The following is a 288,358-nucleotide window of genomic DNA, read 5'->3' on the forward strand; positions in this document are numbered from 1 at the left end:
TACAAGGCAGGTTGTTGGAGACACTTCATGATTCAGATCCCTGACCTAGTCTATGGGGGCTCATGCTGTGGTCAAGCAGATCAGGGCACTGTTTAATGGCTCTGTCCACAGGGCGTGCTTGCTGCAACATTTCTGAAGTTAATCACCTGCACTCAATTTCAAGCAACTTTTTTTTTTTTTTTTTTTTTTTTTTTTTTTACTTTGAAAACTCTAAACACCTCATTGGGGACAGCACATACAACGTGTGCCAAGCCTCTGGTTTCAAAGTTCAGCTTTGACTGGACAAAAGGTCGAAAGATATCTTTCACAGCAGGGAAAGTGTAATTTTCCATGTCTTTATGATGTTTTGAAATGGTTGAAGTGATTTTTCCCTAAAATTTCCATAAATAAATAACTTTTGCCAGGGGAGTAACTTTAATTCTAAGATGCCTTGGCAAAAATGTTAAAAGTAACCCTTTGCTCTCCTATCCATAATCATATCTTCAGCTTCATCGTCCGTGTATTCTCTTGGAGGGGAGAATCAAAGGTGATCCCAGCATAAAAGCAAACCTGTCATGTTTGGACTAAAAGTATGGCAAGTTTTAGAATTCAAAAAAGGCTCTCAATTTCTTAGCAAAAACCTCAACTCTATCATTTAATACTACATGTTTTAGCAACAACTGGGAGAAGAGCTCTATGTCTGAGATCACTCTCCTGTGCATGTCTCTCTGTGGGTGTCCTGCCATACTTTTGATTGTATTTATATCTGACTTACCCATGGATGTGCCAAAATTTTCTCTTCCACATTCTAAACTTTCTTTTCCATATGTATTGTTATTTCTTGCTTCCTGCTTTAAGACAATGGTGTGCCAAGGCAACTTGGCATGATGGCTTGAAGCTTGCAGGATTTACCTCTGTGGGCTACCCATGAACTGTTAATGAATATTTCTGTGTACTTTGCTTAAAGTTGTTCAGGTGGATATGAATCTGCCAGGAGTTAGATTTACCTCTTCCAATGAAGAGGAAGGCACGTGCAGGAGTATGTGTATCTGTTAAGCCTTGTCCTCCCTTCTCCATCCATCCACTTGCCCACAGGACTAGTTTTCTTTTTGACCTAGTTTTCATTTTAAGCAAATGTTTGGCTTTCTGGGATGGAGGTAGAATTTTTGAGACCCGACTCAGGGCCTTGATTCTACTATTTTCGCTTTTCCACTGTTCTATCAAGTGTGTGCCCTGGACTATTTGGTGACTCAAAACCTCTTAAGATCTAATTTTTGGGGGTACGTGCACAGTTTATATTTTGAGTGTCTTCTCTGAATTGTGCAAGTCTACTCATCATTCTTTGCCTTTTTGATCTTTTGCCTGTTCTGTTATTGTCACTACCTTCCAAAGCCTGTCTGGCAAACGATCACTTCCATCGTCCACTCCACGAGCCAGTGCATGTTGACCTGTATCCCCCATTTCTCAGGTCTCTTCGGGAAAACCGCAAGGTGCCCGGTTGCCGCCTCCCATTCTGGACTGACCCTGCCGTCCATCAGTCACTTCTCCCATTTCCCGGGGTTTTCTCGTGTCCATCAGTCTACTCCATCGGTCACCTTCTTTCTTTTTACTTAGGGAAGTCTGTCGAGTTGTCCCTCCACGTCTCCTGCCGGCCTCCCCCAACGTCCTACCGGACTAGAGTGTCGGTCAGTCGGTCGATTCTCCGCTGCCCCGGCCAGCTCTTCGGCCTCGGCTGCCTGGACGTGGGTCTGTCCCACGCCCGAGTTTCCATCCGTCCCCCACTTGCCTACAATTCGGCAGGAACTTTACTCCGACCAAGAAGGGGAGGGCGGGCGAGCGCGGGTGTGCAGCGGCCCGTCCGCAGCAAGCGCGGGGTGCGGCGTGGGGCGCCGGGCGGCGCCGGGCGGGGTGGGCGTGCGAGCGGGCCGGGGGCGTCGCGGGCCGCCCTGCCCTATAAGGGGCCGAGCCGCCTCCGCCGCCGGGCGGGTGCCGGGCGGACCGCGGCGGCGGCGGCGGCGGCGGCTGCGATTGGCTCAGGCGCCCCATCCGGGGACTGGGCTCGGCGCTGCTCGTTCGCCCTAAAGGTACCAATATGGCGGAGGTGAGCAGGGAAACCGGGCAGGAGCGGCCGGGCTAGCGCGGGCGCCCGGCGGTCCCCCGCGGCCCCGGAGACGGCCTGGGGGATCCGGGGCCCTTCCCCCGGCCCAACGTGGGGGCGGCGCGGCGGTGCGGGGGCCACGGGGCGGCAACGGGCCATGGCGGGGCCGGCCGGGGGGCGGGAGCGGGCGCGGGAGCGGTCTCCCTCCGGGACTAGGCCGCGGCGGCTCCGGCCCCGACCCGGCCGGGCGACGGGGCCGGACGGGAGGTGGCGACCGGCGGCAGCGAGCCCTGGCCTGGGGACAGCGCCGTGCCGTGCCCCCCCAGGCAGCTGACGCGGGCCGCCGGAGCCTCGGCGCCGCTTTCTAGGGCCAGAGTGGGTGGAAACCGGCCGAGCCCCCCCCCCCCCTCCCCATCCGCGGCCGGATTGCAAAGCGGGGAGCGGGCTGCGCCACTGTCCTGCGGGAGGAGTGCTCTGTGCCCCCGGCCCAGCGGGTCAGGGCTGCGGCGCCAAGGAACCTCACGCTCCACTTTGCTCCGAGCTCGGAGGCAAGCGGGATGCGCGGCCGCGGGGCTTCGCGGGAGGCGAGCGGGACTCCTCGCCCCGCAGCCCTGGAGGTGCGGGAGCCCCTGGGTGTGAGGTGGCTGTCCAAGACTCTCGACGTTTTTTCCTGGGGCTCTCGGTAGCCCCACTTTCTTCTGGCCTGGAGGAAGGAGGCAGGGCGAGCAAACCTGCCCTGGTCATGTCCCCCGGGACTGGTGAGCTGGGGGGAGGGGGTAGCGCATCAGGAGCCCCTTGGACTGGAGCTCGCTGGGGCGAGGGGCTCTATGGATGGCCTAAACACCCTGGAGGGAACTAGCATCTCTGGGACTGAGGGGCCGCGTTTCCAGTTTTGGGAGAGAGAATGGGAGGCTTGCGCTTTGGTTTGGGGGCGAGTGTCCTGTTTCGAGCTGGCCTACGCTCGGGTTAGAGGACAGCCTCAGAATTGGGGCTCCCGGGCCCCAGGGGGTAGACTAGGTGCTCCGAGGGCGATTCCCTTCCAGGAAACGGTGTTGCTTTGCGAGGTGGTGTTTGGTTCCGTGGGGAGCCAGGTGGGATTTGGGAGACCCCGAGATGTCGGAGACGGGACTGCGAGGCAACGGCTCTGGGTTTTGCTTCTTCGCTTTGTAACTTGCTGAGCTCCAAAGGACGGTTTGGGGGCTTGGAGTTGCCTGTTACTCTGGGCTTCGTCCCGGGTCTGCGAGTTTGCACACTGGGGACTCCGGGAGGAAGGCGAGGCAGCCAAGAGGGGCCCGAAAGGGGCTGGGAGCGATTGGAGCGAAGCTACGTCTTGTACTTTTGGCAGCTGCGGAGGAGCGCTGGGCTCCGCCTCCTCTGCGCCCTGTTGCCGGCGCTGCCTCTTCCCCGGGCTGCGCGATCTAACCTCACGTTTTCTTCTCTCTCCTAGGCTTCTTTTGGAAGTTCGAGCCCAGGTTTGTCCTATTTTCTTACCTCTTCAGTGGCTCCCACAGGGTAATGGGGGGCTCAGATCTATTGCTACAGGTTTTCCCACAAAAATTTGTCCTGCGAGTTTTTCATCACTTTGGTAATTGAGTTGTTCGAGGAAGGAACTGTTACACTTCTCTTTTTTTTTCTTGCATGTTGAAAAAATAACTTGTTACAAAGCTGCTAACTGACAGGTGTTCTTTTTAAGTACTATGTCTTTAATTTTCACATGTCTTTTTTTGTCCAAGCCCAAAACAGTTAATCCCAAATCAACTTTCCACTAACTTTTGCAATTTAGTGTAGATAATAATTTTTTCCCCGAGAAACCGACTCTTTAATTTGTCGAAACTTTGGGATTACTTATATGGATTATTAACCATGACTCCCTATCTCCCCTTATTTTCTCTTCTAAATTTTTCATAATTGAGAAATGTCTATGGGCTCTATTAAAATTGGAATATGAGAGTTAGGTAAAGCTACCTTAAAAGAAACATAGAATTTCCAAGTTTGACACAGAAAAGTGCTAATACAGAATTTTTGAGGTCAGAGGACCCTAGATCATCTAGTACAGTGTTTAACCTTTTTGGAATCAGAAACTTCTGTCAGGATATGATGACAGCAAGAGATGGTCTCCAGAAGTCTGCACATATGCATAATTGCATACATTTTGGGGCTTTTGGAGCCCCTGAATCCCATCAGGGAGAGGACAGCTTTGTTTAATTTCTCACCCCCTTTCCAGCCCCATTTTGGCTGCCTCTTTCTCCTCTAATAGTCTCCAGGAAAAGTACCTCTGAACTACGCCAACTCTCTTATTTTACACTTGAGAAGACTTTTAAATAACTCCATTGAGAGTCACCTAGTTAATAGAGCCTGGAAAAGTTCAGAAATCTTCCCTTACAACATGTTGCCTTAGAGTGAAGAGCCCGTTTCCTTGTGTATTATTTTGTACAATATTTAGGTGTCTTTTAAGGTCTCACTTCATTATCATTGAAAGTATAAAACAATTGGTCACCGAGTAGAAGAAATTTGTGGTTGTTTTTAAAATAGCTATCTATGTTTTTACGTTTAAAAATTGTTTTAAAAAGTTTTTCTAATTTTGAGACAAGCATTTCTTTGTCATAACTGATTTCAGGAAGGAATATTTATATACATGATGCCAAACATCTGGATGATAATGGAATTTTTCCATTTTGCATCACTGTCTGCCTTTAAGAAGTTGCAATCTAAATAGCAAGAAGATTGTGTAGTTTTGGTGTTTAAACAAACTTTTATAACCTGTTTTTAATCATTTATCCAATTTTAAAGATTTTAAAGCTTAGAAGAGACTCTTGTCATCTAAGCCAGCACTATGCATTTTACAAATGAAAAACTGGACTCGGCCCAGAAAGTTGAAATGACTTGCCTCAGGTCCTCAGCAAGCCAGGGACAAAGCCTAGAGTAGACCTCAGGCCATTTGCTTTCTGGCCCTTATTGAATACCTTCTAGTTTAAGAAGGAAGAGTGCTGTGACAAGTAATATGGGGATTACAAAAGAGGACAGAGCTGTGCCTGAAAGAGGTGGAAAAGTTACCATCTATTTCATCCCTGACCTTAGTAATATTACAGAGGTTTCCAGGAATTCCTCAAAATAGAAAATTCGTAATGGTGGATGTTCTGCTTTTGAGCTCTTTAATAAATATTCATCTTTCTGCTTAAAATTAAGCTCTGTACTTAAAATCTGTACTTCGACAGGTTTTAAAATGCACAGATAATCTTTTAACATTAAAAACATAACATCATATAATGAATGTAAGCTTCCTAAAGAATTAAGTGCCATAGAAATTGTGTTATTTTTAGAACTGATGATTACAGTTCTTCAAACTCAGAATCAAAATCACTGAATTATGTCTGTGGTTTTTTTTCATAGTGAAAAATCTTTGGTGTTGTTCAGAGTTTTGGTAATGATTTCACACTGTCCTTAAATGTTTGAAATTTAAAATGTTAAATAGCTTGACTAAAAACAGACCAAACTTTTTATGTTGAATCTGCTTCCTTCCACTTCTCTTTTCCTCTACCCAAAGATTGTGGTACTTCTTTCCTTCTATGCTCTGAGAGTCACTGGTCTGATTGAATTAGATATGAGAGTAAAATGGAGAAAATTCCAGTTTTCATAAATTTGGTTTCATTTTCTTGGGATTGCGGATCTTATTCATTTCTCAACTTGGTTTTAAGAGTATCCTGTTGACTTCATATTTGCTATTAAAAAGCATTACAATTTTATAAACAAATATGAATTGGCCAAAACAGCTTGCAACTGGGTACATCTCCCAGAAACTTTTAGATGTGATTTTCTGTTATTTCCTTCACATACCCTTAAAAACTAATTATTAGTAGTCCAAAGAAAAGTGTGCTCTTACAGTTTAATGACTGTCTGGTTAATGCTGGGGAGCTTGAAATACAGTGTGGACATGAAAAGTGACAGTAGTTTTAGAGATTGATTTGCTGTATAGCTGCTTCAAAAAAACTTTTATTTGTTCTGGGAACCAGATTTCTATTGTTCCTATTGTTTTGTATCTTTGAGGGTTATAATTAGGCAGAATTTATATTCTCTTTGCCTGAAGTGTTGAGCTTTAGTGTCTAATAGATTTCTTGTGAAATCTTCTATTCATAGTCCTTGTAACATTTTTCTTTTGCTTTTAGACAAATGTATTAAACTGATAAACAGGTTCAACTTTTCTCTTAGATCATTTTTTAAGGACTGCTCCATTTAAATCACTTTGCTACTATTATAAGTTGTGTTCTCATGGACTAGACTTCTTATTAAAGTGTTGTTAAATTACTCTGCCTTGTTCTTTTGCTGATTTAGATATCTTTTCAGAACTGTATGGTCTTTATAACCTGTTGAGTGTATATAGTAAATGCATTTAATAAACCTTACACATAAACATTAAAAGGGACTGGCAGAAGAACACAAATTATTTTCTTTTGTAAGTAGCATTGTGAATGTGTAAAGTGATGTAGTTTGTTTCATTCCAGTTGGGTCTTTGTCTTCTGAGGATCATGATTTTGACCCCACTGCTGAGATGTTGGTCCATGACTATGATGATGAAAGAACTCTTGAAGAAGAGGAAATGATGGATGAGGGTAAAAACTTCAGTTCTGAAATTGAAGACTTAGAAAAGGTAAAGGATTTTACTTTCATATCTTAATAACATAAAGATTTTGAAACTGTACTATAAATTATTTTACAGTCTATCTGAAATAAAATTAGGTTCAGCATCCTTGTTTTTGACCTAACTTTTAAAGATTTTCACGGATTTTCTCATTATTTTGAGGGAAAGTCTAATAAATGAGTAAATTCTCATTTAATTTTTCAAAATTGTTTTATATGTCTTAATCTAGTTTTTAAGTTCTTGAAGCACAGTAAAATACGTACATCTGGTCACCTCACAGATGAGAACATTGGGATATAGAGAACTTTCAGCTCTAAACTTGGTTCTGAGTCCTAGCCCAGCCCAGTGCATTATACCACACTATTCTACTTAGGGTCACACTTGAGTTTAACTAAACACTGCAGTAGATACAGGGAGAAGTACTATAGGAACATTGAAAGATAAAAAGTTTTAATTCTATTTTTAAATGTAATAATGTCCCATTTTTCTACCCTTTTTAGTCATCTTTTTAAAAGTTGGCAAGAATAAATGTAGTTTATAACTCTTTAAATCCCAAATCAGTATAATTTGAACTGAACTGGATTTTAAACAAGTATTTATACCTGGACTGCAGAGAGAGGTCTCCATAGAGGTCACTTGAAAAAAATAGGATTATGCTTACTAAAAGTTAACCTTATCTCTAATCAGACCAGAATAACAAATGCTTTCAGGAATAATATTGAATAATAATAATCCTTTGAATTTTCATACTTCTTTTTCTTGAAGAAGACAAGACCCTTTCTTAAATAATCTCTTCTGCTATCTTTGTGAGACAGAGATGAGCTCTTATTGCATTTCTCCCTTTGCATTAATATACAGGGAAACTGAAGGCATTCTTCAGGGTCTTGACCCTAGGCTTACTCTGGTGGACCTGAAAATTTCTAAACGTGTTCATTTACTTGGCAGAGTAATTCAACTCAATTGTTATTAGATTTAATCATTAAACCCCCACCAACTTATAGCCAAACAGATTTGGGAATATAAAGATAAAATGGTTGTGAAATACTTAAGAAGAAAAGTTTTGCATATTGCTCCTTTCAGGGGTGATAATAAAATGTTGCCTTTTGATTAAAAAAAAGGTGCCCAGAAGTCTCGAGCTCTGCCTTGGCTTTTTGCAGGCAGTTGCTTCCTACCTCTTATGAATGGGTCTAGAATAACAGAATTCAGCTACTGTTATCATTAAGTCAGGACTGTGGTAGGCTCTGGGAATGCAAAAATGAGCAATTTGACAGTGTCCCTGAACTCAAGCAGCTTACAGTTTAATGTGGAGTGACAAAGGGGAACAAAGAATTTTAATATGATATGCTAAGAACTATGGAGATAGACAGGCGCCTGGGTGGCTCAGTTGGTTAAGCATTTGACTTTTGATTTCCACTTAGGTGACGATCTCGTGGTTTGTGAGTTTGAGCCCCATGTCAGGTTCTGGATGACTGTGCAGAGCCTGCTTGGGATTCTGTGTTTCCCTGTCTGTCTCTGCCCCTCCCCTTCCCGTGCTCGCTCTCTCTCTCTCTCTCTCTCTCTCAAAAATAAGTAAATATTAAAAAAAAAAACAAAGACCAAAAAACTATGGAGGTAATAAGCAGTGAGAGCTGTGGAAGAATGTGTATAGTAAATGGTGTTTAGCCTAATGTGGAAGTTCATGGAATGCTTGTTAGAATAGAGAGTTCTCTCTTGTACAGTTTTAAGTGAAGACACCGGTTTGGGCCTGTGGCAAAAGTTTCGTAATGTGTCTTCCTTGTTTATGTGTTGTTAAACATGGGAAGACAGCATAGTTAACACCATGACATAGGAAAATGGTATAAATGAATTGGACTGCATTTTAGACATGCAAATAGTCTTTTTGTCAGTAAAGTAGTAAGAATTTAAAATTTCATTTAATGTGACAACTCAGTTACTACTTGAGTGTGAGTAATCTGGTAGAGATTTATATGGGCTCTTAAGATTTTGTTTTTCAGATTTGTAGGTTTTATTCTTCTAGAGATTGTAGTAATAGCTGCTTTGATCTGTGTTTAGTGGGTTTTAAAAGGACATTGGGGAAGATATGGAGAAATAATGAACAGCAAAGAATTACGGAGCTATTCACAAAAATACCTAGTCCTTTTCCTATGATTTTCATTTTGTTTAATAAACACTGGTAATTAAGTTTTTTGCTTTGTAATGATACCTGTCACTGAATTTGTAGATTGAGAAAAATTATAGGTCTTTAGATATTTCAACTTCTTTCTACTTGGACAGTTTGGCTTCTTGGTATTCTATCACATTCTTAGAAATTGGGACAGAAAAAAAAAGAAATTGGGACAGAAAGATAAAGGTTATCTTTAATTTATTTTTTTATTAAAACTTTTTTTAATGTTTATTTTTGAGAGAGAGAGAGAGAGACAGAACACAGGTGGTGGAGGGGTAGAGAGAGAGAGGGAGACACAGAGTCCATTGCACGCTCCAGGCTCTGAGCTGTCAGCACTGAGCCGGATTCAGGGCTCAAGCCCACAGACCACAAGATCATGACCTCAACTGAAGTCAGACACTTAACTGACTGAGCCACCCATGCGCCCTGATACAGGTGATCTTGAAACAGCTTCTAGTGAAGACCAAAGAACTGTGTCTCCATCTAGAAGCCTAATCTTCTCTCATTGAACAATGGATAAGAGGAGCTATTTCTTTTTTTTTTTTTTTTTTAATTTTTTTAATGTTTTTATTTATATTAGAGAGAGAGAGTTTGCGTGAGTGAGGGAGGGGCAGAGAGTCAGAGACAGAACTGAAGCAGGCTTCAGGCTCTGAGCCATCAGCACAGAGCCTGACTCGGGGCTCGAACCCACAAACTGTGAGATCATGACCTGACCTGAAGTCAGACGCCCAACCAACTGAGCCACCCAGGTGCCCCAAGAGGAGCTATTTCTAAGAGTGACTGACTGCCCAGTTTCTCTGAACTATAATTCTTATGTGTAGTAAAGCATAACTATGTAAATGTGGTCCCTGTTCTTTATTGATGTTTAATGAAACATGAAAATGAATAAAAGAAACAGTAGATAGAGATACCAGTGTAAAGAGTAAAGATTATTTTTAGAAGAAATTTAAAATTATTTCTATATCATTTAATGTATTTTATTAGTCTTTTATTATTGGAACATTGTTTTAGCTATTATTACATGTTCACAGTCTTAGGGGCTTGATGTTAATGTTTGTTTTTAAAAATTACAGTAAGGGGCGCCTGGGTGGCTCAGCTGGTTAAGCATCCAACTCTGGATTTTGGTTCAGGTTATGATCTCACAGTTCGTGAGTTCAAGCCCCACATCAGGCTCCACACTGACAACGTAGTGCCTGCTTGGAATTCTTCCCCCCTGCTTTCTCTACCCTTCACCAGCTCTAGCTTGCACTCCCTCTCAAAATAAATAAACTTTTTTTAAAAAATACAAAAATTACAGTAAATTTTTATTCTGCAAGTAAACAAACTCAGTAGCTTGTAGTCTGTAAATATGACCTGTATTTTAGTGCTTATAAATTTTTAGTTACATTAGATATTATGGAAAATAAGAGACAAAAAAAAAAAACCCACTTTGTATAGTAGCACTTAGAAGTAGAGAATACATTATGTGACTACATTTATGTCTTTGAACATATAAGGTTTACATCATGTCTTTCTATATTTTAATTTATTCATGTTAATTTTTGCTAAGGTTTTAATAGTCTAGAGCCATCACTTTTAGAAAAGTTCTATACATTAATATGTAGATTCCCCCCTTGATACTCAATGTGAAATGAGAAAGTGAAAATCACCTTTTCTACCACTTAAAGTCTGGTATAGATCCTTCCTGTTTTGTGGGGTTTTTTTTTTTTTTAATTATTTAAAAAAGCTATGTGTATACTGCATGTTTTATGATATCAGACTGGTATTATATGAAAAGTGATCTACATTTCACTTAGACCATTTCTGTTGACCAATCTAGCAGCACCATGAGATGGATTGGATGAGTATTAGCATTATTTTCTTGGTTAAGAGGCCTTGTTGATTGTGAAATGTACCATAGATTTAGAAATTATATAGATGGGGGCAGGGACGAACAGTACTATGGGAAATCTATATGTTGGTAATGGAATGCATCCTGATTTCTGGTATGTGAAGTTATGTATCATAGGATCAAGGAAATTATGATACTCTTTATTTACAGATAAAGAAATGGAGGTGAGGGATTTTAGGTGATTTGTCTATGGTAATGACACTGAGTCCTCTGCCTCTAAATTTTATGTTCTTTCTGATATTAAACCTTTGCATTAAAAAACAGTTCACTTATAAGTATGAGTAGACTCAATGTGCTCCTTAAAATTTAAATAGGGTCAACAAAATACCCGAGAAAAATCCTCCTACCTGGAATAAGGTGCTAGATCAAACTTTTAAGATGTTGATAGGCTCTAATAGAAACTTCATTTGTAAAGTGCTTCAGAGATTAGATTCACCTTTTCTGTATTTTAACATCAGCTCCCTTTTAGTAACGAGTGCCATTCCTTGACTGTATTAGTGAAGTTTCCACTAAGATACCCACCTTCTTTCTCAACAGATGATCATAATTATTTTTATAGAGAAAGTAGGGTTTTCATGAATGACTACCTAGAATCTCCTGTTTGCCCCACACATACAAATATAACTTTTGTACTCATTCTTTCTTCTTTCTTTACTGTCCCTAGAGTATATGCCACATCCCAGGCTAACTCTTAATTCTATCCCTCATGCTCTGAGTCTGTTCTTCCCACTTATTTTTTTTTTTTTATTTCAGCATAGCAAGTCCTACTCATATGTTTCCTACATTTGGAAGAACTTTTTTTTAAATGCCTTATTAAAATTTGTTTTCATGTTCATGTTTTTTGAGAATGAAAGTGAGACTGTGTGAGGGAGGGGCAGAGAGAGAGAGTGGGAGAGAGAATCCCAAGCAGGCTCCATGCTGTCAGCACAGATCCTGATGCAGGGCTCAATCTCATGGTGAGATCATGGCCAGAGCCAAAATCAAGTCAGACACTTAACAGACTAAGTCACCCAGGAGCCCTAGAAGAAATTCTTTTTAACCTGTGTTATCTTTAGTGATTCTTTTTTTATAGTGTATGCACTTTTCCCCCCTCTATTCAGTCCTCAACTTTGTTTCTACCAATAGTCTGTAGGGTCACCAATAATTCCTGATTGATAGGTACAGAGAATTCATGTCTCTCTATATCTCAATTGATTTCTCTTTGATATTTGACTTAAGTGACTGTCTCTGGTCTCTCCATAGTTGTTTCTTCCTTAACTTACGTAATTCTGCTTTCACCTAGTTCTGCTCTCCAGTATCTCCCTCTGTTGTATTTATGGGCTTTTCTTCCTTTGCCCATGTTTTAACTAATGGCATTCCCCAGGCCTCTAGATTTTGTCTTCGCACTCTGTATGGCCTTTCTGGATGATCTCATTCAGGCCCACTGCTTCAACTTTTGCCTTGAATTATCATTTACCATCCTACCCTCCACCCTCAAGTTCATTTGTCTGATGTTTCTGTTTCATAATAGTGCTATAAGTATTTAGCCTTTTTGGGCCAGAAACGGGCAGTTCATGTAGACTTCACTGTCACTTACATTCACTTTATCATGTAGGCCAAGAAACAGATTCTTTTTTCTTAATTTCACTCAGATAATTCCCTTCCTTAGTTGAGGTTCTCATTCTTGGACTCCCCCCAGAATGTTACTTTCAAAATGCATATTTTGTTTAAAATTTTTTAGATGTGTCCCATTGCCTTTAGGGTAATATATCTGAAAGTTCTTCTAATAAACTATATATTCCTTTCTCTTTTCTGTCTACCCTCTCAACTTCTGTGGCTTTAAATATCATCTAGATGCTAATAAATGCCAGATTTATATCTTTAGCCCAGCTTGATCCTCTGAGCACCAGGCTCCTGGCCAAGTTGACTCTTTTGCTTAGATGTTTCATAGTCCTCTCAAATTTAACTCGTGTCTTCTGCAGGACTCTTAATTTTTTTCCTTCACAAACCTTTCCTTTAGTCCTTTCTATCTCAGTAAAAGTTATCACCATGCAGGCAGTTGCTCAAATAGAAATCTGGGGAATCCTCCTTCTCTCCCCCTTTCACTCTCACATCCCGGAACTCATTTGATTCCACCTCCGAATGTATATCATCTATTTACTTCTCTCCATGTCTGTATCACTACCTTAATCCAGCGTGAGGCTCTTAGGTGGTCTCCCTGTTTTTTTCTTACCTCTCCATCTTCTCACACTTTTCTTTATGTAGCTGCCCAGCATTGAAGAAGAAATGAAGTCATGGCACTCCCCACCTGCCTTTTTTTTTTTTTTAAGTCTCCATTTACTTCCCACTGTCCTGGGAGTAAAGGACACTGTCTTTCCTTTGACCTGGTGAAAGTAGATTCTCTACATTATTCTGTATTTCAGGACCCTGTTTATTTCATTGCATTCATCATAATTGGCAATTCTGTATTTGTGCATTGTCACTATCTCTGCGCCTCCCCCCCCCCCCCCCCACCCTTGCACTGACTGTAAACTGTAGAAGGGCAAGACCTGTTTTCATACCAGCACTTGGCACACTGGCCTACTGGCACACAGTAACTGTTCAGTCAGTGTTTCTTATGATATACCATGAGTCCCTAGTATACAGCCCTCATCTGTCAAATCCCTCTTCATCTTTCAAGACTTAGCTCAGTCTTTCCATCCTATGTGGTACCTCCCTAACCTCATGTATTCCCATGAGGAAATGCCATTATTCCCAGAGTGTAGTTCTTCCCTTCTCTGTACTCAACAGTGTATAGTGCTATTTCCAGAATTGATTAATGCAGCCAACACATTGTATTATAGTTGTTAACTTACCAGTTTCTTCCATCAGGACTACAGTCATTGAGAGCAGGGATTTTTCTATAAATTTTCTTTTCTCTATCCATAGCTAGTAGCCTCTGCACAGTATCTAGAATGCAGTAAATTCTGTATTGATGGAAAAGTGGACCTGCCTGTGTATGATGAGTGAAAATTGACATCTCCTCAGGTCACGGAGAGAATCTGAAACTTCTGAGGTTTTGGAGAAATACTGATGACAGGTGGTTTGCAAAGGCTGCAACCTAGTCTCCTCTTAAAACCAACATGAGCCAAAGGGAATAGGCTGCATGGAGTCTGCAAGGAGCAGGGCTAAGGAGACTCTAAATCTGATTCTGGGCACATTTGAGGGGTTCTGTTCATTGATTCAGGAGAAGAATAATTCACGAGGTTTCCTCATGGCATGGGTGAACTTCTGTCCATCCTGACCATCCAACTCAATTTGTGCTGACTCCATGCTACCAAAGCAGCTTTTTAACTGATTTCAATCCCAAGCTGAAAGGATTTCATGAGTGACATGATTGGTATGGTCACTGCAAAAGGCACATGTCTCCTACAGCAAATTTACAAAGTAGCATTCTGTCCTAAACCTTATTCCAAATTCATTTCGCTTGAATCTGTTTTAATAAGGCACAGTGAAAAATGTAAGTTCTAGTAGACCTATAAAGGTGAAGGTCAGTTTCTTGGGCACCCCCAGAGCCTGAATTCCCTGTGGGGCCTGGTGGGCAATCAGTGGCTTTCTAGAATCATCACTGGCTTCTCTCAGCTCACTTTGTGATATGCTGAGGATATATTTTACATACTCTGCTTTAGTATTTCATGCTTTTTGCATCATGACTTAGGCATTTTGCCTTAAAAAGAAAACTAAACCCATAAGCAAGCTTAATGAATCTCTTAATAGATGGGCATAAACATCTTTACAATATTGAAAAAATTAGTCTAAAGATACGTTGTTTTGTGTTTATGTATTTGAATAATTATAAATAGTTCTGTACACTTTAGTAGTTGAATTAAGATATTTTTAAAAAGGAAATACACTCCTTATTTTCTGATGGATTAGTTGGGGGAAGAGGGTGCCAGTATGTGGCACAGCATAGGTACTCATTACACAGGAAGCATTGCAGCCAAAGTATGTGGTTTTATCAAAGCAGTGCTGCCAGTAAGTGGTACTAGGATTTGAACCCAGAACTGAGCCTTCTGTTTTGTCACCTGTAAAATGGTGGTAATGATACAAACTTCAGTAGATGGTTATGGAAGAGAAACCTAAAACAACTATATAGAATATAGCTATGATAGTAGTAATATAAAAGGATAATTTTTAACAGTAATATATAAATATTGTTGGTGTTAGTGAATGCTCAGCAGTGGTTTCCCTTCAGGTATCATTTCATTAATATGAAGAATAAACCAAGTGGTCAACTGTTAATTGCGAAGAAACAAGCTAAAAATTACGTGAAGTTATTGATTGATTAATTGTGAATGCTTTCAAGGCAAATCATTATACCAATGTGAATGCTAAAAAAATAAAAGTCACTAAAGCAAATATTTGAGGAATTTTTTAAAGGGTGAAATGATAGGGGGGCCTGTGTGGTCAGTTGGTTAAGCATCTGACTTCATCTCAGGTTGTGATCTCCTGGTTCGTGGGTTCGAGCCCTGCACCAGGCTCTGTGCTGATAGCTCAGAGCCTGGAGCATGCTTTGGATTCTGTGTCTCCCTCTCTCTCTCTCTGCCTCTCCCCTGCTCACGCTCTCTCTCTCTCTCTCTCTCAAAAATAAATAAACATTAAAAAAAAATAGTGAAATGATGCTGGAAAATAAAAATGAAGATGTTAAAATTTTTAAGGCTTTTGTTAATATGTTAATAAAAGCTCTAAGTCTTTAAGCCTATTTTCTAGCAGTAGTACAAAAAGAAAAACTAAAACTTGGCTTTGATTTGATACTGCTGTTTTGTTAATCTGTTTTATGAACATTAAGTTTATCTGTACTTCTGTATTGTGGCATTTACTGAGTTTATGTTTGTGCCTTGGCTTGAATAGGAAGGAAACATGCCTCTAGAAGATTTACTGGCATTCTATGGCTATGAACCTACAATTCCAGCAGTTGCAAATTCCAGTGCAAATAGCTCTCCAAGTGAACTTGCTGATGAACTACCAGACATGACACTAGACAAAGTAAGTAACAAACATTTAAAAGAAAACTTCCAGATCCAAAAATAGCCATTATCATTGGCTGTTTTTTATTAGTTTCCTGTTAATTGAAAGCATTTTATAATTCTGAAATGTAAACTTCTTATTGGCCCCATTGCTCTTGTCATTTTGGTGACCCAATTTAAATATTGTTTGGATTTGATCACACTACTTTAAAAGTACTGATACCTTCCTGCTGCTTTGTATGTTTGAGTGTTCTCCCCCAATTTTTTCTTCCCTATGTTGATATATTGTGTCTAAACTTAGATTTTGCCCTCACTTCTTTTGATCCTCTGACTGCTTGAACGCATTGATTAATAAATCCCTCAGAAGCCTTCAAACCAAGCTGACTTAGATGTGGAGTGGTTAGAGAGAAGTTCTGTTTTGTTGGGCTCTGTGAGTGACAGCAGCCACAGTAGACAAGGCCATTGTGACGTATCTGTAACATTGTTGGTTGTGGGGAAGGCATAGTTCCTGCTGAGGAAAGTTCACACAACCATGGTCTCTGCTAACTTTCTTTGGTCTTTGGAAAGCTTTCCTTGCCTTTCAGATATCAGGCAGGGAGAGGAATCCACATCTTGGAACCTCTTCCTGTAAGTTTTGTTGTTCCCCCTTTCCAGTCAAATGTGATACTACTGTACCATACCTTAATGACTATAGTCACCTAGCGAATATTGAGTGCCTACTAGGTACCAGGCACAAGATAACTATATACTTAAATAATAAATTCAAATCTGTTCTTTTAAAGTTATATCACTAGTCAGAGCTTTTCATTAGTTAGATTTTTTAAATTATTGGAAGAGAAGAGTTTGGAGAAGTTTTTGGTTTTGTTTTATTTATGTTGGCAGAAAACTTAATTGTTAAAAAAAATTTTTTTTAATGTTTATTTATTTTTGAGAGAGAGAGAGAACAAGCACTAGTGGGGAAGGGGCAGAGAGACAGAGGGGGGACACAGAATCTGAAGCAGGCTGTAGGTTCTGAGCTGTCAGCACAGAGCCCGACGCGGGGCTCGAACTCACAAACTGCGAGATTGTGACCTGAGCTGAAGTTGGACGCTTAACCGACTGAGCCACCCAGAAGCCCCGAGTTTAATTATTAATCATTTAGAAGTAAGATTATTTTTGTTGTAAAGTCACTAAAACTTAGCCTGCAGCTTCATATGAGCTTTCTGTTTATCCATAAGTTACGCAAAATTGTTTGTTAAAGGTGTGTAAGCAGTAAAGTTATTAAGTATTATATGTAATTAAATATTAAGTGTTACCACTATTTATGTATATGAAGTAAATTATAAGAGCATTTCAGACTTACTTCTCTCAAAACTAAGGGGGCTTCAACAGATTCTTACTTGTATCATAATACCATAGTAATACATTTATGAGTAATATGAAGACTTTTTCTTAAATTGATGAGTTGTAATAATTTTTTTATTAAATTTTTTTTAATTCTTAAATATTTTTTATGAGATGTAATAATTTCTAACTCTAACACTGCATTCCTATTCTTATAGGAGGAAATTGCTAAAGACCTGCTGTCCGGTGATGATGAGGAAACTCAGTCTTCTGCAGATGACCTGACACCATCTGTGACGTCCCATGAAACTTCCGATTTCTTTCCTAGGCCTTTACGATGTAAGAAACCCGGTCGTTACTGATTAATAGTAGCATTGATACTCTAGCTCAGGTACACTTAATGGCATTCAATAGTTTGTCAGAATATTCTAAGTGTTTTCTTTAATTGACGTGCAGTCCTTTAATAATCCAAATAAGATTATCACTTTTTTTATTGGGATAGAGGTAAACTAATATGTCCTTTAAAAACCTAAAGTATTTGTTTAGTTTTGCAAGGCTGTATATTTTCTTTCCCAAGATTCATCTGTTACTATGGGAAACGATTCTTCAGCCATGAAATTTCATGGACATTTTTTGGACTTCTCTTAAAAGGCTCTTTACTCTCCCAGTTTTGAAAACTATCAGATGCTCAAAAAGTATTTTTTAGCGATTTATTTCTTTATTTTTTCGTTTTAGTTCTTGGTGTTATCTCTTAATGTATATCAGTAATATTGAAAGGTTTTTGAAGTGAAATAATTTCTTATCTGGAAACTTGCTTATTTTTTAGGTATTTTGATTGTAGAAGAACTGTTCACTTAACAAATGCAAATACATATACGCTTGTATGTGCACAAAAACATAATTTTGATGGACTTAATGTGCATCTTGGTCTATGTCCCATTCTGGGTTAGTATATAATAAGACCTCCAGTGCTTTCTCTTCTTTTTTAAGGTGACTGTAGTGGTTTTCCTTTTACCTTCCCAAACTCTTTGACAAGACCAAAAATTTTTAATCTTTATTTTTGAGAGAGAGAGAGAGAGACAGAGCACAAGCAGGGGAGGAGCAGAGAGAGAGAGAGGGAAACACAGATTCTGAAGCAAGCTCTAGGTTCTGAGCTGTCAGCACAGAGCCCAATGCGGGGCTCGAACCCACAAAAGCAAGTTCATGACCTGAGCCGAAGTTGGACACTTAACTGACTGAGCCACCCAGGTGCCCCATGACTAGACCAAAAATTTTTAAGGATATATACACTTTCTTAGTATTTTCAGTGTCTTGTTTTGACTGGTGTTAAGATCTGAGAATAGTACAAGAAGTTGAGTATATTTGTGCTACTCTCATGTATTCAGATTTTTATAATGTACCACGTGCCAGCTGTTCTTCCGGGTGCTGCAAAAGTGGGCAAAAAAACCTTTTTAAAATTTACTTTTCTTCTTTTAAGCAAATACTACATGTGACGGAGATAAGGAATCAGAAGCTGAAGATGTTGAAACAGACAGTGGTAACTCACCTGAAGATTTGAGGAAAGTAAGTTGAATTACCATCAGAAGTTAGTGGACTGTTTGGACTAACATAACTTTTAAAAACATTTCTGAAGTAACTTAAGATAATTTTGTTGTTACAAGGTGAAATTTCTTTTGACTTGTAACTGATTAATAAATTGGAACTTGTTTTTCAGAATTTATTTTTATAGGGTGTTTTTACTTCTGAATTTTCTTGTAGGAAATAATGATTGGTTTACAATATCAGGCAGAGATTCCCCCGTACCTTGGAGAGTATGATGGTGATGAGAAAGGTAAGGAGGCTTTTGATTTTGATATTGATAATATTTGGTAGGCTGTTACCCCTTAATGTGTTTGTTTAGTTATCTGATTATATACCAGCCTTGGCAGTATAAAGATAAATTTGGAGTCAGTGAAAGTTTGGGACTGACTTAGGAATAATATATTGAAATGAACTTCGAAGCTTGGAGAACCACTCTTTTCTCCGTACAGTGCTTCTTAGCCTTACAGGTATGCGAAGGCAACTGCTAAAGTAGTGGAACGTCTCTGAGGGTGCAGCTGCTTGGCCCACATCCCACTTTAGTAGAAGTGGGTAGAATCTTACCACTTGAGATAATGAGTATTTGAGAGATAAAATCCTCTTGGAAAGACAACTCTTAATGAATAAAGAATATAGATGAAATTTTGTGTGAGCCCTGAAAGAGAAGGTGGTAGAATACAAGGATTCTTCTTGTTTTGTACACCCCTACTTAAGTGTAATCAGTTTTTTCTTCACAATTTTGCTAGGTCCTAGTTAACAGTTGGTTCTGAAAATGTGGTGGAAAATAAAGATACAGGTACATTTCCCTAGCCGAAATTGGAAAGCCTGTAGATTTGGCCATGTGCATTTGACCTTTTCGCTAATGAGTTTATTTGTTCTTATGACATGATGGGGCCAAAGCGTCACAGTGATACAACCCTTCCTGACTCTTTCTTCCTTTTCTTTGTTAGCTCATCCTCTATTTAAAGGAAGGAAGGAAGGACTGGCTACTCTAGGGTTCTTAGCCTTTTCAGTCCCTACCAACAACATTTTCCTAAACTGCTTTCAAAGTTATATTCTCCCAGGGAAGCAAACAGTAGTTGATCACCTTCAGATGCCCCAGTTGCCCACCTAAATGCCACACAAACCCTGGAAGTCAAATACATGCTTAGCAGCTGTCAGTTCTTAGATTAGACGTAATGGAGGTAGTCATCTCTCAGTTCTACACATTCAGGAGGAAAGATATACCTTCTCTATACTTAGAGGGAATAAACCCAAACTATTTTACCTATTCCAGTTTTGACCGAAGAGGAAAGAAACTGGTTCCAGAAATTTACATGAAAAGTCAGTCTTATTATTTCACAGGCATATTTTATTTTTAACTTTCCTGCTCACTGGGAGTGATGATTCCTGTGGTGATTCACAACAGTTGTGAATGTAAAGCACTTATCATGGTCCTTGGTACATAGTGAGATTTCAGCAAATTATTTTATTACACACTTGAAGAATGCATTGCACTTGAAGCAATGGGATAAGTACTTGGGCCTCTGTGTTACTTAATTTTGTGAAGTAGAAGCTTTAATTATGGTGGCAATGTGGACATTGATAGAATATATACCTTATTTGAGTGACATGTCACTCATTAGTATATCAGCCTCTTTAAGAGATTTTGGAAAGTTTACGTCTCTTAACTGTTAATCATTCATTTTTGATTAATTTGCTTCCTCCTTTAAATAAAATTCACCTTTTGGGAGGAAATCAGTAAAGTAAAAACCTACCTTTCTTAGGTATTTCATTATTGGCAGATATTTTGGTTTTTATTGATCTTTGCTTGTTTTATTTCTTTACAGTTTTTAACCTGTATATAATCATCATAAAGACAGGGAGTTCAGTGAGGTTATTAAAGAATTTTCACAGGTTATTTTTACTCCCTCATTAGGGAGAGTATAAAACCTCTCCTCTGAGTTTTACATTAGATTTTACAGGGCATAGAAAGCCTTCTGATTGGATAGTAAATCCAACCAGCGAGAAAGCTACTTGCTCTAGCCACTGGAACACTTGGCCCTTAATAAAGTTAAAAAAATTTTTTTTAAACCTTTACCAATGAAGGACTCACCTTGCCAGACAATCAAATTGCTTGTGTCCTCAAATTGTCCCAGTGTGTAGCATATCAAAGAAGAGGAAGAACAGTTTGTATACATCTATGAGCATGTTCATTATTTAGTATGTTAATGGGATTTTCTTTATCAGTGTATGAAAATGAAGACCAGCTACTTTGGCGTCCTGGTGTGGTTTTGGAGAGCAAAGTTAAGGAGTACCTTGTTGAGACCTCATTAAGAACTGGAAATGAAAAAATAATGGATAGGATATCTGCAGGAACACACACAAGGGACAATGAACAGGTATTCTTCAAATTTTGTTGAAACAGCAGCTAACTAGTCTCTTCTTGATTTTCTTATATTCGATTAAAATATTTCTTACATGTGAACTGGATATCTCTTTTTCTGATAGATTTTAATTTTTTTTTAATGTTTTTATTTATTTTTTGAAGGAGAGAGAGAGCATGAGTGGGGGAGGAGCAGAGAGAGAGGGAGACACAGAATCCGAAGCAGGCTCCAGGCTCTGAGCCATCAGCACAGAGCCCGATGCGGGGCTCGAACCCACAAACTGTGAGATCATGACCTGAGCCGAAGCCGGACGCTCAACCGACTGAGCCACCCAGGCGCCCCAATTTGTTTTTTTTTTAATGTTTAGTTCTTGAGAGAGAGAGAGAAACAGAGCACGAGTGGGGAAGGGGCAGGGAGAGAGAGGGAGACACAGAATGTGAAGCAGGCTTCAGGCTCTGAGCCGTCAGCACAGAGCCCAGCACGGGGCTTGAACTCATGAATCATGAGATCATGACCTAGGCCGAAATTGGACGCTTAACCAACTGAGCCACCCAGGTGCCCCCTGATAGATTTTTGAAACTTGGAAAATACTGGCTTATAAAAATTCCCAAGAGCTGGTAGCGATAACCATTCCATATTGTTTGATGTCTTCTGGTCTTTTCTTCTATGTATATGTGCATATCTTAATTTGAGTCACTTACTTTCCTTTGCCATTGAAAATTCTTTAGTATCTCATTCCTGATGATTTTATATATTCCATCTGTAGCTATAATGTCACTTAACTTAAACATTCTCTATGCTTAGACTTCTAGGTTTTATAATAAAGATATTCTTTGGATTACTCTCGAACTTTATTCAGGAAATGTTTGAAAGTATTTTGTATTAAGATTGTATAAATTTGCTTTAGGAGCATTTGTTAAGCACTGTGTACCTATAGATGCAGAATACTCCTGATTGTATGTGGGATGGGGCTGGGAGTAATACCTATTAGGGCTTTTTTTTTTTTTTTTGGATGCCCCTAGTTTTGCCCTCTGATACCATTTTGCCCCTCTTGTATACTCTTCTGTATACCTGTATCTTTAGCCTAGATGATCCTAACTGAAATGAATATCCAGTGATAGTTGGACTCAGCCTTGAATTCCCAAGTAACATAGAAAAGTTATAGAAACTGAATTTCAGAGTATCTTTCACCTGTCAAAAAGAAATCCCATTGGGTTTTTGTACTGATAATCCATGAAACTATAAATTAATTTTGCAAGAATTAGTGCCTTTAAAACATTAAACCTTCCAGTTCAAGAACATGGTCTGACTTTCCATTTATTTTATTTTTTTAATCACTCAAATGTTTTTGTTTGTTTGGGAATCACATCCATCTAATTAATTTAATTCTTCAACATTTGAAATACTTACGTGATTTTAATACTTTTGTAAATGGGATCTCTATTATAATTGTATGTTAATATAGAGAAATACCAATTTTTAAAAATTTACTTTTCTCAAGCTGTTGAAACTAATAATTTTTCAGTTGTTTTTATCAGGCTTTCTGGTCTTTAAGTAGCCATAACTCAGAGATGTTTGGTAGTGATAGTGATTTGAGGCCTGCTTTTGATGGAAAGTAATCATCTAAGGTTTTTACATTAGGAATAATACCAGTGTGGGGCACCTGGGTGGCTCAGTCGGTTAAGCGACCGACTTTGGCTCAGGTCATGATCTCATGGTTTGTGAGTTCAAGCCCTGTGTTGGGCTGTCTGCTGTCAGCACAGAGCCGGCTTTGGATCATCTGTCTGTCTCTCTCACTGCCCTTTGCACCCATGCCTGCTCTCTGTCTCTCTCCCTCTCTCTCAAAAATAAATAAACATTAAAAAAAAAAAAAGAAGAATATTGGTGCTTGGTTTGATATAGGTTGTCTTTATTGTAGTAAGGTAGTAACCTTCTGCTTACACATATAATAGTTTTTGTCTTTGCAGCGCCTGGGTGGCTCAGTCAGTTATGCGTCTGACTTTGGCTCAGGTCATGATATCACAGTTCGTGAGTTCAGTCCCTGCGTCGAGCTCTGTGCTGACAGCTCAGAGCCTGGAGCCTGCTTCGTATTCTGTGTCTCCGTCTCTGCCCTTCCCCTGCTCACACTCTGTCTCTCTCTCTCAAAAATAAACATGAAGAAAAAAGTTTTTGTCTTTTTTTTTCCATTTTTTTTTTAAATTTTTTTTAATGTTTTTGTTTATTTTTGAGACAGAGAGAGGCAGAGCATGAGCAGGGGAGGGGCAGAGAGAGGGGGAGACACAGAATCTGAAGCAGTCTCCAGACTCTGATCTGTCAGCACAGAGCCTGACGCGAGGCTTAAACTCACAGACTGTGAGATCATGACCTGAGCTGAAATTGGACGCTTAACCGACTGAGCCAGCCAGATGCCCCTTTTCATGTTTATTTTTGAGAGAGAGAGAGAGACAGACACATAGTGTGAGCGGGGAAGGGGCAGACAGAGGGAGACACAGAATCTGAAGCAGGTTCCAGGCTCCGAGCTGTCAGCACAGAGCCTGACTCGGGGCTTGAACTCACAGACCATGAGATCATGACCTGAGTGAAGTTGGACGCTTAACCAACTGAGCCACCCAAGTGCCCCTTTCTTTTTAAAATTAGAAATGGATATTGATTTACCAGATGCTCTTTTAGCAGCTAGATTGGGTTTTTTTTGAAGTTTTTATTTATTTATTTTGAGAGACAGCACGTGGGGGAGGGGCAGAGAGAGGGGAAGAATCTTAAACAGGATTAAAAAATGATACGTTTCATAGTAGACAATGAGACTGTTATAAACCCAAGTCACTAAAATACCCATCCTCTTCCAGGCTAGCTGCTGTTTCCTTATATTGACACTCTAAAAGGCAGGGAGTAGGTGATGTGAAGAACAAGACCATATTTATACTAATTTTTCCCACCTGGAAAAATCATCTAAAATAGGGAAATTTCCCCAGCTCAGATGGCCTGACAATAAAAAATAAAGTCAAGAGTGATACCAGTGGGTGACTTCTGAGGGGTAGAGTGAAAATGAACAAACTTCTGAGATACTTGAGTCTATCATCAGGATAGGTATGTAGACTAAATGTTTGGACAAACATACCCTCAAATGTCTTACATATTTTTTTTTTTTTTAATTTTTTTAACGTTTATTTATTTTTGAGACATAGAGAGACAGAGCATGAACGGGGGAGGGTCAGAGAGAGGGAGACACAGAATCAGAAGTAGGCTCCAGACTCTGAGCCGTCAGCCCAGAGCCCGATGCGGGGCTCGAACTCATGGACCGTGAGATCATGACCTGAGCTGAAGTCGGACGCTTAACCGACTGAGCCACCCAGGCGCCCCATGTCTTACATATTTAGAGAGCATTTCAGACAGTATTTGTCAGGACTGTTACTGGTCCTGGTTGTTTGTCTGTTTTAATGCTATTAAGTATGAATTTCTGATAATTTTTATTGAATAGTTTTTTTTCTTTCTCTTGTAGGCATTATATGAACTTCTCAAGTGTAACCATAATATAAAGGAAGCAATTGAAAGGTACTGCTGCAATGGAAAGGCATCTCAAGGTAAGCAAAGCTTGGGATCAAGAGAGGGAAATGACAGGGGATCCTCATTTGGGGAGGAGAATAAGCAAAGTATTATAAAGGATGGAGCAGTCCTGTAACACTTTTGTAAGATCGGTGTTCATCTTCATAGCGAATAATTGTTTCCTTTTCTTGCCCTCTATTTTTAGACGTACCAGAGATTTTTCAAATACACATTAGTTACCCCCCTGTCACCTCCACTTTCTTGAAGAAATAGTTACAGAACAAAGCAGACCCCAGAGATGACAATATATCCAAAGTAATTAAAAAGAATGATTTTTATGATTTCACTGAACAAAAAGTTGTTTTTTTAAACCAAACAGGAAATGGAAAGGAGATTAAAGATAAAAAAGAAACATGTATAAAATATTCCATTGAATTTATTACAAGAAGGGTGTTTTTAGTAATCATGTAATAAAATTTTTACAGCGCTTAGGTTTTGCTTTGTGTGTGTCAAGGAAAATGGTTAACTTTAATTTCAGTAGTTTTGTTATTATATAAGTGAATTGCATGCACCATGGCTTTCATTAAGTAAGTAGGTAAAGAAATAATACTCTAATATTATATAAATGGCTTGGCAAAAATAAAAAAGCTGAAAAGAGTATGTTTAAACTTGTAGGTTGAGACAGTCCTTTGGAATGTTTCCTTATAAAAGTTGCTTTTTTAAAAAACTTATTTTAAGCTCTCCTAATGTTGAGAACTAAATACTGGGTTTTTTTCTTGAGTTCAAACTATGTTTTATCTTTATGGTGGACTATTCTTCATGGGGATGTAGTCTCCCATGTCTTTGAGGAAAAAACTCCAAGTCTTCTCTGCCCCAAATAGATTTGAGTTTATTAATGTTAGTGTCTTCTGGGAAGTTGAATGGGATTTAGTGTTTTGAGAACATGGGCTGTTTCTTATTCCTGTTAGATTTCCAGAGTGTAGCACTCTGCAAAAAGACTAAATAAATATATATTGATTACTCATGGTCTCTACTTAAAGCACTATGGTTTTGATATAATAGCAAAATAAGGAACTTTTTTTCCCATAAAGGAAATAACCTTTTTTTCTAATTAAAAAAAAAATGTATGCTTATAGTTTAAAAAAAATTAGAAAAACAATGAGCATAAGTTAAAAAAATTACATCCTTATCCTTTCATGCAGGGAAAAAAAACCTAGTTTTTATATTTTGGTATTGTAGATTTTTAAGTAATATTTATAATGTGTATACTTTAGGTAATCCTAACTGAAATCATTGGATTACAGAACTGTGTGTGTGTGTGTGTGTGAGAGAGAGAGAGAGAGAGAGAGAGAGAGAGAGAGAGGGAGGGAGGGAGGTAGGTACAGGGAGAGGGAAGGAGTTAGTTAATGGCCTTTTATAGGAGGAAACATACTGAAAGTAAACTAGCAATTTGCATAAAAGATGTGAGGTCAATCAATACATCTTTTTTTTTTTTTAACATTTCTTTAGATGGAATGACTGCATGGACAGAAGAAGAATGCCGGAGCTTTGAACATGCACTCATGCTTTTTGGAAAAGATTTTCATCTTATACAGAAGAATAAGGTAAATTAGATTAGTACAGATTGCTTAGTAATTACAATGAATATAAACAAATAAGTTTTAAGTCACTTAGGACAAAAGAAAGGAAGAACTTGTTAATGCTCTCCTGACGTTAACATTTCTCATATTACTCTAAACATGACTGAGATTTGCCAACACCTACTCCTGGGAATGCTGATAGTGTACTCACCTATCTTTTGACACATATAGTTGTCATATTCATAGAATATGGATTCACTTGGGATGCCTGGGTGGCTCATTCCCGTTAAGTGTGTGCCTTTGGCTCAGGTCATGATCTCGTGATTCATGAGTTTGAGCCCTGCGTCGGACTCTGTGCTGACACCTCAGAGCCTGGAGCCTGCTTCAGATTCTGTGTCTCCCTCTCTCTCTGCCCCTCCCCCGCTTGCACTCTGTGTCTCTCTCTCTCTCTCAAAAATAAACATTAAAACAGAAAAGAAAATGGATTTACTATATTTTCCAGGTAGTCTTAGTCTTTTACCATTTCCTTGACTTTGATTTCTTTCTAAGCTATTCAGAGGTTTGTGGCCTCAGAAATGTTTCCCTTTAGTGGCCAGAACTGCAGTTGCTGAAAGAAGAAACATTGGTTACTAAAAGCAACTATAAATGTTACCACAGCATGAAATGCTGGTGAGGTTGTGGAGCAACAGGAATTCTCACTCATTGCTGATGAGAGTGTAAAATAGTATGGCCACCTTAAAAAGACAGTTGACAGTTTCTTGAAAGACAGTTTGGTGTTTTTTTACAAAGCTAACCATACTCTTCCCATATGATCCGGCAGTTGTACTCAGTGGTCTTTACCTGAAGGAGTTGAAAACTTATGTCCACACAGAAACCTCCACACAAATATTAATAGCAGCTTTAGTCATAATTGCCAGAACTTGGAGATAATTAAGATGTCCTTTGAATAGATGAATTAACACACTTTGAGAGGTAGATGGATAAATACACTGACAGATCCATTCCATGGAATATTATTCAGTGCTAAAAAAGAATGAACTATCAAGCCACAAAGACATGGGGGGACCTTTAAACGTGTATTGCTAAGGCAAAGAAACCAATCTGGAAAGACTATATACTGTATGATCTCAACTATATGACATTCTGGAACAGGTAAAACTTTGGGGGCAATAAATAGATTAGTGGTTTCAAAATTTTTCGTGGAGGGAGGGATAAATAGGCGCAGTACAGAGGATTTTTAAGGCAGTGAAATTATTTTGTATCATGTTATACTGATAGATGTATGTCATTATATATTTTTCAATACCTATGTAATAAGTAATGACTGAGTGAACCCTAATGTAAATGATTTTGGGTAATAAACCCGTGCCGGTATAGATTCATTGATTGTATCAAGTGCCACTGAGGTGGGGAATTGATAGTGAAGGGAATTATGCATGTTTGGGAGCAGGAGATGTATGTGGGAACTTGGACTTTCTGCTCAAATCAGCTGTGAACTGAAAACTGCTCTAAAAAATAAAGTATTTTTTAAAAAGTGTATGTGTGTGTATATTCTAGTAGTTTGTAATAATTTTCATTAAAGTATGCTTTGTTTATTATTATCTCTCTTTATCCTAAAGGAACATAAGATTCTGAAGTGTTTAGATAGTGTTTAGAATATTTTCTGCCTTTTTCATTAATAGACTTTGTTTTTTCGGGCATTTTGGTTTACAGAAAAATTGATCAGAAAGTACACAGGGTTCCTGTGTATCCCCTTACCCCCACATACACAGCTTCCATTATTATTAATATCTTACATTAGTGTGATATATATGTTATAATTAATGAATGAATATTGATATATTATTATTAACTGAAGTCCATGGTTTACATTTGGGTTCACTTTTTGTGTTGTATGGGTTCTGACAAATGTGTAATGACATGTACCATTACATGTATAATGATATCCACCATTATAGTGTCATACAGCATAGTTTCCCAGCCCTAAAAATCCGTGTACTCTAACCTCTTCCACCCTATTCTTTCCCTCCCTGCAGCCCTACTCCTAACACCTGGCTTTTTACTGTCTCTATACTTTTGCCATTTCAGAATGTCATATGGTCGGAATCATATAGTATGTAGCCTTTTCGGATTGGCTTCTTTGACATAGTAATAACGCATTTAAGGGTTTCTCTATTTTTTTTCATGGCTTGAAAGTGCATTTCTTTTTATCACATTTCTTTCTATCCCATTGTATGGATATACCATCTTATCCATTCACCTATTGGAGCACATCTTGGTTGCATCCAAGTTTTGATAGTTATAAGCTGCTATAAACATCTGGTTGAAGGTTTTTGACTTCTTTGGCTAAATGCCAGTGAGTGGGATTATATGGTAAAAGTATGTTTGGTTTTGTAGAAAACCTTCCAAATGTCTGCTAAATTGGCTTTACCATTTTGTATTCCCACCAGCAATGAGAGTTCCTGTTGCTCCACAACCTTGCCGGCATTTGTTGTTGTCAGTGTTTTAGATTTTGGGTGTTGCAATAGGTGTGTAATGTATCTTGTTTTCTGCATTTTTCTGATGACATATGTTGTGGAGCATCTTTTCATTTGCTTATTTGCCATCTGTATTTCTTTTTTGTAAGGAGGTGTCTTCTGTTAAGGTGTTTAGCCTTTTTTTTTTTTTTTAGCCTATTTTTTAACTGAGTGGTTTGTTGTCTTATCATTGAGTTTTAAGTGATCTTTACATAATTCCAATAACAGTCCTTTATCACATAGGTGTTTTACATATATTTTCTCCCAGTCTTTGGCTGTCTTTTCATTCTCTTTTGCAAAGTAGAAGTGTTTAATTTTAATGAACTTCAACCTAACAAATTTTCTTTTATAGATCATGCTGTTAGTATTACATCTTAAAAGGCATGTCATCCCCAAAGTCATCTAGATTTTCTCCTATGTTATGTTCTAGGAGCTTTATAGTTGTGCACATTATACATTTACATGTGTATTCCATTTTTAGTTAATTATTGTGAAAGTTTTTAAGAACTGTGTCTTTTCTTCCTTTCTTCCTTGTTTTTTTATTTGTTTTTACATGTGGCTGTTCAGTTGTTCTAGCACCATTTGTTTAGAAGATGACTTCATTGCATTGCCTTTACTCTTTGTTAAGGATTAGTTGACTGCATTTGTGTGTCTTTTTCTGGGCTCTCTATTCTGTTGCATTAATGTGGGTATCTGTTTTTTCACTAGTATCACACTGTCTTGACTCCTGTAGCTTTATAGTAAGCTTGAAGTTGGGTACTATCAGTCCTCCAGCTTTGTTTTCTTTCAGTATTGTGTTGGTTATTCTGTTTTTGTTTTGTATTGTTTGCCCTTCCCATATAAACTTTAGAATTAGTTTGTCAGTATTTACCAATAACTTGCTGGGACTTTGATTAGAATTGCACTGAATCTATAGGTTAAGTTGGGAAGAGCTGACATCTTAACAGTAATGAGTCTTCTTATCCATGAATGTGGAATATCACTCCATTTATTTATATCTCTCATTTCTTTAATCATATTATAATGTTCCTTACATAGGTCTTGCATGTATTTTGTTAGATTTATACCTAAATATTTCATTTTGGGTGTGCTAATGTAAATGTTGTGTTTTTAAATTTCAAATATCATTTGTTCATTGCCGGTATATAGGCAAGCAATTGACTTTTGTGTGTTAACTGTGTGTCCTACAATCTTGCTATAATCGTTTATTAGTTCCATGAGTTTTTTGTGGATTCTTTGGATTTTTCTTTGTACGGTCATGTCATCTGTAAACAGAGACAGTTTTATTTCTTCTCAATGTGTATACCTTTTATTTTTCTTATTGCTTTTGCTAGATATTCCAGTATGATGTTGAATTGTTTAATGCCTTTTTGTATGTATGAAAATCTTATGTTTTCTCAAAGATGAGATGAAGTATTTAGTGAATAAATAAAACTTTTTTAAAGAAGGCTGGGTTGTTGAAGTTAAAATAAAACATAAGTTTTACAGTGACTTAGGAAATTTATTCATTTATTCCATAAATAATGAAGTTCTACAATTTACTGGACGTTGTTTTAAGCACTAGGAATACATCAGTGAATAAGACAGGAAAGTTCTCTGTTCCCAAGAAGCCTATGTTCACCACAAAGACTTCTAGTTAATGATGTTTATTGAAATGTACACTTTATTTCTTGGCTTAGAAAGCTTGTTCCCTGGAAACCAATTTGACAATAAACTTCATATATTGAAAAAAAAAAAAAAAGAAAAGAAAGCTTGTTCCTTATGTTATGCACTTATGTCATGATCAGTAATCAGGATAGAGATGCTAAAAGTTCCTCATGGGATACTGATTAAGCAGTGGAGAAAGTATTTATTAGAGAAGGACACAGAATTTTGTCTGTATGTTATAAACTTATACCTTTAGCTGCATATAGTTTGAACAGCCCTAGTCTGGATGTGGAGACATGTTGGTGAGGCCCCAATTTTATTGTTTTTGTTGTTGTTGTTACCAAACTCCTGTAGCTGTGAACCAAACCCACGCTGAAGGAAAACACCCTGCCTTTAGCTAGAAAATCATCTGAAATTGCAGATGCAGTAGAGTGCTGATCCCTTTTCTAAGAGTTTTTAGTCTCTTTTGCATTATGGAACCCTTTGATAATCTGATGAAGCTGCAGCCCTTTACCCCGGAAAAGTGTACCTACATATAATTTTTGGATTTAATAGATGCCCATTAATCCCATTCATGGACCCCTCAGGGTTAAGGACTCCTGCTGCAGTCAGAATCACAATGAGTGTTCAGTGAGGAAAAAAGTAAAGGTTGCCAGTGTTTTAGGATTTTCAGCATCATTTCTGGGTACACATTTATTTTATAAACTAATACATTCTGATTGAAATAACAAACCTTGGCCTTTTGAAGGTATCCTTATTATTAAATAGTATAAATATAAAGACTTTTTTTCTAATAAAATGTTCAGAATTTCATAATTCGGGAGATAGAAAGTAAGACCCATGGATTGAAGCTATAGTTGTATTAAAAAAATTACTAAAAAATGGATTGGGTTTGTTGGTTTCTATTGAAAAATTCAACTTTCTTTTGTTAGGTGAGAACTAGAACAGTTGCTGAATGTGTAGCATTCTACTATATGTGGAAGAAATCTGAACGTTATGATTACTTTGCTCAACAGACAAGATTTGGAAAGAAACGATATAACCATCACCCTGGAGTTACGTAAGTACCGTGGGCTTTAGAGACTTTTGTTTTAACTCTGATATGCAGTCATGAAATTATTGGGGTATGTTTTTCAGGGACTATATGGATCGTTTGGTAGATGAAACAGAAGCTCTGGGAGGGACAGTAAATTCTTCAGCCTTAACTTCTAATCGACCTGAGCCTCTTCCTGATCAACAGCTGAACATTCTCAACTCTTTCACTGCCAGTGACTTGACAGGTAAAATGAGCATCTTTTTGTGTTCTTCAGCTTAGGGCAAAATTGTGTCTTCTTTGTTTCATGACACAGGACAACTTACTTAAACCATTTTCCATTTCTTTTTAGCTTTGACCAACAGCGTAGCAACCGTCTGCAACCCCACGGATGTTAATTGTTTGGATGATAGCTTTCCTCCATTGGGCAACACACCCCGTGGACAAGTAAATCATGTGCCTGTCGTAACGGAAGAGTTACTCACCTTGCCTAGCAACGGGGAAAGTGATTGTTTTAATTTATTTGAGACTGGATTTTATCACTCGGAGCTAAACCCCATGAACATGTGCAGTGAAGAGTCAGAAAGACCAGCAAAGAGATTGAAAATGGGCATTGCTGTTCCTGAATCCTTTATGAATGAGGTTTCTGTAAATAATTTGGGTGTGGACTTTGAAAATCACACACATCACATCACCAGTGCCAAAATGGCCGTCTCTGTGGCTGACTTTGGCAGTCTGTCTGCCAGTGAGACCAATGGCTTCATCAGTGCCCATGCTCTACATCAGCATGCCGCCCTTCACTCTGAGTGACACGAGTGAGGAGCCCAGAAACAGTGGGTGTGCAGAACCAGTAAACTTGAGGAAAGGATCAGGTTTGCTTAGTCTTTCACTGGAAGTTTGAACCTTTTTCACTATGACATCAGTGATGTCAGTATGTATAGAACTATATCTTGATTTATCAAGAGTATTTTCATTTTTCAATCCATAAATGTGGAAATGAACTATGATCAGCAGAGTTGGGAACTAAGATTGAACTCTGTGGTGCAGCTTTAAGCTCTGCTTATCTCTTCCTCATCCCCCAGTACCTCTTCTCCACTCCCTTTTTTTCTATTCTTTTCTGTTCCCCACTGCCCTCACTCCCAATTTTAAAACCTGTAGACAGAGGCCACCGGCTCAAAACCAGCACAGATGTTCTGAACTGAATGGAGTGGCTTCTTTTCGTGTAAATTCCTTTTGCCGTAATGGATGCAGTGGAATAACAATGTTTACAGGTACCGATCCCAATCCCTGCTCAATGTAGCATTTTTTGGTTTTATTTTCTTAATTAAATAAAAGCAGGGGTAGGTTTCTTTAAACTGCACAAACATGCAAGGATTTTTTAAAAATGGAAACTTCTCTCATGTTATTCAACTAGAGCACTTCAGTTTACAAAACAGCAAGTCCATCTTTATGGAAGCCAGCACGAGGAACTGCGTGCAAATTATGAAGACACTTGCTTGGATCCTGTTTCAAAATTCTAGACCAGGGCTACCTTACACAGAATCTGTCATTTTACTGTGGGAAGAGTTCTGTGTACCTTCATTGATTGGCTAAAAATTTGGCTTTTGAAGATGTGGTATTTAGATGGGGTTTTGTCCACCATTGTCAAGATTATAATTCTAAAAATCATACTGGTATTGATAATTTAGTTTATCCTGAGGCAACTGACTTGCAGGACACAGTCTACAGAGCCTAGGATGTTGCCACTCAATGGTTTACATTTGGGACACTTCTTATGTTGTTTGTAGCACTGCAGTTCAAAGTGTTCATATTTTGGAGGGACTTCTAGATTTTACACTTAATGCAGTAGAACCTTGAAGTATATTTAAACTTTTTTTGTTTAGCTTGAACAGTTGGCAAGAAAAATGTGAGTTTCTGTCTATTGACATAGAATGGTACTTTACCACTTTAAGTTTTAAAAAGTGATAGACGTTCAGATGCATCTCACACTCAGTTTTATTTCTATTCCAGACATTGTGAATGAGAAGCCATTGTCATAAACTTTGGCCATTTTTGCTCTATAGATATGCATCTTTAAGTTAAAAGGTGAATTCACATGATACACAATACAGTATTAGGATGTAATAAGCTTTGTTTTTATAGTTCAGTTACAATGGAATTTTGCTTTTTTTTTTTTTTTTTTGCACCATCTTAGTTGAAATTTTCAATTTCTGCTAGTTGTTGTGCTTTGCAAAAAACTTAAATGTTTGGCTGCATTGCTGATATTTGTAAGTATAAGTCGCTTCAAGGTTGTGCTGATGAGTAGATAGGTTGTAGTGACCTTAGTAGTGATGGAAAGGGAGGGTATTTATTATAAAAACTGTGAACTGCAATGACATCCTTAGTTTTGGATGATGTGTATTCCTATTTTTGTTTGCAGCATTTTAATGAAGATTGCTTTGAAGTGTTTACGCAGTAGCATATTTACTATAAAATTTAGTTTAGCACAGTGGACAAAAGTAGTTAAATTAATAACTTAAAATCAGTCTCTAATTTATACATCTAAAGTCTAGCATTCCTGTATGCACACAGTAAATAATGGGTAGCCTGGGCTCTATGTTGCTTTCAGATATTTTTATCCAAGTTATCAGCTTCTTATTGCTGTGGTGTTGTGCTAAACTTTGAACCTTATTTCTTTTGTTAAAAATCAGTATACCTTTTATAATTTAGTAAGATACTGGCCATAATCTTCCATTGTTATAACTTTAATTTTCACTCTGGGTTTACAGTGGCTGGTTTGTATAAAATAATTTACACAAAGATGACTGAATGCTAATACCAGTTGCACTTAAATGAACATGCCCATTCTCAGTAGCTGATGCAGTAACATAGTCAGTTTATCTATGCATTGCTGGGATCTTGATATAAGATGGAAACAGTGTTTCTTATCTAAAGTTTTGATTATCAGCAAGTTGAATGGACACTTTAGTTATTTAAATAAAGATTTTTGACCAAAATCCAGAAAATGATATGAGAGAAAAATAAATTCCAGCTAGTTTAATAGATTTTTAAATGTCAATCTGATTTTAGCCTCTTAGAGAGTGCTAACTAGCTGGTAACGTTTACTTTTAATTCCTTGTTAAAATGAGGCAATAATTTGCAAGATTTTTGTATATATATGTAAATTCTTCATATCTTTTTAGATCTAATTCAATATTTTCTGACTGCTTCCGCCATGTATAATACCATTTTTGTGCATGCTTGATGTGACATTCATAAATTGTACCACTATGACTTTATCCATGTAAAATAGCTATTTATTGAATTTTCTTTTAAAAGCTGGATTTACTGGGTTTTGTTTCCTCCAGTTAAGCATCTTAACAGAGAATTTGTTACTGTTTATTAGAAGAATTGCGTTTGAGAGCATGAAAATAACTGATTTGCAATTTTATGAAGAAACAATAATGCCTTTATTATCAAGTGTGAAGCACAATTCTTATAACAAACTGTGATAAATTCTTTTGTTTTCTTTTGCCGCATTATTTTCTTATGAACAAACCAAAAATCCATGGTGAGCAGTTGTATTGTTGGCTGATGTATCTTTTATGTACAGGGAATTTGAAGAGGACAACGGATCCATTTAGGAGTGTAACTGGTGCTGTGATTATAGCAATACTTTTGTTAGTCGTACGTCATCTTTTCCATGCTAGCATTTTAAATGTTTAGTTTTCCTCTTGTCACGGTCAACTGCTGAAATTACTTGAAGGATGTAGAATACTGTTTAAACAATACTAAAGTGTGTACAATTAGGTCAAAGAATTGTGCAATTGTTTCCTTTTTAATTTTTAAAATTGAGGGTCATAAATATTTGAGAACGTCAGATTTAATAGAGCATAGTGATACTATTTAATTTAACCAAAGTCTCTAGTGAATATTTCAACTTTGAATGTAAACTAATGAATAAACCTGACCACCAAGGAGATTGTTTGCCCAGAGTTTCAAAGCACATTGTCTACAAATGGAAATTGAAATAATTTATAAAAATATTGACATTACTATGTTTTTTAAAAAGTTCTTAATTTTTTCACTAAAAGGAGGAAACTATTAGTTTTATTGTTAAATATGGTAGATATTAAAATTCCTTAGATGACCAGTGATTCCAATTGTCCCAGTTTGAAATAAGTATCCTGTGAGTATGAGATTAATTAGTGACAATCACAACAAGTTTTAGTATCAGATGTTCAAGAGGAAGTTGCTATTGTTGCATTGATTTTAATATTTGTACATAAACACTGATTTTTTTGAGCATTATTTTGTATTTGTTGTACTTTAATACCTGGTGTACAGTTCCAGAAATAAACATCTGGAAATCTTTTTTTTTTCTTGGTTCGTGTGAGTATTTGCCACAATTAGATTTTTGTTTAATGAATCATAAGCTATAACTCATGGGACATGGGTAGATATTTAACCACTGTTCGGTTGGTTTTTGAGGCAGTAAATAAGATATTTGATAGATAGTGACAAATGGCAGATAAAATACTTTTTCTTTAAATCCTCTATAACAAATTTCCATATGGAATAAAACAGCCATCCCAAAATGAGGCTAGCTTATACTTTCAATGTAATTCAGGAAATATTTGTTGAATGTCTGTTTTGTTTCAAACACTGTTGTAGGTAAGTATGTCTTTTAGGAAGACGTGATGTCTATTAATTGTGTTGTTATTTGACAATGTATTTATGGTAAACTAGTCTTTCTTATCCTAGTATACATAGTTTAGTAGCCTCGTAGAAACCTTTTCAAAACCTTCATCTTTCAAGCTGAAGATCTCTTAGTCTAATTTCACAAATTTGTTCGCATATTTCATTTCCTCTGAGCAGAGCTTTATCTAGTTGTTTTTTTTTTTTTTTTTTTTGAGAGAGAGAGAGAGAGAAGGGGTGTTGGGGAGGGGAGGGCAGGGAGAGGGAGGGAGAGAGAATCCCAAGCAGGCTCCACACTGCCAGTGGGGAGCCTGATGTGGGGCTTGATCCCACAAACTGCAAGGTCATGACCTGAGCCGACATCAAGAATCAGATGTTCAACTGACTGAGCCACCCAGGCGCCCCTAGTCCATTCTTAATATGCAGTGATCAGATAGCACATAGGGTCCAGATTTTGTACAAGGACACAAAGAGGATAAAATGAAAGCAAGCGCTCTTGAATCCTCTGCTTTGGTTACTTTTCTAAAATCACATTCCTTCTTGCACAGACGCCACAGAGCATAAATGTTCAGGGGTCTGTGGTGGACACAACACAGTAGTGTCTTCAGGTGGGGACAAGTACAGATGTTTTCAATCCAGCCAAGCATGTGGCCAAGTACCATGTGAGAGCTACAAAGTACTTAAGGCTTTTAGGGGAGAGAGGAGAGCCTTGTGGGAGCAGAATAATCTCTCCTGACTTGTAGACTTTATCTTTCTTGGCCATAATTTTCATCAATGATAGGCTTTGAGCCTGCAGCTTCTCTGACTTCTCAAAGGCCTCAGGGCTTCTGTAAGTTACCTATTTCATTATGTACACTTTGAATTTATTTTAAAATTTTTTTATGTTTATTTCTGAGACAGACAGAGCATGAGTGGGGGAGGGGCAGAGAGAGAGGGAGACACAGAATCTGAAGCAGGCTCCAGGCTCTGAGCTGTCAGCACAGAGCCCGACGTAGGGTTCGAACTCACAAACCATGAGATCATGACCCGAGCCGAAGTCGGTCACTCAACCGACTGAGCCACCCAGGCACCCCTACGCTTTGAATTTAAACTAGCCCCTGGGACATAGTACTGTTTACCATTTCCCATCCAGGTAGGCGTTCTTTAATCCTCACGGTCTATTTCTGTGTCTGTGTGGATTCTCTGGCAAAATTGTGTACTAGGGGACTGAATTCATGGTTCTAGACCAGGAGTGCTCACATTTTTCTACGTTTAATACATTAGTTGACATTCACTTTTGAGAGACACACAGGCTGTTGTGTAACTCAATTTTGATGAGATGCTTATACAAAGGTAAAGGCAATACTGCTACAAAGTTGTTTTCTGGTATAGAACTCAAAAGCATTTTGTAAGCATGTCAAATGAAATTAGCCATTTATAAATCTAAAAAAATTTTTAGTAAGAAAAAAGATAACATGGTTTTTCTATGTTTTAAAATGTCAGTGTTACATTAAAAAAAAATTCACCCCTCCAGTGCAAACCAAGTCATGATACTAGGCAAGCTTTATACTCTCACCGTGAGCATTTTATGAGGAACCATGTTTTATTCTTTGTATATCCCAGGACCCTTCACCTAGTAGGTATCACTGAATGCTTGATGGCCTATATTACTCTTAAACTAATGGTGACTTGTCCCCTAGCTTTGAAAGAAAGACTTTTTAAGACAAAAATTAGAATAGTATAATGAACAAACCAGATTGAACTGACATTTTGCCATATTTGATCTTTTTCTATATAACATATTTTTTCCCTGCACTGGTTAAGTTGACATTTCAAGAGTTCACTCCTAAAAACTCCAGCCCATCCTACAGCCCCTCCTAATATGTCCACAGGAGTTAGTATTTCTGTATTTTATATAAGGTTCTGGGTAACAGGATCTTCTTGGTCAAGTAGATTGTTGTTTTTTTTTTTTTCCAAATAAGATTAGTTTCTCCTGGTTTTAAGGATCTTACACAAATAAAAGATAAAGGAGGCTAAGAAAAAGAATCAGATACTGTCGCAAATGTACATTTACTATTTATACATGATACGTATGATAGAGAAAAAAAGTGTAATAGGAATTTCAGGGCTGGCACTTAAGGATTGTGAATTTCAGTACGATGGTTGGCAAGGTGACAAAAAAGGGGAAGACCTTTGCAGGCACAAAAAACTAGTGCAGAAGCCCTGAAAGTGTGCGTGTGTCCAACAGGCTCAAGGTGTGGGAAGGAGGCAGATGGGCCTGGGGTAGAACGAGCAAGAGGTGAGATCAGAGGTAGTGAATGGCTACATCATATATGTGAAGGACTTTAGCATTTATTCCAGTATATGAGGAGTAATGAGAGGGTTGAGCAGAGGTGGGTCAAGATCTGAGTTACATTTACAAGAACCTCTCCGGGCGATCAATTCTGTAAAAGTGGCAGGAGTGGAAACAAGGGAAGGCAATTACGATACTATTGAAATTGCAATAAACTGAAGAAAGTTGTTGATGTAGCAGTTACGGTGGTTAAAATCTGGTTCCATGTTAGGATTTGAGGTGTCCTCTCCACCCAAGATTGGAACTGAGAAATGTGGGAGTCAGGTTGATGGAGATCAAGGAAAGATTATGAATGAAACTCACTGGAGAATGTGGCTTCAGAGCTGTGGCCAGGTGAGCTCACTAATACTCCACCTCTGAACTACTAGACTCACTCTATCACTGGCTGAGCAGAGAGAAGACCAGGACACCCTCTCTGCTGGCAGAGTCCACAGAAAAAAAAAATACAGGGGTCTGGGCCACGGGTGCCTAGTTATCCTCCAAAGATAATTTCAGAAAATCATTCTTCCTCCAATGGGTATAGAGAGAGGCCAGGAGCATCACTATTGGAAGTGCTCCCCCTTGGGATAAGAGAATGGGGAGGGGCACCTGAGTGGCTCAGTCAGGTAAGTGTCTGATTCTTGGTTTCAGCTCAGGTCATGTACTCATAGTTTGTGAGTTTGAACCCTGCATTGGATTCTGTGCTGACAGCAAGGAGTTTGCTTGCTTGCTCGCTCGCTCTCTCTCAAAATAAATAAATAAACTTAAAAAAAAAAAGAGAGAATGGGGAATACATGTTCCTCCCATCACCACTATCTTATGACTTTATCTCCATGCTAAAAGCTAAAACAATCCTTAAATCACACACACACACACACACACACACACACACAACTCATGGCAACAACATATATTTTTGGCTTTATAATATAAAAATAAAGTTTTTATTTTTATTTTATTTTATTTTTATGAAATTTATTGTCAAATTGGTTTCCATACAACACCCAGTGCTCATCCCCCAAAAATGCCCTCCCACCCCCCATCAACCCTCAGTTTGTTCTCAGTTTTTAAGAGTCTCTTATGCTTTGGCTCTCTCCCACTCTAACCTCTTTTTTTTTTTTCCTTCCCCTCCCCCATGGGTTTCTGTTAAGTTTCTCAGGATCCACATAAGAGTGAAAACATATGGTATCTGTCTTTCTCTGTATGGCTTATTTCACTTAGCATAACACTCTCCAGTTGCATCCACGTTACTACAAAGGGCCATATTTCATTCTTTCTCATTGCCACGTAGTACTCCATTGTGTATATAAACCACAATTTCTTTATCCATTCATCAGTTGATGGACATTCAGGCTCTTTGCATAATTTGGCTATTATTGAGAGTGCTGCTATAAACATTGGGGTACAAGTGTCCCTATGCATCAGTACTCCTGTATCCCTTGGGTAAATTCCTAGCAGTGCTACTGCTGGGTCATAGGGTAGGTCTAAAAATAGAGTTTTTAAAGAAGTTTGTACACATCAACAGTGCAAGAAATGGTGATGATTTGGTTAAAATTTTATAAACCACAGAGATACAAAATAAAAGAAAAATTGAAATTTTAATTTCAGGCAGTAGGTTTTAATTTAATAAGCTACTGTGTTTTTAGGTGAAAACCAATTAAAATTATAATTGCATTATAAATTTGAAATTGTAATGAAGGAAATAGCTTTTAATATAAACACATTAACATCAATAAAAACAAAAAATTCCCACTCCAATTAGGCCTCAAAATATTTGTTCTATAGGTGGAACTCAGAGATACAATTAACAAAAACATTTAGAATAAATAGCTGAATAGAAAACCTAATTTCTAATTCATAGTTAGCTGACAATTGTATAGTAGTTTGAAAAAAGCTCTTCTCCTTGTTTGATGTCCCTGAGTGCTACAAGAATGACACATCGAAGTGGGCTGAGGACAAAAAGAATACACAAAAGTTAGAAGTATTAACAAATCCAAGCTCATATTTTTAATATAACCAATTTAGCTGTTATAGACATAATTTTATTCAAATTTTTTACTATTGTCTTAGCTATTTGATTTCCCTGAAGAAATAGTTCTTATCCCTGATGGAGACCACAAATCAGTAAGTTTAAAAAAAAACATTTTTTTTAACATTTATTTTTGAGAGACAGAGCATGAGCAGGGGAGAGGCAGAGAGAGAAGGAGACACAATCCAAAGCAGGCTCCAGGCTTTGAGGTGTCAGCATTGAGCCCAATGCAGGGCTCGAACCCACGAACTGTGAGATCATGACCTGAGCCGACGCCAGACGCTTAACCGTCGCTTAACCGACTGAGCCACCCAGGTGCCCCTGTGGTTTAACATTTTAAAATTAATTTGTAAAAAAAAAAAAAAATAAATAAAATTAATTTGTATCTTTGTATTCTGCAAAGATGAAAACATTACTTAAAATTAATTGGGATTAAAAAAATACTTTTATGAACACCGTAAGACATAAGTAGCCTTCAATGTTCCTACTCAGTTAACTTTTCCTGTACTTGTTGAACAGTAGTGATATTATGCTCCAGAGCATATAGCTAAAAAAAAACCCAACTGTTACATACACACAGGTAGAGACAGAGTATGTATCAAGTACAGAGAACAGTCAAAGTTTGTTGTGTTTTTAGACAGAGTAGGAGTTGGGGAGAAGGGCAGAGGGGGGGGGGGAGAGGGGGGGGCAGAGAGAGAGAGAGAGAGAGAGAGAGAGAGAGAGAGAGAATCTTAAGCAGGCTCTATGCTCAGTGTGAAGCCCAATGAGGGGCTTGATTCCATAACCCTGGGATCATGACCTGAGCTGAAATTGAAAGTTGGACGCTCAACCAACTGAGCCACCCAGGTGCCCCCAAAGAACAGTCTAAGTTTTAAATCTCTTTCATCTTAAAAGGACAATTTAATGGGGCCCATAAAAAATAAAGTTTGCTAGCACCTGGCAGCTCAGTGACATGACATAAAGATTATATTTTCCTATAGCACTGTTGATAAAGAACTCTACAGAATTACTTACATTTAGAAATTGTTACTTGAACACTTTCAGACTTTCCACTTATTGAATAGAAATGTTACATTAATAATATGTATTTTCTGAATATTTCCTCTTTTTTTTAATGTTTATTTTTTTGAGAGAGAAAGAGAGAGAGACAGTGTGAGTCGGGGAGGAGCAGGGAGAGAGGTAGACACAGAATCAGAAGCAGGCTCCATGCTCTGAGCTGTCAGCACAGAGTCTAACACGGGGCCCAAACCCATGAACTGTGAGATGATGACCAGAGCCAAAGTCAGGCACTTAACTGACTGAGCCACCCAGGTGCCCCTGAATATTTCCTCATTTTTCATTAAGTTTCCAAACGTAATAGTGAAATGAGCAAAAGAAAGAATAGTGTAATTTAGCCTTTTTCTTCAACTGGGTGTTCTCAAGTGAGATGAAGAACATAATCCTTAAAATGATTAAAAAATGTATTTGAAGATTTTGTAAGTAGAAAAGTAACAATGAATCACTTGAAAAAAATTTTAAGGTTGATACTTATAAAGGACTACATAGAACGAAAATGGGTAATAAGAAGCAGAATGAGCTAAGTTAATGAAAAATATTAAACTTCAAATAAGCCTACATTAATACATTAAGGTATGATGAAAATCAAAATTTAAGTTATAATTTTTTCCTAAGAGAAATTATTCCAAGTTCTGTATAGCTTTTTCTTGGAATATATATATTTAAAAAAATTTTTTTTTAAGTTTATGTATTTATTTTGAGAGAGGACACACAAGAGAGGCAGGGGTGGGGGGCAGTGAGAGAGAGAATCCCAAGCAGGCTCCACATTGTCAGTGCAGAGCCCTATGTGGGGCTCGAACCCACAAACCGTGAGATCATGACCTGAGCTGAGATCAAGAGCCAGATGCTCAACCAACTGAGCCACCCAGGCACCCTCGAATATACATGTTTTTTGAGTACAGCAGAAGACAGGGGATAGGAAAAGACTAACCTTTGTTTGTCACAGCTGTAGGCAATGTTTGGAAGATACTGTTTTAGCTCTATAGGAAAAACTGCAGGCACATCAAATTCCTGGTAACAGACATTAGCGGCTCTGTCTAGGAACAAGCATATAATTTTTAGAAATAGCCGTTTTAAAAAAGGTCATGGAAAACAGAACTGAATTTTAACACTTGATGCATGGTTTTCTAAATTATTAGAACATTTTCAAATTAATAATCACTATTACCTTCCAGGCATTACTAGATTATGTATGTTTTATTATTTACTTTTTGAAGATCAGAAAACAGAGACTCAGAAAGGTTGAAGGTTATGTAGAAAAGTCAGGTTTCAAGTTCATATCTCCCTAACACCAAAACCTATGCTAAATGTAGGCGAGATCAAACTTATATTTTTAGGAAAGTCAAGCCCTAGAGAAGGTAAGTGATTCACAAAAGTAGCAACAGATAGGGGATACCAGTCTAGTTTAACCTACAAGTTTCTACTGAGGCTCTGACAAAATGATCTCTAATGCTCTCTCTTTTTTTAACTATTAAAAAATGCTAAAATAATAATGATCAAAGGAGCATTTATCAGTTACCTATGTTTACTGAAAAACCAGAAGAAAAATAGTAAATTAAAGAATTCCAATTAATGTATATCATTATTTCCCCAACTTCTTTAATATCTGCCTTCTCAGCATTACAATTTATTTACAGGCTTTGAAAAGCTGAGATGTTAAATTTAACTGCCTCTGGCACTCAGTCATATAGCAAAGGAGAAAAATTACTACTGCTATATTTATATCTTGTCTCACAGACCCATAATGTCAACTTACCATTTGAACAATTGTTGACATACTGTCCTACAGCAAGTGGATTACAAATTTCTGATGTTAGCCATGTACTGTCACTCATTTTTAAAGGACCAAGTTGATCCCTCCCATTGCAAGATCTGAAACAGGTGAAAGCATTAGGTAAGAGATTGTTCTTTTATGTCTTACAGTAAAATCCAAAAGTACAAAATTAATCCTAGAACTGAACAAATCCAATTTCTCTTAAAAAGTTTTGTCTAGTCTGGGATGCCTGGGTGGTTCAGTCAGTTAAGCGTCCAATTTCGGCTCACGTCATGATCTCACAGTCCCTGAGTTCGAGCCCCGGGTCGGGCTCTGTGCTGACAGACAGCTTGGAGCCTGGAGCCTGCTTCAGATTCTGTGTCTCCCTGTCTCTGACCCTCCCCAGTTCATGCTCTGTCCTTCTCTGTCTCAAAAATAAATAAAAAAAAATTTTTTTTTAAAGTTTTGTCTAGTCAATAGGGCAGCTGAGTTGCCACTTAGCAGCTGTCTAAACAGATTTTTATTTAAAGTGAAAAGGCCAGGGTCATGGTCATTTTCCTGTGGCTCTGTGTCCTATCGTTATGTTTGAACATGGGCACTAACTTACCTGTATACGACTTTTGATATTCCTTTGTCATTTCCATCAATAAGTACCCCATCCAGGCATCTAAAAATAAATGGATTTCCAATGGATTGGAAAAAGATTGGCTCATACTTCTGATATACTGTACCTATTATAAGATAAGGACATAGCAACATGTAAAAATTATTAACATCATGATAAGCACCTTTCTCTGGAAAATAAACATAACATGAAATGAACTATTTTATTTTCTCTACCTTTTTCTAATATTTTACCTCCAGTCTAGATTATCACATTCTCTTTGGCTACTTCTTCCCTTTAAAGAGTGCCCAAAAGTAAATGGAGCAGAGAATCAACTTGTTCACATAGCCAAATAAAATGTGACTATTTTGATTAATTAAAATGTGAACACCACATTTGAGATTCAGCTTTACAAAATTATAGGGGCTTTTTGTTTTGTTTTGTTTTTGCTTTTTAAAGTAGAGTGTTATTTGACATCCATTAAAAAGTCTTTTGGGTTCCTGGGTGGCTCAGTGGTTAAGCATCGAGCTTCAGCCCAGGTCATGATCTCACAGTAGTGAGTTCGAGTTCCACATTGGTCAACTCGAGCCCTGCTTCAGGTGAGCTTGGTTTCTCTCTGCCCCTCACTGACTTGCGCCCTCTCTCTCTCAAAAAAAAAAAAAAAAAAAAAAAAGAAAGTCTTTTAAGAAATGTATTTGTTAATAACCAGTTAAATAATGTAGACAAAATGGGAATAAATGAATCTGATATTCAGGTTGTTTCCCCTTTCGCTAGCAGTAGAGGAAAGGAGAAAATTAGTATTTACTGAGTGTGTCCTATGTTACTGGCATCCTAATCTATTAAATTTATTCTAGTATTAATTTGTTGCCAGCTTGTTCTATTTAGCCTTTACAGAGTTAGTTGTGTAGGAGGAAACCAACTCTTTTGCTTAGGGATGTAAAATTAGAAAATAGAATGACTTTTTGAAAACATGTCTGAATTAAACATTTACAAATAATGTAATTTTAGTTTAACAAATAACATACCCTACTAAGCATTCTAGTCAATGATCTTTTTGCAAAGAAGCTGCTTTACTTTCAAAGTGTAGAAATGGCAGAAAGGTATTTATTGATTTACAGGTTTAAACTCTGTCATACCTCTTTTAACCTGTACTATTTTTACCTTTAGTTATCAATTATGTAAGCCAACTGACTTATTCTCTAGTGCTTTCTAAGTAATTCATCTTATCAAAGTAGGCCATACTATATTCTACATTTAAACATTGACTACAAAAATTTCCTTAAAAGAAAAGTGCTTTTATTCAAATAAATACTCAAGGATGCTTTCTAGCACATAAAATAATTTGTAGTTATTTTCGAAATCAGGATTTACAAATGTGTGGAAATCTCAGTTTCTAATTCAACTCCTTACTCAGAGGATTATAAGAGTAAGTATTTTGTTGGACTTATATTAACTGATAAATAGGAAACTCTTGGCAAAGCACTAATTGAGTCATTACCAGGATACATAGATACAACCGCGCCTTTTGGTACCAATCCTCTGGTAACGAAGACACCTTTTCCAGCAGAAATCAATGAGCTAGTTGCTCGGGCAACACTGAAACCCAGTGTCTTATAAAGAATTTCTTCTGGTTTAAAGATATTTTGCTGTTGATGTCTGTATTCAAGCAGTTTCACCCTTGGATGCTGAACTGACAGTAGGTCATGATATTTTGATTTAACGGTTTCTGGAAGCATAGTCAAGATATCTGATTGCTTATGGAAATCATTAATGAACAGAGCTTGGAAAAGTTTCAGTAATGTTCCTAGGACATCTTCATCTGAGATAACTTTGTCTTTGGATTCCTCTGGAACATACCGGATGGTCCTGAAAACAGGAAAAGTTTCCATTCACTACCCTTCAAGTGATAAAAGTCAGGCTTCATGCCTTCATGCCTTCTAAGTTACTGGGCTTAATGATGATTATTCTCATGTGTTTGAAGGGCATAAAACTAAAAAGTTCAAGAAAGAATTGTTTGGGGATAGTTGTAGTTCACTAACTCCTGGCAATACCCACCCAAGTTACAAATAGCCGGTTATCTGTGAAAAGTCTATCTGTACCAAATGCTGTTGGGTCCTTACATTCATTATCTCATCTTTGCAGACAGGGAAACTGAGGCTTGACGTTGTGGAGCTTGCCCAAGATCCTAAAGCTGTTAAGCAGGAAAGCCACAGCTCAAACAGAACTAGTTCCTCTTCCCACTACATCCATGGCCATTATGTGAATATCGCATAAGAATCCTCATATATTTTATAGGCATTTAATTACAAAGACAAATTTAACATTATATACTTTGTTACATTCTCTCCCGGGAATACTTACTTCTTTAATGGCTGCATCATTTTTACTCGCATAATGGTATTATTTTTTACTTATTGACAAAAAGAAAGCCATTCCGCTTCACAATTCTATAGCAACGGTGGCCCTGAATTCACGTTTCCGCGGAATCAAACTTTGGAAAAGCTCTTCGGTTATTAACTGGCCTTCAGTGGAGCTAGCTTTGCCTATTTAAGTGAGCATTACGTGAGCTTCTTCACGATCGCTACCATGCCACTTACTAGAGCCGGAATTAACAGTGACTCCACCGCCACCCACTCAACTAGATCCCTTTCTTCAGGCATGGACTATTCTAAACCCCACATTCGGACGTGTTTTTAGTGACATTTTGCTTGTTTTTCTGCGTCAGCTAGTGCAAGTTGTTATCCTCACATCCAAGCCAGGCTGCTTTCACCATATAAACTATGGAGCTATCAAAATAAACCTCAGTTTGGCTTTTCTAAGGAACTTTGAAGTATGCCCTGGCGGAGAGAAGGCCATGCACCCTCACGCTGTATAAACTTTGTTCGTTTTCAAAAGTTTCTATTTTTTGCCCGAACAGAAGCGCCCGTCAGCGAAGACCTCTAAAGGAGAGCAGGAGCCGCACTGCCCGTGAGGGACGCCCGCCTCACAGACCTCACAGCGCGGGGTACTCTGGGAGAGTAGGCCTCAGGTCCCACCCTCCTAAGGCTCCCCACCGTCTTCGGTATCCCAGCTGTCCGCCGACTCCACCAGCCTCGACTTCGCCCACTTCAGGCCCCGCCCCACCTCAGGTTCTGCTCGCTACGGGCCCGCCCACCTCGGGCCCCAGGGTCGCCTGAGGCTCCGCCCACCAGAGACCGCCGTTTAAAGCGCTTTTCGCCGGAGGTTCCGCCCACTTAGGGCCCACATGCCTCCAGTTCAGCGGTCCTGGTGGCGTCGTGGGGCTGAAAGAAGACGTCCCTGGTCTGCCGGCCTCGCCCTCTCACCTGGGGTTGTGGTTTAGGTTCAGCGCGATCCAAGGAACGAAGCGGTACTTGTAACGACGCCATCGCTGCCACAGGCCCCGAAGCAGGCGGCCCGGCATGGCCGTCCCGCGGCGCTGTAACGAGGACAGCGCCGGAGAGGTGGGTCACAGTCTCGGGCCCGCCCTGGTCCGGGGAGGAGCGGAGGCCACGCCGTCCTGCCCCTCTTGGGTCTCCGCCTTCAGTGCCTTGCTCCTTTGCACTGGGACTCCCTTGGATCTTGTGGCCTCCGTCCCTCTCCTTTATTGACCTCAGCTGGCTGAATCGTAGGTGCGTATAGATGAGGAAAGCCCTCTATTCCCCTTTTCTTTCTCCATTCGCTCGTGTATTTACACACACACGCGCGCGCGCACACACACACACACACACACACCCACCCACTTCGGAGAAGTTCAGACCATGCTTAGTTCCAGTGGATGCAAACTACAAGAATCTCTGAAATCAGTACGTGTTTGTTAAGAATTTATGGGGTGCCTGGGTGGCTCAGTCGGTTAAGCTTGGTGGGTTCAAGCGCGATGTAGGGCTCTGCGCTGACGGCTCGCAGCCTGGAGCTTGCTTCGGATTGTGTGTCTCCCTCTATCTCTGCCCTTCCCCCGCTCACACTCTGTCTCTCTCAAAAATAAATAAATAAACATAAAAAAAGTTATCAGACTGATGTGTTTTCTACCAGTCCTATTTCTATGTGTTTGTCTTATTTCAGTCTTATTTCTATGTGTTCTGTATTCCTACAGAAAATCATAGATATATGTGTGAATGTTTTAAGCTACTACAAATATCCACAACTTCTTTTATTTATTCAAAAATGTATTTTATTGTTTCTCCATATTAGTTTGTATAATTACACTTTATTATTCTGTTTCTACGGTTTTAACATCGTTTATTACTCTTTTTCTGGTAAGTGTACTTCGAATCTAAAAAGTTCTAGTTTTGGTTTGTCAAGAATTTTTGTTTTAAGTTAATGATGAGTATCACATGCTTTTCTTTGCTATTTACTGAGGTGATCACATAATTTCTCTATGTTCTTTTGTTAATGTATGAATTATACATTGTCAGATGTTACACCATGCTTGGATTGAGATAGCTAGATAGTTATGAGTAACACATTGGTCATACTCTATAGGTTTTTATATGCTTTTGTTGTCTCAAATTTATTTCGAAGTGTGTTATAAAATTTTCAGTGTCATGGCTTGTTTGTAGTTTTGTTTTCAGGTTTTGGTGTTAGACTTTTGCTGACCTCATAAAATGGATTGAGAAGTATTCTCTTTTCCTCTACTTGTGAAAAAAGACCAAAACATTTGTATAGGAATGGTGTTATTCCTTCCTTGAATGTTGATAGAATTCACCAGTGAAACCATTTGGGTTTGTAGTTTTCTTTGATAATGAATTCAGTTTTTAAAATTGAAGTACAGTTTTCATACAATATTAGTTTCAGGTGTACATAGTGGTTCAACATTTATATACATTAGTAAGTGATCTCCATCAGAAGTCTAGCTACCATCTGTCACCATACAAAGTTGTTACAGGTTTTGAAATAGCAAGAATTCTTTTTTTATGGCTGAGTAATATTCCATTGTATATATTTATACCACATATTCTTTAAAAAATATTTTTTTTAATGTTTGTTTATTTTTGAGACAGAGCATGAGCAGGGGAGGGGCAGAGAGAGAGGGAGACACAGAATCCGAAACAGGCTCCAGGCTCTGAGGTGGCAGCACAGAGCCCAATGCGGGGCTTGGACCCATTAACTGTGAGATCATGACCTGAGCCGATGTTGGACGCTTAACTGACTGAGCCACCCAGGTGCCCCACCACATATTCTTTATTCATCTTTTGCTGATGGACACTTAGGTTGTTTACATATCTTGGCTATTGTAAATAATGTTGCAGTGAACATGGCGGTGCATATATCTTTTCCAGTTAGTGATTTTGTTTGCTTCCCAGCTGTGAAATTGTTGAAATGTATGTTATTTCTATTTTTAATTTTTTGGGGGAACTCCAGACTATTTCCCATTGAAGCTGCACCATTTTGCATTCCCACCAACAATACACAAGGTTTCCCTTTTCTCTGCATCTTTGCTGACACTTGTTATTCCTGGTCTTTTTGATACTAACCATTCTGACAGGTGTGAGGTGATATCTCATTGTGGTTTTGATTGGCATTTACTGAATAATAGTAACGAGTATCTTTTCATGTGTCTCTTGGCCATCTATATGTCTTTGGAGAAATGTCTATTCAGGTTCTCTACCCACTTTTTAATTGGATTTTTTTTTTATTGAGTTGTATCAGCTCTTTATATATTTTGGATATTAACCCTTTATTGTTTTATTAGTTGCAAATGTCTTCTTCCATTTAGTAGGTTGCCTCTCATTTTGTTCATGTTTTCCTTCACTGTGCAAAAGTTTTTTAGTTTGATGTAGTCCCATTTATTTTTGCCCTTGGTGTCCTTGCCTGAGGATGCAGATCCAAAAAAATACTGCTAACACTGATGTCCAGGAGCTTACTGCCTATGTTTTCTTCTAAGAGTTTTATGGTTTCACATTTAAGTCTTTAACCCATTTTAATTTAATTTTGTATGTGGTGTAAGAAAGTGGTCTAGTTTCGTTGTTTTGCAAGTAGCTCTCCAGTTTTCTCAGGACCAAATTATTGAAGAGACTGTCTCTTCCTCATTGTATATTCTTATTTTCTTTGTTGAAAACTAATTGACTGCATAAGTGTAAGGTTTTTCCTGGACTCTAGTCTATTCTGTTGATCTATATGTCTGGTTTTGTGCCAGATCACACTGTTTTGATTATTATAGCTTTATAGCATAGTTTGAGATCAGGGAATGTGATGCCTTCTTAAAAATTATTTATTTTTTTAATGTACATCCAAGTTAGCATACAGTGCAACAGTGATTTCAGGAGTAGATTCCTTAATGCCCCTTACCCATTTAGCCCATCCCCCCACCCACAACCCCTCCAGCAAATCCTCTGTTTGTTCTCCATATTGAAGAGTCTCTTACGTTTTGTCCCCCTCCCTGTTTTTATATTATTTTTGCTTCCTTTCCCTTATGTTCATCTTTTTTGTACCTTAAGTTCCTCATGAGTGAAGTCATATGATATATTTGTCTTTCTCTGACTAATTTCGCTTAGCATAATACCCTCTAGTTCCATCCATGTAATTGCAAATGGCAAGATTTCAGTCTTCTTGATTGCTGAGTAATACTCCATTGTGTGTGTGTGTGTGTGTATATATATATATATATATACACACACACACACAACACTTCTTTATCCATTCATCCATCGATGGACATTTGGGCTCTTTCCATGCTTTGATGTTGTTGATAGCTCTGCTATAAACATTGGGGTGCATGTGCCCCTTTGAAACAGCACACCTGTATCCCTTGGATACATACCTAGTAGTGCAATTTCTGGGTCATTGGGTAGTTCTGGTTTTAATTTTTTGAAGAACCTCCATACTTGGCTGCACCAGTTTGCATTCCCACCAGCAGTGCGAAAGAGATCCTCTTTCTCCGCATCCTGGCCAGTGTCTGTTGTTGCCTGAGTTGTTAATGTTAGCCATTCTGACAGGTGTGAGGTGGTATCTCAGTGTGGTTTTGATTTGTATTTCCCTGATGATGAGTGATGTGGAACATTTTTTCATGTGTTGGTTGTCATCTGGATGTCTTCTTTGGAGAAGTGTCTATTCATGTCTTTTGCTCATTTCTTCACTGGATTATTTTTTTGGGGGGTGTTGAGTTTGATAAGTTCTTTATAGATTTTGGATACTAACCCTTTATCTGATATGTCATGGTCTTGGATTCTTGTGTATTGAGAGTTTTTTGATTACTGATTCAACTTCATTACTAGTTATAGGTTTGATCAGATTTTCTATTCTTGATTCAATCTTGGAAGATTGTATGTTTGTAATTTACCTATGTCTTCTGGTTTTTCCTATTTGTTAGCCTATAATTGCAGGATTTTTCTTATAATCCTTTATATTTCTGTGGTGTTCATTGTAACTTCTCTCTCATTTCTGATTTTATTTATTTGGGCCCTATTTGTTTTTTTCTTTTAAGTCTGCGTAATGATTTGTTGATTTTGTTTATGTTTTCAAACAACCAGTTCTGTATTTCATTAATATCCTCTGTGATCTTTATTTCCTTTCTTCTACAACATTAGTATTAGTTTGTTCTTTTTCTAGTTCTTTTAGGTGTAAGCTTATTTGAGATTTTTCTTGTTTCTTGAGATTGGCCTGTATTGCTATAAGCTTTCCTCTTAGAACTGTGTTGTCTGCATCCTGCAGGTTGTGGACCATTGTGTTTCCATTTTCATTTGTCTTAAGGTATTAAAAAAATTTTTTTTTTAATGTTTTTAATTTATTTTTGAAGGAGAGAGAGAGAGAGAGAGACAGAGAATGAGTGGGGGAGAGCAGAGAGAGAGGGACACACAGAATCCAAAGCAGGCTCCAGGCTCTGAGCTGTCAGCACAGAGCCCAATGCGGGGCTCGAACTCATGAACCGTGAGATCATAACCGACTGAAGTCGGATGCTTAACTGAGCCACTCAGGCGCCCCTGTCTTAAGGTATTTTTTAAATTTCCTCTTTGACTTTTTTATTAGCCCATTGGTTGTTAAGTAGAATGTTGTTTGGCCTTCATGTGTTTTTTTGTTTGTTTTTTTTTTCCCATTTTTTTTTCTTGCAAGTGATTTCTAGTTTCATACTGTGTGGTCAGAAAAAATGCTTGATATTATTTAATTCTTCTTAAATTTATTGAAACTTGTTTTGTGGCCTAACATGTGATCTATTGGGAGAGTATTCCCTGTACACTTGAAAAGAATGTGTAGTCTGCTGTTTGGGGATGGAATGCTCTGTATATCTATTAAGTCCACCTGGTGTAACATGTCGTTTAAAACCACTGTTTCTTTGTTGATTTTCTGTCTGGATGATCTATCCACCAATGTCACTGCTATTATTTCATTTACTGTCAATTCTCACCTTTATGTCTGTTAATATTGCTTTATATGTTAAGTGCCCCTGTGTTGGGTGCATAGATGTTTTTAGGTGTTATGTTCTTTGGTTTGGTTGATCCTTTTATCTTCTGTAATGCCATTCTTTGTCTTCAGTTACAGTCTGTGTGTTACTGTGTTTTTGTCTGATATAAGTATCCAGCTTTCTTTTTACTTCTATTTGCATGGGCTATCTTTTTCCATCTCTTCTCTTTCAATCTGTGTATGTCTTTATATCTGAAGTGAGTCTCGTGTAGGCAGCTTATAGATGGGTCTTGTTTTTTATGTTTCTTTTTTTTCTTTTTTTTTTTTTTTTTAACCCATTTACACACCTTATGCCTTTTCTTTGGAGCATTTGGTTCATTTAATTTAATGTAGTTATTGATAGATAGGTACTTACTGCTGTTTTGTCAGTTGTTTTCTGTTTGTTTTTGCTGTTCTTCTCTGTTCCTTCTCTTGCTCTCTTTCTTTGTAATTTGGTGACTTTCCTTTGTATTATGTTTGTATTCCTTTTTTGTGTATCTGTTATTTATAGGATTTAGTTTTGTGGTTTATATATAACATGAGGTTCATTCTGTTTTAAGTTGATGGTCATTTAAGTTCAAGTTAAAAGCACCATAGTTTAACCACCCTTACCACATTTTATGTTGTTGATATTATATTTTACATATTAATATGTTGTGTATCCTTTAATTATTGTGGGTCTAGATGATTTTACTACTTTTGTCTTTCAGTCTTCATAACTCACTCTGGTTGATCATTTATCTTTACTATATGTTTACCTTTACCAGTTACATTTTATTTTTTTTCACAATTTTCTTATTTCTAGTTATGGCCTTTTCTTTTTTCATGTAAAGAAGTTTCCTAAAGGTTTCTTGTAAGGCTGGTTTGATGTTAATGAACTCCATTAGCTTTTGCTTATCTGAGAAGCTCTGATCTATTGTTCAATTCTGAGTGATAACTTTGTCAGGTAGAATATTCTTGTTTTAAATGTTTTCCTTTCAGCACTTTGAATATATTGTACCGCTCCTTTTGGCCTGTGAAATCTGAAAAATCAGCTGATAGTTTTTTGAGGGTCCCCTTATACATAACTAGTTGCTTTTCTGTTGCTACTTTAAAGATTTTGCCTTTAACTGTTGACACTGATTATTATGTGTCTTGGTGTGGGTCTCTTTAGGTTCATCTTGTTTGGGACTCTGTGCTTCCTGGAATGGGATGTCTGTTTCCTTCACCACGTCAGGGAAAATTCTGTCAATATTTCTTCAGATAGGTCTTCGACCCCTTTATGTCTCTCTTCTTCTGTACCCATTATGCAAATGTTTCTCTGCTTCCCACATGTTGTTGCTGAGAATGTTGCCCCAGAGGTCCCTTAAGCTATCCTCTTTGTGTTTGATTCTTTTTTCCTTTTGCTGTTCCAGTTGGGTAGTTTCCACTATTCTGTCATCCAGGTTTCTGATCCATTCTTGTGCATCATCTCATCCACTGGTATTTTCTTCTAGTGTGTTTTTTCATTTCAGTTTTTCTTAGGCTCTGATTGATTCTTTTTATATGTTGTTTGTCTTTGTTGAAGTTCTCAGTGTGTTCATCCATTCTCCCGAGTTTGGTGAACATCTTAAGAAAATTAATTTGAACCTTTATCAGGTATATTGCTTCTCTCTCTTTTCTTTAGTTCTTTTTCTGAGGTTTTGTCTTGTTCTCTTGTCTTGAGCATATTCCTCTGTCTCTTTCTTGTGCCTGTTTGTGTTTGTTTCTGTGTATTAGGTAAATCAGTTATATCTTTCAGTTTTGAAAGATTGGCTTTATGCAGAAGGTGTCCTGTCAGGCCCAGTTGTGCAACCCCTCTCCCACCTCCTCATTCTTGAGCCAGGTGCCTTAGAGGTCTCTCCTGTGTGGGCTGCACGTACCCTTCTTTTATAGCTGGGTTGCACTTGGTGTGAACTCCCTGGTGTGCAGGGCAGTTGTGCAGCTTTTTGTGAGGGCTACCCATGTCGACTCTGGATGTCCTGGTGAGTGGGGCTGGTCCTTGGCCTGTCTGGCTGAGAGTACAGGCCATAACCACTATGGGCATGCTTGTGTCAGAGTTGGCTCCTTGTGCAGCTGGCTGTGAAGTCCTGCTGCGGCAGCTGTGGCCATGTGTGTGGGTGGAATAGGCTTCCACTGTGGCTGGCTGTGACCTCCAGGTGTGACTATTGCAGGTGCCCTAGTATTTGGCTCTTCTCCCCTGGGGTGGAGGTTGCTTGCTGGGGATGGGAGTAGTGGGAGGCCAGGGCTCCAGTACAGCTGCCTCCACCCCCAGGTGAGGCAGGGTGGGTGCTGCTTTGGAGGGGTGCTGGGCTGGGCTGGGCTGGGCTGGCACAATCTGCAGAGAAAGACTGGGGCCAGATGATTGGTATTAGCACAGTAGGTAGAGTGTCAGAAATGGCTCCTGCCAGGCTGGACCAGCTAGGTAGAAGGGAAATGGAAAAAAAAAAAAAAAGAAGAAGAAAAAGGTGTCTGGTAACACACCCGTCTCTGGAGAATGTTCTAACAGATCCCTGCCCCTCTGGCACATGTCCTAAAATTGGTCAGTGAATCTCTTTTCAGCACCCAGGTGCTTTTCCAACTGCTGCCTCTGCTCTGGAACTTGGGATGATTGAGGTTATGCATCTGCCCTAAAGCATGGAACATAGGTTTCCTATTGCCTTCTGGGTCTCCCACACATAAGCCCACTGGTTTTCAAAGTCAGGTATTATGGGCACTCATCTTTCCCGTGCTTAGCATAATGCTCTCTAGCTCCCAGTCTCTTAACTGGGGATCCAGATGTGGAGCTTGGACTCCTTGTTTCTCTTGGAGGGCCTGTATGTTTGATACCCTCCTGCAGGGGATCATTGTGCAGTAGGTGTGGGTACTAATTAGATAATGTCTTCACCCCCTCCCACCCATATTAATGTGGCTTTTTCTTTTTTTCCTTAGTTGTGTATGACATGTTCTGGTAGTCTTCAGTTTGTTTTCAAAGATAGTTGTTCTTTACATAGTTGTAGATTTTGGTATGTCCATGGGAGGAAGTGAGCTCAGGATCTTCTTACTTTGCCATCTTGATCCCTCCTCCTGAATTCAATTTCCTTGAAAGATGAAGCACTCTTGAAAATTTCTGTTTCATTTTGTTTCAAGTTTGATAAAAGGTTCTTCGTGAAATTTGTTTATTTATGCTGTCAAACTTCTGACATAAAGTTGTTCATAAATATAGTCTTATATATGATCTGTAGTAAGAACCCCACTTTCATTCCTGATTTTGGTGATTTTTTTTTCCTTTTTCTTCATCTTTGTAACTCGGGTTTTTTCTCCAAAGAAACAGCTTTTGTCTTAATGTTCTCTTTTGTTTGTCTATTTTCCATTTTATTAATTTCTGTTCTCTATTATACATTCTACTTACTTTGGTTTTACTCTTCCTTTTCCAGCTTGATTAGTAGAACCTTACATCAATGATTTGAGACCTTCTGTTCTTTTTGTTTCTATGTATGTATGTATGTATTTTAAAGATAAAGTGGGTATTTATTTGTACTCAAACCTATAAACCACCAGCCAAGCTGGCCCTCAGCTTTCTACAAGTACTGGATAATGAACAAGCTAGGAGTTGTAATTAAACCAGCACAGGGGGCAGAGTAAATCAGTGATGCACATTATAACTTAACCCATCACCATAACAGTTGAAGTTGTTAACAAGCCTCACAATCTCAGAAAATACAAATAATCCTTCATCACATGTCTTTGTATTTTTACTTCCCATTCTTGAGGTTGAATTCTGGAGCCTAAAGATGTCCAATTTAGTATTGTATCTAGTTATATATAGCCAGAAACATCTTTTAGCATGTTGTCTATAGCAGCCAAAGCTACGGAATCCTCTTTGATTAGACTGCAACCATACCCCCTTGATTGACAGAATAAGCATAATGAAAAACAATATCAAGGAAGAGATACAGACCGTAAAAGACAAATCCTAGGAGAAGTAATACAGCCACCACCCACATTGAGATTGATATATTCATCGTCACACATCTTCAGGCTGTATGTTCAGAGTAATTTGGGAATAAATCTATTGTTTCCTGAGTACTAAAATACTTAGTGGTTTGCTGTATTACACTATGGCTTTCCCCAGCAGTTAGTTTTTGTCTTTCTGTCTGTCTTAATGTTTATTTATTTTTGAGAGGGAGAGACAGAGTGTGAGTGGGGGAGGAGCAGAGACAGAGGGAGACACAGAATCCGAAGCAGGCTCCAGGCTCCGAGCTGTCCGCACAGAACCCGACACAAGGCTCCAACCCATGAACTGTGAGATCATGACCTGAGCCGAAATTGGATGCTTAACCTACTGAGCCACCCAGCTGCCCCCTCCAGCGGTTTCTAAGATGGACTCCAAATCGCTGACAGAATTTTGCTGGAACTGGATCTGGGCTGCAGGGATTCCTCTCCACAGTCGTGGAGCTGATTGTTCCAGGCCTGGCTGTTGCAGGCTTGGGGGTACCAGGTCTGACTGTTCCAGTAATGGTTGCTCCATATTGGAAGGTTTCCGGAAGTGTTCATCAGGTATCCCTGGTGATAGGAATAGAAGTCTGGGTATTCTGGAGAGCTGAGTCACCCTGTTGTTATTCTTTGGCCAGTTGTTTTTCTGCCATCTCTTACATTTCATTCTCTGGTTTTGGAACCAGGTCTTAAACTGCTTAGAGCTAAGGTTCAGAATGTTGGAAAGTTCTTGCATCTGCTAGAGACTGAGGTATTTCTGTGTCTGAAATCTCTCATTGAGTACATACAGCTGGGTTTGAGATAAAATGGTTCTGATCTTCTGTTTGTTGCCCTGAGCTGTATCTTCCTTCTTCCCTGTGATCTTCTCTGTAGAAGTGGGTAGTACTTTTACTCTGGGACTGGTGGAAGTATTGGGCCTGTACTGAACAAGCAGATCCATGGAGGAAGGAAGAGGAGAGATGGTCTCTGTGTGTGGGGTCTCAGCAGATGACATTTGCAAGGATGCATAATTTCCTTCAGGCCCATAAACCTCAGGCATTGGAGAAGAGTCCCTAGAATTGGGTGCTTTGGGGCAAAGTGGGCATTGGGGCTGAGCTGGATCGACACTCATGTTGCTGAGTAGAGGGTAGAGAGAAAAAAAAGAGGGAGATACAGGCTTATGTATTTAGATGGAAGAACTTAGAGAAATATGAAGATCTCCAGAGGTAAGAGTATCAGAAAGAATGAAGTGGCGTCACCACTGAAATAGCTAAGCGTCAACCAACTCAATTTACCAAAACACTCAACTTTTTATTGAAATTCCATCTAGTTACCTTATAGTGTAATATTAGTTTCAGGCATAGAATTTAGTGATTCACCAATTCCCAGTGCTCATCACAAGTGCCCTACTTAATACCTATCATCCATTTGACCCATACCCCCGCCTACCTCCCCTCCAGCAACCCCCAGTTTGTTGTCTATAGTTAAGAATCTGTTTTATGATTCTTAAACAGAATCTTTGCTTCTCTCTCTTCTCCCCACCCCACATTCATCTGTTTCGTTTTTTAAATTACACATGAGTGAAATCGTATGGGATTTGTCTTTCTTTGATGGACTTATTTTGCTTAGCATAATACTCTGTAGCTCCATCCACGTTGTTGCAAATGGCAAGATTTCATTCTTTTTTAATGGCTGATAATCTTCCATTGCATATATATAACTTCTTTATCCATTCTTCTATCGATGGACACTTGGGCTCCTTCCATAACTTGGCTATTGTAAATAATGCTGCAATAAACAGGGGTGCATATATCCTTTCAAATTAGTGTTTTCATTGTTTTTATAATATATTTTTATCACTATATTTTGCCATTTTTATTACAATATGTCTTGGTGTGCATCTGCTTTTGTAATTTTTGGGAGTTCTCTGTGTCTCCTGGATCTGGATGTCAATTTCCTTCCCCAGGTTAGGGAATTTTCCAGCTATTATTTCTTCAAATAAATTCTGTGCCCTCTTTTCTCTTTCTTCTTCTTTTCTCTTCTTCTCCTGTAATATGAGTGCTGCTCTGTTTGATGGAGTCACTGAGTTCCATAAGTGAATTCTTGTTTTGCATAATTCTTCCTCTTTCTTTTGTTCAGCTTGATTACTTTAATTACTGTGTCTTTTAGGTCACTAATTTGTTTCTCTGCTTCTTCCAGCCTGCTGTTTATTCCATCAAGCATGTTTCTGTTTTTTATTGAGCCCTTTATCTGTGCTATGTTATTCCATATCTGTATGTTAATGGTCTCGCTGGTGTCCTCCACTCTTTTCTCAAGTCAAGTGAGTATTCTTATGATCATTGCTTTAAATTCTCCATCAGGTGTGTACTTATATCTGTTTCGCTTAGATCCCTGGCCATGGCCTTGTCTTGTTCTTTGATTTAGGTGAAATTCTTCTGGTGCCTGAGTGGCTCAATCATTAAACATCAGATTTCAGCTCAGGTCATGATCTCACCGTTTGTGAGTTCGAGTCTCACATTGGGTGAGCACAAGCCCCGCTTCAGGTGAACACGAGCCCTGGTTCTGGCAAGCCCCACTTCTCTCTCTCTCTGTCTCTCTCTCTCTGCTTTTCCTGGGATTCCCTCTCTTTCTCTGCCCCTTGCTTACTTTCGCCCTCTCCCCCTGCCCCCCAAAAAGAAATTCCTCTGTCTTGTCATTTTGTCTAAGTCTTTGTGCCTGCTTCTGTATGCTAGTAAAGTCAGCTATACCTCTTGTTCTTGAGAGTAATGGTTTTATGAAGAGGAGGTGCATAAGTATAGTATCACCTATTCCCCTGGGCCTGGTGGTTTCTAGACTATCTCCATTGTATGCAGCGTGTGCTTGCTTTGCTGTTGTGTCTTGGCTGCTTTATCTCTCAGGCCAGTAGTCTGCAGAGCCTCTCTGTTGTGGGCAGTGTTTGGTCCTTGGCCTGGATGTGGTGAGTTTTACCTAGGTGTCTTCTGGTCTGCTTGTGATGTGAGACCTGTCACCACTGTGCCACTGCTGCCAGAACCAAGGGTCCCCCAAACTCCCATGTCAGGAGATGAGGTGTGAGCATGGGTTTGGGCTGGTCTGGGAAGGGCCTGCCATGTTGGGACTGAGGCAAGCGTGACAGGAAAGGACGCCTCCACCAGAGTGTGGGGGTGTGGGCCTTGGTGTAAGCAAGTTAGGTAGCAAGTGTCTGTGCTGGTTCCTACAGGTGGTCCCGTGCTTATGGTGAGGGACAGGGTGGGAAATGGTGCCTGCGAGTTCTTTTCTTCCAGAAGGGGTCTGTCTGTGAATACTCCCTCTCTGTGACATGCTCTGAGATGAGCAACAACTAACCTCACCATGTGTGCCCCAGGTTCTTTTCAGATAACTGTTTCCATGTCCTGAGTCTACAGAGTATTTGACCTGCCTTTTCTTCAAGAGTAGCCCGATATCCTCCAAGCTTTCCCAGAGCCAAGCTGACCTTTAAAACTGTAGGCTTTAAGCACAACTGGGTGCAAGAACTCAAGCAATTTGGGCCCTCTTGCTTTCTTAGCCAATTGCTCTGGGGATTTGTTTTCCCCTGTGGGCTCCCCTCTGTGTTTGTCTCTTGCTTTTCTCTGTGGCCACAGCTCCCTCCTCACTGCAGTGGCCACAATGTATTTCTCTCCCAGACCTGTCTAGGTACTTGCTGTCTTCTTCGATGTGGCCTCTCCCTTTAGTTGTGGAGTTTGTTTTGCCAGTCTTCAGGTTGATTTCTGGGGTATTTAGGATCATTTGATAGTTATCTAGATTTGTTCATGAGGAAAGGTGAGCTTAGGTTCCCCCCTACTCTGCTAGCTTCCCCTGTCTCAAGAATCCAGTTCTTTTATTAAGCCAGAAAGAAAATACCTTTGCAAAAATAGAAAAAATGTCATTCTTCTCACTACTTATGGGGAAAATGGATTAACTGTTTTTTATAAAGGTATGTCATCCACATTAAGATGTAATAGATTTTGAATTTTTATTTTTAATTAATAAGTAAATATTTTAAAACATCAGTTTTCATGTGATACAGGAAATATCAATGGATATATCCCATATAAACGAGTCTGGAAATATCAATGGATATATCCCATATAAAGAGTCCCTTGGGGACTCTTGGTAATTTTCAAAAGTGTAATAGAGTCTGAAGACAAAAATGTTTTAGAATGAGTGTTAGAACTACAAACTGTGATGCAAAATTTTGAGGAAGGACATTTCATTGGAGTTAATGCCCATTCTATGAATTACAGTAATGTATGGCATATTGATAAAATTAGACACAGAATATTTTGAAGTTATTTTGTGCCATAGGACCTAACATATTTCATTAAAAGCAGAAGAAAAAAATGATCTCTGCTAGTCTTTGTGTGGATTAGCAAAAGACACTTTTTTTTTTAAGCAAAAGCCACTTCTTCCTTCAGCCACTTTACTGCCATCTAGTGGAAAGTAATTGTAATAAATACACAACTCTTTTAGGACTGCAGTGTGAATGATGCCCCATAGAATTGTGTAGTACATAGTTGGTTGTGGCAGCTTTGAATATTGGTTCTCAACACTTCTCAGACCAAACTATGAGTTCAAGAAGTTTGAGAACCACTGGCATGAGCAAAGGTACAGAGATGGGATTGAACACAATGGGTTCACAGAGCAAGACTACAATGATCTGAGTACAGCAAACAATTGCATTAGGAATGGTAGGAAGTAAAGTTTTTAGGCAGACTAAGATCATTGGAAATATTGAGATTTGAGGCATTACGTGGTTGGTGGTCATTGAAGGTTCAGAGCATTAGCATGTAGAAGTAGTTTAGGAAGCTAGATCGGTGGGTAAATAGATGGTGGATGGATGGGTGGGAGCTTGAATGGCCAGCTAGGAGCTGGGTGGTCTTCAGAACAGGAGATCAGCAAAGAAGTTACCAAGTGTCTTGATACACCTTCTCCTTGGTTGTAGCTGTCTGTCAGAATGGGAAAATAGGAATGTCCTGTCAGACAATAAACATTGAGTCTAGATTTTAGATTGAAAAAATAGAAGTCTCAGTGATTGCCTTTTGAGCTTTTTAATTTTCTCAGAGGCACACTGACACAACTGCTTTATTTATGAGAGAGAGGTGACCTAGAGGCAAATGTTCAAATAATTGGTAAAGTTAACACCAAGATCATCCTTTATTAAAGAAAATTTTTACTTTGCTGCCCTCTTCTGGAAATTATATAATTGCTTAAATAATTCTTAACACTGTTGGTCAATTAGTGTGGGCTGAATTGCCATTGAAAGGCTGGAATGAACTGCAAAAGAAGGAAATCAAGGTAAAATATAAAAATGAAATGAAGCCAAACCAAAAAATATACAAACTTAGAAATATTTTACCAACTTATATTTGAAAATTTCTAATCTGTGGAAAAGTACAATGAACAGCCATCTATCTTTTTTGTAGTTTCACCAATTGTTAATATTTTGCAATATTGCCGCCCTTTCTCTTTTTTTTTCCTTTCCATTTGAACACGAATTCTCCATATCGGCTTTACAAGAACAACATTTTTCTAAGTAATCCCAATATCCTGTCTTTTAAAATGAACATTAATTCAGTATCATGACTATATAGTCCATACTCAAATTTCTCTCATCTCAAAAATGACTTTGATAGCTATTTTTTCTTTTGTTATTTGTTTTTTAAATTGGATCAGAGTTTACGTATTGCTTTTAGTCTGTTTTAATCTGGTCTAATTTAGTCTACCCCTGCTTTTGTTTTTCATGACCTAAAACTTTTACGAAGAGATCAAACCTGCTGTGTTACATAACTGTTTTATGTTCACCATTTGGTGAGAGGGATATTTATGATGTATATTATATATAATGTGTGCTTCTTACTGCATCACATCAAGAGGGACATCATTTCAGGCTGTCCTAGTATTGTTGATACTACATGTGATCACTTTTTTAAAAATGACAACAGACCTTCACTGGAAGATAATGGTTTCCCTTTGTATTTATGAGTAATCTCTAGAGTGATGCTCTGTGACCATGAGAGTATCCTTTTCCCCAACATTTCACAGTGGTTTCAGCATCAATGAGGATTTTTTGCCTGGTCTTGTTATTACACTGGGGTTCATGAAGTGATGTGTTTTTAATTTTTTTTTAATGTTTACTGATTTTTGAGAGAGAGGGAGAGAGCATGAGTGGGGGAGGGGCAGAGAAAGAGGGAGACACAGAATCTGAAGCAGGCTCCAGGTTCTGAGATGCCAGCACAGAGCCCGACGCAGGGCTTGAACTCATGAATTGTGAGATCATGACCTGAGCTCAAGTTGGACCCTCAACCAACTGAACCACCCAGGTGTCCCAAAATGATGTGTTTTAATTAGATCCCCATTTCTATATTTATTAGTTTATTAGCTGATATTCGTTTGTAAAAAACAGCTTTCCTTTTCTCATTCTCTGCCCTCTTGTAATCACTGTGGATTCATGGGTTTTTTTTTATTCAGCATGATAATGTCGTTATCCCACTTACTGATCAAATTGCCCCAAATTTATTCTGTAGGAGCCCTGTTAAGCTGCATCCTTTATTTAATTAATTTATTTTATTTTGTTTTGTTTTGTTTTATTTTATTTTATTATTTATCTTTTTAATGTAATTTTTCTAAATTTACATCAAAATTAGCATATAGTGCAACAATGATTTCAGGAGTAGATTCCTTAGTGCCCTTACCCTTTTAGCCCATCCCCCCTCCCACACCGCTTCCAGTAACCCTCTGTTTGTTCTCCATATTTAAGAGTCTCTTATGTTCTATCCTTCTCCCTGTTTTTATATTATTTTTGTTTCCCTTCCCTTGTGTTCATGTGTTTTGTCTCTTGAAGTCCTCATATGAGTAAAGTCATATGATATTTGTCTTTCTCTGACTGACTAATTTCACTTAGCATAATACCCTCCAGTTCCATCCATGTAGTTGCAAATGGCAAGACTTCATTCTTTTTGATTGCTGAGTAATACTCCATTGTATATATACACCACATCTTCTTTATCCATTCATCCGTTAATGGACATTTGGGCCCTTTCCATACTTTGGCTATTGTTGATAGTGATGCTATAAACATGGGGGTGCATGTGTCCCTTCGAAACAGCATACCTGTATCCCTTGGATAAATACCTAGTAGTGCAATTTCTGGGTCATAGGGTAGTTCTGTTTTTAGTTTTTTGAGTAACCTCCCTACTGTTTTCCAGAGTGGCTGCACCAGCTTGCATTCCCATAAGTTGCATCCTTTAAAAAAAAAAAAAGTTTACTTATTTATTTGGGGAGAGAGCACGAGTGGGGGAGGAGCAGAGAGAGGGGGAGAGAGAGAATCCCAAGCAGGCTCTGTGCTCTCATCTCAGAACCCAAAGCTGGGCTCAATATCATGAACTGTGAGATCATGACCTGAGCCGAAATCAAGAGTCAGATGCTTAACTGACTGAGCCACCCTGGCACCTGAGCTGCATCCTTTTGACATGTCCCATTAGGCTTATATACTAGGCTCATTTCTTATTTTATTGTGCCAGATCTGAAAGTAGCTGTTTATATGAGGATCCCTGTTTTGTTTTGTTTTTCATTTAGGTTTTCAGCCTTAGAAACCAAGATTGAGAAGCTGGGTGTGCTCAGTGTTACTAAAAACTGTATTTTAAAAACCATGAGTTCATATCCAGTTGAAATTTACTAACATTTGATTTTTCCCCACCTCCTCCCATTCATATTTGTATCTTCCTTCTCGCACACTGAAAACCCTCTTCCTTGGTGGCATCAATATATTTCTTTTTTTTTTTTTATTTTTTTTAACGTTTATTTATTATTGAGAGACAGAGACAGAGCATGAACAGGGGAGGGGCAGAGAGAGAGGGAGACACAGAATCTGAATCAGGCTCCAGGCCCCGAGCTGTCAGCACAGAGCCCGATGCGGGTCTTGAGCTCAGAAACCGCGAGATCATGATCTGAGCCGAAGCGGGACACTTAACCAACTGAGTCACCCAGGCGCCCCAATATTTCTTATTCGTATCCTATAAAGTGCAAAATGCTTTGAGAATTACAATATCACTACTGAAACCAAATATGTATTTGCTTTCCTTTGTTCTTGAATATATCCCACCAAGAATATACAGTCAGAAAACTGGTCTCGTTAAACTATAAATATATTAAAAAAAATTTAAGTTTACTTATTATGAGAGAGAGAGAAGAGAGCGCATGCATAAGCAGGGGAGGGGCAGAGGGAAGGAGATAGAATCCCCAGTAGGCTCCACACCATCAGGGCAGAGCCTGATAATGGGGCTCCAACTCACTAACTGTGAGATCATGACCTGAACCAAGATCAAGTATCAGATGCTTAACCGACTGTGCCACCCAGGTGCCCCATTCAGCTATAAATATTTTAAATTAAGTTAGAAATCAACTGTATTTTTTTAGTCAATAATTTCTCCTTGCCATTTAGTTCAACAAACCTAAGTTGAGTCTGTTTCAGTCTCTGTATTAGTCAGTGAAGGCACAGAAATAAATAAGATACTGTTCTTACAGCTGCAAAACTCACAGTCTCATACAGAAGAAAGGTAATTCAAAGATTATAGCCAAGTAGTGAGAGGACCAAAAAGTTAAGTTAGGGATGCCAAAGCATTACAGAAGAGAATCATCTGACTCAGCATGGGTAGGGGTGACCTTTAGAGGAATTAAGAGTAAGTCTTGAAGGACAAGTTGGAGTGAATCAAGTCAAGAGAGGGGCAGGGGTAGAAGAGTGTGATGACAAGAGAGACCATATCATATGCTGGGAAATAGCAATAGCAGGGAAGGTATCTTGGTCATGAGAAGGTGATAGTTTAGAAGGTGATGGAGTAAAGCAGAGGTCAGACCATGAAAAGAACCTCTTAAGCATCTAGACTACTTCGCTTTGCTTTTACTCCTACATAAGTTTTTTTTTTTTTTAATGACATACAGTATTGTATTAGTTTTACAGGTACAACAATGATATATGTGTGTTTTGCAAAATGATCACCACAATAAGTCAACATCCATCACCACACGGTTATAATTTTTTTCTTGTGATGATAATTTGTAAGATACTCTCTCGAATATACAATATTGTTAGCTATAGTCACCATGTTGTGCTCATTACTGTACGTCCCTAGGACTTACAGCTGGAAGTTTGTACCCTTTAACCACCTTTACCCATTTTGACCTCCTACTAACCCCCCTGCCCCACAGACTGGCAACCACCAATCTGTTCTCTGTATCTAGGTGTTTTTTTTTTTTTAAGTTCTACATATTTGTGGATCATACGGTCTTTGTCTTTTTCTGATGTAATTATTTCACTTAGCTTAACATCTTCAAGGTCCATCCATGTTAAAAATGGTAGGATTTCTTTTTTACAGCTGAATAATATTTATACACACACACACACTGACACACACACATCTTTAACCATTCATCCATTCGATGGATGGTTAGGTTTTTTTCATGTCTTGGCTACTGAAAATAATGCTGCAGTGAACATAGGGATGCAGATATCTTGTTGAGAAACTAATTTCATTTCCTTTGGATAAATACCCAGCAGTGGAATTGATGGATCATGTGGAAGTTTTGTTTCTATTTTTTTGAGGAAACTTCATACTGTTTTCCATAGTGGCTGCCCCATTTTACATTCCCTGAGGTGATGTCTCATTGTGATTTTGATTTGCATTTTCCTGATTAGTGATGTTGAGCACCTGTTCATATGTCTAGCCATTTGTATGTTACTTTTAGAAAACTCTTCAGATCCTCTGTGCATCTTTTAATCAGATTGGTTTTTGCTACTGAGTTGTGAGTTCTTTGCATATTTGGGGTATTAACCCCTTATGAGACACATGATTTGCAAATATTTTCTACCATTTAGTAGGTTGACTTTTCATTTTGTTGATTTTTTTTTTCTGTATAGAAGTTTTTAGTTTCGTATTCCACTTACTAATTTTTGCTTTTGTTGCTTCCACTTTGGTGTCCTATCCAGAAGATTGTTGCCAAGAATTTTTATCCGTGTGTTTTCTTCTAGGACTTTTACATTTTCAAGTCATATGTTTAAGTCTTTAATCCATTTTGAGTTAATTTTTATGAGTAATGTAAGATCAGGGTCAGTTTCATTATTCTGAACACAGTTATCCAGGTTTTCCCAGCACCATTTTGAAGAGACTTTTTTCCCCTTACTGAATATTCTTGACTCCTTTGTCAAATATTAGTTGCCTCTATATGCGAGGTGTATGCCTAGACTCTTCATTTAGTTCCATTTGTCAATGTGTCTATTTTCATGCCAGTACCATCCCATTTTGGTTACTATCGCTCTGTAGTATAGTTTGAAATCAGGAAGTGGGAACTCTCTAGCTTTGTCTTCTTTGTCAGGATTGCTTTGGCTTTTAGGTGTCTTTAGTGGTTCCATACAAATTTTAGAATTGCCTTTTCTTTTTCTGTGATAATTATCACTGGAATTCTGATAGAGATTGCATTGACTCTATGGCTTTGAGTAGTATGGACATTTTGACAGTATTAATTCTTCCAGTCTATAAACACAGATTATCTTTTCATTCATTTGTGTTTAATTAAGTTTCTTTCATCATAGTTTTATAGTTTTCAGTGTCTAGATCTTACACCTCCATGGTTACAGTTATTCCTTTATCTTTTATTGGTTTTGATGCACTTGTAAATGAGATTGTTTTCTTTTTTAAAAGTTTTTTGTAATATTTTTAAGCTTTTAAAATTTATTTTGATAGAGATAGAGAGCAAGTGGGGGAGGGGCAGAGAGAGAGGGAGACAAAGAATCCCAAGCTGGCTCTGTGCTATCAGCCCGGAGCCTGATGTGGGGCTTGAACTCATGAACCCTGAGGTCATGACCTGAGCTGAAACCAAGAGTCGGAAGCCCAACTGATTGAGCCACCCAGGCTCCCCTCTTTATTCTCTATTTATTTTTTAGATATTTCATTGTTAGTGTAGAGAAACAGCTGATTTCTGTTCTTTTGTTGTTAGTTTTGTATCTGCAACTTAAAAACTTTTTTTAAATTGAAGTATAGTTGACATGCAATCTTGTATTAGTTTGAAGTGTACCAAGTAATGATTCAATATTTAAATATATTATGAAATGGTCAACCAGTTACTTTGGTATTATTTTGTTTTTAATTTTTTAAAATGTTTATTTATTTTTGAGAGAGAGACAGAGCATGAGCAGGGGAAGGGCAGAGAGAGAGATAGAGAGGGAGGCACAGAATCTGAAGCAGGCTCCAGGCTCTGAGCTGTCAGCACAGAGCCTGATGTGGAGCTCGGACCCACAAATGGTGAGATTATGACCTGAGCTGAAGTCGGACGCTTAACTGGCTGAGCCATCCGTGCACCCCTATTTTGGTATTGACTATATTCCTTATGCTGTACTTTTGATCCCATTACTTACTTTATAACTGGAAGTTTGTACCTCTTAGTCCCCTTCAGCTTTTTCCTCATCACCCCTCTCACCCTCTTGCCATTCCACTCCCCTCTGGCAACCACAAGTTTGTTCTCTGTATTTATGAGTCCATTTGTTCATGTGTTTTGTTTTTTACATTCTACATATAAGTGGAATCATGTGGTATTTGTCATTCTCTGACTTTTTTCACTTAGCATAATATACCTGCTACGTCTATCCATGTTATGACAAGTGGTTAAGATTTCATTCTTTATTTTTTTATGGCTGAATAATATTTCATTGTGGATGTATATGTACACATACACATACCCCACACACACCACATCTTCTATGTCCATTCATCTATTGATGGACACTTGGGTTGTTTCTATATTTTAGCTTTTGAAAATGCTGCAGTAGACATAGGGAAGCATATATATTTGGATTTAGTGTTTTTGTTTTCTCTGGATAAATACTGAGAAGTGGAATCACTGGATCATATGGTAATTCTAATTTTAATTTTTTGAGGAACCTCCATACTGTTTTTCATAATGGCTGCGCCATTTTGCATTCCCTCCAGTAGTGCGTAAGGGTTCTCTTTTCTCCACGTCTTTGCCAACATTTGTTATTTCTTATCTTTTTAATAGTAGCCATTCTGATCAGTGTGAAGTGATTCTTCACTGTGGTTTTGATTTGCATTTCCCTGATAATTGGTGATGTTGAGCATCTTTTCATGTGTATGTTGGCTTTCTGTAGATGTCATTTGGAAAAATAACTATTCAGGTCCTCTGAATAGTTTTTTAATCACATTGTTTGCTTTTCAGTGTTCAGTTGTATGAGTTCTTTATATATTTGGATATTAACCCCTCATTGGATATATCATTTGCAGTTATCTTCTCCTATTCAGTAGGCTGCCTTATTGTTTTGTTGATGGCTTCTTTCTCTGTGCAAAAGGGATTTTTTTGTTTGATGTAGTCCCAGTAGTTTATTTTTGCTCTTGTTGCCCTTGCCAAAGGAGAGACAGCCAAAAAATATTGATAAGAATGATGGCTAAGAGTTTATTTCCTATGTTTTCTTTTAAGATTTTCATGGTTTTGTCTCCTGTGTTTAGGTCTTTAATCCATTTTGAGCTTATTTTGGTAAGTGGTGTAAGAAAATGGTTGTTTTAGTTTTTTACTTGTAGCTGTCCAGTTTTTCCAACACCATTTATTGGAGACACTGTCTTTTCCCCATTGGATATCCTTGCTTCGTTTGTCATAGATTAATTGACCATATACATGTTGGCGTATTTCTGGGCTCTCTATTCTCTTACATTGATGTTTCTATGTTTAGGCCAGTACCATAATGTTGTGATTATTACAGCTTTGTAGTATAGTTTAAAATCTGGGATTGTGATACCTCCAGCTTTGTTATTCTTTCTCAGGATTGCTTTGGCTACCTGGAATCTTTTGTGGTTTCAGACAAAGGTTAGGATTCTTTGTTCTTGTTCTGTGAAATAGGCTGTTGGTATTTTGATAGGGATTGCCTTGAATCTACAGACTGCTTTGGATAGTATGGACATCTTAACAATATTAATTTTTCCAGAGCAGGAGCATGGTTTATCTTTTCATTTACTTGTGTCATCGTCCGTTTCTTTCATTAGTGTTTTACAGTTGACAGAGTCCAGGTCTTTCACCTCCTTGGTCAAATTTACTCCCAGGTATTTTATTCTTTTTGATGCAGTTGTAAATGGAATGATTTTCTTATTTTTCTCTTTCTGCTGGTTTGTTCTCAGTGAATAGAAATGCAACATATTTCTATATATCGATTTTTGTATCCTGCAGCTTCACTGAATTAATTTATTAGTTCTAACAGTTTTTGGTGGAGTCTTTGGTATTTTCTATATGTAAGATGATATCATCTGCAGACAAAGAAATTTTACTTCCTCCTTTCTGATTTAGATGCCTTTTAGTTCTTTTTCTTATTAATTAATTATTTTAGAGAGAGAGCATGCGAGCAGGGGAGAGGGGCAGAGGGAAAGTGAGGGAAGGAGGGTGAGAGAGAGAGAGAGAGAAAGAGAGAGAGAAAGAAAGAATATTAAGCAGGTTCCATGCTTAGCACCAAGCCCGATGTGGGGCTTGTTCCACAACCCTGGGATTATGTCTTGAGTTGAAATCAAGAGTTAGATGCTCAACCGACTGAGCCACCCAGGTACCCCAGTTCTTTTTCTTATCTAATTGTTCTGGCCAGGAAATTCCAGTACTTTGTTGAATAAGATTGGTGAGAGAAGGCACCCCTGATTGTTCTAGGGGGAGGGATCTGATCTTGGAGGGAGAGCTTTCTACTTTTCATCTCCATAACAAAGTTATGTACAACCCTCATTCTGTCAGCATATTATGTAAATGTTGAGAAATCTCCTTGAATAAATTGACTTTAAGTTACAGATATGAAAACTTAGTTGAATATGTTAGTGTGCTTGTCATATATAGCCTTTATTATGTTGACATATGTTCCTTCTGTACCCAAATTATTGAGCATTTGTATCATAAAATGATGTTGTCATTTTGTCAAAAGCTTTCTGCATCTATCTGGTGTATTACATTTATTGGTTTGTAGATGTTGAACCGTGCTTGTATCCCAAGAATTAATTCCTCTTGTTCATGGTATATGATCCCTTTCATGTGCTGTTGAATTGGTTTGATAATGTTTTGATTTTTTCCATCTCTATTTATCAGGGATTTTGGCCTATAGTTTTCTTATAGAGTCCTTAGGGCTATGTTATCAGGGTAATGGTGGCCTCATGAAATGAGTTTGGGAGTGTTCCTTTGTCTTCATTTTTGGGTAAAGTTTGAGAAGGATATTAACTCTTTAAATGTTTGATAGAATTCACCTGTGCAAAAATCTAGTCCTGGGCTTTTCTTTTTGGGGAGTTGATTACTGATTCAGTCCCCTTACTTTTATCAGTCTGTTCACTTTTGCTTTTTCCTCATGATTCAGTTTTTTTTTTTTTAATTTTTTAAAATGTTTTTATTTATTTTTGAGAGAGACAGAGACAGAATGAGAGTGGGTTAGGGGCAGAGAGAGAGGGAGACACAGAATCCGGAGCAGGTTCCAGGCTCTGAGCTGTCAGCACAAAGCCCAATGCGGGGCTTGAACTCACAAACCATGAGATCATGACCTGAGCTGAAGTGGGATGCTAAACCAACTGAGCCACCCAGGCTCCCCTCCTCATGATTCAGTTTTGATAGGGACCTTTTTATGCTGCCGTGATGTCACTCTCCCTTCTTAATTTCTTATCTGGACACTGCAGTTATCTTCTGACTTTGTACCTGCCTCTGCTACTACCTGGTTTGATTCTTTAAGATGCTACTAGAGTGATCTTTACAAAATACAAATGCAGTCATGCCACTTGGTGCCAAGGATTTTTCAGTATCTCTCATACCATGTTTTTTCTCCCTCTTCTCTTTCTCCCCCTTTCACCCTAGTCACACCCTCATCCTCAGTATATCTTTATACGCGTTGAGAAATCTCCTTCAGCAAATTAACTTGAAGGGGAAATCGCATTTAGTAATCTCAAAAATAAACTCTGACAGGAATTTCAGTACTGTGGGAAAAGGAACTTGGTACATGATGCCTTTGCCTCTTACATCATCAGGTTAGCCCAAGTTTATCTCTACATGGCTGGCAAAGTAGGAGGGCCATGAGGCCTGGGCTATGGTGATTCTGGGTTAATTACAAAGTGGTAAGACTGGCTTCAGTCATGGATGGAGTCCTTTAGTCACAGATAATGCCTATCTATTGTCAAATAAATTCACAAAGTTATCTACATCACAGTAATGGTATATTTGAATGCTCCATATGCAGAATTTGCTACCTGCTAATCAAGCTTTAGTGGTAAACATTTCACATCAGCGCATATAATTAGACATTGATTTTCTCTTCAGAGGTTAGTTTTCTAGCATCTGTAATCAGCATCTCCACTTTCTCCCCATCTCATAGCTCTTTGAAGACAAAAGTCCTAGACCCACTTTTCCAAAATGGCGATTCTACTCCTGTTTTCTACCTTCTTTTGTTTTATAAGCCTGGACCAAAATCAGAGATTAATAAGTGGCTAGCCACAGGTCAAATCTAGCATATGAATTTTGGTTAGCCTACAGTTCCTAATCCAAATTTTAAATTAGTTTCTAATGTTTAAAAACCAGGAAATTACAGATAAAATCCAGATTTCCAGCTTCTTTTGAAAATTTAAAGGCTTTGGCAGTACTTTTTGTTTTGTTCTGTTTTGTTTTTTTTCCCCATTTCAGTGTGGTGAGCTCTGACCCCTTTCTTGGATATGAATTTGGTATGAACTCTGAGGTTGGCCACAAGCCCTGCTAAAGACCCTTCTAGCCACAAAGAAGTATTTGAGTCTATGCCCTTGGGGTCACTCATTCATTCATACAGACATATATTGTGTATCCAATGTACCTGGCAATTCTTGGTCACTTACATAGGTTCTTCTCTTTCACATAACATTGTCACTTTGATTTCATAGAAGCAGAAATGGAGGTTCAGAGAGTCAAATGGCAATTGGCAGAGCCAGATGTGATCTAGGTTATGTTTCATGATCTCTGGTTTCTAGGTCCATCCTAATGACCTACTTTAAAAGGCCCATCCTTTCCTCCCTTATGTCATTTTAACCTGAGATTTTTGCTTACAGCTTAAAATTAAGAAAGGACAAACCTAGGGGTAGCTTAGTCGGTTAAGCATCCAATTTTGGCTCTGGTCATGATCTTGTGGTTTGAGTTCAAGCCCCGAGTCAGGCTCTGTGCTGACAGCTTAGAGCCTGGAGCCTGTTTTGGATTGTGTATCCCTCTCTGTCTGCCCCTCCCTCACTCATTCTCTGTCTCTGTCTCTCAAAAATGAATAAACGTTAAAAAAAAAAAAATAATAAAGGACAAACCTAAAAACTGTCATGACACATAAAGGTAGTTTGCAAAAGTTTCTGTTAGTCACTGTTTTCCCCAGTGGCTTCAGTATTTCATGCATTTTATTTTGTAACAAGTGTATTACTGTATTAGTTCATGTATGTATTCATTGGCTTTTCTGTGTAAGCATGATATACCAACATTTTTCTAGATTATCTCTAACCTGGCAGTATCATCCTTTTACACAATTATTAACGTCACTTAAATAGAATCAAAGAACAATAGAATTAGAAAAAAAAATTTTTTTAACATTTATTCATTTTTTGAGAGACAGAGCATGAGTAGGGGAGGGGCAGAGAGAGAGGAAAGACACAGAATCCAAAGCTGGCTCTAGGCTTTGAGCTGTCAGCACAGAGCCCGACGCGGGGCTCGAACTCACAGACTCTGAGATCATGACCTGAGCTGAAGTTGGACGCTTAACCGACTGAGCCACCCAGGCGCCCCACAATAGAATTTATTTTAATTCCTGAGGCAAAAACCTGTTCTCAAAAGTAATGTTTTCTGAAAATGACACAAGTGTACCCTTCAGCAGTAATATCTAGAGGCTATATAAAAGACACACATTTTCAAATAATACAGAAGCTTTAAAACAGATGTAGACACAAAATGCCCTCTGAACCCACACTTACTCAGTGACATTACCTGTTTTGCAGGGTTGATTCATCTTGTTTCTGATGAGTTTGGTCCTGTGAGAAATGACTACTGGCAGAAAAATGAAGGATAAAAGTGGAAATGAGTACATAACCACAGGTACAATCTAAGACTAAAACTGTGGGGCAGGCCACGTGAGCTCGCTGGCTGGTGTAGCTTGAATTGCAGAATGATTGAAATTGCCCCATTTCTGCATTTGTGAAATGGAGTATAATCACTGTGTTCCAGGGTGTGACTGACAAATACTAGCTGGTGAGTAAATCTTCATTCCCATTCTCAGCAGGTTAATGTAAGAGGACAGTTTTTGTTTTTTTTTTTAAACACCATATGATTTAAACAGTTGTGTGAACAGAATCAATTAACAGAGTCAATTAAGTTTCATCTATGCTACCTGGGAACAGTAGTAGTATTTATGTGAAAGTACATAACGTGTAAAGCCACATAAGGTAGATTATGTTAAAAAGAGTTAGAATTTTCACTTAAAATATATTAAAAAAAAATTTTTTTTAAAGAGTTCCTCTTCTTGCCAAAAAACCCTTAGATGTTGATGGGGGGGGGGGGGGCTGTGAATAAATGGGGCCAGGAGGAATATTGGAAATCTCATACCCACACACACACCACGCTATAATATATGTGACTTTTATGTATACATGTAAGATAGCTTTAAAAAATATATATATATATATATATACACACACACACATATATATATATATATATATACACACATATATATATATATAACATATATACTAAAGCCCATAGGTAAGCTGGAACAAAGGCAGTCCAGCAGGGGTTGGGCCCCAGGGAGAGAAGGCAGCCTGAAGGGGATTAGGAAGATTGGAGATTGGTTACATGGGTGGAGGACTTGAACAAGATATATTGAGGTAAATGGGAGTCAGAGTTTTTACTGTCCAGGAAAGGAGTTAAAAATATATAAAGAGGGACCCTGTTTTTATTTATTGATTTATTTAAAGTTTATCCATTTATTTTGAGAGAGAGAGGGAAAAAGAGAGATTCCCAAGCTGGCTCTGTACTGCCAGTGCAGAACCCGACATGGGGCTTGAACTCATGACCTGCAAGATCATGACCTGAGCCAAAATCAAGAGTCAGACGCTTAAACAACTGAGCCACCCAGGCACCCCCCACTTTTTAAAAAAAGTGTATTTTGAGAGAGAGAGAGGCAGAAAGAGAGAGAGAGTACCATCCTATTTTTAAATACCAGTTTCCATCAAAGAAATCTTTGGAAAATGGCTTATCTCCAGGCTGAAGTGGAAGACACACAAGATAGGTCTGAAAGTATGGAAGTGTTCAGAGAAGAATGGTGGCTTGCCAGTGGACAGAGAAGCTAGCTTTCAGAGGCACCCAGTGGCTAAGGATGACAATTTGAACAAATACATGATGACAATAATGGATTTGCTCTCACTGAATAGGAATCTGCAAATCCATTTTGTTATAAATAATAAGTCATTATAGCAAAACGCCCATTAATAAAACACAGAAGGAATGCAGGAACTAGAAAATCACCATCTGGCAACTAACAGAGTAATAATTCAGAATTCAAGAAAGCAAAGAGCAGAGAGTTAATGGTGAATGAAGAACAAACTATGTAGCCTCAAAATATTACCTCTGCAAAATACTTAACATAAAGCTACATATTAATTATAAAGGGAAAGGATAACTTTATACTGGTGAGGCCTACTCAGATGATCAGTTAATTAATATCACCAGCATCCGGACGGACTGACTTCGTAAGCGCCTCCTGGTAAGACACACTAAGAAGAGCATAGCATCACCTCTGTGATATTCCTGTAACAAAGGCATACTCTGAATCCAGTCATGAAGAAGCTTGAAACTCCCAATGGAGGGACCTCTATAAAACAGTCACCTTGTTCTGGATTTGAATGAGTCTTGACAACTACTAGGAACATGTGATGGTGGTTTGAATACTTCAACCATAAAAGACATAATGGGGCAACTGGCAAAATAAATAAAATTACCAACCTTTGTTCAAAAACTTTTATTTACTATAAAGACAAAACACCAAAATAGGTACAAATACTATAAAATTGGTTCAATGGGGTAAAAATTTTAATTAAAATATCTCGATATATTTAAAATAACAAAGGATACATTTAAGCCAAATTTTCTTAACCCAGAGATTTTTTTTTTTTTTTTTGTAACATTTGCTTACATAGTAAGGTGCTAATAGAAGTTAGCCCTTAAGCCCTGGAAGTCTTAGGAATCATAGTCACACAGCAAATATAATTTCATTGTGAAAGTGAACTTTGGTAGAAGAAAAATCTATAGGACACCTGAGGTAGTAGAACCTGGAATAAACAGCAGTAGACATTATTTACAACTTGAGTACCAAATAACATTAAGAACACAAAAATAATTACACAATTTTCAGTCCAGCTTTGATCCAAAGAAAATAAGAATATTATATCACATTTGCATTGAAAACAAAACAAAAAACAAAACACCACAATTACCAGCAAGCTGAGGGAACTGCAAACAAACTCAAACAATGGATTTGGACATCTAGAGGCAGTTTGAGTTTGAAATGTGGTGGGCATGGTGATCTACAAAGTAATACTGATTAGCTGAGGTTCCTCAGTTTATACAGTTTACATTTCTGTCAGACACAGTACTGATCTGACCAGTGATCTTCCAGTACATCAAATGGCAAGAGTGCATCCGTTAAAGCTTGCACATGAGAAACTTGGAAACAATCTTATTAGAGTTGTGAAAATTCTAAGTAGTCACACACAAAAGATAGAAAATAAAAAAGAAAGTCAAGTACAACACATGTAGAGCTACCAAACTTCACATTTCGGTACTATTTTTAACTCTTCAAATATTGCCAATCTTCCAAAACAAAGGAATGTAAAATTTCACTAAGAGACACATTCACATAGAAAAAAACCCCAAAAAAACAAAAACCCAAAAAACCAAAACTGTCTTTTAAAAATTATATGCAATATATCCCTGTAAACTTAACTTGTAACTTATTTTACTTCCAATTTGTGTTGTACACTTAAAATGTACTCTATATAGCTTATTTAGTTTATCCTGAGTCTTTGAGAATAACCAATTCTGTTTCATTCTGCAACAATTCAACTGGCATCTGAAGAGTTAAAATTTAACATCTCAAAAAGCTGTATTAAATATTTAATCAGTACTTGATTTTAAAAGACTCACAAAAAAAGGATAAAAGAGCTGCCATTTTCCTTCTAGATTCCATGTATCTGAATTCCACTCAGATGAAAACCATTAGATAATTGTGCAAAATTCAAGGATTAGTAAGTGGAATCCATTTGATTTTTCTTTCTGAACACATTTTCAAAGTCCCAAGCAGATTTATTTTGTACAAACGCTATTATTAATAGTTGGGTCATTAGTTAATTTTTCTTTAATGGTCAGCCAGGCCTAGTGGAAAGAGATGATGCATGGTAGAAGGAAAATAGCAGTCTCATGTTGTTATTAGTGGTGATGACGAATGATGGATTGTTACATACAAAGTAAGACTTCAGTGGTGTGAAGTTTCCTACAAAAGAAACCAATACATTAAAAGAACTCAAATAAATTTCAAGATAATCTTGATCTTGGTTGTGAGCTGCATCACAGAGAATAGTTGATTTTCACTTAATTTATATTTAACCTGCATGAAAAGAGCAGTGACTGACTCAATGAAGGTAGTATTTTATTATATTCCAATTTAAACAAAATTAATCTGTATTAAAAAAAAAAACACTTGGAATAGCAAGATATTTAATAAACTCTAGTTCACATCTAGTTCTATTTTTTTTTCTGGTTTGAAAAGATCACCTTTCCCTGAATATTAAACAAAAGTGAAGGTGAAATGAAAATACAGAACCATAATTTCCAAAAACGAAATGAATGGGCCAACAGTAAAATGCACAGTGAACCACAACTGCCCAGGCATTTAAAAAATAAAGGTCAACTGTGGTTCATAAAGAAGTCATCAACTTTTAAAAATATATTTATTTACTGCTACTTATAGCATATTCCGATCTAAAAGAGGCAGATACTGATTTATAGCCAGTGACAAAAAACTGAACGGAATTGCAGAACCCCCTGCCTGTGATCATGATATGAAATGGAAGAATAATTGAAACATTAAAATAGATCCTGAGCCCCTCAGCTGCTAATATTGCTGAAAAAGTGCTCCAAAAAACCCCAAAATATGCTTCTGTTCATTAGTCATGCAAACTTCATTGCTTTCCTGTTTACCTATGGCCAGTTCTTTGAAAGGCACAGTTTATAGTGTCTGCACAAACTGTGGACTTTTGCATACTAAGCTTAGGTACAGATCATGATTTGTCAATCACATACTTAGGTAAGGGTTCCCACTGGTCTTGTTCATAGCTGTTCGTTGGCATGAAGGCCAGCAGATTATCAACGTGGTTCCCCACAAAAGTTTTTTTCTCTTGATGAGCATCCTGTCCCCATTATAGTTTGTGTAAATGGCTACCATGTAGTACGGAAGACTGGATGCTTCAGTAGCTCTCTTGACGGAGGTCTATCCTGAGGTTGAAGTTCCAAACACCGAAGAGCCACATCCCGTAAACCAGGAGACAAATGTGAAGGGATCGATGGAGCAGTAGTTGCACTTGCAATCTGTAAGAAACCACCTGTGTTGAAACTTGCCACAATTGGAACTTCTGATGTATTAGTACATGTGCATAGATTTCAAAGCCTCTATATGTGCATCCTGTACACAGGCACTGAGGCTACAGTGGATGGACTTCTTTCTGACAATCTGTGCAAAAACTCACCCGCTGGATGGGAGGCTTCCTTCAAGAACCTTCAAATTTTAGGATTTTAGATTGATCACTACATCTGGATCAGGTCGATCTATAGTTTTCCTTACTGTCTCAAATGAACAAGACTAAGTGCATCAAAATGGTCAGACAGGAAGAGTATTCAGTTTACTATATGCTTTACTCATATTCATTCTCCAGTATGGCTTTTGTGATCTTTGCTTCATCATGCATTTTCTAATATTCAGCACAGCGAGCTATTCCAAGTGAGCAAGACCAAACCTGGCCAGTACATTAGAAACACACCTGCACTGAATGAGGAAGTTCTAGGAGTGTGAAAAGGGCTGGAAGAAGTTATGGCAGGTGTGAGGTGCTGGGGAGCCAGTGCACAGGACTGATACTAGTCACTGTGCACACAGACAGCTGTGTGCTAAGGGCTTCACTAAGACCCAGAGGTAATTTTGTTTGTTCCCATAATAATCCCATGAAGTAGGTGCTGTTATTATACCTATTTTATAACCAAGAAAACAGAGGGTAGACAGAAATCATTTCCCTAGTCACACGGCTTTATGGAACCAGGGTTTGAAACCAGGTCTGTATGGCTCCAAAGCCCTAGCTTTTACCTAGCACAAGTCTGGATCAAAAGCTAAAAATCTCAACTATTCTACTATTCTTTGATGGAAATGGACAGACAGGATTTGGCACCTGACTTGGGTGTACATTTTTTAAATACAGAAAATAGTAAATCAGATTGTAAAAATTTGTGGATTATATACAGGAAGAGCTTTACATTTTTACACTTGAAAGTCTGAGATATACACATATTTCACCTAGGAACAATGACTCATTATTTGCTAACTCATTGTTCACAATGACTTTATGGAGCCTAACTACTGTGAAAAATGAGAACCAACTGTACATGCTGCCAGCATTCACCGCACCATATGAATTCCTGCATATGTATACATACATATTTATTTCAAGGAAGATCTGCCTGGACATTAGATTGAGAGTTAAGGAGAACCCATGAAAATCTTCCTCCTGCCAATTTTAGTGGAAAGAAGTAATTTTTATATCATAAATACCTTAAATATCAAAGCAAGATGATTGGAGTGTTTTTCTGCATTCCAGGGTGGTTTAGCACAAGCCATTTCTATAATAGCACAGCCAACACTCCATACATCACAGCTCCTACCATATTGCTGACCTCTTAGTACCTAAAATAAAAAAAAAGAGTTAATTTGGAAATAGGATCCATTAAAAAAAGACAAAGACATTCTGTAGTTACGGATTCTAGTTTTTTTATTTCAAACCAGGACAATGGTACAAACAGCAATTCCATGGACTAGTCTGATGTCTCATTTATTTCATCAACAAACTTAATCTGTGTGGTACAAAAAATATTTTGGAGAACTGGGAGATTCTGAAGAAGGATCACATCACAGAATTTCAAAGCAGCCCCAGTGCACTTAAAAGTTAACTATGGGGCCAAAGGACAACCAGTTATCATTACATATGAACACGAAGAGTTCTGAACACAAAAGAAGCCTAATTCAGAATTGTAATGTTTACTTAAACTTCTACTAAGTCCTTCTGTGTCATCTCCCTTTTGAATATAGAGAGAGAACAGTTGTTAAGATTTCTAATTATGTGCACTTTGGGCTTACTACAAAACAAGTAGTATAAATTACCCCAAAATTCTTTGTTAGAAATAGCTTTTAAGCAAATCTACGAAAACCCATCTTTTAAAATTTTGTCAAGACCAAGATAGAAAGGCAGGGATTAAGAGTCTGAAATCAAGGATACCATTAAAACCTTATTTTTAGACTCATGGACTTTTAAGTGGTAAGCATATACTGAATAACACCGCAAACTAATTTGCTATAATTCTGTCACATAGAACTCCAGATATTTTCTTTCAGCACACTCAAAGCTGCTTCTCACCTCAGGTGCCATAAATGCAATTGTCCCCAATAACTGTCCCTGAAACTCTCCTGCACCAGTTCCTTTTGATGCCAACCTGGCTGCAGCTCCAAAATCTGCAATTCTCAGTCTCTGACCTGTGCTGTCAATTAGCAAATTGGCACCTGTCAACAAAAACAGCAAATGACCTTGTATGTTAAAAAACAAAAGGATTCAAATCTCAGTAAAATACTACTAATAGGACAATCACAGAAGAAGTGGGTATGTCAGAGGTTCAGAGAACTCTCCCCTCTCAATTCGAAGGCACACAGGTATGGACATGTAAAACAAATAAAATCCAAATCCTCAAAGGGAAGATGAAAGTAAGAAGGCATAAAGAGATACAAAGGCAGACATTTAGTGAAATGTCACTAAGTGTTGAAAGCCTTTAATATAATGAATCCCAACAAAAACCTTCCCTCAACATTAAAGTTTTAGTGTAGCTTACATTTTAAGACAAAATTTGTTGAAATATACCTAAGACCAATTCAAAATACACACTGTCAAATACTAGCCAAAGACTTTCATGTAAGGAAACCAAAGCTGCTCTTAAACAAAATAAACTGCAAAAGATTTGAAAGGCCTTTTCTCAAAAAAGTTCATAATATCCCAGTTATTTTAAATAAAACCAGGAATGGGAACTTTTGGGGAGGCAGTAGAGATCAGGAGACCAAGAAAGGTAATCAGAGACCTGAATTTTATACTTGGTTTGCCATTAGTTAGTTAGACTGAAAAAAAAAAAAAAATCAGCAGTAAGAATGGAAAAGTCACAGCCTAAGGAAGGCAGATTATATGATTCCAAAGGTTCCTTTCGCTTAGAATAATTCTAGTGATTTGAGTTACTCTGGAGAAACAGTCCCATAGATAATCTCAAGTTAGAAATTATCAACAAAGGTCTGAGTTTTAAAACTACATTTGATTTCTACCTCTTGCTAATAGGTAGTAATGAAAAGAATTCTTACCTTTGACATCTCTGTGAATGATCTGGTTTTCATGGAGATATGAAAGGCCACGAAGTAATTGTTCAGTATAGTTAATAACTACTGATTCTTTGAAGGCTCCATATTTACTGAGCAAATGAGCCACAGATCCCCCTTTAAGACAAACATGTAATGATAGTTATCATAAATTTAAGCCAAATTAAAACCACTGATTACATTTTGGTTACATTAGCTTGCACCACATGAACTGACATTCATGTATGGAATGTTATATTTATACACTGCATCAGAAGTGAAACTGATTTAAAAACTAACACATTCCTAACAATTAGACATTTTCATCAAACTTTCATGAACTAGTTTTTTGGGAGGTCAAGATTTCAGAAAGCTTTAAAACTTAATAGTTTTACATGGAGCCATTTCTGAAATGTACCATTCACCTCTCTTTTTGATAGATACATAAAACACTTTTTTTTTTTTTTTTGAGAGAGCATTAGGGGGGAGAGGCAGAGAGATTCTTAAGCAGGCTTCACCCCCCAGTGTGGAGCCCAATGTAGGGCCTGATCTCATGACCGTGAGATAAGCCAAAATCAAGAATCTAATGCTCAATCAACTGAGCCATCCAGGTACCCCCAAAATACCTTTAAAAAAAATTTTTTTTAATGTTTGTTTATTTTTGAGAGAGAGTATGCGAGCAGGGGAGGGGCAGAGAGGGAGATAGAGAATCTGAAGCAGCTCCAGGCTCTGAGCTGTCAGCACAGAGCCCGAGGTGGGGCTCAACTCACAAACTGCGACATCATGACCTGAGGACATCATGACCTGCGACATCATGACTTCGGACATCATGTCCGAAGTCAGATACTTAACCGAATGAGCCACCCAGGCACTCCCAAAATACCTTTCTTAATAATAAGATTTAAATAAACAGTGCTAACATGTTACTTAGCAGAAGGTAAAGAGAATAGGAGGAGCCAGAAGATCGAGCATTAGGCTTCATATTCTATTATCTACTAGTTGTGACCTGGTACAAGTCACAAACTCAGTAAACCTCACTGAGAAGTATATGTAATAGTCAACCTGAAAACAACCATCAACCTAGCTATGACCAACATCAGAGAACATATTAAGAATAAAAATCAACTCTTCAAGCACAAAAAAATCTAAAAAGTTAAACCACTTATTCATTCATTACATCGCAAGTTACTTGTTTTACTGTATATATGGTATATTGTGTCATTATTTATTCACATAGATAAGGTTCAATTTTATGCTTCATTGCTTAATTTTTCCAAGTTGTATCTTTTTTCTTTTTTATTCTTTTTTTTTTTTTTAACGTTTATTCATTTTTGAGAGAGAGCACGAGCTGGGGAGGGGCAGAGAGAGAGGGAGACACAGCATCTGAAGCAGGCTTCAGGCTCTGAGCTGTCAGCACAGGGCCCAATGTGGGGCTTGAACTCAAAAACCATGAGATCGTGACCTGAGCCCAAGTCGGATGCCTAACCAACTGAGCCACCCAGGTGCCCCTCCAAGTTATATCTTAATTTCACTTTTATATTGTCATGTTAAAACATCTCAAATCTGTCCAACTAATGACAGCCACCTGGAAAAATATGGGTCTTATACGTAGCGGTTTAAAAAAAATTATTCTTATAAAAGAATGCTATATAATCATTTAAAAAGAAACAGACGGGCGCCTGGGTGGCTCAGTTGGTTAAGCGTCCGACTTCGGCTCAGGTCATGATCTCAAGGTTTGTAAGGTTCAGCCCCGTGTTGGGCTCTGTGCTGACAGCTCAGAGCCTGGAGCCTGCTTTGGATTCTGTGTTTCCCTCTTTCTCTGCCCCTCCCCTGCTCACACTCTGTCTCTGTCTCTCTCAAAAATAAACCACTGAAAAAGTTTCAAAGTTAGAGACAGTATTTTATTTGTATTTAAAGACAAGATATTTACAGTTTATATTATTAGGGTGATTTGCTTTTAGAAATTCAAGCTATTTAATAAAAATATGTATTCATCAAAATGTTTTTCCTAAATTTAACGTCAACCAGAAAGTTAAATTCATGTACTATTATTGGTAATTTAAAACATGAACATACCTGCCATCCATTCGATGAAGAGGTTATAATTGCTCTTCTCACATGTGGCTCCCAACATCCTAATGATGTTGGGATGATTCAAATGGCTCATCATTCTGATCTCTTCTCTTAATGCTTCCACTACTTCTTCTTGCTCAGAAGATGTATTTCTGACGTATGTCACCTGTTTCAGTAACCATGTTTACAAGGTTTTTAATTCTGATGAATTTCTATTTACAGTTTTCACTGACAATCTGATCTAAAATGGGCAAATTCATATTAGCTTATATAATAGGAATTGGCATTTATGCTCATGGATGCAATGTAGATACTTCATAAAAAGCCAATTCAAATGCTTTTAGACAGGATGTGGCTTAAGCAGTGAAATATCAGAAAAGTGACAAAAAGATGGGACATAGCCAATCCTCCCAAACCGAAGACAGAATGAGAGAAGCCAATTCATGGAAGAACCAATGTGATTTAAAAATGAAAACTTAATTATTTTCTTATCTTGATAAGCATGCTCATCATAAAAAGTAAACTACCAGAGCCCCCAAGATGATGGTACATTGGTTACATTGCTAAAAGGAGTATGAAACCATACCTCTGTTTATAAAAAGCACAACCAAAAACCAAAAACAGCCACTATGAGGCCCACCTTGATGTTGCATCTTAGAATCGTCATGCATAGTCACACTTAAAGACTGTACTTTGAGGGATCGTTTCTATAATTTGTTAAAATAATCATGCTTCAGCTTTTCAATAGAATTCATGATGCTTTTGGTGCTTTGGCAGTATTTACTTTGAAATTTAGGTTTGTGATAATCAAAGAATGAAAGCATATATACAAAGGGACCTAGCCTTTACTTTTCTTATTTGCTCATGCTTCATTTTTATAATTTAAATCATTTATGTGCTCACCAGATATTTACCTGTTTAACAGCCATTAAAGTTCCAGTTCCCACATCTTGAGCCTGATAACAAGAAGAAAATGCTCCAAGGCCTATCTGCTGACCTTTTAGCCATTCAGTGTCTTCTCTGTAAGGTTGCTTTGCTTTGGTATGTCCTGGTAGAGTTTCGGGTGTCTACATATTAAATGAAAGCAATCTTTTTACTATTAAGTTAAAAGAGGAAGGATCTGTGAAATTAGCCTCGCAAAATATTATTCTTGTTCAGTCTGGCTTCCCAAACTACCTATAAAGTTGACCTCTGAATGGGCAGTGTTGGTGACCAATGTCAAATGCAGAAGTGATCACCATTATAGAACCAACCAGAAATGCCTTTGAAATAGTCAAGGAGTGTGTGTTTAAGCAATGACACGATATTGTATACAATGTGTAATTCTATGTGAAAAATTGCTTCTAATGATTAACTTGTGTAAAAAACATCATTTCTGAATTAGATTTTAGCGGTACAAAGAAACTCTAATCTCTTTAAGACTTGTACTTACATCCTGTTGAATAATGATGATATCCTCTCCATTTTCAACCTGTAGTTGAGGAACTATGGGGAGGGCATCCTGAGACGCTGACATTGCCATGGCAATTGCTAAAGCTTCTTCTTCTTCAGCTTCCATCTTTTCTTTGCACTTCTGATTATGATTCACATCATCTTTGTAGGTATCATCATTTTCATCCTTTTCAGGAGACAGGACAGCAACTTCTGACTTAAAAGTTACTGTTGTGTCACTTGAAGGCATAGATGCTTCAAGAAGGTCCTCAATGCTGGAATTGAGTTCTGTATTGACGTCTAATCTGCATTTCTCTTCTACTGGGGTGAATACTGTCTCATCACTGGGTATAACAGCACTACTGCTATTGCTGCTGCCACCAAAGCTGTCATCACATTTGGAAGTACTACTTTTCAGATCAAGTGTCATGCTATTCTTTGAGACATCTCCTTGTTTACTTGTATTACCTGGGGTAGGTCGAGACGGCTTTGGCCTGTGTATAGTACTAGAAGGCAGGGGTCTTGACTGAGTAAAGATGGGGGAAAGTTTATCTGAGTCTCTGTTTTCGGAACAGTTTCTCTGGAACTGTAGAGAAAACTTACGCTGTGTTTGAGGAGATGCAGAAGGTATTTTGCAGGGAATGAATCCCTGAGGTCTATGCTTAGCGATATCTGTTCCGGTACCAACTGGTGCAGATGGGGCAGATGAAGAAGGAGTTGACAAGGATGGAAACACTAATTGGGAATGATGAGATAAAGGAGAGGAGTTCAAACACTGACTGTGGGGTCTGCCTTTAGTTTGAACCACTGGCTTTGGTTGCTCCACTGTTGTTGAACTAGGAAGTCCTACTGAAATGCTGCCCAGTCTGTCAGTAACGTCTTCTGAATTGGCACTCAGTTTTGTGGCACACAGTACTTTTCCAGTTTTCTCTAAATGGTCTGTGTGCTCAAGGGAGCTGTTCTCTGTGGTTTCGGGAAAGCTGCTAGAGACAGATGCCTGCAAAAAGCTGTCATGTTGACCATCCAAATTGTCTTCTATGCCCAGCTGGATGGCCTCAGCGATTTCCACCTCATCTGCAATAGCCATCAGACGACGACGCATCCTGGTAAAATGAGTGGAACTGGAAACATTCAGCATTTCTAACAGTTTTGAAAATACATGGGGTACTGCAGTAACCATTCTTGCAGAACTCAGATAGATCCTTCGGGAGAGTTTGCCAACCATTGAGTGGGAATTATCAATGGACTGCAAAGCAAAGGTTAAGAGGGACAGCAGCTTTTTATACCTGAAAGAAAAAAACACATTCAATTACAAGTTAAAATTACTGCAAAATATACACAAATAAAAAGAAGCTTATACATTTAAAAACAGTCCTTTCAGTACAAAGGATCTATATATTTTCAATTAAATAGCCCAGGCTTGAGGTTTTTATGTCAATCAAATATTAAGGTATTAGTAGTAACCTGTATATGTTCTGTAGTTTCTAAGTCTTTCTAAAATGTGTCCTTCTTTGGGGAGGGGGGAGGGCGGGATAAGGTAGGGATGGGGTAGGAGGGAAGAACAAAGTAATGTATTTGCAGAAGAAAAATTACCTGACTTCAACAGGCTCAGCTTGTGAAACATCAGTACTGGCGATATGAGGGTAAAATTCAGCAGGAAATTCCAACAGCAGTCTGTCCATAAGACAAAGGCGGCCCAGAAGTTCTTGCCAGTTGTTTGATTCAGTTTGGTTTCCAAGAATACAACTTAAGACATAATCAACACCACCAATACCAATGGATCCTACAAAAAGGAAATAACAACTGAAAAACAGTGATACTAAAATCTAAAACATGATCAAAATAGCATAAAGACCAAGAAAAATACTCTAATTATATTCATTTTAAGTATTGTTTAGATTAATTCCTATTTCTAATGTTAGCTGACTGAATCAATTTACACAATTACTTCAAAATCCTGTATACAGCTGCCCTATCAGAGATTATGGGATTATGATAAGACCTGCTACATTTATTTTAAGTAAAAAGATTTTACCAGCTTTAAGTATTTCTCTGCCAACTGCCAACTCTCCTGCTTGGCCTTTGCACAATTCCAACAGGGTTGATATAGACAGCTGACTTGTGCGACTAAAAATGAAAGAAGCAACATCAGACTTGGATCTTATCCTGGATAAAATACACATTAAAAGGACAAAAGGACAATAGTAATGTAATGCCATATGAAAAGGTGGCAAAAAATAGTTTCACAAGTGTTTGCTTTTCCACCACTAAAATCAATTTACAGTGTTGCTACAGATAATATTCATTATTTAAGGTCTAACTTCATAAGCTTTACCTCATCTATGTTAAGCACAGAATCTTTACGAGTGGCTCTTAGCAAATGTTGATTTAAATAGCAAACCAGGTAGAAGGCATATTTTGATTACTTCATTAAAAAAGACAGAAGACTCATTTTGATTTCTGAATTTTCACTAAGAATCTCTTAAATTAAAAACAAAACCTCCCCCTCCAAAACCTTCATGTTCTCTTATATAGCCAGAGTGAGTTCCAAGTATCTTAAAACCTCTACTGTATTTTTTATAATGTCCATCATCAAAGCAACCAGGTAAACAATCTAACTTTAGAATTCTGGAAAGCACACAACAACTGCCACAAAAGCAATGAAGTTTTCAGAAAAATACTGATTCTCATACTGAAAAATCATGTGATTTTTCTGTGCATTTTGCTAATGATTTGTTAATTTGCCTGTTAATGTTCTTGAGATATTATAGGACTCTCCTTAATAAGAAAATCTCTAATACTTTCAATCCATAGGCTTGGATAGAGAAAACAATGGAGGAAAAAGATGTAATGAAATGAGAAGCAAATCAAATCTAAGCACCTAATTTTTGAGACCAGTTACAAATGACAGCATGCGATGGAAGGAGGAAGACAAAGGCTGGGCTGAGAGAGCTCCAAATGGGTGTAATGGCAGAGGCATAAGGGTGAGTCCATGCTTCCTTACCACCTGAGACCGGCTGGATGTGAAGAGGTGAGAACCACCAAACAACTGTTCCCAGCTATGCTCACTAAGTGAAAAGTCATCTTTTCCTCCCACTTCACAGAACGGGAAAATAAAAGTGAACCAGGGGTCTCATAAAGGCACAGCCTGAGCTTATTTTACTATGATCATGCCTCACTTCTCTACCTTACTATCTCTACTCTCCCAGTTAGCATTACTCTTGCTCCTTGTCAGTTTTTATGGATATTGCAACGATGTATGCAATTTGTTATTGTTGTTTTAAACATAAACTGTCATAGAGTAAAATTCCATTACACAGCAAATATGGAATGGTTGGGTTTTTTCAACCAGGTATAATGATTTTATAGGTTCCTATCCTGTGTAACTCATTCTCTAAAATGAGATTATATTTGTATCAGCTACTATTCTCACCAACTGGCCTTGAGATTAAGGATATTGCTTTATAATAAAAGAAAATCACAACACAGTAATGTGGTTATCCATGCAGTTTGTTAGCCTGGTTTTTACTTGCCATTAGCCCTTCTCCCTAGTGCTGAAAATCTTTCAGTGTTACATTTTAATTTCAAATCTCATTTTAGAAAGCAATATTCAAAGCCTCATTTAATAAATATGTATCAAATACTCACCAGGTATGAGGCTTGCTGCTAGGCTTTTAATATAAGAGGGTTTGAAGCAGTTCATCAATAGGGCCTTACCTATTGGCATCTGCACACTTGACTAGGATGGTGTCTACAACTGGCCGGAGAAGTCTCTGCAGTTTGATTCTTTCTGCCAAACTATGGCAAGGAGTATATACCAGCATGGCTCTCAATGTTTTCTGTGGGGGGGGCGGGGGGGGAAACCTGAAGGTCAGTTTAACTGCATTTGAAAAGCATCAGAGACTCTGGTATAATCTGAGACAATTTAATAAACACAATACATAATGATAGGAATAGATTTATAACCCATAATTAAATAATCCATGAATCCATATTGATACAAATAAAAAACTGAATAAATAAATAGATGGGGTAGAAAGAAATGCTCTGAACTATTTCTATAATTTTTAAAGTATGTATTTCAAAATGAAAAGAGTTTCCAATGGCCAAAACTCGAATAATATGAGCAACAACTTAAATGATGACAGGATTGCATTATAACCCACAGACTAAAATACTCATCAGCCTATATTGATAAAATTTAAAAACTGAATAAATACACAATGAGGCAGAAGAGACAGCTCCTCTTTATAGAAGAATTCCTATTAATTAATGTAGAAGGAATGAGAGAAATAGGAAGTCAGCATTAGAATACCACAATAATAACTGCTGTAGACAAGATCCACTGAAAAATGCTAAAACCAGTAAGCGAAATTCTGAAGAGAAACAGGGTCTTTGCATAGTCTCAAAGTATCTGCCTCAAAACATTTATTGTCATTTTATAGCAAGGAACCCCGTAAACATCACCTTTACCAAGTGATGAAGGACAGCATCACCAGTACTTGGCACATCATGTACCCCTTGATACACTGCACTAAGAATGCACATAAATCTCTGATATTCTTGTGAAAAATGCATAAACTGAACCTAATCATGAGGAAATATCATAAACCCAAAATGAGGGACATTGTTCAAAATAAGTGGTCAGCACACTTTCAAAGTGTCAAGATCTATGCGAGACAAGGAAAGACTGAGGAGCTGTCACAGATGGGAAGAGATTAAGGGAGCATGATAACTAAATGCTATGTGAGTTTCTGGACTGGATCCTAAAACAGAAAAAAAGACATTATGGAAAAACTGGTGAAAACTGAATAAAGTCTGCAGCTTAGCTGTAAAGAACATTGCTGGAACAGAAGAATGTATTTGTTCTCAAGAGATATATGCTAAAGTATATGAGGTGAAATACCATGTCATGATGCCTACAAATTAACTCTCCAAAGGTTCAGCAAAGAATTATGTATGGCGAGGGAGAGGAAGAAAAAGGAGGACAGAGGGGAGGGAGAGCTTTAAGGGAAGGAAGCACTTCTGCCTGCCTTATGCTTGGCGCACTAAGTAATTATAGAGGAATCAGAATATAGTATGATTCTCAGAGTCCCTTCCCTCTACAGCTCACTAACTAGATGGGAAACCATCTGAACTTAAGCAACAACCAGACAGTCTATTGAATAGTCAAGTATGTCTGAAGGTTTGTGTTAGATAACAGTAAGAAGAAGGAGGTTAAAAGTTGGGCCAAGAACATTGGTCTTTATGTTACGCTGGTCCCTGAATATTCTACATGAAAAAACAGACCAAGGTAAGAAATATTTGGGAAACAATGCATCCTACTCCTTGATCTCATAGATTGCCAATGTACATTAGCTTACTGAAGGTTCCTAGAAGCCTTCAGTGAACAACCCATTTAATTTGTGTAGTTCATTGCTTATCAATTTTAACAAAGAACTCTGTCTTCAAGGGAAGTTTTCATAATCCTGCCAAACTTCCATGGAATGTACTTTTGGAAATGCTGCTAAAGCAACAGAAACACCTAAAGGTTTCTAAGCTGGGGAATAATCAAAGTGGTCTTTAAGGAATACTGATGGCTACTGTATAGTCAATGTTCAATGTTCCAGACATTATGATTAGAGGTTTTACATAATCTCATTTCAAACTTAAGAGGTAGTATTTTCCTTATAGGTGAGAAACCTGAAATTAAAGAGTCCTAAAATCACAATGCTAGCCAGTGGAAGAACCAGAATTTGAATCAAGGTCTCTATAATCTTAACCTTATGTCCAGATTACCTATGCTAGTCCCAGTTGAACTAGCAGATTATTTAAGTATCCTAGTTAGGATGATAAATTATGAGGTCACTCAGTTCTGACTCCAAATTCATGTTCATAACCATCAGGCTATAGTACCTCTCAAAAAGAAGATTTATTAGGCATAGGTATTATAAGATGATTAGAAAAAAAGTGGAAGCAGAGGGATTAATGAGTTTTGAAACTGGCTAGGTAAGAATTATTCTGAAGCAGTGGTTGTGAATTGGGGCAACTGCATCCCTCTGGGGACACTCAGCAATGCCTGGAGACATTCTGGGTTGTCATGATGGGGAGGAGGGGTAAGAGAGGTGTGTTATGGGTATCCAGTAGAGAGAGGTTAGGGTTGCTCCTACACCTCTTACAGTGCACAAGACAGCACCCTTGCCCCCAACAAATAATTATCTGGCTCAGTGTCAATAGTGCTGAGGTTGAAAAACTGTTCTAAATTTATGTATACTCAGAATGAAAAAAGTCAAATAGCCTCCAAAATCACAAATGAAACAAGCTCCTTATTCCATCTCATTTATGAAACACAACTTCCAATAGGTTAAATTAGAAAAACTGAATCATCTGTGTCCTAGAACCTTCCTCTGTGAAAAGAATCCTGAATTTACATACAACAATATTAACAATCAGTTCTCCTTAATGTGTAACTAATGGCAAATTTTCAAAAAAATCTAAGTAGCTTTGATCACTTGCTATCCATTAAGAACATTTTTGATCTGATCATATGTAAGGTGTAAGGAAAATGTAAAGATATGAAGAGCAAGACACTGTTGTCTTAGGGGAGAAAAGGCAACAGTATATAATAAAACTTGAATAGATTAAAACAAGTAAAATCCAAATGAAGAGATTAAATGGAAAATTGTAATTCCTGGGATTATGGAATAAAAACTTGAATTTTCCAAAATTAAATCAGGTAAAAGTAGTTTTACTGGATTTTAAGGATGATATCTACAAGCTTAAAAAAAAAAAACCACCACAACCATAATGCTTTGGTTATATAATAAAGCTACTTACTAAAGCAGCAACGTACACTTTGTAGACAGGGTCAGCACAGACCATTGATAAAACGTTGCAGCATGCCTCTACCACATCTCCTGAGATACTGGTCTGGGAAGACCCACTGGTGGCTCCAGCGCTCGGGCTGCTTCTACCATTGCTCCCAGAATTTCCAGTGCTCTCCCCATTTGCCAATAGCAGAGCCCCACTAACATCATGGGAAAGACGCCTGAGAGCCATCTCTCTTACATTCCAGTTTCTAGAAAATAAGCAGCCAACGAGTTCCATTCCAAATACCTATAATCAAAAAAACACAATGAATTTAATGTGAAGAAAAACCAATAAACCTGAAGTATTTGGAAATAAGCATGATTTTTGAAAAATTGCGGACATTTCTTAAGTCTCTATCAATCTACGCAGGTTCAAATATGTCTAGCCACTTATACTCAAGTTTAACTGGTAATTATCAAAAGCCCTTAATATTTATTAGCTCAAATAAAATTAAGAGTGAACTCCATTAAGTAATTAGATGGATATTTATACATTTCTGTACTCTTATGCTTACCAAAGAAAAAAAATCTGTGAAGTACCCCAACTCTGAATTCATATTATGGTAGTTACAGAGAAAAAACTGAAGATAAAGCCAAATCAAAACAGGCACTGGACTGTCCAAGGGATACAGAGTATTTCTCCTACAGATGACAGTGGTAAGTCAAAAGCTTTTAATGTGATTTCTGTCTTGTAGAAAAAGGTAAAAGAAAAAAACACTCAGCAAAATTAGATGGAACTATAATGAATGGAGTGGAAAAATCTAAAGCCAAAAGAAAAAAAAAAAAAAAAAAAAACTCTTGTGTTCAAATCAGCAAAGGATAATGATATGCCTAGAATTAAAGTGCATGTTGGGGCGCCTGGGTGGCTCAGTCACTTAAGCTACTGACTCTTGATATTGGTTCAGGTCATGATCTCACGGTGGTGAGATAGAGCCCCATGTCAGGCTCTGCACTGGGTGTGGAGCTCGCTTAGGATTCTCTGTCCTTCTTACTCCGCCCCTTCCCTGCTTGCACTCTCGCGCTCTCTCTCAAAAAACAAACAAACAAAAAAACAACACATCATTACCATGTCTGCAAAGCCAGAGTCCCTAAATAACGGAAAGAGTACATGGTCTTGACATTATGGGACAATTAACTAAAAGTAAACTTAATGCCTAAGAAAATTTGTCATATGAAAATTTTTGAAATTTTAGAGATGAATAAACACCATTTTGGGGAAAACAAATGACTTATTTATAGATGTTTTAAGTTAATAAAGGAGAATAAATTAACTAGAATATAGTTAAATTATTATATGCCTGGCACTCACTGTTAAAAAGCATACTATGATCAAAGTCTTAATTCTGTCTTATATTCTTAGTAAAAAACTAGGAATAGATAACATTAAGTGCAACCTAAAGCTTAAACAAAACACACTAGACCACTGCCTTGAAAGAATAGCATCCAATAGCTCAGTATCAATTTGAGAGTTCTCCTGAGGATTTATAGATGAGGGCCTATGTTAAATATCATTAATGAACCAGTTAAAATAAGGTATGTTTATTAAGTTTGGAAATTTTATTAGATTCATGATAGGTTGATTACATGCTGAGAAGAGTTTCAAAAGCTGCAGGACTATAGTGGTCATAAAAAGAAAAAGGAAATAAATCCTAATGACATATAAACTGAATGAGTTAGTGTGTCCATTGACAAATTTAAGTTAAACAGTATTTAACAGATTATTGAAAATATTTTACTTCACTTATCTACTGGAGATATTGGTTTGGAATTCATTCATTCATTCATTCATTCATTCATTCATTCATATTTTACAGAGAGAGTGAACGAGGTGGGGAGAGGGGCAGAGGGAAAGACAATCTTAAGCAGGCTCCATGCTTTGCGTGGAATTCAACACGGGGCCGGATCCCATGAACCATGAGGTCATGACCTGCGCCAAAATCAAGAGTTGGACACTTACCTGACTGAGCCACCCAGGCACCCCTGGGATTCTACATTTTTAAACATCATGGACTAAAATAACAAAGAAAAATCACTAGAATCCAACCAACCAACCAGTAGAAATTCTGATTAAGGAAGAAAAAAATATTTCATCCAAAGAGAAAATAAAGGAATAGGAACTGCCCTTACAAATAAAAATGACTAATATAAGGCAAATATCATACATTTTTTTTCAACCACTCAGCAATTATTAAGCAGCTATTATATATATGCCATGAAGACACAGAAATGAGAAATAGTAGGAATGGGATTAAACATTTGAATAAGTTAGCACTGAAGGGGTCTAGTGTCTATCCTTGGATAATCCTTAATGTCTGATGGTTCTAGAAATGGGCAGTGAGGCTCCAAAAATTTTTGAAATTTAAGCTCTATAATTAGCAGCATAGTATTTTTTTCTCTTTCTTTCTTTCTTTATTTTTTTTCAATATATGAAGTTTATTGTCAAATTCGTTTCCATACAACACCCAGTGCTCATCCCAAAAGTGCCCTCCTCAATACCCATCACCCACCCTCCCCTCCCTCCCACCCCCCATCAATTTGTTTGTTTGTTTGTTCTCAGTTTTTAAGAGTCTCTTATGCTTTGGCTCTCTCCCACTCTAACCTTTTTTTTTTTTTTTTTTCCTTCCCCTCCCCCATGGGTTTCTGTTAAGTTTCTCAGGATCCACATAAGAGTGAAACCATATGGTATCTGTCTTTCTCTGTATGGCTTATTTCACTTAGCATCACACTCTCCAGTTCCATCCACGTTGCTACAAAAGGCCATATTTCATTCTTTCTCATTGCCACGTAGTACTCCATTGTGTATATAAACCACAATTTCTTTATCCATTCATCAGTTGATGGACATTTAGGCTCTTTCCATAATTTGGCTATTGTTGAGAGTGAGCAGCATAGTATTAACACCAAAGGTAGAAATTTCCATCGAGTAAGAGTCATGATGGAGGCAAAGTAAAAGTATTTTCTTAAACTATAAACAACTGGGAGACAACTACATTAAGTGGTCTATAAAGGTTTATTTGAGAAATGAAGAACAAGAACCATTTACCTGAATCCATGGCTCAGCTAAATCTTTGTAAGCAGGAGGAATCTGCTGAGTTCCATAATGAGTAAGGTTAAAATTGCTCTCCTGACTCCTTCGTTGTGATCCAGCCAAAGGCTGCTGCTGTATGGTTTGCTGCTGTGCAGCTCGCAGGGAAGAAGGGGAATCCACAGGGCTTGACAACTCATGGCTAATTGAAAATTAAAAAAACCTTGTTAAAAATAATTAACAGATTTAAATAACATTTAGGGAACATTTTAACTTTTTGTTAGATACGTCCAAATCATTAATTCAAAACTGTTACCTGTAGAAATCGTGAGATCTCCATTTAGACCTACAAAGGGGACATATTAAAGGTTCTCTATTTCTTCTACATTCTTCTGCCCCTGAAAAATTAAAGGGAAGAACTTTACAAAAATATAAATGCTTAACATTAAGTAGTTATATATAATAATTGTTGCTCGTGGCTAGTATAGGTTTATATTGAAAGAACCTCAAAAAACAACCTGATCAGGTATTTACCTAGAAGCAGGCAAACACAGTAGGTTAAATTTTATTCTGATGCACATACCTCTTGCAAATGCTGTTTTTTTAGTTACAACATGTATTTTGCTAACTATTTTTCAAAACATTCTGCCCACTTGATTACCTGGTAATGTTATTTCAAACTTGCTTTGATGTTACCCTGTCACGCCTGCCCAGGTCTTCTACCTCTTCACCTCCATGTACACTTCAAGACCAGAATCATGTTTCTAATTCTGTGCACTCCTTCCATTACTATATGTATCACACTATGTTACATTTCTTTGCTCACACAGCTCATCTCTTAAAGGATCCTAAACTCCAATTCATTGAAAACTTTACCTAAGGGCCTAGATATACTTCTTTTCTTCTCTCCCTAGTCTCCACAAAAGTCATGTTAAAATCCTAAATAATACAGTTGGCTCATAGAGCAACTATTCTGAGTGAGCAGGGGGAGGAAAGAGCCACATACAGATTGACATGCAGTGGTGATGCAGCTTGTTCCTGCAGCCGTCTTCACACACAGTAAGACTTTCTTCATCAAGCATGCCCAACAAGCAAATAGGACACATCTGTTCCTCCTCATCTTTGATACTGTAAGGAAGGGGAAATGAAAGCATTAAACAGAAAAGAATATAATACAGAATTAATGGCATAGCTAAAAACAGTTTTGGATTCTTTACAATATGAAAAAATAGAAATTCTTGTTAGGAAATCTTGCATACAACTATTTGATAAATTTATTTTTCCTATTAATTAGTAGAGTAACTTTAAGATTTTGAGTTAAGCTTTCCTTGCTATGAGTACAATTCAGTATATAAACTATAATCTTAAGAGACCCATGTAGCCCCCAGATTCTGCTGTTCCTGAAAAACTGGTCTGAATGAGTGATAGTAAAGTAACAATTTCCTAAAAAATGTTCCTAAAAGCTAAACAGGTCTAGCAAAGTCAGGATGCATGATTCCTCAGGTGAAGGCATACTTACTAGTCAGTCTCTCTCCCTCCTGACTATCTGCCCCTTTTCTTTATCTCCTTTCATAATTAAGGAGCTACATGGAGTGGGGAAATGCTGTCAAAATATGCATGCAGCAATGACAAAAATTAACAAATATTGGAGAAATTATTTATACAACAATCTATAATAAAAATATTAATGGCAAAGATGATCCCAGCTCAAGTAACTTTTCAAATTACACCGAAATTAGCTTACTCAGAAGATTTAGAAAAAAAAAAAATTCCACAATTCAGTCCCACTGCAAGTATAACTTACTACTGAAATGCTTTTCTGACTTAAAAAAAAATTCCATCCTGGAATTTTTCTGCTCATCTTTTTACAGTATATATTTTGTAAACATTATTTAGATCATTTATCTATAGAGATGTACAATTTCATATTCTACTTGTTACTAAACTCTTCATATACATAGTAAAAATTTAATGGTGGCATCATTTTCCACTGAGTAGATAGATCTAACTACATAAGCATTTATTTATTGTTGGACAAAAGTTGTTTCCGTATTTTCACATTTTAAGACATAAGGAGAAACCTCTTTGTGCCCACTTCTACATTTCTGATTTTCTTTTCTTTAGCAGTTTTTTCAGGAGTCAAGCCATGTGAGTAGAGAGCAGATATTAGCATACTACAAGGGGATCAAATTAGCCTGTGCCAGCTTTTGTAAACAAAGTTTTTTTTGAACACAGCCATCCCCATTCATTCACATATCTTCTTTGGGTTTTTCAGCTACAAGGGCAGAGATGAGTAGTTGTGACAGAGACCCAGTGAACCTTAAAGCCCAAAGTATTTAAAGTATAAAAAAGTGTAATAATGCCACTTATTGATAACCATTAAAATTTTTGGTCATTATAGTATGTATGTACCCATAATACCCTTTATATATATAAAAATTGGGTTCATGCATGACATACAGCATTACAACTTAGATTTTGTTTCACGCCATTCAGTATTCTTCAGAAGCATAATTTTAACGGCTGCATGAACTATTCCTAATATGGGTATACTTTAACCACTCCCTTGCTCGATGTTTAAGCTATTCTCAATTTTTCACAATACTGTGACAGTCATATATATAAATCTTGTGCATTTCTCAGATTAACATTTTTTTCTTAAAAAAAGGTACATTTACTGGATCAACAAACACAAACATTTAAAAAATCACATTTTTTTTTTTTTCCAGAAAGGCTATATAGCACTTGACATACAGTGAAGCAAATCCTTACACGAGAACTGAATGGTCTTTATTACAAAGTCTCTAAATAAATCTCATACCTTTTTTTTTTTTTAATGACCATTTTCTTAGTTATCAGGTTAACTAAACCATTTTCATGTTTGTTTCAATTTTTTTTTTTTAAGCTTATTTACTTATTTTGAAAAAAGAGAGAGAATCCCAAGCATGCTCCACACTGTCAGTGCAGATCCCAACATGGGGCCTGACCTCAAGAACTATGAGATCATGAACTGAGCTGAAATCAAGAGTCAGGATGCTTAACCAACTGAGCCACCCAGGCGCCCTATGGAATTCTTGTGTCAATACTGTCTTCATGCCCTTTGCCACTATGTACTGGGACCTTAGGTTCCTGTTTGCAGCTTTAATTTTTTTGGTAAAGTTTTTAAAGTATATTCCAATTGTCCTAATTGTTTTTTTACTGTTTCCTATATAATTTAAAATTAATACAATGCAATCAGGTTTCCAGATAAGTTTCTTTTTATTTTAGTCTTTAGATATAAAAATTTGTGATTACATGAAACATAACCTACTTAGCAACACAGTATAATCTCAGTAAAATCTAGATTATAGCTTCTGTGGTTTCTCTGCATGGATACATTAATCCAAATGAATTAATATCCATAGTATGGCCAGCCCATATTTGGAAGGTACCTTTGTTTATTTTAGAGAGAAACTTTCTAACTTAACTTTGGCTACCTGGTTTTAAACATTTTTTATTTTTTCCAAAATAAAAAGCTACAGGAATGTCAACCAAAAGGAGAAAGGGTCCAGAATAAGTTTGGGTCAGGAAGCTTGAGAAATAAAATTCATTCTTTTCATCTATTTAGAAGAGATAAGTAGTAAGAGAAAGAATTCTGAACTAAGAGTCAAGATGCTGAGGTTCTGGTTCTGCCTTTGCTCACCTGAGTGGCATGACCTCTTTTGGCTTCACTTATCATGGAACCACATAAACTAGAAATCTCTAATTCCCAAAAAGCTTGTAAAACTCTATGATTCTAAAACAAATTCATTTAACCAAAAATAAGGAAATTCAAACATTTACTTTTCCTACAGGTGAAAAAACTGGTCTCTCCATTTTTCACAAATCCCTTGATCTGATTACTTTCTATTTGTGAATTTTGAAGTAGTTACAATACATAAAAAACTGATGGATGAAGATGGGATTTAATCACTTAGACCCGTGCTTCTCAAACAGGTGCCTCAGGAACACATAGGAGGTGCCTTTTTAAGAAAAGCAGCACTCTTTTCTGGAGTGATTTAAAAAACTCATTTTTGAGGGGCGCCTGGGTGGCTCAGTCGGTTGAGCATCCGACTTCGGCTCAGGTCACGATCTCGCGGTCCGTGAGTTCGAGCCCCGTGTCGGGCTCTGGGCTGATGGCTCAGAGCCTGGAGCCTGCTTCCGATTCTGTGTCTCCCTCTCTCTCTGCCCCTCCCCCGTTCATGCTCTGTCTTTCTCTGTCTCAAAAATAAATAAACGTTAAAAAAAAAAATTAAAAAAAAAAAACCAACTCATTTTTGAGGCTTCGGAGGGAAGATGGCGGCGTAGGAGGACGCTGGGCTCACCGCGCGTCCTGCTGATCACTTAGATTCCACCTACACCTGCCTAAATAACCCAGAAAACCGCCAGAGGATTAGCAGAACGGAGTCTCCGGAGCCAAGCACAGACGAGAGGCCCACGGAAGAGGGTAGGAAGGGCGGCGAGGCGGTGAGCGCTCCACGGACTGGCGGGAGGGAGCCGTGGCGGAGGGGCGGCCCGCCAGCCAAGCAGAGTCCCCGAGTCTGGCTGGCAAAAGCGGAGGGGCCTGACGGACTGTGTTCCGACAGCAAGCGTGACTTAGCGTCTGGGAGGTCATAAGTTAACAGCTCTGCTCAGAAAGCGGGAAGGCTGGAGGACAAAGGGAGGGAGAGCTGCTGAGCCCCCGGACAACAGAGCTCAGTTTGGTGGGGAACAAACGCGCTCGCCAGCGCCATCTCCCCCGCCCATCCCCCAGCCAAAATCCCAAAGGAAACAAGTTCCTGCCGGGCAACTTGCTCGCTCCGCGCAAACACCCAACTCTGTGCTTCTGTGGAGCCAAACCTCCGGCAGCGGATCTGACTCCCTCCCGCTGCCACAGGGCCCCTCCTGAAGTGGATCACCTAAGGAGAAGTGAGCTAAGCCTACCCCTCCTGCCCCCGTGCACCTTGCCTACCCACCCCAGCTAATACGCCAGATCCCCAGCACCACAAGCCTGGCAGTGTGCAAGTAGCCCAGACGGGCCACGCCACCCCACAGTGAATCCCGCCCCTAGGAGAGGGGAAGAGAAGGCATGCACCAGTCTGACTGTGGCCCCAGCGGTGGGCTGGGGGCAGACATCAGGTCGGACTGCGGCCCCGCCCACCAACTCCAGTTATACACCACAGCACAGGGGAAGTGCCCTGCAGGTCCTCACCACTCCAGGGACTATCCAAAATGACCAAAAGGAAGAATTCCCCTCAGAAGAATCTCCAGGAAATAACAACAGCCAATGAACTGATCAAAAAGGATTTAAATAATATAACAGAAAGTGAATTTAGAATAATAGTCATAAAATTAATCGCTGGGCTTGAAAACAATATAGAGGACAGCAGAGAATCTCTTGCTACAGAGATCAAGGGACTAAGGAACAGTCACGAGGAGCTGAAAAGCGCTTTAAACGAAATGCAAAACAAAATGGAAACGACGACACCTTGGATTGAAGAGGCAGAGGAGAGAATAGGTGAACTAGAAGATAAAGTTATGGAAAAAGAGGAAGCTGAGAGAAAGAGAGAGAAAAAAATCCAGGAGTATGAGGGGAAAATTAGAGAACTAAGTGATACACTAAAAAGAAATAATATACGCATAATTGGTATCTCAGAGGAGGAAGAGAGACGGAAAGGTGCTGAAGGGGAACTTGAAGAAATTATAGCTGAGAACTTCCCTGAACTGGGGAAGGAAAAAGGCATTGAAATCCAAGAGGCACAGAGAACTCCCTTCAGACGTAACTTGAATCGATCTTCTGCACGACATATCATAGTGAAACTGGCAAAATACAAGGATAAAGAGAAAATTCTGAAAGCAGCAAGGGATAAACGTGCCCTCACATATAAAGGGAGACCTATAAGACTCGTGACTGATCTCTCTTTTGAAACTTGGCAGGCCAGAAAGGATTGGCACGATATCTTCAGTGTGCTAAACAGAAAAAAATATGCAGCCGAGAATCCTTTATCCAGCAAGTCTGTCATTTAGAATAGAAGGAGAGATAAAGGTCTTCCCAAACAAACAAAAACTGAAGGAATTTGTCACCACTAAACCAGCCCTAAAAAACTCATTTTTACATTAAACCCAATAAGGAACTTGGAAAAGAAAGATAACGGACAAGAATTTTTATAATACTAGAGACTTGAAAAATTTTTCACACTGGTCATTTTAGGCTATATCCTTCAGTATTGTATTGTTCATTCTTATCAGCTAGGCAATGAAAAAGTTTGAGAAGTGCTGTAGATTTTAAATAGTAATTGTGATTAATGGCTACTGTATCTCTTAATTACAATTGATTAGTCTGTTTCCAAGAGTATCCTTGGGCTCTCACAAGTAAAACAGCCTGTAATGAGGATTCCCTGAAAAGATCTATGAAAGAAGTAGTGATGTCATACAATTTAGAGATCCTGCATTTCAAAGTGATTTTGGAAAACCATTTGCCTTGTATATAATTTGTTAATAAAACTATAGACATATTTTTTACACAGTGCTGCACCTTCATTATCTGCAAAAGAGTGATAAAACCTACCTAATGAGGTTGGCCTATGAACAGAATAAGACAACGTATTAGATGCTTGGCACAAAGTAATGATTGATAAATAGTAGCCACTTATATTTATACTTGCCACTTGATTTTTCTTGTGAAATGACTCTACTATATTCTGATATTTAAGGTGCCATTTTTCTTTTTTTTTTTTTTTTTTTAATATATGAAATTTACTGTCAAATTGGTTTCCATACAACACCCAGTGCTCATCCCAAAAGGTGCCCTCCTCAATACCCATCACCCACCCTGCCCTCCCTCCCACCCCCCATCAACCCTCAGTTTGTTCTCAGTTTTTAACAGTCTCTTATGTTTTGGCTCTCTCCCACTCTAACCTCTTTTTTTTTTTTTTTTTTTTTTTTCCTTCCCCTCCCCCATGGGTTTCTGTTACGTTTCTCAGGATCCACATAAGAGTGAAACCATATGGTATCTGTCTTTCTCTGTATGGCTTATTTCACTTAGCATCACACTCTCCAGTTCCATCCATGTTGCTACAAAAGGCCATATTTCATTTTTTCTCATTGCCACGTAGTATTCCATTGTGTATATAAACCAGAATTTCTTTATCCATTCATCAGTTGATGGACATTTAGGCTCTTTCCATAATTTGGCTATTGTTGAGAGTGCCGCTATAAACATTGGGGTACAGGTGCCCCTATGCATCAGTACTCCTGTATCCCTTGGATAAATTCCTAGCAGTGCTATTGCTGGGTCATAGGGTAGGTCTATTTTTAATTTTCTGAGGAACCTCCACACTGCTTTCCAGAGCGGCTGCATAAGGTGCCATTTTTCAACAGTGTGGTTTTTCAGGATGAGAAGTCCACATATATATATGCATATATATGTGTGTATACACACACATGCTCAGATGATCTATGTTGTTTACCCTTGATTTTAACTTCAAAGCCAAGGTTCAATAGGTCAATTACTTTAGAGCAGCTTAACAAGTAGGTATAAAAAATTACCTCTAAAATTAAAAAGTAACACTAGATTAATGCTTTTAATTCCTTAAATAGTACTAACCTGTTTTCTGAACTAGATGTAGAAGTACTAGATGATGACAATGTATGAGAATTTGACATGCGTGAAACAAACTTCTGGATGGTGTTACGAGATGGAGCTTTGATCCTTGAGCTACGCCTACTGTGATATTTCTGGAACAAACTTTCAACCTAACATTGAAAAAAAAACAGTAACAATGATATTCATGCCATAATAACATATAAAGAATTCTATAGAGGTTGAATTATTTGTCTTTTATTTCATAAGTTTTTCACAAAGCCAATTTAAGAGCTTCAAAATAACAGCAGGTCAGTGTTCACATTCTTTTCAGTCTGGAGGAAAAAGTCAATAGATTATAAGAGATAAGGCTCAAATAATTCTTCTGTGTCTTTATAACTTCAAAATGACTCCTCATGGAGAAGTGTCAGGAATGAGCCATAAAAATTTATTAACAATTTTACTCTAAGGTACTTATTAAAAATTACCTCAAAATTCTTTAAAGTCTTTCTCCATAACATTGGGTCTGAAGGTTCTAGTTGAAACACCCGGAGCATAACAAATAACAGATGGATACAAAATGTTCCACGTCCACAGCTGCAGTTCTAGAGAGTTAAAAGAGAACTTATGGGTTAACAAATCTCTGGCTCTATTAGAATTCCTAAGATGATCACTTTTTTTTATATTTCCAAGTTTAACAAAGTTTTCTATTTGCTTCATTATTATTATGTAAGATATATAAGGATAAGCAAGAAAAGTCTATGTATGAACTAATCTCTTATTTTTGGTAAATTTATTAAATAGATCAAATCTGTATTCTCAAGTAGAAACCTTCACAAATACATTAAATAAAAATGTTTATCAGCCCAAAATATTTTTTAAACTCACTTTAGTTTACTGAAGAGAAATAAGTCATCTAAACTTAAGAAGAACAGATACTAATAAACTGTAGAATGGTGAAAGATCCTACCTGAGGCCCAATAAACACCCGGTATTTATTGTCTGGGCTGTCTCCTCCAATCAGGAAAGAGTTGGGTCCTATTTGTTGCAGTAAGTACAGCCTGGCCCGCATGACTTTGTTTACACGGCGGTTTGTCTCCTCAGGGCTGTATGGTGAGAAGCCATCCGGGGAAGGGGCTCTTCTAGGTGGTGTGATTCTCCCGCTCTGAAACTTCACAACATTGTTTTTGCATTAGGTAAATTGCTTACTTATTGATAAGAAACACTTACCTTAAAAAAAAGGTCGTATCAGATGGCCATGTGGCATTTTATATTCTGAAAAAATGCTCCCAAATATAATGGGACAAAATGCATATTGCAAATGCTTTTATTTGACATACTCATCACAAAGAAACTTCTAAAATCACAGTCATCCCTATAAATAATGATAAATATCTGGCCAAGTGAGACAACCATGTGATAATTTTACAAATTGTAAGTATTTGAGTTCTTTGAAGAGTATTATGTAAACCAAGATGGAAAGCATAAAAATTCACTTAGAAGCAAGCACAATGACTTGTTTCTAGTGATAAAAATTAAATATCCAGTTTCCTCACTTCCACTTAAGGTGTTACCAAATGCTCTTTTGCAAGAGCATATAAATGCTGCCATGCAATTCCTCCCATGGTGCAGTCTGTAGAGAACTAATGGCAAGTGACTTTCCCCAGATTAAGACATCTCACCAAAGGCTGATAAAACTTCTCCTGTGGTGAGGGTGACATATACCACTCTCATTCTACCTCACTGATTCCCCTAGAACTTGGTCTTTCCATCAGTGGTCAGTGGGAATTCTAATTCTTTTTGACACCTAATTTAATCGTTAAAGATAATAAATGTTGGTGAAAACACGAAGCATTAGAACCGTGCTTGTGGGGAAATAAAATGGTACAGCTCCTATGGAAAACATGACCCGGCAATTCCACTTCTAGGTATAAACCCAAGAGAAGTGAAAAGTTATGTCCACCCAAAGATTCATATACACATGTTCACAACAGCATTATATATATAATAACCAAAGAGTGGAAATAACCCAAATGTCCATCAACTTATGAATGGATAAGCCAAATGTGTATATCCACACAAAAGAATGTTATCTTCTATAACTTAAAAGTATAGTACTTCTGGGGTGCCTGGTGGCTCAGTTAAGCATCTGACTCTTCATTTCAGCTCAGGTCATCATCTTGCAGTTCGTGAATTTGAGCCCTGTAACCACAGTGACAGTGTGGAGCCTGCTTGGGGTTCTCTCTCTTTCCTTCTCTCTCTGCCCTTTCCCAGCTCTTTCTTGCTTTCTCTCAAAATAAATAAACTTAAAAAAAATGGAGTACTTTTAAACATAAAGAGAAGTAGGTGTATCAGAAATTAGTTTTGAATGTTAAACAACAAAAAAGAGGAAGAATGATATGGCACAACGAATACTTTGTGTTAAAATATGAATGCACATGGCAAAAATTCACACACTGATAATTAAAAAAATTTTTTTTAATGTTTATTTATTTTTGAGAGTGGGAGCAGGGGAGGGCAAGAGTGAGTGGGGAATAGAGGATCTGAAGCAGGCTCCATGCTGCTGACAGTAGAGAGACCAATGCGGGGCTTGAACTCATGAATAGTGAGATCATGGCCTGAGCTGAAGTCGGATGCTTAACTGACTGAGCCACCCAGGTGCCCAATGCACACACTGATAAGTAAACACAGTTTGTGGGGGAAAACAAAACTAAAACAAAGAGAGTATGGATACAACTTATATGATGCTGTGTGAAAGAAGCCAGTCACAAAAGACCACATATACTGCATGACTCCATTTACTGTATATGTAATGACCAGAAAAGGCAAATTATATATAGAGTCAGAAAGTACATTAATGGTTGCCTAGGGCTGAGGATAGACTGCTCATTTGGTCTGGGGTTTCTGGGGTGATGAAAATGTTTTAAAGTTGACTGCTGTGATGGCTATAACTCTGAGTAGACCAAAACCAAGGAACTATATAACTTAAACAGGTAAACTGTACTGTATAGGAATTATATCTCAATACAGCCATTATTTTTTAATAGGCAGTTATTAAAAAAAAAAAAAAGTACACGTGTACATGCTATATGACCTAAGTATTCAGACTATGGATTTGCTCACAGATGTGCAAAATGATGTATGCCTAAAAAGTATGTTTGCATACGTTTTTTTAGTAATGAAAGTGAAGAAGGAATATAAATGTCCATTAGTATGAAGTTCATTAAACTATGATTTATCCAGATAATGAAATGCTAAGTTGCTGTTAAATGAGGGGTAACTTTGATATCTATCCTAAAGTGGGAGAGGGCAGGGAAAATGTAATTTGTATGTACTCGTGGTAGACTTTTACTTTGATGGCCCCTATGAACCACACCGCCCAGTACTTGCACCCTTGTGGAGTCCCCCACCACACTAATTCTGGGTTTGCAACTGGCATGTAACTACTTTTGGGCAATAAGGCATTAGGATATAAGGCAGCTTTATAAGAACTTCCACACTGGACTTGCCCTCCTGATACACTTTTTTTTGGCTTAACAGAAATTTGCTTCACAGTTTCAGAGGTTAGAAGTCCAAGAGCAGATGTCAGCAGGGTGGATTCCCTCTTAGGACTGTGAGAGAAAATATGTTTCATGTTCTCTCTTACCTTGCAACACTTGGTGTTGTGCTGTGAGAACGAAAGAGATGTCAGCAGCCCCCAACTGTTCTAGCATCCCAGCTGAAACACCAGATATGGGAGTAAGGAAGCATTTAGGATATTCTAACTTCCACAGATGCCATGAGGAACAGACAAAAGTCACTCTTGCTGAGCTCCACCTAATTTGCAGATTCATGATTGTTCTTATTTTAAGTTTTGTTTTTTTTTAATAGCTCATTTAAAGGTGTGTCAACATAAAGCCAATAAATACTGGTAGGTATCTTGGGCTTTAATGTGAAAAGATTCACTTAAAATTTACTTCTCGAAGGATTTATATGCAAATCTCCCCTTGGTAGGCATGACCTTAATCATTCTACCATTCACTCATTTGCTCTTCAAGTTTAGAAAGTCAATTTTAACTTGCATTTTGCCACTAGAGGTCTCATTCTTTCATTTTCTCTCTGGAAGTTAGCACCTATCATTTTGTAAATCTCTTTGATGTCTGATTTAACATAGAAGACAGCTGGATTCTCATTGATGCTTCTGCATTCAGTCTGCTGTGATACTATGATCTGGTTAAAGTACATGAAGAAAATGTGGCTTTACAAATATATGTAGCTGGGAAAGGTATTGTAAAAGACAGTAATTATGAACACTCTTTTTTGATACTACTCCAAAAAAGTGGTTTCTTTTTTTTTTTTTTTTATTTAAAAAAAAAATTTTTTTTTTTCAACGTTTTTTATTTATTTTTGGGACAGAGAGAGACAGAGCATGAACGGGGGAGGGGTAGAGAGAGAGGGAGACACAGAATCGGAAACAGGCTCCAGGCTCCGAGCCATCAGCCCAGAGCCTGACGCGGGGCTCGAACTCACAGACCGCGAGATCGTGACCTGGCTGAAGTCGGACGCTTAACCGACTGCGCCACCCAGGCGCCCCCAAAAAAGTGGTTTCTTAAAGTAGACTGTGATATGGAATCTGAAACCACACCAACAAACTTTTCCTACTGTTACACATTAAAATCCAGATGGTATATCTCACACAATTTGAATGGATCATTTACCTAAGGATGGTTTTGTTTCATCATGCACTGGTCATCGGGAAAATACTGGTTCACTAAGTTATGCAGATCTCTCAAATGTTCACACATTTCACTGTGCGATATATATGGGAAAAAAAATCACAGTTGATAAAATCACTGATCTCATTAGAAAATTCTTTTAGGGGCGCCTGGGTGGCGCAGTCGGTTAAGCGTCCGACTTCAGCCAGGTCACGATCTCGCGGTACATGAGTTCGAGCCCCGCGTCAGGCTCTGGGCTGATGGCTCAGAGCCTGGAGCCTGTTTCCGATTCTGTGTCTCCCTCTCTCTCTGTCCCTCCCCCGTTCATGCTCTGTCTCTCTCTGTCCCAAAAATAAATAAACGTTGAAAAAAAAAAAATTTTTAAAAAAAGAAAATTCTTTTAAGGATTGGGAAACTGTCAAGCTGACAGTGGTAGATAGTTTTCCAAAATTCTAATTTTTGCTTGAAATCTCAAATTTTACCACTGGTGAAAAAACATTTCTGTTGCCTTCCTTCAAGTTCCTTCCTTCACTTAACTAGTCTTAAGGAAAATGCCAAATACCCAGATGAAGAATACATTTTCTATTGTCACAGCTTTAATTCAGGTGAATGCACCAGCAGCTTTACCCACCAATTTAAATGTTAATGCAGTGAAAGGGGCAAATAACATCTCAGTTTTATTACCAAATTTGCTTTGAGTTAACGGATCCACAGGAAAGGTCCCAGGACCTTCCCTCTTCCCCCAATGTAGGGCTTGTGGACCACACTTTGAGAAGTGCTGCTTTAACAGATGTCTAGCAATATTTTCTGTGTTACAGATGAATCTAAAAATTGTAGAAACTTAACATGCTTGTTGAAACATTAACTTACAGGTACGGGGGAGACTCTCTTTCTCCTCACTCCTGGAGATTCAGATTTCACTGTGCGGCCCGCTGGGGAGCTGCCGGGAGAAGGACTGCGGCGGCCCTTGGGAGCTGGTGAAGTGGTGCTTGCCTGGCTTTCTCCTGGAGACTCAGCTGCCAAGCTGTGAGTTTCAGAACCGTCTCCTTTAATAGGGATTGGTTTTACCACCTAAATTAAAATTCCAATATTCTCATTACTTAAAAATATAAAAAATAAGTAAATTTGAACACAACAGACTAAGAGATGAACTCAAGTTTTTCATCACACAATATTATACAAATATAACAGACAACCTATCAACTTTTATTTAGTCTTACTTCAAATGATATAAATGTAAGACTTTTTACCCACAGATTTCATTAACGTAGGCTTTATCACTAGTTAAAATGTTATTATGTAATTTTAGAAATTTAGCATTATCTGTTATTATGTGCTCTAAATCACTTAACATTAAAAATCAACAATCACAGGTTAGTAAACAAATGTGAAAAATAAGCACTTATACCTTCTACAGTTAACTTATTCAACTAGATTAAAGTAGATGTTTTTTCATTTCTATTGAGAAAATGCAGGATCTTGAAAACAATAATGGGAGTAATTTATGTGCCCAAATAGTCTAATCGATACAAAACCATTTTGCCTTTTTTTTTTTTTTGCAATGTTATGTTACAATAGTTTAGACATATATTTCAGAATCACCAAAAGAAGCTAGATATTTAAAAGATCAATCTCTCAAGCACAAATGCAGGCTATAAAACCTGCTATTTCTCAACAGACCTAATCTAGCTATGACCAAAAGGCCATACACTGTAGCCTTAACCAACCATCCCCGCCTGCCTTCCACTACTCTTCTACTGTTCTACTAGCCAGCTGCTGTGCCTACCACACACGCCTAACCTGGCCTTGTCCTGCACTCTCACTCCCACTCTCCCTTCTAATCCACATCTCTAGCCTGCAGCATACCAGGTAGCATACCTTCACCTGGTGAAAACACCCAGCTTTTAAGGCTCGGTTAAAATCCTACCTTTAACAAAAGTGCCCTTAACTCTGTCAGCCTGACATTTTTCTTCTAAGTCATCATTGCTTTCTGCCCAGTCCACACATTTGGTGTATACTCACAAACTGTTCTGTGGTATTTCATGCCTTTATTTTTATTTATAAGTTGCATTTTCACAACTGGAGATATTTATACCTCACTTATATTTCAAGAAGGATCTGATGTAATTTATATAAGACATAATAAACACAATCAGATTTCCCAAGTAGACTATAAACTTCTTAAGGGTAATATGAAATCTGTAAACTGTAACATACAGGGTAGTATAACTGTGCTAAGGACTACGTGTCAAATGTCTTATTCCACACATCTCTTCCCTCTTTAGCTCTGTCTTGTATTTAAAGATTTGCCAGAAAGGGGACAGTGAGAAAAACCAATATTTCGTCTTAGAAAATGGAATGTCCTTAGTTTATATGTAATAAAGGATTGGCTTTATTGGCTTCTTTTTAAAAAGTTGTAATTTCTGCTTTATGGTATTCTCAAAAGATTTAGACTCTCCACTAGCACAAGGAGCTCCAGAAAGCAACACATTCAAATGGCTTTACCTACTCAAAAGTTCTTTGTAGTAACTTGGTAGAAATTTACTCCCTTCTATAAGTTATTTCAATAGAACTTTTGCTTTTCTAAGATAAATTCCTGATTTCTTCATCTTTATCCTCTGACATGATTACTAAAACAGTGAGGGGTTCTCGCCATACTATTTCCTATGAAAAACAAATGCAAGAAATGTGGAAGCTCAGCTGGAAAGGAAAGGACTCATGAGTAACACAGCTTAAAAAGCTGGTAGATAAAGGAACAATTAAATATATTCTATACTGGCTCCATGGGTAAACACCAGTAGGTAGAACGTGCAAGACAACACAATGATGAGGGATGTCTATGTGGCTATCAAGCACTTGAAATATGGCTAATGTGGCTGAGGAACTAAATTTTTACTTTATTTACATTTAATTAATTTCAATTTGAACTTAAATAGGCAAGTGGGATGAATGGAGAGCTAGCTGGTCATTTGGCAAGGGTAAAGGTCAAGGGTTTCAAATGTCAAGTGAGTAGCTTGCCCAATAACTTTTATGATTATGCCCACCATCCCTTTGCCTACCCCAAACCTAATCAATCTTAACTTATCTTTGTTTATAAAGGACAAAAAACTTGCTGATACAGGCTGATACGGGATCACTTAACAATTGAGGTCTATCTCCTTTGTAAGAATGAGAAGCACATTTCACAGTATTTGTATACCTTAAAAGAGAATAACCATGGCAAAAGATGGAGTATGACGTTCTCTCCTAATCCTAGTAATCTAGGTTTCTTTCCTCAAACCCTGGGCATCTTTTAAATTTACCTCAAACTCTATGAGGCTATTCAGTTTTTGCTTTCCTGGATGATTTCTGGAACTCAGATCTTTGGATCCTATCTTAGAGAGAGAACATTAGAAAAATTGCTTTTCTTTCTTAAAATACAGTATAAATCTCTACCAAAAGGATTTTAGACACTGACAGTAGGGGGCAGTGTTGCTTTAAGCATTAGCTACCCAATCCAACCAGTTCAGTTTCTAGAACAATTTAAGGTGCTTAATGAGCATAGTTTTAGCTATGTTTTATTCCAAGTGGCTAGAATGTTAAGCAAATCAAATAACTGCACTTAAAATCAAGAAGAAAAAAAAGCTTACAAGAGGATCTACTTATGCTTAATTTCCCATCTCTTCCTATGCTTTCTTCCTTATGGCAGGTAAACAGACACTTACCACAGGGCCCCTCCTATTTCTTCTCTCCAGCCACTCGTGCTTCCAGGCTGGCATACAGGTTGCCTTCAGTTTCTCCCTGATCATTCGTTCTTCTGGGCGATCGTCCATCTTATGCAACCCCTTGAGAGTTTCTTTATTCTCCATCTCGCGACTAAAATGGAGGGAGCAATAAGAAGGAGATTAGTATATAAAAAATTTCCAAGAATAAATAGTATTTTATATTTTCAGTGGACATGTAACTAAAAAGGTAACTGCTAAAACCTCAAACGATTTAAGCCAAGTATGAAAGAAAGTGTCACTGTGAATCGTATATACTCTGTTTTTCAATGTTGTATGGTAATGTGAGTGTAATAGTGCCTTTAAAAAGAAAAGTTCTATTTAGAAGGTGCAGGCTTACTAATACTACTAACACAGACCTTTGTTTACAGGTAGTTAACAAAATGGATCCCAAGACATTAAGTACTGCATTAAGAAACACATTCATGAAGACTGCACTGCTTCCATTTATACCACTCTCACATACTTGAAGTATTTAACAGACAAATATTTAGAAGAGCATTTTACTACTCTAGGATTTCCAATAACTTAAGGATTTCCAATAATTTAAGTAAATATAGATAGAATCTGGTGGATATGCTCATTTTCTGAAAAAAGCTAAATCAATATTTAATAAGCTAAGTGAAACCTAACCACATCTTCTATGATCTCACAATATTTGTTCAAAGCCTAAATGATTAGATTTGTATTCTTGTAACATTATTTCCACATCACAGTATTGGGGACACTCCATATATAAAATGTAAAAATTGGTACAAACATGTGACCTTTACTCCATAATATACTGTGGAGTTATCAGAATAAAATAATCTGTAAGCTAGTAATTTTTGAAAATTAATCCTAAAAGGCTCCTAAAATTATTTAGCCTTTAATAGGTAAAGCATCCACTAATTTCAAATACACTTATATCCACATGCAGATATATACAACAGATACAATATACATATGCATGGATTTTAAAACCTGATTCATAAGGAAACAGTTAAAGCATTTGCACTCTGGGAGAAGTAACAATTTAAAAAATACTAATCAGCTAAGTTCAATAACTATTTTGGAAATTCTATAAAGCTACAGAACTGATTTTTCTACATAGATAGGAAAAGGAAATACTCAAGGAAATACCAGAGATGATAGCTGCAAGCTTACTAAAAAGTGAAATGCAAACTCCTCTAGGAATTTTCCAGATAATTAAACCACAGAGCAGCAGTATCTTCAGAGAACCAGCAAAAACTTAAAACTAAATATGCACTAGAAAGTAAATGGTTAACTGGTTTTCCTAAAGTATCAATTCTGGAGGGGAGTGGAAATCAACAAGTTAAACATCCCTGTGCAGAGATTGGTCTAGAGAGTTTTAGGAATGCAAAGAGTACAAAACATTTGAAAACTTGCAAATCGGCATTAAGAGCACGTAGTAGAGTATTTCCATCACATGGTATAAAAAAGCTGTCCAAAAAAAAAAAAAAAAAAAAAAAAGAGGCTACCTGAGAAGAAAAAAGGTAAAGGAAGGAAGGAAGGAAAGGAAGGAGATTCTTTTTTTTACTTAGAAGTGCCTGGCTGTTTTTCCTGCTCTAATTATAGTATAAAATATAACTTTTGGGGTATATAAGAGAAGACTAGAGAAGAAGGGAGGAGAGGGAAAGGAAGAGAGGAAAGAAAGGGAAGGAACAAGAAAGAAGAAAAGGAGAGGAGAGTGAGAGAGTAGGGGGTGGGGAGAGCTAAGGGAAGGAAAAGGCAGGGGTAGAGAAACGTTTTCACAAAATTTCATCCTGTTCAGTTACTACTTACCCAGGGAAGCTCAGATTTACAGGCAACTGAATTTATGGGCTGACTGCATACCAAAAATTCACTTACAATTCTCTAGTTTGAAAAGCAAACACTTTCCCCTCCAGTAACAACGTTGCAAGGCGTGGCTAGGTTCCCAGGCTAGTTCTCAAAAAATAAGTCACATGGCAGAACTGCAGTACATTTTACACCAGAAGCTCCTGCACTCCCAGACAAGAGAGCTTATCTTCCCTTTGGTCCTAAATGTCTCTCCTCCCCCACATTTGTTTTAGGAGTATCTCTTCTCCATTCTGTATTTTCAGTGTCTCTCTCCCAGGAACCCACCAGAAGACTCTCCCTGTCTAAACACCTCTTCCTGGAAGATGTGGCCTCCTTAAAGTTGGCATGAGTTGCCTCTTTCCTTTTTGCTTGTTTGAAAATACTGTAATTATTTAAACCAATTTCTCAATAAATAATAGGGAATGAGCAAACTAGTAGTTCAACTTTTACATACATCTGTTTCTTCAGAACAAGGGAGTGAAATGGAAGTGCTGGGTCAGACCATACACAAATTTAAGATTCCTGATAATACTGGCAAATTATCTTCAAGAAAATGTATCTTCCATTCACAATCCCTCAGGTCAAGTTGCCATCTTAGCTGGTCTGTACTAACAGACTCCTAAGGGGGCTTCTTCACTTTGAATCTTACTCCAGTCCAGGTTTCACAGAGCAGCCAGGGTCACTTCCTCTATTAAAACCCTCCAGTGGTTTGCCCCTGGGCTTAGATTAAAATGTTTAAAAGGTCCACTGTGGCTATGCACCATGTGGTCTTATCTCAACTGAAAATCACCTAGACCTCTACCCCACCCTTGTGTTTCTTTCACTGTCTAAAAAACTCCAACATCTTTCCTGCTCAAGACTTCTGCACAGACAGACTTTTGCAGAGCTATTAGCACAAAGGCTGATGCAGGGCTTGAACCCATGAATCCGAGATCAGGACCTGAGCCAAAGTTGGACACTCAACCCAGTGAGCCACCCAGGTGCCCCTTAATGTTTATTTAACTTTGAGACAAGAGAGTGTGAGTGGGGAAAGGGCAAAAAGAGAGGGGGACAGAAGATCTGAAGCTGGATCTGTGCTGACAGCAGAAAGCCCGATTTGGGGCTCAAACTCACCAATCAGGAGATCATGACCTAAGCCAAAGCTGGATGCTCAACTGACTAGGCACCCAGGCATCGCCCCCACCTTGTTCCATTTTTTGACAGCACTGTACTTTTCCTTTAAAGTACTCATTGCAATTTGCAAACCTATTTCCCGATCCCCCATCAAGAACTATAAACTCTATGAAGGCAGGGACCAGTGTTTTATCCATCATTATATATACAACATCTAACAATGTCTGGCTTATGATAGGTATCAAAGCATATATTAAATGAATAATCATGTGTTAACATCTTTGACAGCCCTAAAAACCTTCCTAGTTTTAAAATTTAATGACTACTCATGTTATTCTTTTTATAGTTCTGTTTTTAATTAAGACTACAGTTGCAGTTTAGATGTTATTTAGTAGAGCAATTTTTGTTGTTCCTAAATTAATCTGTAAATATAAACCAAAATATTCTAATGTCTTCATAAATAATTATATATCACTAATTATAAAATGTGTATTTTTCACATTTTAGTATCTCTGAAATCTGAATGCCTCTTACAATCAAATGTTGTAATTTATGGCAGGGTTTATATAAAATAATGGTTCCATTTACAACCAATGGGATCTTAGCTTCAATGAAATATACAGTAAATCCTAATTCTACTGACTAGGAAAAAAATCATGTGTGTATGGATAGAGAAGTCATGTGTCATCTTATCCAATTAACATTATAGCTATAATAATATTAATATTAAATCTTAATCTTAAACCCACAAACTAATCTAAACAGATAGTTGCTAAATCACCAGGAGATTAGAGGGCCTCTAATTCATTTTGGTTAAACAAGAGTGTTCTGGAGAGTTATTTTTGACCTAGTACCTACAACCAATACCTGTTATTTTATCTAAAGTAATAGCTTGTATATTTCTGACTCTTTGACAAAACAAACATAATGTATTTTGGGAAAGTATTTTGAAGACTTTAAAAATAAATGAAATTTTAGCCAGACAAATATGAGAAACTTAAACACTGTTACAGATTAAGCTTTATCTTCCTTTCCTGTTTATTTAGAAAACATGAGGTTTCTTGCTTTTTTTGGTTCTAAACATTCCTCAGAATAAATTTGTGATCAATCTAGAGTGTCAGAGAACCTTTCTCTTCTGAGGTTAGGCTTCTTGTTCTAGTCTCTTTCTAGAGACAGAATTTACCTGCTAACAAATGAAATGGTTCAGTGGCCCCTTCTTAATGAAGCCATTTGGTCCTTTCTTTATCTGACCTCCCACGGTACCAGCTATTATTAAATGGACTGTCACTCTTATAGATGTCCTCTCCCTTAACTTCTAGATGATTTTTTCCTATTTCTGCTTCTGACTCTCTGACCTCACTGGTATCATATACTAGACCCTCTTCCAGGAGCCCCTTAAATACTAGTCACTGCCCTCTTCTCAATACTCTCTTAAGTACACCAAGATATTTCATACCTCTCTGCTACTGCAGATGGTTTTTTTCTCCTGACAGAACCACCCTATCATCTTACATGCCTTCATCAAGAACTTCCTACTCCCACTCTACAGCAGTTGCCACTCCCTCCCACCATGTCAATATTAATTATGATACAGCATAAAGTCCAGTATTGGTTTAAGTATCTGCTTCCCTCACCACACTAGGAGCTCTTCTGGGACAGACCGCAACATCATACTCATTTTTGTATCCAGGCAAATGTCCTGGACAAGCCACAAAAGGCACCCAACTCGAAGCCAGGGCACCTATCTAGTCATAGCCACCTCCCCTTCTGTAGTGTCTGATGCTCAGGGGCACTATGGTTTATAAACGTGAATCCCTCCAGCAGTCACATTTGGCCAGTGCAATAATTTGCCCTCATCCAAAGACCCTTTATACTAGATGGCATTGTTATATTTTAACCAGATCTGCACACTGTGGGAGTTTAAAAGATACATGGATGTGTCACTGTAGGAAGAATGGCACCAAAATAGAGAAAAAGAGCAAAGCAGTAACTAGGAACAGTGAGACAAAATAAGGGAGAGCAAAGAGAAATTAGAAGGAAGATGAGGTCAGCGATGGAAGGATGGAAAGAAGCAATGAAAATAAACATGAGAGTTGTACCTGGGTCCCCTGATATGCTGTTACCCGGTAAGAGCTACTTTTACACTTCCCTGGGTGGTGAATAACCAAGTTCTCCAAAGGCTGCATGTGTTCGCTGCAATGGAGGAAACTTCATGGGTCCTTTTTACATTGTACTGAAATAAACCCCATAATCTCTCTCTTCCCTGCATCCCCAAAGAGTCTGACTACAGCACTAACACAGCTCATTGCTCTGGCACACAGAGGATATTCGAAAAACACTCAAAAATAGAATCCTACCAAGTTAACTATAATTTTTAAAAGCTATTTCTTAAATAGTTCATTTTTAGCATGGAAATATGTTAGTCAACTAGTAATATGGAGAAGTAATGACCAGACATACGTCATAATAGAAAAAGTTAATGTTACATGACAGGCAAGGTGTTAGGTGCTTTATATATATTTACAGGTACTTCACCCTCCCAATAACCACATGAGGTCATTACCATCTGAGGCTTGGAGAGGTAGGCTTACAAGCCTGGGGTCACACAACATATAAGGAGCAGGACCAGGATTTAGACCTTGGTCAATCTGACTCTGACTGCTATGGCAGGTCACTGTCAATTCTGATTTTGTTTTTACGATGAGTCAACGCCAGGTATCTGTGCTATTTATCTATTTGATAAGAATACAAAGAAGTTTAAACAAGTTTTTACAATGGTGACTAAGAATTCAAAAGCTCATTAATTCTCTTCATTAATAGAGCATTTCACTGTAATAGGAGTATATAATGATTATATGAAACCTTTCTGGAAATTAAGGGGTTTAACTTTAGTATATATGAAGATTGTCAAACAGTTCACATTATGGATAACTTTATATAGAAAGAATCTTCATTCTTTCAGTATCCAAGGAATCTCACAGAACCCTGGAAATACACTGAATTATTTGGGACAGGCACAATTAAGAGCCACACAACTGAGGTCTGCTTGGGAAGTTCTCATAAGAGTGGGAAGTTCTCATAAGAGTAGGAATTCTTATGCTAAAACCCACAGACTTTGTTACCAAGGGGAGAGGAGAGTAAGGGAAGAACCCCCTTCCAAAACAAAACTAGTCTGTTGTGGGACCCTTAAAATTTAAGTTTCCAAGTAAAGGTTAAGAGAAGGAATGACTTAGGTAAGACTGGGGAGAGAGTCTGGTGAAGCATATGGCTAACAAAAGAGGCTAACAATCCCTTAACATCGACAGGGCACTGCGCTAACAGTTCCACATGGGTCACCTCAGTCAATTCCCAAGACATGGAACTTTTATTATCCCATTGGCAAAAAAACAAAAACAAAAACAAAAACAAAAAGCCAAGGAGGTTAAGTAACATCTCCAAGGTGATAAAGTCTATATGTGAAGAATACAGGATTTAAACCCACATATGAATGATTCCACAGTCTCTTATATCCTATAGGGCAAAAAGAAAATGATTACAAGTGCTTAAAATTTGTTGACCAAGATATGAGGCCAAAATATCTGTAACAGCTCTATTTTCCCATGAGATAATTTCTTGAGAGATGTGGGCTGCTACTGAGGAGGAAAGATCAAAATCAATGGCCAGTCCAACCTTTCCGTCTTTTTTTTTTCCATCTTCCAGCATTTATAACATATCTAATTTTACATAAGAAATAATATATAAAAATGGCTCGTTATGAAAATTAGTCCCCAAAAGATTTTACTCAAGTTATGTTCAGTAATATATGAACCTGAGAATGATGGCACAAGTCCTACTGATTTACAACAAGAAATAGGCAATTGCTTTTTTTTTTTCTATACAGAGTAAACCTTTGTCACAACAAAGGTCTACTGATTTATTTATTTATTTTTTTTTGGTTTATTTATTTATTTTGAGAGAGAGAGGGAGCAGGAGAGAAGCAGGGAGAGGGGGAGAGAGAGAATCCTAAATAGGCTCTGCACTGTCAATGCAGAGGCCAACGTGGGGCTTGAACTCACGAACCACAAGATCATGACCTGAGTCAAAATCAAGAGTTGAATGCTTGGGGCACTTGGGTGGCTCAGTCAGTTAAGTGTCTGACTTCGGCTCCAGTCATGACCTCTTGATTTGTGAGTTCGAGCTCCATGTCGGGCTCTGTGCTCACAGCTCAGAGCCTGGAGCCTGCTTCGGATTCTGTGTCTCCATCTCTCTCTGACCCTTCCCTACTCAGTTGCATGTACTCGCTCACTCTGTCTCTCAAAAATAAGTAAACATTAAAAAAAAAAAAGAGTTGGATGCTTAATCAACTGAGCCACCCAGGCACCAACCCCCCCTACTGATTTGTTAATGTGGATATGGCCATGATATAACCAGTTTTATATTATGTAGAATTTCTATCAGAAGTCTTTGTGGGGGAGGGGGGGTCCCACCTGGGTAGCTCAGTTAAGCATCTGACTCTGATTTCAGCTCAGGTCATGATCTCACTGTTCGTGGGTTCAAGTCCCACAACAGGTTCTGCGCTGATAGCATGAAGCCTGCTTGGGATTCTCTCCTTCTCTCTCTGCCCCTCCCCTGCTTGTGCTCTTTTACTCAAAATAAATAAATAAATATTAAAAAAGAAAGTCTTTATGGGGGGAGACAGCTATTTCTAGTATTGTACAAATCTTATTTAGTCCTTTGAGTGACACAGGCACAGAATCTCACTTTCAAAAAGCCCGTATTCTGGTCAATAACATCAAGAGTTAAATAATATGGAGGCCAAAGATCAAAGACAGTAATACAACTTATTGTCAACAATGATTACAAGCAGTTTAATACCACCTTAGTGATTCTGATGGATTCATATTTATAAATTATTCCAAAAATGCTAAAAATATATGCTAAATATATGCTAAAAATAAACTGCTAAAAATCAGTTTATCTGACCTCATGGATTAGTTTCAACCAAACTGTCACTCCATTTGAATTTTAAGATTAAAATTTAATTAAGCAAAATTGACAAGATTTGGAAAAGTTGAATGTGGTATAGACACATGAAGAGTATGTATGAAATTAACCAAAATTAAACCAATAGAATATATTAATGGGTAATCATACTGCAGTCATTTGCTCACTAGCTAACTTAGGCCAACCTAGACAAGAAAAGTGCAAGTGCCTTTTCTGGCACCTCCTTTCTCTGGCACCTCCTATAGCTACGAACAGAGCACTCAGAGCAACATATGTCGTGGGCTCCATAAACAATTGCTGATTCAGAGTCAGAGTAGCTGGTTATCACTTCTAATAAACAAATACCTAGGAAATAACACTGTGCAGATATTGTACCCAGCAGATACACGCAGCCTATTTAACTCATAACTTCTAGCATAAATTAGTGCCTCTGGGACATAAAAACAATTTCAAAGAGAACAAGAAGAATATTCAAAAGCTTTTTTAAAAAACTTATTTACTGTTTAATTTCCATCCAAGTTAGTTAGCATATTTTGCAACAATGATTTCAGGAGTAGATTCCTTAATGCCCCTTACCCATTTAGATCATCCCCCCTCCCACAACCCTTCCAGTAACCCTCTGTTCTCTATATTTAAGAGTCTTTTATGTTTTGTCCCCCTCCCTGTTTTTATATTATTTTTGCTTCCCTTCCCTTATGTTCATCTGTTTTGTATCTTAAATTCCTCATGAGTGAAGTCATGATATTTGTCTTTCTTTGACTAATTTCACTTAGCATAATACCCTCCAGTTCCATCCACATAGTTGCAAATGGCAAGATTTCATTCTTTTTGATTGCCAAGTAATACTCCATTGTGTGTGTGTTGTGTGTGTGTGTGTGTGTATACCACATCTTCTTTATCCATTCATCCATCCATGGACATTTGGGCTCTTTCCATACTTTGGCTACTGTCAATAGCGCGGCTATAAACCTTGGGGTGCATGTGCCCCTTCGAAACAGCACACCTGTATCCCTTGGATAAATACCTAGTAGTGTGATTGCTGGGTTGTAGGGTAGCTCTATTTTTAATTTTTTGAGGAACGTCCATACTGTTTTCCAGAGCGACTGCATCAGTTTTCATTACTACCAGCAGGCGAAAGAGATCCTCTTTCTCTACGTCCTCACCAATAATGTTAGCGAGGTGTGAGATAATATCTCATTGTGGTTTTGATCAAAAGGTTTTCTGACTTCTAAATCAGTAATTTGTAAAATACTGAATGAACAATCATTGTGCAAATATAACAACGGAGTTTACAAAAGGCAGAGAGCCACTAGACAGTATCAAAGCATTCTTCAAGGTAGCAACTCCATATGGAATTTTTTTGGCAGTCAATTACCCATGACCGAGTCTATGGAGTAAACTATATGCCTGAAGGTCTCCTTTTAGAGAATTCAAGTGAATCAAAAAGAAAAGTGTATTGTGGGGCATCTGACTGGCTCAGTCAGTGGAGCATGGGACTCTTGATCTTGGGGCTGTAAGTTCGAGCCCCATGTTGGGAGTACAGATTTACTTAAAATAAAATCTTATGGGTGCCTGGATGGCTCAGTCAGTTGAGCACCTGATTCCTGATTTTGGCTCAGGTCATGATCTCATGGTTGTGAGATCAAATCTCACACAGGGCTCTGTGCTGGGCGTGGAGCCTGCTTAAGATTCTCTCTCAAAAACAAATAAATAAAATTTAAAAAGTTATTTTAGCTACATTGTTCTGTACCATATGTTCTTAGATACGTAGTAAAAATATATAAATATATTTAAAGCAAGACTACAGAATAATGAATAAACACTAACGGATTGATAAGTGAATTACTGGTAGTTGTAACTGTTATAAATTCAAACACCATTAAAATGTTCTTAAATGTAAATAACATATTGATAACTACCAACTAGGACAATATTATGATGAATGGAGAATACATTATTTTTTAAATTTTTATTTATTTTGAGAAAGGTACAGAGAGCAAGTAGGGGTAGGGGTAGAGAGAGGAGACAGAATCCCAAGCAGGCTCCATGCTGTCAGTGCAGAGCCCGATGCAGGACTTGAATTCACAAACTGTGAGATCATAACCTGAGCTGAGACCAAGAGTTGGACGCTCAAACAACTGAGCCACCCAGGTGCCCCAAGTGAAGAAAGAAAAGATTCTAGATTGTTTTATGAGCTGCATTTTTATTTAACTCTACTCAACACTATTTTATGATTAAAAGGCACCTTTCTTGGTCACATATTCATACCAGTATTCAAATATGAGTCTGATAAAACTACTTTGCAGGAAAAGTAAATATTGTATAATTAACACATGAGGCTAATGGATGGACTTCAGGAGCTTCCAAAGTTACTGACACAATGAAGGTAAAACACCAAGGCTAGTCTTTCAGGTAGACACACTTATACATGAGTAAATATCAAACTAAAGGGGCTGTTTTTCCTGTGCCTACATAAATCAAGAAAAAGATACAATGAAAAATGAATGTTCAAAAATACCTCTTAGTCCCAGGAAGAATATAAAGCAGCAATGCAAAAACTTGATTAGTAAGTTTCCTTGGTACATCCCTCTCTCTCAGCTGACACATTCCATTAAGAACTACTATGTTTAAGTTAATTAATTTACCACAAACAGACCAGTCTAAATGCATTACTGGTAACATCACACAGTAATGGAACTATGATATGCTATCCAAATCTGGGGTAAAAAAAATCACCCTGCCTTCTAAATGTGCTAATAGATGAATTTGAAAATCAATAAATCTGTATCAAACGAGAATAATTATATATACTTTATCAAGACAGAGGACATATAATAGTCATATGTAATGACAAGTATGTGACGGACCAGTCAAGAAAATGTCTACAACAGAAGTTAAAACTTGCCAGGAGGCAATAAGAATTTATTTATTTTTGTTGTTTATTTTTAGAAAGAGAAAGAATACAAGCAGAGGAGGTACAGAAAGAGAGGAGAGAGGGAATCCCAAGCCGGCTCTGTGCTATCAGCGCAAAGCCCGATGCAGGGCTTGATTTTACTAACTGTGAGATCATGACCTGAAGCTGAGATGAAGAGTTGGACACAAATGACTGAGCCACGCAGGCTCAGAATTTAAAGAAAATTAAAGGAAGTAAGATGAATCAAGGTAGTAATCAAGTTAGGTTAGTAAGGAAATAAAAATCCTAGAAGAAGATTAGCGATTTGAAATCAAAAACGTTTTTAAAAAGGCACTCAGAGAAAAACGAGACGGTGAAGGCAGACATCTTTTCAAGGTCACACCTCTCATGTATGTGCATAAAAGAAAACAAATCAGACTAAAGTGAACCAACAATGATTCAAGTTCAGTGAAATTCACGGACTTGTCACAAATTATGAACTAAAATTAAATGGCAATATTTATGGTAGATGAGTGAAAACTATAAAAACTGTCAGAAATGAATAGAAATGAGTTTTGTGATTTAAAAAAATTTTTTTACTGTTTATTTACTTTTTGAGAGAGACAGAAAGGGAGGGAGGGAGAGAAAGTCTGACATAGGGCTCGAACTCACAAACTGTGAGATCATAACCTGAGCCAAAACAGTTAGATGCTTAACTGACTGAGCCACCCAGGGACCCTCAGTTTCATGATTTTGTAAGATTGATCAACTCACAAAATACATGAAAATCCTTGTGACAGAAAAACAATGCTATTCTGCTAACAATGACAGACAAATGGACTGAAAAGTTGCTGTCAAGGGAATGTTTATTACTTAAACTAAGTATTTTTCAAAAATACTTGTTTTACTCATCACAGTAATGACCTTTGTAACAATATTTCTAAATACTACTATTCTTCCACCCATCTTTCCAGGGAGAAGATTCATACTATTCTTTTCTTCACACCCACGAACTTGGGAGATCTACCAGGCCTAATGTAAACTAGTTTCTGAGAACCACTGTTTACAGAGGGAGTTTAAGACCAATATGGTCCCATTTCTCATTTCTTCCTCTCCAAAAAAAACCCACGGAAGCTTCAAAAACTTTTAATCCTGAGGCTTGTATTCTTTTGATAGTCATTGCTAAAAATTCCAGTTTATCCCCCACTTTGTTGTGTCCTTGATACCTGATGAAGAACCTTTAGAAACCTTTGAGAAAAATGGGACATATGAGCATCCTCTTCCTGAATTGTTGATCACAGATTAGTAAGCAAGGAAAAGGATACTAATACTTTATAGTATCGGGTAAATGTCTATTTCCTTTTAAGAATTCTCCTTTGTGCTACACGACAAATCTAGGGTTGTGTCTAAATGACAACCAATGGATAAGTATAGGGGGCTTTTACAATACGTTACAGAAGTAGACTGGAACTCCCTACACCACTACTGGGGACAGCTTCCCACAAAGCACTGTCTCCTGTCCTCAGTCTAAGAGCACTAGTACATAGTCCATGGCACAAAGCAGGTATTGGGGGGTGGGGGGAGGGATGGCTGTTCCTTAACCACTTTGCCTTGCATCAGAAAGATCCCAAATCAATGTTATATGGAGGCTCTGGTGTATGCTTTTCTTTGGAACTTTCTCCAATGGGTGTGTTAACTACATTTTTACCAAGTCAGTTATTTTTCAAAAAGCATGGCAGTTCAGTTTGAGTATTCTTTTAAGAGATCAAATGAGTACGGCTAGTAATTGGAAGACTGGACTGTTACTGTATATATTCCTCTCTTTTAAGAAAAGTTGGTTTACAGTTAAAAATGTAACTGTATGTAAATGTAATTTGAGTGAATACATCTATGTTGATAAAAACCCTTGGGCTATTTTCACTGTTCCCAGATTAATGGAGGAGAGTATGATATAGCACCAAATTAGAGCACAAAGCCCTCTTACATCCTCTGCTAGGAGAATGATTTCTTTCAAATGCCGCAGAACAGCTGATACTATTTCTATAGTACTACTTCCTTCTAGCTGGTGGAAAGGCATGTTAACTGGGATGCTCAAAATGAGGAAGCATGACTTCCTAATAAATGTTGCTTTTCTTCTTTATGCTTTTAATGCTAGAAACCCACTCTGTTCAATCAATGTTGGCATGTCTACTACATGTAAGCTCTGGTCTAAGCATCAGATATACAAAGTGGGATAAAGAAACAAAAGATAAATAAGACAGGACCTCTATCCCTCCAGGTGCTTAGTCTAGCACTTTCTCTATGGTAGAGAAAATATGAGGCCATCTCTGCAACAATAGAAGTATTTTAACATACCATAAATAGTTGCAAGGATGGAGTGGATCTCCATCCCTTAAATTTATCTAGGGGAATCCTGGAAAGATCCACAGAGAAGGTAACACCTGAATAATTTTAAAGGAAAGAGAAGGACTGGCATGGAGTTGATTAAGGCTGAAAGATTTTCTAGACAAAAGATCTAACTTTGGTGAAAATAATGTTCTATAAAATACTAAACAGTTTATAACCCTACTGTTAGGAAATATTAGATAAAATGAAATTAAATGAGTTTATCTAAAGACCTATGTGCATCTTAATTTTCCAAAAGGGGTGAAAAAAGAAGATACACAGCATTCCTTACATTGGCATAGAAGCCCCTTTTAGCAGAACACCTTTGGTAGAGTAGTGGTTCTTGGGATATATTGTGAGAAATCTGTACTGAATCATCTATATAGTCCCTTTTGGCTCAAATAAGTCAATATATCTAAGAAGAAAAATCTAGAGAAGAAACTAAAACTAGCTGTCTTACTATCTTAATGTAAGACTTCTCAAGCTATCATAAAATTCAGCATGTCTTTAGAGCAACTAAGGCTCTAAGATTTCAAAATATGGGGAAAAAGATTATTTGACAGCCAGCTAGAGAGATGGGTAAAATCACCTGATGTGAACCCATCCTAAGAGAAGTGGGTGTCAGACATGCAAACTTGGACTAATCTAACTACTAGCAGAGGCCAGAGTTTGTCACTAAGATTTGCCCCTGTCTACTCACTCTCTGCCAAGGACTTAGGTCTTGGGTAAACGTAAGACACCAGCCAAAGGGGGAAAAAAAAACCCAACAAAACCTGGACAAGCCATTTTCTTTAATCTCTATATGCCTAAGGAAAGCCCCAGAATATGAAATAAAAAAGGCTCCTGGGGTACAGTCTTCACTTTACTGCAAACACCCAAAGCTCTGGCCAGTGGTAGCACTCTCGTGTTTTTGGCACTGATGGCCACATTCCTGGTTTTTATCTTGACGAAGTCCCAGTTGTTCGTTTTTGCTTTTGTTTCCCTTGCCTCTGGAGACACGTCTAGTAAGAAGTTGCTATGACTGAGGTCAAAGAGGTTGCTGCCTGTGTTCTCCTCTAGAATTTTTGATGTTTTCCTGTCTTACATTTAGGTCTTTTACCTGTTTTGCGTTTGTGTATGGTGTAAGAAAGTGATCCAGGTTCATTCTTCTGCGTGTCACTATCCAGTTTTCCCAACACCATTTGCTGAAGAGATTGTCTTTTTCCACTGGATGCTCTTTCCTGCTTTGTCAAAGATTAGCTGGCCATACATCTGTGAGCCCATTACTGGGTTCTCTATTCTGTTCCATTGACCTATGTGTCTGTTTTTGTGTGTCAGTACCATACAGTGTTGATGATTACAGCTTGGTAATACAGCTTGAAGTCTGGAATTGTGATGCTTCCAGCTTTGGTTTGCTTTTTCAGGACTGCTTTGGCTATTTGGGGTCTTTTCTGGTTCCATACAAATTTTAGACTTGTTTGTTCTAGCTCTGTGAAGAATGTTCTAGTTCTGTGTTTTGATAGGGATTGCATCAAATGTGTAGATTTGGGTAGTCCATATGGACATTTTAACAGTATTTGTTCTTCCAACCCATGGGCATGGAATGTTTTTCCATTTCTTTGTGTTTGTTCAATTTATTTCATAAGCTTTCTATAACTTTCAGTGTACGAATCTCTTACCTCTTTGGTTAGGTTTATTCCTAGGTATTTTATGGTTTTGGGTGCAATTATAAATGCGACAGATTCCTTTATTTCTCTTTCTGCTGCTTCATTATTGGTGTACAGAAATGCAACCAATTTCTGTACATTGATTTTATATCCTGCAACTTGCTGAATTCATGTATCATTTCTAGCAGTTTTTTGGTGGAGTATTTCGGGTTTTCCATGTAGAATATCATGTCATCTGCGAAGAGTGAAAATCTGACTTTTTCCAGGCTGATTTAGATGTCTTTTGTTTCTTTGTGTTGTCTGATTGCTGAGGCTAGAGCTTCCAACAGTATGCTGAACAACAGTGGTGAGTGGACATCCCTGTTGTGTTCCTGATCTCAGGGAGAAAGCTCTCAGTTTTTCCCCACTGAGGATGATATTAGCTATAGGTCTTTCATAAATGGTCTTTATGATCTTGAGGTATGTTCCTTCTATCCCTACTTTCTTGAGGGTTTATATCAAGAAACGATGCTGTATTTGTCAAATGTTTTTTCTGCATCTATTAAGAGGATTGTCTGTTTAATTATATATATATGTATATATATATATACACACACATATACATACATTACAGAGAGAGCACATGCATGTGAGTGGGGGAGGGGCAGAGAGCGAGGGAGAGAGAGAATCCCAAGCAGGCTCCATGCTCAGCATGGAGCCCAATAAGGGGCTCGATTTGTGCGAGACCATGACCTGAGCCAAAACCAAGAGTCATATGCTTAACTGAATGAGCCACCCAGGCACCCCTGATTCGTTTATTAATGCCACTATATAAATGCTTTAGTCCTATAAGGGAGATATAATATAAACAAAAATATAAAGCTCAACATGACCCATAAACTCCCTTATTTGTTAAATCTGGAGAGTACCTTCTAATAGTTTATTTGTGTAAAATATTCTTTGCCACTCCTATAATCCTGTGGCTCCCAGTATTTTAAAATCTGAGAAGCCTTTCTTACCATCAGCAAGCTACACATGTGAATCCATAGACCCTATGAAAACTCAGGCTAGGAAATACTAAACTTACAGACTCTGTACACTTGATAGTCATTACATAAAAGCAATTTAAACCTCATTACGAAAAGAGGTGAGTATTATATTTAAGAGTCTATCAAAGCTCTCTCGGAAATGTCAAACACCTATTAGGAAGAACATTCAAGAAAGGAGAGACCACAAAACATGGACTTTCAGTTGTTTTACATTAAAAACTCTTCTAGTTTTTTTTTTTTAATTAAACACAAATTTCTCTTTCTTAAAAGAACAGCCATTTTTGCATATTTAAGTGCTACAAGTCAAAAAGATGTAAAGTAGTACCTACCCTGAAATGAGAAATGAAGCATGTCTGGTCTCTGGTCAAGTCTTGGCTGCATTGGTGACAATGGTCCAATTTGAATTCTGACTCCCCTGGTCCAGAGCTCTCTGCAGACATATAGCCTGCTTTTATCCTAATCTGGTGTCATCATTTCAGAAATGCTTAATATGGAGGCATTTGGGTGGCTCAGTCGGTTGAGTGTCCATTCGGCTCAGGTCATGATCTCGTGGTTGATGAGTTTGAGCCCCACATCAGGCTCACTACTGTCAGCCTGTTACCACAGACCCTGCTTCAGATGCTCTGCCCCTTCTCTCTCTGCCCCTCGCCAACTTGTGCTCTCCTCCAAAATAAACGTTTAAAAAAAAAAAAAAAGAAATGCTTAATCTGTGTCACAGAAGTGATGGTTTGCTTTTTGTAAATGAAGAAAAGCTAAGATGTTAATATTTAATGTGTCATTTTGAGTGCTAACCTGAAAACACAATTACTGTAAAATCTTTTTGATTCTGTATTAAATATTATGCTTTTTATATTTAGAATGCTTATCATTCAGCCAATTATTACTGCTTATTTAAGTAATAAAAGTAGATATCACTGCAACTTTTTTTTTAAGATCTGCTGTCTTAGGTACAATTCATTCCTCAAACTGAAAAAGTGACTAACCTTTGGTTAATTACATCTGGTATTTAGGATACAAACTTGACATATTTGAATAAAAAACATAAATATTTTATATGGAATAAATTCTAATACCTTACACTATGTATATATGATTTTTTAGTTCCAGATTTTAATACAAAATGTCATTCCTCTGTGGGCTGTGCAATTACTCTGTCTATATCAGTAAGTATAAATCAATCTAGTGTACTGTCTAGCTCTTCTGGTAAGAAAAAAAATTCTCTACTTATATAGTCCAATAAACAAGTGGAAAAAGCTGCAAATGACTGACGCCTAACAATAAATTAAGCCAAAACACCACAAATGTGTCAATAAACTACAAGTAATGGCCATGTAAAATTCTCAAATAAAATATTTTAATTCTATTACTGCTGTGTTTGCTAGTGTTCACGTTCTCAACCTTTCACTGATGAGACGACATCTTGTTAATAACTACAAAAGTACCTTATGGATTATTGTGAAATAGGTATTTAGATTTCCAACTTGACTTCAGGAATCTCCTCAAATAACCTACAGCCAAGTTGTGATCAAACTACTTCTGTACTAACATTCTAGGTGACTGAGGTCTCCCCCAGTAGATGTTGACCAATTTCATATGTTCCTTATTCCCCTTCAGTTATTCCTTGGCATAATTTCTTCCCAGACATTTGCTCACCTATTCCTACTCAATGAGTGTCCACATACCCATCTTGAAACAAAACAAAAACTTTGGGCCAGTGAGTACATTACAATCATGGGAAGGTTTTGAAACTTGCAAAGTGCTGAATCGTGTTTAGGTTAAGGTTTTATTTTCTGCAACTGGTTTTGATGGCACAAACCTCCTCTAAGAATACTAGGCACACCTTATTTAATCCACTGGAAGATGAGATCAGGAGTGAACCTAACTTCTTTGTTCTTTGGCTGGCATAAGCTATCTATATATAGTTGAAAAAACTAAGAATTCAAAGTGAAACAGAACATTCTAGAATGGAATGAGAAGAAAAAAACTTCATTCAGCAGGTGGCACTCTTTCCTTAAAAATGTAACCTAAGTGATTATTACTATCAAAGATGTCATTTGCCCCACTAATCACTTCAAAGAGAAGGTACATTAATTCTGATATCCGGTCCCAAATACAGTCTGAATCATTACTGTCTACCTAAATAACGTCTTCCTTATTTCAACAGAATTCTGGAGGTGTTCCTGAATATGCCAATTTCTTTTCACTGTAGCAAAAGGTACAATTTAGTAGAATCCAATAATTGCATTAATTTTAAAATGGCAGGTTTTGACTTATGACAGCCTAGTATATTCTTCAAAAGACAGTCATTTTAACCATCTCTAATTTTAATTAATTCAGTTATAAAAGAATGATCTGAATGAAAATGGGGCAAAAGATTATACATAGATAAATTGTATTATTGTGTTATTCCTGTTTTATTTTTTTTTTATTTTTTATTTATTTATTTTTAAAAAATGTTTATTTATCTTTGAGAGACAGAGACAGAGCGTGAGTGGGGGAGGGACAGAGAGAGAGGGAGACACAGAATCCGAAACAGGCTCCAGGCGCCGAGCTGTCAGCCCAGAGCCCGATGTGGGGCTCGAACCCACGGACTGTGAGATCATGACCTGAGTCGAAGCCTGATGCTCAACTGACTGAGCCACCCCAGTGCCCCATGTTATTCCTGTTTTAAATCATGGCAGGCACCAACTCTTTTTCCTAAGCATGTATATGAATAGTCTTTCTACCTGGAATAACTTTGACTCAATTCATTACCATTCTGGCTGATATGCAACCTCGAAACTTTTAGGTTGAAAAATGGAAACAAAGCTGACAATAAAATGTGAGTTTATCTAGTACACAGAAGAAGGAAAAAATAAAAATAAAATTTGTCTAGTTTTCCTTGGCGTATCTCTTGGTCTCAATGCCCTGTAGTTGTCACCTTACCACTCAAGTTCTAGGGTCATCTCTACCTTAGAGAAACTGTCCCAGAGGCTGGCTTTCAGTCTGAGTTTGGAGTGAGGGATAGATTCTTCCATCCCCTCTCAGCAAATTGCACTATTAAAATGGACACTTATCTGTCTCCAACAATTGACTGTGCAATCCTTGAGGGCAGAAAGTGGGGGGGGGGGTCTCAACATTATGTCCCCCACCCTAGCAAAAAGCTTGGCATATGGGAGATACTTAATAAATACATGCTGAACAAAGGAAAAGACTGATCTTTCCCCTTGTGCTATATTTTACTTGAGGGTAAGACCAGGTCTTACTCATTTTCCATTCTAACATTATGGATCTTCAAATGCTTGGTACCTATACACGGCAGGCTGGGAGGAAGGAATGCCTTTCCAATATGAGCCTCCAGACCATATCTCTATGACCACGCTTTGTGGAAAGAATGAAAAGTGGAAGATTTCATCCCAGTAGAACACTAAGAGATGGCCGGTAAAAGAAGCCAAGAACCACAAATTTAGACATCTGTATTTCAGTGTAAAGAACTTTCCCAAAGTTTGGGAACTTGAGCATGACTCTCATTTTGTTAATGCCTGATGATTTTCCTGTGGTTAGTAAGAATAAAAAGTCTTGAAGGAAAACCCAACAGGATTTGTGCATGGGAGGGGAGAGGCAGAAGTCATGAGACTACTATCTTACTAGGAAGCAACCTCAGAGGGAATTAGCCAAGGGGGTTGATGAATGGGGGTATGTCCAGGGAAGCAGCAGTGTTGGAAGCCCAAATCTAGACTCCTCAAACATGGACTCTCCTAGTTTAGGGGAAAACAGCTGGTGGTATGCATTAGAAGCCATAGCATAAGCATGAAAAATTGACCATCAATTTCTAGAAGGCCAATTTTATTCTAAGATTTGGGAGTGAGTTGCAATGAAAGTCTTTCATTGAATATACAAATGTGACTAGGGGCTCCTGAGTGTCTCTGTCAGTGAAGCATCCAACTTTGGCTCAGGTCATGATCTCACAGTCCGTGAGTTTGAGTCTCATGTCGGGCTCCGTGCTGATGGCTCAGAGCCTGGAGCCTGCTTCAGATTCTGTGTCTCCCTCTCTCTCTGCCCCTCCCCCGCTCATGCTCTGTCTCTGTCTCTCTCTCTCTCAAAAATAAAGATCAAAAAAAATTTAATTAAAAAAAATACAAATATGACTAAAAAATAAAATTCAAATGAATTCAATGTTAGCCAATGACACAAAGATGTTCATTGTTCCAAGCAAGCATTCTCAGGATGGCAGACTGCATGGGACACTCCTGGGTCCTTCAGCAGAACTGAATGGATGTCCAAAGTGTTCACAAACAAGCTAAAGCAGCTGTTCTCAACCGTGTTCCCATCAGTTTGATGTTTACATAAAGATATGACAAAACTTCAGAAAACTGTTCAGAGAGCATAATTTATCAAGGCCACAGCAACTAGCCATATATAAGCAATAAGTCACCCTCTACCTGAGGCAGAGAGAAGATAAACTGCATAACTGCCAAGCATATACCATATCTCTACCACTTTCCACCCAAGAAAGCCTATCAGTTATATCTGTTATACAACAGAATAAGTAATATTTATAGGGATATTTATAAATATGTCCTAAACTATTTTTCTAAAAATATTTTAAATCTTTGATACTTTATTACCAAGAAAGTACTATGGGATCATACCCCTACATGCATCACCACACCACACCTTCAGCATCAAAATGTGACTGGCTACCAGTTAGGTATGCATGCTGACCAAGTTAAAACAGGACCAGGTTACTATTTCTAAGAGGCAACTGTAAGTGACAATTAGGAAGAGGGTAGAGAACTATCAGAGCCACCAAGATGGCTTGGACAGAAAGCAACCTTCTGAACTCTTGGGGCAGGGAAAGTCACTTAAAAAAAAAAAAAAGTGTTCCCTGTCACACTCAGGGAAGTCTGTAAGACATGAACAAACTGTGCATGTAGAAACCATGAAATGGGTTCCAAGTACAATCACAACCGTGTTTTGTTAGAACCTAATGTCTGTAAGAGCAGGGATTTTTGTCTGTTCCCTCACTGCTGTATTCCTAGTGCCTGGCACATAGCCAGTTCTTAATAAATTTGTTGAGTGAGCAAATGTTTTGTTACACCATGAACTACAATAATTTAAACACAGAAAAAAATGCCTATCTACATATTTCATAACCATGGCAAACTTTTAATCACAGACTGGCTTCCTATTCACCATTCAGTCAAGTGCCCTCCCAGCCTCCTCCTCAAGAAACGTCTGTTTCAGAAAAGCACGCTCACTACTTGAACAACAAAACCTCCTCTCTTTGCTCCATCTTTTCAGTCTATAAGCATTCTCCCCTCTCCTAGCCTTAAAATAAAGACCAATCACATCAATCCTAAATGCTTCTTTGCCTTTGCTAACCCTTAGGCTTTCTCCTCTCTTCCCTGCCATCTTCTGCCAGCTTCTCAAGAGGAGCCTGGGCTTCCTCACCGCCCTGTTACTCCTTAACAAAGCACAGGTGCTCCGATGCCCACCACCCCACTAAAACTGCTGGTCAGAAGACAGTCACTACCACCTTCACATTCCTTGCCCAATGGCACTGCCACTGCTGACCATTTTCTCCATGGACAATGTCCTCTCCCCTGCCTTTTGGGTGTCATCTGTCCTGTAACATCTCCTTTGCAGGTTCTCCTCTGCTCTCTTCCGTGAAATCGTGGCACTCCTCAGAAGGAGGAATCTGAGCTAGGATTTCCCCACTACTCTTTCAGAGGTCCGGAAATGAACCAGGGCTGATCTATCAAGGAATTAAAATTGCCCACAGCAACTCTCCATTCATTCTTCAATCTTCAGCAATTGTGAAAGATTCTGAGCAACCCAGGGTTCAAGTGAGCAAAGGTATCCTTACAAACATTCATAAGAAGCCATGAAACTTCAATCCCAAAGGAGGAATTATTATCACTGTAATAAGATATGTAAGATTAAGCATATCTTACTTTCCACAAGTTATTTTCTTAAAAGATGTATATAAGTAAAATACACATAATAAAATAATTTTCAGGAGTTTGGCACTGCATCATTCTTGATTGTTTTCCTGGGAGAGTGTGTGTGTGTCAGCTTACATTTTTTATTAAGAGGACTTTCTTACAGCACAACGGTATTTCTTTCTTCATCTTTTTTCTTCAATGCCTACATCATCTGTACCCTAAAAAGATAATCAGTAGGCAGCATTTATGAAGTTGTCCTCATATCCAGTATATACATGAATACTGTCAAATCCAGGCAGAATGGACAACTACCCCTATTTTCTCCAAGAGTTTCTCCTGAACCTAGCTACCAGTAGTGCTATAACCAGTCAGAGGACACAAGAAGTCAATCATCTTTTTACCTCCCCAAATGAGTTCCTAGCACAGTAGTATGCACACAGTATGCCAGTAAACATGGCCTGAGTTGAGGTGACAGTTTAAGTTTCTACAAGGAGCACGTATGTAAGTTTTACAGGACAGCAAATACATTACTATGATTTTTAAGAAAACAAAATAAGGGAATAAAAGACAGTTAAGGGCAAAGATTTTATCTTGCCCTGAAGGAGATTTCATTTTTACCTGAGTGGACTTTCTATAGTTAAAGATAATCGCCTTTGTTTGTTGGGGAGGCATAGGGTCAGGGAGATTACTGAATTTTCTCAAAGCCACTAAGCTCTTCTAATTATCAAAGAAGATGTCTGCTGAACACAAAAAGAGATTCCACATTTGGGAGGCAGGCATTTGTTAACTTACATTACTAGTAGAGAACAAACATCAATAAGAGAATGGACTAGAATTCACTTAGGCATACTTCTATATTGGATGTTAGCCTTAGATATTAATATCTTTACTCAAATTAGTAAACAGGCATAACCAACAATTACACCAACCAAAAAAAATGCTGAAGTCTGAATTGAATCTTTATTTAAAACCACAGGACATGAAAAATATTTTTTTAAGACCCACTTACACAAAGAGTTCTAATAACTACATTTAGATGTAAAGAAATAAATTTCAAAATGCCTGAAATACCCAAGGCAGCTACCTTGGAGCATGCACTAGGACACTCAGGTGCAAGCTGAGGAGAGGCGGCACAGGAGGGAGTGGGTGTAAATACAGAACAGAGGATTACTACTCTGTCTCTTACTACTTCATTTGCCTGGAGAGGCTGCCTAACTCTTGTGAGGTATCTCCACCAACTATATAATGGGAATAATGGCAGTGTCACAGGGTGCAGGGGAGACCAAGTCTGTGCGTGCACTCTGTGAAGGGTGAAGGCTCCACGGTGTTAACAATGACTACTTCTAATGCAAGTGCACTCCAAGCATATCTCCCATTCTGTTGGCAAAGGTCTGTGCATTAATCCATATTTTGGGAATGCAAACTGGTGCAGCCACTCTGGAAAACAGTATGGAGGTTCCTCAAAAAACTAAAAATAGAACTACCCTAAGACCCAGCAATTGCACTACTAGGTATTTATCCAAGGGATACAGGTATGCTGTTTTGAAGGGACACATGCACCCCCATGTTTATAGGAGCACTATCAACAATAGCCAAAGTATGGAAAGAGCCCAAATGTCCACTGATGGATGAATGGATAAAGAAGATGTGGGGTGTATATATATAAATATATATATATATATGTAAAGAAGATGTGGGGTGTGTATATATATATATATATATATATATATATATATATATACACACACACACACACACACACACACACACTGGAGTATTTCTCGGCAATCCAAAAGAATGAAATCTTGCCGTGTGCAACTACATGGATGGAATTGGAGGGTATTATGCTAAGTGAAATTAGTCAGAGAAAGAAAAAAATCCTATGACTTCACTCCTATGAGGACTTTAAGAGACAAAACAGATGAACATAAGAGAAGGGAAACAAAAATAATATAAAAACAGGGAGGGGGACAAAACAGAAGAGACTCATAAATATGGAGAACAAACTGAGGGCTACTGGAGGGATTGTGGGAGGGGGAATGGGCTAAATGGGTAAGGGGCACTAAGTAATCTCCTGAAATCATTGTTGCACTATATACTAATTTGGATGTAAATATAAAAAAATTAAAAAAAAAAAGAATCCGACCATATTTGCACCCTAGAGCCTACTCTCTTCTCTGGCACAGTAAACACAATGAAGTCTAAATTTATTTGTGTTTACAATTGGCTTTATTTTATACCAACTTCACGTCACAATGAAAAATGTTAACATGGTTCAGTGATGCTTCCTGTGTATTCTGGAAGACTTAACCATAATTTAAAAAGTCATAATCAGATATGATTTTTACTCCAATAAAAGGCAAGAAAAGGAAATAAATAAAAGATAATAAAATGTATGTGCTGGGGTGCCTGGGTGGCTCAGTTGGTTAAGTGTCCAAATCTTGCTTTCACTTCAGATCACGATCTCATGGTTTATGACATTGAGACCCGCTTTGGCTCTGCCTGTCCTCCACTCATGCTCTCTCTCTAAAAATAAATAAACTTTAAAAAAATGTGCTGATGTAACTCAAACCTATCTCCTGATTTAAAATATATGTATAACGTATATAAAACATATATTTATATATATATTGTGTGTGTGTGTGTACACACACACATATATATATATATATACAAGATTATCAAAAAGGTTAAGAGCACACAGTCTTGGAGTCAGACTACCAGGGTTCACATCCAGGCTTCAAGGTCAACTAGCTGCCAAGTTACCTCAACTCTCAGAGTGTCTGCTTTCTCAGTTGTAAAATGGGAATAAAACTTCACAAGGATGGTGTAAGTCTTAAATGAGAGAAGTTATAGGATGCACCCAGTGGACCAGGCACGGAGGAAGTGAGCTATTACTGCTCTTTCCAATAAGAGCAGCACAGCAGGAGTACGCTGCTGAACTAGGATGAGCTGATGGGAACTCAGCACTGGCCAGCCCCAGCCGCCTCAGCCCAGGACTCCACTGCTCCAGATCTCTAATGCCACTGTGATACTTAGAGAGGCAGGTGCTTGCACTTTGGAATTCTGAAGTGCTGGGACCATAAATCCTAGTGCTGCATTGTTACCCTTTGAAAGCACTTTCATAGCCATCATTTCGTTCAATTTTCTCAAATTCTTGAAGTATGAAAGACATTATTTCCCATTCATAGATGAGGACAAACTCAAAGTGGTTCAAGTACTTTACTCAATGGTCTGCACAGGTGGGAAGACAGTACTGGGTACAGGCCTGTTGGTGTGAGCTGATGCTAACACGCCGTCTACCACAATCAGCTCCTGGAGAGCAGGTTCGATGTTTTTCAACTAAAGACACAGAAAATTCCCTATACAATAGCTGAAAGGGGAAAGAAGGAATCAGATGTGTCCATAAAGAACTCTTGAATTTGAAATGCAATTTGATTAGGCTTTTCATTTTAAATGAAACAGGAAAAGAAAACTTCAATTTTCTATCAGAATAGTTTTCATTTTCAAAGTATTATCCACATTTTCTCACCTTTAAGTTGGGCTACTTGACTCTTCAGAGGTCAAAGAAAAATTCTTGTGGAATTCATTTGTTCCTAATTTTTTTCATTAGTCCTACATAAGCAATAATAAACATCTTGAAATAGACTAAAATATTCACGTTTTTAAAGAATGTTTAAAGTTCTAAGAGAAAGTAACAGGTAATGATTCAAAATATCATTTAATAAGTGAAGTGAACATGCTACCAATTTTTTGAAAGGGCAGTCTAAAGGCCCCACTTGTAGTCTGATTAAACTTGAATCACAAAATGAATAATTAAAAACACATCAAGTCACAAATCAGGGGCTAAAAAAAATTTAGGCCTAGGTGTTTTGTGGTCCATCTGCCTCTGTCAGAGTCTAGCTATCCCGTAAGAAGCTGATCAGGTTTTGCAGTTCACTGGCCGTAAAGATCGATTTCAGTTGCTGCTGCCACTGCCATCACTGCCACCACCAGCAGCCCCTCTGTTCTCCATCCCATTCCTGATCTAGTCGCCTCTAAAAGTCTCAATGGCTGCTTCTGTGCTCCAGCAAGGGAGAACAGGTCAATATCCTGAGCAAGTCTTATCCAGAAGCAGTTCTCTGGTACCTGAACTGATATAAGCCAGGGAGTCCACCCCGGCTTCAGCTGCAGCATAGCAGCAGACCCCTCTGATGTCCAGGATCCAGGGTGACACCCAGTGATATTTTGCTTCTCAGACTTATACAGGGGAGACCCCAAAATAACTACTAGGCAGCAGGGCAGAAACTGAAAGCCACAGCAGCCAAGAGCGCTAACTTCACCATTTCCTCACAACAATCACAGGTGACATAATCCTGGAGGGGAGGTGGTGATGGCTGTCATGTCTTCACAGTGCCCACAGTGTCCAAACCCCAAATTCTTACACATCATCTTAAGAAAACAAGATTTTATCACATTTTCACAGGTAAAAGAGCCGTGGAAGAAAGGGCTGAAATTCTGAAATTGTAATATTTCCAGGATATTTTAACGGTTTATGGAAAAAAACACTGTATTTAGAAAGATTTGATGCACACGGCTAACTAAGCATATGGGGGAAAAATGAACACTTAAAATATATCCCTTAAGCAGAAACTTTTTACAAAATGCAAGTACTTTTATCAATGTTTTTAATGCAATTTCTCACAGTACAGTTAAAATCAGTCCCAGATTAGCTATTTAAAAAATCAATAATTGATAGCATATTATTTTTCTAGGTCTTTGGGCTAATTTCTGTGACAGATTTAAAAACAATACGGCTTCAGCCAATATAAAATGTAGCTCCTGTGCTCTGTATTCCCATGTAATAATATACTGGGGCAAAAGTAACCCAAAGCATGAGGACAGAAATCAGCCTATGAAGAGAAGGATGGTATAACTATCCAAAGTGTACAGCAAATTGATCACAAGTGCAAACCCTATCAATGCTTAATAAATAATTTATAAAGTAATATTTATTTTTAATAAAGGACTAAGAAATAGAGAAAAAATGTGATTGCAATGGCATTATAGGAAACTTGCTAAAGCAAAGAATTCAGTGCAGGTGGCTTACTAACAGCAAGTCTTAGAGCCACTGTCCAGCACAAGTGAAAAGTCAAGACCTGTCTGTGTTTTGGGGGGTCGGGGGGCAGGGGACATGACATGTGTATGTATTGTAGGCAGGGAATATTAAACAGAGAAAGAACTCAGAAACAAAAACTTCATTTTGGCTCGGTATATGGCCAACCATATTCTCTACTCATATAAGAAATTTCTACTCATTTGCTTTTAGTAATTAAAATCTGTGACATTCAGTATTTTGGGGAACCTTCAATAAGAATAAAGCATTATATTACACAATTTAATTCTTAGCAAGTTGCTGTATTTAGAGATAAGATGACTTTCAGACACTGATGGTTTTAGATTTTATCACCAAAACTTGGCCCGGGAAGTAAGAGGGAGAAGAGAAATCAAGAAATTTGCAACATAAACCTTTTCTCTTGGATGCCCAAAGTGTCTTTATGGATCTAATCCCCAAAACGGAAGGCTCTGTTCTCACACATCTCTGGCATTATTTAAAACTCCTAGCGAATCCTCTTGCATTGGAGGAAATGTTCTACCATGCATTTATAAAACTGCAGGATGATTTCAGTTTGCATTGTGCAAATTGACAGTCTACCTGCCTTATTCAGTGGTAACAAAAACTTTTGCTAGTTATCAGTCACAATAAGCTAAAGGAATAGTGCTAATTGCAATTGAGACTCAAAAGAACTTTGCTCTATTTCTCATCACAGCTGTGTCTGTGGATAAATCAGGTGCTAGCAGCATGTAGTAAGTGCTCCCAAATATCTGAATAGCTGATCCCAACATTCAAAACGCAGGAACTGTATGGGTTGTGATGGAAGCAGAAAAGGTCAAGTATTCTTCAGTACCAGGAATCCAAAGACAAACAGTGATTAGTACTGGATGTGCTCAGCAATGAATTAGAAGCAGCTTCAGTTCTGTACATGAAGAATAGCAATGGGCAAGAGATTTTCTGTGACTATGCTTCAAGTTGGTACAATCACAGTGATTAAGTCAGTTAAAAAGCCTTATTCCAAACCTACCTGAAAGTCATATTCTTCTAGAACTTGAGCACCAAGCTATTAGATTAAAAAGAAAAAAAAATTCATAGTGAAATTCATACTTTCTAGGAATTGCCAACTCTGTCCAAATTATGTGAAAAGAACCCCCGCAATACAGTTAAATCTGAATTTTCAGTATCAGGAAGCAATACAACTAAGTGTCACTGAACAATGCATTTTAAAGTTTTAAGTAAAAAAGAATGTATACATATGGGCATTTATGGAAAAACTTTACAAATTTAGGAAAAAGACAAAAGAGGGCTTTGTTCGTTAGAAGATATCCCTGGGGATATCCTTTCCTTATACAATTAAAGCTAAACAAAAAAAAAAAAAACCAAAAGGCAAAACAGCTTTTACCAGTATAGTTACCAAAAATTAGATTCAAAGTTACTTTCAAAACTCTTCTCTAACCATAGCTGTTAAACACAAACATGCTAATTACTCAGTCCTAATTTTTCTCTACTTTGCAAAATACTATACTCCCAGTATAGTTACAGGCTTTAAAAAAAAAGTAAGGATTTTCTCATCATTTAATGTCAGTTAATAAACATGATTCCACTTTTCTAGGCCTTCATTGATTTTCATTTGTATTTCTTGTTAGGGCTGATATCCAGGTTTAAAATTTCAAGAGTATGTAAGTTCACAAAAGTAATCATTTCAGTAATTAGAACTAAATACAGCCACAAGCGGTAATTTTCAAATTAAATTTTTGTAAAGTTGTTAGATCTTTAAGGGAACCAAGAGATTATGTAAGTCACCTCTTCTTTTCACAGATGAGAAAACCCAGAAAACCAGCCCTATGTCCTCACAAAGTGATGAGAACCTTGATCTATGTACTACCAGTGATATGCTTTATCCCATATCACATAATTCTGAAAGTTGTGTTTTCCATTATTCTAGTAAATAATTTCAAAATAATAAAAAATAAATTCCTCTCAAGATGACACATAATCTATATACATTACCTTTCCTAAATTAATGGTAATTAGTAAGGTAAACTTGAGTGTCTTAACCTCATCTTCATTTGTACAAAGTTTTAACTGGTCTTCATAGTTATTTGCAGTGATATTACTGACAGTTAATGAGTACTTAAAAAAATTTTTTTAATGTTTACTTTTATTTATTTATTTTGAGAAAGACGGAGCACAAATGGGGAAGGGGCCGAAAGAGAGACAAGACAGACAGACACAATCCGAAACAGGCTCCATGCTCTGAGCGGTCAGAATTAAGCCTGACGTGGGCCTTGAGCTCACAGGCTGTGAGATCATGACCTGAACCGAAGTCGGAGGCTTAACTGACAAGTCACCCAGGCTCCCCTACTGAGTACTTTACTGGGTCAAGAATCAAGCTTTATTATTTCATCTCATCACCTCACTCACACCATTTTTGAGGTGAGAAATATGAGGGTCAGAGAAGTTAAGTGACTTTCCCTGGGTCCAACAGTATTAAGTGGCTAGCAGGTCTGACTCTTAGGGCCCTAATCACTACAGCCCAGTGTAGTGCAGTTCCAAAACCACATTCAGGTTCAAAGTGGATGGAATTTGTTTTGCAGGTAAACACCTCCCAATCTGTGGACCTCTGCAACTGTGGGAGCTGCTGGCCATGCAAGAGTCATAGCTTCCAGAAAGACTTGTGGCTGCAGACTACCTTGCACCAGCTCTGATGTAACTCCTTCTTTGGGCCTCCTGTTCCACTTCCTAGCACACTGTGGTTACCTGTAAAACTACAAAAGCTTTTTATTTTGCCCTAAGCACAGAGATCTAAGGATTGACCAGTGGGAGCAATAATGAAGCAGAGAGCTCTGCACAGCTCTCTGGGCACAGACAGAAATCTTGTCCACAGGTTGGTTCCTTAGCCCCATGTACACTCTACTCTCCACCCATTTAGAGCTATTTGAACTATACTTGCAGTTCACTTATCAGCAGAGGGCCTGTGTCTGTTCCCCCTGCACCTCATGAAGTCTCCCTGTAAGCAAGCCCCTTTCACCTGTTTCACAACTCTGCCTTCTCCAGAACTTGGCATGGACCTCCCATTTCCCTGAAAACCCTCCCTACAGCAGTGTCATTCCCAGATGACTAAGAGCTGCACAACCCTTGTCATCAGCAGACTGTTACCTTGTTAAACTCCTTTACACACATCATCCCTCCTGGGTCCCTAGCACCTTGGAGCCTGGTTCACAGAAGTCACTCAGAGTGCTCTTGAAGGCATGGATGGTGGCGGTGTAAGGGGGGATGACAGCACTGGTAATGGACATTCACCCTGGCATGTTTACTACTCTAGCCTTTGGTTTTTCTGGAAAGAGTATGCAAAGACTAGACAAAAAGAGATTTCAAATGACCCCACTTCTGACAGGCCTGTCTTCCTACAGCCCATCGGCTTCCTGGGACCTTGCCTGAGGAGGCCAGGCAGCTGATATAAACCTTGTGATGATGTGCCCAGGACACAGTCAAGCCCTGTGATTGCAGCATTTCAGCATGTTTGTTCTCCTACGGGAGATGGTCTTGGATTATTCCCAAAGACAGCAATACATTGTGTGGCACCAAAATTTTCTCCCAACATTGCACCTATGAAATTTTCACATAACCTGAAAAATCCGACTCACTGTATAATAACGTACACTTTACAAACAACTCTTCGTAAACACCGTTGTTAAGACGTGACTACATACACAATCACAGAGGAAAAACTGAAGAGGTTTAAAAGCGACAAATCTAATTCAGATACTGAGGAACTTTAAATCAGAGTTCAGCAGAATTCACAATACAGTATTGACTTCTGCAAAAAGCCACACTTATATTTAGTAGAATACCAGTAATTCGTTATTGCAAAGGGAATAAAAACATATTGAAAACCATCTCACAGTGGAGATGAGGAGTATTCCAGATGGAGGAAACAGCACATTGAAAATAAAGACGGTGTCCTGAAAGGGGGAGCTAAGAGGGGAGCAGACCTGGTCACCAGGGGCTTCTGAGCTAGATTAAGGAGTCTGGACTTTATTCTGAGGATGAAGGAAAGTTCCGTGGACAGAAGTGTCAGGGTCATACCCTCACTGTAGAAGCCTCACTCTAACTACAGTGTAGGGAAAAGACAGGAAGACATGTCTAAAAGCAGGAGTCTGGTTAGGAAGGAGGCTTTGCAAGATCGAGATGAGGTGACAATAGTGTGACCCTGGATTAGCAGCCGTAGGGTGAATTCCAAGGCTAGCAGGGAACTGGCAACAGTACAACTGGAGACTGCTTGGATGCTGAGGATAAGAAAGCCAGAAGAATAAGAGCACAGCAATGAGGGAGATGATGGCAGGAGTTACCAACAGGCACCCAAAACAAGCAGGAGAACTGAGGGAGAGGATAGAGAAGCTGGGGGGCAGGGTGACAGGGATTCAGTGTGGACACAGGGCTATAGCACCTGCCAGAGCTGCACCTTCTAGAGAAACTATCCCAGAGGCAGTAGGATGCAGGGTTCTGTCAATGAAGCCAAGACATTTCAGGGACCAAAATCAGTAAGAATGAGTCAGCAAAGATATAGTTAATAATCTCCTGATATATCCTTTCTCTCTAGTTAATGTCTTTCTTTTAATCTTGAAATGTGGCTATTTAGGAGTTTAGGCCCTTAGTGCAAGAAAAAGATCTGGAATAAAGAAATGTATCTAGGAACTTCCAAATATCTGAGAATTTAGTATGTGATAAAGGGAATACTTTTAATCAATAAACAGTGCTGGGACACCTAGTTAGTCATTTGGAGACAATGAAGTTAGACCCTGTACCATTCCTTACAACTTCAGATGGATCAGAAGTTAAAGTTGTTTTTTTTTTTTAAATACATAAAAATATTAGAAAATGCTGGTGAATTTGTATAACTTTACAATAGGGAATAGTAAGAACCATTACTTATACAGTGTTTACTGTGCACCAAGCACTCACTGTCTGAAGAGCTATACAAATACTCAGTCCTCATTATAACTATGAAATGGTATCTTCATCTTACAGTTAAGAAAAGTGAAATGCAAAGAAGGTAAGTAACTGCCCAGTTACACTACCTGGCAGTGGTGACACTCTGACTATAATTCATGCATCTGCACTCTTCAGTACTACACAGCACTGCATCTCTAGAAGGCCATGCTATAAGACCTAAATGCAAAAATAATGAAAAGAAAAAACTGAAATCTGAAAAGACAATTAAACTTTCTTTGTGGAAAAACACTCTTAACTGAAATTCATAACACCAAAGTGGAGGAAAACAATTGCAATACATGTCAGAGCTATTCTAACATACAAAGGGTGATCACAAACCAACAGGAAAAAATAAACAGTTCTTACCCATGTATGAAAGAAAATATACCAAAGAAATATGAAACTGTTAATAAATATGACTTGTCCAATAAATTATTATGACAGCTTGTCCATAATAAATATGGCAAGTTGTACAATGATGTTAAAAAGCTAAAAAATGCAAATTAAAATAAGAAACCATCTTTCATCCAGACTGGCAAAAAATGAAAGATGGATGATGTCCAATGATAGCCAAAATGTGGGGCCACGGACACTCTCACATACTGTGAAATAAACAGAAATAAATATAAACTGGTACAATGTTTGATGATGCAATTCAGCTATACAATCAAATTTTAAATATCCATGTCCTTTGACTCAGCAATTCCACTTCTGAATATTTATTTTATAGAAATAAATTCTCTAATACATAAAAATGCATATACGATGGCAGTCACTAAAGGTTAATATAACAATCCAAACACAAACAATATAAATGTCTAAAAACAGGAAACTGAGAAAAAAATAGAAAACTGGCTAATGAGACATTCATATAACAGAATATTATTCAGTCATTAAAAAGATAGCTCAGGGACGCCTGGGTGGCTCAGTCAGTTAAGTGACTGACTTTGGCTCAGGTCATGATCTCTCGGTTAGTGGGTTTGAGTCCTACATTGGGCTCTGTGCTGACAGCTTAGACCCTGCAGCCTGCTTCAGATTCTGTGTCTCCCTCTCTCTTTCTCTGCCCCTTCCCCGCTTACACTTGGTTTCTCTCAAAAATAAATAAACATTAAAAAAAACCAAAAAAGATAGCTCCATGTTTATCAACACAACTAACAAAATACTGTCAAGAAAAAGGCAAATTTATGGGGCGCCTGGGTGGCTCAGTCGGTTAAGCGTCTAACTTCAGCTTGGGTCATGATCTCACAGCTTGTGAGTTCAAACCTCACGTCAGGCTCTGTGGTGACAGCTCAGAGCCTGGAGCCTGCTTGGGATTCTATGTCTCCCTCTCTCTCTGCCCCTGCCCTGTTCACACCCTCTCAAAAATGAATGTTAAAAAGAAATCTAAAAAAAAGAAAAAAGAAAATTTTGTAGTCTCCAGTGTACAGTCCTTTTTGTAAAATGATAAAGATACAAATTAAAAAAATAATTGTTCTATTGCTTTCAAAAGGGCTGTCCAATCATTTTAATAATGAAGTTTAATTCTATAAATCCTGAATCCCAAAAACATTATTAGGACCTCATAAAACAGCATGGAGATGCCATTGTATCAGAAGATTGAAACATATTTTCATAATTCAAAATAAATTTAGATTAAAAAACCTAAAACTTTTTCAGGAATATTAATATCTACATTAGTCTGTCACATCTTTTATAAAATCTAAGTTTCAATTAAAATTATCTTATTTACTACCCAAGCAGAATTTAAGAATATTAATAGAAATCCAGAAGATAAAGAGATGCAGCCAATTAACCTCGAAGGAGAAAAAAGGAAGAAATGTGAATGTCTGTTTCAAAACACTTACCACCTTAAAGCATACAGACTTTTCCAAGTAATTAAACCAAAAACCTTGCAGTCATTAAGTAACTTGATCAGTGTTAAAAAGTCAGAGCTTACTGCTTCACTCTTCACAGTCTAACTAGGAGAAAGGTCAGGATATATCCCTAGTGGTAGTGATTAAGAAGTATCTTAAAGAAACTGCAGGGTAGAATATGATTCAAGCCAACAAATAGAACAAAAAAGATTTTCCCACAGAGACAATCCACACGACATTTCTAATGAGTGGCATCCAATTTTACAGAATTCTAACGGACTCTTCAATTATTTAGTACCATCAGGGCTATGTAACTACCTATTCTAGATAATTTAGAAGCTTACCACTTTAAGGATCAAAATACTTGCTACAACTATCTTGAATGAAAATCTTAATATATTATAAACATTCTAATTTCCGTTCACTGAATAGAAAGAAACACCACAACTTTGTTATGATGAGCCACACTCGCCATTATAAAAAACAATCTTCTTCATAGTCATTCTACAAATAAGGAAATTGGTGCTCAAGAAGTAATGTGGAAAGTTTTGTCATTCAAAAAATTCATAATCTGAGAAGCTATCCAGGTATGTGGAACAGAATGTTCCCACACCAGGTGTCCCCAACAGCAATGCTGTGACATCCTCCTCTCCCTCCCTCTCTCCTCTCTGGCTGTCAAATCTCTCTGCCAGTATTGCTGCCATCAGGGAACCTGTCCCTCATACTCCTAGTCCTTCTAATTGGCTGCTTTTGATTGCTGTGTTTTAGGGACACCAAATGGACAAGAAAACAAGAATATCTTAAGTAAGTGTCTGTGAATCCTGAGCCAATGCCCTTAGAACTCTCATTAAGTGTAAAATCAAAGAACTTCAAAGGATAGATTTTGTTACAGGCTCTTTGGCGGCTGAGACCCTTTTTTCCCTACATCTTAGTGCTAAACCATGTTCTAGATAAGGGAGGCTGCTGGGTTTAGTTACCATCAGTAAACTTTAAAATGTTTTCTTTCTGTTACGTGGGCTCTTGGTTCCTGAAATCTCATACAGTATTTGCCTAGCAAATCTCTTTAGTGCAAATGTGAACTTCTATTTATTACAAGTTGAATTACTATCAAAAACAGTTTAATAAATTTTACATGAAGTAGGGTTATATTGTGACAAGAATCCTGGAAATGGTATTTTAAGTTTACATTACATTACTAGTTTGTGAAAAAGGAACAATTACATTAATGCATAACATCTTTATGAGTATATTTATTCATATGAATACATTGGGACAAGAACCTTAAAACGATATCTTAAGTTTACATAACATTTTGAGAACTTGAAAAAAAGGAATCATTATATTAATGCGTGGCACCTTTATGTGTATATTTATTCATATATACATAAATATGCATACACACACATTTTCAGTACCCTAGTAAGTGCAAAAGAATTACATACACACAGTAAGCTCTTCTTACCTACAAGAGATTATCATGCAGTAGAGCAGTCTCCCCTTATCCACTAGGAACACATTCCAAGACCCCCAGTGGATGTCTAAAACCAGAGATAGTACTGAACCCTACATAAATTATGTTTTTTCTAAATTTATAAATTAGGCACTGTAAGAGTAACAGTAACTAATAGAACAATTATTACAATATAATTTTATAAAAGTTATGTGAACGTGGTCACTTTCTCTCCAAGTCTTATTGTACTGTACTCACCCTTCTTGTGATTATGTAACATGATAAAATGCCCATCTGATGATATGAAGTGAGATGAATGATGTAGACTTGGCGACGTAGTGTTAAGCTACTACTGAACTTTTTTTAAAAAATTTTTTAACGTTTTTATTTAGTTTTGAGAGAGGGAACATGAGTGAGGGGTGGAAGGAGGAAGAGAGAGTGAGAGAGAGAGACAGAGACAGACACACAGACACAGAATGTGAAGCAGGCTCCAGGCTCTGAGCTGTCAGCACAGAGCCCAATGCGGGACTTGAACGCATGAACCGTGAGATCATAACCTGAGCCAAGGTTGGATGCTTAACCCACTGACTGAACCATCCAGGGCCCCCCCCACCCTTTTAAAATTTTTTTTTAATGTTTTTCTTTATTTTTGAGAGAAAGAGAGAGAGAGACAGAGCATGAGTGGGGAAGGGGTAGCACTACTGAACTTGTGATGACAGTGTCAGAAGGAGGAAGGAGGATCATCAGACTGCGGCCAGCCGACTGAAACCTTGGAAAGTGAAACCATGGGAAAGGGGGTAAGGGACTACTATATAGCTATTTCCCCCATGCCACATTAAGCTGTCCTACCTCAGTCAAGGCACTTGGCATGTCTAATAGTCCATATACCTCCCAATGAATCTATCACAAACTGAGAACTTGGAAATAACAATCATCTAGGCTTTTGCTGTTTATTCGTGTCTCAGCTAGGTCCAAGGGTACTGTGACCAAAGGCGACAAACAGATGATCCACTAGGTTAAACTTGCCATTATTATCCTTACTCATTTATTCCACAAATATTTACTCTGGGGGTCTACTCTGGGCCAGGCATTTGCTAGGTGCCGGGTCCCCATCCAGGCACAGGCACTGCCCACAAAGGTCTTATAATCTTCTGGAGAAGGCAGCAATTCATCAAATGAGATAACAAATGTAAAATCACAACATTGACAGTAGAGAGACACTGTGCTAGAAGCCAGTCTGAGAGACCAGGGAAGAAAAGCTTCCCCGAGGAAGTATCATTGAGCTAAGGTTTGAACAAGGAAGTACTGACATGGGACTGGGGAAGAGTGTTCCCGGCAGAGGGAGCATGCAGTACATGCCAAAGCCCTATGGCGAGAGGTGGAATGCTGAGTTTGAGGAAATGAAAGAAGGCAAGCCAGCAAAGAACAAGGGCAAGTGTGATCTGAGACAGCCTGGAGAGGCGCAGGGCCAGACAGGGCAGGGACTGGGTAGAGCATGTTAAGGATTCTCTGTTTTTAACCAAATAGAAAGCTTCTGAGAGTTTTCATATTTAATCTTACTTACTTTTCTAGAGGAAAATTGTTATAATCAGATTAACATTTTAAAGTCATCACTCTGTGGGCACCTGGCTGGCTCAGTCAGTTAAGGGCGTGAGTCTTGATCACAGCCAGTCTTGATCTCAAGGTCCTGAGTTCAAGCTCTGCATTGGGCTCCACACTGGGCATGGAGCCTACTTAAATAAAATAAAATAAAATAAAATAAAATAAAATAAAATAAAAATAAAAATAAAAATAAAAATAAAATAAAACAATCACTCTGGCCATATAATAAGGAGAACAGATTAGAAGGGAGAAAGCAGGATACAGGGGCAAGTCAGGAAGCTACTACATTAGTCTAAATAAGGGATCATGGAAGCCTGGCTTAAGGATGTGGTAACAGTCAAATCCTCAGCCTCTGATGGTGGACTATACACAAGGAGCTGTCAAGGGTAACTCCTAGGTTCTGGTTCTGCCATTCCATAAGCCGAGAACGTATTAGTAGAACAAGGTATAGGGAAAGTCCTGAATTTGATTTTAGATATCTGAGTATGGCTCTGTTACACAGACAGTTAGATGTTAAGTCTGGAGTTCAGGAGAGGTCATGGTTAAGAAATTCGGCAATCATTTGTGAACGGTCAATAATTGATCTCAAGGCATTAATGAGGGTAGGGATGGAGAAGACAAAATGAGAGAAGCCCTAGGATCAACCTGAAGATCTTCTAATATTAATGTTCAAGAGAGTGATGATGGGCCACCAAGCAAGAACTGTCAGGGTGAAGAAGATAATCAGGAGGATTACCCATCAGTCCAAATAACTAGCCACTTGAAACATCAGAAACTCAATTTTCTCACTATTTGATACTTTGAGCATGGCTCTAATTACTTTGCAACTACACTGAGCTATTAAACTAATTACTTTGTTATACATAATATGAAATCAATCAATATGGTCAGTGATTGCTAAACACCAACTATTGCTACTAAATATCAAGCCTAAGAAACAGTTCTTGACTTCAAAACTTGCCTTAAGCTAGACCATGATTAAAATCACATCAAAGTAAATTATTGTAATCTTCAGATACACTAATTTAAAAATAACCACTTTGAGAAAATTAATCCATCCTAACATTTATGGGCACCTAACATTCATGGGTAGCAGACACTAGTCTAGGTACTGGGCAATGGTATAAATAATAAGACAGAATTCCGCATTTGTTAACAACTGATATTTACTATTCAGAATGCTGTTAGACCAGTTTGAAGGTTATTTGATAATATATCAGTTAAATGACTTATTTAGGCAACAACAAAAAAGTAATGATCACGTCTATTTGTCAAGAGTAAAGTCTCCACCCAGTGTCTACTCTCTCCTTACTCCACATACACTCAATATATTTCATGTGATAAACTTAGTTAATGCACTAACTACAGCACTGTGGAAGCTCCAGGGACTTCCTCCATTCTTCAAGAGGTCTGATGGCCTCATTAATGATTTCCAGGTGACAGACTGTACTCTCAGAAATATATGCTTGGTGGTTATTAAGAACTTAACAGTTCTTGGCACTCTATGACATGTCAATCTATTAAACTAAACTAACCAGACTGGTATTCCAAAGGACTCCGTCACTAATAAAACTCCCTTCCATACCAAACATACCTAAACCAACTGTGATATGCCATAGAGTATATAAAGACAAGGATATTTTCTTGATTATCTTATGCCATAGAGCATAATTTACATTTCCCAATATTGTTATCTTAACTAGCACAGTTGCTGTTACTAATAATTAAGACTAAAGTTTAAAAGCACCATTGGCATATATTGAGTTTCTTGTTCCCCATACCTCCATTTTCTCTTTCAAGAAAAAAAAATCACATCTGAACTTGCAGTTCTGTATATATTCCTCTTAAGAGTATAGCCAGAAACAGTTTGAAACTCATCTGTATCTAGATTTCCTTTTTCCATTACTGTAGAAATGGAAAAACTACAGCATATACCTGTCCTAAGAAAGGGGAAAAAGACCAAATGCCCTGCAGAAAGTAAAACAAAGCTACCACCCTTAACTACTAATCTGGAAGGCCAACTAATTCCTGAGAAAGTTAGGGAGGTACCATCATATTCACTGCATGAATAGTGTGGAATGCTGTGGATGAGATTCAGAACACTAATTTTTAATCTGGGTGTCTCTCTGAATTCACATCTCTCTTAAAGCACTTAACATGGTACTGCTAACACATGCATACTAGAACCCACCAAGAGAAACTGAGACCATGCATTAATGATCTTTTTCTCTAATACAAAGACTATCATCTTGTAGAGATTCTTACATGTTGGATGAATGAAATAAAAAAAGAAGAACAACAAAGGAGCAAGGTCCAGCTAAACAGGAAGTTTCTCTCCATGTATGATGATTTAGATAAATGAGTGATTTTAATTTCAGCTTCACTTCCCTCCACTTCCGATTTAATACAGCACAAATCAAGAAATCTAAGAAACACTCAACATGAATCAATTATTTTTCGTGCCTAACACAATAAGGTGATCTAGTACAGTCTACTTGTATTACATATACAAGGCCAGGTTACAGAAAACTATGCAGTATATACATATAAAGAGACAAATACATTGGCAATGGCACTCAGTGGAGACCTATTATGTTTACTATGACTCCTGCAGAGTAACTTCCTCCTTAAAAATTATCAATTAATTTAATTATTAATTTGAAAAAATAAAAGCAGCATAGATGGTGGAAAGAAATGAACTGTGGAGTCAGACTGACGGAGCTCTGTCTTCTAGTTATGGGATCAAAGGGCTTTAGCATTACCTATAAGTTTCCACCTCTTGAAAACAGAAATTACAAAGCCTTGGAGGGCTGTAACTTGTCTGACCCGCAGAAGGGAAGAAAGGTGACTACATAAAATGAATCCAAACATATCTGTATGCTCAATGAACATGTTTTAGCCATAGCTAAAATCCTCTTACATATCACCTGACTAATCTCACTGTTTTGCCACAAACCATTTACTTTAATTCTGTTCCTGATTACTTCTTTCATGTTAAAAATGTTCTTCAATTATTTGTTAGAGACAATGTGGATCTATTCCTAATACTGAACATTTGCTTACATTTATCTTCTACCCATTCACATTTTTAAGTAGCTCTAACTTTTGACTTAGGATATAAAAAGAGGCCAGGATTGAGGAAAACCACCAAGTCTAAGGACTATACTTGGTATCTGATATAATCAAAACATTACCAAGGTTAGAGGTGCAATATAGTATAGTTCGTAAGCAGCCTCTGGAGACTATTACTTTTCCATACCACATTTTTCTACTGCCTTTATAGAGAAAGACCCCTCAACCCAAGAAAATGGGTTACAAATGCAAATCATGCTTTCTTACTCAGAGCACTTCTGAATGCCTCATATTTTCCCTCAGGGGAATCCATTCACCATTAACTGCCTTGCCACCCCATTATTTCTTCTTCTGGAATGTTCACAGCCAGTGTCAAGGACTGATGAGCAGACAGCCTAGGCAAGCTGTAGCTGGTTATTTTGCACTCGATGAAAACAAAGAACACTCCTTTCTTTCTATATTTTGAAATCTTCAAGTCAGTAAGTCAATGACCATTTTTCTAAGACAAGCAACATAGACTTGAGGCACTATGAGGAGGTGAAACAGTACCAATGAACAGGGCTACTTCCTGGTTTTTGTATCTAACAAAATGGAGTTATTAAAGAGTATTGGAAATCATACATTAAGGAATGTTGGTTAACCAGTTACCCCTGCCAAAATCAGATATGAAAAGAAAACAAAAGTTGGCAGCAACTATAACTGATATTTTTCTTTCAGAATTATATTTAATAAGGATAATCTTTGAAGAATGCATTAATTTTCTTACTTGATTTAATAGAGAGTTTGGAGATAATTCATAACTTCAAAACTTACAAATTCACCTATGTTAACTTCTGTAACTCCCTCTACTGTTTTGTAAAATTGTCAACTTAATTTTTTAAAACTTATTTTTAGGTAATAATGTTCCTGTATCTCCTCTAGTAAAAAAAATCACTAAATTATATTTTTAACCCAGTAGCTTCTAAACGGAAGTGAAAGCTGAGGGCTATATGAGGATATAAAAGCAGCCTATGAAATAGCTTTAGTTTTAACAAAAACTAACATTAACAAGTACAGCATATCTTGTTCTTTCATGGGGCCAGCAAATTGATAGTTAGGGTTTTTTCAGTTACAAAAATAGGATAGAGTAATTATAACTACCAAACTCACAACAGCCTGTTCAATGGAGGATAACACTGCAATTTTTCTTCAAAGACAATAAATAGGAAGAAAAAGTTCCTAATTCTGTAATGTAAGTTAAAATCCCAAACCTTTGGGTGCCACTTTCAGGCACAAAACTTTCATGGTTTCAATTATTACCCTAAAGGAGAGGGTCAGACTTAAACTTTTCTATTTTTAATATGAGTATAACTTACATAATTTATACTGCACAAATATATTTTCTACATTTTCAGTTTCTACATCCAAAGGTCAAAAACCTGAAGGAAATTCTGAAATTAAAAATCATAGGATTCTCTTTAAAACATACAATAGGTCTTTAGACAGAAGGGGTCTCCAGACCCTTACTACTACTAAAACATAAAAATATTTCAAAATCTCAAGGCTAAATTTTTCTCCAGAAAGTACAAATGAAACTGTCAAAAAAGTAAAATGTAGAGTTCAATGAACTCTTTATACTCAAAGTATTTATACCAACAAATGCAAATGAATTTCAATCCCACTAACAAGGAAATTGAAAGGAAAAATCACTATATTTCAAAAGTTTAGGGAATCAACATTTTAGTATAAATGAAATTTGCAGGGATGACTTAGGGTGAACAAACAGCATTCTGGCTAGTGAAATTCATTTTTAAAAAGTGATTATGCTGATTAGCCCATTATTTCACACATTGCACAATTATAATCCACTCCTGAAACAAAGAGGGGAAAAATACCTACGTTATGAAATGCAAAAATTAAGCATAAATTACCATTTCTGAATTCTACCTGCCTCCATCTTAGTCCTCTTATTTTGTGTGGAGACAACACTAAACAACTTCTACACATTATTTTTTACAGTGGTTGCTCTTCTATATTCATAGCTCTTTAATGACTAGAATGCTGGTACTAAATTATTTACTGTATTCAAAAGTTGCTTTCGTCAGAACAGATAAAATTAATTTCTCAAATTTAAGGTTTAATATTTTTATCTGGAGCTCATTTGTAGTATCAACTGCCTTCAAAGAATTATCCTACTGAGTTTTTACTCCAATCTGCAGGGAAGCAGCAAAGTGTAGAGGAACTTAACTCTCGTAAAACTAAGTTATATTTACAAGTGCACGCAGAAAACTATCACAGCCATCTCCTTTCCTTTCAAGATTGCCATGGCACAGTGTTGACCATAATTTTTAGGGTAATTTTGGGGGGGGCGCGACTTCCTGGTAATAAATGAACTGTGGCTTTAAATAAATAATCAAGCTCAAAAAAGTGCCAAAGAACTTTAGATAACCGAAACCAAGGATTCCTACTGTCAGATTCGTCTCACAAGGAAAAAAATCTAAGACAGTCTTTAAAATACTCAGAATAAAGGTCAGGAAACTCTACAGGGCAATGGGTAACTATCACAAAAACATTTCCAGCAACTCAAAATACTCATCAAGACTGTGCTGTGCAAACACTAGTCAGATTTTCTAAAAACATGGATTACGGCTGTCACACTTAAAAGAATTTCCTTTAACATAAAGATTTCCAGTAGCCAAAGAAAGGGTCAGGCCAAGAACGTCTAGTCTGTTACCTTACACATACCGTAATGCATTGGCACTACAGGGCTATGTGAGCCAAAGCCCACCGCACTGTGACCCCTGGAATCCCTCAGTCAGGCGGGCGGCCCGCGCAGCTGCACCGAGCAGGAAGCACCGCACCCGAGCCGCGGTCCCCAGCCACGCCAGAGAGGCTGCGGGGAGCAGTCACCACTGCTTTGAAACTGAATGGCTGACACATCCGGTCCTGGCTCTTACACCACTCCGCCAAATGCAAACTTCAAAGGCCAATTTCAAACTGCAAACAGAAGTCACTCAAGTCTCAGTGGCGCTGTCCGCATTCCCAAGAACATGTGGAGCCCCTTGAGGGACGCAATGAGAAAAACCAACTCCAAAAATATTACAAGTCCCCGAGTGTGCAGTCTGCCCGCCCACAACGCTTTGACAGGCGTTACAGCGCCTTCCACCAGGAGCCCCTGTGGTCGTTCTGCCTCCGTCCGGGCCGGGCCCCGGGTACCTGCTAAGGGTCTCTGCCTGTCAAGGCCGGGAGGACCTCACCGCGTTCTCCTCCGTCCCGGGCCCCCCACCCGGCCTCGGGCTGGGCTTCCCACCCACCCCGCCCCTTTTTTTGACCACCGCTTGTTTGCAGGCTCTGGCCTCACCCCAGAGATCCCGGGACTCTCGTCTGGGGGCGCCGCCAACAGGCTTCTGCCCGCCCCCCAGCCCAGCCCCGAGGGCAACACCAGGGTCCCACGCCGGGGGTCCTCCAAGAGTCCCGATTCCGGAGCCCCACAAAGCCAGCCCGGGGCCCTACACCTTATCTCAACGGGTCCCTGCAGCGCGGCTCGCACGCCTGTCACATGTCTACAAACAATAACAAACTCTCCAGCACGTCCCCGCCCCGGGCCCCCGTTGCGTCCCGCAGGCCAGGTCCGGGGCGCCGCCCGACGCCGGAGGGGTCAAAGGGGGTGCCCGAGGGCTCAGATCCCGGCGAGCGGCGCGCAGCTTAGCGGCGCTGAGCGCCGGGACGCAGTGCGCGGTGTCCGGGGTTCATTCATTGCCCTCGCCCGTCCCCCAAGTCCCCGCCGCATCCCCGGCCGCGCAGCTCACCCGGCTGGGGCCGCTGCAGGAGGCGGCTCGGCGGCGGTCGTCTGCTTCTCCCCGGACTCGGCCCCCGCGGGGCTCGGAGCGCCGCTGTCCGGTGCGGCCGCGGGCTCCGGAGGGTGGGCGCCGCCACGGCTCGCGGCTCCGTGGGGTTGCGGCACGGCCACAGGCTGGAAACCGCTCCCGCCCGCCGCTGCGTCCGAGGGCTCCGGCGACGGGGAAGTGGAGGAGGACGGCGGTGAGGCGGCCAGGAAGAGCGGCGGCTCCGGCAGCTGGTCCAGCTCCACACTCCGCACTTTGCGCAGCTGCCGCCGCCGCCAGTCAGCCCGCTCGCGGCCCCCGCTGCCCGCCTCCCGAAGTAGCCCCGCGGCTGCTGCGGGCGCGCTGCTAGCCTTGAGAGCACCTCCACCACCACCCGCCTCGGGGCTCGCCGCCCGGGCGCCCGGGAATCCCGACGACGAGGCGCGATTCCCCGCCGCCGCCGCCATTTTCTCTCGCGGGCTACATTCGCTCGGCCCCTGCGAGGGAGGGAGGGGGCGGGGAGAGTGCAGGGGGCGGGCGGACCGGCGGGCGCTGCGCCGCTAGCGTAGGGCCGCCTGCGCCAACTGCGTGAGCACGGCCCGCCGGGTGCTTGGCCTGGACGGTCTGGCAGGCTCACCGGGCACAGCCAGGGAAGGGGGAGGGTACGGCATGGAGCAGGTGGAAGGAATAGGCTGTGCGCCCGGCGTCCCGCGCTGGCCTGCGAAGTGGGCTGGAACGTAGCCGTCTCGAAGGTGCCCTGAGCTTTGCGTGCTGCACCCAACCCCCGCCCCTGCCCGAGCCGCCAGGTAGTCCCGGGCTGCACCGGCGAGAGGAGGAGCCTCCGTGGCGGCAGCGCGCAGCTTCCTCTCCGCCGCAATCTCGGCCTGGCTCGGTGGGAGGTCGGCCAACGGGAGTTTCAATTCGAACTTAGGTGTGTGGTGCGTTGAAGGGAATGCCGGCGAGGCAGTTTGCGGTTTGTCATTCTCGCTGCCCTTTGCAGTGGTCGTCGGGGAACCCGGGCGAGGACCAACCCCCTCCCCCACCCCGCGCGGGACGCGCAGGTGGCGGCCAGGGTTCTCGGCTTGATGGAAAGCGAAAGAAACTCAATTTTCAGCAGACGTGCAGCCGCGGACCAAAAAGAATAAGTTTTTTTTTTTTAAATGTTTTTCTCTTCCATTGTCCTCCTCCCTCACCCTCCGCAACACGAACTACAAATAAAACTTCAGCGTTTCCTGGAATATCTTGTTCACGACCTGACATCACCGTTTTGGGATACCCCTCTCACCTAGAGAGAGACACGGAGGGCGGGTGCCCCTTATACATCTTTATTTTTTCTTCCGCTGTTTTGGGGAAGGGCAGCGGTTTACGGGACCACATAGAGCGCGTTTGGGGAAGGAAGCTAGGCTGTGCAGGAAAGTGCTCGATAATATCATCCTCGGCCAGTCCCTCCTTCTCCCCCCCCCACCCCCCCCCCCCCCGGCCCTGCCCCGCCCCGCCTCTAAATCCGATGCCTCTAGCCGCACGTCCTTCCAAGGAGGGTCTGGCCATGGTCTGGGTTCCTTCCGCCCCGACCCCTGTAGTCCCCAAGTTGCCTAACTTGGAGTTCCGAACCCTTCCAGTCCCTGGGGCAGTCTCGGCGATAAGGTGCCTCGGAATGGAAGAAGTACCATTTACATGTTAATGATTTTCGACCTTTCTTCTGGCGAGTAGATCTTCTGTGTGGCGTTTATTTCTCCCCTCCTTTTCCTCGAGCATGTTTGTCTGTGAGGGGAAACGTCCCACAACCCGGGACCTGCACCCCTATATTTATTTTGTGAAACGTTAATTAAAACATAGCGTGGGGGGATGGGAGGGAGAGGGTTCCTCTCTAACACAAAGTAGAGCGCTGTCTTGTCAGTCTTCATAGAATTAGAAGTCTGAACTGTCTACAAAACAATTCATTTGACTTCTCCAAACTAGAAAAAATGAAAGCCCCATTCCCGAGTATAAACGTTAACTTAGGAATGTGGTGATATTGGAGGGATTTTTAAAATGGCAGTGTAAATTAGCTCAGTTTTGAATACTACTGCAACATCTGCCATAGAATGGTTTTAGATAGTTACATTCAACGGTACAAATTTTGAAAGTTTAGATAAATCTGTTAAAATTTAAAGTCTACATTTAGGCTATAATTATATGCTCTTTTAATGGTAGCCAGGTGTATCATCCAAACTAAACACTAGTTGTTTCCCAGATCTTCCCAGATTGCCACACCCACCAAATCCCAAATTGAAAGGATAAACTATCCTCTTTCCTATTTAGACAGAAAAACCTTAAAATTGTGTACACACACACACACACACACACACAGAGTTACCTGTAATTAGCCTTTCAAAATCGTTCCAATTTTAAAGTTTGGCCATAGTAGCAAAGTAGAAGAGGATTCCAGTAAAACTCTTTATTTGTAGCAAATGCAACACTATAAACTAGCCCCACTTCTCTGACCTCGTCCATTCACCACACACCACCACCGAGAAACCCAAGTACTGGTCTTTTGCCTAGTTTTTGGTGCTTTGAGGAATTTTGCCCTTGATCTTTTATGTAAATATTTGGGTTGTCATTATGCACTGACAAATAGATTTTTTTTTTTTTTTTTAGAGGAGGGGAGGAGAGAGAAATAAGCAAAGGACATGCTTGACTGCAAAGGATGTTCTTTGTCTGCAATATGTTAATACAAAGTCTTCTTTAAGGACAATTTAACCCATGGGATTGCTACTGTAGTTTCTCAATCTTAAACATGGTAGGACTCTAGCTCTGGTTTTGGTACTGTTGGATCCTGATGTTGAAGTGCCTTAATTTGATTTCTTTAATGACATAAAGGAGTCTGTGTCTCTTCGAAGGTTGCTTGTGCATTGAAAACTTCAGGTACTATTTCCAAGTCCTTTAGTTCTATGCTTTCCCAGATAGAAGTATTGCAATGATTTCACTCATCCCATGACAACTTTGGTAACCTTTATCACACTTTGGTTGCTACACACATTCATTTGGAGAATCTAGCTTAATATTGGTGTGTTTCTTGATTGTGCGTAAGTATCACTGACATCAGAATGAGCTGATTTAGTATGCACTGGCAGAAATATTTCAGCCTGTATGTCATTCATCACATATTTATTGAGCACCTAGTATCTACTATGCATATGCAAGGAGTTTTCCTCTTCTCTGGAGATATTGTTTGTTATTTTTCTTATTTACAAAATTAAAAAATTCCCATCTGCAAATATTTTTATTAGTTATTTTTCAGGCTGACTCTGAGAGAATTTTCAGATCTGTGTGTGTGTTTCCATACTTTTTTTGTAAGATTTATTTTTATGTAGACATAAAGAGCAGGAATATAATGTGCAACATAGAACGAAAAGCTTGTGTTCTATGAGGTTTATATATATTTATATATTTAGTATAGAGTACTTTCAGGAGAGCTGGGCTAGAATTTGGTTTCTCCATGTTCTTTCCAGATACCATACTTCCCAGTTGTTTCCAGATGTTCCAAGTCAGGAAATCTTGTCATTTATGGGATAACCGGCCCCCTAAAAGGGCATTTTCAAAGGGATGCCAGAGCACAATGAATGCTCATGGTGCCTGTATGCTTCTCCTTCCAGGTGAGTTGTGGGCCCGAAGAAAATCTGTCATACTTGTTCCCAAACCTGATTATACTGTTATAAGTGTCCTTATGAAATTTAAATACTATCAAATTGATTGTTAATAAAACATGGGTATGCAAATGCAAAAGGAACGTTGTTCCAATGAAAACTAAGTTAAATGCTTTGGAAAATGCAAGCAGGTAAGACCCTGAAAAAAGTCTTTATGAAATTAGTAGTGGATGTGTTAACTGTAAAAGATTGGAAAAGCAGGTATCTATCAGTTCTCACTTGGCTTTAAAAAAGTAAAAGTGAAAATTGTAGGCAGTGAGATAAGTGACATAGATACATGGAACTCTAAATAGTGAACCCACACTCAACAAACCAGGGCCCCACAGCCACGTACTGGTTAAGAAATCCCAAATCATACAAAACAAAATACTGTTATTTATGTTTAAGCTAAAATAAGATATTTAAGGGGTGCCTGGGTGGCTTAGTTAAGCATTTGACTCTTCAGGTCATGATCTTATGGTTTGTGAGTTCAAGTTCGGCATTGAGCTCTCTGCTGGCAGGGTGGAGCCTGCTTGGGATTCTCTTTTTCCCTCTCTCTCTGCCTCTCCCCAGCTCTCTCTCTCTCTCTCTCAAAATAAATAAATAAACTTTAAACAGTAAGATATTAAGATATATGTATCTTATAAAGATAAACATACATTTTTATGATTCCTTTTTATTAACCAGCCATCTAAATATTTTACATATATTTGCATGTACTTAAAATCAGACACTAAATTTTGTAGTAATAATGAAAAACAGATAATTTGGGTTTTCCTATTTAAAAATAAAACTACAACTTATGAAACTGATCTATCTCACAGTTAGGAAAGTTATACTACATTTGCAACATCACTGATTCTTTGAATTCTTTGAATGAGCTATATTGGTTATTGTTTTTGATGTATGATGAGATATTCTTTTTTCATTTGACCTTTGTGGTTTATTTATGACTATTAGTTTTGCAAAAAATATTTGAAGACTTCATACATTTTCTCAAGGTCCTCCTGTAATATTCAGTTGCTTTCTTTGAATTGTTGTCCCTGTTCCTTTTCTCTTCCTTTGTGGTCTGCTGGTTCAACTCTGCTGAATCCTACACTGGTAAGGCTTTACATGTGAGCTAAGAAGTTCACTGCTACTTCCGATGGGTTAGTTAACTTCTGCATCTTTTGCAACATTTGCACCTTCACTTTGCAATTGATTTGCATTATTTTGGGACGAAAACTGCTAAATAGGTATACAAAATTGATATCTACTAGAGCAGTGCTGTCTAATAAAATATAACGCAAGCCACAAATGCCAAGTCATATATGTAACTTAAAATTTTCTAGTAGCCACATTAAAAAAAAAAAAACTAAAAAGAAACAAGTGAAATTAATTACAATAATGTGTTATTTTACGTAATATATATAAGGTGTTACTCTTTCAATATTTAACCAATACATAGAATATTACTAATGATAACTTTTACCATTTGTTTTTGTACTAGATTTTTCAAATCTGATGTGTATTTTATACTTCAGAACATCTTAAACATCATTTTGGACTAGCTATAATTCAAGTGCTCAAAAGGCCCGTGTAGCTAGCGGCTAGTGCATTGCATCGCACAGTCCCAGTGCCATTGTACCTAACACTTATTAGTTTTATGGATTATTAAATCCCTGGTGAGGCCAGATTGGTGTATAATAAAAAAAAATTATGCTAAGTGATATTAGTCGGTCAGAGAAAGACAAATATCATATGACTTCACTCATATGAGGACTTTAAGAGACAAAACAGATGAACATAAGGGAAGGGAAACAAAAATGACATAAAAACAGGGAGGGGGAGAAAACAGAAGAGACTCATAAATATGGAGAACAAACTGAGGGTTCCTGGAGGGGTTGTGGGAGGGGGGATGGGCTAAATGGGTAAGGGGCATTAAGGAATCTACTCCCGAAATCATTGTTTCACTATATGCTAACTAATTTGGATGTAAATTTTAAAAAATAAAAAAATAAAATAAATCCACATTTATATGTTCTGTAAAGAAAAAGTCACAACAGATGGAAATTAGTAACATATAACTAAGTAAATTATTTTCTACTTCCAGTAGTTAACCTTTCAAATAAATTTCAGGTGCTATTGTCAGTTATCTTACTAAACTACAGTTCTGATTCTGTCCCTTCTCCTCAAACTCTTTAATGGTTCCACATTACATAGAGCATAGAATCCAAATTCCTTCTTTCACTCATTCAACAAATGTTAAGTGCATTAACTCCTTTTTAAAAAAAAAGATTTGTAGTTTTAGTGTTTTATTTATTTTATTTATTTTTTGAGAGACATAGAGACATCGTGAGTGGGGGAGGGCAGAGAAACAAGGAGAGAGAGAATCCCAAGCAGGCTCCACACTGTCAGTGCAGAGCCCACGGCGTGGCTCAATTCACTAAACTGCAAGATCATGACCTGAGGTGAAACCAAGATCAACGCTTAACTGACTGAGCTATTTAGGCACCCCTAAGTGCATTAACTCCTATGTGTTAGATACCATGCAAGGCCCAAGAATATCATAGGATCAAAGTAGACATGCTTTCTACCCTCCTGGAACTCTCAATCTATCTCCTCCTTCATACTTTCCACCATTAATTATTTTGGTCTCACCATTTACTCTATCCTGAGGCCTGAGCTCCAGCGACAAATAACTGTTCCTCGCATCACCCTGTATAGCTGTAGCTGGGAAACAGCTGCCGAGTGAGGGACTCTTTCCCAGCCATCCTTGCAGTTACATATGGCCATGTGAGTTGTTTCTCCAATAGAATGGGAACCATGGCTTTAAAGAAATGGCCCTGGCTGGGTACTGATAACTACAATACCCCCATGGGATGTCAGAGTCACAGAATAAAAAGGGTCTTTAAGTGACTAGGTAGAGGACAGCCCTTCTAGAAAACCTGAATTCATTCCCAGGGATAACAATTTATCGTTTTATGCCATTACTTATTTAGACTTAGTTGTTATGGTAATTTAATCTACCATAAATAATACAATATAATTTTCTTTGTTCACTAATGCATTGTAGATACCACTTGCTTTAGGAGAAGCGGCAATACACAGATACAAGAGGGCTTCGGTATCAGCTAAGTTGGTGTTGGAATCTCAGTTCTTCCATTATTAGTGACATGACCTTTGACAAGTTGTACACACTTTAGTCATCATTAACATGAGGATTTTCTGTTGGAGCCTCCCCTTCTCCTCCTACCGTTACCACATTTCCATGCCACCAACTACATCTCTCTGGCCTCTAACGCTCACTTTGCTGACTATATAGCCTGCTGGAAGTGGACCCTGCTCCCTGATTCAGAGCAGTCTTTACCCAATGACAAGGGTTACAGTGGTGTACTACAGATGCTTTGCACACATTTGTAAGAACCTATAGTGCACATCCCTTTCCAACTTCAAGTTCAGTGATGTCACATTGGTAGCTTGAAATTGGCAACTATAGATGTATTTTACACCACGGGAATTATTAGCAAATGCTACAAATCAGAACTTGGGGGGCATGGGTGGTCCAGTAGGTTGGGGGTCTGACTCTTGATCTTGGCTCAGGTCATGATCCCACATGGGTTCTGTACTGACAGCTTGAAATTCTCACTCTCCCTCTCTCTCTGCCCCCCACCCCCACCATGCTCTCTTTCTTAAACTTAAAAAAAAAAAAAAAAAAGAACTCTCCCATCGTCTTCCAGAGCTGTTTGTTAAACACTGACCAACATACCAGAATGTCTTACCCTTAGGGTGGGATCATTCAGGAGTGTGGTTGGCAATAATTTCCAGATTTTTTCCCCAGCAGGACTGATCTCCAGTTACCCATAGTGGTACCTAGCTTGGAAATACAAACTTTATTAGCTGCCTTTCCTGTCCCAGGTCTCCACTCCCCTGCCTTCCCCTCTCAAACAACTATTTGCGTTAGAATCCTGTCTAAAGGTCTGGTTTTAGGGCAACTCAAACTAGGACAGGGACTAGCGATAAATAAAGTTGAAATTATGTAAAGTGCATAGAGCTTAGCAGGTGCTCCACAAATATTAGCAGTTCCCTGTACTGAAATAATATATGGGTAAACCCAACTCAGCAGAATTTAAGGGTTAATTAGCCATAATAGGAATTGAAAGTATGCATTTAAAACTCAATTGTCCTAAATACATAAATCACCTCTGTGGACTTTTTAAAACTTTCATTATTTTAAATAAATTTTTATCATAAAAAATGCAAACTATACATATGAAAACTTAAGGTAAATCTCTAACATAACCAAAGAGACAAAATTAATTCAGGAATGTAGTCTTGTGAGATGTAGATCTCCAGGCTCTCTTCACACTGCTAGTAGCTGTAGCCTTCTAATAAATTTAAAGTCTCTAATGCCTTTATTCATTGATACTGATTTTTCACTAGCAACTGTCAGTTTTGTTTTATTTTGGTTTTAATTTTAGATTCTTGTCTTGACCTCATATTGTATGTCACCTTTGAATAGTGATGTATGCCAGGATCTGAATATTCTAGGATTTGCAGTTGTAATTTTGGAGCCATTAGAAAGCTCTTTCATGAGGTCACCATTAAAAAGCTATAACCTCCCTAGATATTTCTCTTTAAAAACATAGGTATCCCCAGCTTTTTGAAAGTTTTCCTCTTTGCTTTTATGAAAGACCTGCATTGGTTCCTGCTTTTGCTAACCAAAAGAAATATGAACTCAGGAACCACACTCAGCATCAAGCTGCCATAGCTTTGAACTCTGTCTGTGAGCATCTGTGCTTTATCTCGATTTATTTTGGCATCCATTAGCAAGATATGTCCTATGGTATCAGAAAAGGCTGAGAGGTTTTTTTTTTTTGTTTTGTTTTGTTTTTTTTGCAGGGGGTCTGGGAATGCTCAAAAACTTTTCTATATAAATATATATTTTTTTCATTTTCTCCATATTCTTGCCAACATTGTTGTTTCCTGTATTTTTTAATAATTTTTTTATGTAAAAATTTTTTAGGGGCGCCTGGGTGGGTCAGTTGGTTAAGCGTCGGACTTCGGCTCAGGTCACGATCTCGCGGTCCGTGAGTTCGAGCCCCGCGTCAGGCTCTGGGCTGATGGCTCAGAGCCTGGAGCCTGCTTCCTGTGTCTCCCTCTCTCTCTGCCCCTCCCCCATTCATGCTCTGTCTCTCTCTGTCTCAAAAATAAATAAAACGTTAAAAAAAATTTAAAAAAATAAATAAAATTTTTTTTAGTAATTTACATCCAAATTACTTAACATATAGTGCAACAATGATTTCAGGAGTAGATTCCTTAATGCCCCTTACCCATTTAGCCTATCCCCCCTCCCACAACCCCTCCAGTAACCCTCAGTTTGTTCTCCATATTTATGAGTCTCTTCTGTTTTGTCTCCTTCCTTGTTTTTATATTATTTTTGTTTCCCTTCCCTCATGTTCATCTGTTTTGTCTCTTAAAGTTCTCTTATGAGTGAAGTCATATGATATTTGCCTTTCTCTGACTGACTAATTTCATTTAGCATGATACCCTCCAGGTCCATCCACATAGTTGCAAATGGCAAGATTTCATTCTTTTGGATTGCCAAGTAATACTCTGGTGTGTGTGTGTGTGTGTGTGTGTGTGTGTGTGTGTGTGTGGTATATATATATATATATATATATACCACACACACCACATCTTCTTTATCCATTCATCCATTAATGGACATTTGGGCTTTTTCCATACTTTGGCTATTGTTGATAGTGCTGCTATAAACATTGGGGTGCATGTGTCCCTTCAAAACAGCACACCTGTATCCCTTGGATAAGTGCCTAGTAGTGCAATTGCTGGGTCGTAGGGTAGTCTTATTTTTAGTTTTTTTGAGGAAACTCCATACTGTTTTCCAGAGAGGCTGCACCAGCTTGCATTCCCACCCATATAAATTAATTTTAAGTGCTTCTTTGCTTTATGCCATTTTGGCTTACAAAGTTTTCATAGGAAAGCTCTACTTTTAGAGGGGAAACCTGTAGTCCTTTGTAATGTCTCTATGGTGAAATTATGAATAGCATTATTTACCTTATTATATTTCAAGAGTAAATGGGCTCTTACCAGACACAAGGGCTAAGGACATTTTGGAGAAGCCAAATTATTAGTTTCTGAAAGGAGAACATAATTTATTAAGAAAAACACCGAACCCAGAGTCAGGAGTCCCAGATTATTGCTCCTCCGTCTGTGTCATATTGGGTGAGTCATTCAGTCACTTCCCTTCCCTGGGTTTTAGTGTCCCCATTTTCAAAGTAAGGACACTGAACAAGATGGAATTTAATGTCTATTTCAGCTCTAACATTTTATGGATGGATAGGTGTATTTACACCATAGGAATTATTAGCAAATAGCATTTTATCAGAGTGTGACACATGTCGACAAAGGACCCAGTTCAAATTATGTAGCCATCATTTGCTAGTCCTATCTTAATATGTCAAAGTCTGTAAGACAGTAAGAAAAGACTTCTGGTCATGTTGTATCCTTGTTATTATCTTTGTGGTGTCAGTTACTGTGTGAAAATCAGAAAGTACTACCTTCATCTGGGGGAAAAAGGCAACAAAGTATTTTTCCTTAGGGTTTTAATGTTGGAAGAAATGACAGACTCTTGATCATGGTTTACTTGCTGATGTTTTAAAGTTTGGTTTTTTTTTAAATATGTAACTTACTATTATTCAGACTTGCAAATTAAAACAGTGAGATTTATTTATTTCCCATAAGACTGACAACATTTAAAAAGGTGGACAATGCCTGATGTGGCTGAGGATGAGAAGAAACAGTCACCTTTGGTTGGGTTTAATCTGTACCTGTCTTAACTGAGATTCCCCCCAAAAGGAGATCCTGAGACCATGGAATAGGAGTGGGGGAATGAAAAGGGAACGGTAAAGCCCATCCACGGGGAGCTTTTTCCAGTCAGTCACCACCCTTGTAGGCAGTCAAGGGCTGGATCTCTCAGGGGTCTTCTGAAGGGATGTGTGAATTGTGCCTCATAATTGCCCACCTAAAGAATGGGAGAGGGGAGGGGAGCATTTACCCACCAGCTCCTGTCCTCATTGGATAAGAGTCACACCAAGAAGTGTTAGCCTTTCGTATTTCAAGGTGTACGCACTGGTGAAAGCTGATTAGTGTCCCCAGGCATCGGTCAGACAGCCTGATAGACCCTGAGGAAAAGTGAGAGATAATGAGGTCAGGCTGGAGTGAGATGCTGTCGTGCTGCAGACAGCAGCACAAAGCTGCAGCAATAATGGAAATAAAAGATGTGCAAGATGCAGGTGGACACAAGAGGTATCGAATACAGAACCAAAGAGGACAATGTGAAATAGCTTTTAAAAATTTAAACAAAACTATGCTTTGATTTCTTTTTTTTTAATGTTTATTTATTTGTTTTGAGAGAGAGCTAGTGAGCAGGGGAGGGGCAGAGAGAGAGAAAGGGAGAGAGAGACAGAGAGAGAGACAGAGAGAGAGAGAGAATCCCAAGCAGGCTCCACACTGCCAGTGCACAGAGCCTGTTGTGGGGCTCAAACTCATGCACTGTGAGATCATGACCTGAGTCAAAATCAAGAGTCAGGCGCTTAACCAACTGAGCCAACCAGGTGCCCTTGCTTTGATTTCTATTCTACAGAGCAGTGTTGATAGTCATGAAAGAGTAACAGTAAACTTGATCCCATTAGTAGTGGTTAGATTGTTAAAAATTATGCTACTTAAATGAATATTTAGTCACAGGGAAGAGTGAAATAGCTTGTTCTACTTATTTCTTGTACTGACAAAGAAAGATGTCTAAAGTGTAGTAAAGTGGAAAAGCAAGCAGCAGATTATAATACAATTACATTTTTGTGAAGTCTATACTTATTTTATATATGTTATATATAATGCTAATGTGACAAATTTTTATATATTTCAAATACCTGTAAGATAGTTAATACTAACTCTTGGGAGTTGGGTGAAGGAACTTTCACTTTTTACTTCTATGTTGTTTATACACCTTATAACAGACATGGATCTTTCTTCAATAATAAATTTAAATAATACATACAAATATGAAGGAATAAATCTTTCTCAAAAAAGTATGCCTTATTACCAGTGATTTTGCTTTGGCTAAGTTTTCATTAGACTCCTATAACTTTCCTAACTTTTGAAAATAAAGGTGTTTCTATAACAAGGGCACTAATTTATATACATTATGAAGTTTAAATTTTAGGTAGAGGAATAGTCAGGGTGAAATTAAATGCTAGAATGCCAGGTTTTCTTTTGGAAACATAAAATTTATTGACTTATTTTTCCCAAACTTTAGTGCTAAAACTGAGTTGGTTGGTTATGAAGCCTTTGCACTTCAGTCTGAAATTACAACACTGAAGAGTAATCCTTGCAATATATTCAGTGTATGCTGTGGACACAGCATATTTTTCAGCACAGTAACTAAATAAAGTGTTTTTTGCTAACTTAAAAAAAAAGTAAAAAAGAAATACAACTCACGTGATGGGGGAAACAATCTTCACTTTTGGACTTAAGTTTAGTACCTCTCTGCATTTCTTAAGAGGACACCTATCACTGACTTCCAGCTTTAATTAAATTACAAAGAAAAATAATTTCTAAGATGAGAAAGTAAGTGTCATTGTATCAACAACTCTAAAACACAGCCCATCTCTCTAGAGCGCCCTCCCCTTCACACATATTTATTGGCAATTGCAGTATACATCTGTTGCTTCAGATGATTTTTGGCAGAGAATCTGCTGGGCCAAGCTGTAGGAAAACATGGCAAGATGAGGAAGCTAAGCAGAAGCATTTACTCTCCTCAACTTGTAGACTATAAAGCAAGTCGGGTCATATCCCAGTCTGAGAGAGGCAAAGGTAAACTAACAACGGCTTTTCTTTGAGAAGTACTCCAAAGGGTGGCAAAAATCACAGAACTATCTTCTTTATCAGTGTAAAGTGGATGGGCATTGTTGTTATAGCTTACCAGTATATATGAAAACATTGGAATGCCAACTTAAGATAAGAAAACACTGGACTAGGCAGGGTCAGACCATGGAAACAAACTTTTCATTTCATTTCATTTTGTTTTATTTACTAATTTTTAGATGTTTATTTTTGAGAGAGAGAGCGAGGGAGGGGCAGAGAAAGAAAGAGAGTGAGAATCTTGTTTTAAAAAAATTTTTAAGGTTTATTCACTTTTGAGAGACAGAGAGACAGAGAGACAGAGAGATAGAGAGTGTGAGTGGGGGAGGGGCAAAGATAGAGAGGAACACACAGAATCCAAAGAAGGCTCTAGGCTCTGAGCTGTCAGTATAGAGCCCTACCTGCGGTTCAAACTCACAAGCCGTGAGATCATGACCTGATCCGAAGTCAGACCCTTATCTGAGCCACCCAGGTGCCCCAAGAGAGTAAGAATCCCAAGCAGGCTCCTCACTGTCAGCACAGAGCTTGACTCAGGCCCGAACTCATGAACCGTGAGATCATGACCTGAGCCGAAATCAAGAATTGGATTCTTAACTGACTGAGACACCCAGGTACCCCTTTTTCATCTTATTTTAAACCACTTTTCATATTGCAGAGGGTCTCAAAATTACGTTTTAAGATTCATGTCCTTCTTTAGAAATAGGATATTGCAACGTGAATTGAAGAAATCCGAAGAGCTAGGTTTTTAAAAAAAATTTCAAATATTAAAATGATCAGTGATGAAAATTATATAGACATATCATGGAGATCAAAAGCTTTTGAAATAGGGGTGCCTGGGTGGCTCAGTCAGTTAAGCATCCAACTCTTGATTTCCCCTCAGGTCATGATCTCCCGGTATGTTGGACTCTGTGCTGACAGCGTGGATCCTCTTGGGATCCTCTCTGTCCCTCCCTCTCTCTCTCCCTGCTCCTCCCCAGCTCTCTCTCTCTCTCAAAATAAATAAATAAACTTTAAAAAGCTTCTGAACTATAAGAACTTTTCTAAGCTGATTTTCAAATGGCCAGATTTTCCTAAAAACAATTCTTTACCTTTCTAAAACAGTTGACCATATGTTGGAACTTAGATTGTGTATTGAGGGTTGAGGAAACCCAGGACATTAGCATTTTTCTATTCTCCAACTGCTTTGCAGGCTTGTTGGCTGGGCCAGTGCTCCTCACTGCAGTTTCAGGGCCAGGCCCAGCTCTGCCTATTCATGTGACAGTTAGTGATCATCACGTCTGGCAGAGGACAAGGGGCAGCTCCCGAACAGCCTGGCCTGTCTCATTCTGGAGTTGTCAGCCTCCTTAGAAGCTGAGCATATGTTCAGAATGGCCTCTTCTAACTCAGGTGATTTTTGGCTCCTTCAGTTGTATCTTTTTCTGTTTCCTTGGGTTCTATTTTCATTTTATTTGAAGCAAAGTACTCCAGCAGCTGTCATAACTCTTCATATTAGTCTAATCAACAACAATAACATCAGCTTAGGTAACTGCCAAGAGGCCATCATTGACCAGAGGATGGCATAAAATCATAATCGACTGAGTTCTCTCTGAAATGCTGCAGTTGTACTTAGCCAGGGAAGTTACTATTGGATTCCCTGCCTCCTTTACCCACATACACTCAGGAGCCTGGCGGTACTCTGTGGTGTTACTAATACCTCAAAGTTGGTCTTAATCCCTTCTATTGGCATTGTAATATTTAATATTCCTATTATTTTTGCTTCCATCTGTACTTTGCCAAAAATGAGTTGATTATTTTTAAGGGAGGAAGAATACTACATAATCCAGAGAACAAAATAAATAGATTAAAATTATTGGTGGAAAGACTAAAATTGAAGACAAACTCATTCACGACAACAGAAAATTTAGGATTTGATTCATCCAACATTTGATAAAGGCCCCAGTCTGTCAGGTGTTCTTGCATACTGTTACCCACGTAATTCTTCCACAGGTCGTTTTGGAGACAAAGTTTCCCCGTTCTACAGACTTGGAAATGGAGCCATAGGGAGTTTTTTTGTTTTTTTTGTTTTGTTTTTTTTTTTTTAATCCTGCTGCAAATCACTTAGCTGGAAAATTGGCAGGATAGGCTGCTAACTCTAAGTTTGGTCTTCTTCCCATTATACATCACTGCTTCCAGGAAGAATAAATGTATTCTTTGTGTAACAATCGGACATCTCTAATCAGTCAACAAATGTTTATCAAGTGCCTATCAGGTACCAGGCACTTGAAGGTTTTCTGAGTAACGATAGTATAATCACTCATGGTCCTCAACCAGTCCTATTTTGAGCAGTAGCAGAAAATTTTCCAGCAGGTCACTGGGGTTAGAAGTTTAGTGGGGGGTAAAAGTAACAAAATTTCTTTTAATGACTCCCAGTAACTCAAACAAGGACCATGATTGTCATCTCAGCTCATTAGCATTATGTTCTAACTCACTGAGTTATCAGCCTCTCCAATGTAGGCCTGGAATTCCAAAACAGATTCTTAGGCATTTCGGTAGAATTATCCAACACATGCCCTAGGCTTTCAGAATCCTCAAATACTCATATAACACTCTCAGTTTTGTATTTTCTCAGTTTTTCAAATTGAGTGCTTCACATTTACCTTCTCAGTAAGTCCGTTTCAAAGTTCAGTTCTTTCATCATCTTCTTCTAAAGATGCTCACACGGATAAGGAAGAAAATAAATCTAACAAAGATGCCAAGAAAACATTGTGCTTTGTAAAGGCCTCATAACTGAAGGAATGCTAATCAAACATTCTCCCTAAATTAAGTTTTGGGTTAACTTCAATATGGAAAGCTCCAGCGACAAAGGATGAGTCCCAGAAATTTGAAAAACCTGAAAATAGGTGAGGTTTTATTTATTCTTCATCTTTGATTCTAATCTTTCCTATCAGCATCCAGTATGGCTGATACAAGTCCATTGGGGATGGACACATGGAGATGGTTAAATACAAAAACAGACAAACAAATAGACTGGCTGGTCATCAGTGAACAATAGCAGATAAAAATATCATTGTTCTTCAACTCTTAATTTTACAAAAGCTTTTGGGTGAAATGTCACCTCTCTTTCCTGAAGTGCTTTCCTTTACCAAGTAATTAAAAATTTAATTGAACTCAAAAGGGCAGAAGAGGCCCTCAGCATTTTACACTTGAAGTATAATCAGCATGTAATTTGTTTAAATTCATGGCTAAATGATGAGACATTATACAATAGCACATGGCGTATGTTTTTATCATTTTCCCCTCTAATATTCATATGTCACCAAATTAGAAATAGTATCATAAAATATTGGTTTCAGGCAGATGACATGAAGGCCCCATCAGAGCAACCCAAGTCTGTTTTTTCTTAAAATGATGGTAAATCAACACTGCTGCACTTGAAAACTCACCACAAGAATCTATGTGCAATTCTGTTTTTTCCTACCCAGCACAAGGGAGAAAGAAAAGGCATGAGGCTTTTCTACCCAATAAGTGCATTCTCATTGCCAGCACTCTACCCTTTAGGAAACCTCATATGGTTGCTGACTTGATTGCAGGACAGAAGAAGTGAAAAGGTGGAGATGGTGTTTGTTTTAGCAGAGCAAGGGAAAGAGCAATTCCTATGGACAGCAGATAGCCAGCCAGTTTTGGCAGTGCAAAGTGAAACAGGTTTGGTAGAGGAAAAGAAAGGGCTCCATTAGTGAGGCATCTGGTGACCAAGACATTTCTCTCCCCTCAGCCTTTTAATTAGCTCCTCGGTGACCCATCAGGCCAGAGCAGCCACAACAGCAATGTGGAGCTTCAAGGTCTCCCTATGGTCCCACGATAGGATTTAGAGTAGATAGAATGTTCCCTTGCAGTGGGGAATTGTATCCTGGAACACTCAGTTGGAACCATATCCATTATTTTCTCCAAAACAGTATTAAACATGTTAATTTGGTGCTATGGGACTATTAACCTTGTACTATAGATTCAAAATTACAACAGGTTTTCTGTTACAAGGTTTTCTAAACTGCAGGTCAAAACCAATTGAATTATTAAGAAATCACATTATTGGGTTGTAACTATTATTTAAAAAAAATAAAAGAAATAGGATAGAAAATATCAGAGTGCATTGCCTGGAGTGAAGGCAATGTGAATCTTTTGTGTGTGTTGTGTGTATGCATGTGTGTGCATGTAGTCATGCTGCAAAGTGTATTCCTTACCACAGGTTGCAGTAAAGTAGGATTCAAGATCATTGTGGTGGAGACTGTAGGACCTAACCTACATTTATACATTCCAGTTCTACATGTTGCATCAGGCCCATGCAGCAAAAGTCAATTCATTGATAATGAGTGAATTTGCCACAAGCTAGTTCACCAAAAATCAATTCCACAAATGATTTATTCACTGACCCATTACTTCATTGCTTTACTGGGGACTTTTCCCACATTCTAGTGTCCTTAAAGCTTTGCTATAGTCCTGCAGCTAGAGATTTGCTAGACTTGTCAAATTATCAACGTTGGTTATTACACATCTCACAATTTAGATACCTCTGTCCCTTATGCCCCTGGCCATGTGGGTGGCTCATATGGTGACATAGCTGCGATGAATTTTCTGATAAATTTCAGCACATTTGTGGGGCTCAGTTGGTTAAGCATCCAACTTCAGCTCAGGTCATGGTCTCATGGTCTGTGAGTTCAATCCCTGCTTCAGGCTTTGTGCTGGAGCTTGGAGACTGCTTCAGATTCTGTGTCTGCCTCTTCCTATGCCCCTCCCCTGCTCGTGATTTGTCTCTCTCTCTCTCTCAGAAGTAAATAAACATTAAAAAAAAAAAAAGCCAACAGAGCTGGCTTAATACCTGGTAAGGGAGGGTATTTTTTTTTTTTAAGTGTTTGTTTATGTTGAGAGAGAGAGAGAGAATGTGAGCAGGGAGAGGGACAGAGAGGGAGGAGAGAGAGAATCCCAAGCAGGTTCTGCCTAAACAGGGCTGGATCCCAGGAATCATGTGATCATAACCTGAACTGAAATCAAGAGTCTGATGCTTAACTGACTTAGCCACTCAGGTGCCCCTGTTTGTTTGTTTTTAAATTAAAATTTATGGGGCATGTGGGTGGCACAGTTGGTTGATCTTCCGACTTTCGTTCAAGTCATGATCTCACAGTTTGTGAGTTCAAGCACCAAGCCTGCTTTGGATCCCCTATCTCTTTCTCTCTCTGCCCTTCTCCCACTCATTCTCTCTCTCTCTCTCAAAAATAAATAAAACATTAAAACAACTTTTAAATTAAAATTTATACTCTATTCTGGTGAGGGAGTGAAACCATTTTGTTTACATTTTGTCAATTATGAAGGTTGTGTATAGAAACTTATGTGAAAAAAATAAGATGTATCTCTATATTTCTACATCTATCACAATGTCATTTGCATAAATTAAAAATAAATGTACACTCCTGTACTATTATGACTTATGCTTATCTCTATGTGAATGCTTTATATACACGTGCTTTAAAAAATATACCCCCCAAAGCCTATTATTAAGACATTCACTCGGTTTCAATTTGAGCAGCTCAACTGGAATCATCAGAGATAGAGCAGTTGTTCAAAAAGTCTCAAGAGTTAAAAACAACAACAATAATACAAAGAGATGAGACCTGGTCTGAGGAACTTTGAGGAAGAAGGAAGAATTGCCAACCTCACAGAAAGGCTTTGTTTGGAAACTGCCTCAGTCAGTTTGAGCCAGAGGAGCCTTGACTTTTAATCAACCCAGAGAAGGGAAGGGCAGAGCACCTCCATAAAGAGGAAAAAGCAGTTTTACATGGAATTATCATTAGGACTTTGTTTCAAAATCAGTTATAAAAAGGATATGTGGATAAAAATGAAACATGCTATAAATTTAAAAATATATGCACCAAAACAATCTTGAAAAAGAACAAAATTGAAAGACTCCTGCCTTCTGGTTTCAAAACTAACTGTAAAGCAACAATAATCAAGATATTATGGTACTGGTATATGGAACAGACATATAAGTCAGTGGAGATAATCCAGACAGCCACATGTGAAAGAATGAAGTTGGATCCAAACCTCACAGCAGATACAAAAATTACCCAAAATGGATCAAAGGCCAAGTGTAAAAGGTAGAATAATAAAACTTTTGGAAGATACCGTAGGAGTAAATCTTTGTGATCTTGTATTTCATAATCGTTTTCTTAGATATGACACCGAAAGCACAAGTAGCAAAAGAAGAAACAGACAAATTAGACTTTATAAAAATGAATAACCTTTTTATTTCACAGGATACTATCAAGAAATTGAAGGGACAGCCCCGACAAGGAACTTGTATCTAGAATATGTAAAGAATTTTTACAGCACAATAATAAAAAGACAACCCAATTTGGAAAGAGGCTAAGGATTGGAATAAACATTTCTCCAAGGAAGATATACAAGTGGTTACTGAGCACATGAAAAGATGCCTAACAGTAACTATGAGGAAAAGACAAATCAAAAGCACAGTGAGGAGGTGTTTGTCTGGCTCAGACATTAGGGCATGCGATTCTTGACCTCGGGGTTGTGAATGTGTGCCCCATGCTGGGTATACAGATTACTTAAAAATAAAATCTTTTCTTTTTTTTTTAAAAAGCACAATGAAATGCCACTTATTACCTACTGATGGTTATAATAAAAAAGACAGAAAATGGCAAGTGTTGGTGAGATTGTGGAGACATTGCTGTGCAAATGTAAAATGGAGCAGCCACCCTGAAAGTGTGGCAACTCCTCAGAATGTTACACATGGAGTTACTATACGACCCTGCAATTCCACTCCCAGCTATATATCTGAAAGAACCAAAAACATAGTCTACAGAAAGACTTGTACATGGGTGATCATAGCAGTATTATTCGTAAGAGCCCAAATGTTCATCAACTGATGAATGGCTAAAACAAAATATGACCATACAATGAAATATTAGCCAGCCATAAAAAGGAATGGAGTACTGATTTGTGTTACAACATGGATAAACCTTGAGAACATTATGCTTAGTGAAAGAAGCCAGACACAAACGGCCACACATTTTAATTCCATTTATATGAAATGTCTACACATTTTTATGATTCCACTTATATGAAATGTCTAGAAGAGGCAAATCTGTAGAGAAAGAAAGCTGATGAGTGGATGCCAGGGGCTGGGCAGAGGGGGATGAGGATTACCTCTTTAATGGGTGCAGAGTTTCTTTTGAGGACGCTAAAACTGGTGTAAAATTGATTGTAGTGATGGTTGCACAACTCTATGAGGATACTAAAAACCATACAGCTGTACACTTTAAATGGGTGAATTCTATGGTATGTGAATTATATCTTGATAAAGCTGTAACAAATACATGCAGACAAAAGAATAATATCCATTTTGTAAGAACACCAGCAAATGTGACCATACACGTTAAACAGGTCAAATATGTCAAATATTTTCTATGAGGGAAAAGGGAAAAGGGAGTGAAACATGGAGACAAGAGGGAATAAATAAATAAACTAAAACAAAATGAGCAAGGGACATTGCCTGGTGCACGATAATGGGCATGAACCAAGGTGTGGGATGAACTCAGACCTCTACAACTGTGTTTAAAAAAGAGAAAAGAGGGGCGCCTGGGTGGCTTGGTCGGTTAAGCGTCCGACTTCGGCTCAGGTCATGATCTCACGGTCCGTGAGTTCGAGCCCCGCGTCAGGCTCTGTGCTGACAGCTCAGAGCCTGGAGCCTGTTTCAGATTCTGTGTCTCCCTCTCTCTCTGCCCCTCCCCTGTTCATGCTCTGTCTCTCTCTGTCTCAAAAATAAATAAACGTTAAAAAAAATTAAAAAAAAAAAAAGAGAGAAAAGAGAATTTTAAGAATTGAGTTTAATGGCACCGTATTTCCAATATTTCAAGTGGTAGATGTTTTTGGTCTTCCTGAGATTGACCCACTAGCCCTCCCCTTTATCTGCAAATAGTTTTGACCTGACGGTTTGTTTCAACATTGGAGCAAGGGAACCAATCCTCTTGCTTAACTGATCTGTGACTTGCCTGTCCTTCAGTGTTTCTTGGCTAAATAACAACATGTTCACATACAAAATTTTGTTGTATAATGATTTCTTCCATTTACTAAAGCATTACTTTTATTTGGAGTTTATACCACTGATTGGACCACTGGCCATAAACTGCCTCTGTCTGCTTTCATGTTGTTTTCATATATTGTAATTTATGTTTCAATGTACTTAAATCTTTTCTTCCTGACCAAATTATAAATCTCTTAAAGGCAAAACTTACACTTCATGCTCTTTTATAGTTCATACAACAATATCATGATTCTTTTCATGTAATAGGTACTCAATAACACTGATTAATTGACAGATTGATAGTGTTCTTGGATTTACCAAACTATAGTCTTAACAAAAAAAGAAAAGAAAAGAAAAGAAAAGAAAAGAAAAGAAAAGAAAAGAAAAAGACAAAAAAGGTCCCAAGTGGTATTTCCTACTATACTATTGTGTATGATTCCTTTGGTGAATTTCTTTTTAAAAATCAGTATATTGACCTATTTAGATTTTTTTAAGTTTATTCATTTTGAGAGAGAGAGAGAGAGCAAGAAAGGGGAGGGGCAGAGAGAAAGGGACAGAGAAAATCCCAAGCAGCCTCCACACTGTCATCAGCACAGAGCCTGATGTGGGGCTCAAACTCACAAACCTTGAGATCATGACCTGAGCTGAAACCAAAAGTCAGATGCTTAACCAACTGAGCCACCCAAGCACCCCGTTTAGAATTTTTGTGAATTTTAACATATATACTTTTTTTATGTCTTTAGATAACTGGAAAACAAGTGACTTACTATGATTTGCAATGTAACAAATGAACATTTCCTCCATCACCTAATTGGGAATTGTATAGAAAATCATAGTTTGCTAAATAAGTTTATAAAAATGTAAAGCCCTTTGGCAAGATTGCTTGGGCTTAAAATTAATTGGGTTAAAGCCATGCCCACTTCTTACAATTAACCTTATTTTTGAAACTTGGGTGTGCATATTCCTGAATGACCTTTATTTCCAGAGATCTGTAGCACTGGCTGGAAAGGCATTTCAGCCATCTTGTTTTAGTAATTGCACTGTAGCAAACACAACAAAAGCTGTCCAGAAGCTGAAGAGCGTGGTCTCTTCAAAAAGTGTTCATGTAGCATATCCAGAAGGTTGTAAGTCCAAATTCCACCAATGTCTTACAGTCTAGTTTTGTGGGAGAGAATGAGAAATAGAAATTTCTATCTTAGGCTTCAGTCGCATGGTACTACTCATTCAATTATGTGAGCTTTTGCTGTGTCAGACTAGAATCTGAGTCTTGAAACCAGTGAGAAAACTTAAAACCTATAGTAGTTTTCCTAGTTACTTAGGAGGTTTGGAATAATGGGTTGCCTTAAAGAACCCTTTAGTTTATTGGTAACTGAGACAGTACAGGACTAACCAACAGATTATGACGTGTTCAGGGCACCAGCAATGCAAGGGCACCTTCTCTTCTAAAAATAACCAAGTTAATTTCAACATTTTTGTCCAGAATTTCACATTCAAAAATGTAGAAAAGAATTCTTAATTTTTTTAATTTATTTTTTATCTTTAAAAAAATTTTTTTATTGAAGTATAGTTGACACACACTGTTACATGAGTTTCAGGTATACAACACAGTGATTTGACAAGTTTATACATTATGCTGTGCTCACCAGAAAAGAATTTGTAATTTTGGCATGCATGGAAGTTTTGTGCCATAATGAAATTTTGAATTACCAGTGGAGTGGGATGGGAGGACTCCATAATCTTTTCAATGTTTAGAATCTCCGAAGGGCACTGGCTGTAAGAAGTCACACACTGTATGTACAAAGTCAAATAAAAATTCTCTAACACCTCATATGTAAATCAGATAATCTAATTTTTGCAGGTGAAATTGAGATAATGTTTTAGCAGCTGGGCATATGGCAACTTTACCTACCAAAGAAATATCTATTGGAATGAAGTCTAAATGTGCCTCCAAGTTTGCTATCTTGCTTCATATACCTAAGTAAGTCACTCAAGTCCTCTAAAAAAACCCCCCGAAGCACTAAACAATCATTTCTAGCTTCATTTAAGCAGTGCATTCTATCTAGATGGGTTCATGAGGATAAATTACAGTCCTCTTTTCTTATAGTCTTCATGTTTATTCTGGACACAGAAAATTCTCTTTGCCATTCATCCCACTTCAATAAAAACATTTTATTTGTACATAATAAATACATTTATACATAATAAATAAATTTATACAAAATAAAAACATTTTATTTATACATTTAAATATTTTTCTTCACAATTTTATAGATACCTGATATAATAGTGACAATTGAGAAAAATAAAGTTTACTACTTTTTTGTCATTATTTTTTAGAGAAGAATACTTTTCTCATACATACTTGTAAAGTTAGTTGATGATTACTATTTGGAACAAAATTTTAGGAACACAAATAAATGAAGCTTGTAGTATTTCATTTCTTAAATTATTAAACCATATAAGACTACAAAATTGGTGGCAATAGTAGAGTTAGATACTGTGTAATATGTGCTAATATTTTGTTACTTTGGCTTCAAAAATTTCTTTTTGAAGTAATAAAACCTAACAAATAGGGGCACCTGGGTGGCTCAGTCAGTTAAGCATCTCTTGATTTTGGTTCAGGTCATTATCTCACAGTTTGTGAGTTCGAATGCCAGTTGGGCTCTGCACTGACAGCACAGGAGCCTGCTTGGGATTCTCTCTCTCTCTCCCTCTCTCTCCCTGTCCCTCCCCCGCTTGCGAGCATGCACACACACTCTCTCTGTCTCAAAATAAATAAGCGTTAAAAAACCCAAACAGATAAAGATAAAGGCCTGCTTTTCCTATTCCCTTCCCTGAACCCCAAAGGTAATCACCATCCTGAAGTTGGTCTATTTTTTTATGCTCTTAATACATGTGTTTGTATCCATAAACAAAATATAATATTGTTTCATGGTTTGTAAAAATTTCCATACATGTGTCTTGAAATGGTGTTTTGAGATTTGTTTTTTTTTTTTGAGATTTAAATATGTTGATGCATGTGGAAATATTCATAGGTTTTAAGACTCTATAGCATTCTACTGTATAAATATACTTCAATTTTTTAACCTATTGATCTTTCAGTGAATATTTTCTTGAGATAAAGGATGCTAGCTGAAATATCCTCATATAGATTTCCAGTGAAGTCTTGAAAGAGGGACTCCAGATCAATTCTTAGAAGTAGAATTGCTAGTTTGTATAATATGTGCATTTTCAATTTCACTAGATATTTACTAAAATTTAGTAGCAAATTTTATAGAGTGCATTGAGGGTGCTTGCATCCCCTCATGCTCCTTATTTACATTATTAGACTTTTAATGTTCTGCTAATCTTTTGTATATAAAATATTTTTCTGTTTGCTGATTGAGAAAGACAATTTTTTTTTACACATTTATTGATCATTCTTGTGTGAATTCTATTCCTATCCGTTGCCCATTTGAAAAAACTGGATAGCCCTTTTTAAGTTGATTTGTATGATTCTAAGAAATTTACTCTAGGGATATTGGATTTTAAATACATCGCATGTATCTTCTCTTAGTGTGTGATTTGTCATTTAATTTTGGTGTGTGATATCCTTGTTGTCTAAACACCTAATTTTAATTTTTTTGAAGTTTTAAAAGTCTTATTTTTCATACTTATGCCTTTAATCAGCATAGATTTAAATATGTGGTTTTGTGAGGTGAGGCCTAATTTATTGTTCCTAATTTATTGAGGCCTAATTTACTGTTCCATATGGAGAGCTAATTAGAATACTACACTATTTCCTCCACAGATTTGTAATCTTTCTCTGTCTACATAAAGTTCTATAGACACGACTTGTTGATCTGCTCCATTAATGTATTTATCTGCCATAGTGGTTTATATTATCACAGAGGATCATCTTGCTCTTTTTGCTTCTTCAAAATCTTAGATATTCTTTTTTTTTAATGCTTATTTATTTTTGAGAGAGAGAGAGAGAGACAGAGTGCGAGTGGGGTAGGGGCAGAGAGACAGAGAGAGAGGGAGACACAGAATCCAAAGCAGGCTCCAGGTTCTGAGCTGTCAGCACAGAGCTGGGATGCAGGGCTCAAACTCACAAACCACGAGATCATGACCTGAGCTGAAGTTGGATGCCCAACCGACTGAGCCACCCAGGTGCCCCCAAATTTTAGATATTCTTGTTTTTATTCTTGCTTTTCCTCTTCTATATGTGTTTTAGGATCTGCTACGAGTTCGATGATTTTTCAATGGGGATTTTGATTGGAGTTTGCACTGAATTTGTAGATTAATTTTGGGGGGAGTATTGACCTATTTTATTGGGTCTTTATATCCATGAGATGATGTATCCTTTCATTTACTTAGTTTGACTCACTCTTCTCATATGCAAAATGAAGATTAATAATACTTACCTCAGAGTTTTTTTTTTTGCGGGGGGGTTGAGAGTGTTAATTCACAAAGTGTAACTTAGAATAGTGTGCAGCACATAGTAAGCACTCACTATTATTATGAAGTGCTGGGGTTTTAGGAGATAATTAAATAATTCTTTTTCCCTCCCAAATTGCTCTATTGCAGATATAAATGGTGATCAAAATATCACCTTTACTATAGGTGAAATGGGTCAGGGAATGTTACTTTAGATTAGTGAAGGCTTTTTTTTTTTTTTTTTTAATGTTTATTTATTTTTGAGAGACAGAGTGCAAGTGAGGGAGGGGTGGAGAGAGAGGGAGACACAGAATCCAAAGCAGGGTCCAGGCTCTGAGCTGTCATAAGGATTGAACTCATGGACCATGAAATCATGACCTGAGCTGAAGTCAGATGCTTAAGTGACTGAGCCACTCAGGATACCCTGGTGAAGGTATTTTTTACAATGCTATTAGGTGATGTTGAGGCTGCTCTCCTGGTCCAGCAAACCACACTTAAGTAGGACTCTACTCGCTTTCTACTCATTAAAACGAATCATATCTTTTACAGATGTTACCTTTGCTAAGTAGATTAATAGTGATCCGATTCAGCAAAGATTTAGCAACACTGTTGTGGACATTGTCCTGAAGAGGAAAAATAAAGACAAGACAGTCACAGCTCTCAGAGTGAAATAACAACTTTGAGAGGCAGTATTACAGAACAGTGGTAATTGCATTTGATTGCTAAAAGAAGCACCAAAGAACAACACTAATCAGCTCAAATAAAAAAAATTATATATAATGTAATTATATAGTTAATATGATTACATATGTAATTATAGCAAAGAAAGTCCAGAATTCAACTTCTATAAAATCATCTTTTATTTGAAAGAATATAAAGCAATGAAAAACAGACACAATTATATAGTATTTAGATGAGGCCCATTACATTACATTAAGTACATCATTAGATTTGTTAAACAGTCATTGTTTTATTAGAGGCTTTTGTATTTTAAGCTACATACAGTAGTAACTGGGGTGAAAATAGCACACATTTATTACAGTGTGTGTTTGGGTCAGAGTGCCTTGCAGTTTTTCCAGCTTCAAATACAGGAAGGAATATTTCAAGATTTGGATAACATCCTGGTGCTGGTTTCTGTCACTCAAAATGAAGAAAAGGAAACATATGAAATGTCATGTTTTGGGGATATCAGTCTTGCAGTCTGGGTAAATTGTGTTGTAATGAATCATATTGCTAATGGAAGTGTAACCACATATGCTTGATTAAGACTGGAATGAGACCTGGATATCTGGATTCCACTTCATGGAAGGCAAGTCCACCATTCATTCATCCATCCATCTTTTTTTTTTTCCTGCAGGTATCCAGGCTAAGGTTGTAATGAAATAGATTTCCTGTTGACTCCAAAGCATGAGAGCAGATTCTCTTTTTGTTTTGTTTTAAATTTTTTAAATGTTTATTTACTTATTTGAGTGAGAGAGAGGGAGGAGAGAAAGTATACATATGTGGGGGAGGGGCAGAGAGAGAGAGAGAGAGAGAGAGAGAGAGAGAGAGAGAAATAGAATCCCAAGCAGGCTCCACACTGGCAGTAGAGCGCCTGACATGGGGCTCAAACCCACGAACTGTGAGATCATGACCTGAACCTAAATCAAGAGTCTTAACTGACTGAGCCAACCAGGTACCGCTGTTTTTTTTTTTTTTTTTCTTTTTTTATGAGGTAAAATATGAATAAGTTTCCCAAGAGACATTATTTCTATAAACAACATTCCTATCTTTCTACTTTCACCTTTTTGGTTTCTCTAGGATCAAAGATTGGAAGGCCCATGGGTAGGACAGTATTCCCACCTGAAAGAGCTCGGATAACATCAAGTTATTTTTCTATGTGTTTGCTTAGCAATGGAACAATATCCCATTAAGAAGAAAGTCTGGGTAGGGGCGCCTGGGTGGCTCAGGGGGTTGGGCATCTGACTTCAGCTCAGGTCATGATCTCCTGGTCCATGAGTTCGAGCTCCGCGTTGGGCTTTGTGCTCATTGCTCAGAACCTGGAGCCTGCTTCAGATTCTGTGTCTCCCTCTCTGTCTGCCCCTTCCCTGCTCATGCTCTGTCTCTCTCTGTATCAAAAATAAATAAAAACATTAAAAAAAAGAAGACAGTCTGGGTCAATCCATCCATATGCCCATTTTTAAAATCTGTTTTCTCCTTCATCTAGCCATTTATTCAACAGATGCTTTCCGGATACCAGGCCCTGTGATTCAAATATAAAAGTACTCAGTCCTCGAGCTCAAGGAGTTTCCATTCTTGTGGGAGAGACAAATATTCAAAACAACAGTTATAATATGGTAAGATACATGCCATTATGAAAGTGTTATGGAAACTAATGCATAGAAGCCCCTATTTCTTACTGGTATAGTATAATAATAATGTGCCAGGCATTCAGAGTTTCAGATTAGCTAAAGTCTAACTCTAAGTTGCCTGGATTTAAGTCCCATCCCTTCTCCTTTGTAATTGTGTGGCCACAGACAAGTTAGGTAACTAGTGTGTGACTTGATTTCATCATTTGTGAAGTGCAGATAATAATTATTGCTTCTTTCATAAGGCTGATACCAAGATAAAACAAGTTAATAAATGTAAAGCACTAGAATTAGTAATATTTAGCAGTATTTACATATATTCTAAAAATTAATTATGTCATTCCTTATTTTGAAAATAGATTTACATTCCATTAGAGCAATAGTCTCTAAAGGTAATCTATTGGTAGGAGGAAGAAAATACTAGAAATTCTTTTCTATTTATCTTTCTTAACCATTTTCAATTTCTATTTTTGTGTGTCTTAAAATATGTATACTGTATTAGTAGAGAAGTACACATATATAGTTTATTAATGAATAAAATATATATACAGATATTGGGGTAAATGTTAATTTCTTTTAACTGATATTCATTCAAAAGCTTAGATATGATCACATTACCGAAGTATATGACACTTTTGTATACGGAAGGGACTTATAATTTGTAATTTACCAAGCACCTTTACATACATCATCTCAAGTGTCAATAATATACTGAGTATATTAGTAACTATGTATTTTTTCTTTTCTTTTTTTAACTTTAAGTTTCTTAATGTTTATTTATTTTTGAGGGAGAGAAACAGTGTGTGGGGGGGAGGGGCAGAGAGATGGAGACACAGAATCCAAAGCAGGCTCCAGGCTCTGAGCTGTCAGCACAGAGCCCAATGTGGGGCTCCCACTCACGAACTGAGATCATGACCTGAGCTTTAGTTGGATGCTTAATTGACTGAGACACCCTGGCACCCCAGTAACTATGTGCTTTTCATCAGCTTCTGATTCTTGCCACATCCAAGGGGACAAAAGTGAATGGTAAGGACAGGCATACCAGAGTAAAACACTTGAAAAGTCAATTCTTACACCCTTGATGAAGCATGTACTAGGCTTTGCAGAGCCTCAGAGAAGCTCTCTTGTATTTGCTAGTCTATTTGCTTATCGCACACACTCAGCTACTGCATGTCAATCTATATGAAACATAAAAATCGATTGGAGTATAAGTTGAATATATCATTGGTTAACATTTTCTCCTGTGTGATGGTTAATGAATGATCTTTTCTGGTATTTACTTTCCTGAGACTTTAAAAATTCTAAGAGGCAAGCATACCAAAACATTTACCATGTAAAGCAATCTGGTCTTCCTGTCCACATGACTCATTTTCAGATTTTTTTTGTGTGTAAAAGAAACTGAAGATGCCACCAAAACAACAGCTGCTTAGCTATAAATTACAAAAACAAGCCTCTCCTACAAAATTATTATTGAAGGTCTTTATTTAAAGCAATTTACAAATTCATGAAGGATTTCACTTACTATATTCACACTTGATATAGATTTGAAGGCATTTAGAGAAGGTGTAGGGATTGCACTGGATTAACCCCTTTTTCTTTCACTGATAATTTGAAGATTAATTTATGTAAACAAAAAGAAAAACTATATTTGATAGAAATTCCATAAGCTCACTGCATATTTAACTATGGTTCCATAAGAGCCTGTTCATTAAAAGGTAAAGTTTCTCTGGTCAAAAGAGAGTTATCATCAACTTCTCACTAGAAAGATAAAACAGAGGAGATGGTGGTAATTAGCGGGAAACTTTGGGACATACAAATTATTAGGTTTGGAAATTCTGTTCTTAGTTTAAAAAAACCCATTCCCTTTACTAAAGCTCATTTTTCTAAACTGAATTATTTTCTCCTTTGGTTTTGTTTTGTTTTCTTGGTTTTTAAGAGACAAAAATCCAAAGCAATTGTCTCAACAGAGTCTACTCTGCATTTGATGCTGACTCATGCTTGCCTTGGGCCAGTCATTACCTCCTCCTTCCTCAGTTTCTCCATCTGCAAAACAAGGATAATAACACCTAGCTTGTTGTGTGAGTTCATTAGCTTGTTGTGTGAGTTCATTAGCTAACGTTGTGTGAGTTCATTAGCTAACGTTGGTGAAGCATTCTAAAGATGGAAATGTGCTTATTATCGTTACTTGTGTTATATTTATTTATATAATTTTGCATATATAGCCTGATTTTTTTTTTGATGAGAGTAAACAAACGTCCAGTTTCTCTTCTTTTGATTGTATAGGTGTGCCAGTGTGATTTGGTCTTTTAAGAAAAACAAATTTTATGAACTGCTGGTTAATTTGTTAATGAAGTATGACTTACCATGAATGTTTAATTGACAGACTTTTCTTATGATATTCATAAAAGTGTTGGGATGCATAAAAAGGACTGTACTGTCTTCTTTTTTAATATTTATTTTTGAGAGAGAGAGAGAGACAGAGTGTGAGTGGGGGAGGGGCAGAGAGAGAGGAGAGAGAGAGAGAGAGAGAGGGAGAATTCGAAGCAGGTTCCAGGCTCTGAGCTGTTAGCGCAGAGCCCGATGCGGGGCTCCAACTCACAGACCTCGAGATCATGACCTGAGCCAAAGTCAGATGCTTAACAGACAGAGCCACCCAGATGTCCACACCCGTGCAGAAGGATAGTTGAAGGCTGTGAGGAAGGCAGCCCAGCTTCATAGCGCAAGCCTCATGTGGAGTGGTGGCCATAGGAAGCAGTGGCCCTTGGTTTGTTCTTGTGCTTTTGGCTCTCTTTTTTTTTTCTTTTTACTTTTTTTTATTTTACACTATAAACAATAACAACAACAATAACCAGTAACCTACTGCTCTTCTTCATATTCATATGGATTTTAGGGAACTACTGTTTTTTTCTCTTGAAGAAATCTATAAAATTCCAGAAGTCAACAGCTTGAAGACAACCTCCAGGGGCAGGGAAAAAACACACGTTGTAAAAGACGAGACAAGCACATCCAAGGACAACTAGCTGGGGCAAATGGCTGTTTCAATGCCACCTGACCTAAACAGTAGGTATTCTTTTTCTTCTCCCATCTCCTGCCACCACCTCAAAGGCCTGATTTGGTCTAAGTTCTGCAGAACTCTTTTCAAATGACACAAGAGACAGTTTGTGGAGAGATGCAATAAGAAAAATTGAAGTATGAATAAGAATCATGCAAAGTCAAAAGTCAGGGAAGAATCCACAGGGGACAGGACACTCAGAAAGGTTGATGTCTCACTACTTCAACTAATTGCCTCCATTGGACTCATGACAGAATCTCAAAAAAAAAAAAAAAAAAAAATGGAGGTTTCAAATCAGCATATAGACTATGTCCTTACAAACCCTGTTGGGTTATTTTTCTGACTGGATGATGATAAGCTTATGTCCTGAAGGAACGGAGAGAGATTCTGAGATTGCTAATGTTAAAATAAGGTGGAAATTGTGCTTCCTTCAAAATGAATTGGCTTCTTAACTGCTTTTTCTCTTGATCTAGCACCTACTTTCTTCCATTTTGCTATAGGTTATCTCTTGCCTTAAGCTTGAAAGGAAAAGGCGAATTAGGAGGTGTACAGACTGTGCAGTCCTGAGAGGTCACCAGATCTGGAAGTAGAGTAGTCAGATGCTGTTTTCTTAACGGCTTGAACTTCTTTTAGTCCCAAAAACCTATCCCTAAGGTTGGTCTGAAGTTCATTTGCAATCCCGGTGGCCATTTACTATCACCTACAGTGGGAAAGAGTGAGGTTTTTAGTATTGCACAGGTATGAAATATCTGAGTTTAAAAAATAAAATCACAGGGGCGCCTGGGTGGCTCAGTCGGTTGGGCATCTGACTTCAGCTCAGGTCATGATCTCACAGTCCGTGAGTTCAAGCCCCGCGTTGGACTCTGTGCTGACAGCTCTGAGCCTGGAGTATACTTTGGATTCTGTGTCTCCCTCTCCCTGTGCCTTTTCCCTGCTCACACTGTGTCTCTGTCTCTCTCTCTCTCAAAAATAAGGATTAAAAAAATAAAAAAAATTAAAATCACAGTTTTTTGGGGTTGGGCTGATTCTCCCAGCCATATTTGTAGGCTATAGGTATGGCCGTGGGGCTTCTACTGAGGTCTGAGACTGTTGAATGGGTGGGCACTGGAGCCAGCACTGAGGTAGGAAATGTGCAGTAGGAACCCTACCTATCAGGTCTCAGTGTCTGCAAATGGGCTATGAATGAAGAGCTGGTTGCCTCTCATTGGCAGGAGGGAGTCTGGGTGTGTGGAAGGCAGGATCTCAGACTCCTATTGCAGGAGCTGCTAGCCCATGAAGCCAAAGCTGGGGGTGACCACGACACTCCTCCTCTGCCTGATGTAATTGAAGGCATCCTTCAGGCAGAACTGCTTGCTTTTCATGAGGTAAACCATGCAGATGGTGGGTGAATGAGAGATCCCAGCCTCACAGTAGACCAGGACTTTGCCTCCCCTTTCCCTGACATAGTCATTGAAGCCCATTTGCTTCTTGAAGTGAGAGCTAACGTCAGCCATGTGGCTGTCTTACACGGGATCCATTTGTACTGCAGGTGGGTCATGCAGGACTCCAAGGTCCACTGTGAGGCATTTAGCAGAGCTGTGATGTGCAGATTGGCCAAGAACTCCCACTTGGAGGCACTTCCAAGGTGGAGCAGCTGAAGGATTTCAACTGGGATGTTCTGGTCCTGGTCATAAGCTGGCACTGATTTCCCACACTGGCTCTTGATGGCTTTTTTGGTTTCAAACATCTGTAGTGAAATGAATTTTACATCTATGCAACACTCAGGATATTCCCATTAGAAAGCCTCCCATCCTGGGGCACCTGGGTGGCTCAGTCGGTTAAGCGTCCGACTTTGGCTCAGGTCACGATCTCACAGTTCTTGAGTTTGAGCCCTATGTCGGCCTGTCGGCTGACAGCTTAAAGCCTGGAGCATGCTTTGGATTCAGTGTCTTCCTCTCTTTCTCTACCCCTCTCCCACTCATGCTCCGCCTCTCAAAAATAAATAAAAAATTAAAAAAAAAAAAAAAGAAAGAAAGCCTCCCAAAGGAGGAAGTACACCGGCGGGCCGACGGGAAGCCAGGTGACAAGTGAGGAGCGCAGCACGCCCACATCGTCGCTTTCCTCAAGCAGGTCCTGGTCCAGCACAAGGTTGGGCGCTGCAGCAGCCGCGCATGCGTAAACCGCCTTCTCAGGCAGCACGCAGTGTCGCGTCTGCGCTGACGTGTCTGAAGCAGCACCGCGCAATGGAGGTTGACCGTGAGCGACTGGCTCTGGGTTTTTGGTTATGCATTTTTGCTGGGTAGAGCCGTTGGATGATCCCAGCTGGAGTCTGCCTTCACACGTGAATGAGATCTTTTCTGTCAGGTGACATGGCTTTACTGTCAGGTGCACAAGTAAGTAGCTGGTGCTCTGGTTCCTGTCAGGGAAGGAATGTTCCAGAAGCTTTCTGGTAGCATTTTGTGGGGATGGGGGTGGGAAATCGTGGAAACAAGCACCTAAGTCTACTGATGCCCGTAAGTATGGGCTGTGGCTATCAGTGTCCGCCCTCCTGTTCTGTGTTCCTTCAAGGGCTGCTTCTACCTGCTCCTGGCTCCTCCAGGCCTGTCATCCCTTAACTCAGACTTTTCTCCTTGATGGTCCAGGATGATAAACTCGAGATGTGTGTGTACCACGTGAACACATCCCTGAGAGAAAAGTGTGGCTGCTTTGGAAATACTCTGGAGGCTCCTGCTGGCCCCGCAGCCACTCAAGTCTCAGGACTCCAGTGAGGGATCGGCATTAGTTCTGACAGTGACAAGAGAGCTTTGGAGGGAGGGTGAAATTTGGTTTCTGTTTCTCAAAGCAGTCAGAAGAATGGGTTTATGGGAGTGATGCTTGTCTCACACGGCGGCGGCCCCTCTACCGCTATTCTCATCATCCTCTTCACGGAGGGGAGCTGGGCCTTGTTCTGTCTGAATGTCTGAATACTGCTGTGCCCTAGATTGTGTGTTGGCCAGGATTAGTGCCACCTTCGAGGTCACTTAGGTGAGGAAGGAGGAGCTGGAATGGGCGTATGTTTGCCCTTGGGCAAACTTGTATTGTTGAACATGTCTCTGGTTGGGATACAACCTATTCCCCTGTTGTTGACCTTCTTTGTATCATCTGCCTTGGGGCTGCTCCAAAGCTGACCTGGACCTTGGGATGTCAGTTTGTCACCCTTAGCATTCCCAGCCTCTTTGGAATACTCTGTCACCGGCTAGCTTGGGTATAGGACACTAAGGCCTTAGCTACTGGTCAGTGTCAGGTGAGAGCCTGGGAATCCCCAGGTTTGGAGGACATTGCTAGAGAATGACCACTGGTTGAGGGGTGGACCTTTGGTCTCACAGAAAGGTTAAGTTTCTCATCATTTAAGGAGCTTTCTGATTAATGACTGCTTAACTTCTATCATTAGCTATTTAATTATTTAATATTATTTATATTAGCTATTTTAATTTTATTTGTTGAATGAAACTGATGAGGTATGGAAAACATGTCAGCATCATTTACTAAGATTTTTAATTATCATTAATAACATTCTTTAACCATAGTACCAAGCTTGCAGTCCCTTATGTTGGATATGTATCTCCTAGGCAAAACTAGCATAAATAATATATTATTCCACTTATATGAGGTACCTAGAATAGTCAGATTCATAGACATGGAAAATATAATTGTCATTGATAGGGCCTGGGCAAGGAAGGGAATGGGGAGAGACTGTTTAATTGGAATTAGAGTTTCAGTTTGGGATGATGAAGAGTTCTGGAGATAGAAGCTGGTAGTATTAGCACAATAATGTGAACATACTTCTGTGCCACAGAACTGTACACTTAAAAATGGTTAAGATGGTAAATTTACTTTGTCTATTTAGCAAAAATAAAAATATATGTCTTCAAAAAAGCAAAACTGATACTGTTAGGATAGTAGTTACTGTGAGCTGGCAGGTTGGTCAATAGTGACCACAGTGGAGCATGAAGGGAGCTCCTTTAGGTGTGCGGAATGTTCTTAATTTGGGTGGTGGTCCTATTGGTATGTTCAGTTCATGAAAATTCATCAAGCTGTATACTGACATGCACTTGTGTCTGTATACTACAGTGCAAAGTTACCGTGGAAGAAAAAGAAAGCAACGTCAAGTTATGAAGTGCTTTAATTTGTGCTAGAGTAAACTACTGAGTGCCATGTGTAAGGCAACTCCCACTCACTTAGCTCTATTACAACACTCTGAGGGAGGTGCTGCTTTATGAAAGGATATTGAGGAACAGCAGTTTCCAAGGAAAAAGTAATCATTTACAAGTTTGTAGTAGGAGATCTCAAATATCTCAAATCTTCTGGGTGTACATCTCTAAGGGTACATTCTCTTGCCTACTCAGTTTAAAGTGTTTCAGTCTTTAAAATAGAACTTGTAATTCTTAAATAAGACTCGGCATTAAATTACATGTGTCTCAACCAGAAGGAAAAAAAAAATCTCCAATTTAAACTAAACATAAACTTTCTCACTCATGTAAATTTCAGGGTGAGTTGGGATCATAGGATTATCTGCTAGCTCTGGATAGTTCAAAAGCAATCATGGTAGTCTTTATTATTTTTTTTTAATCCAAGTGATTTTAGAAAATTATAATCCTCTTAAAATTTTTTAGAGGGTGGGGATCAAACTAGGAACCCATTTGGAAAGGAAAATCATCCTCAGAGCATATTTCAGAGATATTTGGGAAGATGTACATTTAAAAAAGTACACAGTATACTATTTTGTATTAAAATATCCTATTCTTTTTCATCCCTATTTATTTTAGTAGAGGGAGAAACATTCTGATACGTCTTTCCTTCTAGATTCTGGTTTCCTTTGTCTGTCTTTTGTCCTCACCCTTCTATTTCCATATTTTTCTGAGGCGTGTTTGTCCTTCCCTGAGTTGTTTTACTGAGCTTTGCAACAGTAGCACATCTACCTTTAGTCTCAGCCACATCCGATTATCTCTGGCTGGCTGGTTAGAACTCACAGCAGCCGTGGGTGGGATCCTTCTGCAGTACAGAGAGGCATGTGCCCTGGCTGGCTGCTCTGGGCCTTGTTCTCTGTCATACCCCATCAGATTTTTGAGACTGCATCTTGCCCCAGGGATTGGATCTGGTTAAAATAAACTGTTCAAAACACTTGCTCATAGAGTTGTTATCTGGGGAGGTTGAGAAAGAAGGCAAGGAAGGAGAATTATTTTGAAAACGATAAAGAAAAGCAGTACAGGAAATGGGTAAGAGACAGGGACAGAGGTTAGTTCTTATCACAGCCAAACTGGTGCATCTTGCTCTGTATCTTCTAAAATATCTTCTCTGACCAGCACTTTGTAGGATGTCTGCTGGTAACTGCTGCTTATTTCACAATCCTGAATTCAAGGGTGCCCATCAGAAAAGAATACAGTCTCTATTGAAAAGACTCCCACATGAAGCCCATTGTGCTATCCCCTAATTTTAGTTTGAATTCAGGCATGCTAACATGTTTTAAATGGGGAATCTGTGTGCAACCTCACTCACTGCAGACAAGCTATTCTCCTGCTATGTGGAAACATCCCATTTCTCTTCCCTACTGTGTCTTTGGTCAACAGTTATAAACTTTCTGAGACAGCTGGTTGTATATTAAAGTCTATTTATAACAGTCAACGGACAACTGCTTATTTATGGGGAATCATGGCAATTTTTGCTTAGGAAGGACAATTGGGGCATTTCTTCTGTTGTGGAGCCGGTTCAGCCGCTGGACTCCACAAACATTGCCTCACTTGTCTTCTTACATTCTGTGGACTGAGGTTACCCTGGGTGCTAATGATGAATTCAAACCCAGCACAGAATGCTGGTTCTTCAGTCAAGGTTCTTGGGGACTGGACAATGGAAAACATGAAACAATTATACTTTGTGAGGAATAAGGAAGTACAAAAGTACCCATAGTTGTGAGGAACAGCATACTATACTCAAAATCTGAGTACAGTTCATGAAAATGTAGATCCCCCCCCACCCCAAACCCTTGACACTTTCATGGCTCTACTTAAAATAAGACCATATAATAACTTGTTAGCATTGGAAACAAAAGAAAATAAGATAAAAACTGTGTATTCTGGTGGGTCTTGGGGTGCTTTTTTCAGATTTTTTTTTTTACTAGAATATAATACAAAACTAAAATCTGGTCATGAATGAGTGGTGAAATAAATATGTGAACAGGAAAAAAATCTGTTTGAATTCCTAGAGAATATCTTGCATAATGCTTTTTAAAACCAGCTCTAACTTTAATGTGATGACTTTGTCTCCTTCTCCAATTAAAAAAATTTTTTTAAAATGTTTATTGTTGAGAGAGAGAGAGAGAGAGAAAGAGAGAGAGGATGAGCAGGGGAGGGGCAGTGAGCAAGGGAGACACAGAATCCAAAGCAGGCTCCAGGCTCTGAGCTGTCAGCACAGAGCCTGATATGGGGCTCAAACCCATGAACTGCGAGATCATGACGTGAGCTGAAGTCAGATGCTTAACTGACTGAGCCGCCCAGGAGCCCCCCAATTTTTAAAAATAGAACAGGTAATGATATTTAATTTTAAAATAGCATATATTCAGTTTTTAATATAAGAAAACAGAAAAAAAATTAGAATGGGCTATATCCTCACTGCCCAGGTGACACTTGTTTTATTAAAAATAAACTGTCATGGGGTGCCTGGGTCGCTCAGTAGGTTGAGAGTCTGACTTGGGCTCAGGCCATGATCTCACAGTCTGTGGGTTCGGACCCCATGTCGGGCTGTGTGCTGACAGCTCAGAGCCTGGAGCCTGCTTTGGATTCTGTGTCTCCCTCTCTCTCTCCCTCTCCCCTGCTCACTCTCTCTCTCTCTCTCTCTCTCTCTCTCTCTCTCTGTCTCTCTCTCTCAAAAATAAACATTAAAAAAATTTTAAAAAGAAACTGTCACTAGTATATGGTTAGAAACTCAATTGGACAGCTTTAAACTGAACATGAAATTAAAACTAAGCATAATTGTTCATGATTATCAATCAGTCCAGGAAAAAGTTGTGCATGTGTATCTTACACACATGCAGATATATCTGTACCCATGGAGAAGTTTTAAACAAGTGTATTAAAATACTGAAATCGACCTTGTCCACCTTTTTATTGTCTGATTCTGATTTCACTTTATTCCACCTCATCTGTAAAACTGAGTACATCTCACTCATTTTATTGTATCTTTTCCAGAAGGTGATAATAATTATAATAAGCATCATTTTGATGACTTTTTATAGTTAATAATTTATATAACTTATAAATTAGGATTTCAAAATTCTCAGTAAGTTATCCCTAAATGACTGCTTATCCCAGTTTAGATGCTTTTGTTTAATTTAGTAACTTTGTGAACTGTTTAACTCATTTTTATGTGTATATTTATTGATTTTTTTTTGAAGACCACTTTGGATAAGAAGCAGCCTTGTGTTGCTGAAACAATTTGTTCTTAGTTCTGTACTCTTCTGGGATTCCTTTTGAGAAACAGCAGGGTAAACCATGTCCATTTCATTCAGTAAGGCCTCTTTGAGATTTGGTTCTTGTGCATTTTTCTTTCCATCTCTGCCGCAAAAGGTAAATTAATAATGAGGTGCTCATGAATCAAGCCAAAGTCCTTTCAAGAGGAGACTGTACAGCAATATCATGGTTTCAGTTCTTTTTTTTTATGTTTATTTATTTTTGGGACAGAGAGAGACAGAGCATGAACGGGGAGGGGCAGAGAGAGAGGGAGACACAGAATCGGAAGCAGGCTCCAGGCTCTGAGCCATCAGCCCAGAGCCCGACGCGGGGCTCGAACTCATGAACCGCGAGATCGTGACCTGAGCTGAAGTCGGACGCTCAACCGACTGAGCCACCCAGGCGCCCCTCATTGTTTCAGTTCTTACATTCTGCTTAAAGTCTCAGATTCTTTTTGGGTGTAAAACTGCAAAAGTAAACGTTGGAATTGGTTTCAGGTAGTTCAGACAAGATCATTAGTCTCATTCTTGATTCTCACCAGAAACAGAGGTGAAGGTTGAGCTACTTAAAGCTTTTTCTTGTGGCCACATAATTGTTCAACTCAAATATGGGGAGAGAGAACAGTCATTTCATCTCAAGAGTCCTTTTCTGTGGGTTTATCAGTGAAAACTAGTGCAAGTTTTACATTGACTCATGTCTCTGTGAACTATTTGCAGTGGAGATAAACAACTAACATGGAAAGATAAAGATTTAAATAGTTTAAAAGAAGTATTTTCAGAATTGTATTCCATATGTCAGTATACAACAAGAATAAGGGAGTAGTCAGTAGAAAGAACAGTGTTATATCATTTTAAGCAAAAGCCCTAGATATGTCTGTTTGGGGCCATATGTTAATATGTTTTTGCTGGTGAACAAAATCATTGTGGTTTTCCTTTTAGCAGTTAGAAGCTCTGAGGTTTTTAAGAACTGAGCACTCTTTGAACAGTAAGATCCATGTAATAAAAGTCTTCCACAGACTATGTAATGTAACTTTTAGAAAACAGAAGCTGCAACTTCTTGTGGTCATTTGGTCCCCAAGATACAGATGACCCTGTATTCAGAACACACTCAGCAAAATTCCTTTCAGGCAGTTTTGGGGCAGGAGGGGTCTGACAAGTCTTCCTTACTTTATTCTTTTATTTTTTAAATTTTTTTTATTTTTGAGAGAGAGGAAATGTGAGTTGGGGATGGGCAGCAAGAGAGGGAAAGAGAGAGAATCCCAAGCAGGCTCCACACTGCTAGTGTGTGGAGCCTGATGCAGGGCTCAGACCCACAGACTATGAGATCATGACCTAAGCTGAAGTCAGTCGCTTACCCAACTGAGCCACCAAGGTGCCCCTCCTTTCTTAATTCTTAAAAATCAAAGGATTGGTTCCCAGGAACAATGAATGGTAATTTGTGAGCATCCTTTTTCTTGTTGTTTTTGTTTTTTTGTTTGTTGTTGTTGTTGTTTATCCCCCTCCTCCCTTTTTTTTTGAAACCACAGAAAGAGTGGTTTCCCAAACTCACTGAAAGGAAGGAATAGATCATGCTTTCACCAAAGCTTTCTAGGAAACTTTGAAAGGGTGAGGGCGGGGGAGGTGGATCATCCAGGAATGACTTAAGGTCTTTCGTGGCAGAGCAGAGAATGAATGAGAGAGGGAGAAGAGCAAACCTAGGAAAAGAGCTGTAGGTGCTGCTGGATGGAGTAGAAATTCTGGGGAACTGAGAGGATGGTGAAACCACTTGAGAGTCCTTTCAGAAGCAGTGGGTGCTCCCAGCACCATTTAGTGCAATGCTTCTCCACGCTGGTTGAATTGGACTGAGTTGGGCTTGGAGCTGCTCAGATGCAGTACATTAGAATCTCTGTAGGGAGGTTTGCTGTATTTAAAAGCCTGTCCTGGTAATTTTAATGTGCAAACATGAAATCAGCTTCTGATCATGGAAATAACACGTAGGGTTTGAGGGAGTGACTATTCCAGAAAAGATTTTGTAAATTCCAGCATGGAAAGACTCTTAGGTGTTAACCTTGGGTAACACTTGAGGTAATGCCTACTTTGTGGAATTGTTGGGAAGATTATCCTTGTGGTTAAGCTCAGAAGTTTGTAATTAAATACACTGGATTCAAGTCTAATTACCAGGTGTGTATTCTTAGGCAAATTGTTTAATTTCCTTAAGCCTCAGTTTCCCTATTTGTAAAATGGGGACAAAAAATACTTGTTGGTAACATTTAGTTCTGTAACCACCCTGAGCATGCTACTTGACATATGGAAAGCGTGCAAAAATTGTAGCTATTCTTTTCCTTCCCTCCACCTCTTATTGTTACTCTTATTATATCTAATGCCTAACAAAATGTATAAAAACCTAAATGTTAAACTTTCTTTCCATTTCTAAACTCTATTAGTTAATGCTAATTATGGGATAGTAACAGACTGTGGAACATTATTTTATTATGATATCCATATATGTGATATGCATATAAAGTATAATGTCTGCTGCCTATTGATTTTTTTTCTTTTTCTTGATGTGGACAGAATAGTGTAAGGACTAAATGCTGTTTGTCTGGGTGTGGTTTAAGCCAGATGAAGTGTGACAGCCCTTTCTGGGAAGAAAGAATAATGACATCACCACCACTTAGATAATAACTGACTATGCTAAGCACCTCACATGGACTGCCGAATTCAATCTTTACAGCATCCCTTTGAGGTCATTAACTGAATTGCCTCTGTTTTTTTTCGATAAGGAAATGAAGGTTTACAGAAGTCAAGTCATTTGCCCAAGGTCAGAGAGCCCGCGTGAGATGGAGGAGGAGGAATTTTAACTAACTCAGACATAACTCTGCCTGTAACCTCTTTGCTAAATAGGCCTCACTTGCTATGGGTCACTGTCAGGTTCAAGGTCCTCCAAGGCAACTCTAAGGGAAGGGGGAGTACCAAGAAGCCCTTTTCTCCAAGTTGCTAAATATAAATTTTCCTCATACATTAATTATTGGTACACTTTTTACACTGTTATTTTTGGGCATGGTATGTTATGTTCCTGTGGCTACATTATTTATGTATATCTTCACATTTCTGCAAACCTGTATGAAAGAAGAAGGATAAAAAGGCAGTGAGAAGTCCTGAGAAAAATAATATCAATTTTATGTTTTGAGATTTGTTTTCTTAGTATAAAACCGGCACAAAAATCAGAGTATAAGACACCATGTATAATATCATTGCCTATTTTAAAATGGACATTTATACATGGAAATGTACAGAGGAAAACAAATCCTAAATGTTAACACCAAAATGTTGACAGTGGTTATCTTCTATAAAGTGGGCTTGGGTTGACTATCACTTTATTTTGATGATTTTTTTGTATTGTTTACAAAATAGGCATTGGTTACTCTCATAATCATGTCCACCGTAGAAAACTTGGAAAATCCAGAGAAGCATAAAGAAGAAAGTAACAATCATCCAATAGCTACCACTCAGCTAAAAATGCTAACATTTTGGCCAGTCATCTTTCTATATGTCTATTAAGTGAATATGTGTATATATATATATATATATATATATATATATATATATATATATATACTGTTTATAATTTGGGGCACTCAGTTTCTTTTCTTTCCTTTTTTTTTTGGATAAATATATTTTAAGCATTTTGTGATACTAAAAACCCTTCTTAGGCATTATTTAAATGGCTACATAATAAATTGTATATATAGTTTACTTGACCATTGTATTATACTTTTTCTACTCTTTTATAGCAAGCATCAATGGCAAATTGAGAGAGAGAGAGAGAGGGAGAGAGAGAGAATCCCAGGTGGGCTCTGTGCTGTCAGTGCTGTTGTCAGCACAGAGCACAGTGCAGGGCCCAAATTCACAAATCGTGAGATCATGAATGAGCCGAAGTTGTATGTTTAACCGCTTAACCTACTGAGCCACCCAGGCTCTCTAGTTTGATACAGTTTTAAGCAAACTTGTGAAATGGTTGAATACTTTGAATACTTACAAAATTCCACAGAAAGAAATTTCTGTCAGAAAGAAATCTTAGTAATGCCCCTTCAGGAAGGATGAGGGAGAGAAACAGGCCTATCAAGATTAGCTCTCCTCAGCAGACCTAAATATACAGGACAGTGAGGGCACAGCTGGGATGGAGTACTAACTAGTATGAGAATGTCTTGAATGACTTGTCATGCCTCAGGCAAACATGGAACTTTCTCATTATCTGAAGTTTGTTTCAGGCTGTTCCTGGCCAGTGTGGACCTCCAGGGCCAAACCACAACCTGAGCAGATTTGCCAGGAGAGAGGGTGGGGTAATGCTGGCAGGGCAGTGTCCTGGGGCAGCCCTAGAGGAACAAGGGCAAACTGTCACTGGGAAGAGATTTGAGATAGAGAGGGCTGTGAGGGGAGGGAGGAGGGAGGTATAGGGCAGGGTGACAGAGACAGAGATACTTTACCCTGGCCTGAAGATACAATTTATCTACAGTGCTTAGTAGTGCTGGGCATATGTCCACCATGACTGTCTTTCTGGAAATGGTGGTCATTTTGCTTGGTGTGAACCCTCCACAGAAGGATCAGAAATCTAGCATTCTGCATTGGTGGAAATGCACCCACAAGATGTTCGGAGGCTCTGAAATACTGCAGGAACAGGAAAAATGAGGACTCCTTTATCTGCCTCAAATGTTCCTCTTTCCTGCTCGTATCCCTCTAGAGCTCCCTCGTTCCCTTCACCCCTGCCCTTCACCGAAGCAATCCTACCGTCCTTAGCTGTCTCAAACCTTCATGAAGACAGGGGACAATAGTGATTAGGAGCTTCTGGAGTTCACTGCTCAGATTCAAAGTCTGCCTCTACCACTTAATAGCTATGAGTTTTGGTAACTTGGGTAGTTTCTCTGCACCTTGGCTCCCTCATCTATAAGAAGGCTATTTAAGGATAGTCTCATCAATTTAGTTATAGTGAGGACTGAACGAGGTAATTCATGTAGCTTCTTAGAACTATGTGTGGCACACAATAAATACCATGCCTTAGTTATTTTAACTTTGTATCAATTTTTCAAACTTAATTTTTAAAAAAATTTTTAAATAGACTTTATTGTTTTAGAGCAGTTTTAGGTTTCCAACAGAATTGAGCAGAAGGTACAGAGATTTCTAGGTATGTATGGCCTCCCTCACTATCACCCTCCCTCTCTGGAGTGGCACATTTGTTATAATTGATGAATCTACAATTGATATATCATTATCACCCAGAGTTCATAGTTTACATTAGGGTTCATGCTTGGTATTGCACATTCTGAGTGTTTTAACAAATGTCTAGTATAGTATCATGCAGCCTAGTTTTGCTGCCTTAAAACCCTTGGTGCTCCATCACTTTTAATAACAACTTGCCTAAAATTGTAGATAACAGACATTTCTTAGGTATGTTTTGTTTCCTTTTGTAAACCAAAGCTGAGTTAGTTTATATGATGTGTATAATTGCTTCACAGAGCCAGGTACAGCACAGTGCAAAAGTATACTGAATAATTGATAGGACACTTGGGCAGATGAACAAGATCTCTGGATGGGTATAAAAGACTCAAACTGACATGAGATTTTAATTAAAAAATTTTTTTTAGGGGCGCCTGGGTGGCTCAGTCGGTTAAGCGTCCGACTTCCGCTCAGGTCACAATCTCACGGTCCGTGAGTTCGAGCCCCGTGTCGGGCTCTGGGCTGACTGCTCAGAGCCTGGAGCCTGTTTCAGATTCTGTGTCTCCCTCTCTCTCTGACCCTCCCCCGTTCATGCTCTGTCTCTCTCTGTCTCAAAAATAAATGAACGTTAAAAAAAAAAAAAAAAAAATTAAAAAAAAAAAAAATTTTTTTTTAATGTTTATTTATTTCTGAGAGACAGAGCATGAGCATGAGCAGGGGAGGGGCAGAGAGAGAGGGAGACATAGAATCCCAAGCAGACTCCAGGCTCCAAGCTGTCAGCATAGAGCCTGACGTGGGACTTGAACTCACAAAGCATGAGATCATGACCTGAACCGAAGTTGGATGCTTAACCGATTGAGCCACCCAGGAGCCCTGAGATTTTAATTTTTTAAATACTTAATATTTCCCACATTTTCTCCTGTGAACATATTAATTTTATTTTTATTTATTTTTCACAGTTTATTTATTTTGAGAGAGAAAAAGACTGTGTGAGTGCACACACACAATCAGGGGAGGGGCAGAGAGCAAGAGGGAGAGAGAGAATCCCAAGCAGGCTCCACACTGTCAGCGCAGAGCCCTACATGGGGCTTGAACTCATGAACCGTGAGGTCATGACCTGAGCTGAGGTCAAGAGTCGGACATTTAACCGACTAAGCCATCCAGGCGCCCCAAACATATTATTTTTATAGTCAGTAAATACATTTTTTAAAAGTTTATTTTATTTTTGAGAGAAAGAGAAAGAGCGTGAGCAGAGGAGGGGAAAAGAGAGAGGGAGACAGAATCTGGAACAGGCTCTAGGCTCTGAGCTGTCAGCACAGAGCCTAATGCAGGGCTTGAACTCATGACCCATGAGATCATGACCTGAGCTGAAGTCCGATGCTCAACCAACTGAGCCACCTATAGTTAGTAAATAACACCAAAGGTAACTTGTGTGTGTGTGTGTGTGTGTGTGTCTTAAAGGCCTTAAATTTGTTCTTTGTTCGTCAGTCCCTCACTAATTCTTAGCCCTGACTCATCTTTGGCAGTGAGCACCAACCATGTTATCTGTGGCGGGAAGTACTGAGTTTTTATTTAGTATGCACTTGTATAATTGTTAAGGGCACAGACTCCAGACCCAAATGCTTGGGTCTGTATCTCAGTTCCTCACATCGTAGCTTGTGAATTTGTACAAGTTATTTACTTCTCTGTTCCTGCTTTGCCTCATCTGTAAAATGGGTGAAATGATGGTAACATACTCACTGGGATTTGTGAGGATTATCTGAGTAAGAGCATGTTAAGTGCTTAGACAGTGACCAGCACATAATATCTGCTTGTAAGTGATAACTCTACAGCTTGTTAGGGTACCCAGGATTATCCCAGAGAAGTTTCTCTTCCAGTTAAGCACTGTCAAGGATACCTTTGTGCCCTGTCCTACACACTGCCACAGCATACAGTGGCCTCAGGAAGTACATTTCTGATAAACGAAGCTGCATTTTCCATTTTAATACAAATTTAACTGTAGCCTTCTGTTACCTTTTGAACTAAATCTCTTAAAATATAATAAAGACGTTAAGTGTAATTATTTTATTAGAGTTACAGATTGCTCCTTTGATCTCCCCTTTGCCCTTTAATGGCAACAGCAAGATGTAATAAAACCAGAATGTGAGTTGAGCCATTGCTGAAATTGTCTAGTCAGAGAAGGTCCAGGCAGGTCTTACTAACCTATATCCCAGCTTATCTTGGCATGGTGTATGAGAATTTCTATGATTGGAGGTTATCACTCTCATAGCCAAAATGTCAGTCACTAGATCCTTCATTGTTAGAGAAATGTCCAGTGTTGTGACTTATTCCAATTGCAGTCAAACCTGAAGTTAAGTCCTCTTTGGTTATTATAATGCTTCTCTTAGCCTGGGGGTTTCCTCTAAGTTCCTACACTGAGCAATGCTTAATTTGGTCAGGATAAAGCTCAAAACAAAATGGTCCTATTTGCAAATAATGACTGATGTGTTCCTTTACAAAAATGACTTCATTCAACAAACAGTTTTGAGTAGTTGCTGTCTCTAGGCACTAGGATAGGTCCAAGGGTACAGTGGTGAACAGGCCAATGAAGATTTCTCTCTTCATGGAGCTTGCAGTCTGGCCAAGAGTCAAAGACTGACCCTGAATCAATAATGTTCAGTGCCTCAACAGTAAGAGATAAAATAAAAGCCCCATACCCTAAATATTTTTTGTAAAGCCCCTGGGCTATTTACTGTGATTCTAAGTCATATCTCAACTAAGAAGGTCTAATCAACTCTCTTTTCCTTCCCCTTCTCTTCACCAGTCCCTATTTCTGTATCCTTCTTTGCCACATCCTTCTTTTGACTCCTGTTCAAAATCTGGGGATAGTGCCTTTGATTGGTGGATGTTTTAGTCTGGATTCTCCAGAAACCAGAATTAGTAGGATATATAGGATTTATTGTAAGAATTACATAATAAGCAATAAGATTTATTATGAAGAATGTGTCATATAGTTGTAGAGGTTGAGAAGTCTCAAGATCTGCAGTTGGCAAGCCTGGAGACTGAAGAATGCTGATGGTATAGTTTCATTCCAAGTCAAAGTCCTAAGAACCAGGAAAGCCAATGGCATAAGTTCCAGTCTGAATCTAAAGGTGGGAGAAGACAGATATCTCAGCTTGAGGAAGGTTAGGCACAAAGAACACATTTTTTCTACTCTGCCTTTTTTTTTTTTTTTATTCAGTCCTTCCATGGGTTGGACAAGAGCCACCACATTGGAAAGAGCAATCTGTTTTACTCAGTTCATAGATTGAAATGTTAATCACATCTAGAAACATCCTCACAGGCACACTATCACAGACATACCCAGAATATTGTTTAACCAAATATCTGGCAGCCTGTGACTCGGTAAGTTAACACATCAAATAAGCCATTACAGTGAGCCATCAAGTACCCAAATTCTAGCTGCAAGGGAGCCTGGAATAATAAATATCTGGCCTTTTAAGCTGATACAATGAAGGAGGGGCTCTGTGTCTTAAAATGAGAGATTCCTCTAACCTGTAAAGGAAGGGTTAGATGCTGGGTCACTAAAAAGAATGTCATCTGTTTCCTAAAATCTAGAATCCAGTTTTCCTGATTCCAAGTCCAGTGCTTTCTTCACTACATCTTGGTTGTTTCTTTTTTTCCCTTCTTTATTTTCAGAAAACAGGCTGATACAGTGAGAGAGCATGGAGAATTCCATTCTTGAGTGTGTGTTTAATTATCTCTACACTGGAGCAAATGCCATCAACTGATTTTTTTTTTTTTTCATGGGAATTCAAACCCCACTCTCTTTGGCAGAAAGTCCTAACTATTTTTGGAAGTTGGAAAAAAATTCAGAGAATCTGGTTCACTTTTGGTCATGTACAGTAATGTTATTTTTATGTATCTAGGACAGTGACATGGTCAGTGCTTATTTTTAATTGGCTTTCTGGGGACACAAGGGTGGGGTATGAGGTCAGGAACAAGGCAGGGAAGTCACTCACAATTGGCTGGAATCCTATCCCTTTGGTCTGTACTCTATCACGAATCCTCTTGTCCCTGAGTGCCTGAGATTGCTTCCCCTCAGAGCCTACCAGGCCTTTCTCTGGTCTTCCTACTTCCTTTTGATTCCAACTAGAATGTTCTCCAAGGGTTGGCAGAAAGTGCTTTAGTCCAATAATCAGGACATCTGCATTTGAGTTGTAGCTCTTTCACTTAATCACTGTAAGTGTTGAACAAGTTACTTACTTGGAATCTCAGTTTCCTTATCTGTGAAACAAAGTTACTGGATTAGAAAATGCTTGAACACAGTACTTTTGGCTGAAAATCATAATATCCAAGTAAAAATGACCTTAAAAATAAGGGACGCATTATGTCAAAATAAAAATTTAGGATTTAAGATTATTTAATGAATTGGTTCAACAGCTCCATGTTATTATCAAGGACACAAGCTCTTTTGTCTTACTCTGCTGTCATCTTTAGTTTGGTGTATCTCCTAATGGTTGCATATGGGTGCCATGGTTTGAGGCCTCAAGAGCATTACTTCCTTGTGAGGTTGTTTTGTTTTTTTGTTTTTTTGTTTTTTTGTTTTTTTTTAATCAGGTAGGAAGCCTTTCATAGAAGACTTCAGCAGACTTCTCTTTAGGTTCCATGCCATAGTCCCAAAGGAAGGTAGGAAAGTGACTGTCAGACATTTGAAGCCTCCATAGAATGATGTCAGGCTCTATCAATGAGGGTAAAGACCTGCAAAATCCTTTCAATTTCCAACATTTCTTGATGTTATTCTTCAGTGAATACAAGGATCAGACTCTGACACTGCTACTTGAGTGTTGGGTCTTGCATGACTTTGGAAGGACAGTGGCCTCTTCCTCCTATGAAAGGTACATGGAGTGGATCTTGGCAGTACTCTTCAGAAAATTTTTCATGGAGGACATAATGAATTGCCTGTTTGGGGGGCTAATTTCCCTTTGTAAAAATATAGAAACATACAGATACACTCAGTATATGCTTCCCATGAAGTTCATATTTTTTCCTTATTTCCTTCTGTAATGCATCCTCATCATGTGGCAAAGTTGGAAATATCCAATTTACCCGATCATAGATTGGTTCTCTGGAAGCAGACACTGAGACAGGTACTAAAACCTGTAGTTTTCCATAGTATATAATTCTTTTACTGAGACTTGCAATCAATTCCAAATGGCATGTTTTCTTATTATTGATAGTTTAAAAACCATAGTGTCTGCAGATCATATGGCCTTAGTGGCAGGGCTATTTTTACCATAACTTGGACCTGCTTCACAGTCTTTTCTATTCTAGGCCACCCAGAAATCTAGCAGCCTTTTTTTTTTTTTAATTTTAATTTTAATTTTTTTCAATATATGAAATTCATTGTCAAATTGGTTTCCATACAACACCCAGTGCTCATCCCAAAAGTGCCCTCCTCAGTACCCATTACCCACTCTCCCCTCCTTCCCACCCCCCCATCAACCCTCAGTTTGTTCTCAGTTTTTAAGAGTCTCTTATGCTTTGGCTCTCTCCCACTCTAACCTCTTTTCTTTTATTTTTTTTTCCTTCCCCTCCCCCATGGGTTTCTGTTAAGTTTCTCAGGATCCACATAAGAGTGAAAACATATGGTATCTGTCTTTCTCTGTATGGCTTATTTCACTTAGCATCACACTCTCCAGTTCCATCCACGTTGCTACAAAGGGCCATATTTCATCCTTTCTCATTGCCACGTAGTACTCCATTGTGTATATAAACCAGAATTTCTTTATCCATTCATCAGTTGATGGACATTTAGGCTCTTTCCACAATTTGGCTATTGTTGAAAGTGCTGCTATAAACATTGGGGTACAGGTGCTCCTATGCATCAGTGCTCCTGTATCCCTTGGGTAAATTCCTAGCAGTGCTATTGTTGGGTCATAGGGTAGATCTATTCTTTTTTTTTTTTTTTTTTTTTTTTTACATTTATTTATTTTTGGGACAGAGAGAGACAGAGCATGAACGGGGGAGGGGCAGAGAGAGAGGGAGACACAGAATCGGAAACAGGCTCCAGGCTCTGAGCCATCAGCCCAGAGCCTGACGCGGGGCTCGAACTCACGGACTGCGAGATCGTGACCTGGCTGAAGTCGGACGCCCAACCGACTGCGCCACCCAGGCGCCCCTTCTTTTTTTTTTTTTTTTTTTTTCTATTCTTAATTTTTTGAGGAACCTCCACAGTTTTCCAGAGTGGCTCTAGCAGCCTTTTGTATCACCCAGTATGTGGGCTGGCAAAGTATCCTTGCATGTGGATATGTTGTCTCTAGAACCACAAGAGGCTCACCAGGTTTGTGCTTCCTTATTAATGGTGTAGTATAGTCCTTTCTCCTAGGAATTTGTCTACATCTTCAGGCAATGGGTTTGGAGCCGAAAACTGGCTCAGGTCCAGAAATTGGGCAAGAACTATGACAATTTATTGGGAGGAGTGCTCTCAACCTGCCAGGTATCTGTCCTTAACTTTCTACTAGTACAAGTTGAATAGTATTTTTGTCTGCCATTTATTATTTTGCTCCTTTGGATGCTGTGCTTTGAGTTAGGCACTCTAGACTGCCACATCAGTTCTGCTGATCCCTGTAATGACTGTAAACTGCTGGGTTTTGGACTGTGTGTTCTGGAGCCCTATTATTTCCTTTGCTGTCAGTCAGTCCAGTTCTGTAATGGTATCTCTTACCCTGGTCAGCCCTGGCCTACAAAGGGGAGCCAACACTGTGTTTGTTTGTTTGTTTATTTATTTACTCTTCTCACTGGTGTATACCTTATGGCTTTACAAATGGTGCGTCCTTTGGGTTTCCTATGGAGCACTATCTTCTGACGGTCTTCTGGCCATAAATAGTATATCTATTGCAGTATGGCCACTTCCCTGAGCTCTTAATCCCTTTGTCCACTATCCACCATGGTAATTCTGTCATTTCAACTTCACTCAGCATGTCCATCTCTTTTTCCAAACTTCTGGGAGTTATTGGAGTAGTGAGTTTACCATTTCCTAGGATCTTCTCCAAGGTGTTAAATCCTAGATCTGAAAAAAACAACCCCAAGTGCACACACTATTCACTACCCATTTTTATGTTTCAGGCCCTTGATCAAGTACCCTCAGAATCCAGTCCTACATATCTTCCCCAGACCTGCTGGTACATATAGCTAGTTTTTGGCAATCTTTTGTGGTATGGTTCCTAAAGTCCCTTTCCTCCTTTATTAGTTTGTCACCAAGGAATATTTGGATGGCACAACTACTTGTTTCCCATAGTCCCTAACCTGTTGTTTGTTATCCTAAATATCAAACACAGTGATATCCCTGGGAGGAGGAAAATTTGCTGATATATACTAAGAGTCCTGGAGCTTCCACTCAGGGGCCATATCAGTGAAGATAGATTAAGTCATGCCTAGGTAACATAACCCTCCAAATCTCCTTGCTTAATGGAACACAGATTTATTTGTTGCTCATATCAGAGTCTGACTCAGGTCAGGTAGTTTTTTTTTAGCAGCTCATCTTAAAGCTATGACTTAAGGATGCAGTTGAACTTTCCTCATCTAACTATGTTATCTGGATACATGATTTCCCAGGTCACCAGGAAGTGGGAAGAGAATGCTAGACTATTGAGGGAGATGTTTTTGATGACCATTATAACAAGTGGTTTCAGTACATTCATCTATATTCCACTAATTCCCAACCTATGTGCAGAGAAAGCTGGGCCATACATTCTGTGGGCTCACAAAAAATGGTGTAGTGAGCATATAATATTGTCTTTGTAACAGAAATCAAACCCTAGATTCCCTGTCCCCCTCTCCCAAAAGCGACTTCTTCAATTCCACATTTGCATATGCTTGTTTTTGATTCAAGCTCCAGACATGACCCTTTGAATGCCCTTAATAATGACTGAGAGATTTGGGGGACCAGGTTCAACCTGTGAGTATGTATGTGGGTGACCATCTCTGAGGGATCCCAAAACTAAGTATAGATTAAAAGAATTATTTGTGTGTTCTCTAAACACCACTGTGGTAGCCAGTTGAGACTGTTTCCTCCATTCTACTTAGGGTAAGACTCTGTGTCTACAAGGTCTAGTGCTAACTCTTCATGTTCCATAAACCCTCACTTAGGTGCCTCCTGAGGACTGTAGCTGAAAAAATTGTTTGTGAGCACATATGAGACTGCACCTCCTTTGTGGTTTCCCCAAAATAACTGGAGAGGGGTGTGTATTTCACAAAGGCAACCAAATACTCCATGGGAACAGGTGAAGCAAAAGCAGGATTTGTGTATTATTCTTGACTTTTCTGTGACTTTTTTTTGTATCAGTGGTTTGGTTAAGTGTAGTAACATTTGAACTATATTAAATTTTTTTTTTGGTGTTAGTTTTATCATTTTAAGTCTTTGTACTTTATAGTATTGTAGTTAACTGTTAAGATTTTGGAATCAAAGAGGCATGAGTTGAATCATAGCTCAGGCGCTTAATGTCTTTCGGTAAATGATTTACCCTTCCTGAGCCTCCTGAGCCTAGTTTCTTTGTTAGCAAAATGGGGATAATAATACCTACCTAAATGGTTGGGGAGAAAATAAGGTAATATATATACAGTACTTAGAACATTATCTTCAACATAACCATTTAATAATGACATACACATTATAATTATCTTCCCACCTCTATTTTAGGCTATAATAAGGTAGGGACAAGGCCTTTTTTTAATCACTCACCATGGCTAGCATAATGTCATGAACATTATGGACACTGAATCTTTGTTAAGATAATTTAAAGTAACTTCAGTAATACTTCAGTTTCCATTAGTCAAAATGCCTTGTACAAATTCAGGATGTAATAAGAATTACGTATGTACTAATTTAAATCATGCTTTTTATTCCCTATCAGTAGAATAAGCATTTTGAACGTTATTTGGCAGCATTGTTGGTTTTTTATTGACTCAACTCTTGATTGCTTGCTAAGTCTCCTTTGTGAACTTGGTAGAAAGCATGATGCAAGATAGTGAGCTGAGGTTGGGGCGAATGGAGTGAAACCAATGACAGCCACAGACACGCAGCTGCAATTTGGCCTCATTAGCACAGTGCCCTAATTAAGTGCCAAGTAGTTATTATCAATAATTCAAGTATCCATAATGAGCTAATTGCCTGAGCCAGAGATGGAGGGTCCAGTGACAAAAGTAGAAATAAGCAATAGCAGAAACTATCACTGTTCTAATAAAATGGTTCACTCAATGTGAATGCTCTCTGTACTGCAGAAAGTTTTTAAATTTCATTTCTACCTATAATTGAATGAAGCCTTAATAACAGTGGGGCTTGCCCCATGCTTCTGTCAGAGTATATTTAGTTCTATAAATCAAAATCCAACAGAAGTTTTTTTCATAGAACAAAGACAAGGAAAACAAGGCAACTGAGGTTACAAATCAATTCAAAGTAACACATTTAAAAAAGTAAGTATTAAATTATAGAGTACTTTCTATAATATAAATACAGACCTAACAATCAAATTGAAAGAAGAGTTCTCCTTGCAGACATTAATTATAGGTGAAATGAGTATACTGCTGGGTAGGGTAAAATGGTCAAGTGAATCAGTATTCAAAATTTATTTTAAAAAAACCAACCAAGTGGGGCACCTGGGTGGCTCAGGTGGTTGAGTGTCCGACTTTGGCTCAGGTTATGATCTCATGGTTTGTGGGTTTGAGCCCCACATCAGGGTCTGTGCTGACAGCTCGGAGCTTGGAGCCTGCTTCAGATTCTGTGTCTCCCCCTCTCTCTGGTCCTCCCCTGCTCATACTTTGTCTCTGTCTCTCTCAAAAAAAAAAAAAAAAAAAAAAACATTAAAAAATTTAAAAAAGTAAAAAAAACAATGAAACACATGTTAAGAACATATTTTTATAACTAAAAGCCACCATGGAAAAGCTTTTCTAGTAAACTTTTCTTTCTTGCTAGCTGCTGATATTTACTTAATATTCACTGTCATTATCACTCTCCTAATTAACTCTTCAGATATATCAACAATATGGATAACAAATTGGAATGAAAAAAATTTTTTTTTGGTGGGGGTAGAGTGCAAGGTTAGTGGTGGGTACAGAGATGGAATATGAGCCTGGATCCTGAAATCCCCCAGAACCACTGGCCTAGAAAACACATCAGGTTAAGAGTATTCAAATCTTAAATTTGTCTACTGATTTAACTAAATTAGCTAAACCTTGGGTACCTCCATTTCTCCATCTGTAAAGTAGAATTACTTAGAGATATTACTAATACCACAGGAATTGCTGGTAGATAAATCATGTAGGGTATGTGGGGAAACTATTACAGTGCCTCTTCAGTATTTTCTGTACACAACAAAAAAAGACCTTGTGTATATACCCTTTACCCCAGTTGTTCCTTCTTGTTACCCAAACAGCACCAATAATCTCATCAGCATCAGTGGAATGAGAGATGCCACTTCTGAGTAATAAGAACGAGGGTTTTAAAAATACAAGATAACAAAAAAAATTCATACCAAAAATGAAAAGTGCAAAGTTATATATACTACAAACATGAATTCTTGGAGCCATACCATGAGATATTTATTCAAGATCTGGGGGTCCAGTTTTGGAATGTGGGGAGGTAAGGAGCTACTCAGCTCCTCTCTTGAAACTTCCTTGTAAATATGGGACCAGAGCATGGAAATATGTGCTCCAAAGAAGTCTTGCCAAGTAAGCCACAGGGACAAGGAGGGGACCCCCTGTGATATCTGGCATTGCAGTGTCTTCATTGGAAAAACCTAACTCACATATGCCAGCAATATTTTGCCCAAGTTCCCTTTCACCTGAGGCTATCTGGAATGCAAGATACCAGGCCTCTATTTCTTCTTGGGGCTTCTGGCATTTCCACTGCCTACCAGATGTGGTAATTGGGCGATTGGGTGATTAAGCACCGGCTGTGAATCAACTAGGTCAGGGTAGTCATTGGGATTCCTGGGTTCTTCCAGTCTCATTTTCCTAACCTTCTTCTGCAACTACCCCCTCTCCATTCTCATGGTTACTATCAACCACCATATGATGATGTACAAAGCGAAATATTTTCAAATGAAAATGGCATTTCAACACATAACATTTGATCCTCAGTCAAGAGTCTTCATTCTGGTAGGCCTTCTGCTCAGTAACCACACTACAGAATTGCATAGCTATTGTCTCCTAGAGAACACAGTTTACAGATGATGTTTTTATGTGAGCTGTAGTATCTTCCATTGGTTCTCAAGGTGTGAGCCACAGACCACTGGGGTCTCTAAGACTTTTTCTGGAGCCAGCAAGGTGAAAACAATGTTTATTGTAGTAAGAGCTTACTTTTTATCTGTGTTGACATTTGCACAGATGGCACAAAAGCTGCTAGTGCCTCAACAGAAATAAAGGCAATAGTACCAAATTGGACTAGTTGTAATGGTATTTATTCTTCACCACTCTGCAGTTGGCACAATTTTTAAATATTCTTTGTGATGAAATGGATGTCTGCTTCATGAAGCCCTTCTGCTATAAATTGAAGTATGTCATCTTGAAAAGAGGAAGTTACATAAGTTTTAAAATTTGGAACCCTGTTTTTACCTAAGGAATGACTGGCAAATAATGGATATTTAAATTTGGGTATTTGGCAGACATTTTCTTTCTTTGTTAATTAACCAAATTAACAAAAAGGAGGACTGCTACTTTTGGAAAAACAACTGGCAGTATCTTTGCCAGTGTTAAAACCTGAGATTTCAAACAAAAATTAAAATTCTAAAATACTTGTGTCTATCACTGTGAGTTTGATAGTTTCCCAATGTTTAATGGGATTTTTTTATGAGATTTTTTTTGGAGATTTTTTATGAGATTAGTGTTACATTAATAAATATTTTATGCTAGCATTATTATAATCAACAAACTTCCAAACAAACTTCTGTTGTTTGGAAGATTTTCATAACTAGTGAACTAACCGTTTCCAAATGATATTGCATGGTTTTACATTATAACTTGGGTAAAAGATCCATTAAAATGCAAAAGATCAATGGATTGTAGTGTAACTATGAAAAATTTGTTGTTAGGGTTTTGTTTTAGATTCCACATTGCAACTAATTTTTAAAAACCTATTTATTGTGTTTTGGTATAGCATCAAAAAAGAATATTCACAATTATCCGCAAAGTTTATTAAAATGCTCCTCTCTTTTCAACTGCATATGTGTCTGAGAGTGGATCTTTTTCATATACTTTAACCAAAACAACATATCAGAATAGATTGAATGCAAAAGGAAGACTCAGTTGTCTTCTATTAAGGCAGAAGACATTAAAAAGATTGACGAAATTTAAACAGTGCCACTCTTCTCACTAATTTTTGTTTGTTTTGGAAAATATAGTTACTTTTTGTTAAAATACATTAACATATGGTTTTTAATGAATAAATATTTTAAAATTTTCTCATTTTTTAAGTTTCCAATACAGTAAATATTGATAGATATAACCTATATAAAAAAAGTTATTTAAGGTCTTCATTAGTTTTTAACAGTGTGAAAATCTCCCAAGACTGAAATATTTCAAAGGCACTAGTCTGTTAGAATAATTGATTGAATTCTGTAGGGTAATCATAAAGTTGGACATATGGCAAGTATACATAATAAATGATATTTGTATTATATTATGATACGTGATATGTTCTTTGTGTTCTCGTCAGCAACACATAGTTTAGTGCTCTGTGCAAAATTAAAAAGAACCTATGCATTAACCAAATACTTACATAAATCTTTGCACATGCATCTCAGATAAGTAGTCTCAAATGATTTGTGACTCTGCTTTTCACTAAGTACACCTGTGCCGTTAGCACAACCCCAAAGAAGTAATCGAGGGGGTTCAATCTATGGGGGAAAGAAGTATGTTTCATACTTAATTGGCCATCCTGTAGTTCTGACCCCATTCATGATGCAACCTTTAGCTTTGCCATAACTCCCTATGTTTGTGAGGTGAAAGAAGATAAATAAAAGAAATGTATTTTAGGTCCTTTATAAGTAATCGCCTTGATTGATGTAATAATTGCTTTTCTTCTCTTCCATTCTTTGGTAGTTTGATTTGCAATTATTAATTTTGAAAGAACCATCACTCATTCTTCTGTATCTTTAGGAAGCCTCGTGGTCTCTTGATTTCCTCTCTCAAGTTAAATATATCTTAAATGCCTTCAGGTCCTGAGGAAAATATGCTATGCCAATCTGGAAGAAAAAGATAGCCATTTGGCTTCTGGAAAACAAATTACCTTTGAATTATATTTTATTGAGAAATGTCTATCTTAAATACTGACTTTGTCAGTAAAAGTCGTGATTTAAGACTGCAAATGGGATTGAAATAGATTGGGCTTTCTGTTTTCTGACTGATATTGTCAGTATCCTCAGCCTTTCCTTCATTTGACCCACCCAGAGTGTGAGCTCTCTGACACTGGCACAGTAAATAGATAATTCTTGAATCAATGTGACCTCCTTTAGGGCTATTAATATTTTGTACGTATATATAGTCTTTCTATCCCTGATGAAATATCAAGCCTAGGAATTAAGAGCCTAGTTTTTGTGGAGGGAAATAAGTCATTTGGGAGGGAATTCAATTGCGTTAGAAATGAAAATGTGCTGATATTTTCCCAAACGCAGCTTTTTATTTTTCAGGCTTGTATTACAACTAGCCATCCTTCAGAGTGAAATCTCAGGACACCCCTAGGTTTTAGCTCTGCTGCTAACTACTCTAAGTGGGCAAACTAAACTGAGTGATTTATTAGAGGCATTAATGATCTTCCACTTAAATATTGCAGACATTCTGCCAAGTATAATGATACCTTTGTCTTGACAGTATTAGCCAGTAGGCCCATATGTTTCTAATGACTCTTCTAAATGAGACTGAGTAAAGACATAGAGGAGGATACTTGTTATAAGCAAGAGACATTCTTTGAATTTACTGTAGTTTTACGAAGCAGTTTGGAATAGCCCTGTTTGATGCCATTTACAATGGGGAGTAGTAGTAACAAAGTTAGCAAGTGAGCATCATGGTGAAGAAGAGTATTCTGGAGTCAGAAACTGCCACTTACTTTGTGACTTTGGACCTGTTAATTTTCTGAGTCTGTTTTCTTAACTGTGAGTTGGAGATGATAATATGTGTCTCATAGGGTTGTTACAAGGATTCAAGGAGATAATCCATGTAAATAAAGCATGTAGAATGGGCCTTGGCACAGAGTTAAGGCACCATAAAAGTTAGCGCTATCTATGTATGTATTATTGATGTAACTATTACTCTGGAAGAGTATGATACAGATTCTAAACAACCGTTGACCTAGAAAATGTGTCAAAATTTTCTGTTTGGACTGAAGACAATTCATGCCTCTGAAATGATAGACTGGTGAAAGATTAGTGAATCATGTGAATTCTGTAGTATTATGTTATTTAAATCAAGCTCAGCAGTGGGATAATTATGCCTGAAGTCTGCTTATTCTTAATCAACTATACTTATTTAGGGAACCATACTGTTTGAGTCCAAGGAGGAATTTGATGATTTGGTGATTAACTGGGGGATATAGAGGATTTCTTACTTTTTGGCAATGGGGTGGATCACATTTGTACCAATTCTGGGAGTGCTATATCTCCTGAAGCTTTTTTTTTTTTTTTTAATTTATTTATTTTGAGACAGAGAGAAGGGCAGAGAGTGGATCCCAGGCAGGTTCCATGCTCAGTGAGGGGCTCGACCCCATGGCCCTGGAATCATGACCTGAGCTGAAATTAAAAGTTGGATGCACAACTGACTGAGCCATCCAGATGCCCCTGTGTCTCCTGAAGCTTTAATTCGGTTAACTAGAATGGCCCCTTGAGGCCCACCAGACCAGATTCTAAACCATTCTGGCAAGAAATCTTGTCCTAGAGGCTTTTTTAGTTTTAGGCAATTAATCAGTGATTTTATAGTAGGTGAAATTATTAGCTCCCAACCTAGGATTATCCTGGAATTTACAAAGTAAAAAGAGACTATTTAAGGACTGTATAATTAAGTGAAATAACTTGCCATCAGTGGAAATTTGTGCTATAGCAATTCCTATTTCACAACTCATTTGGGGAAGAGGGATTAATATGTCTTAAACTAGGCATTTTTTATATTTTTTGATAGCTGAGTCAAAGTTTCTAATTTAGGATTTTCAAAAGAGATGTAGTCTTTGTGAAATATTTTCAATAATGGTTAGGCTTTAATTGTTATTTTGCTTTATGATAGTTTTTATCAAACAAATTATAAGATGATGAATTTTTCATTTAAGAGTACTCAAGACTGGCTTTAGCCCTTTATCATCTAGAAATACACATTTAAGACAATTTCAGATGAAAGATAGTATATGTAGAATGCTGTCATTCTTCAGATCCTTGTTACTCAAAGTGTGTCTGTGGCCTGGCAGCATAGGCATCACCTGGGAGCCTGTTAGAAATGGAGACTCTCAGGCTCTCTCCAGACCAACTGAATCAGAATCTGCTTTTTAAATAAGATCTCTGGGTAATTTGTATTCACTTTATATTTGAGGAGCTCTGTTATAGAGCAGGAGAAACTAATCAAATAATGTGAAAGGTGCTTCAGCCTTCAATATCTTATCCCAGAGTCTCATCATTCTGCTTGACAGGGTCAGAATAATTTTATGAAAACTTTTCTTTAAAACTTACCATAAATTAACAAAATTAAGCTGAGGTGTTTCAAAAACACAAAAAAATGCAGAAACTAATAGACTATTTGTAAACCTACCACTGGGTTTAAAGAGATACCAATTTTGGCATTTTGCCATTTTTGATTCACCTCCTTCTCCCCCTACTGAAGAAACATTTTTATTGAGATGGAAGCTACATAACGTAAAAATTACCATTTTAACTCCTTTTGAGTGTACAATTCAGTAAGATTAAATACACCCATGTGGTACAACACCACCACTATTCATCAGCAGAGCTTTTTCATCATTCCAAACTGAGATCGTGTATCCATTAAACAATAACTCTTAATTCCCCCTTTCACCAGACCTTGGTAACGACTATTCTACTTTATGATTTGGCTATTCTAGGTACCTTGTATAAGTGAAACCATACAATATTTGTCATTTCGTGTCTGGCTTATTTCACTTAGCATAAAGTTTTCAAGAGTCTGCCTTTAGCCATGATTGTAGCGTGCATCAGAATTTCATTCCTTTTTTAAGACTGACATTGCATGTATATATTACATTTTGTTTATTCATTTGTCTGTCAACAGACATGGGGTTGTTTCTGTCTTTTGGCTATTGTGAATAATGCTGCTATTTGTTGGTCTACAAATATCTGTTTAAGTCCCTCCTTTAACTTTTTTTGAGTATATACGTAAAAGTGGAATTGCTGGATCAGATAGTAACTTCATGTTTAATTTTTTCAGAAACCATCATATTGTCTTCCACAGTGGCTGCACCATTTTATATTCCTAATAGCATTGCCCAAGAGTTCCAGTTTCTCCACATACTTACTAATACATATTTTTGTTTGTTTGTTTTATATAATAACCATCCTGATGGATGTGATGTCTCATTGTGGTTTTGATTTGCATTTCTTTAACAATTAGTGATGTTGAACATCTTTTCATGTGATTGTTGCCCATTTGTGTATCTTCTTTGGGAAATTATCTGTTCAAGTCCTTTACCCATTTTTAAGTTTTTTTTTTTAATATATTTATTTTTAAAGTTTATTTATTTTTTGAAAGAAAGAGAGAGAGAGAGCACACATGCCAGCAGGGGAGGGGCAGAGAGAGGGAGAGAGAGAATCCTAACCAGTCTCTGACTGTTAGCACAGAACCTGATGTGGGGCTCAATCCCACAAACTGTGAGATCATGACCAGAATGGAGATCCAGAGTGGGATGCTTAACTGACTGAGCCAATCAGGTGACCTGGGTTGTTTTTTTTTCTGTTTTTTTGTTTTTTTTTTGCTTTTTGTTATTGAGTTGTAGGTGTTCTGTATATATTTTGGATATTAATCCCTTATCAGATGTATGACTTGCAAATATTTTCTTCCATTCTATGGGTTGTCTTTTTACTCTGTCAATAGTGTTTGATACACACACTTTTAAATTTTCAAATCTGATTTATCTATTTTTTCTTTTGTTGCCTATGTCTTTGGAGTCATATTTAAGAAATCCTTACCAAATCCAATGCCATGAAGCTTTTCCCTTATGTTTTCTTCTGAGAGTTTTAGGATTTTAGTTTTTATGTTTATGTCTTTGATCCATTTTGAACTAATTTTAATATGTGGTATAAGGTACAAGTCCAACTTTATGAGTCATTCCTTTCCATGTGGATATTCAGTTTTCCCAGCATTACTTGCTGAAAAGACTGTCTTTTCCCCTGTTGGGTGGTTTTGTCACCTTTGTCAAAAATCACTTGACAATGTATGCAAAAGTTTGTTTCTGGGCTCCCTGTTCTACTCTACTGGTCTGTATGCCTGTTTTAATGTGAGTGCTATACTATTTTGATAACTCTGAAAGAAAACATAAATCTATCTAAAGGTTTAAAAGAATTATAGGTAGAGCAAAGCTCTTTTTTTCTGTCTCTTTCTATCTCTAGAGGTAACCATTTGTGAAGCTGATATGTGTGATTTCCATGAATATTTTCATACATTTATTTATTGTATCTTTGTATGTACCCATTTATAACTTATTTTGTATGTTTAAGGTTTTTACTTAAATACTGGTGCTATGATTAGAATGTATGTGCCCCCCCCCTTCCATTTATATGTTGAAATTCTAACCCCTAGGGTGATTGTATTAGGAAGTGGGGTCTTTAGAGGTAATTAAGTCATGAGGGCTCTCATGAATGAGATTAGAAGAGACCCCAGAGAGATCACCTGCTCCTCTACCAAGTGAGAGCACAGCAAGAGGTTTGTAGTCTGTACTGGAAAGAATGCCTTCACCAGAACCTGACCATGATGTTGGGCTTTCCAGCTTCCAGAACTGCAAGAAATTTCTGTTTATAAGCTACCCAGTCTGTGGTAGCAGACCAAACAGACTTAGACAATTAGCGTACTAAATAAACTTTTGCAGTTTGCTTTTCTCTTTCAACAATATATTTTGAGATTTATCCATCTTAAAATATGTACATTCAATTCATTCATTTTATTTGTTGTATAGCATTTTGCTGTATTTACATTGATTGTAAGTACTTAAACCCATTTCTCCGGTGAGGGGCAGTTATTTGTAACTTTTGAAAAATGTCAAACAGCATTGCCACAAACATTTTTGTACATGTGTAAGAATTTTTCTAAGGTAAAGGGATACAGGAGTACTGATGCATAGGGGCACTTGTACCCCAATGTTTATAGCAGCACTCTCAACAATAGCCAAATTATGGAAAGAGCCTAAATGTCCATCAACTGATGAATGAATAAAGAAATTCTGGTTTATATACACAATGGAGTACTACGTGGCAATGAGAAAGAATGAAATATGGCCTTTTGTAGCAACGTGGATGGAACTGGAGAGTGTGATGCTAAGTGAAATAAGCCATACAGAGAAAGACAGATACCATATGTTTTCACTCTTATGTGGATCCTGAGAAACTTAACAGAAACCCATGGGGGAGGGGAAGGAAAAAAAAAGAAAAGAAAAGAGGTTAGAGTGGGAGAGAGCCAAAGCATAAGAGACTCTTAAAAACTGAGAACAAACTGAGGGTTGATGGGGGTGGGAGGGAGGGGAGGGTGGGTGATGGGTAGTGAGGAGGGCACCTTTTGGGATGAGCACTGGGTGTTGTATGGAAACCAATTTGACAATAAATTTCATATATTGAAAAAAAAGAATTTTTCTAGGGTAGAAAACTAGAGGTAGAATTTTTGGTGTTATAGAATATGTTGGAAAATGATAACTTTTACCAGTATAACCTAAACATTTAGGACTTAGGTGGATATAAGCCATTAGAGGCTACTTTTTAACTATAACTAGTTAATTGGTTAGATTATATGTGTTATTTCCAATAAGTTTATTCTAAGGGTTGCTGTTTTTATTGTAAAAATGTGATGATGGATGAGTTTGACCATCTGGTGTCATCACTTGGTCACATGGCTGAAGTCTTTTAGGAAGCAGGTCTTCTAATGGATCACTGCCAGCTTTGACCTTAAAACCTCCCAAATTATTTTGTCACTGTTAGACAACTTGAAACCCTGATACTCTGAAGCTAATCAAGTTGGTTTCAGAAACATACAATTATAAGTGCAAAGACATCCTTAATTTTTAAAAATAGTTTCTCATTTTTAATCAGGAATCTGCATTAGAATTGAGAGAGAGTGTTATAAAAGCAGATAATGCAGAGGCTGTTATTAACTGAAATCAGTTAACATTCTAACTTCTCCAAAAATGTGTTTGGCAGAGGGAGTGCATGAAGAAAAAATCTTTTGAAAGTAAAATAGATATTAAAAAGCTAAGTCGTTCAGATTGCTAGAATAAATAATGGCTGATCTCATGACCTCTCAGGCTGTTTGTCATCCTAGAAATAGGTAGACCTATCCATTATACAAAAAGCTATCAGGAGATGTCTCCATTTGAACCAGAGAGCCAGTATACTAGTAAGGTCATTGCTTTGAGCCAGAAGGCTTGGGATTGAGTCTTGGTTCTGTCACTATTTTGGTTGGTCTTGAGTAAGTCTCTCAGCTTGTCTGATTTGCAATTTTTTCACCTACCCAAAGGTGATGACAAAACCATACTTACTTGTAAGGATTCTGAGGATTTGATGAGATGATGCATGTAACAGTTGTTGAAGAACTGTAAAACCTGTACATTGTTATAAATGTTAATTGTTCACTGAATGCCCAGGTCCTGAGCAAAAGCAAGAGTGGTACCATTTCTTACATACTGGTTGTGTTTTAATAATAGGTATATAATGTCATGTTTTACTCTTTCTTCTCTTGATTCTCTTTTCTGTGCGATTATGATTTTTGCCCATTTTAGTTTTGCTGACTGATGCAACTCATGGACCTAACTCAAGCAGACTGATAAAAGATTATATTAGAAACTAAGGCCATGGGGTGCCTGGGTGGCTCAGTCGGTTAAGCGGCCGACTTCAGCTCAGGTCATGATCTCGCGGTCCATGAGTTCAAGCCCCACGTCGGGCTCTGTGCTGACAGCTCAGAGCCTGGAGCCTGTTTCAGATTCTGTGTCTCCCTCTCTCTGACCCTCCCCCATTCATGCTCTGTCTCTCTCTGTCTCAAAAATAAATAAACGTTAAAAAAAAACAAAAAAACAAAAACAAAAACAAAAAACAAAGGCATGACCTTGAAAAAACAATCTGTCTGAGTGGTGGGGGTTATTTTATTTTTTATTTTGGCTGAAGTTTAATGAGTTGTTTCACTAAAACATTCAAGAACTTTGAGATAAAGGCAATTAAGAATCCCCAATGGTTCATCCTATGAGCTGTGCTCAGATTATAACTAGTTCTAGCATTTTGTGTCTAGGCACAGATTGTGATCCTGACAAATATAGTGATGTGATGAACAAAAAGCTCTCTTAGGGGCGCCTGGGTGGCTCAGGTCATGATGTCAAGGTTCGTGGGTTCCAGCCCTGCATTGGGCTCTGTGGTGACAGGTCAGATCCTGGGGCCTGCTTCGGATTCTGTGTCTTACTTTCTCTCTGCCCCTCCTCTGCTCGCTCTCTCTCTCTTCCTCTCTCTCAAAAATAAATAAACATTAAAAAAAAAATTAAACCCCCAAAAACCCAAAAAGCTCTCATAAAATGAACAATACAGGGTGCCTGGATGGCTCAGTCAGTTGAGTGTCCAACTCTTAATTTTGGCTCAGGTCATGATCTTGCGGTTCATGGGTTTGAGTCCCGTGTCAGGCTCCATGCTGATGGTGTGGAACCTGCTTAGGATTCTGTGTCTCCCTCTCTCTGCCCTTCCTCTGTTTGCACTCTTTTTTTCTCTCAAAAATAAATAAATGTTTTTTAAAAAATGAACAAATACATGCATCATATGAAACATGACAAAAGATAAAATGTTCCATTGGGATGTTTTGATATAGCTAGTTTGGAGAAATAAATTTTTCCAGCTATCCTCCCCCAACCTCAGTCACCAGCAAAATTCTTTGATTCAAAACAGGATTTCCTGTATGCTACCATAAGCATCTGTGACTTTTTTTTTTTTGACAGTTTATCTAAAGTTCCCCATTTGAGACTTTCAGTTTCTTGCCTGCATTTTTCACAAACCCCAGGTGTGGTATGGTGTAGGCTGTGCCTTGCAGAAGGGCATCTGATCAAAGGGAAGAGTGAGAGCTGAAATCAAACCATGCACCTTCGCATCAGTTTGTGTGTGCTCACAAGGGGTGCCTTTTCCTTATTTGCATAAGGTGTTGCATGGCTAGAGGAGACTCTGTCATCTTCCTCAGTGTCTTGTTTCTCTCTGTTCTCCTTCATATCGTGTTTTCTATCCCTTGGCCTTTAAAGCTGCTTATCACCACACATCTGCCAGATCTCCTTCTAGTAACCCTGTCAGCCTCTGTGCCTCTCCAGTTGTCCCACAGGCCTCTTTAAAGCATCCTCACTGTCTTGTTTCCAGAAAACCTCTTCTAACTCTAAAACCTTTTATAAGATAGATTCAAGTGTATATTTTGTAGTGTCATAAAACAAATTTCACTGGTTTGGTGCATTGATTTTTGTGACTATAAAAAAAGGATGAAACCCAGGTTGAGTTGAAATGTAAAATTGTCAAAAGCAAAACAGGAAACAAGTGTTTCTTGGTCAGCCATTTCCTACTGAGGCTCTCTGTGTAATGTGGTCTATGAAGAGTTCTCTGTTCAGCCTTAAACAGATTGAAGTGATCGTGGGGGGAAATCACACCAAACCCAGGGGCTGTGTGGAAGTGATGTGCAGCGCCAGGCCCCTGAGCCGCTGTAGAAAGGCGGGTTGTGAAGGCCCATGTGTCTGTATTAAAGGGAAGTCTTTGAAAGCTATCTTTCTAACAGGATAAATGTGAAAGCCACTGGGGAGGGGGGAAAAAAAAGAAGCACAAAACGGCCACTTGAGCATTGCTTCCTGCCCATGGAGCTCTAACTCTTTGCTGACAGTTATTCTTAGGCCTTCTTTGGCTTCAAAGGTTTCCTCTTTTCTATTTTTGGTAGCAGAATATGGATTTAGATCTGCATAGTCCCTCTCAACTGCTAATCCATGCCCTGAAGAGAGTAGGGCTGCTGTGTTCTGTTAGCTATCAGTTCTCTTTTCAGCACCTCCAAATGATTTTTAATATTAAGGACACAGATTTATGGGAAGGAGTCATTGAGTTTTCAAACTGATTTGTAGTCTCCTAATTTGCACATTCCTTTCTCCAGCAGGGGCATCTCAGAGATCATCTCAAGTAATGGGGCCTGACTTCTGTGATGAGTGAAAGAATCCAGGTTGGTAAAACAGATGGCCATCAAATGACCAAAAAGTAAGCAAAGATGATTTGCACTGGAGTAACATGTAACGGATTAAACACAGTTCCATTGTGGAAAGAAATAATTGATGCGTATGTAATCTAAGATTAGTTTAATCTGTATAAACTCCAACAAAAAGCTATAAACTATCCCAGACTGGAATGCTGAAGCCCTGGCCCCTGCAAAGGATAACCCGTAGCCGAGAGCAGGCATTTTTAATTTTATAGGTGTTTAATTCCATGCTCTCTGATTCTATTTCTTGAGTCGCTTCTGTTTTGCCCAATCTCGTGACTGCCTAACTTTACTGGCCCACTAATAACAATTACCTTACAAAGGCTGTCTTCTGTCTCCAAATACCTCAACATTTTTCAAAAAGAAATATTAAACGCTCAAGTCCTCCAGCAAAAATATGTGGCTACCCCCTTGGCTGAATGCAGAGCTGGAGATGAGAAATGCCATCCCCTCACACCAGCGGCCTCTGCCACGTGCTCTTAATTAGGGTCTCCCTCTGTGGCTTAAAAAAAAAAGTGACAGTTTTATGCTTGAGAAGGATTATTGAGGGAAGGTGTAAACTGAAGCATCAAGGGGTCACCGCACCTCCTGGAGGTTACCCACACATTTCTGTCTACCACAGCATCTAGTTTGAACTTCATAATTCTCTAGAAACCATGAACCCTCACTTCAAAAATATTATATGTATGCCATTGATTTTATTTTGTTTTGCAAAGAATAAAATGAACGGAAGCGTACTGGGATTGGAGGAGGGATGGAATTTTGAGAATTAATTCTAGGCACTTTGCAAATGGATAATTGGGAAGAAAAAAACCCAAATCTAGGTCATATATAGGGTTTTCAGCCCTGGGAAGGTGTCTTTAAATACATTTTACATAATGGTTTTGAGCAGCAGACAGCATTGTCTGCTAAGTGGAAGTATTGACAGTGAGCTAAAAAGCTACATAATAGAGTTAAAAAGAAAGCCTCCCTTAACTTTCCCCCAGAGCATTTGTACCCTGCTGAATTTTTTCGGGGTTACTTTAAATGTGTCCCAATGTCAGACTTGTTCAGAAAGAGAGCATTGTGTCTCCCAAGGGAATGATGATTTTCTTTCTCTTTCTTTTCTTTCTTTCTTTTTTTTTTAAAGTGGAGCAGAATGCTAACTTATAATAGACTAGCTTTTTCCGTATAGAATATGTCCTCCCTCAGAATTCCTAGGCAAATATTCAAACTCCTGGGTTGGGAAAGGTTAAAAGGAACTGGAAAAGTCTATAGTGGTTCTTTCTGAGATGCACTCCAACACTTGGCAGGATGAGGTGTTCATAGCAGGTGCTGGATTTGCTATAAATGGACAATTTATAAACAGATCTGACAACTGGGAAAACAGAGCAGTGGGGAATGCTGGCATTCCAGGGGCCCATGGTTGATTTCCTATCAGATGGTCCTCAGCATGGAATTATTGATAGCTGCTGCTCTGAAAGAAGGCCAGTTGGCTGATGCATAAAAGGGCTGTACCTCAATTCATGCCTGATCTGCTGCTAGATATTTTAAATAGGTCAGTGCAAATTAGCTTCTTCAGGTTGGTACTTCCTTAATTAGCAATTTAATTGCAAAGTCTTCTTCTCCCTCCTCAACATTGACTGAACTTAACTCTCTTGTCTGAAATGCAGGAGGACAGAGACCTGTGAGTAGTATGATCAAAACAAAAGACGAGCCTGAGGGCAGTGGGGGAGGATTCAGAGCAGCGTTTAGTGCCCATGGCCAACACAGAACCTAGCTAAAGCAAGTCTGGTGTGCCACTGAGACTAGCATTTTCGGCTGTGTGTCCTAGGGGAGAAAGGAGCAGGGTCTTTGTGCACTGAGCCCTGGGGGAGAATCCATAATATGCAGCAAATGAATCTCATTTTTCTTTTGCTGTTTGTCAAGGGCTGCCAGTACCCTAGGACATTTCTAAGACGCCTAGGCAAAGTCTACTTTTGGAGTAATCTCATGGTCCATTGTAATGATCACATCCATAGTTTTCAATGTTTTTATTTATTTTTTGGACAGGATTCCCGCCCCCCCCTTTCCCAGACTAGAAAAGTTTAATGGTTCCTGTATGGATGGTATTGGATAGCATTCCTTCATATGTATCTGCTGTCTTGCATTGGCATAGTTCCGCTCAGAGCTAGTGGAGTGGCCATACCTGTTTGTTGTAGCTATATGAGTAGTTTTTCCAGGAGACAGTTTGGCTAGGTCTCTACTTTTCTCCTGACCACACCCTATTGTTTTTCTCTTCAGAGGAACAGACTGAGAGCCTGATCCTGAAAGGAATTTTGACTTCCATACAAGGACTGAAAACTGGACAGGCCTAAAGATTATGTTATGGAATTGAATGCTCACCCTAGCACAAGGGTTGGCTGGGTGTGAGGGCTCTTGGAGTATAAAGCATTGGGCTTTGCAGGAATCCAGAACAGGGACTGTTTGGTGCCACATAATGGCAAACATAACTGGAGTAGAAAGGGATCTGAGGCAGTGAAGCAACTGACACTTTTGTTAGTTGTGGGAAGTCTTGTCTGTGAGTGGAAACTCCTGAGAATCTTGCCTCTGGGAATCTCAGTTTCATCAGCTGTGGTGAGCTCTCTGGTAAATGTGTGACAACTCTTGCTGTAGCATCTATTATTTACATAGAACCATACTGAGTACAGGAGGTACAAGAAAGTATAGGTATAGTACTGCCAGCCAAAAGTTTATGATGTGGTTAGAAAGGCACACTATATTCTTGTGAAAAAATAGTAAGTCTGGGAGTAGCAGGGTAAGTAAAATTCATGGACTACAAGGGAAAGCTCTAGAAGTGCCCACGAAGGCGTGGTGGCTGGAGGGTGAGAGAAGCCTTGACGAGAAAGATAGGGCTGGAACTGGGCCTTGAGAAGAGCAGGAGAATTTCAGTAACAGGAAATGTGCAAAGGAGAGTATTCCAGGTGGGGAAATGTCATGCTGATAGCCCTGACGAAGAGATGGACTCTGTGTTTGGGAGGAGAGAAAAGAAGAATGTCTTGGCAGGTAAGGCTGAGGAATTACACAGATTAGAGGTCACACAGAGTTTGGAGTTCATCTTGCTGGACATTTCTGATTAGGGAAGGGAAATGAGGAAAGCAGTATATCAGGAAAGTGAAGACAGAAGAGAGTGGCAGTCACTGCAAGAGGACCTCACAGGGTACAATCTCGCAGTGACCAAAGCTTAGGTCTGTGGAATTTAGTGGACTGTGTGGTGTGTTCTGTTAAGCCACCCTGTGTAAACAGAGCCCTCCTTCCTTGATGTCTCTCTTCCTCCTTTACAGCCCCTGCTTGCCATGTGGCTAAAGTAGGGTCACATAAGCTTCTGCTTATGGAGTTTCCCTGCAAACACAGAGCCAAAGTGAAACAAAGGCAGATTCATTTTTTTAAAGTTCACTGCTTTGACTCCTATTTGCTCACTCTGGGATTCCCATTAGTGTTGTCCTGGTTGATTTGAGGCCTTTTCTGGACATTTGGATAATTGCTTATTTTCATAACTCAGAAGGTCATCTCTGAGCTCTGGGAACATCTGCTCAACTTGACAGTTAAGGCAGAGTGGGGGTGTGTTTTGCCTTGGTTAAGGAGGGCTCACCTACTAACACTCCTGGGAGGACACGAGTGTGGACCCTCTTTCCTCATACTTTTCCATCCGTTTTTTTAACATCTCAATATGTGGCCTGCAAACACCTTAGGTATCACCTAGAAAGCTCCACACCAGACCTACTGGATCAAGATCTGCTGGTTTTGCCACATATTGTGGGATTCATATGCCCATTAGTTTGAGAAAAGCTGCTTTTAACCTTGCTGGATGGAAGGATCACCTTTGGAGCTTTTAAAACATTCCCTAGCATATTGTATAGCCAAGATAAATTAAGTCAGAATCTCTAGGGGTGGAGCCCTAGCAATGTTTTGGTTTTTGTTTTTGTTAAGTTTCTAGGAGCACCTGAGTAGCTCAGTTAAATGTCCGACTTTGGGTCAGGTCATGATCTTGTGGTTTGTGAGTTCAAGTGCCACATTGGGCTCTGTGCTGACAGCTCAGAGCTTGGAGCCTGCTTTTGATTCTGTGTCTCCCTTTCACTTTCTGCCCCACCCCTGTTCACGCTCTGTCTCTCTGTCTCTCTCTCTCTCAAAAATATATAAACATTAAGAAAAAAAAGTTTCCAGATGATTCTGTGTGCTGCCTGAGTTGAAAACCACTGGACTATGGTCTGGGTTAGCCATTCTGTTTCCAAGGCACCAAATTCCCCTCATGTCATAAAACAAAACATGACTAACCTTTTAGCCACAGATCTAGGCAAAGTTAAAATAATGTTAATTAAGCATTTATCCAGAAGCTGGTTAGAAACTCCTGGCCAAGACCAGATGTAACCATTGGATTCACTTGTAAGTGTTAAGAAGACAGATTGTTAAAATTCCTAGTCGTAAGTATTTTTTTCTGGCTTTGGAGGGTGGCTCCAGGTAGAACTGGGAAGATGGTTGACCTTGCCCCTAATCTTTTTGATGTCCAAGTAGAGGTACCCAGGCCTGTACCCTGAAGAGTCATGTTCCTTGTATTTTAGAGCAGAAATGCACTGAGGAATTCATAGTATTGATTGTCACACAAATGCTCACTTTTAGGAAAGACAAAAGGGTTTAAAAGCAGTGTCCACCAATCCTTAGGCTAAGGTAGATGTTGGATTTTGATAACTATTTTATAGTTATTTCAACACATTTTTTTCCCCATTAGGGCCTTTTAAGTCAATACCAGAGTGCTGAGAAACTTCACCCATGAATTTAAGTGAGTCTCAAGATAGTCTCTGATTTCCCTTAGTCCCCCAACTCTGCTATAATACTAGGAAATTTCTATGAACAGATTCCAGTCTTGAGCCAATCTCGGTCAAGTCTTCGAGGGTATTCGCAACTAGGGTTCTTCTTGCCTTGCACCTGACTTACCCTGCCCTTGCTATGGCCATGAGCCTGAGCACTGCTGTATGAGCGTAGCCTTTCTTCCCATTCCTGATTTTTTGTCCTCTTAGAACTAGGTTTGAAGTGCAGCCTACTTAGCTGGAGTGTACACATGCTCCTTTAACGCTTTCTAGTGACTTTTTTCCTGGACTGGATCCTGCTTTGAACTAAGGTATTCTAGATTTAGTGTGTTGATACTTGTCTGTCTGGGGTTTCCTGGTGCTCTGTCCACTCAGCATCTCAGACTGCCATACATATTGCTCTGCACTGAGCTTGAGATCACCTGGCCCTTTTGCACACTGTGGTTTAGACTGCTGGCCACTCTCTTTAAGGGCTCACATCTTACTTGGTCATGTTCCCTAAGCATTGGCTCCCTTACTTTTTTGGTTTTCTTTCTTTTCCCTTTGGTTTGGCATTAGGGTCTCAGCACAACTCCCTACTTCTACCCTCACTCAAGGTACTGTAGTAGCAGTACCCACTCAAATATGACTATGGAGACAGTGTTGCCAGGACCATCACCATTCTCAATAACAATAGTAACATTATTTTTTGAGGATGAGGAAATGGATTTGGAGATGAACTAGACAGTGGTTGTGAGAAGACCTAACTGTCTCACTTACAGCTTGAAACATCTAAGACTTTAGTTCTGTATCATAACTTTTCAAGTCAAGATGACCCACAGAAAAAAATCTGAATAACTAAATGGAAATTCAGCACTGATGCTAACCTGAAGTGACATTTATGTTGGCTTTCTCATTGGTTCATGTATTTGTATTTGTGTGTATTGTATGTATATAGAGCATATATATAACATGTATATAATACATATATAAATTATATATATAAGTAAATACATATGTACATAAATTATATATGTTTACTGAGAACACAACAGGGGTGTTTGTGAGGTGGGCACCAATTCCAGAAATAAAATGTTGTTTTACTGAAGGTAAAAGACTATCTGCTAAGTGTCCTGTGAGTTTCCTAGGCTGCCAGTCCTGGCGGCTCTTTTAGGAACAGCAGATCACTTGCTTCTCTCTGGAATAAGATTCATGAGGAAGATCAGAGGATTTTCGAAATTGTTGCTGTCTGTAAAAGAATTTATAATTTGCACCTTCCTGTGCCCAAGTTGCTCCCAGGCACCCTCACTCTGGTTCTTGAAGTTGGTATGCTTTCTGTTCAGACAAGTAGCTTCTTGGGCTATTAATTATATAATTAAAAGTCTAAACCTTTTCATTTTAAATGATAATAAAATGTCTAAAGGTATGTTGCTTGTAAACCTATATTATTTTTTGTCTTTCCATTTTATTGCCTTTTATTGATGGCTGCTAACTGGCCAAGCCAAGCTAATTACTGCCCTGTTGTTTGTGGAAGACTAGGTGACACCAAGACCATTAATGACTCAATAAATTGGGGCTACAGAAAAGCCTGACTACTTTCTTCTTGCTCCTTCTCTTGTTAGTCTCATTGTTCTGCTTTGGCCAAATCTGAGAGGATGGGCACTGTGAAGTCAGCTGTTGATATGGCTGAGAGCACTGGTGGATAAAAAAAAAATATCAGAGTGAGCAGAGACTCCAGGGACTAGGAGAATGAGAGGGTCAGGGGGACCACCAAAATGTGAAAAAAGAAAGGGGAAAGATTCCAAACTGAGAATTCCATCCAATATTAGAAAGATGTCCACCTTCTGATTAAGATCCATGACTTTCTCTAGCACTGAATCAATATTAAGTTGATTCTTAACATGAATTAGGTTCCATTGACTCACCTGAATTAGAATGAAACTCGAGGCAGTTCTAGGGTGTCTATGCAAAGGTAAATGTTAAAGGGTCAGAGTAGGTGGCCAAGTCTCTCTTCTTCCTATCTTCTCATTAAATCTAACAGAGTGAAAAAAAAAATCTAACAAAATCTTTTTGTAAAGTGAAAAAAAAATCTAACAAAATCTTTTATCCTGGAATCTTGCTGTTACCAAACTTTATAAAATAAAGCCTGATAGTCATTTTTTGGAGGAATAATATATTGCCTATCCCATAATGGTACTTAATAAATTATGGAATAAATGAATTGTTACATCCTTGGTAAAGCTATTTGCCTTACAAGTTATACTGGATATACCTTTATTTTGTTTTTAGATTTATTTTTAAAATAAGGTATATTAACCGCTGTTGATATTTTTTACATTTTCTTGTAGACTTTTCTATCAAGATTTTTTTAAAAAAATTGTTTATTTTTTGGCACAGAGGGGTTTGGGCAGGCAGAATGTGGATATAATACACACAGTTATTTTAAAATTTTAATTCAGTAAAATTAATTTGGATTAGGAGGCTTCTGCCATCATTTGGAGTCACTGGGGATTCTTTAGCACATTGTAAGTATTTTATTCTAAGAATTTAGAATAATAGAGTTAGAGCTCAAGCAGAAAGAATACTCCTTGTTGATGAAGAAATGAGATATAGAAAGATTCAGTAACCAGTTAGCTGGGCAAAAACTGTCCTCTAGGACCCTCAGCCCATGTGTCCTCTTTCCTTCAAATAAATATCCTTATAGCATAGCCACAGTGAGGTGAGGGAGGTAACCAGAGAAAATTAAAGATGGCCTGGAACTCCTGAAAAATATCTTACTGTGAAGTAAGCTGATTGCTTAGAGTAAGAGCAAAATGGTTAAAAGTGTGTGCTTCAGAGTTACAGTTTTGGGCCCAAATTCTGGCTCTATTGGTTACTAGTTCTGTGGCCTTGGGCAGTTTTCTTTAATAACTTTTTACTCACCCCATATTTATTGACTACCAACTATGTTCCAGGTACTCTCTGTGCTATGGATATAGCAGTGAACAAAGCAAAGCCTACTCCCAGTGAGGCTTAAATTCTAGAAGGGCATATAGACAATTGAAAATGTAAATGTATTGGTTGGAAATAAGTGACAGGGAGAAAAATAAATCTGAGAGGGAGAGGGAGTGCCACAGAAAGATTGCTGTTTTACAAAAGGAGCGCTTCCCTGATAAGATGACACTTGAGTGGAAATCCAAGGGAAGTCCTTAGTTTTTCCCAGCCATAGTTTCCTCATCTACAAAGGGGTAATGATAGTATCTGCTAGTCTCAGATAATGATATTCTCACAAGGTAGCATTGAAAATTCAATGAGAGAATGCACTAAAGCAAAATGCTCCACTGATGATAGCTATAGTTATTATAATTTGTTTCCTTCTTTGTCAAATGGAAAAAATTAGGTCGATCTGTAAGGACCTCTGCAGGAATAACACTCCTGTGATGAGCAGTCTGACTTGTATAATGACACATGCTTTTGATGGAATCTTGGACCTAATTTTTACTCCCTGTTTATACTTAGCTATATCTTCCAAAACTGCCAACCCATTTGACATCAGGTGGAGATCTTATGCACAACTGAGAACAGCTAAGCCATGTTCAAGGGATGAGAACCCAAGGTTGAAATCCCTACGCAATACAACTTTTCACTGTCACCTTTGAACCAAGATGCTCACTAGTGGGCGAAAGTAAATGAGAGACTTCTGTTCAGATTCATAAGGATATTTCTGTGGATATAAGACTTGCCCTTGCTTGAAGGGATAGTATTAAAACTCATTAAAGTTTGAGTACAGTGGTGCTTAATATGGCAGAACTGTAAAAAACAGCTAAGAGCTTTGCCTTGTTGGCATTTCTACAGTTAATGCATCTTATTTAAAAAACAGGGATTTTGCATATCCATGGTCCTGCAAGGTTCTGAAGTCTGTGTTCATAGACACAGGTCTGAGAAATGACTTTGACTACATTTGTAAATTGAATAAAGTACTTAAATCTGTATGCAAATGTTCCATGTACCAGGAAATATGTTTTTTCTTTTTTTAAGTGATGGGAAATAATCTTCTAAAACAAGCATTTAGAGAATTGCTCCCATGATTTCTGAATGCGTTTCTTTCTTTTGATAAGAACTGCTTTCTCTAAATCCTGTGCGTTGGGGATTTGCTTAGAAAACATGGATCTAAACCTCACTGAAAGACATTGATATCCACGAATGTTTTGACTTGCCCATTGACATGATAGATCTGTTTTGTTTTGTTTTTTAGCGGGTTTGATTCAAAGTGCAGAGTGGTTCTCTGTGAGGCCTTGTCAGATAGGCCAGACTCTTGTATGCTTCTGAGTCCTCTTGATACTCTGGAGAGGAGCTGGCAGATCATTCCAAGAGTCAAATTTTACCCTAGTGCTTTAGCTTAGCGTTGCATAACTTCCTTCTGTCTAATTGCAGATCTATAAATGGATTTGTATTTATGGGAGAATTTGACCTTTCCATTTTAAAGACATTTCCCATTTTATTTTATTTTTTTAAGTTTATTTATTTTTGAGAGAGTGAGAGAGCACGTGTGGGAGGGGCAGAGTGGGAGAGAGAAAGCATGAGAGAATCCCAAGCAGGCTCTGCACTGTCAGCGAGGAGCTCCATGTAGGGCTCGAACTCATGAATCATGAGATCATGATCTGAGATGAAATCAAGAGTTGGAGGCTTAACCAACTGAACCACCCAGACACTCTGGCATTTCCCATTTTAAAAGTATGTGTTGGCCAGGATTCCTTTTATACTCGTGACAAAGGTGCATTGATAGTGGTCTGAAAAACTTTATTGGAATGAGGGAAGCTGAACCCGTTTGTCAGCAGTGAGTATACATAGGCTCATGTATTGCTGTTTCACAGCAATGTCTGATTGTTTAAGGCTGTGCATTTCTTCTGTTGTGCTTTCTTGGGCCTCTTTACCATGAGCCCTCCTGGAGTATCACCGAATCTTTAGTAGCTACAAAAGACTTAAAACTAAAGGTTTTCAATCTGTATTTGTAAGAATTGTTCCCAGAAGGAGAGCCAGATTTCAATAGGTTTGGGCTACCCACCCCTTTTTTAAACAAAAACTTCAAGAAGCTAAGGGAAAAACAAGATAGGTGCTGTGTTTTCAGTAGTAAGAGAAATACCCAGCATGCCTAACCCACATCAGGTAACAAGAATTTCCAAAGACATAAGAAATATATGTATTTTTTTGGTTGTTTGATCTTTGCAATTGGTCCATTTTATCGCTTGATGTGCAAGTAAACACAGCTTTCACAGTAAAGGCCTCTGATATATTACCTTTCTTGCATTAGCATGTGTGGCAATGGCAGGTGCATATGACACTTTCTCACTTAATGTACACCTCATTGTCATCTACTGGCCTTAGTCATGGATTTGACACATCCAGGATTTACCAGTTCACAATAATGCCATATTCATAATAATGCATAATGCTATGCTACCAGCATAGCCATTATTACTTAAAAGAGGCATGTGGCTAAGGACAGATATCCCCAGTTATGTGATTGTGAGGCCCATCATACTTCAACAGTTTTCATTAACATATATCTTTTAGTGTCTGTTGATTGAGAAATTACAAAATGTAAATTAAAAAAAAAGCTATTGAGAATTGAGGTACGTGGTATTTGTTTAAATGCATTTAAATATAACTTTATTAATTTTTAGTTATATAATTAACATATGTCTATATTTTCATTGAATAAATTAGATACAACCCACAAAACTGTACCTTCTTTCTCATTTCTTGACCTGAGCCCCAATTCCAGGCCTCTCCCTGGAGGAAACTGCTATTAGCTCTATAGTTTGTATCCATCCATGCCTTTTCTCTGCTATCTTATTAATATATAAAAATCTCAATATTTGGTGCTGCTTTTTATGTATGGTACATGTGTTCTGTAACACACACTGTACTGTACTGTATGTATTATGCTGCAACTCAACCCTATGTCTTGGAAGTTATTTCATGTCAGTTCATAAAGAACCCCACTTATTCTTTTTAACCCATGTGTACTACCATTGTTTTTTTTTTTAATTTTTTAAAAACATTTATTCATCTTTGAGAGACAGAGAGAGACAGAACATGAGTGGGGAAGGGGCAGAGAGAGGGAGACACAGAATCAGAAGAAGGCTCCAGGCTCAGAGCTGTCAGCACAGAACCTGACGCAGGGCTTGAACTCATGAACTGTGAGATCATGACCTGAGCCGAAGTCGGACGCTCAACTGAGCCACCCAGGTGTCCCAATACCATTGTTTATTTATCCATTCCCCAGCTGTTGATCATTTCCATCTTTCCTCACATTTTGTTACTATGAAAACTGTTGCAAAAAAAATCCTTGTGTATATATGCCACCTTAGGACTGTGTAGTCCGTGGTTCTTTGGGGGTAGGTACCAAGAAATGGACTTGCTGGGAGTTTTCCTTTTAAATGAAGTTATATTTATTAATCACAAAATCTAGGTATATTTGAAGTGTAGTAGAATATATATGTTAAGGCATTGTTTTTTCAGCCTGAATACAATGCCTAGACCCAAAAGGATTGAAGGACCCCTGTTGAGGAATCTGTAGCAGAGTGGAAAGAATATAAGTCTAGCTGTAGTAGATTTTGATTCATGCACTGGCTATGTGACTTAATAGGTCTGAGTATCTTTCTATTCCCTCGTCTGTAAAACTGTGAAAAAAAATTCTGTTTACCTCAGTGTCATGATGAGCAAATGAGAAAATTACATAAAAGTTCTTTGGATTTTTGGTCCCAGGATCATGACAGTCTATTGTAGCAGCCCTACATGCAAGAAACACATAAAAATAATTTTAAAAAACCTCATAAAATATTAAAAATAGAAAGTTGTACTCAAAAGGAAGAAAGTGAAATCTCCAAGTCCCAGAAACAAAGAGGGAACACAAACCCAGAATGGTAAGCTAATGAACAGATGTCTCCATGGCCCAGAAGAGAATTAGACTTTGATATATGCCTCAAATGCCTCGGTAGATGGTGGGGTTTTAATGCCCAAAGATTTGTCCTTGGCTTACTCAAGGCTCCTGAGATCCTAGCTTAAGGCTAGGACAGTGTCTGCTCTTTCAATAAAAGGTGAACTTTAAAAACTCTCCACTGGCCCAGCAAAGCTCTGAGAAAGCTCATGAGTACCTGGGTTCTGGTGGAAAAAATAACATCACCATGAGTGTGCTGTGCATGGGTATAGAATCCAAATTTACTTTACCTGCATCTTGAGGAATGTCAAACTGAAAAATTAATATGGAAACTGATTGTGGAGTAATGAAATCTCTGGGGTTTCCTTTATAGAAGAACTCATTCTCTAAGTACATTTCTTCAGTTCACAGCATACAAAATTCACACACACTTAGACAGACAGACAGACACCCCCCCCCCCCCCCACCTCGTGTGAAGATTTATATCCCCGGAACTTAAAGCAATATGAAATTTAGGATACTATAAAAGAAGTATGTTTAAAAGAGTGAAAGATTGAGCGTGTGACTTTGGCTCAGGTCATGATCTTGTAGTTCGTGAGTTCGAGCCCCAGGTTGGGCTCTGTGCTGATAGCTTAGTGCTTGGAGCCTGCTTCTGATTCTATGTCTCCCTCCCTCTCTCTGCCCTTCCCCTGTTTGTTCTCTCTCTCTCTCTCTGTCAGAAATAAATAAACATTAAAAAAATGTAAAAGAATGAAAGAAATGGGAAGTGGGGACTGGGTAACATGGGTGAAGGGCGGTGGAACATACAGACTTCCAGTTATGGAATGAATAAGTCATGGGGATAAAAGGTACAGCATAGGGAATATAGTCAATGGTATTGTAATACCATTGTATGGTAACAGATGGTAGCTACACTTACTGCAGTGAACATATCATTTGCATAGACTTGTCAAATCACTATTTCATACATCTGCAACTAATGTAACATTGTGTTTCAATATATTTCAATTAAAAAAGTTATCAGAAAAAAGCTGTGGCGTAAGAAAGAAATAAAATAATGAAAAATAAAGTAAGGGGAAAATCATAAAAATGGAATGAACGCTAGTAGAGAGCAGGTTCTTTCGAAAAATATCACGTAAAACTTTAGAGGGGAAAACTATAGTTATTGAAATTGAAATTGTGCTTTGTAAATAACACACATGATGTAAGGTTGGGTTTATTATTTTAAAATATAATTATTAGTGATTAAATAGTGAAACTAAAGCAATGGTCCATATTAGGCTATTACTAGTATGCTATAAATACTTGTAAGATTTCCTGTTCACCTAATTATTTATGTATTTTTTTATTGAAGTATAGTTGACATACAGTGTTCTGTTAGTTTCAGGTGTACAACATAGTGATTAAACAATTATGCACATTATGAAATGCTCACTGCATTAAGTATAGTTACCGTCTGGCACCATACAAAGTTATTACAATATTATTGCCTATATTCCTATGCTGTACATTTCATCACTACTTACTTATTTTATAACTAGAATTTTGTACCTCTTAATCTCCTTCACCTATTTTGCCATTCCCCCACTCCCTGTGCTCTGGTTTGTTCTCTATATTTATGTCTCTTTCTGTTTGCTTGTTCATTTTTTTTTTATTCCACATATAAATGAAATCATAGGGTATTTGACAGGTAAATATAAACTAGTTCTGAAGGCAAAAGCGAAGTGCATGTAAAAGTTGAACTCTAACCTCAGAAACATCTTGTGTCTCATCAGAACAATGAAGAAAATCTTGTTTTGCTTTTGAGATTTGGCATGGCTATTACCAGGGAACTAGATCCCGCTTCTCTTCAGCAGTAAAGTCGTCCACTGTGCTTAGATTGCCAAGAACCTCTAACTGATGGTGGTGCTAATGAAGTACTTGCTTATATTCCACACCGAGCGGATTGTTAGGCACAAGAAGAAGCCCCCAAAATTTTTGCTTTATATTAGTCCAAGGACTCTTCTGAGGTATCCCTTGTTGTTGGCTTTGCTGCTGGTAATACACCCTCCTCCTGTTTCACTGCTGAAGGCTCTAGACCTTTCCTGCATGGTTGTCACATGTTTTCTTGTGCTTTTAAAATAGGATTCTCCTGGAGTCCCTGGGTGGCTCAGTTGGTTAAGCATCTGACTTTGGCTCAGGTCATGATCTCACAGTTTGTGAGTTCAAGCCCCAGGTACAGCTTTGTGCTGACAGCTCAGAGTCTTGAGCCAGTTTCAGATTCTGTGTCTCCCTCTCTGTGCTCCTCCCCCACTCATGCTCTGTCTCTCTCTCTCTCTCTCTCTCTCTCCCCTGCAAAAATACATAAACATTAAGAAGAATTTTTTTTTAAACAAGATTCTCCCAGGAATGCTTATGTATTCTGTGTCTCCCTCACTCTGCCCCTTCCCCACTCATGTTCTGTCTCTCTCTCCTGCAAAAATAAATAAACATTAAAAAAAAATTTTTTTAAACAAGAGTCTCCCAGGAATGCTTATATTTTTGTTTCCACAACATTTGTAATGCCACATTCTGAACTGAGCAGTCACATGAAATTTGCTAAGTATGAGAGGATATTATCAATTCTTGCCTGAACTTTCTAATCCATCTCCTTTACTTAGGAATGGTTTTGTGGTTGCTGTCTTTGTTGCTAATATTATTCGTCCCTGAGAATAACAACAAATGCTAAGAGATTTCGTAAAATGAAAAGATTAACTTCTAAATTACTGTGGGAAAGATTGCTTTTTCACAGATCATATAGAAAGTGTCTCTAACTTTGATTTATTGGAAAGCTTTAGGTTAAAACATTGAAATAGGTTAAAACATTGAAAAAACTGATATAACCGACTAAAGAGAAAAGAAAGAAGAAATTTAGAATTGAATGATCTGCAAAAAGGAAATAAAATCCTGTTCATGTAAGAACAGTTGAAAGTAAGCCAAGCACCATCCTATTTGAAAATGATAGAATTCATGCTTAAATTGCAATTTATTTTCAGCATTGAAGACTGTTAGACTAGAATAGGGTCTTGGAACCAAATTTAGAGCTTGACAGTGCAGGCTGGAAAGGGAGGCGTGGCTCTCTGGTTGGAAACATTAAACTGTAAATAATTTCTTCTGAGTCTCTTTTGTTTTGGTAGAAACTGAAACATGCCATGGTGGTGTGTACATGATGCCAGAACATCTAAATGAAAATTAGAATACAGATGCATGCCTTACATCCATATGTAGGAATAGTCTTCAGAGTGGCAACCTCATTCCAGTCAGGGATCAGGAAATGGCACTCAGGGTACAGAGGGCTATTTTTCCCTCCCAGTTGACACTCTTTGGGACTTCCATTGACCTTCCCTATCTTTTGTTGGCTTTGCTTCTGCTAAAAACTGTACCCTCTTCCTGCTTCCCTTTGTTCTTATTTCTCAAGTAACTATCCTGAGTCTCAGTTTTCTCATTTGTAAAATTGTCCAGTGCCTGAACCCTGGTAAGAATTTAAGAAATGCTCATTCCTTGTTTAATACACCCTATTCCCACACAAGTGGTGGAAATGAAAATAGCAAAAAGGAGGAAAAGAAGACTGGAAGCGGATTCTTTTGTAGGTGTTCTCCCTTTGCTATTCACATATAGGAATCCTTACCTCTACCTAATCCTCTAAATCTCCCTCCTCACTCTGGTGGTGGGGGTGGGGGTGGGAAGAGGCAGGGGCAGTGATCAAGAGAGTCATTAGCATGCAATGTTACTCTGAAATGTAGATGTCTGTTTTTCTATTAGGCTTCTGTGTACTCTGATGCCACCCTATTCCCTATATTGTCTTTCACTATAGAATATAAAAATTATGGGGTAAATTTAGGAGAGAGCTTTTAACTTTCTTAGTAGCCCTAGCAACACATACTCTTAGAGAACCTCAAAAAGGATTTTGAACTTGCTATAGGAAAAGGAAGGCTTGAGAGAATTTGGGAAGTAGGCAAAACTTGAGGGGTGTCAAAAGATGGTGATGGTAGAAAGTTGAAGCAGGTGCACAGTGCAGAGTGTCTGAAACCTGACACACACTGAGAAAGAGTGGAGCCCTCTTTCCCTGGAGGCCTTGAGCCTTCCTGTCACCACTCTGCTTCTTTGAGTGCCCCAAAGTTGCCCTTTGGAATCTTCACTCCTGCATCTGGGTAGCGGAGGTGAAAGGTGAGAACAAAAGGCACTGATCCCACAACTGTAGCCTGAATTCATCCTCCCCCAGTATCACTGTGATAGTGTTACCTGGTGCTCCTGGCAGGGCCTACTATGCCTCAGGTCCTTGTCAGCTATTTACCACTTAGAGCTTGTCTTTTTGGGAGAATATTTTCTGAGAGCTCCAGACAACCAGTTTGAAACCAGATGTTGGGAAGAATAGCTATTAAAACAAAGTTAAGTCCTACTGATAATACAGTCAGTTATCCAAATTTTTCTGAACAACTAGATGGTGTGATGCTAATAAAATGCCACCTAATGGGATAAAAGGTTTCAGATACTTGCAAATGAATAGCCAATAGCTGGGGATGCAGTGCCATCACAAGTCACAACACAATTAAGCCAGTCATTGTAACACTTAAAATCAGAAGAAACAAACAGTTCATAGAGATAAACTTTATTTGATTGTAAAATACAGAGCTGTTGTGAGAAATACTGATGGCTTAGGTATCTTTAGTATTATACTGTCAATAAATCTTTCCTGATGTTCTTAAGTGTTTTCAACTTAATTGGCTGCGCTTAAAATGTCTGATCTTGAAAAACAATGGAGAAGTGCATTAAAAGTGAGTGCAATCAAATACAAATGGTTCAAAGTTACATTAAAAAGGGGGAAATCTATATATTATTCCACTTAATGTACTGCATTCAGAATGTCAAAGCCTGAAAAAGAATAATAATTATGTAGTCATTAAAAAAAATGTGTTTTCAGAGAGTATTTAATGGCTTGAGAATAGGCTGCCCATTATAATCAGAAAAAAATACAAACTGTATTTTGGAATGATCCCAGTTTTGTAAATTAACTGAATATATGTACAAACATATATATGTATATACATACATATACAAACACAAAGAAAAATTAAAAGATTTGGAATTAATAAAGAAAAAGCTTATGATCATCCAGGTGATAGGATTAGATGTGATTTTTTTTTTGTATCTTTGTATTTTTCTGTATATCCTATAGTAGACAACTTTTAACTTACTTTTATAGAATTTTTTTTAAGAAAACATTAGAGGAGAAAACAAAATTAAAATGAATATAATCTAACTCTAAGGGAAAAAATACATTGCAATGGAGAAAAATACTTAGAATTAAGGAAAGAGCCTCCTGAACAGTGGGTAGGGGAAAAGAAAAAGGAAGATTGTAACTGGGTCAAGTACATGTACAACTTTCTCTCCAAAGCTTAGGCATTTCTCTTTCTATGACTCTCCAGAGCTGATTTCTTCTAATCTTAAGGCAAGTTTCTAAACTAATTGCAGGAAAGATCACATTTGTTCTTGGTGAAGTGGTCCGACTGGTATTGCATTTGTAAACAGTATTTGTTTCAGAGTTGCTGACTGTACAGGTTGCTTTATGGGCCACTTTTTGGGCAGCTGGTATTGTGTGGTGCTGCCATAGGCTTTCCAGGTTTTCCCAGTACACCAGTGGGCATGTTGGAAAACCCTGGTCTGATTCCGTCATGATCCATGCTGTCACGCTATGATGCTCTTGCCTCCCTGCAGCCTGAACTGGCCTGCAGAATTGACAGTTGTTTCCCACTAACCTGTGGTCATGTTCCCTTTTTTGTTGTTCTGAGATGTTCTCTTATTCAGCTTATTCAGCACCTCAGCTTTCATCCTGAGATTTGGATGATAGCCACGTAGTGACACTGCTCTGAGGTTGCCCCAAATGCTGATCCCCAAAGAGAAATGTGCACATCTCCTGTGTGGGCATGCCAGCCACACCCGCTGAAGTTGGCCTTTTATGTAAAGGCAGAGTTTGCAAAAAAGAGCATGAGATTGAGACAAGGACAACTTCAAGGTTGGGTTTAGGGTACTGTGTTTGTTCTTTTGGCTTGTTTCTGAGCCAAGATTAAAAAAAAAATCGGGGCTTACAAAGTAACTGAAAAAGTGGCTATAATTATTTTGGTGAAATAATTATAACCATAGATTCTGTGCTCTAGGTGTGAAAGTAACAAATCTTTGTTGCAAATACGATTTTCGAAAGAGATAACACTCAGCCCATGTAGTGAACACTCAATAAATGTTAACTCCTTATGGTTAGCTGAAGCACTTAGGGCTGTAAGTTGGCAGCACAGGACCATGTTTCCTCTGTGTTAAAAAACAATTTTAATTACAGCAGTGGTGTTTTTGTTTCTAGATTAAAAATCTGTGTCAACTCCAAATGTTATTCACATTTTTAGGTCCTTACAAAGCACATTTTCTCTTGGAGGAATGGGGCATGGGGAAAGGATGGTGATGCATTACATGTCTCATCATTATAGCCTACTTTTTATGCTGCCCTCCTACCCCTGTCCCCCGCCGCCATTATGGAATGACTCAGCTATGCACCTATCTCTCTACTAAGAGATAGGCTTAATTCAGATCTCTTCTGGATGGAGAGGGATGTGGCAAATGACCTGGTGAGATGGGTGTTTTATTTCAACAACAATCCTCTTTCCCACTCAGTGGGTTATTTATTCAACTTTTTTTTTTTTTAAATCTGGAGACTTGGATGTGATCCACTGTAGACAGGATCTGAGCACTGGGAAGATTTGGAGGATGCCTATCTCTTTTGGAAAAAAGACATTCATTCCATTCTGTGTTGGGTGGGTGGAGGATTAACATGATTAAATTTGGTAAATTCCTTCATTATTGTGGTTGTTATCTAGCAATTGAAAAGCAAAACTCAAAGAACCATATATCCTTGGCAAAGCTGCTTCTCAGAGCCTCTCCTTCAGAGCATGAGGAATCTGCTCAGGGAGCCTCTTCCAAACCATTAGAAGTAGAAAAATGAAGAGACTCTCCCTTTTTAGGTCTCCCATTATTATATCATGCTCTTTCTTGAAATCAATCCTCTTTCATCCTTTCCTCTTACAATGCTGTTCTCCAGTGAATGGAAGTAGAGACTTCTTGTTACTCTTTTCATCAACCTCCTTCCTTCTGTTTCTTCTGTACTTTGTTTTCTATTTTCTTTTGAAGGAAAACACTTTTCATTTATTCATTGCCCCCCCTTTTTTTTGAATATCCATTCTGTGATAGTACTTTATTTCTTATAGAACAAAAGCATTCTATCTCCTTTAAACCCCTTTAGTCTTGTATCTTAGAATAAGTTCACCTATTGCTGGAAAAGGCATGTGCAAGAGGCCAGTGAACATTACACAGTATAAAGTTTCTTTTGGGAAGGTCTTCCCATCAAATTCTCTGCAAATTCTTTGGAATAGCATACCATCCAGGAGGAAAATCCACCTAAATGTCACTATTATTATAATTATCAAAGTATTTTTATTTTCACCAAAAAAGCTTATATTTGCCCATAACAGTATTTGTGTGGTCACTTACATTTTTTTTAGAACACCCATCTTTTCAGTAAAACATGTTCTCCTTGGCATGAACTTTTTGTTCTCCATTAAATAAGGTGGTTTTGTTATTTCTAGTTCAGAGGAGAGCATTTTACCATTGAGCAGAACCCTGGGTCCCATGGCTATAAGAGAGGCAGTCTTTATGGTGTCTCCCTTTATAGGAAAGGCAGAAATTTGAGGTTTGGTAAAAGTAGTAGGAAATGTGGAAGGGAGGTGAGGGGTGAAGGGATATTGTTTTCTAAATATAAAATGTATATTAATTGCCCGGGACATAGAAAGAGTTGATTGTGTTCACAAAGAAAAGCAAAGTGAAACCAGAGGATCAGGTAGTTACAGGTGATAATAGACTTCTGAGTCAGAGCACAAGATAGCAGGCTCAGGAATCAAGATGCTTCTTTTGGGCGGTAGATTCAAAGTAATCTTGTAACTTGGTGGAGCCTGAGCCTACTTAATTGTTTCTGCAGATCCTCACAGTCCAATCCTATTTGCCATTTAGTCTTAATTTGTGGGTCCTGAGTGGTGGTTCTTGTACTTGAGTATATATAAGAATTGCCTGTGGGGTTTATGAAACATGCAGCTTCAGGGGCTCCACCTTTGGAGTCTTACTTCAGCAGGGCTGGAGGAAGGCCCACGAAGTTGTATTTATGACAAACCCTCTGGCTAGTCCAGATTCAGGGGTCCATAGAATGAATTTTGAGAAATGATAATTTAGTGGTGCTTGGGATCCATGTAGTTTTGATGGGGGAAGAAATATATGAGGAACAACTGGGAAGGGGTTGGAATGGGTTGCCATAATCCCATAGAAAAAATCATTTAAAAATTAATTCGCTGATTTATCTCACTAAAGCAAGATTATACACATCTTATCATTGTATTCAAAAAATGTTAGATAAGTCCCCAAGGGTCTTATCCTAATTATTATTGAAATAGTTTTTAGTAATGGTTGGCTGATTGCTTCCTGGGAATTTCTAGAATAGTGATGACTGAAAACTTTGTTACAGCAATAGCATTGAAAATTTGCTTGGAGGCTTTGAAATGAATAGATCTGTAGAGAGACCCCTATCTCGCTTTAATGAACATTTACTACATTTTCACCATGTCCTGGGCCAGTATCCAGGTTAATACCTGGTCCAGGACATAATACTGTCATGTCTGGCGGTAGGAGACGGAAAGAAAACGTCCCTGCTAATTAGCAATGGGATGTAACTAGCTCTATAATAGATGAATTTGTAAAGAGCATGGGAAGCAAGATGAAGGAGCTAGTTTTAGAAATAATTCTTCATCAAAAACTTCTTTCACAAAGAGAAAATTGGGACTCAGAATTAGAAAATTAGAAAATTAGAAAATTAGAAAATTGCGACTCATGAAATGTTCATTTCATGAAAGGCCTTCAGAGTTTACATCATGCTCTCTGTCCCATGTACATGGACTCCATAAATGATACTCTAGGGTGTGTGTGTGTGTGTGTTTTGTATCCCCATGAAAGAAAACTGTAAATATCACTTTAATACATTGTTTTCCTTAATCATTTATCTTACATAGTCCTTTGGACCTTCCAAAATACCATGGTCACTGGGATTGTCATATACATCTTGTTTAACTTGGATTGTTTATATACTTGTGTTGATCAGCACACACATGTTTCCCTAAAACATGATTTTCCAGCTACTGGGGACCAGCTCTGTAGAGCTATGGAGTTAGTGTCAGAGTTTAGATGTCAGATTTCACCTTCTGAAACTTCAATCCTTAACTAAAATAAATGCATTTAGAGAAAGGATTTGGTAATACTTTGACCTGTGTCATGTTTCAAACCTAAGTACCAAAAGCAAAATAACAAAAACAAACAAACAGAATGAACAAAAGAAAGAAATGTTTACACTTCCCATTTCTTATAAGTCTAGGAACAGGCCAGGAAAAGTCTTTTGAACTGCTTATTTCTACAGATAGAGTCCCAGGTGATTTCTGACTAGGGAGCTACCTGAATAAATTTACACTAGAGAGGGACAGAAGGCTTCCATTAGTGGCAAAGTTGGAGCAGTTACCAATTGTGAAATCTCTTTTCTGGCAAGCTTTAATCTGGGGCTGACAGGGGGAATAAAAGGCTTTAATGTTTTACAGCAGAGCCATTGGCCATATTGTTTTTAAAACACAGACCAGCTAACAAAATTTAGACAAGGTAAAATAGGCAACATCATGATTTTGCTTAATTTAAGTGTTAATGTTTAATTTGTGGCTTAATGACAGTGCAGAAATGTGATAAATATTGATAATTTACCTACCCAGAAGCCTCTTTATTTAAGCTCAACAGAGACCAGCTAGCTTTGCCTCTATACTTTCAAAAGCAAAAAGGGGAAATGCTAATTTCCTAAATATTTTCTGAGAGATTCCCAACTTCGTTTTGCAGCTAGGCCAATCATGAACTATTTGGAGAACATCTCATGGAACAGCAGATAGAATAAAACATCAGAATATTCCATCTATAATTTAGCAATTATGGAATGGGCCCAGGAGTTAGGAGGCCTGGGTTCAAATTCCTGCAGTATGAGGGTGGGTAAGGCTTCAACACAAAGCTTTTAGAATTAGATCTAGCTTTAACTAATACTTGTTACTTTCACCTGCGTAAACTTGAAGTTACTTAGCTTTTGAAACTGCAGATTTCTTACTTACAGAATGGCAGGTAGAGAATATTTGGAAAGTATTTTTTGTGAGTGAATGCTTACCTGGTTAAGAGAATTAAAGGAATGAATTCACATGTAGCATTTAGGACATTGTTCAAAAGGTTAGTTATTTTTGCTGTTTGTAGCCACTGGTTTTGTACAAACCACCTGTTCTGTCTTTCCCTCTTTTTCTTGTATCTGAATCCTATATTTCATGGATTTTTTGGTGAGAATGAGTGGAAAAAATTTTATGAAAGTGCCTGTCTCACAGTAACCCCTCAATACAGAAAAAAAAAGAGAGAGAAATGGAATCTGCCTGGGTGTCTGGGGTGCTCAGAGATTCTAATCATGGAATTTTGAATTACTCTTTGTGCAGTCCTTCAGTTGTCACTACTTGAAAATGGACAATGCACAGCATGAAACACTTTAAGATGCAACACAAGGATGTGACCAAGAAAAGGAAGATCAAACGTATTTGAAGAGAATAGGTGAAGCCACTTAGAGTGAGTAGATCAGGAAGGAGGCCTTAAAGCCTCTGGTTTAGTTACTTGGCAGGGCCTAACAAAAGTAGCCTTCACTCTAAAGATGCCAAGTAAATAGGACTTCAAGGGCAAAGAAAATATTTGTTCTTTTGATAGATCTTCCTTCCTTTCTTTCTTTCTTTCTTTCTTTCTTTCTTTTTCTTTCTCTCCTTCCTTCCTTCCTCCCTCCCTCCCTCCCTCCCTCCCTCCCTTCCTTCCTTCCTTCCTTCCTTCCTTCACACCCAGCATGGAGCCCAACACAGGGGTTGAACTCAAGACCCTGAGATCAAGCCCTGAACTGAGATCAAAAGTCAGATGCTTAACTGACTAAGCCACCCAGGCACCCTCTGATGGTTCCTCTAGTTTTATTGGGAGCACTAGTTGAGCATATTGTAGGCAAAAAATGAATGCTTGTTGATGACCCATAGTATTGTTTGCATACCCAAGTGACTCTTCTCTTCTTTTCCTTGGGGATAGAAACCTGGTTTTGTTCATGCAACTAAAGTCCCAGCCTCAGAAAATGGCTCATGCTTGGTCTAAGTCAATCATAGTAATTCTGTTCTTTCTCAGTGATTGGTCTAGAAGTGGTCATGTGATCCAGTTCTGGACATTAAGACGTAAGATATTTCTTGACCATTTCTGGGAAATATTTTTCTTCTGAAAAGATGAATATTTATCCAAAGAAAGGTCTTCCCCCCCATCCCTTTTTAGTTTTGCCCTCATCCTTTTACCTTACTGTTGTCAGAAGAACTTGTAGTTGAGTGGCCATCCTGTAACTCATGAGAAACTTTGCCAATACAATGGGAATGGCAAAGCAGAGGGTGGGAGGAGACTGAGTCTTTTATGACATCTTTGATTTTAATTTTTGTTTTAAATCTTTATTTATTTTTGAGAGACAGAGAGACAGAGTGTGAGTGGGGGAGGAGCAGAGGGAGAGGGAGACACAGAATCTGAAGCAGGTTCCAGGCTCTGAACTGTCAGCACAGAGCCAGATGTGGGGCTCAAACTCATGAACCGCAAGTTCATGACCTGAGCTGAAATTGGATGCTCTACCGACTGAGCCACCCAGGTGCCCCTTTGATTTTAGTTTTTTTAAATTTTCTTTATTTTGAGATAGAGAGAGGAGTGGGGAGGGGCAGAGAGAGAGGGAGAGAGAGAGAGAGAGAGAGAGAGAGAGAGAGAGAGAGAATCCCAAGTAGGCTCTTCAGTATCAGTGCAGAGCCCAATTTGGGGCTTGAACTCACAAACCGTGAGATCTTGACCTGAGCCAAAGTCATATGGTTAACTGATTGAACCACCCAGGCTCGACCTTTATGACATCTTTGAGCTATGAACCAACCCTAGGGCCAACAAATGTTGTATTAAGTAAGCAACATATGTTCTCATGGTCTAAGCCAGTGTTAATCAAGTTCTCTGTTAATTACCAGCTAACCTTGGTAATAACAATAAGAATGATAATATTCAGACTTCTTACTGAGTCCTGAGATCTTTTCAGGTGCTTCATATGTATTGGTTTATTTAATCCTCACAAGAGCTGTAAAAGATAGTTATTAGTATTATCCCTATTTTACATGTGAGGAAACTGAGGCACAAATGCTAACTTGCCCAATGTTACAAAGATGATAAATTACAGTGGTAGCATTTACATATTGACATCTGGTTCTGCAACTGTATTAAACTACCTCACTATAACTGAATTATTTATAATAATATGTAAAATTGTTAAATTAATTTGCTTTATTTTTGGCCAGAGAGCACTAAGAAAATACCTGAATAGTAATTTAATATAATATTAAAACTGTAATGGCCAAGAGCCTATGTAATGGCCATTTCAAATGTTTACTAAGGGAATTAAAAATTTTTCCCTACATTTCCAAAACTATGTAGGCATAAAACCAAGGTACCAGGAAGCATGGTTGAATAGTGAGCAATAATTTCAAATGGTCCAAAATCATAGAAATATAAATTATGATAGAACTGAAGATTGGATTTAATTTGATAACCATGCAGTCTCAAGTCCTGGGATGAGAAATGGAGGATCTAAGATTGCTTCAGCAAATAATAGTCCTAAGTGAAATTATACAGGCTTGGAAAAGACTATTTATCCATCTTTCTGATAGGGCTTATACTGAAAACTTATTTTCATTTGTTACACTTATTTACAAGGTTGATTTTTCATGAATCAAACAAGCTTATAGTAAGGTATTTTAATAATAAACCTAATAGATGAGAATGAGGAGTTTCCCCTTCTGGTTCCTTTTTTTAATTCATAGTAAAGGGTAAGAAAAACTCACAGGAACTAGGAAGGGAAGAACTGCAATAGTATGTATGGCAGTTATATACTCTTTTGCTGTCTTTGTATTCATGCTCAAATGTGGTTCTAAAGAGAAGAGGACAGATTAATTGGAGTATTGGTTCAGATGTTTGTAGTGACAGTTTGTAGTTCAGATGTTTGTAGAAAATCCAAATCAAAATGACTTAAAGCATGAAACAGATGAATTATCTTATACTTCAAGAAGACACGATGTAGGGACAATATTGATTGTACCTTGCAGAGTTGTAGTGAAGGAAAAAAAGGATGAGTTCTTGTAAAATCCTTAGAACATGGTATGTGGTTAGCTTTCAGTGATTAGCTACCATGATGGCATTGGCTAGATTTATGTCATATGCTCATGCCTCTACCAATCATTGACAAAGGGAATGACGTTGTCATGATTATCCTAAATTAATCTGGATTTTCTTCTGAGCTAATGAGCTGAGGATAAGGTCACTTTTCCTGAGAAATGGATAATCAGGGTTCTGTCAACAAAGAGTTAAGAGAATGGCTGCTGGTTGAAAATAATGGTAATACAATTGTGTTTAATGCTATTGGGAGAAGTCCTTTGAAAATGTTTTATTGATTTAGGTATAGTGATTGTCTTGGGTCTATAGGAAACCAATAAAACCAGTAGTAAATTGGAAGAGGCCCTATTGAATTAATGTTTTGACCTATCCCCAAAAGGTAGAAGTAGCAGAGAGCTCAGAAGGACTGTAAGTTTGTGATCAGAAGAGTAGCTTGTGGGAAAGGGAATATGCCCTTTCATGTTCCAAAATTAGGTTCCTTTGTTTATCTGGTCTAGATCCACCATGGCAAGTCCACAATAGGAGAGGGGACAGGAAACTTCTGATTCAAAACCCATACATTTATAATATCAAGGGACTGCTCCTAAATTGGCTTAAGAAATTAGAGAGGGGGATCTCAGCCTCTTTTCCCCATACAATGACATTCTTTAACCACAGCTGGCATTTGACTAAACTTGTTCTCCTGCTTTATTCCAGTTCTTCATGCTGATTCCAATGGCTATTTTTATTATCCCATTATTCAACACCCATTTTCTTTTTATAGTTGCTTAGTTAATAACAAGAAGAGGCAAGAGTCTTCTCCCTAGACACTTTGGTTATAGGGAAGAGAAATCTACTTAAACTGATTCAAGTGGAATGGTTGAGGGTTATTGCTTTAAAAATATAAATAAGCTTCATGAGGTCTTAAATACTGCCAAACCTTAGAAGAACTGTTCTGGGAGAGTGAGACTCAGGCTACTGTCTGTCTCTTGGGGGTTCTGTGGTGATTTACCTTATGTTATTGCATATACCTAACGTGGCACCCGATGTTAATTTTGTACTATTTAGCATGACCTCTCAGTTCAAGTACTCTTCCCTGGCTTAGTCTCCCATTATCCTAATTCTAAAATCCTGAGACATAAATTTGATTAGTTTCACTTATCTGTTTCAAACCAGGTGTTGTTTATCATGGGGATGAACCAGTGACTCAATGTAGAAGGATACTTTATTGTGAACGGGGTGGAATGTGAATTATTCGGAATATGTTAACAGATTATGGTAAACCAACTAAGCTCTGAACTGAGAGTTAAGACACCTGGTTGTATTTCTCATTATATTGCTGCTTAGTTATAAAGTTTTATGCAAAAGATGAAATTGAAAGATGGGGACAGCTGGATGGCTCAGTTGGTTAAGCGTCCAACTCTTGATTTCAGTTCAGGTCATGATATCATGGTTTTTGAGTTCAAGCCCACTTTGGCCTCTCTGCTGTTAATGCAGAGCCTGCCCTGGGTCCTCTGTGTCCCTCTCTCTGCCCCTCCCCTGGTTGTGCTTTCTTTCTCTCAAAAATAGAAAAATAATAAACATTAAAAAAAGATGAAATTGAAAGATGAATTGTTCTCTAAGATGCCTCTTGCCCTAAAATTTTAAAAAGTTTCATTTCATAATCTATTTATAATAAGTTGCAGTTCCTGAGGTTATCAGTCATTTTACTTTTGATATGTTGTACCCCAATTGATTGTATACACCAATCAAGAACCTTAAACTCATCAACAATATGTTTTGCATATCTCATTGTGGAGTGACTTACTTCTGGGAATGTTTTCTTTAGACAATTTATGATCCTTGAAGTTTTATTTTATAGCTGACATAGAAGATTCTAGAGAAAGAAGTATGTTAGAGATACCTCTGGATGAGGGTGTAATTGAGGGATGTAAGATGAGTCTATTAGAGTTTGTTATTTTGTTAATGAATACATAGTGGATGTTTAATATTTATATTTTGCTAAATTAATAAGCACTTACTAACAATTATTACTTATATTGTAATATTTAATAAGATTCATTGTAACCAATTCAATAAAATTTTTAATTTTGTGTATGGATGCTATTTTGAACAGAGAAATAATTTTAGGAATTTTTTTCATTAAAATAGGGTTAAAATTGAATAGCTTAGTATACTGTATTCTGAATTCTCTGCTTGTATAATGACACAAGATTAAGAAACGGATGGAATTATGAAAGGTTTAAAGCAGAACAATTTCATATGTTTAGTTTTAAGTGGAAAATTAGAAGCTAGATAGAGTTCCTCAAGAGGGGGCGATGGGTATGGAAACTGTCATGGTAGAAGGAGTAGGAGATGCTTTGGCTGTCTTCATGTATTTGTGTGTAGAGGTAGGAGAAGATGGTATTTCTTACTCTAGTGGAAAAGTTGGATAAGGATATACTACAGGGTAGTGGAGATAAATATGGGCTCTGGGGTGGAGATACCACCCTGGGTATGTCCCTGTATTTCTGTGCCTTTGCTTCCTTGTCTTTGTTAGTTTTCTCTAGACAGAAATCCAGAGACCAGGTTTTAAGTGCCGATATTGGGAGGTGATGCCAGGAAACACTAGTGGGGAGGGAGGAAGTGAGCTGATGAAGGAGCAGCCAATAAAGTGTGAGTTATCAAGCGTGTTATAATTGTGGGCAATGGAAGCTCCACCTCACTGGGGACCTCTGGCACTTAGTGTAGGCCATATACCACAGATCCAACCTACTTGAGGGGAAGCTCTCTCAGTCATTGGTAGAGGTATGTTTCTAAGGAGTATTAATTCTCTGGCTCTTCTGGCTAACTGTACTGCAGAAAGGTGTGCTCTGGTACCAGAGAATGGTCTCTGGCCCAGAGAAGCAGGTACAGGCATTGAAGAGTCCTGCCAGCATGCACTAATATGGGGGACCTAAGGGGCGTTGGGGGGGGGGTGGTGGATGGTCAGGGAACTGGCAGCATTTGCTGTAGTCTTTACCTAGAAACTGGAGGTGATGATGATTGTATTTACCATATAAATCACTTATGAAGATTGAATGGTATGTGCTGAGCTCTTAATGTAGTACTTGGCATATAATAAGCACTTGATAATATTATTTAAGTTTAAATAATATTATTAAAATCAGATCAATTTATCTTTGACAGAAATGCCAAGCAGAGAACTATGTAGTGATATCATTTGCCCATGTCAAGGGGTGGGTGGGTGGGGGATCTGTCAGTGATCTGTAAAAGCATCCTTGCATTGAGTGGGAAGTTGGACCAAAGGGCCTCTGAGGTGCTTCCCTACTCTGAATTCCCAGGATTATTCAAATCTGTGAGCCTATAGCAGACACATTTTGTGCCCTAAGCTGCACCCCCTGAGCCCACCTAATTTCTGCTACCACTTTGGTTGACAGGTCTTGGTGTTGCTGCTGGAGGTGCATCTCAAGCACCTGTTACAACATCTTTCAGCTTTCTTCTTCAGGTTTTTATTTTTTTTCCAAGGCAAGGCTGACTGGGTGTGTAGTGGAGTTAATGCTCCCCAGTATGGTATATTAAAGATATATTAAAGGTATATTAAAGAGAGTGAAGACCTAGTTCTTATTCTCTAAGTGTTAGTGGGGCCTGTGAGGAGTTAAAAAACACACACACACACACTGAGATACCACCTGACGCCAGTCAGAGTGGCTAAAATGAGCAAATCTGGAGACTATAGATGCTGGTGAGGATGTGGAGAAACGGGAACCCTCTTGCACTGTTGGTGGGAATGCAAACTGGTGCAGCCACTCTGGAAAACAGGGTGGAGGTTCCTCAAAAAATTAAGAATAGATCTACCCTATGACCCAGCAATAGTACTGCTAGGAATTTATCCAAGGGATACAGTCATGCTGATGCATAGGGACACTTGTACCCCAATGTTTATAGCAGCACTTTCAACAATAGCCAAATTATGGAAAGAGCCTAAATGTCCATCAACTGACGACTGGATAAAGAAATTCTGGTTTATATACACAATGGAATACTACTTGGCAATGAGAAAGAATGAAATATAGCATTTTGTAGCAACGTAGATGGACCTGGAGAGTGTTATGCTAAGTGAAATAAGTCATACCAAGAAAGATACCATATGTTTTCACTCTTATGTGGATCCTGAGAAACTTAAGAGAAGACCATGGGGGAGGTGAAGGAAAAAAAGAGTTAGAGAGGGAGAGAGCCAAAGCGTAAGAGACTCTTAAAAACTGAGAATAAACTGAGGGTTGATGGGGGGTGGGAGGGAGGGGAGGGTGGGTGATGGGTATTGAGGAGGGCACCTTTTGGGATGAGCACTGGGTGTTGTATGGAAACCAATTTGACAATAAATTTCATATTCAAAAAAAGCCAAATAATTGAAATATACTTGCTAAATGTTTGAGAGAGGACAGCTTAATCATGAAGGAAAAATAGAAGTCATGCAGAGAGAAGGGAAAGCTTTTCCATTTGTAGATGCCAGCAGGTACACAGGCATGGTGAAGAAGAGCAAGGCCTAGAGTACAAGGGGCAGTGAATTACCAGGGAGAGAAAGGGAGGCTGAGAGTCTCCAAGACTTTTTAGTCAGGTGAGGGATGGGACCAGATCTGTGCTTTACTAAATTTGCTCTGATGGCAGTGGGAAGGATAGAGGGAGGAGATGCCAGAGGTAGGCAGATGAATTAGGAGGCCATTCCAGAAATGGAGGAGAAATAATGACAGCCTGACCTAGGCATTTGAACAAGTGGGCACTTGCAGAGTGATTCGCATAATCAGTACTTCTAAGAGACAGAATTAAGGAGGACAGAAGAGAAGAGAGGGAAATGGTGGCTTTTCCTCTCATAGACCACAACAGTGTTTAAAGGAGAACTACCCTGTCAGATGCTTCCTTAAATGGCTTGTACATGAAATGAGACTTTTTCCCCTCTCCCTTGACATGGGCCCTGGAAAGACAGTCTGTATTCTTTTTTAAAGTCTCTTGCCAACTCACACCCAGATTTATTTCTAGAAGTATCTAGAAATAAGTATCTAGTATCTTTGGTTCATTATTTCCACAGAACTTTGGAGATTATTAGATTCCTTGGGTGTCTCTTCTTTTTTGTTGTGGAGCTTTTTTCCTACATGGTACATGAAAAGATGTCTTGGGACAACATGCATTGGAATGTGAGGGAAATAGTGTGGACTCATGCCAGCCATTTGCAAGAGTGAGGAATGATTTGAGCAAAGATGCTTGCCAAGTTCATCCTTATCCTTAGAGATTGGGTAAAATACCATGTGCAATATAAATATAGTTCCTTAGGGAAAAGTCATGGAAGAGAATCTCTCCCATTATAGATGAGCCAAAAACTCATAAGTAGCCAACACTTGCAATTATATAAAGACTGAAAGACAAGGCAAGGTAGAGTAAATTCACCCTGTAGATACCCCAGAAACGCATCTGTAACAGCTTATGATTAGAAGAGTACAGAGACATCAACCCTTGGAAACATCTGTGTGATACATTCCTGTAACATTAATGTTATTTTTTATCCTTAATGAAATAATAAATTATTATGCAGTGAAGGAAAACTTGTCTTAGCAATTCACTGATTTGTGCCTAATGACTATAACTTTAATTTTGGATCTTACCATCCTTAGTTTTCTTGGATTGTGCTATTTTATCTACAGATGAGCACAACATCTTTCAAATTACACTAAAGTAAATAAAATGAATGACATTTGAACATCATTTTGTAATACATGCTGGCATGTGTTTGAAATATAGAAAGTATTTTAATCACTTTTATATATCTCAGTAATTATGCATTTGATGTAGAATATTGTGGTCTGTCACACTGCTGTGTCTTTAATTCCATACTGGCTCTGGTTCTGGTAGTTTGCTAGTGAAATTCTGCAGACCTCTAGCATTTTTTTCAAAACTAGGGTACTCACTGCATTTGGAGGGATAGCAAGAAAACTTGGGCAATAGATGTAGCAAATCTTCCTTTAGTGTGTTTCTTTGATCACAATTGAAAAAATACAGATATATTATGGAATAAATGTATGCAATTCAAGATAACATAAAATCATGAATTTTTTTAATCGACACCTGATTGCTTGGGGATATTTCTGGACTTCTAAACTTCAGTACTCCCTCACTTCCTTCTCCCAGGTTTGCTTTCACCTTTTCTTGTTGCAGGTGCTTCAGAGGAAGTTATTAAAGCACTACCTTGGAAAGACCCTAGGACTGGAGTCAGGATAGCTTTGTGTCATCTTTGCTACTTGATAGCCATATTATTGTAAACAAGGACATAGCCATTCTGAGCTCTACTTGTCTATCTGTAGAATGGAAATTTTCTTACCTATCCCTTGAGGTCACTAAGATTGAAATATAATTAGATTAACTTCATCTTTGCCAATTTTGATGCCTTTGATTTCCTTTTGTTGTCTGATTGCTGATGCTAGAACTTCCAACACTATGTTAAACAACAGCGGTGAGAGTGGATATCCCTGTCGTGTTTCTGATCTCAGGGAGAAAGCTCTCAGTTTTTCCCCATTGAGGATGATATTAGCTGTGGGCTTTTCATAAATGGCTTTTATGATGTTTAAGTATGTTCCTTCTATCCCGACTTTCACTTCTTGCAGATGACATGATATTATACATGGAAAATCTGATAGACTACACCAAAAGTCTGCTAGAACTGATACATGAATTCAGCAAAGTCACAGGATACAAAATCAATGTACAGAAATCAGTTGCATTCTTATACACCAATAATAAAGCAACAGAAAGACAAATAAAGAAACTGATCCCCTTCACAACTGCACCAAGAATCATAAAATACTTAGGAATAAACCTAACCAAAGATGTAAAAGATCTGTATGCTGAAAACTATAGAAAGCTTATGAAGGAAATTGAAGAAGATACAAAGAAATGGAAAAACATTCCATGCTCATGGATTGGAAGAATAAATATTGCTAAAATGTCAATAGTACCCAAAGCTATCTACACATTCAGTGCAATCCCAATCAAAATTGCACCAGTATTCTTCTCGAAGCTAGAACAAGCAATACTAAAATTTGTATGGAACCACAAAAGACCCCAAATAGCCAAAGTAATATTGAAGAAGAAGACCAAAGCAGGAGACATCACAATCCCAGACTTGAGCCTCTACTACAAAGCTGTAATCATCAAGACAGCATGGTATTGGCACAAAAACAGACACATAGACCAATGGAATAGAATAGAGACTCCAGAATTGAACCCACAAAAGTATGGTCAACTAATCTTTGACAAAGCAGGAAAGAATATCCAATGGAAAAAAGACAGTCTCTTTAACAAATGGTGCTGGAACAACTGGACAGCAACATGCAGAAGGTTGAAACTAGACCACTTTCTCACACCATTCACAAAAACAAACTCAAAATGGATAAAGGACCTGAACGTGAGACAGGACACCACCAAAACCCTAGAGGAGAAAGCAGGAAAAGACCTCTCTGACCTCAGCCACAGCAATTTCTTACTTGACACATCCCCAAAGGCAAGGGAATTAAAAGCAAAACTGAACTATTGGGACCTCATGAAGATAAAAAGCTTCTGCACAGCAAAGGAAACAATCAATAAAACTAAAAGGCAACCAACAGAATGGGAAAAGATATTTGCAAATGACATATCAGACAAAGTCTGATGTCTCCATAGTATCCAAAATCTATAAAGAGCTCACCAAACTCCACACCCGAAAAAGAAATAATGGGAAGAAAAAATGAATAGACCCTTTTCTCAAGAAGACATCCAGATGGCCAACAGCATATGAAAAGATGCTCAACGTCACTCCTCATCAGGGAAATACAAATCAAAACCACACTCAGATATCACGTCACGCCAGAGTGGCTAAAATGAACAAATCAGGAGACTGTAGATGCTGGTGAGGATGTGGAGAAACGGGAACCCTCTTGCACTGTTGGTGGGAATGCAAACTGGTGCAGCTAGTCTGGAAAACAGTGTGGAGGTTCCTCAAAAAATTAAAAATAGACCTACCCTATGACCCAGCAACAGCATTGCTAGGAATTTACCCAAGGGATACAGGAGTGCTGATGCATAGGGGCACTTGTACCCCAATGTTTATAGCAGCACTTTCAACAATAGCCAAATTATGGAAAGAGCATAAATGTCCATCAACTGATGAATGGATAAAGAAATTCTGGTTTATATACACAATGGAATATGTGGCAATGAGAAAAAATGAAATATGGCCTTTTGTAGCAACGTGGATGGAACTGGAGAGTATTATGCTAAGTGAAATAAGTCATACAGAGAAAGACAGATACCATATGTTTTCACTCTTATGTGGATCCTGAGAAGCTTAACAGAAGTCCATGGGGGAGGGGAAGAAAAAAAAAAAAAGAGGTGAGAGAGGGAGAGAGCCAAAGCATAAGAAACTCTTAAAAACTGAGAACAAACTGAGGGTTGATGGGGGGTGGGAGGGAGGGGAGGGTGGGTAATGGGTATTGAGGAGGGCACCTTTTGGGATGAGCACTGGGTGTTGTATGGAAACCAATTTGACAATAAATTTCACATTAAAAAAATAAAATAAGTAAAAAACCAAATTGAAAAAAAAGAAATATAATTAGATTGCTAATATTAAACTGGATTTTGGTCTTCTCTCCAGTGAAATGATTATACAAATATAAAACATAGATATTTAAAAGCTTCTTCAAGACTGGACCTCAATTTGTCTGTGTGCTGTTCCATAATTTTTACCTTGATTTATTTCATATTGGTGTCTTAGGTTCTTTTGACACAAATGCCCCTTGCATACTAAATATGTTGGAAGGAAAAAATATGTTTTTTCCTCCCACAAAGACATATACCTTCTCAGTGCTCACTCCTTCAGATCATTCAGGTTTCTGTTCAAATGCTGCCTCATCAGAGTGGCCTTCCCTGACCAATTTATGTGCCTCTTTACCCCATCTCTACACACTCTAACCTTAACCCTACCCTGCTTTTTTTAATTCTCATATTACATATAATCCCTTGAAGCTATATTGTATATTTGTTTATTATCTATCTTTAAGAAACAGGAAAGAGCTTCACAAGGGTAGGAACATGCTTTCCCTTCCTCCCACCCCTGCTGTGTCGTAATGTTTAAAATAGTATGTGGCTCCTAGTAAGCTGTCAATTAAAACACATAGAATGAAGGAAAGAATGATTTTTTTCTTGAAAGGTATATAGTCCCTCAGGTCTTTCATGTCCCCATATTTAAAAATGACATGGGAAGAAGTTATTTCTTGACTATAAAATATCAACATTGTAATTGTCATAAAAACGTCAACTGGCGGGTATGTTTATATTAGGGTAGGCCACAGGAAGTGGTGAGGACTGTGCATGTGTGGGTGTAAGGCCCATCTACTGAGAAGGGTGGGTGGGGGTCAAAAAGCTCTCCAGCTCTGGCCTCTTACTATATTTCAGTAGTGTAGGCCAAGTGTTGCCATATCTTCTTTTTTCTTTTAAAGAAGCTGCAGATCACCATTTTAACATGGGATGTGTTTTGATATTTAAATGTTGGGTCAAAAAATTATTTTTTTCAAGTAATTTGCAGGCCAAACAAAATACTTCTTTGGGTTACTTTGTGACCTCTGAGGTACATACTTTTCAGTCCTTAAGAAAGTCTGAAATACAGAGTGAGTCACAAACACATGTCTAAAATGTCCTGATAGCCCTTACACCCTACTTTTAGCCACTTGGACTCCGGACTTGATGGGTTATGGCCTTCAGTCAATGCTCTGATTGGGTCCAACAGGAATTTGTAGGTTATGACAGGGATCTGGTACTAAGAGCCCTAAATTCCTGATTCAAAAGTAGTTTAATCTTCCTGAGATGGCCTCACCTTACCATACTCCCTTCTGTAACTCCTTAGCACTTCCTGGTTTGGGCTAGTTTGGTTTTACTCATGCAAGTTGATTAGTCTCATACCACTTCACATGGATACATACTTCCTTTGAGCCCTGAGAGTATCCTTGTAAAGCTCTTAATGTGGCATTGGTATCTCCCTCACTAGATGTGAGAGAAGTGAGGATTATTAGTGGCTGTGAATTATTGATCCTTGTACCCCAACAATGCCTAGTGAGGAATTTTGCCTGTATGGCCAGTATAAGAAATGTCACTTCAATGTGAGCTCTACCAGGGCAAGGATCTGGTTTGTTTAATTCCTAGAACAATGTCTAACACTAGAATAGTGTCTTATAGTGGCATATAGATGGCATTCAATAAATAGCTCTTGGTTGATAGTTTTGATTGAATGACTGCTTTCCTCACTCACATTTTCTAGGTCTTCTGTCAACTGAACAGCATTTATTGGCACTGAATTTCCATCACCCGTTGCCTCTTCCACGCAGTGTCAACTTGTCCATAGTAATGTGGAGGACACCAGTTAACAGTGATAGATAAGAACAATGCCTTGACATTTTTCCAGTAGAAGTTCAGCTCAAAGGACCAGTTTCTATTAGGATATGGTTTTTAATATTGATATTTATTAGATAGTATATAATTGTATGCAATGCTGATGTCTTATGAACCAAGTTAGAAGAAAGTCTTCAGAGAAGATGACATGTCTTAATTTAATACCATCCATTATCTCCAGGGGGATTCGACCCAACATTAAAGAAGAATTAACGCCTATTCTTTTGAAGCTGTTCCAAAAAATAGAAATGGATGGAAAACTTCCAAACTTATTCTACAAGGGCTGCATTACCTTGATTCCAAAACCAGACAAAGACCCCACTAAAAAGGAGAACTACAGACCAGTTTACCTGATGGACATGAATATAAAAATTCTCAATAAGATACTAGCAAACCAGATTCAACAATACATTAAAAGAATTATTCACCACAATCAAGTGGGATTTATTCCTGGGATGCGATGCTGGTTCAATACCTGCAAATCAGTCAATGTGATACATCCAACAGGAATTTGTAGGTTATGACAGGGATCTGACCTGATATGACAGGGACATTAATAAAAAAAAGGGTAAGAACCACATGATCCTCTCATTAGATGCAGAGAAAGCATTTGACAAAATACAGCATCCTTTCTTGATAAAAACTCTCAAGAAAGTAGGGATAGGGGGATCATACCTCAAGATCATAAAGGCCATATATGAAAGATCCATAGCTAATATCATCCTCAATGGAGAGAAAATGACAACTTTCCCCCTTATGTCAGGAACACCATAAGGATCTTCACTCTCACCACTGTCATTTAACATAGTGTTGGAAGTCCTAGCGTCAGCACTCAGACAATAGAAAGAAATAAAAGGCATTCAAACTCGCAAGGAGGAAGTCAAACTTTCACTTTTCACAGACAACATGATACTCTATGTGGAAAACTTGAAAGACTCCACCACAAAACTGCTAAAACTGATCCATGAATTCAGCAAAGTCACAGGATATAAAATCAAAGTCCAGAAATCTGTTGCTTTTCTTTACACCAATAATGAAGCAGCAGAAAGAAAATCAAGGAATTGATCCCATTTACAATTGTACCAAAACCCATAAAATACCTAGGAATAAACCTAACTGAAGAGGTGAAAACTCTGTACACTGAAAACTATTAAAAGCTTATTAAAGAAATTGAAGAAGACACCAAAAAAAAAAAAAAAAAAAGGAAAAACATTCCATACTCATGGGTTGGAAGAACAAATATTGTTAAAATGTCGATGCTATGCAAAGCAATCTACACATCCAATGCAATCCCTATCAAAACACCAGAATTCTTCACAGAGCTAGAACAAAGAATTCTAAAATTTGTATGGAACCAGAAAGACCTCGAATAGCCAAAGTAATGTTGAATAATGTTGAAAAAGAAAGCCAAAAGTGGAGGCATCATAATCCCAGACTTCAAGATGTATTACAAAGCTGTAATCATCAAGACAGTATGGTAGTCTCTCAAGTCATTACATTGGCAATTTCTGACAGAAATAGTACTTCTTTGCCAACATGATCATCATTCTCTTGAGTGAAATCAATACTGTAAGCTCCTTGTCTAGTCTCTTAGTTTGTATTGGAATTATCACAAAAATCCCAATTACTGTAGGGAGCAAATTGAAGAAATACATCCAGGACGTCAAGGTAACCTGAAGTTGGTGAGCAGAAGAAAATATCTTCATCTGATCAAAGTTTAGGCTTTCCTAAAATTGGCTTCTTGGCAACGAAATCTTAATGGTGGAAATAGTGGCAATTAAGAAAATAATTCATTAGCTATGTTCACTTCTATGACAGATAGCTCTTTAAAGAAAATTACTTTTCCTTACTTGAAGTTAAGGCAGTAGTGTGGCACTACATATGTCCATCAGTTCTCTGAAATGCTCTGAAATGTTTGTTTTTCACTAATCAATTCTACCAAATCAGGATTTATATGTGCAAAGTTGTGTCCCACCTATTTTTCTAAGTTTAAATTTGGTGCAGTGGTTGAGCCTCTTTTTTTTAAGGACAATAAAAAATAAAGATGAGTTTATAAAAAAAAAAAAAAAAAAAAAGACAGTATGGTAGTCACACAAAAACGGACACATAGATCAATAGAATAGAATAAAGGAGCCAGCAATGGACCCACAAATGTATGGCCAACTAATCTTTGACAAAGCAGGAAAGAGTATCCAATGTAAAAAAGACTGTCTCTTCAACAAATGGTGTTGGGAAAACTGGACAGTGACATGCAGAAGAATGAACCTGGATCACTTTCTTAGACCATACATAAAATAAACTCAAGACAGATGAAAGACCTAAATATAAGACAGGAAGCCATCAAAATCCTAGAGGAGAAAACAGACAACAACTTCTTTGACCTTTGCCACAGCAACTTCTTAAATGACACATCTCTGGAGGCAAGGGGGAAAAAAAGCAAAAATGAGCAATTGGGACCCCATCATGATAAAAAACTTCTGTACAGCAAAGAAAATAGTCAGCAAAACTAAAAGGCAACTGATGGAATGGGAGAAGATATTTGCAAATGACGTATCAGATAAAGGGTTAGTATCCAAAATCCATAAAGAACTTATCAAACTCAACACCCAAAAAACAAATAATCCAATGAAGAAATGGGCAAGACATGAAAAGACATTTTTCCAAGAAGACATCCAGATGGCTAACAGACATATGAAAAGATGCTCAACATCACTCATCATCAGGGAAATACAAATCAAAACCACAATGAGATACCACCTCACACCTGTTAGAATGGCTAACATTAACAACTCAGGCAACAACAGATGCTGGCCAGGATGCGGAGAAAGAGGATCTCTTTAGTATTGCTGGTGGGAATGCAAACTGGTACAGCCACTCTGTTGAAAGGTTACAGGAGTGCTGTTTCAAAGGGGCACATGCACCCTGATGTTTATAGCAGCACTGTCAACAATAGCCAAAGTATGGAAGGAGTCCAAATATACATCAACTAATGAATGGATAAAGAAGATATGGTGTATATATATATATATATATATATATATATATATATACACAATGGAATATTATTCGGTGATCAAAAAGAATGGAATCTTGCCATTTGCAACAACATGAATGGAACTAGAGTGTATTATGTTAAGTGAAATAAGTCATTCAGAGAAAGACAAGTATATGATTTCACTCATATGTGGAATTTAAGATACAAAACAAATGAACATAAGGGAAGGGAAGCAAAAATAATATAAAAACAGGGAGACAAACTGTCAGAGACTCTTAAATACAAAGAACAAACTGAGGGTTGCTGGAGGGGTGTTGGGTGGGAGGATGGGCTAAATGGGCATGGGGCAGTAAGGACACTTGTTGGGATGAGCACTGGATGTTATATGTAAGTGATGAATCAGTAAATTCCATTCCTGAAAAAAAAAAATACCATCCATTCTCATGACAGGAAAGCATCAGCAGTTCCCAAACTTTGTTGGTGTGATGGCTTGATTGAGGTAGCCATACTCCTGAGTTACCATCTACGGTAGCAGGTCACACACAGCACCTGGAGAAGCCACAGAACAGTTGTGCATCTGAGGTGATTCACCCAGTAGTTTGCTTAGCTTGTGGACACTTCCTCTGCCCTTAACAAGATTTCCTCGTTTTCTGCCTTTCCCTCCACAACTTCCCACACAAATGCATTTAGCTGTGACTTTCAGTATCAATTAAATTGGGGGGAAGGAAGTTTTCCCGTAATGAAAAATAATCAGTTTACATAGTTACAATGACCTGCCTCGATGAAGAAAGGCTACCTGGATGCCTACAACAGAACCCAGTTTTGCACAATAACTTTGTGCTGCAGTGTGAGGCTCTTGGTAATGTGATCTGTTTTCACATAGCCTAGTGTTGGGGTGCTGCTGCTACTTGCTGTAAAGGTTACTATCTCTCTTTTATTGTATTCACAAAAGCTAACTGCAAAACCCGAAACCTTGCTGGGAAATTGCCTACCTACACAAAGAACACGAAGACCCTATCGTTTCAGAGTTCAGTTCTTTCTGAGCTTCTTTATAAAGGAGTTTTTGTCTGCCTTGCAAGGCTCTAAATACGGAGGAACTCCAAATCCAGGTTAGCCAATGACTTGGAGTGTTTTAACGGAGGGAGAAGCTCTTTCGAGATTTGCATATAGGTGCTTTACAGTTAGCTCACAAAAGTTAAGTAAAACTGCAGCTCTGATACATCTTAGGTACGGGAAGGGGGAGGGAGTCAAAGAGAGACAGAGACACACAGATAGCCCCTCCCCCACCCCACAACGGGGGGAGGGGGGGTGGTTGTGAAGAGGCTGAGAGAGAGAGAGAGAGAGAGAGAGAGAGAGGCTGAGAGAGTTTTCTATTAAATGTTGTCTCTAGTTTTTTTCAGACCCTATCAGCTTTCCTTCAGGGAGGTGTTACAGTGAGTTCATTTTCCTGCTGTTTGCTTTTACCACCCTTGCACTTAAGGTTTGAATACTATAATCACAATGTGGAGAGTTTTGGGAGGTATTTATTTTTATCCCAACTGCCAGCATCATCACAGTGTGTGTGATCCAGATTTACACTCTGCATATACACACCATGTGTCCCTGCTGTCTGGCCAGCTGCTTTCTCCAACCAAGGCTGAGATATGGTTAAGTTTCATGTTTTGCCTCATCAAAAATGTGATAGCAAAAATGTGTGAATAAAGTCTACTCACAGTAGCTTACTTAACACATATTGAAATGTATTCCAAACGTGTGCTTTGTTGTTCAGTGGGAGTCAAGAAAAAAGGGGTGTAGGGGATGGGGAGTGTGTGTGTGTGTGTGTGTGTGTGTGTGTGTGTGCGCGCGTACATGTAATCCCTTGTTGGCAGACATAGATAATGCTCTTCCTCTCTCCTTAACCAACAGATGCTTAGTTTTCCCAGGGCAACAATGTGCTCAGCAAAGATGGGGTTTCTCTTAAGATAGCTGTGGCCATGTGACCAGGCTTTGGCTGACTAGACGTGGGCAGTATTCTATGGGACTTCCAGAAAGGCGGCTTCCCCTTCTTTCCTCTTTCCTCTTTCCTCTTTCCTCTTCCTCTTCCTCTTCTTCCTCTTCTTCTTCTTCTTCTTCTTCTTCTTCTTCTTCTTCTTCTTCTTCTTCTTCTCCTCCTCCTTCTCCTTCTCTTTCTCCTTCTTCTTCTTTAAGATTTTATTTTTAAGTAATCTTTATATCCAACATGGGGCTTGAACCCACAACCCCAAGATTAAGACTTTCATGCTCCACTGACTGAGCCAGCCAGGTACCCCTAGAAAGGATTTTTAAAAAGGAGGGAGGACACTTGTACCCTTAGTCATTCCTGTCTCCTTGCTAGCTGGAAAGCTGATATGAGCTAGTACCCCAATTAGCCATCCTGGACGTGGAGGTGACCTCGAAAATAGAGCTGTTTGTTGAGATATGAAGCAGGTAGAAGGACTCTTGGTCCTTGGAGACTTTGCTGAATCATCACACCGACCCTGACTTGCCTCCTCCAGATTTCTTTTTCACATGACAGAAAATACCTTTGTGTCTTTAGGTCACTATTTTTGGATTCTGTATCATGAGTAGCCAAGTGCACCTTCTAACTGATAGATTAGTCTGAGGTTTAACACTAACTGAGGACTGATTCAGTGGGTGAGTACACAGCGCAGAGCCTGACACAGGGTTCAATCTCACAAACTGTGAGATCATGACCTGAGCTGAAATCAAGAGCTGGGTGCTTAACCAACTGAACCACCCTGGGCGCCCCTGCACTAGATGTTTCATACACATTATTTAATACGATTGAGGGTGATGTAAAGAAAGAGAACTTCAGGTCCTGAAGGGAGTATAGAAGGAAATGGGCCCTAAAACTGAAGGTGGGATGAAAAACAAACATGGAAGATGGCTTGGATTTACCTAAAGAGGATCTTATTTGGGGCAAGGGCAGATGGACAGCAGGTATGGAACAGCATTGTTATGCAGTGACAGTGATTTATGAATTTTCTGTTTGTTTATCCACAATGCACGTCTCATAAAGTTGCTTCCTTCCAGAGGATTTGTAAACTGAGATAAGACTATTAATCGTTGAGATGTCAACTTCCAACCCTGTGTTGTATATAGCACTGTAGGGGACAAGAGGAAAGATTGATCAATTCTGTATCTAGAATTTACATTTCTCCCCTGACAATTTTTTTCCTGCTCTATCTCAAATGTGATGGCAGTCTGAGGACTGGTGTGTTGGTGGATGCTGTGTGTAACGATGTGGCTTACCTAGAAGTCAAACTGGAGATTTCAGAATGGCTCTCTTATTTATTTTGTGAAAGTCAAATTAAGTTCATATTTGTGAGATAGAACCATAATAAAAGCACACGCACAAAAAATCATTAATGAACCCTTAAGCCCTCATAACGTACTGAAGATGTGACTGGCCTTTTAAGAATTTTTTTCATATCTTGATTCCAGATGGCAGTGAACACATTTCTTTACCACCGCTGTGGGGAAGGCACTCAACTTCAATGAAAAGTTACTTAAGAAGAAAGGTGGGACTCAATCTACAGAATCAGAATTTCTTGTTCCTTGGCATCTAAAAAACAAAACACCTTTTTAAGTTGTATTTTAGGCCCATACTTTAAAAATGACAGCAAACATTTTTAACTCTTTCTCTGGGGAGATTTAGTGATGGGGAAATCATCAGATGCTATTTCGACAGTTTGACCTTCCCCTCTCCCATCCCAGGAACCAGACTGCTGGGCTTGGCCAAGAATAAATGGAACTTAAATTTCAAAACTTTACTAAAGTTTCAAATTTATAGCCTTTGAAGACTGAGAAGATATGAAATGTAGCAAATTAAATTGAACATTTACCAAGAGTTGTTTGGAAAGTTCTCTTGTCTTCTTGAGTAAGAAAGTACTCACAGCCATAGTTGCAAGAACCCTCTTTTTTATTCTTCTCAGTAACTGGGACTGCTCAGTATCTGAAGCTCTCTTATCTGCCTAGACATTCTTTGATCCACCCACCTTAAACAGAACAGGAAAAAGGTTTTGTTTGGTTTTGTTTTTAAGTATTGTTACACCCTAAATGGAAAATTTTAGGTTGCGTATTAGACCAGACAAATTAAAAACATCTAAAAATAACACCTCAGAATGTGTTGTTTATAATTCAATGTGGACACCAGTAAAAAGTGAATTCAGTCTGGGTTTAAAAAAAGGTTTCACAAGACTTGTCTTGATGAGGAAACTCTTTTCTGGCAATTTGATGTTCTTCTTGTCAGGAGTTTAAAAAATGATATCACTCAGTTATTTTGATATTATAGTATTTTTTGGGAAGGAAGGATTTGGAAGTGACTTGTAGACAAAAAGAAACCGTATAAGAGATCACTTAAATTAATTTCCATCTGTATTATAATCATAAATGAAAGCAAAATGTGTCTCCTGAAGAAGTTATTGTGGTATGTCCAGCCAGTTTCCTTGGAATAGAATAAACTAGGAAAGGAATCAGAACTTTTAATCAGTTCTTGAGCATTTCCCCAATGTAGCTGTCTAGTGGTATATTCTTAATAGAGGAGTTATGAGAATTTTTGGAGCTACGTTGTACTGAAAATATGATTAAACTTAAGTACATAACAGTAAGGGAATTGAAACTGAATATGTACTAAGACTTCTGAAACCTAACCGGAGTTGAAATGAGGAAGAAAAATAAATTATTGTTACTAGGTGAGAACTCACATTGCCTTACTTTGAATTGGGGACATAAACTCTTGATACGATCTTCTTTGTATCACTTCAACAAATTAAAGAAATTCCCACCTTGATCACTCTTTGATTGACTGAAACCCAAGTTCAAGGTCATATAATGCTTGCAAATAATTGTTCTGGCCCAAAGTAAAGATTAGTAGAATAGGGCATGTCCAGGCTATGATGTTAGAAGCATACTCTGATGTGCCAATGTTATTTTTCATATGTAGCTGTAAGAAAAGGTTTTATCTCTGCACCGTAACCTGTGTGACTGTTTCCAATGGAAAGGAAGCCATGACCTAGTTGTTAGATGGATTTTGATCTCAATCCTGAAAAGGATCTTAGCTTTATTACATTTTAGTTTTTTGACTATAGGCAGGTTAACTTCTTTGAGACATAGTTTCTCATCTGTAAGATGGGTGTAATAATAACCTTTCATGGGATTTTTGTGAGGATTGAACGGAGAATATGTAAACCATCTGTTTAACAGAAGTCATTTCCCCATTGTCCTTTCCATCTCTGACTTTAAGAATTCTCACGGTTTGCCATTCACAGTACTTTCTCAGGATTCTCTGGGGTGTTTCTTCTGTCCTGATCTCTCATATCCTTCCATGGATGTCCTTTTTCAGCCCAATTCTTCCCTCCTCGATCTTGTACTCAATCTCAATACTATTTAAACTTCTCATCTTGATTTTTTCCATGCCACTTGACTTTCTTCTTTTTTCTTTTCTGCAACAAAATGACTTGTTTTATCCTTAGTACTTTATCATTCTGTAAGTATAATTCAGGTATGTATGTTGTAAAAATATTATGACAATACAAATACTTTTCAAAGGAAAAATCCATTCTTATGTTTCAGTTCCTGTCATATGTTTACATTTAAAAAATGCATTTTGTAAATAGCCGAGATGGAGATGTTGATGGAATAGTGTGGTGCAATGGATACAGTACAGGAAGGGGGAAGCCACTTCCTGTTCTGTTCTGGTGACTGTTGGTGGGTCCATTTACTTCTCAAGATCTCAATCTCTTCATCTCTAGAATGAAGCAGTTAAAGAGATTATTCCTGACATCCCTGAAAATAGTCGAAGAGTTGGTATCTTTATAAAACAGGAATGTTTTTCCAGTACTGGCTAACCTGAAAGTGCAGCTAACCACAATATCATCATTCAATTTTCTCCCTCAGTTCCTCTGCACAAGTGCAGCAAATAAACAGAAGATAGTACCCTGTAGGCACAGATAGGATTACTTTCTGCCAAATGGATAATTACATCTTGGCCATCTTCTACCAGGCCCTGCCACTTGGGCATGTTGATCTTTAGCCACACTGATGCCTATGGATGGCTTCATGCCCTTGATTCCTCTTACGATAGATCTGTAACTAATCTATAACTGAGTTTGTAAAATGTCTGGATAGGGTTAAAGTTTAAACTTTGGCCCTGTAAGGCAACAAATAATGTTTTCTGTGCTGGAAACAGATTCCAAATATCTCTTTGCTGCACTGAGAAACAGCAACAGAATTTCATGAGTGTTGGTCCAATCTGATGAGTTTATCAGCTTTATGGGGGTGGGGTTGGGGACGGAAGATCAGAAACAAACACATTTAGAGAAATGTCCCTCTTTATCTGCTTCTCCATTTGGTTTCTTTTCAGGGTATGGTCAGATGCTTCCCTTCACCCTATTGAGAGTGAGCTGAAATGCCAACAGGGCAGAGGTTTCCATGGTAAGATGTTACCTATAACATCTATACAGTCTTACTGTATTTTCAGTGTTTGAAGAAAAGCTAATGGGAACTTTCCAGGGAAGATGGTGGGTGTTATTAACATGAAAATATGTATGAGAATTCTTAAATGAAGGCTTTATGGGATGAATTAGAGGCTAATAAGACCCTTGCTGATTGGTGGTGGGCAGAGTGTGGAGACCTGATGGGGTAGGGGAGAAAGGGTGGGGAAGAAAGACTTCTTTTGGACTCGGGGGACTCGGCCTAGAGTAAAGGCTGGAGGGGAGACTAAATAAAACAGGGGAAGTATGAGAGAAAACAAAGTGACTGAGGGTAGAGAACAGGTGGGAAGCCACTGGCCAGAGGAAGAATGGGGACCTGAAACTGGAGGTAAAAAATACTAGGAGTTATTAAAAAAAAATAAGTAATTTTTGAAGTAAGGGCCACACTGGGAAGAACCTGTTGAGTGCAAGGAAAGTGGACCCTTTGAATCCCAGGGATGAACTTGACTTTGAACCTGTGCCAGGCCAATCAGTGTAGTAGTTGGCTTGGTGCCCTCAGCCTCCAGGCCTCTAACCTTTGCAGCTAAGGCCACAGCTGCCCAGTTTGCCCAAGACTCTGGAGGTAAGCCTGTTGTTATAAGGAAACTAGAACCAAGAGTTCTGGTTCATTGTTGCATGGTGAACTGGTTTCTCAGCTCTGTTGGGCCTGCTCTGATGTGTAACTGGCCTTTTTGCCTTATTTCCTTTTGACTAAACCTCTGTTTAGATCCTGGGAACTACTTCTTTATCTCATGATAATATGGCTAACATTTGATTGAGCACCAGCTATTTGTACTGAGGCTGCTGTTTTGTTTTGTTTTGTTTTGTTTTGTTTTGTTTTGTTTTCCCTTGCTCCAAATCATAATCAGAGCCAGGGTTCATTTGTATTATGCCACACTGCTTCTCTGCTCTGCTTCTATATTCAGTCTCTGCCTTGGTTCTCTGTCTGAAGCTCTGACTGTATAGGGACAGGCCACTTGCATGTTCTTCTGTTTTCAGTCCTGCTATTGAATACCCTCAGCACATGTGCCTCTATCTGTTGTTGATGACACACAGCTTGTGGTCTGCCTGCTTTCTGGGTCTTGACAGTTTCACATTTACTGATCCTGCTGCTTAGAGGGAATGCTGCTGGTGGCCCCTGAGATCTCCTGTGGAGCCCTGACTGTATAGGGTTCTGTCCAACTTTGCTTACTCTGCAGTGTAGTTGAGTTGTGCAGGTATAGTCTCTGCAGAAAGGCTAGGAGCACAGTTCAGCCAGATAAGATGAGCACTCAGGGTGTGATGTTGGCTAGAGTGGGGGAGCCGACACTCAGTAGCCCCAGGTAGAAATGGTTTTGCAGGTTTGATTTCTAGGTGTGCTGAGGAAGGACCTCTTTCCTTTTTAGAAGTGAATTGGGGTTACTAATTGGAATCTTCGGTGTGGCTGAAGGATTCTGCCAACCTTCATCCTTCATCTTGAGCAAGGCCTGCTTGGAGTTCAGCAGTGCCTGACAATGTGCTCTGACTTCCGACTTCCTGTTTTGGTTACAGCAGAGGTTCTCAACTTCACTATACATCAGAGTCACCTGCAGAGCTCCCAAGAACTGCTGAACTCTGTACTCTATCCTCAGAACTTCAGCTTCAGGTGCTCTGGAGTGACATGTAGGCATCCACAGTTTTATAAAAAGTGATCTGGTGATTATGATGCATAGCCAGCATTGCTTCCCACTCATGTGCAGGGTGGTTCTTGGGTTGAGTGTATCAACAGTGAGCAGGAGCAAAGCAGGGTGGCATGATATGAAAGGGAAATTGTTAATGCTGCTTTGCATTGTGAACCCTAGATATTGTGGACTATGTCTGATCAAAGGAGGAGGGCCATGTAGGTTCTTTAAATTGTCCAAGACTGCTAGAGGAAACGTACTGTGTACTTGACCGGTGCTATGGTCCAGAGGCTTAGAGAGGACACTGGAGCTAGGAGGCTTTTTTCTGGGACTGGAAGTTGTTCAGTGGCAGGGTGTTTGAAGGGCAAGTGTTTGGTGGGCAGGCTGACAATTCTGCATTCTATCTGAATGTGGCCAGCCCCCAAGTTGCCTTGAAGCTTTGAACTCCCCAAAGGTGTTAGACTCTAAGTAAATCAGTATTGCAAAAGCAGAAATGCTGAGGTAAGAGATAAATAGCCTGTTAAGAGGCCAACATTGATGGATCCTTATTTAAAACGTAGTGGTCTTTGTGTGATGGCTGTGATGGCCCACATTTAATCGCAAAGCAATAGAAAATCAAATATTTTTGATGATTTAAGATACTTACAGGGTCAGGAATTTTCTTAGCAGAAACGCATCTGTGATGTTACTTGATTTTACTCAGATTTTATGTTTTAACATTTTCACTTCCCATTTCTTAACTCTTATTTTTAAGCATGTAAGGCTCAAAAGGGTCAACCTTAGGTTAAGTGATTAATTTTTTAATCAAAGTTTGAAATAAACAAGACTTTTATGATTAAAAGATGGTAAATCCCTTATCACTATGGTTTTCATGTTAAACAAGGGGTCTCTGCCTGGATATCCAGAGCTCTTTGCCTATAATGGCAGGAGTGTGTGCTCATTCATCTTGTTGGGTCTTATTTGTAATTGAGGTAGTTGGAACTGGTGACCTATAACCATAGAATAAAAGCTAACAACCATTGGACACTTACTCTCTGCCAGGCACTATGCTGAATTCTTTACATGGGTATTTCATTTGTTCCTTACTATGACTTTAGGATGTAAGAACTATTATTATCACCTCTTTTTTTAGAGATTAGGAGTTGAGGCTTAGAGGGTTAAGTAACTTTCTCAAGATCACACAGCTAGTAAGTGCTAGAACTAGAATTCTGATCCCAGACCCATGTTTATAATTACTAAGCTTATATGGTTTCCCTAATTTGTCACTTTGTCACTACTTCATGAAATGGGTTTTCCAAGGCCAGCTTTTGGTGAGCCTATCCTCCTAGGCATATTGCCTTTTCCTCTGTGCTGAGATAAATGACTACACTTGGCCATGACTCTTTGGCCAATAGGCTAAGCTTATTCCCAAGTGTAATAACTGAATAAAAGGGACTGAGGTTAGCTTTTCTTAAGAACAGGAATCTAAGACTATGAGGTGGAAGGAACACTACTGAATATAATCAATTTATTTTAAATAGCAATTTGATAGTACACCCATGTTCACAGTGGTATTATTCACAGTAGCCAGGTGATAGAAGGAACCCAAGTGTTTATTGATGGGTGAATGGATTAACAAAATATGGTATATACACAAAATGGAATATTCAACCTTAAACAGGAAAGAAATTCTGACTTGGGCTACAGCATGAATAAACCTGAGGACATTATGCTACATGAAATAAACCAGTCACAAAAAGACAAATACTGTGTGACTGTTTATAGGAGATATCTAAAGTAGTTAGAGTCATAGGAACAGAAAGTAGAATAGTTGTTGCCAAGGGCTGGGGGAGGGGAAAGAGGGGAGGTGTTTAATGGGTACAGAGTTTCAGCTTTTCCAAGATGCAGTTCTAGAATTGGTTTGCACAGCAATGTAAATATACTTAACACTACTTAACTGTACTCTTAGAAATGGTTAAGATGGTAAATTTTATATTATGTATATTTTACCACAACAAACAAGTAGATAAGTAACATTCCCCAATAATGATCAATGTACTGAAAATGTAAGCCAAAACAACATTGTTACAGAACTCTAAAGGAATATTTACATTGTCTTTTTATGTAGGGGATTACAAACCTAGAAATTGTTATTTTTTTTAATGTTGTCATTACTCTGAGTTTATGGCACATTTATAGAAGCTAAAGAGGATGATAATTGTACCTACAACATAAGGAATATATGATACATATAAAGCAGTTAGTATAGTAATCACACAATCTTAATTATTATTGTTATTGCTCTCTGGAAAAAGAAAGTATTGGAGAAACTAAAAAAAAAAAAAAAGCCATTTGCTAGTTCTTAGAAATACATGGTTTTTTCCAAATTAATGACACCTCACTGTGAACAACCATCAACTAGACTTCTTTTAGTTCTAAAGCTCTGCAAATCTTTGATTATTGTACAACTGTTATCTCTACCACTGACAGCATGGAATATTTCTGAGGAACTCCAGCTTTTTCATTACTATTCACACAGGCAGGATGGGAGTCTTTATGATGTTTGCAAAAGGTGGTATACCATTTTGATACTAGAGCAACTGGAGACAGGGACTATGAAGAATTTTTTAGGCTGCATTTTCCACATTTGGCTTTCCATGGAGGAGGCAGCACAAGGTGGGGAGGCCTAGGCTGTCCTTCCAGTTCTTACTGAATTGTGGGGCATTGTGCACACTTCAGCAATTTTCTGAGCAATTACCTTTTCTCATCTGTGAAAAGATAGGGCTGGACTAGTCGAATCTTGTGTCTCTTCTCATCCTGTCCCTACTCCTTCTTTATACTTACTCCTAGGGGTTTCTGGAGACTGTCCCTAGGGCCATAGTTATACCCTCAGGCTCAGATAATTAGAACGGGTTTGGCCTTAGAAAATTATGCTTGGATGAGGAGAACCTGTTAATTGTGCTTTAAGATCTGTCTGTATTGGATACATGCCAATTAAAATATGAGCCCCAGAACTGCCTTTCTGGATAACTTAATACAGAATTATGCCATGCCTTCTGTACAGACTAGTGAGTAGAATGAGCCTTTCTAGATAAACAGCCACTTCTGTCCAAATCTAGGTGGAAATGTATATTGAGCTGTTCACATCCTGGTAAATTGTAACAATTTACCATGATTGTGTCTCAACATTCCTACAATATTAGTAGCTTCTTCTGGAATGTTTGCCTTGATGGACTTCATTCAGGGCTGAGTGTAAGATTTTTGAAATTTTGGGGGCGCCTGGGTGGCTCAGTCGGTTAAACGTCCGACTTTGGCTCAGGTCATGATCTCACAGTCCATGAGTTCGAGCCCCGCGTTGGGCTCTGTGCTGACAGCTCAGAGCCTGGAGCCTGCTTCGGATTCTGTGTCTCCCTCTCTCTCTGCTCCTCCCCTGCTCATGCTCTGTCTCTCTCTGTCTCAAAAATAAAACAAAAACATTAAAAAAAAATATTTTTGAAATTTTGTGTATGATTTAAAGCCACTGAGTAATAGATTAGGAAGAAGCTGTAAGAAACTGTCCAGTTAATCATGCCACAAAGGTGGGATGTTTTAGTTTAGTTCCCCCCAAAACAAGCCTGAGAGAAAACCTTGGGTGTAAGTAGTTTATTTGGGAAATGAATCTAAGAAGCATGAGTGAAGTAATGGAGAGAGAGTAACAGGAAAGGGAAAAAGCCAGTACAAGGGTGTATTGCTGTGGGCAACAGGAGCCCAATTATACTGGTTTTCTGGGAAGCATCTGGGATGTCTCTGGAATTGTTTTTTGGAAGGCTGGAAAGCTGAGACATTTTTTCCTATTTCCCATGCCCCAGTGGTTGAAGACTTTGAAGCCATCTTGAATATGGGCTGAATGGGCTCTTGCACCTTCAGAAGAGATCCTGAGGCAGGAAAACAAAAAATCTACCTGAGATTAATGGAACTTTATGTTCTTAAGCCTTAGTTTCCTCATCTGTGAAATGAGGCTTTTGAAGTCTTTCTTGAAATGTTTTAAGGATGGACTGTATCATTGGGTAGAGCCCTTAGAATCCAAGTTTGACTTTATTAGAGCCTCAGAAAAACTTTGAATGAGTGTATCAGAAAACTTGTATAAGCTTTGTAGTCAAAGTCCCCAGTGAACTCATACTGATGTCAGTTCTGGAAGGGATTAATGGTCTTAATTGGTGATATAGAAGTAAGACTTTTCACCCACTCATCCAGGATGGATTTGGTTGATTCTGTAGAAGAACCAGATGATTTGTTTTTTATCGTATTTTCATTCTCAGTTTCCTCAAGAATCTTGATTTTCACTGTTGATGATATCTCAGTGACAAATATGACATGAAGAGTTGTCTTGAAGATATGGCTACAGGCCTCTTCTCATCTCCAAAATCATTGTCCCTATGGAGAGGAGACTGTACCTTAAGAAGATGCACCTGAATTTCTCTATTGAGTTTTTGGTTTTGTTTGTTGGGCGGTAACCATTGTTCTGTATTGGTGGGGAAAAGTCAGTCTCAGGGGCTGGTTGGGAATGAGCAAAGTTAATGTCTCTGTGGCCGTAAACCCCTTGCAGAAACATCACAGATATGGCCCTAGGAAGTCAGTGATTGATATGAAAACCCAAATTTAGTTTTAAGCCTGGAGTTCAACCATTTTTCCTGCATTGGGAGTTTTCATAATGGAGAAGAAATATGAGATGTTCTATTAAGGAACACCTTTGCATTATGCAACTCCTTTTGATCACAGTAAGTTTCTGAAGGACTAGGACTCCAAGAAGGAGGAGAAAAGTCACAGCTTTGCAAAGCCTGTGAATATGCTGCTGTGTGTATTCTTGGTGAGCTGTTGTGAAGATTGGTTTTTATTTTTTTATTCTTTGTTTTAAGATTAGTGGCTCAGAAAACTGAATCATAAAATAAAAGCCAAAGGATTTGGAAAAGACTACAAAATTCCTGAGTTTATGGAATGAAACATTTGGGTTTGCTTTGTCCACTTTGATCGGTGAATTTATACATTTTATATTATGATAACATATACTTATAACTGAAATTCCTCTATTGTTGGTTATCATATCTGAAATGCTCTCATAATAATCCCAAAATGTTCCCCTTTCACTAAAACAGCTTTTTTTAATATCACAATTATTGACAAACCAGGTTACTTTTTAAGAATCTACATACCCTATTATAGCAGAACAAACAATATTGTTAAAATCTTTGAGAGTCCAATTCCAAATTACTATGAAAGCTTCAATCTGTTCCCTGCATTTGTATGTTATTCACAGTGATCCTGCCAGTGTTTATCACCCATTTATGAACTTGGTTATCATCATGGCATGTTAAAATTCAATGGTAACCTGAACTGTATTCTGGAGTGGAGAGAGCCATTGTTTTCCATAAATACACACTCGCTGACCTGGATTTGTTTTTAGTTTATGTCCATCATCTGCTTAAAGAAAAATAAAGAAAAGGCACTGAAGTCACAGAGGTAGGGGAAGCTTTGGTTGCCGTGATGCGTAATGGTGTAAGGGAGTTTATTTCTGGTGACGATCTTGAGCTCTGGAGAGGAAGGCAGCATGGATTGAATGAAACCCTCGGGAAGGTTTGAGCACCTCCTATGAGTATAGCACTGTGATAGAGGATGGATAAGAAAGTACTGGAGATCTGTCTTCCATGACCTTAGAATCTGAGTGGGGAAAGGAACCATGCAGTTTAAGCCCCTATGCAGTGCTCTATGAAATTTAGTCTGAATGAGCAATGCATGTCTAGTGCCCTCGGAATTCAAAGACCAGAGACTCTTGCTGTGGGCTGCTGTGCTTGAGCAGCACCATGAAGGGTAGAGTACACCTAAACACAGGTAGAAGACTAGAAAGCAAATTTTGGGGAATGAGTTGGAAAGAAGTGATGTGGTCTGGAATTTTAGCTAAATGAGTTCATGCCACTGATGATGCACACCAGAAGGCAAAACAAATCTTTGTGCATGGGATTGTTTCAAAGAAAAAAATAATCACCCTTCTTTCTTTTATAGGCTACTGGCATAATATCAGTATGACACAGAGGGTTTTTACTTATTCAGGTGTTTTGGTTACATTGGCCTCCTACAGATAAGGTGGGAGATTGGGCATATTGCTGTTTTTCTGACAAAAGCATTTTCCCCCATGGCTAGTTCTTCTTGAAATGATACTTATTTCTTATTTTTCCATGGCTGGAAAACTCCTACATGGATATGGGCTTCTTTGAGAATGACAGCAAGGTTATTTGGAGGGAAGTTGTTTGTGAGTTAAGAACTCTGTCCTTTTATTTTGATTTCCTTATGTAATATTTTTCTTTTGTTTCCTACATTTTTACTCATTCTTCCCTTTTGTTCTCTTGCTCTGCTTGGTAGTATAGGCTATCTTGGATTTTTGGCTTCTTTCATAATTTTATTTTTATGAGAATTATCTCAGAATTGCTTACAAATGGGACATAGATACACTTTCCTACCTTTCCCTTGTCAAGTCTGAAATTTCTGGTCCAATGCAAAAAGGTACAGCCACTCTGGAAGATAATTTGGTGGTTTCGTTAAGAACTGAATATATTCTTAACATACAATTCAGCAGTCATGCTCCTTGGTGTTTACCCAACGGAGTTGACTTACGTCCACACAAAAATCTGCATGTGGACATTTATAGCGGCTTTATTCATAATTTCCCAAAGTTGGAAGCAACTAAGGTATCCTTTAGTAAATGAATGGATAAATAAACCGTGGCACATACAGACAATAGAATATAATTCAGCATTAAAAAGAATTAAATATCAAGCCATGAAAAGACATGGAGGAAACTGAAATTAATATAACTAAGCGAAAGAAGCCAATCTGAGAAGGCTACTTACTGTATGATTCCAACTGTATGGAATTCTGGAAAAGGCAAAAATATGAAGACAGTAAAAAGATCAGTAATTTCCATGCACTGAAGAAGGGGGAAGAAATGAATAGGCAGAGCACAGAGGATTTTTAGAGCAGTGAAAACACTCTGAATGATAAAACGATGATACGTGTCATTACACATTTTCCAGATCCATAGAATGTACAACACCAAGAGTGGACCACAATGTAAATCATGGATTTTGGATGATAATGATGTATCAACAGAGGTTCATCAGTTGTAACAGATGTGTACCATTTTAGAGGGGGATGTCCGTAATATGGAAAGCTGTGGATATGTGGGCATAGGGGGGAGGGGGGAATGGTGACTTTGTCTCCATTTTGCTGAAAGCCTAAAGTTGCTGCCCCAAATAAAGTTTTTAAATAGGAAAAAATCCAAGAATGCCACTGAATTGGAGAAATCTAGTAAATAGACTGCTGTATAAACTTTGAAAATCATGCTGTTATTCATATCTGCCTGTGATGCCTTTCCCAAATGTCTCATGGAATTTCTTAAATCATACTTTTACTTTCTAAACAAAGTTCTGGCTAGATGTTGTCTCAGCAACTGATTTTTTAAAATTTATTTTATTTCATTTATTTTAAGTTTATTTATTTAATCCAGGAGACAGAGAGTGTGGGTGGAATAGGGGCAGAGAGAGAGGGAAGAGAGAATCCCAAGAAGGCTCTACACTCAGCACAGAGTTTGAAGTGGGGCTCAAACTCATGAACTGAGAGATCATGACCTGAGCTGAGATCAAGAGTCGGATGCTTTACTATCTTTACCCAGGGATGCTTTACCCAGGTGCTCCTGATTTTGTTTTTAAAGGAAGGGGATAGTAAAGATATTTTTTAAAAACTCCATTATAAAAGCAATATATTCTGTGCAGCTCAAAGAGTAGTAGTGGTTCAGGAAGAGACACCCTGTCCCCTCACGAGTGACAAGTCTATAATTCACACTGCTACCTCTACTTTTTATTGGAAGGATGGTTGAAAAGTGTCTGTAGAGCATTGGATTTAATATTTGCAGTTAATAAATGTAATTTTGGTTTTTAACATCTGTAAAATGCAAAATGTAGTAGGTTTTAGGGTATAGATTAAATATTAGATATTGTTTACCTAGGATTGGCAAGCCAGATAGACATGTGATCAAGAGAGGGTACAGGGTACAAGTGTGCATGTGCAGTATGTGCATCTGTCCAAGGGTCCTCAAAGGAGGACCTTGGCTGCGAACCCGCAGGGACACATATTGGGGGCTGGCCTGTGGGTGGGGATGGTGGGTGAAGGAGGGAGAGGAATGGGTCAGTTTGCAAGTTGGACTGAAAAGCCTTGTGGGACAATGACAGGCATGCTGAACCTCTAGACTTAGACCCCTTAGAAGAAGCTCTGTGATAACCCCAGACCCAGAAACTGCACATTAGGGTGATAGGAGAAATGGGCAATTGATGTAGCCTCCCTGCCCTCCAGTTCCTTGCCTTTACCATGAAGAAGTTGAATTGAAGCAGTGAGTTTTCAAACTTTTCTTTTTTCAGGAATGTTTTTTTTTTTTGTTTGCAATTTCTTAAAATTTTTTATTTTTAAAAATTACATCCAAATTAGTTAGCATATAGTGCAACAATGATTTCAGGAGTAGATTCCTTAGTGCCCCTTACCCATTTAGCCCATCCCCCCTCCCACAACCCCTCCAGTAACCTTCAGTTTGTTCTCCATATTTATGTGTCTCTTCTGTTTTGCCCCCTCCTGGTTTTTGTATTATTTTTGTTTCCCTTCTCTTATGTTCATCTGTTTGTCTCATAAAGTCCTCATGTGAGTGAAGTCATATGATTTTTATCTTTCTCTGACTGATTAATTTCACTTAACATAATACCCTCCAGTTCCATCCACGTAGTTGCAAATGGCAAGATTTCATTCTTTTTGATTGCCAAGTAATACTGAATTGTATATATATGCCACATCTTCTTTATCCGTTCATCTGATGGACATTTGGACTCTTTCCATACTTTGGCTATTGTTGATAGTGCTATTTTTTATTTCTTGTTTTTTTTTCAATATATGAAATTTATTGTCAAATTGGTTTCCATACAACACCCAGTGCTCATCCCAAAAGGTGCCCTCCTCAATACCCATCACCCACCCTCCCCTCCCTCACACTCCCCATCAACCCTCAGTTTGTTCTCAGATTTTAAGAGTCTCTTATGCTTTGGCTCTCTCCCACTCTAACCTCTTTTCTTTTTTTTTATTTTTCCTTCCCCTCCCCCATGGGTTTCTGTTAAGTTTCTCAGGATCCACATAAGAGTGAAACCATATGGTATCTGTCTTTCTCTGTATGACTTATTTCACTTAGCATAACACTCTCCAGTTGCATCCATGTTGCTACAAAGGGCCATATTTCATTCTTTCTCGTTGCCACGTAGTACTCCATTGTGTATATAAACCAGAATTTCTTTATCCATTCATCACTTGATGGACATTTAGGCTCTTTCCACAATTTGGCTATTGTTGAAAGTGCTGCTATAAACATTGGGGTACAAGTGCCCCTATGTATCAGCACTCCTGTATCCCTTGGGTAAACTCCTAGCAGTGCTATTGCTGGGTCATAGGGTAGGTCTATTTTTAATTTTTTGAGGAACCTCCACACTGTTTTCCAGAGTGGCTGCACCAATTTGCATTCCCACCAACAGTGCAAGAGGGTTCCCGTTTCTCCACATCCTCTCCAGCATGTATAGTCTCCTGATTTGTTCATTTTGGCCACTCTGACTGGCGTGAGGTGATATCTGAGTGTGGTTTTGATTTGTATTTCCCTGATGAGGAGTGACGTTGAGCATCTTTTCATGTGCCTGTTGGCTATCTGGATGTCTTCTTGAGAGAAGTGTCTATTCATGTTTTCTGCCCATTTCTTCACTGGGTTATTTGTTTTTCGGGTGTGGAGTTTGGTGAGCTCTTTATAGATTTGGACACTAGCCCTTTGTCCGATATGTCATTTGCAAATATCTTTTTCCATTCTGTTGGTTGCCTTTTAGTTTTGTTGGTTGTTTCCTTTGCTGTGCAGAAGCTTTTTATCTTCGTGAGGTCCCAATAGTTCAGTTTTGCTTTTAATTCCCTTGCCTTTGGGGATGTGTCAAGTAAGAAATTGCTACGACTGAGGTCAGAGAGGTCTTTTCCTGCTTTCTCCTGTAGGGTTTTGATGGTTTCCTGTCTCACATTCAGGTCCTTTATCCATTTTGAGTTTGTTTTTGTGAATGGTGTGAGAAAGTGGTCTAGTTTCATCCTTCTGCATGTTGCTGTCTAGTTCTCCCAGCACCATTTGTTAAAGAGACTGTCTTTTTTCCATTGGATATTCTTTCCTGCTTTGTCAAAGATTAGTTGGCCATACGTATTCCATTGGCCATACATATTCTATTCCATTGGTCTATGTGTCTGTTTTTGTGCCAATACCATGCTGTCTTGATGATGACAGCTTTGTAGTAGAGGCAAAAGTCTGGGATTGTGATGCCTCCTGCTTTGGTCTTCTTCTTCAAAATTACTTTGGCTATTCGGTGCCTTTTGTGGTTCCATAAGAATTTTAGGATTGCTTGTTCTCGTTTCGAGAAGAATGCTGGTGCAATTTTGATTGGGATTGCATTGAATGTGTAGATAGCATTGGGTACTATTGACATTTTGACAATATTTATTCTTCCAACCCATGAGCATGGAATGTTTTTCCATTTCTTTATATCTTCTTCAATTTCCTTCATAAGCTTTCTATAGTTTTCAGCATACAGATCTTTTACATATTTGGTTAGGTTTATTCCTAGGTATTTTATGCTTCTTGGTGCAATTGTGAATGGGATCAGTTTCTTTATTTGTCTTTCTGTTGCTTCATTATTAGTGTATAAGAGTGCAACTGATTTCTGTACATTGATTTTGTATCCTGCGACTTTGCTGAATTCACGTATCAGTTCTAGCAGACTTTTGGTGGAGTCTATCGGGTTTTCCATGTATAATATCATGTCATCTGCAAAAAGCGAAAGCTTAACTTCCTCTTTGCCAATTTTGATGCCTTTGATTTCCTTTTGTTGTCTGATTGTTGATGCTAGAACTTCCAACACTATGTTAAACAACAGCGGTGAAAGTGGACATCCCTGTTGTGTTCCTGATCTCAGGGAAATTGCTCTCAGTTTTTCCCCATTGAGGATGATGTTAGCTGTGGGCTTTTCATAAATGGCTTTTATGATCTTTAAGTATGTTCCTTCTATCCCGACTTTCTCGAGGGTTTTTATTAAGAAAGGTTGCTGAATTTTGTCAGATGCCTTTTCTGCATCGATGGACAGGATCCTATGGTTCTTATCTTTTCTTTTATTAATGTGATGTATCACGTTGATTGATTTGCGAATGTTGAACCAGCCCTGCATCCCAGGAATGAATCCCACTTGATCATGTTGAATAATTCTTTTTATATACTGTTGAATTCGATTTGCTAGTATCTTATTGAGAATTTTTGCATCCATATTCATCAGGGATATTGGCCTGTAGTTCTCTTTTTTTACTGGGTCTCTGTCTGGTTTAGGAATCAAAGTAATACTGGCTTCATAGAATGAGTCTGGAAGTTTTCCTTCCCTTTCTATTTTTTGGAATAGCTTGAGAAGGATAGATATTATCTTTGCTTTAAACGTCTGGTAGAACTCCCCTGGGAAGCCATCTGGTCCTGGACTCTTATTTGTTGGGAGATTTTTAATAACTGATTCAATTTCTTCACTGGTTATGGGTCTGTTCAAGCTTTCTATTTCCTCCTGATTGAGTTTTGGAAGTTTGTGGGTGTTTAGGAATTTGTCCATTTCTTCCAGGTGGTCCAGTTTGTTGGCATATAATTTTTCATAGTATTCCCTGATAATTGCTTGTATCTCTGAGGGATTGGTTGTAATAATTCCATTTTCATTCATGATTTTATCTCTTTGGGCCATCTCCCTTTTCTTTTTGAGAAGCCTGGCTAGAGGTTTATCAATTTTGTTTATTTTGTCAAAAAACCAACTCTTGGTTTCATTGATCTGCTCTACAGTTTTTTTTAGATTCTATATTGTTTATTTCTGCTCTGATCTTTATTATTTCTCTTCTTCTGCTGGGTTTAGGCTGTCTTTGCTGTTCTGCTTCTATTTCCTTTAGGTGTGCTGTTAGATTTTGTATTTGGGATTTTTCTTGTTTCTTGAGATAGGCCTGGATTGCAATGTATTTTCCTCTCAGGACTGCCTTTGCTGCATCCCAAAGCGTTTGGGTTGTATTTTCCTTTTCGTTTGTTTCCATTTATTTTTTAATTTCTGCTCTAATTGCCTGGTTGACCCATTCATTCTTTAGTAGGGTGTTCTTTAACCTCCATGCTTTTGGAGGTTTTCCAGACTTTTCCCTGTGGTTGATTTCAAGCTTCATAGCATTGTGGTCCGAAAGTATGCATGGTATGATCTCAATTCTTGTATACTTATGAAGGGCTGTTTTGTGACCCAGTATGTGATCTATCTTGGAGAATGTTCCATGTGCACTCGAGAAGAAAGTATATTCTGTTGCTTTGGGATGCAGAGTTCTCAATATATCTGTCAAGTCCATCTGATCCAATGTATCATTCAGGGCCCTTGTTTCTCTAGTGACCGTGTGTCTAGATGATCTATCCATTTCTGTAAGTGGAGTGTTAAAGTCCCCTGCAACTACCACATTCTTTTCAATAAGGTTGCTTGTGTTTGTAATTGTTTTATATATTTGGGGGCTCCCATATTCGGCGCATAGACATTTATAATTGTTAGTTCTTCTTGATGGATAGACCCTGTAATTATTATATAATGCCCTTCTTCATCTCTTGTTACAGCCTTTAATTTAAAGTCTAGCTTGTCTGATATAAGTATGGTTACTCCAGCTTTCTTTTGACTTCCAGTGGCGTGATAAATAGTTCTCCATGCCCTCACTTTCAATCTGAAGGTGTCCTCTGGTCTAAAATGAGTCTCTTGTAGACAGCAAATAGATAGGTCTTGTTTTTTATCCATTCTGATACCCTATGTCTTTTGGTTGGCACATTTAGTCCATTTACGTTCAGTGTTATTATAGAAAGATATGGGTTTAGAGTCATTGTGATGTCTGTAGGTTTCATGCTTGTAGTGATGTCTCTGGTACTTTGTCTCACAGGATCCCCCTTAGGATCTCTTGTAAGGCTGGTTTAGTGGTGACGAATTCCTTCGGTTTTTGTTTGTTTGGGAAGACCTTTATCTCTCCTTCTATTCTAAATGACAGACTTGCTGGATAAAGGATTCTCGGCTGCATATTTTTCTGTTCATCACATTGAAGATTTCCTGCCATTCCTTTCTGGCCTGCCAAGTTTCAGTAGAGAGATCGGTCACGAGTCTTATCGGTCTCCCTTTATATGTTAGAGCACGTTTATCCCTAGCTGCTTTCAGAATTTTCTCTTTATCCTTGTATTTTGCCAGTTGCACTATGATATGTTGTGCAGAAGGTCGATTCAAGTTACGTCTGAAGGGAGTTCTCTGTGCCTCTTGGATTTCAATGCCTTTTTCCTTCCCCAGATCTGGGAAGTTCTCAGCTATGATTTCTTCAAGTACACCTTCAGCACCTTTCCCTCTCTCTTCCTCCTCTGGAATACCAATTATGCGTAGATTATTTCTCTTTAGTGCATCACTTAGTTCTCTAATTTTCCCCTCATACTTCTGGATTTTTTTTATCTTTTTCTCAGCTTCCTCTTTTTCCGTAATTTTATCTTCTAGTTCACCTATTCTCTCCCCTGCCTCTTCAATCCGAGCTGTGGTCGTCTCCATTTTATTTTGCAGTTCATTTATAGCATTTTTTTTTAGCTCCTCCTGGCTGTTCCTTAGTCCCTTGATCTCTGTAGCAATAGATTCTCTGCTGTCCTCTATACTGTTTTCAAGCCCAGCAATTAATTTTATGACTATTATTCTAAATTCACTTTCTGTTATATTGTTTAAATCCTTTTTGATCAGTTGGTTAGCTGTTGTTATTTCCTGGAGATTCTTTTGAGGGGAATTCTTCCGTTTCATCATTTTGTATAGAACTGCAGGGCACTTCCCCTGTGCTGTCTTGAATAACTTGCGTTGGTGGGGGGGGGGGGGCCGCAGTCAGACCTGATGTCTGCCCCCAGCCCACCGCTGGGGCCACAGTCAGACTGGTGTGTACCTTCTCTTCCCTTCTCCTAGGGGCGGGATTCACTGTAGGGTAGTGTGGCCCATCTGGGCTACTTGCACACTGCCAGGCTTGTGGTGCTGGGGATCTGGCGTATTAGCTGGGGTGGATTGGCAAGGTGCACAGGGGCGGCATGGGCAGGCTCAGCTTGCTAATCCTTCGGTGATCTGTTTCGGGAGGGGCCCTGTGGCACCGGGAGGGAGTCAGACCTACTGCCAGAGGGATGGATCCGCAGAAGCACAGTGTTGGGTGTTTGCGTGGTGCAAGCAAGTTCCCTGGCAGGAACTGGTTCCCTTTGGGATTTTGGCTGGGGGATGAGCGAGGGAGATGGCACTGGCGAGCACCTTTGTTCCCTGCCAAGCTGAGCTCTGTCGTCTGGGGCTCAACAACTCTCCCTCCTGTTGTCCTCCAGCCCTCCTGCTCTCCGAGCAGAGCTGTACTTATAACCTTCCAAATGTTAAGTCCCGCTTGCTGTCAGAACACACTCCGTCTGGCCCCTCTGCTTTTGCAGGCCAGACTCGGGGGCTCTGCTTGGCCGGTGGGCTGCCCCTCCGCCCCGGCTCCCTCCTGCCAGTCCGTGTAGCGCGCACTGCCTCTCCGCCCTTCCTACCCTCTTCCGTGGGCCTCTCGTCTGTGCTTGGCTCCAGAGAATCCGTTCTGCTAGTCTTCTGGCAGTTTTCTGGGTTATTTAGGCAGGTGTAGGTGGAATCTAAGTGATCAGCAGGACGCGGTGAGCCCAGAGTCCTCCTATGCCACCATCTTCCTCCAGGACCAATAGTGCTGCTATAAACCTGGGGGTGCATGTGTCCCTTCGAAACAGCACACTTGTATCCCGTGGATAAATGCCTAGTAGTGCAATTGGTGGGTTGTAGGGTAGTTCTAGTTTTAGTTTTTTGAGGAACCTCCATACTGTTTTCCAGAGTGGTTGCACCAGCTTGCCTTCCCACCAGCAATGCAAAAGAGATCCTCTTTCTCCGCATCCTCGTCAACATCTGTTGTTGCCTGAGTTGTTCATGTTAGCCATTCTGACAGGTGTAAGGTGGTATCTCATGGTGGTTTAGATTTGTATTTTCCTGGTGATGAATGATGTGGAGCATTTTTTCATGTGTCAGTTGGCCATCTGGATGTCTTCTTTGGAGAAGTGTCTATTCATGTCTTTTGCCCATTTCTTCAGTGGATTATTTGTTTTTTGGGTGTTGAGTTTGATGAGTTCTTTATAGATTTTGGATACTAACCCTTTATCTGATATGTCATTTGCAAATATCTTCTCCTGTTCTGTCGGTTGCCTTTTAGTTTTGCCAATTTTTTCCTTTGCTGAGCAGAAGCTTTTTATTTTGATGAGGTCCCAATAGTTCATTTTTGCTTTTGTTTCCCTTGCCTCTGGAGATGTGTTGAGTAAGAAGTTGCTGCAGCCAAGATCAAAAAGTTTTTTGTCTGCTTTCTCCTTGAGGATTTTGATGGCTTCCTGTCTTACATTGAGGTCTTTCATCCATTTTGAGTTTATTTTTGTGTATGGTGTAAGACAGTGGTCCAGGTTCATTCTTCTGCATGTCGCTGTCCAGTTTTCCCAGCACCACTTGCTGAAGAGACTGTCTATTCCATTGGATATTCTTTCCTGCTTTGTCAAAGATTAGTTGGCCATATGTTTGTAGGTCCATTTCTGGGTTCTCTATTCTGTTCCATGTTTGTAATTTTTAAATAAAATATAAAATATTAATTTAAAGGTGGAAAAAACAGAACATTAACCGTACCCCAGAAGTTTCCTCTAGTTTCCATCTTGATTATTGATTACAACCTTCTCCCATCCCACAAAGGAAACATTCTTCAGGCTTTTGTGAAAATCATATACTTGCTTTCCTTCCTAGTTTTGTTGCCTATATGTGCATCTCTAAATAACATAGTTTAATGTTGCCTATTTTTAGGTTTATATAAATAGAATAACTCTGCTTTCTTTTGTGTCTTTCTTTTTACATAAGATATTATGTTTGCAATATTCATCTATGTTGTGACACAAACCTCTGGTTTATTAATTTCTACTGTGATACAGTTTCCCATTGTATGAATTCACCACAATGTATAGATCCATTGTATTAAGGATGGACATTGGGTTGCTTCTGGTTTGGAACCATTATGGACAACAGTGCTGTGATTCATATACAATCAATCTTGGACACATATGTACAAATTACTCCAGGATACATATCTAGGAGCAGAATTGCTGGTTGCAGCGCATGCACACCTCAAACTGTTGTCCACTCTTGTTATAGTAATTCTTTTCCTCCATAAACAAAACCTGATACCAGGAAATAGAGTAGATGACAGAGCTGCTCTGTTTGAAACAGAGGTGGTATTCCTAGTGTTGACTTGCTTTGTTTGCTCTCTTGGTGCTTTTTGGTGGGTCTAACACACCTGTTCTCCAACATTCTGTTAGCTTCTCTCTTCTCTATGTTGCTTTGGAAGATAATGGGTTCCAGTAATTTTCCATTTCAAGGGCAAAAAGAGATCTTGACCTTCCGACCCCCAAATAGCATCTCTACTTAGGATTACTTTCATTAGGAAACCCAAGATTCTACTTTTAAAGTAGGTATTTCCTTAGACCCTCCCTAAGGAAATTCCTATTCCATGAAGAGCTAGAAAAAATTTTTAAAAATGCACACTCCCTCTTGGGCCTATCTATCCTCATTATGATTCTGAATTAGCTTGACTTGAATCTTGGCTAGAAGTAGAAAAATTATATCCAATAGTTATGTTTAAAAAAATAGCTGAAAGCAATTGGATGAAAATATTCAAGCAGTTTAAAGTGAGAGAGGATGAATCAAACTATTGAGTATTGCTGGAGGTATAAGGAGAATATTTGTACAGCATCTGGTATACTTGGATGTCACTTGTCTTGTCATGAAACTGTGGTGGTGGTTTAAGGTTTAGAGGGAATTCATGCTGTTAAGAATTATTATTCCAATCAAAATGACAAAATATCGAAATGGAGACTTTCCCCCATGTTGTCCTTTGCCAAAAAGCATAACAGTAAAGCAGGATTGATGCTGGAGCAGTCTGGGCAGTAGACAGGCCAATGCATGTAATGCATATCATTAAAAATAGTTAGCACAAAGAAATGGTTGTTATTGTGCTTCGTCCAAGTCGGACTTAGTAGCTAATTAAGTATAAGCTCCTTTTTTATTCCCATGGCCATATGCAGTTTTTGAATTCTTACAACACAAACTGTTTTAAAGAAGAAGTTAAATACAGAATGCATTGAGTTTGGTAGAAAAAGTTTAAAGGTCTGCATTTTCCCACCAAAGCTATTTAATATCAGCTGCAGAGTGGGTGTGTGTGTGTGTGGAAAGGTTGTGACCTCCCTTATTTTTACAACCATTGCCATGATTTCATAATACTGGCAGCAGTCACCCAGAGTGAAGAAGTAGACTTTATTACAGTAATTATATGCCAGAATGTGGGTATTAAAACAGAAAACTTTTCTACTGATAATAAATGTCAAGGGAAAAATGACTCTACCCAACAAATAGCCTTTCATCAGTGTTTTTAATATATTAATGGCCTCAATGAAGAGCAAGATGTGTCCATAAGGTAGAAGCTCAGACTCTATATAGCCTTTTTGCCTCATTTGCAGAATGGTAAGTAGGGCAGTTGAAGAATAGAAGCATGTCTTAGCAAGTTGGGTTTATTTTTCTCTGTGGCATAAAGTCACATATATTTTCACTTGAGCAGATATACCTATTTTTTTTTTTTTTTTTTTTTTGCAGAGAGGTTAATTGTGACCATAACTGAGTTATTCTATTGTTTCTGGATCACTTCACTGCTTTTCTCTGATTTTTTTGGGGGGATTTTGGGAGCTGGGAGAAGTAAAGCAGCATGAGAATTTTATCTTGAAATATGTTAGTTTTCTGACTATTAAAAAGAAAAAGCTCAAATAAGGACAATAAAAGACACAAATAAGTACCAGAAAGTGTAACTTTTTAAAATAGACATATTCTGAGCTATAGGCTTACAGGTACTAAATTATACTCATCAAGTATTAATTGTGGGATTTATCAGTACATCTCTGAAATAATAAATGTGGTCTAAATTTTGAACATTTACATCAGGAAAACATTTAATTCACTATGCAATTTGAATTTAGTGACAGGTTGATTCATCCCAAGAAATGCTAAAATTATAGACCTTTTTATTTTTGATTTCAGCAGACTTTGAAGTATACACCTGGACTTCTCTCCAAAGTGACCTGTTAGTATGCAGAAACTCAGTAGCAAAAATCAGAGCAAGATTTGGGTTCCCATTCTTCATTATATACAAATCTAGAGAACACACTTTTTCTTTTTGGATGTTTGGCTAGTTGCTAAAGCCATCCACATGATTTGAAGGTGACCTTAGACTTTTCACTGAAATCCAGTGTTTTACTCCTACATACAATTAGTGCTTAACAGATGCTTGGATAATGAAATTGATTTTCAGTTTAGGGCCTGCTCTGCTTTGTCACATAAAGGACTTGGGTTCAGAATCTCCTGAAGTGAGTTGACTAGTGATGGTGACCCAGCCAGCATCTCAGAGGAGACTTGCTCTGGAAGGCATCAATCACTGATTCATAACAGCCTTAGGTGCTTGCCACTCCCACTCAGTTTCATTGCTCAAAATCCAGACCAGTCCTCAGGACATGACACTGATTGCTCTTCTGTGTTTTCTCTGTTCTCTGCAGTGGGTTTGTCTTTAACAATGAGCCATTCATGGGCACCCAGGGAGCTACCCAGGACCAGGGAGACGGCTGCAGGCCCTGCAGGCAGCTGGCTATGCTCCAGTCTAGATATTCTTGGGAATGTGGAATTATTTGAATCAAAGGGAAATAAATCTTTTGCAAATGTTAATACAAATGACTCTGGGAAGGGCTTGGTGCTAAAAGAGAGACTGAGAATTGTTGGTGCCTACAGAGTTATTTTTTGGCAGGGATTAATACTTGGTTGCCATGGGAATGATGAAGACAAAATAGTAGTCATATTTTTAATGGTTGTTCTTACTGTGTCATCTTCAACTGCCCTAGGTTGAAAAAACTTTTGTTTGAATCATTTGACTACTCTTGTCTCATGTTCTGTTTCTTTTTCTCTTATATTTAAGTTTGCAAACATACCTCTCTAAATCAGTTTGTGAATCAGTTATATCATATTTTCTTTGAGCATAAAGGAGCAATTACTTTTAAAGTTTATACTTTAATTCTATGCTTTCTCTGTCACAGGTTTAAATTAGAAGCGGTATACCCTGGGAATCTGAAATTCTGTGCACTTTTTTGATGGGATGGGGAGAGAAACTGTACAGTATGGGGCACAGTCCAGTGGGCCTGTGCCGAGTCTCCCCTTCACCACATCTAGCTAATGCCGCTTTAGGGTGATTAGTAAACATCCCTGAACTAGGTTTCTCCATTTGTAAAATGAGGCTAATTAAATGACCACTGAGGTGCTATGAACCCTACAGAAAATGTATGTCCTATTACAGGGATGATGAATACCCAGCAAATATGAGGCCAATTCTCATTCTGTGTCCTTAACAGAAATCACACACAACTCAATCCTTTTCCTTAAGCTACAGACTCCTTCTCAACATAATGCTCCAGGTAGCCACTTTCAACCTATAAGAGTTCGCATGTGAGATTTGTCAAATCACAATCCTTGGGACTTGAAAGGCACTCAGTAGGTGGTAGTTCTTAATTATTGCTATTCTTGCTAGTATTAACAGGAAGCTGTAGATAGAATAACAGGAGACACAGGAAGCTGTTTTTTGCTTTTGCCATTATAATTCAGTTTGTATCTAGAATTTTGAAGCTTATGTGCAGCAGTGGATATAGCTGATCACTTGCCTGACTTGGGAATACTGGTCTCTCATCTTCGTACATCTCTATGGTCCCTTACTCCACTTTCTTTTGTTGGTTCCTTCTCCTCTCACTGACCTCCAAACATTGGAGTGTCTCAGGGTTCTTTTATTTTATTTTTTAACTTACCTTTACTAGGTGACCTCATTTGGTCTCATGGCTTTTAATACTATCCATATGCTAACAATACCAACATTCATATCTCCAGACTGGATCTCTGTCCTGAATCCTGTTGTATATTCAGTTGCATTCTTGGGATACATCTCTAATACCATGTGTCTGTAACAGAATGTGTCTATTAATTGGATATCTAACATAGGCATCTTCAGCTCAACCATTTAGGGTTAAACCCCTGATTTATAATCTCTTCACCTGCAACCCAAATCTGCTCCTCCCATATTCTTCTTCATTCTTGCAAATGGCAATTCCACCCCTTAGTCGCTCAAGTGGAAAACCTTGATGTCATCAATTCTTCTCTTTTCTTCACACCCCATGTCCAATTCACCAAAAAATCCTTTGGGTTCTGCCTCCAAGAATATTACTACTTCTTTCCACTTCTACCACTGCTATCATAATCCAAGCCACCATCATCTCTCATCTGTATTATTGAAATAGCCAGTAATAGGCTAAACTTGTTTTTCAGCACACAGGCAGTGTGATTCCTTATGTGGAAATGAGAACATGTTACTCCTCTGTTCCATACCGCTCATTGCCTTTCCATTTCACCTTGAGTAGAAGTCCCAGCCCCTACAATGCATTGTAAGACTCCACACAGTTGACTTCAGCCACCTTTGAGACATCATTTTCTTTTTCCTTCCACTGTCTCCTTGACTTGTTCTGCTCTAGCCACACTGGCCTTCTTGCCGTTCCAAGAATATGCTACTCCTGATTCAGGCCTTTACCCTTGTTGGCTTTCTTTAGAAAGCACTTCCTCCAGGTGTACAGAAAGCTTGCTTTCTCATTTCTTTTGTTTCTGTTTATCAGCAAGGCCATCTTAAATATAATACATAGCACCCAACCCTCCCTACCTCTTCTGCCTGGCACCCATTCTCCTACCTCCCTTGCTTTCTATTTCCTCCACGGCACGTATCAACATCTAACATATTATGGCTTTACTTGTTTGTTTATTAGAATGTAAGATTTAAGAGGGCAGGAACTTTGTTCTCTGTTGTATCTCCGGCACCTGAAAAATTCTAGGTACATGATAAGCAGTTTTTTTTTTTTTTTTTGTCAATCTATTAAATGAATGAAACAAATGGATCTAAAGCATGAGTTTTTCTGCAGTATGAATAAAATAGTTGTCTACAGGGCCACGTAGAATTTATACAACTTGCTACATTTGATTAAGTTTTAGTAATCTTATTATCTCAGTATATTTAATACTGAGAGAAGAAAATCAACACAACCACTGTAACTGAGGATAAAAATATATTTGTTTACTGTAATTTTTCAGTGCCCGAATTTGTTTATTTTGGTAAATAGAGATGGAATACAACATGGGAAAGTGTTGATCTCATAATTGATCTCTTTGAGGCTGACCAACTTTGGGTGGCTGTAAAACATATTTAAAATTGCCTGGATGCCCCCTGACCATGTTTGCCCTGGGCTGGGCTTAACTAGTGACTCCTGAGTTTCTACAAGGGAGTGCTAACCTCGTTGGGAAGGAGATGTGGGTCTTTAAACCTTATTGTGTGAAAAATATCAGTTGTCCATCTCATAGAATGAAAGAGTGGGTGAAGGCTGTTGAATGAGATTTGGGATAGGGAAGGGAAGGTATCAAACCTCTCTCTCTGAGAAGCATAAACATAGGGGATTTGGTCCTACTAAGTAACCATATGACCTCAAAGTAGTCATTTCATTTCTTTGGGCCTCAGTTTCCTCACCAGAGAAGTGAGGAATTTAGCATACATTATTTATCAAGTTAATTCCAACCCTGTCTTTGGGTGGTACCATGGAAGTTTCAGATTCAGACTCTCAGATGTAATTTCCATTTAAATTGGAAATCTTTCTGAGGTCCAGTTTATTTTCTATAAAATAAAGAAGTTTGGTTAAAACAGACTGTCAGATTTTTCCCAAGTCTAGCATTCTTTGCTCCCATTGTGCTTTTGGATTTTATTCCTCATTCTTACTTTCTTTTACTTTAAAAAATTTTTGGGGGGGGAATTTTTTTATTTCTTTGAGATTGTGGTCACACACACACACACACACACACACACACACACACACAATGTGGAGCTGTGTCATATACATTTGTATATGTAGTGTATGTATTTTGCTGTTTATGTACTCACTGCCTAGAGACAGAGTATGGAGCAGAAATGTATCCTTGTGGCTTGTTTT

General features: G+C 38.5%; 3 protein-coding genes, 2 long non-coding RNA genes and 2 pseudogenes across 11 annotated transcripts; 3 read left to right on the top strand and 4 right to left on the bottom strand.

The window, feature by feature from the left end:
• Window positions 1–1,974: 1,974 nt before the first annotated feature.
• Window positions 1,975–35,689, top strand: MIER3 (MIER family member 3). The gene is made up of 13 exons (XM_060635746.3): window positions 1,975–2,080; window positions 3,525–3,549; window positions 6,577–6,722; window positions 15,638–15,772; window positions 17,295–17,415; window positions 18,554–18,639; window positions 18,835–18,907; window positions 20,884–21,035; window positions 24,517–24,598; window positions 26,070–26,164; window positions 31,236–31,363; window positions 31,441–31,583; window positions 31,689–35,689. The coding sequence occupies exons 1-13, from the start codon at window positions 2,072–2,074 to the stop codon at window positions 32,144–32,146; spliced, it is 1,653 nt and encodes a 550-aa protein (XP_060491729.3). The 5' UTR covers window positions 1,975–2,071; the 3' UTR covers window positions 32,147–35,689.
• A 4,214-nt stretch (window positions 35,690–39,903) lies between these two features.
• SETD9 (SET domain containing 9) lies at window positions 39,904–47,188 on the bottom strand. Of its 3 annotated transcripts, none has more exons than XM_060635750.2 (6): window positions 47,090–47,188; window positions 45,265–45,632; window positions 43,770–43,893; window positions 43,166–43,281; window positions 42,341–42,442; window positions 39,904–40,273 (listed from the first exon to the last, which is right to left on the bottom strand). In XM_060635750.2, the coding sequence occupies exons 1-5, from the start codon at window positions 47,185–47,187 to the stop codon at window positions 42,390–42,392; spliced, it is 759 nt and encodes a 252-aa protein (XP_060491733.1). In that variant the 5' UTR covers window position 47,188; the 3' UTR covers window positions 39,904–40,273; window positions 42,341–42,389. The 3 variants fall into 3 exon arrangements, with proteins under 3 accessions (XP_060491733.1, XP_060491730.1, XP_060491732.1); XM_060635747.2 differs by having other exon boundaries at window positions 42,341–42,446; XM_060635749.3 differs by lacking the exon at window positions 47,090–47,188 and adding an exon at window positions 46,128–46,779 and having other exon boundaries at window positions 42,341–42,446.
• On the top strand, window positions 47,120–87,797 carry LOC144616896 (uncharacterized). 2 transcript variants are annotated; one of them, XR_013556733.1, is made up of 3 exons: window positions 47,120–47,227; window positions 73,103–73,199; window positions 87,124–87,797. It is a non-coding gene; the product is annotated as an uncharacterized LOC144616896 (long non-coding RNA). The 2 variants fall into 2 exon arrangements; XR_013556734.1 differs by lacking the exon at window positions 47,120–47,227 and adding an exon at window positions 47,248–47,395.
• On the bottom strand, window positions 56,143–57,374 carry LOC132681375 (homeobox protein NANOG-like; annotated as a pseudogene).
• On the bottom strand, window positions 75,106–154,383 carry MAP3K1 (mitogen-activated protein kinase kinase kinase 1). 4 transcript variants are annotated; one of them, XM_078449721.2, is made up of 21 exons: window positions 142,189–142,485; window positions 138,135–138,170; window positions 110,160–110,310; window positions 107,326–107,526; window positions 102,732–102,932; window positions 102,250–102,366; window positions 101,786–101,934; window positions 95,189–95,310; window positions 94,499–94,580; window positions 94,201–94,384; window positions 91,126–91,404; window positions 88,027–88,148; window positions 86,345–86,436; window positions 85,903–86,092; window positions 84,311–85,595; window positions 83,793–83,945; window positions 82,882–83,044; window positions 80,812–80,943; window positions 79,832–79,974; window positions 78,973–79,104; window positions 75,106–77,744 (listed from the first exon to the last, which is right to left on the bottom strand). In XM_078449721.2, exons 2-21 carry the CDS (start codon window positions 138,143–138,145, stop codon window positions 77,595–77,597), a joined length of 4,059 nt encoding a protein of 1,352 aa, XP_078305847.1. In that variant the 5' UTR covers window positions 138,146–138,170; window positions 142,189–142,485; the 3' UTR covers window positions 75,106–77,594. The 4 variants fall into 4 exon arrangements, with proteins under 4 accessions (XP_078305847.1, XP_078305843.1, XP_078305852.1 ...); XM_078449717.2 differs by lacking the exons at window positions 138,135–138,170; window positions 142,189–142,485 and adding an exon at window positions 153,868–154,383; XM_078449726.2 differs by lacking the exons at window positions 138,135–138,170; window positions 142,189–142,485 and adding an exon at window positions 152,804–153,346.
• Window positions 154,384–157,377: 2,994 nt separating this feature from the next.
• LOC132681374 (uncharacterized) lies at window positions 157,378–173,085 on the top strand. Its single transcript, XR_013554129.2, has 3 exons — window positions 157,378–157,517; window positions 165,862–165,982; window positions 172,024–173,085. It is a non-coding gene; the product is annotated as an uncharacterized LOC132681374 (long non-coding RNA).
• A 12,271-nt stretch (window positions 173,086–185,356) lies between these two features.
• Window positions 185,357–186,508, bottom strand: LOC144617387 (dual specificity protein phosphatase 5-like; annotated as a pseudogene).
• Window positions 186,509–288,358: the final 101,850 nt, after the last annotated feature.

Source organism: Panthera onca, chromosome A1 (genome assembly GCF_046562875.1).
Source record: "Panthera onca isolate mPanOnc1 chromosome A1, mPanOnc1 haplotype 2, whole genome shotgun sequence".
In the NCBI taxonomy this organism is placed as follows: Eukaryota; Metazoa; Chordata; class Mammalia; order Carnivora; family Felidae; genus Panthera; species Panthera onca.

What these genes read in the sequence shown, in the direction of transcription:
- MIER3 (XM_060635746.3), top strand. An exon ending in TTTTGGAAGTTCGAGCCCAG is followed by an intron (nt 3,550 to 6,576) that starts GTTTGTCCTATT and finishes GTTTCATTCCAG; the next exon opens with TTGGGTCTTTGTCTTCTGAG. An exon ending in AAATTGAAGACTTAGAAAAG is followed by an intron (nt 6,723 to 15,637) that starts GTAAAGGATTTT and finishes TGGCTTGAATAG; the next exon opens with GAAGGAAACATGCCTCTAGA.
- MAP3K1 (XM_078449717.2), bottom strand. Translation starts at nt 154,349, where the DNA reads ATGGCGGCGGCGGCGGGGAATCGCGCCTCGTCGTCGGGATTCCCGGGC. An exon ending in AGAGAGTCTCCCCCGTACCT is followed by an intron (nt 102,933 to 107,325) that starts GTAAGTTAATGT and finishes AATGTTGTGAAG; the next exon opens with TTTCAGAGCGGGAGAATCAC. An exon ending in CTTCATCGAATGGATGGCAG is followed by an intron (nt 80,944 to 82,881) that starts GTATGTTCATGT and finishes TTTGTCTTAAAG; the next exon opens with GGGGATCTGTGGCTCATTTG.
- SETD9 (XM_060635747.2), bottom strand. Translation starts at nt 47,187, where the DNA reads ATGCCGGGCCGCCTGCTTCGGGGCCTGTGGCAGCGATGGCGTCGTTAC. An exon ending in AACCTAAACCACAACCCCAG is followed by an intron (nt 45,633 to 47,089) that starts GTGAGAGGGCGA and finishes TCCTGTTTTCAG; the next exon opens with GACCATCCGGTATGTTCCAG. An exon ending in ATATCAAAAGTCGTATACAG is followed by an intron (nt 43,282 to 43,769) that starts GTAAGTTAGTGC and finishes CACCTGTTTCAG; the next exon opens with ATCTTGCAATGGGAGGGATC.